Source organism: Dendrobates tinctorius, unplaced genomic scaffold (genome assembly GCF_039654945.1).
Source record: "Dendrobates tinctorius isolate UK_male_01 unplaced genomic scaffold, ASM3965494v1 ptg000113l, whole genome shotgun sequence".
Classification (NCBI taxonomy): Eukaryota; Metazoa; Chordata; class Amphibia; order Anura; family Dendrobatidae; genus Dendrobates; species Dendrobates tinctorius.
Genome location: NW_027361781.1, coordinates 10,682,693 through 10,971,050, shown reverse-complemented (window position 1 = coordinate 10,971,050; position 288,358 = coordinate 10,682,693). Strand labels below are relative to the sequence as shown.

The following is a 288,358-nucleotide window of genomic DNA, read 5'->3' as shown; positions in this document are numbered from 1 at the left end:
GCTGAGCGGCCTACAACCAGAGGTGGCTGCAGGACACACTACAGCATGAGCTGCACTCACACAGACCTTGCAGACAGCTGTGAACAGCGCTGCAAGGCAAAAGAAATCTACAGTGATTGATAATGTAGCCTGGGTAAAGCACAATATTATTTAGCAAATCGCTATCTCTAACTGTCTCTCAGAGTCTTGAACAGCAGCCTGTCCCTAACTGAATTCACAGCAGAGTGAACCCTAAATGTCGGCGGCGGCAGCTTTTATAGTGCATCATGACATCATTTCAGCAGCCAATCACAGCCATGCCATTAGTTAACATGACTACATGCCTAACAGGATGTGCCAACACTTCTGAGGATTCCTCATTGGCTGAATCAAATCAAACTGGCTCATAGCATTATGGGAACTTCCGATTCCGGTATTCGATATGCAAAAAGTATCGGAACTCAGTATCTGAATTCTGATACAGCGAATATTGGCCGATACCCGATATTTGCGGTATCGGAATGCTCAACCCTAGTCTTGATGTCTCCACATGATTGAGCTGAGCCAGGGAAGACAGAAGCACACCGCTATATTTTGAAATCCTGTAAAAGCCTAAATTTAAAGATTGCACATTTCCTTTGTATTTTAGGTAAAAAAAAATCAATATATATTTTCATATTTTAAACTTTAGAAATTACAAAAAGGAAAGTAGTGCCCACTTTTGAAAATATCACAGCTTGTACACACTTTTTGTAGCAAGCCAAGAGTCTTTCGATTCTTGACTAAAGGGATTTTCTTTTATTTTTCCTTGGAAAATTCTACCAGTTCTGTAAAAATCCTGGGTTGTTTTGCATGCACTGCTATTTTGAGGTCAAGCCACAAACTTTTAATGATTTGCATATATACAAAGAATTACAATTGTCGTGTGACCATTAAAGACTGTAGAACCAATATAGAGAAACATGACTGAAAGCATGTTTCAATTATTTATTAGTATGATAATATAACTTAAAAGACGATTACACAGAGTTTCTCTCAAAAGAATTAGATGCGGGGAGCGAGAAATGATTATATAAAATAATTTAAAGTACAATTATAACATAGCAGCATAAGCTATAGATTTTTTATATGCAATGTTGCAGAGTGAGGTACAGTATGAGGCCTGGGTTCACAAGATGCTGTATCGAATGAGATTGAATGAACATATTGATCTAAATTTGTAAAATACAATCATTTTCTCCGGTTGGCAGTTAAGTAAATAAGATGGAAAATAATAATGATGGAATGGCAGCAGAAAATGAACTATTGCAACAATGCCCAATGAGGTATAATACAAGGTGCTAATATGCAAGTATCAAATGGCAGTTGGAAGTAAAGGTGTACATGTAAAGTGCTAAGAGTTCAATAACCCAAATATAGCCACAGTTAGCAGTGCAAGGAACTTATTGGCAAAGCAGAACCTATGTGGCACAGATTAATTACAATGAGAAACAACAAACAAAGTGACTAATGTAAAAAGATTTTGAGGTAATATAAAGTGCCAAATGGTGGTAAGGACTGCTTACCCGCTCAGACCGCCTTGCCCAACGCGCGCTTCACAGCAGATTTAACAAGGGACACCTTACTTCCAGCTGCCATTTGAGGCTGTGTGCCCATGATTTTTAAGCATTTTTGCCGCGATTTTCGGTGCGAAAACGTTTAAAAATCGTGTACAGAACGCCCCCCATGCATTCCTATGGCATTCCGCACATGCTGTGCTAATGCTGCGCTTTTTTTCCGCGGCGGAATCGTATCGCGGAAAAAATCGCAGCATGCACCTTCTTTTGTGCGGAATCGCAAAGAATTGCTGCGGTTCCACACCCATAGGAATGCATGAGAATCGCTTACTTCCCGCTTGTGCCTATGCCCACCATGCGCGAAGTTAAGCGTCTCATGTGCGGTTGGTACCCACGGTGTGGAGGAGAGGAGACTGTCCTCCAGGCCCTGGGTACCATACCCCTGTAAAAAAAAGAATAAAAAATAAAAAATAGGGGTATATTTACGTTCCGGCGTCCCGCGCTGCATTCCCGGCCTAAGCGTTCCCAGTAATGCCTTGCGGCAAGGTCCTGTGATGACGTGGTCTCGCGAGATCGCTATAGTAACGCGAGACCAACGTCATCACAGGTCTCGCAAGGCATCGCTGGGAACACTGTGGCCCGGGAATGCAGCGTGGGACGTCGTAAGGTAAATATACCCCGATTTTTTATTTTTTGATCATTTTTAACATTTTATCTTTTACTATTGATGCCGCATAGGCGGCCTCAATAGCAAAAACCTGGTCACACTTGTCAAACACTATATTTGACGAGTGTGACCAACCTGTCAATCACCTTCCAAGCGATGCTTCAAATCACTTGGAAAGTGCTTGAGAAAATCGCGGCAAATTCGCGATCAGAATCGCGGTAAAATCGCGCTGAAAAAACCGCGCGATTTCTGGGAAGGAGTCCGGTTTTTAGTGTGCGTTTTAAAACACAACGTGGGCACATAGCCTGATACTTGCATATTAGCACCTTATATCATACCTCATTGGGCATTGTTGCAATAGTTCATTTTCAGCTGCCATTCCATCGTTATTATTTTCCATCTTATTTACTTAAGTGCCAATCAAAGAAAATTAGCGTATCTTACAAATTTCGATTAATATATTAATTTAATCTCATTCGATACAGCATCTAGTGAACCCAGGCCTTATACCATAGTCTGCAAAACTGCATATCAAACATCTATACCTTATGCTACTAAGTTATCATTGTACTTTAAATTACTTTATGCAATAATTTCCCACTCCCCGCATCTAATTCTGTTGAGAGAATTCTATGTGTGGTTGTCTTTTAACTTATATTGTCACGTGTTAGGGTTGGAGGATTGCAATAAATAAAATATAAAATAAAGTGCAATCACAACCCGGGGTCCACTGTGCAGAGATGTAACCTGCTGCTAGTAAAAACAATTATGGAAACAAATCAGTGAGCGTTACTTTAAACACACTGTGGTAACGCCACACAGTGTGATCAGAACACTGAGTACCAAGCTCAGTTACTTCACAGAGAGGTACTGCACAAGAAAGCTGCCTTCACGAAACAGATGCTAAGCCAAATGGCTAGTTATTCCAGTCCTGACGCTACTGAACTTGTGCTGACCGGCACCCTAAGCACATAGCAGACTAGATACTCAGGTGTTGAGCCATGGGTACAAATCCGCATAAGTGTGCTACCTGCCTGCCAACGTGTATAGTCTTTGAGCTTAAACAGACACACACAAACTTGCAGACAGAGTGGTAGAGTAACCATCCACTCACACCAAAATATAAATGACACTAGCGTGCCCGTGTGTGCCGCTGAGAACTTTTTGTATACTAGGCATCGCCCGTGGGCCAATCCGGAGCTGCCTCATCACCAGAGCAGCTAACATCCAACCACCAAAAAGAAGACGCTATATCAGGGACATGCTCAGTAAGGTGATATCTGGTCTTAGACTCCAGTGCACAAGATTGCACCTGCATATTGCTGATTACCATAGACTTGGCTGAAGAGCCAGCAGTAACCAAATGTATACTACGAGCCTGAGAAAGATGATAGGACTGACATCTGTGCGAGCAGCAATCGCTGTGGCTGGATTTGAATGGGAGATCACAGTACCAGATAACGTTTGGGATCTATCCTGCTCAGCAGGAGAATCCTGATGCCTAACATTACCCCCCACTAGCATCCCCCTGGCGATGTTTGCCACGCTCGAAGGCAGCAATTACCTGAGGGGCACAAATGTGTTCAATAGGCTCCCAGGTCCTATCCTCTGGTCCATGACCGTTCCAGTCAACCCAAAAATTGTTTTGCCTCGCACCGCCTTGGGCCCGACAATAGCATTGACCTCAAAATCGTCCAAGGACATATCCCAAACCCCATCAGGAGTCCAAGAAAACAGGGAAATATACACGGGTTTTAAAAGAGACACATGAAAAGTGTCGGTGATATTCAAGTGCAGTGGAAGACTGAGGCGATAAACTACAGGATTCATCTGCTCAAGACCCTTGAAAGGACCTAAGTAGTGGGGAGCAAATTTAGTGGACTCTACACGCAGCTTGATGTTACAAGCTGACAGCCACACTAAATGTCCCGGGGCAAGGACTGGAGCAGGACAATGCTGCATGTCGGCATAAGCCATCATTCTCTCCTTTGACACTTTAATTGCATCCTGCGTGCATTCCCAGATGTCACGAACCTCCACTGCCCAATACACCACCCTCACGTCAGAAGATGAGATGGTCATGGGCACAGGGATGCGCGGATGCTGACCCTAGTTCAGGAGAAATGGAATCTACCCTGTGGAATCGGAAACGGTATTGTTTAAAGCAAACTCTGCCAATGGCAACAGCAACGACCAATTGTCTTGCCTGGCGGACACAAAATGCTACAGATAAGTCACTAGTGTCTGATTGGTCCTCTCTACCAGCCCATTCACCTCAGGATGAAACGCAGAAGACAAATTTTGCTCTATACTGAGCAGACGACAAAGCTCCCTCCAGAGACGAGATGCAAATTGGTGACCCTGGTCACCGACAATCTTTTCAGGCATCACATGAAGGCAGAATACACGCTTGACAAACAATACCACCAGAGCCCGTGCAGATGGTATATGAGGTAGAGGAACCAGGTGTACCATTTTGGAAAAATGATCGGTGACGAGTGACATAGTAACATAGTAATTAAGATTGAAGGAAGACTTTAAGTCCATCTAGTTCAACCCATATCCTATCCTAACTTGCCCTAACATGTTGATCCAGAGGAAGGCAAAAAAACCCATGACGACCCAAATGACCTTAGTTTTATGGGACTTAGGCAGGTCCACTATAAAGTCAAATTCGACCATCTCCCAGGGCCTATCTGACACAGGCAAGGGAAAGAGCAAGCCTGCGGGTCTCTGCCTGGAGGGCCGATTCCTGGCACATGAGACACAGGCTTGCACGTAATCCTTGACAGCTCATTTCATCTGATTCCTCCAATAAGACTTCTCTAGAAGGTCATTGGTCATTTTGCTGCTGAAATGGTCACCCAATTTGGAGGTGTGTGCCCACGAGAGAACCTCCAGCTGCAGACTAGGTGGTACATAAGATTTGCCTGGAGGTACCTACTGTTGAGACTCCAGTGCCACCACTTGAATGCTCTCTGAAAAGACTATTAGACGTGGCTCGTCCCCATCCTCGGATGAGACTACTGAACGAGACAGGCCATTAGCACGTAAATTCTTCTCCCCAGACAAAAAATGGATGGAAAAATTGAACCAGGAGAAAAATAAGGACAACCTGGCCTGGCAAGAATTCAGATGTTGAGCAGTCTGAAGGTATAGGAGACTTTTAGAGTCCTTAAAGACCTTAAAGGTATGCCGAGCTCCCTCCAGGAGAAGTCTCTACTCCGAAAAAGCCAATTTCTTGGAGAGCAGCTCCCTGTCCCCAATGGAAAAATTTCTCTCTGCTAGTGAAAAGGTCTTAGAGAAAAAGAAATATGAATGTCTCTGATCTTGAGCATCCTTTTGATACAGGATTGCCCCAGCTCCAATGGAAGAGGCATCCACCTCCACGATGAAAGGCTTATCAACATTGGGCTGATGTAGAACTGGTGCCCTTGCAAAATGGGACTTCAGGGAGGTAAAGGCCTTGGAGACCTCCTCAGCCCTAGGATAGCTCCCTTCTTGGTGAGGGCTACCAAAGGTGCAGCAAAGGTGGAGAAGTGGGGAATTAACTGGCAGTAATAATTGATGAAACCCATAAAGCCCTGCACCACTTTAAGGGAATAAGGCTCCTGCCAGTCCAACACCAACTCCAGCTTGGCAGGGTCCATAGCTTAATCCTTGGCCGAAACAATGTACCCAAAAAATGGTAGGGAGTCCTGCTCAAACACGCACTTCTCCAGTTTGGCAAAAAGAGAATTGGCACGCAAGAGCTCAAAGACTCCACACACATCTTTACTGTGAGTGTCAACATCTGGTGAATAGATGAGTATGTCATCTAGATATATTACAACAGATGTGAATAACAATTCCCGAAAGATGTTATTGATGAAGTCTTGAAAGACTGTGGGGACATTAAAGAGACCGATTGGCATGGACAATTACTCGTAATGACTGTCCCAGGTATTAAAGGCGGTCTTCCATTCGTCCCCATCACATATACGAATAAGATTATAGGCCCCACGCAAGTCAAACTTTGCAAATATCCTAGCATCCCACAGTCTATCGAAGAGCTCAGAGATTAATGGCAGAGGATATTTATTATTAATAGTGATTGTGTTCAAACCCCTATAGTCAATGCAAGGACTTAACTCTCCATTCTTCTTTTGAATAAATAAGAAACCAGCTCCAGCAGGAGACACTGACTTCCTGATAAATCCCCTCGCCAAATTCTCCCTGATGTATTCATAGATTACTTCAGTCTCCGGGAGAGCCCGATGGTAGACATGCCTTCGAGGATGCTCTGCCCCCAAAATGAGGCCTATAGGGCAATCATAGGTTCAATCAGGAGGAATAGTCACCGTGACCTTTTTGGAGAATATCTCTGCATATGCCAGTAGTGCCTAGGTAGGGAGGTTAGGTCAGTTGTGACCTCTGATGACCCAATCAGAGCTTGGGCACTAAGACATTGTTCTTCACATGAACTACTCCAACCCTGCATGCTCCCCGCTGCCCAATCCATACGGGGTGAATGGCAATGCAACCAAAGTATGCTCAGAAGTACCTCATCCATGCCCTCAGAGATTACAAGAAAATAGATTATCTCCTGATGTTTTGGAGACATCATGAGGGTAAGAGGAATAGTCTGATGAGTAATTTGAGTAGGAAGAATGGACCCATTAACCACCCGGATGGTGACTGGCTTTGAAAGCATCACTAAGGGAATTGTGTGCCGTTGGGCAAAGGAGGAAGACAAAAAATTGCCCTCAGCCCTGGAATCCACGCAGGCCTCTGTAGTGAGGGAAGTTGACCCATATGACAGGGAAACCATAAAGGTTAACTTGGAGAACAAGTCTAACAAGTCTCCTCCAATAGCCACTTGATGCGGTCGTTTCCCTGACTCCTGAGACACTTATTGGCGCAATGGCCTGCCTGCCTACAGAAAAAGCAGGTCGGCTGTGGGCGTACTTCCATGGGCTCCACATGATCACTCGACAGAGCTGAAGGTTCCAAAGGATCACAAAAGTTTGGGGCTAAGTGAATCCTATGTTTACCATGGGCTCGCTCTAATCTTCGCTCAGTGTGTCGAAGATTGATGCAAGTGGACAAAGAAATTAAGTCCTTGAGAGTAGTAGGAGTCTCCCTAATGGTCAAAGCATCCTTTACATGATCAGCAAGATCCCTTCAAAACACAGGGATCAGTATCTTATCTGACCACTCCAGCTTGGAAACTAAAGTCCAGAAATGAATGGCAAACTGACTGACCATGGAAGAACCCTGGGTTAAAGCAAAGAGTTGGAGCCCGGAATCATGAGTAATCCAAGGTCCCAAAAGAGCTGTTTCAGAGCATCCAGAAAATGAGGGGCGCTCTGGACCACCTGATTGTTATGCTTCCATAACAGTGTTGCCCACTCCAATGCCCTGTCAGTCAAAAGGGACACCACAAATCCCACCTAGGCCCGCTCAGATGGGAATCATGAGGTCAGTAGCTCCGGCTGAATTGAGCTCTTATTCTTACTCATTTTCCCTCTACCAGTGAAATCTTCCATGTGCCATTCGCGGAGCAAATCCCCAAAACATGATTGATCCACCCCCATGCTTCATGGTTGGTGAGATATTTTTCCTGAAAATCTATGCCCTTTTTTCTCCACACACACCTTTGATAATTGTGACCAAAGAGCTCTATTTTAACCTCATCGGTCCACAGGATGTTTCCAAAATGCATTGGACTTATTTAGCTGTTCTTTTGCATACTTATGAAGTTGAATTTTATGTTGAGAATGCAGAAGAGGTTTTCTTGTGATGACTCTTCCATAAAGGCATTACTTCTGCAAGTGTTTTTGAAGAATAGAACAATGAACCACAATTCCACAGAGTCGGCTAAATCTTTCTGAAGGTCTTTTGCAGTCAAAAGGGGTTCTGATTTGCTTTTCTAGCAATCCTATGAGCAGCTCTCACTGAAACTTTGCTTGGTCTTCCAGACCTTATCTTGACCTCCACTGTTCCTGTTAACTGCCATATCTTAACTATATTTCAATCTGAGCATAGGGTAACTTGAAAACACTTTGCTGTCTTCTTATAGCCTTCTCCTGCTTTGTGGCCCGCCACCATTTTTATTTTCAGAGTGCTAGGCAGTTGCTTAGAAGGACACATGGCTGGTGTTTTTGGCACAAGGTTAGAAGAGGGTTTTTATAAAGTTGGGAAATTTACATCACCTTGCTTTTCCAAACTATGATAGTAAATAAGCCATAACCTTAACAGGATAATTAGAGTCTGAAACCATGATCAAAGTTATCTGAGCACACAAATCTCCATGGGTGTCCAAATTTTTGAATCAGCCCATTTTCCTTTTTGCTAATTTTAAAATGTAAAAAAGTCTTTTTTTTCCTAAACAGCAAAGAAAATGTGTCATCTTTAACTTTAGTCCTATTAGAGATCATTTCATCTTCAAATTACTTAACTGTTCACAATAACAGTAATTTTGACCATGGGTGTCCAAACTTTGACATGCTAATGTATGTGTTGGATGCCATTGTGTTACAACTGCATAATCACATGTACAAACTGGGAGGCTGATAAATTTTCAGACCACAGAGTCCTGTTCAGATTAGGCAGTCCTTGACTTGACCTTGATTTGTCCATGTCTGACCATGGAGGTTGACAATCAAGGTTAGTGTCCTTAATAGCACCCTAAACTACACACAGTGTGTACTCCAAAACAATAATAACAGAAATCATTGCATACAAGCAATGGGTGAGAAGAAAGGCTAAGGATGTGTTCACACAAACACGTGGGAAAGACGGAAAAAAATATTACTAACCAAATAGCTTATGGAATACATGGAATACCTCCCAGACCCTAAAAATCAATGAAAGGAAATGGTACTAGTAAGAAAGACACAGAAACAAACCATCGGAAAAGCAGGAAGATAATTGCTAGCTGAGAATCTGGATCTCAAAAAGTCATCTAACTTGGAATATAGCAGCAAAAACTGTCAGTTCAAGATGAGAATAAATATTCTCTTCAAAAACGTTTGGACAAACCAAATGAGAAAGTGAAAACACTTGCATAGAAGCAAAAAAAGCAAAGCAAGGCAAAGACAAGAATATTATTACCAATGGACGTCATTGGATCAAGCCCCAAAGCAGGGCCATGACACATTGGTAACCTAATTCCCAAAGATCCAGTAGTTTTGTTATGTTTGTTTTTTTGGGCTTATGATGGAGCTGAACTTTGGAAATGTCAAACGTATATGTAATCATTGACTTTCTCACAACGTGATTTGGATAATTTTAGCATGATTGCAAACAATGCAATTATCATCTGAACCAATGATGATTGGCTTCTTAAGACCCTGTTACACACAGTGAGATCGCTAACGATATTGCTAAAGCGACACTGATTTTGTGATGCAACAGCAACATCGGCAGCGATCTCGCTAAGTGTGACACACGGCAGCGATCGGCGCCCTGCTGCGATGTCGCTGATCGTGCTCGAACATCCATCATGCATGCATCATTGTGTTTGACGCCCTTTATCAACGACAAGCGACCTCGTTGGCGACTCAGAACTCTACAACGTAGGCGTGATTTAATTTTTTCTTTGCAACGCCCCTAAGCTCCGATTGGTGCCCGCAACAGCGACTTCGTCATAAAAGACTCCGTAGCATCGCTCCCATCCATTGTTCCTATGAAGCCCTTGTCCCACTTCGCATATGGAATGTCCAACTTCTGCAACATTGAGAAAAGCCATGCAGCCGTGCTATGCTCATGTGAAGTGCTAGACGATTCAAATAATTTTCTCCCCTAAACTTTGTTCTCTAGGTTTTCTTCTCCATAATAACAGTAAGATTAACAAAATGCAATGGCATCAGTCAATGCTTTCTAATGAGATAAACAAATGCCAAATCATCTTGTCCTGGGAAGATAGAATGCGATGATAAAGGCCAACAAGAGAAGGCTACAGATTTAATGTTTCGCTATGATGTGACACTACATTCTAAAATGCAATTTTTGCTTTTATATTCATAACCATTGATCAAATGTAGCACACTAAAAGCATATGTGATACTGTATATGTGATCTTTGTTAAAAGATTGATTAATCATGTATGCAGACACATGAAAGGCTCATGGGAAGAAATATGGATGTTAAATAATGTAAAGAAATCCACTATAGAGTTCAAAGGAAAATGTAGAGCAAACTAAAACTAATTAAAAGACTTCACATTGGTCATACTAATTCCAGGTCTCAGGAATTTCTTAAACCAAACACTTGGACATGTATTTTTCATAATACTATGGAATATCTTGCTGCATTGCGCCCCATCCATCCTAAAGATGCGTGAAACTGACGAAATTTGAATTTAGCCAGAAAATTGTATTGCTTATAATATTTTCATGCTATTCAAGTGTATGTTATAAGGCTCTATGATTTTTCAAGAACAAAGAGAAAGATAAATATGCTATAAAAATTATACCCACCCTGCCTTTATTTCCCACCATAGAGCCTTGCTTTGGTCTGGTTCATCTTCTTTATTCTGGTTACTTGTGCGATCTTCACTAGGCAAAAAGTGATGAGTGAGTATACTCGTTACTCCAGATTTCCCAAGCATGCTCGGGTGATCTCAAAGAATTTGGATGTGCTAGGAAATTTAGTTTCTGTCGCCGTAGCTGCATGATTTGCGGCTGCTAGACAGCCTGAATACACGTGAGGATTACCTAACAAACAGGCAATCCCCACATGTATTCAGGCAATCTAGCAGCCGCAAATCATGCAGCCATGATGACAGAAATCTCCGAGCACAGTCAAATACTTGGAGATCAACTGAGCCAGCTCGAGAAATCTCAAGCACAGCATCTTTGGTGCCACTTATGCTGACTATGCAGTGAAGTTATGATGTCAAACAGAATCACAATGCTCAGTCAGCACAAATGATGGAAAAAATGCCAGGAGCTGAAAAACATCCAATGTAGCCCTGTGAAGAACCATCAGCGACTAAAGCAAAAAAGGTACTAGATGAGTTTTATCATTATTTATTTGATCATGATTAAAGGTGCGAAGTCACCTGAAATGTGTCGATGTCGCATGCTATGTAACTTACGTAATTGATTCTGTTTTATCCTCTACTGAGCATTTTCACAGAATAAAGAAAGAAGTTTGTTCACAAGCTCATTGAGCTGGGTTTTCTCCTGTGTTGTGATTACTCCACTCCTTGACGCAGCAGTGATCTAAAGAGGTCTATTACGGTGAGCTTGACCCTTTTTTAAATTTTTTTTAATGCCTTCTAATCCCCTTTGAATCCTTCAAAACATTTTGCAGGATTTGTTTTAATTAAACAGCAATAAATTTGAATTCAAGTGTAGAGATAAGTGAAACATTCAAGGTTTGGTCCGGATTCAGTGAACGTTGCGATGTTCGCCGAACTATCTTGGGGTCCAAACATTTCCAAAAATTAGGGGCAGACAACAGGAAAAGTGGCATTAATTTACCACTTTAGAAATTTGACAATAATTTATTGGAAATATCATGCAGCCTCCTCAGTTGATTGTCATCCAATTGTGTAATTGAATCGAAGATAGAGGCCAGCTGACAGCTGTTCGCTCCAAAGATTACATCGGGTGGTTCTTGGTGACTCCCTGACTGTGATCTCTGTAAGAATGGTCACAGAAATTTGTCAGCCAATCCAATCTGGGGTGCTGGGGCAACCTCACACACGTGCCTTTCATGGCTCACATACTCAACCTGGTGGAACAGCAATTTCTACACCACTATCCTAGCGTGAATGTGCTGCTGCAGAAAGCACCGTCGCTGTGTGCTCATTTCTGGTGTCCAAACCCCGTGTGTCATCAACTTGCATCATTGCAGAGGTCTTTCAGTCTACCGTGTAATAGGTCCTGACAAAGAGGAATTCCACTCTACACACCTTGCAGCGACTGTGGCAGCAGCGACAACCCCTAGTAAAGTATGACAATTTGACTAGTCTAGCCTAAAGCAGCACAAACATGTAGCACATCACGCTTGCGGAGTGGGTATAGATGAAGGACTTCAGGATCCTTATGCATAGTTTTGAAATGGCTCTGAAGATGGTGAGCGCTGACATTGCCATCATCAACATCATCATTCCGGTCAACTAAATGCTGAAATACCCTTTTAATTGTCTGTGGGAGGAGGTGTTGGTCCCAGAAGAAGAGTTGGAAGCAGAGGAGGATTTGGAAGTGATAACAAAATCTCTAAGTTTTGGACTGTTGTTTCACAGGCAGGTGCCATGGGAGGATGGATTACAGAAATGGAAAGGAGCTGATAGTACCAGACAAACTGTTAGTAAAGGTGTAGGAGCCGAGGAAACAATGGAGGATGAGGAGGAAGAGATGATGGGTGCTTCACAGTTAGATGAACAGAATAATGATCACCTATCTGTTATGCGTAGTTGGTGGGAGGGGACGGAGCAAGCATGCTTGACTGTTATCCTGCCACCAACACACCATGCACTTGGACCTCATGGAAGAGCCCAACACATGAGTATCTTCTTGCTGCACTATCTGCAGCATGAGTATTAGCCGCATTGTTAAGATTAGAAATAGTGCTGTCTATTGGGTTGACACTTTGTTAGATGAACAGTAACGAAGTAAATTTTGCCAGTTACTTCTCCCCTTCGAAACACACTCGTAGACAATCTTACGAGTGTTTTTTTCCCAAGACAGCAGTAAGGCACACACAGTGCATCGCAGTTATAGACTTCCAACCCAGGGAATGTTGAGTTGTGAATGTAAAAATATTTGTAGCAGTGTAAGGGGCAGACGGAGCATGGTGGCTTAGGGTTTAGCACTGCAACATAACAGCACTGTGATCCTGGTTTCAAACCCCACCAAAGACAACATCTACAAGGAGTTTTGTACAAATATACCAGTTCCACATCTTCTATCGTACCCATATATCTTAGTGACTCATCTTAATATACAGTGTCCATAAAGTCATGGTGCACTTTTGACCTGTCACTGGAAAGCAACAAAAGGCGATAGAAATGTGAAATCTTCTCCAAATAAAAGAAACACTCTCCCAGTTTCATACCTATTCAGTGCAGTTCGATGTGGGCTCCATTTTTTGTCCTACACAAATATAAACGGTGGTGACGTTCTGGCCACACACGGATAGGGACATCTGGTGTAACAGAGTGAATAACGTCTGTGATTCTCTGTTTACACAGTGTTACGTCATCATCTGCACAAGTGCACATGCTGCCACATCATCCTACCGAAACTGGGAGGGTTTCCCTTTTATTTGGCGCATAGTTCACATTTCTATTGTCTTTTGTTGCTTTCCTGTGACTAGTCAAAAGTGCACCCTGACTTTATGGAGACACTGTATATAACAAGAAGAACTTGAGTCTAAACATGCTAAAAATATTACATTTTATTTAATTGCCTACAATTACAGTCACAAAATACATATATCAATTTAAAATTACTGGTACAAAATGTCATTTAATCGCTAGGTGAAAAAGCAGGTCGGGGTTAGGTCAGGACTAGCGATGAGTGAGTATACTTGTTGCTCAGGTTTCCCCAAATATGCTCGGGTGATCTCCGAGTATTGTGGCGTGCTCGGAGATTTAGTTTTCGTCGTCTCATCTGCATGATTTGTGACTGCTGGACAGCCTGAATACATGTGTGGAATGCCTGTTTATTAGGGAATCCCCACATGTATTCAGGCGGTCTTACAAATCACAAATCAGCTGCATCTACAGAAACTAAATCTCCGAGCACGCCAAAATACTCAGAGGACACCTGAGCATGCTAGGGAAAACCAAAGCAACAATGCTACTCGCTCATCACTAGTCCGGACGTAATAAGATAAAAATAGTGTCTTCAAATCTTATGATATCATAAGGAATATATGGATCACCTAGTGCCCATAATCAATATAGCCCTGTAGTAGGGAAAGAGTCTGAACAGTAAGACAGTTAACCAGCACCCTACGAAAAATATCTGCAGATTTGTGTTAAACGTATTTGGTATCAGAAAAATAGTGATTTGAAAGAGTTTTCACCCATTGTATATGCTCGTCCTGCCTGCTCCATGGCCACGTTCCCCTTCACCCTGAGGTGTTTACAATTGCTTAAAATGATGGGAGAAGTGTGTGTCCCTAGATGGCATCAATGTAGTGAAAGACTATTAACTGCGCCAAGTTTCCTTGATCTCAGTCCACAGGAAAAGGGTCAGGGGAAATCTTTAATGAACGCCCCTAGTATATATTTTGTACCCACTATGGGGATGCCCAACCTTGGCTGCTTGTGTATACTTATATCTGTCTTGCATATTTTGCACAAATACTAATTCATTGCAGTTGAGAGACAGTCTTGTTTGGCTTTTGTGGTGATCATTTATCTTTGTTCAGATTTTCTCTTATTTAATGAATACCTATATTTCACTACATGGACTTTTGCCAGAGCTAGGGGCATTATATTGTTGCCATTTTTGTGTTTAATGCTTTTACTCACTGTCTGTTTTTCGCATTATTAAAATATGTTGCTAGTAGAGATGAGCGACTTTGCCTTTTTTCGGGTCAAGTCAGGTTTCATGAAACCCGACTTTCTTAAAAGTCGGGTCGAACGAAATCGGCCGACTATAGGGAAAAGTCGGGGTCCGACTGAAACACGAAACCCAATGCAAGTCAATGGGGATGCAAAGTCGGCAGGGAGTGGAGGACAGTAAACACACCTACAGTGCCCATTTCAATGCCAACTACATCAATTCTTATTACTTAAGCTTGTCAACCTAAATTTACTTTATAATAATAGTTACGCATTGAAAACTGGGGGTTATTTGGCTAAAGTTGTGGGGGGGTAGGGCTGGCGCCAGTTTTTCGTGTTCCCTGGGCCAAAGAGTGTTAGTGCGTCCTTTTAACACATGACACAATTCATAATGCTCCGATACGGCACAGAAATATAGGTATAGTACAATGAAACATACTTCACTGCTTACATGACATGACTGACATCTATTTTAAATTCTACAATAGCTCGAAAAACGGACAGTATATTACTCCATACAGTGTTATGGCCACCACCTCGTGTGCCATACAGAATAATGAGCCCCATCTATTTCTCCATACAGAATAACTGGTCCCATATAATGTTCCATACAGTATATGATGATCTCCACATAATGCTGCAGACAGTCTATGTTGGTCCCCATGGATGATGCTCTACTGTCTTATGGGCCCAAATAATGCGCCATAGAGTCCATATGTAATGGGCCCCATTTCTAATGCTCCAGTGTATAATGGGCTCCGTAAATGCTGCTCCAGTGTCTGATGTCCCCCATTTGGAATGCTCCAGTATATGTTGGTCCTCATGGAAGATGCTTCAGTGTGTTATGGGCCCAAATTATGCTCCATATATAATGGGCCCCATTTCTAATTCTCCAGTGTATAATGGGCCCCGTAAATGCTGCTCCAGTGTCTGATGTCCCCCATTTGGAATGCTCCAGTATATGATGGGCCAAATGAATGATGCTCCAGTGTATGATGGGCCCCATATATCATTCTCCAGTGTATATTGCTCCCCAAAAAATGCTCCCAACATTTAAAAAAATTAAATACCTCTCCTCGCTGGGCACTGCTCTACTCTGGACTCCTCAGCATTCCCATCTTCAAGCTCTCTGCACTTGTACTGTTTCAGTAGAGGGCATACTGACGTGATGTCATCACGCTCTGTAACCTGAATGTCACATTCAGGAGAGGCAGAAGACGTCACAGCAGTGGATCAGGGAGAGGTTAGTATTGCAAGGGCTGTGGCCCTGAGCAAGCATGTGGGGCCCATTCGTGGGCGACGGCACTGGCACAGGGCCCCTCATAGTATGACGATATGTCTGACAGCGAGTGAGCCCTCCCACAGGCAGAGACACTTTTGCATACTATGAGGGGCCCTGTGCCACTGCCATTGCCCATGAGTAGGACAACCCCACCTGCTCAGGGAACCAGCACTTTCATCTGCACCTTCCTCTGTGTAAGGTGGTATAGTATGCGGGAAGGGGCACCTGAGTTTCATCAGTGTCACATTCTGGCTCTGTAGAGCGCGAGGGGAATGTAGTGATGTGGGTCAATGTACCAGCAGAATCATCTAGCAGTGGCTGTGCATCAGTGCACTCCATCTCCGATTCATATTGGACTGGGGATTTCAGAATTTCATTTGATAACACAGGCATGGCATGTGAAAAGAGCTCCATGGAGTAATCTGAAGTATGGGCTGCGGCATCCTTCACTTTTAGTGGGGGTGAAGGAGACAAGGAAAGGGGTGGTTCCGGACCAGAAGCCTGCACTGACGACTCAGTGCTTGCATTTTTTTAAACTTCAGGAGAGGAGGCAAAAGAGCTGGAGGCTTTTTCGGCAATGTAAGGCAAAACCAATTCCTGATGCTCCGGCTTTAAAAGCAGTTTACCTACTCCCAGAAAAGGGAGCCTTAAAGACCTTCTTGTGCCAGATGATGATGCAGGCTCAATACCTCCTGCCTTAGCTGCTATTGTGCTTTTGGCACTACCAGCAGATTCACCACCACCACCATCAGTACCAGCTGAGGAGGAGTCTTGAACAGGTGTTCCTGATCTACATTGGAGTTTGACGAACCTCTCCCTCGGAAGACACAGTACCAATCGGGTCATCTTGTGCACAAAACTTTTGAGGAAAAACTCAGAAAATGCACCCAACTGTGTCCTTGGTGTCTTTTACAACTCGCCTGCTACACACGCTACACTCACCATCACCATCAGCAGCTCACAAACACCATCTCAACTGCCCTGGGATACAGCACTGCCTGTGGAGAACTTCATTCTCTTGGCTGCTTTAACACCGGCCCAGAGGATCTGCATTGCAGTGTCGGCTACCCTAGCCGGGTACCACGGGTGGCGTCATGATCCCCCTTTTCCAAATTAATTATCATACCATCTTCCCCCTCATCTGAACTGTCATCTTCTTTATTGGACACCCAGGACCACAGACCGGGTCCCAATCACCACCGTGACATACTTCCCCCTTAAAAGAGCCTGAAAGGCCCGGTACTGAGTAACCCCCAGCCTTGCGTGGCGATTCATTTTAACACCAGATAACAGGGATATATTGTATAGTTTCAACATTATAAATCTACGTATATATTTGAGGAGGCAGACACAGATGCTGTCATGGCCAGTATGGATTCGACAACAATCTAAAAAGTAGAAAAAGGGTACAGTATCACCAGATACAAGGTATATATAGTATAGTTTCAACATTCAAAATCACTGTGTATATTTCAGGAGGCAGACACAGGCGCTCTGAGGCCCAGTGTGGATTACACAACAATATAAAAAGCAGTAAAAGGGAATGGATCCCAAGCGTACTGCTGTATACAGGGTTGGGGTCATTTGGTGATCTACATATATATTTCAAGAGTAACACACAGCCTCTCACAGGCTCAGTAAGGATCACACCATAATATAAAAAGAAGATCCGCAAGAAATAATCACATTTGTGGGCCAATGTTCCAGTTGTCAATGATGCACTTTGAGTGGTGGGTGGAGGATGAATTTCGGCACAAAGGGTACTGGATCAACAGATACAAGGTATATGTAGTATACTTAAAATACCAAAAATCTCCGTATGTATTTCAGGAGGCAGACACATATTCTCACATGCTCAGTATGGATTTGACAATAATGTAAAAAGTTGAAAAAGGGTACAGTATCACCAGATACAAGGTATATATAGTATAGTTTAAATATTCTAAATCTCCGTAGACATTTCATGAGGCAGACACAGACGCTCTCAGTCCCAGTATGCATTAGCCAAGAATATAAAAAGTATAAAAAGGTTACTGTATCACCAGATACAAGGTACATATAGTATTATTTAAGCATTATAAATCTCCTTATTTTTTTCAGGAGGCAGACACAGACGCTCTCAGGGTCAGTATGGATTACACAATATAAAAGGCAGTAAAAGGGTAATGGATCAGAAGCGTACAGCTGCATACAGTGTAGGGGTCACTGTAAATCTCAGTATATATTTCCAGAGTCAGAAACACAGTCTCACTGGCTCAGTATGGATTAGACCACTATATAAAAAGCAGTAAATGGGTAAGGCATCACAAGCATACAGCTGTATACAATGTTGGGGTAATCTTAAATCTACAAATATATTTCTGGAGTTACAGACAGACGTTCACAGGCTCAGTATGGATATAGCATAGTTTAAATATTCTAAATCTCCATAGACATTTCATGAGGCAGACACAGACGCTCTCAGTCCCAGTATGCATTAGCTAAGAATATAAAAAGTATAAAAAGGTTACTGTATCACCAGATACAAGGTACATATAGTATTGTTTAAGCATTATAAATCTCCTTATTTTTTTCAGGAGGCAGACACAGACGCTCTCAGGGTCAGTATGGATTACACAATATAAAAGGCAGTAAAAGGGTAATGGATCAGAAGCGTACAGCTGCATACAGTGTAGGGGTCATTGTAAATCTCAGTATATATTTCCAGAGTCAGAAACACAGTCTCACTGGCTCAGTATGGATTAGACCACTATATAAAAAGCAGTAAATGGGTAAGGCATCACAAGCGTACAGCTGTATACAGTGTTGGGTAATCTTAAATCTACAAATATATTTCTGGAGTTACAGACAGACGTTCACAGGCTCAGTATGGATATAGCATAGTTTAAATATTCTAAATCTCCATAGACATTTCATGAGGCAGACACAGACGCTCTCAGTCCCAGTATGCATTAGCTAAGAATATAAAAAGTATAAAAAGGTTACTGTATCACCAGATACAAGGTACATATAGTATTGTTTAAGCATTATAAATCTCCTTATTTTTTTCAGGAGGCAGACACAGACGCTCTCAGGGTCAGTATGGATTACACAATATAAAAGGCAGTAAAAGGGTAATGGATCAGAAGCGTACAGCTGCATACTGTGTAGGGGTCATTGTAAATCTCAGTATATATTTCCAGAGTCAGAAACACACTCTCACTGGCTCAGTATGGATTAGACCACTATATAAAAAGCAGTAAATGGGTAAGGCATCACAAGCGTACAGCTGTATACAGTGTTGGGGTAATCTTAAATCTACAAATATATTTCTGGAGTTACAGACAGACGTTCACAGTCTCAGTATGGATTACACCAGAATCTAAATAGCAAAAGAGGGTAATGTATCATTAGCGTACAGCTTTTTCCATTGTTGGGCAAATTTTACAACTTGGGATTTATTTCCATAGTCACCCTCAGTCGCTCACTCACTATGGATTTGACCGTAATACAACATGTCGATCAAAGATAATGTATCACAAGATAGGAGGTGTATATAGTATAGGGTAAACTTGTTATCTACATATATATTGAAGAACTAAACCACACACGCTCACTCACTATGGATTATACCATACTAAAAAATTTAGAACAAAAGTACTGTATCATCAGATACCAGGTGTACATAGTATAAGTGAAAATGTAAATTGCCCTATGCTCCGTGATACCAGATGGGACACGGTACTGTGGGAGGAGCGTACAGCTATATACGGTGTGGGAAATAATGAACGTTCGTTAACTGTGCAGAAACAAAGAATAAAAGTATTAGTGCTGTGTAAAAAGCTGTCTGCACAGCAGTGTACACACAGCAATACTGCTATAAGGCAGGCTAATAATCGGCGCTGCTACACACAAGAAAATCCTCCCCTGTGACTGCACCCTAACTGTACGAAACAATTGCGTTCAGCACAAGCACATAAGAACTTCTGTTTACAGTCCTAAGTGTCTCCCTAAAGACATGGGCCAGAGCGAGCCAAACCCCTCCCTCCTCAGAGGCGTAAGTGGAGGCCCACATGACAGTGGGTTAGAGGGGGGGTTAACTGTCCCTGGGGGATGGAGTATGGAAATAAGGGGGGGTATTTGAAGTCGGCTTATGGGGCAGTTACCTCAGTTCCCGCTACAGAGCTGCAGAAACTGTCCCACGCCCAGACGGCATGGAGTCCATATCAGCTGGATTGGAGAGGCTGCGCGCTGCCTTTTTCGATTCGATTGGGGAGGCTTATAGGGTGTAGGGGGTTCAGGCTTGGCTCCGTTACGACAAACAGTTTAGGCATAGGCAGGCGTTTCGTCCGGCAATTCAGTGGGAAAAGAAAGACATACGTCTGTGGTTGAAGGTTATGACGCCAACTAAGTTTGGCCATTAATTTCCTGGGGGTGCCGGTTCGTGAAATGCACAAAGCAGTGGACAAGGGGCTAGGGGGTCAGTCGGGGCAATTGGTCAGCCAGAAGGAGGGTTTCTGCTGGCAATTGAATGATGACCAGTGTAAATTTGGGGCTACTTTGGTGCAAATTCAAGCACCTTTGATCCCATTACAAAGGAACCTCGCATGGTGCTTCCAGATGCTTTAGGAAGCAGAAAGAAGAAGCAGAGTGAGAGTGCTAATTTAAAAGGGGTATACGCCATTGAACCTGGCCGCGACGGTCCCTTATGTAAGTAGGTTTCCGGATGGGGTTAAGTCGGAACTGTTGTTGTCCATTTTCAGTTACGGGTTTAAAATTCCTGCCCCTCCTTTTGAGATACCACGGGGATTAACAATCTGAGGTCAGCTGACCAATATGCTGAGGTGGTGTCGTAACAGTTGGGGAAGGAGGTTAAGTTGGGAATAGAGTTGAGCGATACCATCCGATATTGAGAAATATCGGATCGGATTGGATCGGCCGATACCCAAAAAGAATCGGGTATCGCCGATTCCGATACCGGAAGTCCCATTCAAGTCAATGGGACAGAAATATCGGGATTAAAAAAAACCCTTTCTTTACTTGCACATCCTGTTCGGGAGGGAGGAAGAGTGTGGACGGTGTGTGGGCGGACACTGTGCGTGTCTGTGTGTGCGGGCGTGGTCTGTATGGGCCTGCCGGGGGTCTGTACGGGCCTGCCGGGGGTCTGTGCGGACTGCCGGTGGTCTTTGCCGGCTGCCGAGGGTCTGTGTGGACTGCCGGGGGTCTGTACGGGCCTGCCGGGGGTCTGTGCGGGCTGCCGGGGGATGTGTGTGTATGCAGGCATCGTCCGATGGGACTACAAGTCCCATCGGGCTATGCCTGCTACAATGACAGTGATTGACACATTAGCCAATGATGGGACAGTAGTAGTTCCATCATCCGGCTAATGTGTTGAATGTAAAAAAAAATAAATACTACATACATACTACATAGATACTACATATATACAACATTCATACAACATACAAACATACTACATACATACTTCATATATACTACATTCATACAACATACATACATACTTCATATATACTACATTCATACAGCATACATACATACTACATACATACTTCATATATACTACATTCATGCAACATACATACATACTACATACATACTACATATATACTACATTCATACAACATACATACATACTACATACATACTACATATATACAACATTCATACAACATACATACAGTACATACTACATACATACAACATTCATACAACATACATACATACATACTACATACTACATACATACACTCACTGGCCACTTTATTAGGTACACCTGTCCAACTGTGTGTTAAGACTTAATTTCTAATCAGCCAATCACATGGCGGCAACTCAGTGCATTTAGGCATGTAGACATGGTCAAGACAATCTCCTGCAGTTCAAACCGAGCATCAGTATGGGGAAGAAAGGTGATTTGAGTGCCTTTGAACGTGGCATGATTGTTGGTGCCAGAAGGGCTGGTCTGAGAATTTCAGAAACTGCTGATCTACTGGGATTTTCACGCACAACCATCTCTAGGGTTTACAGAGAATGGTCCGAAAAAGAAAAAAAATCCAGTGAGCGGCAGTTCTGTGGCCGGAAATGCCATGTTGATGCCAGAGGTCAGAGGAGAATGGGCAGACTGGTTCGAGCTGATAGAAAGGCAACAGTGACTCAAATTGCCACCCGTTACAACCAAGGTAGGCAGAAGAGCATCTCTGAACGCACAGTGCGTCGAACTTTGAGGCAGATGGGCTACAGCAGCAGAAGACCACACTGGGTACCACTCCTCTCAGCTAAGAACAGGAAACTGAGGCTACAATTTGCACAAGCTCATCGAAATTGGACAGTAGAAGATTGGAAAAACGTTGCCTGGTCTGATGAGTCTCGATTTCTGCTGCGACATTTGGATGGTAGGGTCAGAATTTGGCGTAAACAACATGAAAGCATGGATCCATCCTGCCTTGTATCAACGGTTCAGGCTGGTGGTGGTGGTGTCATGGTGTGGGGAATTTTTTCTGGGCACTCTTTGGGCCCCTTGGTACCAATTGAGCATCGTTGCAACGCCACAGCCTACCTGAGTATTGTTGCTGACCATGTCCATCCCTTTATGACCACAATGTACCCAACATCTGATGGCTACTTTCAGCAGGATAATGCGCCATGTCATAAAGCTCGAATCATCTCAGATTGGTTTCTTGAACATGACAATGAGTTTACTGTACTCAAATGGCCTCCTCAGTCACCAGATCTCAATCCAATAGAGCATCTTTGGGATGTGGTGGAACGGGAGATTCGCATCAGGGATGTGCAGCCGACAAATCTGCGCCAACTGTGTGATGCCATCATGTCAATATGGTCCAAAATCTCTGAGGAATGCTTCCAGCACCTTGTTGAATCTCTGCCACGAAGAATTGAGGCAGTTCTGAAGGCAAAAGGGGGTCCAACCCCTTACTAGCATGGTGTACCTAATAAAGTGGCCAGTGAGTGTAGTTCATATATACTACATTCATACAAAATACATACATACTACATACTACATATATACTACATTCATACAGCATACATACATACTACATATATACAACATTCATACAACATACATACATATATACTACATTCATACAACATACATACATGCATACTACATGCTACATACATACTACATATATATATATATATATATATATATAACATTCATACAACATACATACATAGTACATACTACATATATACTACATTCATACAGCATACATACATGCATACTACATACATACTACATATATACTACATTTATACAACATACATACATGCATACTACATACATACTACATATATACTACATACATACAACATGCTACAGACATACAAAATACATACTACATACATACTGCATACATACTACAGACATAAAACATACATACTACACACAATACATTCATACATTCATACAATACATACACACAGACATACAGTACATATAACATAGAGTACATACTCACCATCACTTGTCACTTTGTTCCCAGAAGCCAGTGTCATCTATAAAAAATATGGAAATAACAAACAAGCGATATACTCCCTGATCCGCAGAAATCCACGAGTGTCCCACGACGATCTCCCGTGGAGAACGGCAGCATTAGCTGATGCGACCGCTCTCTAGGGGAGTCCCATGGGATGATGCCTGCACACAGACACAAAGACCCCTGGCAGCCCACATAGACCCCCGGCAGGCCCGCACAGACCCCCGGCAGGCCCGCACAGACCCCGGCAGTCCGCACAGACCCCCGGCAGCCAGCACAGACCCCCGGCAGGCCCGTACAGCTCTCTGGCAGGCCCGCACAGACCCCCAGCAGGCCCGCACAGACAGCGCATCATGATGCGCACAGACCGCACATCATGATGACATCATTTCAGCAGCCAATCACAGCCACAACAGTGGCTCATTGCATTATGGGAACTTCCGATTCCGGTATCCGATATTTGCCGTATCGGAATGCTCAACACTAGTTGGGAAGGATGTCTGTTCCTTTTAGGGATCCTCCGTTTGATGATTTGGTAGTCTCAGCCATGGGTGTAGTGCCTAAGAAACAGCAGCATAAGTTCAGGCTCATTCATCATCTGTCTTTCCCTCGTGGTAGGTCGGTGACTGATGGAATTGACATGGAGCTGTGCTCTTTGCTTTATAAGTAGTGTTGAGTAGAGTTGAGCGAAACGGGTCGAAAAAATTCAAAAGTCGCCGACTTTTGGCAAAGTCGGGTTTCATGAAACGAAACCCGACCCTAGGATGAGGTCGGCCACGAGGTCGGCGACTTACGCGCCAAAGTCGCGTTTCAAAAGTTTGTTTTGCGCTCTTTTTCAGCCAATCAGGATCCACGGACACTGTGGGCAACATGATGACATAGGCACGGGTCACCACCATCTTTCAGAAGGGCATGCAAGTGATTGGCTTGCTTTGGTGGGCGTCACAGGGGGTATAAAAGGGCGTGCACGCCGACCGCCATCTTACTTCTGCCGATCTTAGTATAGGGAGAGGTTGCTGCTGATTCTGTAGGGAGAGCGTTAGGCAGGGAAGAAGACAAAAAAACTGCTTCTGCTGCTAGCGATTTGGCCTGCACAACACACAAGTCACTGTGTGTGCAGTGCAAGGGGAGGCTATATTGTGGTGTATCAGTGGTGTTGGTTGTTGGGCTGCTTTCTAAGGCTTCCTGACACGCTGGCATTGCTGTTTACCCACTGCTCCGCAAACTGCTTTTTTAAAAGCAATCCAATCTCCCTTATCCTCTCGTCACTTTGGTCACAGGCAGCTGTGCCATCGAGCGTGTCACATAGCGCTCAGATATCAGTGGGCCGCACACAATCCACAAGTGTCCAGTGTCCAAAAGTGTACGCAGAGATTCAAAATCTCCATTATCCTCTCGTCACTTTGGTCACAGGCAGCTGTGCCATCGAGCGTGTCACATAGCGCTCAGATATCAGTGGGCCGCACACAATCCACAAGTGTCCAGTGTCCAAAAGTGTACGCAGAGATTCAAAATCTCCATTATCCTCTCGTCACTTTGGTCACAGGCAGCTGTGCCATCGAGCGTGTCACATAGCGCTCAGATATCAGTGGGCCGCACACAATCCACAAGTGTCCACTGTCCACAAGTGTACGCAGAGATTCAAAATCTCCATTATCCTCTCGTCACTTTGGTCACAGGCAGCTGTGCCATCGAGCGTGTCACATAGCGCTCAGATATCAGTGGGCCGCACACATTCCACAAGTGTCCAGTGTCCAAAAGTGTACGCAGAGATTCAAAATCTCCATTATCCTCTCGTCAATTTGGTCACAGGCAGCTGTGCCATCGAGCGTGTCACATAGCGCTCAGATATCAGTGGGCCGCACACAATCCACAAGTGTCCAGTGTCCAAAAGTGTACGCAGAGATTCAAAATCTCCATTATCCTCTCGTCACTTTGGTCACAGGCAGCTGTGCCATCGAGCGTGTCACATAGCGCTCAGATATCAGTGGGCCGCACACAATCCACAAGTGTCCACTGTCCACAAGTGTACGCAGAGATACAAAATCTCCATTATCCTCTCGTCACTTTGGTCACAGGCAGCTGTGCCATCGAGCGTGTCACATAGCGCTCAGATATCAGTGGGCCGCACACAATCCACAAGTGTCCACTGTCCACAAGTGTACGCAGAGATTCAAAATCTCCATTATCCTCTCGTCACTTTGGTCACAGGCAGCTGTGCCATCGAGCGTGTCACATAGCGCTCAGATATCAGTGGGCCGCACACAATCCACAAGTGTCCACTGTCCACAAGTGTACGCAGAGATTCAAAATCTCCATTATCCTCTCGTCACTTTGGTCACAGGCAGCTGTGCCATCGAGCGTGACACATAGCGCTCAGATATCAGTGGGCCGCACACAATCCACAAGTGTCCACTGTCCGCAAGTGTGCGCAGAGATTCAAAATCTCCATTATCCTCTCGTCACTTTGGTCACAGGCAGCTGTGCCATCGAGCGTGTCACATAGCGCTCAGATATCAGTGGGCCGCACACAATCCACAAGTGTCCACTGTCCACAAGTGTACGCAGAGATTCAAAATCTCCATTATCCTCTCGTCACTTTGGTCACAGGCAGCTGTGCCATCGAGCGTGTCACATAGCGCTCAGATATCAGTGGGCCGCACACAATCCACAAGTGTCCACTGTCCACAAGTGTGTGCAGAAATTCTAAAACTCCCCTGTCCTATAGACACCTTGTACCTTGTTTTACATTACTATATAGTTTGTTGGATTTTGTCTACATTTCTACCAAAAATGAGGAAGGCTGGTGGAAGAGGCCGTGGAATTGGGCGGGGGTTGGCAGCTGGTAATGATGGTGTTGGTGGTGGATCTGATGGTAGTGGCAAGAGCAAAATAGGACCAAATGCAGGAGGTGCTGACCCTGCGTCATCGTCTGTCTACATAAGGCCTCGAACGCTTAGTTTTCTAGGAGTTGGCAAACCGCTTTTAAAGGCAGAGCATCAGGAAAAAGTTTTGTCTTACATTGCTGACTCAGCCTCCAGCTCTATCGCCTCCTCTTCTTCAGTTGTAAAAAGTAAAAGCACTGAGTCGTCATTGGAGGCTCATGTTCATGAACCACACCTTTCCTTGTGTCCTTCACCCCAACCAAGATTGAAGGATGACGCAGGCCATACTACTGATTACTCCATGGAGCTGTTTTCACATACCATGCCTGGATTATCAAGTCAAATGGTGAATTACCCAGGCCAAGATGAATCTGACATGGAGTGCACTGATGCACAGCCGCTGATGGATGATTCTGCTGGTACATTCACTCAGAGCACTACATTGTCCTCGCAGTGTACAGAGCCAGATTTTGACCCTGATGAGACTCAGGTGCCCCTTCCCGCACACTATACCACCATACACGGTGACACAGAGAAAGGTGCACATGACATAGAAGAGGAGGTGATGGATGACCCAGTTGTTGACCCAGATTGGCATCCATTGGGGGAAGAGGGTGCTGCTTCCAATAGCTCAGATGAGGAGCATCCACAGCAGACATCGACATCGCAACAACTGTTATCTGGCAGGCCCGGTGCACTCCAAAGACAGGTTCCAAACATCAAAAGAGTTGCTGGACAACTTGTCCAGAGGGTCAAAAGATCACAGCGTGCTAGGCCGCAAAATGTCTGCCAAAGTAGGAAGAGTGCAGTGTGGCAGTTTTTTGAACAAAATCCTCATGATCAGGCCAAGGTTATCTGTAAGAAATGCGCAAAGACCTTTAGCCGAGGGAAAAATCTGAAAAATTTGAATACCAGTTGCATGCTTAGACATTTAACCAGCATGCACTTGCAAGCGTGGACACAACACCAAACCTCAAGTGCCACATGTGCAACTGATCACAACGAAGGTAGTCAGCAACGCTACATTGTTTCCCCCACTGTAAGCACACCGGTTAGCACAGCAGCAAATGTTGAGGTGTCGTTGCAAGGCCACAGCAGTCAGGGAATCCCACTGTTATATCAACGAAAGACTGATTCTAGGCCATCAGAAAGAACACCAACTCCATCACCATCATCAACCCTCTCTCAGTCCGCCCTGTCCACCGCTACTTCCACCATATGCAGCTCTCAAGTCCAGCTCACCCTCCCAGACACTATGAGTAGGTCAAGAAAGTACTCAGTCTCTCATCCGCGTACACTGGGTTTGAACGCCCACATTGCCAAACTAATCTCGTTTGAGATGATGCCCTTTCGGTTGGTGGAAAGCACAGCTTTCCGCGAACTCATGGCCTATGCAGTACCACGCTATGACCTACCCAGTCGCCACTTCTTCTCTCGCAAAGCCATCTCAGCCCTCCACCATCACGTGAAAGACCGCATTGTCCATGCACTCAAGCAGTCAGTGAGCGGAAAGGTGCACCTCACAACTGATGCATGGTCCAGTCGACATGGCCAGGGCCGTTACGTGTCCATCACTGCGCACTGGGTTAATGTGGTGGATGCAGGGTCCACAGGGGACAGCGGTGGTGGGACAGTGCTGCCTAGCCCATGGTCTAGGAAACAGTTGGCTGTAGGCGTTCGACCCTCCTCCTCCTCCTCCAGAAGCGACAGCTCGTCCACAGAGCCCAGTCGTACGAGCACTCCATCTGCAGCTGCCACTGTTGCACACGATGTGTCCCCCTATCGAGCAGCTAGTGGAAAGCGTCAGCAGGCTGTGTTGCAGATGATGTGTTTGGGCGACAGACACACCGCCGAGGTGCTGGCCGAGTACTTGAAGCGACAAACTGAGTCATGGCTGGGCAGTGTACATCTTGAGGCAGGCAAGGTAGTTATTGATAACCGCCGTAATTTTGTGGCAGCCATAGCCCTTTCAAAACTCAGCCACATACCTTGCTTGGCTCACACCTTGAACCTGGTGGTGCAGTGCTTCCTCAAAAATTATCCGGAGTTAACAGCCCTGCTCCAGAAGGTGCGAAGACTGTGCGCGCACATCCGCCGGTCGCCTGTACACTCCGTTCGTATGCAGAAGCTGCAGCGATTGCTCCACCTTCCCAACCACCGCCTCATTATCGACATTGCAACAAGGTGGAACTCCACCCTGCACATGGTGGAGCGGCTGTGCGAGCAGAGGCAGGCCATAATGCATTTGTGGGAGGATACACGGCCAGGCACTTTGAGAGCAGACATGGAGTTGACAGGCATGCAGTGGTCGAAGCTGAAAGACCTTTGTAAAGTCCTTCAGTGTTTTGAGGAATGCACATGGCTGGTAAGCGCAGACGACGCCATCCTAAGCATGAGCATCCCACTTATGCGTCTGCTCATGCAAACTTTGACGCACCTTAAGGAGCAGGCGTCTGCAGCCAATGTTGATGAGGAGGAAGAGGAGGAGGGAATCCTTGATGACATTCAGCCATTGTCTGCTCAGGGACCTCTCCTGGACGAGGTGGAGGAAGAAGAGGAGGAGGAGGATGATGGGGATGATTACTTAGGGGAGGAGGATGCATCTCGTGGGGCAAGTGAAAATGTTGGCGTGGCAAGGTCTGGTACAGGGTTTGTGCGTGACTGGAGGGATGTGGATTTGCCAGAAAGTGCTCCTCCACCCAGCACTCGCAGTGCATCATTGACACCGGGAACATTGGCCCACATGTCAGATTATGCCTTGCGGATCCTAAAAAGGGACCCCCGCATTGCCAAAATGATGAACGATGACGACTACTGGTTGGCCAGCATCCTGGATCCACGCTATAAAGGCAAATTACAAAACATCATGCCACAGGAGAACCTTGACCTAATATTGGCTAATAAACAAGCAACTCTGGTAAATCGGTTGCTTGAGGCATTCCCAGCACACAGCAGCGGTGATGGTTCTCACACGAGCCGTACGGGCCGGGGGCAGTTTGGCAGAGGTGTTCGTGGTGCACACAGCAGAAGTGGCGTTGGAGACAGGGGTTTCATGACAATGTTGTGGACTGATTTTTCAAATACCGCTCACACAACTGGTAATACTGCATCGATGGAAAGTGACAGGAGACAGCAGTTGTCAACTATGGTTACAAACTACTTTTCCTCCCATATCGATGTTCTCCCACACAGGTCATTCCCCTTTGACTATTGGGCCGCTAAACTGGACACCTGGCCTGAATTGGCCCAATATGCCTTACAGGAGCTCGCTTGCCCAGCTGCAAGTGTGCTATCGGAAAGAGTCTTCAGTGCAGCTGGATCAATCCTGACAGAAAAAAGGACCCGTCTGTCAACCCAAAATGTGGATGATCTAACCTTCATTAAAATGATCCACTCATGGGTTTCCAAGGATTTTGTCCCACCTTCCCCTGATGACACATAGGGTGACAGAAAAATGGCTTGCTTTGGTCCACCTCTTCCTGGTACTTCACCTTTTTCGCCCTTTGCATCAGTTGAATGTCCAACATCAACATATGCCACTTTCTAAAACTCCCTAACTGTGCTGCCTCCCCCCCATGGCCGGGGTCACCACCTAGCGCACGACACCGTACGAGTGCCGTTGCCCTGGACAGGTGGGTAGGCCGACTCTTGGGCGCGGGCACTGGCACAGGGTCCCTCATAGTGCAATCAAGTGTCTCTGACGGTGGTGGTGCACACCCGCCGTCAGACACACCGCTGTACTATGAGGGGCCCAGTGCCAGTACCGACGCCCACGAGTGGGCCCCCCTTGCTTGGCCAGGGCCCCAGCATTTGCAATCTTTACCTCTCCCTGCTCCTCCGCTGTGTAATCTGGGCCGTCAAATCCATACTGTGCTTGACACCGTCTGAGCCTGCCTCCTGATGTATAGACATATATTTTGAATGTGTACGCTATCCATACATGTTATCCGGGGATACGTTACCCCTTCTAAACTTTGTGCAATGACGTGCAATCCATACTGGGCCTAACACCGTCTGAGCCTGCCTCATGCTGTATAGACATATATTTTGAATGTGTACGCTATCCATACATGTTATCCGGGGATACGGTACCCCTTCTAACCTTTGTGCAATGACGTGCAATCCATACTGGGCCTAACACCGTCTGAGCCTGCCTCATGCTGTATAGACATATATTTTGAATGTGTACGCTATCCATACATGTTATCCAGGGATACGGTACCCTTTCTAACCTTTGTGCAATGACGTGCAATCCATACTGGGCCTAACACCGTCTGAGCCTGCCTCATGCTGTATAGACATATATTCTGAATGTGTACGCTATCCATACATGTTATCCAGGGATACGGTACCCTTTTTAACCTTTGTGCAATGACGTGAAATCCATACTGGGCCTAACACCGTCTGAGCCTGCCTCATGCTGTATAGACATATATTTTGAATGTGTACGCTATCCATACATGTTATCCGGGGATACGGTACCCCTTCTAACCTTTGTGCAATGACGTGCAATCCATACTGGGCCTAACACCGTCTGAGCCTGCCTCATGCTGTATAGACATATATTTTGAATGTGTACGCTATCCATACATGTTATCCGGGGATACGGTACCCCTTCTAACCTTTGTGCAATGACGTGCAATCCATACTGGGCCTAACACCGTCTGAGCCTGCCTCATGCTGTATAGACATATATTTTGAATGTGTACGCTATCCATACATGTTATCCGGGGATACGGTACCCTTTCTAACCTTTGTGCAATGACGTGCAATCCATACTGGGCCTAACACCGTCTGAGCCTGCCTCATGCTGTATTGACATATATTTTGAATGTGTACGCTATCCATACATGTTATCCGGGGATACGGTACCCCTTCTAACCTTTGTGCAATGATGTGCAATCCATACTGGGCCTAACACCATCTGAGCCTGCCTCATGCTGTATAGACATATATTTTGAATGTGTACGCTATCCATACATGTTATCCGGGGATACGGTACCCCTTCTAACCTTTGTGCAATGACGTGCAATCCATACTGGGCCTAACACCGTCTGAGCCTGCCTCATGCTGTATAGACATATATTTTGAATGTGTACGCTATCCATACATGTTATCCAGGGATACGGTACCCTTTCTAACCTTTGTGCAATCACGTGCAATCCATACTGGGCGTGAGAACGGCTGGCGAGCTGTTAAGCAAGCTACAGCACCTATCCAGACAAGTACAGGGATTACTAGCGAGGAGACTTATTTGATTGTTTTCTATGTTGGGACAGCAATTTTTGGGGAGCACTATACTCTGGAGAATGATAGATGGGGCCCACCATACACTGGAACATTCCAAAGGTGGACATCAGACACTGGAGCAGCATTTACAGGGCCCATTATACACTAGAGCATTAGAAATGGGGCCCATTATGTTTGGAGCATTATTTGGGCCAATAAGACAGTGGAGCTTCATCCATGGGGACCAACATATACTGTAGCATTATGTGGAGCTCATCATATACTGTTTCAAACATTATATGGGACCAATGATTTTGTATGGAGAAATAGATGGGCCTCGTCATGAGATGTAAAAAGTGAGGTATTTTTCATTGTACTATACCGCTATTTCTCTGCCGTATGGGAGCATGATGAGTTGTGGTATGTGTTAAAGGGGTGCTCTTTCGCCCAGGGCACATGAAAACCTGCAGCCAGCCCTCCCCCCCGACAAATTTAGCCAAATAACCCCCATTTTTCAGTGCGTAACTTGTATTATGAAGTTAATTAAGGTTGACAAGCTTAAGTAAGAAGAATTGATGCTTTTGGCATTCAAATGGGCACTGTAGGTGTGTTTCCTGTCCTCCTCTCACTGCCGACTTTTATTCCCCATTGACTTACATTGGGTTTCGTGTTTCGGGACGACCCCGACTTTTCCCTATAATCGGACGATCTTGCTCGACCCAACTTTTGGAAAAGTCGGGTTTCACGAAACGAAACGCGACCCTAAAAAAGCAAAAGTCGCTCAACTCTAGTGTTGAGCATTCCGATACTGCAAGTATCGGGTATCGGCCGATATTAGCTGTATCGGAATTCCGATACTTAGTTCCGATACTTTTTTTCATATCGAATACCGGAATCGGAAGTTCCCATAATGCTAGGAGCCTGCTCGATTTGATTCAGCCAATGGGGATCCTCAGAAGTGTGGGCATATCCTGTTAGGCATGTAGGCATGTTAACTACTGGCATGGCTGTGATTGGCTGCTGAAATGATGTCATGATGCACTATAAAAAGCGCTGCAGCCGCCATTTCTGGTCACTCTGCTGTGAATTCAGTTAGGGACAGGCTGCTGTTGAAGACTGTGAGGGACAGTTAGAAATAGCGATTCTAAAAACAATATTGTGCTTTATCCAGGCTACATAAACCACCACTGTAGCTTGCTTTTCCCTAGCAGCGCTGTTTTCACAGCTGTCTGCAAGGGCTGTGTGAGTGCAGACCCACGCTGTGTAGTGTATCCTGCAGGCACGTCTGCTTGTAGGCCGGCCAGCGTGTGTCTCTGCCTCATACACATTTTTCTTTTATTGCTGCTTTTTTTTTCTCCTGTATAGTGTGCTTCCATACGTATCCATATACTTTGGTTGCAAACACTAAAGGAGTGGACAGCGGAGCCTTTCAGCAGCCTTTCAGTGCTATAGCCCATTTCTCTGCACTGTTTTTGGCTGTCTGATAGGTCTCTCTGTGTGTGAGTGCAGCTCACATTGCAGTGTGTTCTACAGCCACCGCTGGTTGTAGTCCGCTCAGCGTGCGTCACTGCCTCATACATAGTCCTTTTTTTGCAGCAAATTTAGCCAGATTTTTGCTCCTATATTAGTGTGCTTCCAACCGCATCCATTGTCATTGGTTGGTTGCAAACACTATATAGGATTAGATAGTGGAGCCTTTTTGCTGGCTTGTTCCCTTCAGGGCCAGCCAGGCTAGTATCACCCTATTTTTTGGAGCCTCATCAATTGCATTGTAGGTTAGCTTCCTGCATTGTAATCGCTCCAAAAAGTTTGTGATACTATAGCTTTCAAACTTTGGTCACATCCTTTCCTTTCCCCCCACCCAAAAAAAAAAAGGAAATAAAGTTCACCAAACACTCCACTTTACAGTGGTCTAGGCCACATTAGTTGTCTAGGCCAAATAGCTATTTGCACCTTCATGGGACACAAGATATCGCAGCATCAGGCCTCCTGATGAGCCTAATAAGGCGAAACGCGTTGAGGCGTTAACTAATTAATGGCAGGTGGCGACAAACGCAGATGAGTATCGCTGTGGCAGTTCTGCGTTTATTGTATATTTACAACAATGGGATATTGTTGATGGCCGATTTTTGGGTTATGGCTTATCAGTAATTCAATAGAATATGTGCCTCTTTTTTCTATATCAATAGATCTTTTGCACATGAGACTGAGGCACTATTCTAATCGTTTTATCAAATTATTATGTCTCACGGTGTTGGTCTTTGTGGGACATTATCGAATATGACCACCTTATGCCGTGTGTTCTAATCCGTTTTTAACCTCTTTCTTTGGGACACAGGGTCCTCTATAGATCAGTTGGTCTCTGTCTAGAAGCAGGGGTTCCCTTATATATATATTGGGTAGAAGGGACCACTAGTGGCTGTAGGGTTTATCAGGGCCCCTAGGGACAGCCATCGTTGAGCGGGGGCGCCATAACGTTCCCCCCTAGGGTGCCAACCTCCGCGGTCAGGCAGGATACAGCTCAGTTACGGACGAGGGATTCCAAGGTGTCACCTTAGTATGGGCTTTGCTTGAACACTTTTTTTTTTGATTTTTTTCTCATTTTCTGTCACGTTTTTTTTGGTGTATACCACAGTCGTGGTTTTTAAACAATAAAGTATCATTTTAGGGGATATATATATGAGTTTACTTGAGAACCCTTATAGTATTACATTTGAGTTTGTTACACACACTCTTAGCCAAATTAGTGTTTCTTATACTGGTTAGCAGGTGTTCAGGAATAAGAACACTAAGCCACCCCTTTTTTACTTTTCTGCCTATCTTTATCAGTCTACCAAGATGAAGAAGGCAGGGAGTAAGGCACGTGGTCGTGGCCGTGGAGTTTCAGCAGGGAGAGGACGGGGGGATTCAGCAGGGAGAGGACGTGGGGATTCGGTATCTGCTGCGGCCACCAGTGACCCAGCATCCCCCACTTTTACCAGGCAACAGTCCTTCATGCGCAGCTTTGTAGGACCTCGCCGTACCCCACTGCTGCGTGAAGAACAAATTGAAGCCGTTGTCGGATGGATGGCAGCTAACGCATCCACTTCAATGACTTCCGCATCCTCCCAAGGCCAGAGCACTGAAGAGCAACCATCTGTCTCTTCACCACCTGCCAAATTGCCCAGGCAGTCTGAGAGCCCTGGACAGGAGCCATCTCAATCTTTACTTCTGTTCTCAGAATCTGTTGGCTTGGAAAGAGGTGGCCAGCCAAGCAGCATTCTAGAGCGTGAAGAAGAGGGAGTATGCAGTGATGCGCAACTGCTTTGTCCCTCTGAATCTGAAGAGGCGGGTGGGCCAGTGCCTATGGTCAGCACACCTCAGTATGCATCAGATAATGATGAGACTCAGTTGCCAATTTCTGGTGCGTACGGTGCTGGCGAGACAACCCAGGACCAGCCGATGCTTGAAGAGGGGAGTGGAGATGATGAGGTCCTTGACCCATCATGGCGTCAGCCACAGGAAGGTGGTGGGAGCAGCTCTGAGGAAGAGATTCCCCGAACGGCCAAAAGAGGAGGGAGAGGGCGGGGGCAGACTTGGTTGCCTGTAGCCTCCACTTTGGCACCCGTGAGGAGCAATCCTCTTCCAAAACACAAAACGGGCTCTCCCAGGACTTGCAGTGCGTGGTCTTTTTTTGACACAGTTGCAGATGACATTTGCTTTGTCAAATGCAAGCTGTGTCATCAGAAAGTGAAACGAGGGAAAAATGTGAGCAACCTCAATACCACAAATATGTGGAAACATGTGCGTACCATGCACGAGGTGGAGTTACACAGACACACTGAAGATGTAGGCCAACCTTCAGCAGCACCTACCACCTTTTCAGCTCGTGTTGGGGCCTCTTTCTCCAGCTCACACACAGCTGGTTCGGCTTCCTCACTGGAACGCCATGGAAGAACCAGCTGTCCAGAGACCCAGTGAAATTCCACCCACTGAACCACGTTCGCAGTCATCAGCACCCTCCCAGGCCACTCACCAGCAATCGGTAGCACAGGCATGGGAGAAAAAGCGGCCATCGGCAAACCATCCCCGAGCACTGGCTCTGAATGCCGGCATTGCCAAACTACTGGCCCTTGAGATGCTGTCATTCAGGCTGGTGGAGACTGACACATTCCGGAACTTTATGTCATTGGCAGTTCCACAATACAATGTGCCCAGCCGCTTTTATTTCAGCAGGCAAGCTGTTCCTGCCCTGCAAAAGCATGTGGAGGGAAAAATTAAAAATGCGCTACTAAATGCCGTCAGTAGCAAGGTCCACCTGACCACCGATGCGTGGACCAGTAGCCATGGACAGGGACGATACCTTTCCCTCACTGCCCATTGGGTCAATGCTGTGGAGCCGGGTACAGATCTGGAGAGTGGCTCTGTACGTATTCTGCCAACTCCAAGGATTGCAGGAATGCAGTCTGTACATATTGAGTCCTCCTCCTACTCTAGTTCCTCGGAATCAGCACTGCGTGAGCCTGTTAGGCCAGATAAGAGCACAGGTGTGGCCAAATGTCAACAGGCCATCCTTAAATTAATTTCTTTGGGGAATCGGAGCCACACAGCACAGGAGCTCTGGAATGCCATCAAGCAGGAGAGCGATGTGTGGTTTGTGCCAGCGAATCTCCAGCCAGGTTTGGTAGTGAGTGACAATGGCCGAAATCTAGTGGCAGCTCTGGGCCTAGGCAACCTCACTCACATACCATGTCTGGCCCACGTGCTCAATTTGGTCGTGTAGAGCTTTCTGAGGGACTATCCGGATCTTGATGCACTGCTGCACAAGGTTCGCCTAGAGTGTGCTCACTTGCGGCGTTCCAGCATGGCAAGATCGCGCATTGCATCTCTGCAATGCCGATTCCGCCTGCCAGAACATCGCATCATATGTGACCTCCCCACCAGGTGGAATTCAACGTTACATATGTTGGAGCGGTTGTGTGAGCAGCAGGCAGCAGTAATGGAGTACCAGCTGCATCAGGCGCAAACAAGTCGCACTGTGCGCCGGACACACTTCACCACCACTGAGTGGGCCACTATGAGGGACATCTGCCAAGTTTTGCGTGCCTTCGATGACTCCACGCGGATGGCCAGTGCAGATGATGCACTAATCAGCATGACTGTCCCCCTCATCTGTCTGCTTCAAAAACCTTACAAGCACTAAGTGAGGAGGTTTTTGAAGAGGTCGAGGATGAGCAGTCAGAAATGCCATCTGCTTCTGGCAAGTCTGCGCAACGTGCTTCCACAAAAAGGCCCAGGCAGGGGAAACTTAGTGAGGAGGATGATGAGGAGTCAATGGAGGAGGAGGAACACATCTCTCCAGAGGAGGGAGGTACACAAGGTTCTAGTAGTCAGTGTGTACAGCGAGGGTGGGGTGATGCTGAGCAGGCAGAGATGCTGCCTCAACCTGGGGACAGCGTTTCCGGTCCAGTTGGCAGTCTGCAGCACATGGTTGATTTCATGCTGCAGTGCTTGTTAAATGACCGCCGCATCGCCAACATTCTTCACACGGCTGATTATTGGGTGTACACCCTCCTAGATCCTCGCTACCGGGACAACTTACAAAGCCTCATACCACAGTTGAACCGGGAGCAAAAAATGCAGGAGTACCAAGAAACACTTGTGCAGGCCATCATGTTCTCCATTCCCCCCACAAGTGTTGCTGGTAGTGCTTTTCAAAGCAGCCATGTGGGTAGAGGCAGTGGAGGAAGCTCTGCACAAAGAGGTAGCAGAGGCAGTGCCGCAGGACAAGGCAAGGCCAGTATGGCCCAAATGTGGAAAAGTTTTGTGGGACCGCCACAAACGGCTACACCATCACAGACGGCTCCAGTCAGCAGGAGGCAACGTTTCCGTCAGATGGTGACAGACTACTTGTCGTGCCCTGTTAGTGTTCTCCCAGACGGCTCTTCCTCGTTCAAGTATTGGGTCTCTAAGCTGGATACATGGCCAGAGCTTAGCCAGTATGCATTGGAGGTGCTGGCTTGCCCTGCTGCCAGTGTATTATCGGTGTATTATCGGTGTCTTTAGTGCTGCAGGTGGTATGGTAACAGACCGTCGCACGCGACTATCCGCCGATAATGTTGACCGGCTTACTTTTGTGAAAGTGAACAAGGCCTGGATCTCACCTGAATTTGCCAGTCCTCTTCCAGAATAAATAATTGGCTGGCAACAGGATCCAGGTATCCTGTTGTGTTCATGTTTCTATGACCTGAACTTTATTTCCTGGGCTACAGCAACGCCCGTTGTTGCTCAGAAGTGCTGTCCGCACAGACAAAACACTCGCTCATGTGTAAGTGGGGTTCGGTAACGTCAGCTGATCCCCTGCTGTGTGTACGGCAAACTCTCCTGCTGCCTACAACTTCTGACTACCTCTGATTTAATATGTTCTCTGATTTGCCCTCTGTCTCCACTCTGTTTTGAGTATTTCCTCCGGCCTACAACACCGCCTATTTCTGCTCTCAAGTGCCGTCTGCACAATCCACACTTGTTCCTGTGGTACCTGGGTCCTGTAACATCTGCTCATCTCCAGAGTTGAGCACGGCAATGTCTCCTGCTTTGTCTACATTCCCACTACTTGTAGTGGAAATGTGGACAGAGCAGGAGACATTGCCTGACTCACCACTAGGGAGAAGCTGCTGTTACAGAACCCCAGTAACACAGGAACAAGTGTGGGTTGTGCAGACGGCATTTCAGAGCAGCAACTGGCATGGTTGGAAGCCAGCGGAAATACTCGAAACAGAGTGAAGACAGAGGCCTAATTGGAGTACGTTGACAGTTAGTAGTAGTCTAGACACAATCGCAAACTGCCACCAAGTAGGCCTCGGCCTACTACCTGATTTTCCCTGGGCTCCGACACCACCAGTTGGTGCTCAGAAGTGCTGTCCGCACAGGCAAAACACTCGCTCATGTGTAAGTGGGGTTCGGTAACGTCAGCTGATCCCCTGCTGTGTGTATGGCAAAGTGTCCTGCTCCCTCCACAGTCAAACAACCTCAGATTTACACCTGGCTCCAAGTAGGCCTCGGCCTACTACCTCATTTTCCCTGGGCTCCGACAACGCCAGTTGGTGCTCGGAAGTGCTGTCCGCACAGACAAAACACTCGCTCATGTGTAAGTGGGGTTCGGTAACGTCAGCTGATCCCCTGCTGTGTGAAAGGCAAACTCTCCTGCTGCCTACAACTTCTGACTACCTCTGATTTAATATGTTCTCTGATTTGCCCTCTGTCTCCACTCTGTTTTGAGTATTTCCTCCGACCTACAACAATGCCTGTTTCTGCTCTCAAGTGCCGTCTGCACAATCCACACTTGTTCCTGTGGTACCTGGGTCCTGTAACATCTGCTCATCTCCAGAGTTGAGCACGGCAATGTCTCCTGCTTTGTCTACATTCCCACTACTTGTAGTGGAAATGTGGACAGAGCAGGAGACATTGCCTGACTCACCTCTAGGGAGAAGCTGCTGTTACAGAACCCCAGTAACACAGGAACAAGTGTGGGTTGTGCAGACGGCATTTCAGAGCAGCGACTGGCATGGTTGGAAGCCAGAGGAAATACTCGAAACAGAGTGAAGACAGAGGCCTAATTGGAGTACGTTGACAGTTGGTAGCAGTCTAGAAACAATCGCAAACTGCCACCAAGTAGGCCTCGGCCTACTACCTGATTTTCCCTGGGCTCCGACACCGCCAGTTGGTGCTCAGAAGTGCTGTCCGCACAGACAAAACACTCGCTCATGTGTAAGTGGGGTTCGGTAACGTCAGCTGATCCCCTGCTGTGTGTATGGCAAAGTGTCCTGCTCCCTCCACAGTCAATCAACCTCAGATTTACACCTGGCTCCAAGTAGGCCTCGGCCTACTACCTCATTTTCCCTGGGCTCCGACAACGCCAGTTGGTGCTCGGAAGTGCTGTCCACACAGAAAAACACACTCGTTCATGTGAAAGTGGGGTTCGGTAACGTCAGCTGATCCCCTGCTGTGTGGAGGGCAAACTGCTGCTGCCTCCAAATTTTAGCTACTTCAGATTTAAACATTCTCTGATTTGGCCTCTGTCTCCACTCTGTCTCTAGTATTTCCCCTGACCTCCAACACCGCCAGTTCCTGCTCACAGTTGCCGTCCACGCATTCCACACGTGTTCCGGTGTTACTGGGGTTCTGTTACGTCAGCAGATCCCCCAATGTGTGTCCGCCACTGTCTCCTGCGCTGTCCACCTTCCCACTGCAAGTGGTGGGAATGTGGACAGAGCAGGAGACAGTGGCAGACACACATCAGGGGATCTGCTGACATTACAGAATCCCAGTAACACAGGAACATGTGTGGATTGGGCAGACGGCTACTGTACGCATAAACTGGTGGTGTTGGTAGTCACGTGAAATCCTGGAAACAGAGTGGAGACAGATGCCTAATTGGAGCACGTTGGCAGTCTGTTGTAGCCTACAAACAATCTAAAACTGCCACCAAGTAGGCCTCGGCCTGCACCCTGGTTCTCCCTGGGCTCCAACAACGCTAGTTGGTGCTCGGAAGTGCTGTCCACACAGAAAAATACACTTGTTCATGTGAAAGTGGGGGTCAGTAATGTCAGCTGATTCCCTGCTGTGTGGAGGGCAAACTGCTGCTGCCTCCAAATTCAAACAACGTCTTATCTTAAACTGCCTCCAAGTAGGCCTCAGCCTACAAAATGACTATCCCTGGGCTCCAACATCGTCAGTTGTTGCTCGGAAGTGCCGTCCATACAGAAAAACACACTCGTTCATGTGAAAGTGGGGTTCTGTAACGTCGGCTGATCCCCTGCTGTGTGGAGGGCAAAGTGTCCTGCTCCCTCCAAAGTCAAAATACCTCAGCTTTACACCTGGCTCCTAGAAGGCCTCGGCCTGCACCATGATTGTCCCTGGGCTCCAACACCGCCAGTTGGTGCTCGGAAGTGCTGTCCACATAGAAAAACACACTCGTTCATGTGAAAGTGGGGTTCAGTAACGTCAGCTGATCCCCTGCTGTGTGGAGGGCAAACTGCTGCTGCCTCCAAATTGTAACTACTTCAGATTTAAACATTCTCTGATTTGGCCTCTGTCTCCACTCTGTCTCTAGTATTTCCCCTGACCTCCAACACCGCCAGTTCCTGCTCACAGTTGCCGTCCACGCATTCCACACGTGTTCCTGTGTTACTGGGGTTCTGTAACGTCAGCAGATCCCCCAATATGTGTCCGCCACTGTCTCCTGCACTGTCCACCTTCCCACTGCAAGTGGTGGGGATCTGCTGACATTACAGAATCCCAGTAACACAGCAACACGTGTGGATTGGGCAGACGGCTGCTGTACGCATAAACTGGCGGTGTTGGTGGTCACGTGAAATCCTGGAAACAGAGTGGAGACAGATGCCTAATTGGAGCACCTTGACAGTCTGTTGTAGCCTACAAACAATCTAAAACTACCACCAAGTAGGCCTCGGCCTACAACATAATTGTCCCTGGGCTCCAACAATGCCAGTTGGTGCTCGGCAGTGTCTTTGGCACGGGGACTCCCTGTTGCCCAGCCTGGTTCAAGCACGCCTGCTGTTTCCGAGTAGTGTCAAGGTCACTATGCCACCAATCCGTTGTCCTGTCGTCTTGCGGCCGGGTTAGCCGACTCTACGGTGCCTGCAGTTTAGGTGACTCCTATGTGGGCTGCGGGAACTGGCACTGAAGGCTGGATCCGTAGTGCCAATGGGACATGGACCCCCTGTAGGACTGTGGGTTTCGGTAACTGCGGCCGGCTTGCGGCCTGGCTACTTTGCTTTCAATGGGTACCTTCTACTACCCACCCGGGTTCCAGCACTGTCTGCTGGTTCTCGCCAGAGCCTTTGGCTTAGGTGCCTCCATCTCGGTATCCAAGGTCCAGCACCGTCAGCTGGTCTTTGGTAGTGCTTTCTAGCACAGGTACCTCCTGCCTAGTAACCATGGTCCAGCACCGTCAGCTGTTCCTCCGTAGTGCCATTGGCTCTTGTAGCTTTTGCTACTCATCTGGGTTCCAGCACCGTCAGCTGGTTCTCGGCAGTGTCTTTGGCACGGGGACTCCCTGTTGCCCAGCCTGGTTCAAGCACGCCTGCTGTTTCCGGGTAGTGTCAAGGTCAATGCCACCAATCCGTTGTCCTGTCGTCTTGCAGCCGGGTTATCCGACTCTACGATGCCTGCAGTTTAGGTGACTCCTATGTGGGCTGCGGGAACTGGCACTGAAGGCTGGATCCGTAGTGCCAATGGGACATGGACCCCCTGTAGGACTGTGGGTTTCGGTAACTGCGGCCGGCTTGCGGCCTGGCTTCTTTGCTTTCAATGGGTACCTTCTGCTACCCACCTGGGTTCCAGCACTGTCTGCTGGTTCTCGCCAGAGCCTTTGGCCTAGGTGCCTCCATCTCGGTATCCGAGGTCCAGCACCGTCAGCTGGTCCTTGGTAGTGCTTTTTAGCACAGGTACCTTCTGCTTAGTAACCGTGGTCCAGCACCGTCAGTTGGTCCTCGGTAGTGCCATTGGCTCTTGTTCCTTCTGCTACCCATCCGGGTGCCAGCACTGTCTGCTGGTTCTCACCACAGCCTTTGGCCTAGGTGCCTCCATCTCGGTATCTGAGGTCCAGCACCGTCAGCTGGTCCTTGGTAGTGCTTTTTAGCACAGGTACCTTCTGCTTAGTAACCGTTGTCCAGCACCGTCAGTTGGTCCTCGGTAGTGCCATTGGCTCTTGTTCCTTCTGCTACCCATCCGGGTGCCAGCACTGTCTGCTGGTTCTCGCCACAGCCTTTGGCCTAGGTGCCTCCATCTCGGTATCCGAGGTCCAGCACCGTCAGCTGGTCCTTGGTAGTGCTTTTTAGCACAGGTACCTTCTGCTTAGTAACCGTGGTCCAGCACCGTCAGTTGGTCCTCGGTAGTGCCATTGGCTCTTGTTCCTTCTGCTACCCATCCGGGTGCCAGCACTGTCTGCTGGTTCTCGCCAGTTTCTCAGCCTTCTTGTACCTTCTGCTACATTTCCAAGATCAAGCTTTTTGAAATTGTCTTTGGTAATCCTTATTGATCTCCATGACGATGACCCTGATGATGACGACCCTGAGGACCACACCAAAGAAGACCAGAAATATGACCCTAAATAATAAGACCAAGAGGACAAAGAACATGAAGACAACCACCAAGATACAGAACAAAAGACAGAAGAACAAGAAGCAGAAGAAGCAAAAGCAGAAGAACAGAAAGCAGAAGAACATTAAGCATAAGACAAAAAATCAGCATAGAAGAAATCAAAATTATAAGCAGAAGAAGACTAAGCAGTAAATGGGGGTGAGTCCGTTCCTCCTCGTGGTGTCCCTGGAAAATGCCTGCTGCTGCAGGCCAAACTGAACGCGGACAAATCCTGTTGTAAATCTTTAGTGACAGGCAGAACGTAAGGTGTAATCTTATAACTTTTATAGATAAGTACTACAGGAATGCCTGTCACCATAAGAAAATGAAGAAAAAGAAGAATAGGAAGAAGATGAAGAAATAGCATATGAAAATTAATAATAGCTGAATAAGAAGAATATGAAGAATGGAAAAAAAAAATTAATGGGAAGAAGGTGAAGAAGAAGAAGATGAATAAGGTGAATAAAAAGTTGATGAAAAAAATGCTACTGCTGCGGATCATGAAGAAGAAAGTGTGGGAGAAGTACAAAAGAAGGTGAAGAGCATGGAAGTTGCGAAACATACATATCTGACTAAATATAAAAAAGTTAACATAGTCAATATCTTTTTAACTCCGAACGTCTTGAAAAAAAAAATTGGAATTAATGCTATGCCATGTGATTTGAATAAACCACTATGCTTTTAATGTCTCCTCCACCTCCCACAATACATTCTACATGATTCTTATTTGTTTTCAATTATGTAGAATTAGCCAACAAGGAAATAAAGGCCTTTTTTAATTCCGATACCGGAAGTCCCATTGACTTGAATGATACCCGATATTTTTTTCGTATCGGGCGATACCATCCGATGCGATATTTTTGGGTATCGAACGGTATCGCTCAACACTATTTATAAGTCATTTGAGGAGGCGGCAAAATTTGTCCGGAAATGTTGGAAGGGGGCACTTTTGCCTAAAACGGATATTTAGTCTGCATTTATGTTGATCCCTGTTCATCCGGATAGTGTTAAGTTGTTGGTGTGTTACTGGGGTGGTGTTTTTTTGGTTGATAGGTGTTTGACAATGGGTTGATCGGTGTCTTGTGCGTTCTTTGAGGCATTCAGTTCTTTTCTCGAATGGGTTGTCTGTGAAGTATCGGTTTTTGATTCCTTGATTCATTACCTGGATGATTGTTTGTGTATCGGTCGGGCTAATTCTAGTTGTTGGGAGAGGTTAATTAGAGTGGCGGAATGGGTGGCATAGCGTTTTGTTGTACCGCTTGCTCCTGGTAAAACAGAGGGGCCTTGTACGTGCCTATCGTTTTTGTGAATCGTGATTGATTTGTTAAAATGTGAGTTCCGTTTGACGGAGGATAAGGTAAAGGCGTTGCGGGATGAGGTGTCTCTGGCAAGACGGTTAAAGAAATTGTCGCTGACATAGGTGCAGTCACTACTTGTGAATTTGACTTTTGGTTGTCGCATTATTACAATGGGTCGGGTCTTTTCTCGGCGACTGGCGAGCGCTTCGGCGGGAGTGAGGCCTCCGCATCATTTTGTTCGGCTTAACAGTGAACATAAGGCTGATATGGAATTCTGGGTCTATTTTCGGGAGCAATACAATAGACGTTTTTGGCTCATGGAGGAGGCACTTGAAAATGATAACTTGGAGTTGTTCACAGATCCGTGTGATGGAGTTTGTTTTTGGTCATATTTTAGGGGCCTGTGGTGCGCGGCTGCGTGGCCTGAGGAGTGGTTTCAGCTGGGCCTTGTTAGGAATATTGCTTGGTTGGATATTTTGCCTATACTAGTGGCTGTGAACCTATGGAAGGAGGAGTTTCGGGTCAGAAGGATCCATTTTAATTGTGACAACATGGGAGTTGTGTGTTCCATTAACAGCTTGATGGCATCCTCTCCTCCAGTGATTCGAGTCCTGCGGCACTTAATTTTGACTTGTTTAATGCTTAATGCTCATGTGACGGCAACTCAGATGACATTGGTAATCTGAAGGTAGAGCCCACCAGGACAGGACATAGCTACATCTTAACCATCATCGATCAGTACACCAAATTTGTAGTGGCCATCCCTGTGAAGGATTTAACTGGCCAGACTACACAGCAGTGGAGCAGGGAGAGGTAAGTATTGCAAGTGCTGTGTCCCTGAGCAAGCAGGGGGGACCCACTCGTGGGCGCTGGTACTGGCACAGGGCCCCTCATCGTACGCCAGTGTGTCTGATGGTGAGTGGGCCCCCACCGTCAGAGACACTTTATTGTACTATGAGAGGCCCTGTGCCATCGCCCAAGGGTGGGGCCCCACATGTGTACAGGGCAACAGCACTTGCCCGGGTGCGGCAGGTGGTGACCCCGGTCCTGTGGTGTGGGGTGCAGCCCATTTAGGGAGGTTAAAAAGATAGGATATGTTGATGTTTAGGCTGGACTTTCAGCTGCTGCAAATGGAGGAATTGGAGAAGTCATAGGAAGATGAGGACAAAAGCAAGCCTTTTTTATGGCAACCTATGTGTTATCAGGGGAGGGTGGGACAAAATCTTTGGAAATCCATGCATGGTTAATTTTAATAAAGGTTAGATCATCAGCATTTTGGGTCGACAGGTGGGTCCTTTTTTCTGTCAGGATTGATCCAGCAGCACTGAAGACTCTTTCAGATAGCACACTAGCAGCAGGGCAAGCGAGCTCCTGTAAGGCATATTGTGCCAATTCAGGCCATGTGTCGTGTTTTGAGGCCCAACAATCAAAGGGGAATGACCTGTGAGGGAGAACCTCGATATGGGAGAAGTAGTTTGTAACCATAGTTGACAACTGCTGTCTCCTGTCACTTGCAATCGATTCTGTATTAGCTGTTGTGTGCGCGGGACTTGAGAAACAACATGGTCAGAATACCCCTGTCTCCAATGCCAGTTTGGCTGTGTGCACCACGAACACCTCTTCCATTTTGCCCACTATGGCTCGTGGGAGAACCAGCTCCACTGCTGTGTGCTGGGAATTTTTATTATTATTTGAATTCAAACATAGAAATGCCTAGAAGACAAAGAGCTTCAAAAATTCATACATCTAACATGAGCAAGAAAGAAGCTATGTCTAAAAAATCAATCTTTATTGAAACATGATTATATATGAGAATCATTGCATAAAAGCATAATGTAAAAGGAGGGAGACATGACAAAAAAGTAACCGCACCCTAGGGCAAGTAGCATAATGTGAATGCCGGCATACAGATCAGTAAGAACTTGTAAGGAAATATATTAAATATTAACCATGCATATAGATGCCAACACGTCAGGCTAATAAAATTGCATACATATGCTAATAATAAATGCAAGGTTGATATCCATATTACAAGGTGTAGCGATGAAAAGTTCCAAAGTGAATGCGACAAAAATCAAAATATCCACCACAAGGTTAGACCAGAAGAAAGTGAACACCCGGATTAGCAACAAATAGTGTGTGCATATGCAAAATGGCTGTATAAATCCCAGAAGATATTCTGGTTAGTGGCAGAAAAAGTGCATGGAGATATGATCAATGCATATTTACCTTAGGAGTGCGGGCAGGAGGACCCCGACGCGCGTTTTGCATTAGCTTTATCAAGGGGCGTACAGTGGGGCTGTTTTTGCACCTTTATATATGGTATGTATAAGGCAGGCGTTTATGCAATGCCTCCGATCAGCTGACCGGGGAGGCGCCGTCACAGGCCGGCGCCACGCACGGCCGCGCCTCCTCCCAGCTCGACGCGTCAGAGCAGGAAGGAGGAAGCGGCGGCATGGCAACGCGTCACTATGACGACAGCCAAAGCCGGGCAGTGAGCGGGTCGTGCCCTGCTACCAGCAGAGAAAGAAGGAAGGAATAGTACAAGTATTAGATTGTTTATGGAAGCAGCACGCAGAGCATGGATAAGATGTTCAAAATATATAAATGAATCCATATAAATATATATTCTCTGCGGCTGGTATAAAAATGGGGTTGCGTGTGTGTTTGTGGAAACAGTGTGTACATAGTGACTCTCACTATGTACACACTGTTTCCACAAACACACACGCAACCCCATTTTTATACCATCCGCAGAGAATATATATTTATATGGATTCATTTATATATTTTGAACATCTTATCCATGCTCTGAGTGCTGCTTCCATAAACAATCTAATACTTGTACTATTCCTCCCTTCTTTCTCTGACGCGTCGAGCTGGGAGGAGGAGCGGCCGTGCGTGGCGCCGGCCTGTGACGGCGCCTCCCCGGCCAGCTGATCGGAGGCGTTGCATAAATGCCTGCCTTATACATACCATATATAAAAGCGCAAAAACAGCCCCACTGTACGCCCCTTGATAAAGCTAACACGTAACGCGCGTCGGGGTCCTCCTGCCCGCACTCCTAAGGTAAATATGCATTGATCATATCTCCATGCACTTTTTCTGCCACTAACCAGAATATCTTCTGGGATTTATACAGCCATTTTGCATATGCACACACTATTTGTTGCTAACCCGGGTATTCACTTTCTTCTGGTCTAACCTTGTGGTGGATATTTTGATTTTTGTCACATTCACTTTGGAACTTTTCATCGCTACACCTTGTAATATGGATATCAACCTTGCATTTATTATTAGCATATGTATGCAATTTTATTAGCCTGACATGTTGGCATCTACACTCACTGGCCACTTTATTAGGTACACCTGTCCAACTGTGTGTTAAGACTTAATTTCTAATCAGCCAATCACATGGTGGCAACTCAGTGCATTTAGGCATGTAGACATGGTCAAGACAATCTCCTGCAGTTCAAACCGAGCATCAGTATGGGGAAGAAAGGTGATTTGAGTGCCTTTGAACGTGGCATGATTGTTGGTGCCAGAAGGGCTGGTCTGAGAATTTCAGAAACTGCTGATCTACTTGGATTTTCACGCACAACCATCTCTAGGGTTTACAGAGAATGGTCCAAAAAAGAAAAAAAATCCAGGGAGCGGCAGTTCTGTGGCCGGAAATGCCATGTTGATGCCAGAGGTCAGAGGAGAATGGGCAGACTGGTTCGAGCTGATAGAAAGGCAACAGTGACTCAAATTGCCACCCGTTACAACCAAGGTGGCCAGAAGAGCATCTCTGAACGCACAGTGCGTCGAACTTTGAGGCAGATGGGCTACAGCAGCAGAAGACCACACTGGGTACCACTCCTCTCAGCTAAGAACAGGAAACTGAGGCTACAATTTGCACAAGCTCATCGAAATTGGACAGTAGAAGATTGGAAAAACGTTGCCTGGTCTGATGAGTCTCGATTTCTGCTGTGACATTCGGATGGTAGGGTCAGAATTTGGCGTAAACAACATGAAAGCATGGATCCATCCTGCCTTGTATCAACGGTTCAGGCTGGTGGTGGTGGTGTCATGGTGTGGGGAATTTTTTCTGGGCACTCTTTGGGCCCCTTGGTACCAATTGAGCATCGTTGCAACGCCACAGCCTACCTGAGTATTGTTGCTGACCATGTCCATCCCTTTATGACCACAATGTACCCAACATCTGATGGCTACTTTCAGCAGGATAATGCGCCATGTCCTAAAGCTCGAATCATCTCAGATTGGTTTCTTGAACATGACAATGAGTTTACTGTACTCAAATGGCCTCCTCAGTCACCAGATCTCAATCCAATAGAGCATCTTTGGGATGTGGTGGAACGGGAGATTCGCATCAGGGATGTGCAGCCGACAAATCTGCGCCAACTGTGTGATGCCATCATGTCAATATGGTCCAAAATCTCTGAGGAATGCTTCCAGCACCTTGTTGAATCTCTGCCACGAAGAATTGAGGCAGTTCTGAAGGCAAAAGGGGGTCCAACCCCTTACTAGCATGGTGTACCTAATAAAGTGGCCAGTGAGTGTATATGCATGGTTAATATTTAATATATTTCCTTACAAGTTCTTACTGATCTGTATGCCGGCATTCACATTATGCTACTTGCCCTAGGGTGCGGTTACTTGTTTGTCATGTCTCCCCTTTTACATTATGCTTTTATGCAATGATTCTCATGTATAATCATGTTTCAATAAAGATTGTTTTTATCTTTCTTGCTCATGTTAGATGTATTATTATTATTATTTATTTATATAGCACCATTGATTCAATGGTGCTGTACATGAGAAGTGGTTACATACAAATTACAGATATCACTTACAGTAAACAAACTAACAAAGACAGACTGATACAGAGGGGTGAGAGGACCCTGCCCTTTCGGGCTTACATGTCTCAAGCAACCGGTTTACCAGAGTTGCTTGTTTGTTAGCCAATATTAGCTCTAGGTTCTCCTGTGGCATGATGTTGTGTAATTTGCCTTTATAGCGTGGATCGAGGATGCTGGCCAACCAGTAGTCATCGACCCTCATCATTTTGGCAATGCGAGGGTCCCTTTTTAGGATCCGCAAGGCATAGTCACACATGTGGGCCAATGTTCCAGGTGTCAATGCTGCACTGCCAGTGGTGGGTGGAGGAGCACTTTCTGGCAAATCCACATCCCTCCAGTCACGCACAAACCCTCTACCTGACCTTGGCATGCCCACATTTTCTCTTGCCCCATGAGAAGCATCCTCCTCCCCAAAATAATCATCCCCCTCCTCATCTTCCTCTTCTTCCTCCACCTCGTCCATGCCAGTACCCTGACCAGACAATGGCTGACTGTCATCAAGGCTTCCCTCCTCCTCCTCCCCCTCCTGTTGCTCCTCAGCTGCAGACACCTGATCCTTAATGTGCGTCAAAGTTTGCATGAGCAGATGCATAACTGGTATGCTCATGCTTATGATGGCGTCGTCTGAGCTTACCAGCCGTGTGCATTCCTCAAAACACTGAAGGACTTTACAGAGGTCTTTCAGCGTTCACCACTGACGGATGGACTGAGAAGTGGTTGGTGATGGTGAGAGTGTTGATGACCTAGATTCAGTGTTTCCTCTCGAAAATAGAATCATAGAATCATAGAATTGTAGAGTTATAAGGGACCTCCTGGGCCATCTGGTCCAACCCCCTGCTCAAAGCAGGATTCGCTAAATCATCCCAGTCAGATGTCTGTCCAGCCTCTGTTTGAGGACTTCCATTGAAGGAGAACTCACCACTTCTCGTGGCAGCCTGTTCCACTCATTGATCACTCTGTCAAAACATTTTTTCTAATATCTAATCTGTGCCTCCTCCCATTCAGTTTCACCCATTGCTTCTAGTCTTTCCTTGTTCAAATGAGAATAAAGATGATCCTTCTACAATGTGACAGCCCTTTAGATATTTGTAGACAGCTATTAAGTCTCCTCTCAGTCTTCTCTTTTGCAAACTAAACATTCCCAAATCCTGCAACCTTTCCTCATAAGACAGGGTTTGCAGACCGGTCACCATTCTGGTCGCTCTTTTCTGAACTTGCTCCACTTTGTTGATGTCTTTTTTAAAATGTGGTGCCCAAAACTGGACACAATATTCCAGATGAGGTCTGACCAAAGAGGAGTAGAGGGAAGTAATGACTTCACGTGATATAGACTGTATGCTTCTGTTAATACATCCTAGAATTACATTTGCCTTTTTTGCTGCTGCATCACACTGTTGACTCATATTCAGTCTGTGATCTATTAGTATACCCAAGTCTTTTTCACATGTGCTGTTGCTTAGCCCTATTCCTCCCATTCTGTATATGCTTTTTTCATTTTTATTGTCCAGATGTAGTACTTTTCATTTTTCCCTGTTAAAAACCATTCTGTTAGTTGCTGCCCACTGCTCCAGTTTATTTATATTGTGATTGCCTGACTGCTTTGGCCTAGCGATGACACCTCATCATTTCTTGATGGTGGCGTGCTTAGCATTGGCCTTACAGTGGGGAAGCGATGGAGCGTTGCCGGCTAACTTCAGTCGGAGCAGGTGTACATGTGCTACCTGAGGTTTTGTTGTCCGTCCACGCTTGCAAGTGCATGTTGGTTAAATGTCTAAGCATGCAACTGGTATTCAAATTTCGTAAAGGTCCTTCTGCACTTCTTTCAGATAACCGTTGCGTCATCAGTAGGATTTTGTTCAAAAAAGTGCCACACTGCACTCTTCCTACTATGGTACAAATTTTCAGGGCTTGCACGCTGTGCTAATTTGACCATCTGGCCAAGCTGTCCTGTAACTCTTTTAGTTTTCTTAACAAGTTTTTTGACAGCTACGGGCCTGCCAGATACCGCTGCTGCGATGACGATGCCTGCTGCGGATCCTTCTCCTGTTCTGACCTATTGTCACCAGCACCCTCTCCCCCCAATGGATGCCAATCCTGGTCAACAACTGGGTCATCCATGACCTCGTCTTCAATGTCATCTGCACCTTCCCCTGTACCTTCCTCTGTGTCACTGTGCAAGGTGGTATAGTATGCGGGAAGGGGCACCTGAGTTTCATCAGGGTCTGATTCGGGCTCAGTAGACTTCGAGGGCAATGTAATGCTGTGGGTGAATGTACCAGCAGAATCATCTAGCAGTGGCTGTGCATCAGTGCACTCCATATCAGATTCATCTTGGACTGGGGAATTCAGGATTTGACTTGATAACCCAGGAATGGTATGTGAAAAGAGCTCCATGGAGTAATCTGAAGCGTGTGCTGCAGCATCCTTCACTTTTGGTGTGGGTGAAGGACACAAGGAAAGGTGTTGTTCCTGACCAGAAGCCTGCACTGATGGCTCTGTGCTTGCAGTTTTTGTTACTTCAGAATAGAAGGCAATAGAGCTGGAGGCTGTTTCGGCAATGTAAGCCAAAACCTGTTCTTGATGCTCCGGCTTTAAAAGCAGTTTACCTACTCCAAGAAAAGGGAAACTTAATGGCCTTCTTGTGCCAGATGATTACGCAGGCTCAACCCCTCCTGCCTTAGCTGCTATTGTGGTTTTGCCAGAACCAGCCGATGCACCACCACCACCATCAGTACCAGCTGCGCCACCCCGCCCACGTCCGCAGCCTCTTCCACCAGACTTCCTCATGTTTGGGAAAATGTACCAAAACAGCAGCTGAGAAATGATACTGTATGAGTATCCTACAGCTGTGTAAGGTGTATGTAAGAAGTGAAATCTCAGTATATATTTTGTGACGCTCACCCATTATGTATTTCACCGTAATCTGTTGTGAATTCACTTTCTGGCCTACCTCTGGTTACTAGTGAAGGTAGTGGAGCTGGTTATATTGACAGAGGGGTCGCGAGTTCTCTTTCCGGGCTCCCTTTGGTGGTTACTGGAGGCAATGGAGCTGATCTAATTAACAGAGGCCTGCCACCTGATAATGAGGAGGATGACTGGAGATCTGGAGTTTCTGACTGGATTTAAGGCAGCCTCCTGAGGTCTTAGTTTCCAGCTCAGTCCCTGCATGCTCAGCTAAGTGTTCTTTTGCTATAGTTCACATTTGATCTGGTTTTGTCTATTTCAGTTTTGTGTATTCAGCCAGCTCCAGCTGGGGCTGTGCTTAATTTCCATCCTTATGTTACTGCTTGTGCCAGCTTGTTTTTGTCCCTTATTAGATTGGCCTCTTTTTGCTCTGCTTTCAGAATACACCAGAGTGCTGATATAGTGGCCGAAGTCTAGTGACTTCAGTATTTTTCTATCAGACGTGTTGGGCATTTTTTGCAGGGTTTTTTGCGTGATTGCAGACAGTCTTTCCTTTCCTGTCCTGTCTAGTTAGTGTGGGCCCCATTGTTTGCTCAGTCTATTTTCCTATCTGCATTTGTGTTTTCATCTTGTCTCACTGACAATATAAGTTTGGGGGCTATCTATTCCTTTGGGGACTGCTCTGGGGCAGTTTAGATTTCCCCTTTCTTGCTTTAGGCTTATTTAGTTCTCCGGCTGTGTCGAGGCATCTAGGATCATCGTAGGTACGCTCCACAGCTACTGCTAGTTGTGTGGCTAGGATCAAGGGTCTGCAATCCGCTTAGTTACTAGCCTCTCTGATTTTCTGTGGCTTAGCTTGGTCTTGCTTTCCTCCTCGGTGACTCAATCATAACAATAATCTAACAAGCAGTTATACGGTACTGTATCAGAGGTTTACAGCTGTATACATTGTTGGTGAAACTGTCAATCTCCGTATATGTATTTACGGAGCGTCACACACACACGCTGACTCTGTGTAGATGTGACCATAATAAGAACAGCAGATATCCGATACTGTTTGAGAATCGGACAGCTCAATATGGCGTATGGAGAAATGGAAATGTCCGTATATGTATTTACGGAATGTTACACACATGCTGACTCTGTGTAGATGTGACCATAATAAGAACAGCAGATATACAATACTGTTTGAGAATCGGATAGCTCAATACGATGTATGGAGAAGTGGAAATGTCAGTATATGAATTTCCGGAAAGTCACATACACACGCTGACTCTGTGGAGATGTGACCATAATAAGAACAGCAGATATGCGATACTGTTTGAGAATCGGACAGTTCAATGCGGTGTATGGAGAAATGGAAATGTCCCTATATAAATTTACGGAATGTCACACACGCTGACTCTGTGTAGATGTGACCGTACTACGAACACCAGATATTCGATATTGTTTGAGAATTGGACACCTCTATACGGTGTACAGTCATGGCCAAAAGTATTGACACCCCTGCAATTCTGTCAGATAATATTCAGTTTCTTCCTGAAAATGATTGCAAACACAAATTCTTTGGTATTATTATCTTCATTTAATTTGTCTTAAATAAAAAAACGCAAAAGAGAATGAAGCCAAAAGCAAAACATTGATCATTTCACCCAAAACTCCAAAAATGGGCCGGACAAAAGTATTGGCACCCTCAGCCTAATACTTGGTTGCACAACCTTTAGCCAAAATAACTGCGACCAACTGCTTCCGGTAACCATCAATGAGTTTCTTACAATGCTCTGCTGGAATTTTAGACCATTCTTCTTTGGCAAACTACTCCAGGTCCCTGATATTTGAAGGGTGCCTTCTCCAAACTGCCATTTTTAGATCTCTCCACAGGTGTTCTATGGGATTCAGGTCTGGACTCATTGCTGGCCACCTTAGAAGTCTCCAGTGCTTTCTCTCAAACCATTTTCTAGTGCTTTTTGAAGTGTGTTTTGGGTTATTGTCCTGCTGGAAGACCCATGACCTCTGAGGTAGACCCAGCTTTCTCACACTGGGCCCTAAATTATGCTGCAAAATTTGTTGGTAGTCTTCTGACTTCATAATGCCATGCACACGGTCAAGCAGTCCAGTGCCAGAGGCAGCAAAGCAACCCCAAAACATCAGGGAACCTCCGCCATGTTTGACTGTAGGGACCATGTACTTTTCTTTGAATGCCTCTTTTTTCTCCTGTTAACTCTATGTTGATGCTTTTGCCCTAAAAGCTCTACTTTTGTCTCATCTGACCAAAGAACATTCTTCCAAAATGTTTTAGGCTTTTTCAGGTAAGTTTTGGCAAACTCCAGCCTGGCTTTTTTATGTCTCGGGGTAAGAAGTGGAGTCTTCCTGGGTCTCCTACCATACTGTCCCTTTTCATTCAGATGCCGACGGATAGTACGGGTTGACACCGTTGTACCCTCGGACTGCAGGGCAGCTTGAACTTGTTTGGATGTTAGTGGAGGTTCTTTATCCAACATCCGCACAATCTTGCGCTGAAATCTCTTGTCAATTTTTCTTTTCCGGCCACATCTAGGGAGGTTAGCCACAGTGCCATGGGCTTTAAACTTCTTGATAACACTGCACACGGTAGACACAGGAACATTCAGGTCTTTGGAGATGGACTTGTAGCCTTGAGATTGCTCATGCTTCCTCACAATTTGGTTTCTCAAGTCCTCAGACAGTTCTTTGGTCTTCTTTCTTTTCTCCATGCTCAATGTGGTACACACAAGGACACAGGACAGAGGTTGAGTCAACTTTAATCCATGTCAACTGGCTGCAAGTGTGATTTAGTTATTGCCAACACCTGTTAGGTGCCACAGGTAAGTTATAGGTGCTGTTAATTACACAAATTAGAGAAGCATCACATGATTTTTCGAACAGTGCCAATACTTTTGTCCACCCTCTTTGTTATGTTTGGTGTGGAATTATATCCAATTTGGCTTTAGGACAATTCTTTTTGTGTTTTTTCATTTAAGACAAATTAAATGAAGATAATAATACCAAAGAATTTGTGTTTGCAATCATTTTCAGGAAGAAACTGAGTATTATCTGACAGAATTGCAGGGGTGTTAATACTTTTGGCCATGACTGTATGTATGGAAAAATGTTAATCTCCGTGTATTTTTTGATGGAGTCACACACATATAGCATGTATTTGTCCGTGATACCAGCCGGTACACGGTAGTGTGTGAGGAGCGTACACCTCTATACGGTGTGTGCAAAAATTTACGCTCAGTAACTACTGTGCAGAGAAAAGGAATAAAAGGATTTTTGCTTTTAGAAAAGCACTCTGCACAGCAGTGTGGAAACAGCAATGCAGCGATCAGGTAGCCTTATAAGGCAACCTAATCACCAACAGAACGCTTGGTAACTGCAGAGGAAAGGAATAAAAAATTTTTTGCTTTTAAAAAGCACTCTGCACAGCAGTGTGCAAACAGCAATGCAGCTATCAGGGAGCCTTATAAGGCAGCCTAATAACCAACAGAGCTGCTGCACACAAACATATCCTCCCCTGTCACTGCACACTATACAGTTGTGTTGTACAGTGAAAATCGTAAACAGCAGAAGCACTTTTTTTTGCCTGCCTAAACACAAACACTCTCCCTATTGAGAACGAGCAGCAGCAACCTCTCCCTATGCTAAGATCGGCAGAAGTAAGATGGCGGTCGGTGGTCACGGCCTTTTATAGCCACTGTGACGCCACACAAAGCCAGCCAATCACTTGGATGCCCTTCTCTAAGATGGTAGGGGCCACTGCCTATGTAATCGCGTTGTCCACAGTGTGCGTCCTTGATGATTGGCTGACAAAAGGCGCAGGAAGCATTGTGGGAAACGCGACTTTGGTGCTCAAGTCGGCGACCTCATGGCCGACCTCACGCTATGGTCGGTTTCGATTGGCGAAAACCGACTTTAGGAAAAGTCAGCTAATTCTGAATTTGGCCAACCCTTTTCGCTCAACTCTAGTTGCTAGTTTTCATACACTAGGTGTACCCATTCCATATGCTATGGTGTTTCACTTCCTTTTCAGCCAATCCGGACTTTTTCCATGCATTATGCATTGTGGTGTCCTGATGGATAAGCACATTTTCCTCTCCACTGAAAGTGTAGACTGCCTAACTTTCATCATGATAAACAAGTCATAGATCTCCAATGACATTTGCACTCCGGTCGCAGACTGAGCAGACTAGGCAATGGTGTCGTTTTTAGTGTGCTGCATTGATCTTGCATTATGGCAATCTGTCACACCTTTGTCGTGGCTTCTGTGCTTGCTGTTTCTACTGCTGCTGATGTTACTAACAATTTTATGAAATGTGGAGACTCCAAGTTGGGTCTCCATCTGGTTGGTTGCCTGTAGTGGAAAAGGAATCAGAGCCTCATTATACTGTTTCTACTCTGAGGAAATTGATAACCTCTGTAAAGCACTGAGGAATTAATGGTGCTATATAAGTGAGTGTGAACCACGGCTCTCTAACCGATGGTAACTGCCGACCAGAAGCGGTGTTTGCTGCACTGTCATGCATGTGACAGCGTGTCAAACACTGTATTGTCGGGCCTCCCATTCAAGTGAATGGGGTTCGGGTCCGCTCTGCTGTTTTTTTTCTTAAAAATTTATTTACAGCGCAGGAGCTGCTGATAAATACTCCCATCTGCCGCTCCTGCTCTCACTGTTACTAGCGGCAGCAAGTGTCATCTCATGGGAGCTGTAGTCCCTTCATCTGGCACCAGTGACCGGAGGTAAACTTTATACCTCCGATCACAGCTGCGGGCTCACGCTGTCTTCTGACAGCGTTGGAACTGTGGCCCTCTGACAGGCAGGAATGATTTCACTGCTGATCAGAATCGCTATGCCGATCTTTCCCACGCTTGCTTTTGTGCTGTGCATGTTTGGCTATATTCGGCGATTTAATTAATGATTAAATCGGTGAATTTTGCAAATTTGGCAATTATGAGCAGAACCAAATATTGAAACATTTGCTCAGCTCTAAATTTTTTCACCAGCGCATACAGACAACTTTTGTACTTTATGGGTGAGCAATAATGCATTTAATTGTACTGCTAGTATGTCTATCCACTTTAATCTTAAATATATGATTCTTCTTGGCATCTGTCTTTGCATTCAGGCTCAACTATACATTACATTTTTTACCACCAAAATATATATTCAGATGCCTTGGACCGCACATATGATGAATTTACAGTGTTTCTGATAGCTCCCTCATGGGAATTAGCTTTCTTCAATCCACTGTGGTTTATATCAAACTATTGCGGCATGTAAAGAAATATATGCATTCCCTATACTATCATTTAGTGCTAACTTCCTGTTTGTTCTGTCACATATTTTGCGCCTGCACCATTCTCAAGTTATCTTTACTTGATTATTAAATCATTCAAATATGGTCAATAAGATATATACTTTTTATAAGAAGTTTTATCCTTTTTTGGAAGACATAGGGTTCAGTCTGTCCTTTGATATTGTCCTCATTGTGTTGGGAGGCTCCCCTATGGACTTTGGTCTTTACTCATAATTCTGGCATATTTGGTACAAATGTAGACTCCAGCCTAGCCCAAAATATTATCAGTTGAAAAAATTTTGCTGCAGAAATGTGTCCTTTTTTCAGGACCACGGTATTAGCAAAAATAATTTAGATTTTCAAATGTGGACTCCTGCCTAGCCCAAAATATTACCAGCCCAAAATATTTTTCAGTAGAAATGTAGACTTGTTTCAGGACTGTCATGATCCATGCTGGATCAGGACTGATAAAAAGCACAGGTAACCTTTTTTTGCTCCTAAGCTGTGCTTAAGGCTAGTTTCACACTTGCTTTTTTTTGCAGCGCGTTTTTCCCGCAAAAAAACGCATTGAAAAAACGCATACATAAGCATACAACTGCTGCGTTTTTTTCAAGCATTTTTATGAGCATGCATGAAAAAAACGCAGCGTTTTTATGCGTTTGTATGCGTTTTTAGTGCGTTTTTACCGCATTTGCGTTTTTTTCCAACATTTTTAGGTGGCCCCTCACACTACCCAAACCATGACTTTACTAACCCTAACCCTGACCCTAACCCTAACCCTAACCCTGACCCTAACCCTAACCCTGACCCTAACCCTTAACCAAATCATACTTAACCCTAACCCAAACCCTAAACCCTAACTAACCCTAACCCTAACCCTGACCCTAACCCTAACCCTAACCCTGACCCTAACCCTAACCCTAACCCTGACCCTAACCCTTAACAAAACCATACTTAACCCTAATCCTGACCCTAACCCTGACCCTAACCCTAACCCTAACCCTGACCCTAACCCTTAACAAAACCATACTTAACCCTAATCCTGACCCTAACCCTGACCCTAATCCTTAACAAAACCATACTTAACCCTAACCCTGACCCTAACCCTAACCCTGACCCTAACCCTAACCCTAACCCTGACCCTAACCCTTAACAAAACCATACTTAACCCTAATCCTGACCCTAACCCTGACCCTAATCCTTAACAAAACCATACTTAACCCTAATCCTGACCCTAACCCTGACCCTAACCCTAACCCTAACCCTAACCCTGACCCTAACCCTAACCCTAACCCTGACCCTAACCCTTAACAAAACCATACTTAACCCTAATCCTGACCCTAACCCTGACCCTAACCCTTAACCAAACCATACTTAACCCTAACCCTGACCCAAACCCCAACCCTAACCCTGACCATAACCCTAACCCTAAACCCCCTTAACTAACCCTAACTCTAACCCAAACCCCTAAATTCCATGGTTAAAAAAAAAAACGCATATGCAAAAAAACGCATACATGAGCATGCCAGTGCGCACATATGCGCATCCATAGGCTATAATGGCCATTTTTAGCGCAAAACGTGCGCATATGTGCGCATGCGCTTTTTTGCAGGGCCAAAAAATGCAACATGCTGCGTCTGGAAAATACCAACGCACACCCCAAAAAAACGCAGCGCATGAAAATCGCATACATGCGCTTACAAGCGCGCAGGTATGCGCACCCATGTTAAATATAGGGGAAAAAACGCATGCGCAGGTATGCGTTTTTTTCCAGCGCTAAAAAACGCAAATGTGAAACCAGCCTAAGGTTGGTTTTTGCCCCCGGTGGCCATTAGGATTGCACTGTGGTGTCGTTTGTACTAAGTTTGCCCCCGGTGGTGGTGAGCATCATTGCACTCTAGTGCACATGATTATAATGCAGGTGTGATTGCTGGCTCTGCTATAAAAGAGTCACAGGTGTTGCAATCAGTGTTGGTGATAGTGTTCATTTCAACCATCCATGGTGGAGGAAGGAGCTGGAGAGCGTTCCTTGCAGCACTGTCTTAGCCCTGGTGTGGAAGGAGTCATAGGGGATTTCCTTGTAGCTCTGACAGAGCTTGGTGGCAGCGATTCAGGAGGAGAGCTGCATTCTGGTGGTGGACTCTGTTGCCAGGAGAAAGTGCAACAGAGTAAAGCTAAGTTGTGTTTCCCCGTTTGTGTTTTTCCTTTGTGTGTATTAGTACAGCGGTGGGGCCAGTGCCTGCGCCACCCAGCTCCCCAGCAAGTGATAGGTGTAGGGTGTGCTAGGGTGACAGGTTTCTGATCGGCGCCCGGTGCGGAACCGGCATGGGGAACGTTAGGAGCGTTAGGGAAACTGACTCAGGGGAGTGAAGAAGGTTTCCACGTCCCCTTTCCCTATCGCAGGGCCCACCATTGTAAATGTTTCCCTTCCCTTGTCTTGATGTTTTAGTTACCGGCCTGTGAGCCATGTCACACAGGACAGTATCACGTGCCGCATCTTGTTGTTTTAGTTACCGGCCTGCTGGTCGCGTCACACAGGATGGGTCACGTGACAAGGACCATGGTATTAGCACTAACAATTTAGATTCTTACATATGGACTCCTGAGCAGAGCACAAATATGTGGACAAAATTATTAGATGCTGAAATGTCCCCTACTTTTTGGAGCACGGCATTAGAACCAACAATTTATATTCTCAAATGTGGACTCCTTAGTAAAGTACAATATTAGCAGCACAAAAGAGTCATATGCTGAAATGTGCCCTGGTGTCTGTGGACCACATAATGAGCAAAAATGATTTATCTACTGCAAAGTCGATTTCACAGCCACACAGGATCCTATGTATCTGAACTAGCTGACTGACAATTAGCCGCCTAGATAACTTTCTGATTATTGAGTAGCAGCAGCAGGAGTCGCCTCTCTGCACTGTTCCACTGACAAAATGGCAACAAAACAACATGTCTGCTCTTTATATGGAGAGGGACATGTGACTTTGACAGACATTTACACAAGCACTTGTGTCTAGATGTTCTGGATGGTTTCTGCGCCCTGATTAGTGGTCAGAATATCTACACATGAAGTTAAGAAAAAAAAAAAACAGGCCACCGCTTCTCCAACCTCTCCTTACCCCCTCCCCTTATGAAACATGTCCCCCAGCTCATTATACAGCAACACTATCGTAGCCAAAGTCATAACAATGCATTAGTGGAATGCTATCACGTAACAAACTTTGTCCAAATTTTGCCGATTTCTTATAAAAATGCTTGAGTGACCGAATTTGTGCCGAATTTGAGATAGACGAATGTTTTCCAAACAAGTTCGCTCATGTAAATTCAAGTGTATCTGAATTTTTTGTAAAATTTGAGGCAAATTCAAATTCAACTCTCAACTGAGCCATTTTAGACTGCTCCATTGGAAATTCAAAGTTTTACTAAGAGACAGAAAATGAAGTTAGCACAGCACCCCACTCTCTGGTTGCCATCCGGCAGAACTGAGGCAGTATGATTGCAGCTAATACTGAAAACTTACAAATCATGTTGTCTTTAAAGGGAACCTGTCTTGTCATTATTAACCTGTAGATATGGGATTAATCTCCAGTTAATAGCATTCTACATGTGCCCGATGCCCACACAGAGAGTACCTCTGCCATAAGGAAATACACTTTAATCCTCCAGGCAACCTCGGGCTTTCAGTTATAGAGGTGGCCCTGGCGCAGCGTCGGCTGCCCCTCATTGCAGAGCGAGTGGCGGCTGTAACCACATTTCGTCAATGACTGACAGCCTTAGAGCTGGTTGTCAGTCAGTTATGGGGGAGTGGTTACAGTTCACCTCTATAACTGAAAGCCAAATGTTGCTTGGAGGAATAAAGTTAATCTCCTCTTGACAAAGGGACTCTCTGTGTGGGCAACGGGCACCTTCAGAACACTAATTACCTGCAGATAAACTTCATTACTGTAGGTTAATAGCATTTTTTTAAATGAGAAGTTCCCTTGCACAATTTTTGCACCTGAAATTAAAATTAATAAAAATACTGGTGGATCCACTTTTCCATTAGCCCATTCTATAGATAGATAGGGGTCTCGGAGATGAGTTCCCCTAATTGTCTGAAATTTATGGTGCATATTGTGGATATGCCGAAAATGTCATTAATAGAATGGCAATTTAATATATGATTAGCAGGGAAGAGTCACACGTTGATTCATGGGAGGTGTTTGGCCAATTTTTTTGACTCATCAGCTTGGTCTCCTGTACTGTATACTATGTCTATTGTCATTTTGGTGGCCCTGAGAGCTTTGTTACATTGCTAAATATAAGAAAATTTTACTGCTAAGATCTCAATCATCTCTATTTATAGTAAAATTTGAAATGCGTCGGGTAGATGGAAATGATACAGAATAAACCAGCGGACATGGTGCTCACACATAATTTCCATGCAGATCCCAATGATAAACATAACTTCCAGAGGAATAGAATTTAGGGTAATTATTATCTCACATAACCATTATTTTCCTGTAACAACCAGGGAGTTTGCAAAATTTATGGTGGAATTATACGGCAGCAATATCATCAGCGAATAGTCTTCTGATAATGAAGTACCCAGGGGCCTAATTAAATTACAACAGGGAAGATTAAAATAAAAGTACATTCAGCTCTGCCCTTGTTGTATGGATTACTTGTATATTTTATTCCAAACTAGTTCTATCTACCAAATCCCATTGGGATATTATTGTTATTTTTTTTATTTTTGCTAAATACTATCACTAATGCATATCACTCATGAACATAGCTGTTGGTCTATTAAAAGCATGCTGGTTCACAATAAAATTGAATTTTAAATGTGTCTATGACTCATAGACATGGCCTGGAAACCCCATTTCTTTCCGATTTCTTTCAAGTTCAAGGGGAATAAGGTTGTTAGACTTTAAAATGAGTCTTCGAAATGGTCTTATTATCTTACCAGGTTCTATAAATAATTGGTAATAAAATATAATACAAGACCTAGTTCCATGACATGGGCTTTTTATAGCTTATGAAAAGATGAGTGGATTGTGCCTATACAATAGTGCAGAGTTTCACATTTTATTCCATGTGACATAGTCTGTATTTTCCAATTGTATAAGCTCCCCTATATTGGAAAATTTTTAGCGTAAATACTAAATTCGGTCTCATGACAGATCTATTTCCACCACCGCATCTGTATATGTACGAGATGGACATGGTTAGAAAAAGTCAACAAGTAAACTGTGATATCTATAGGAGGAATCTAAGCAACAAAGCACTGCAAAGTCAAATCATCCAGCCTTGACTTCCCATCGACAATCAAACTCTTAAGGGGCATTTACTCTGCCAGAAAAATTGTGAGCAAGTGTTGTTAAAAATATGGATTTCATGATTATCTTGCATGCTGCTGATCATCCAGTGATTGAACAAAATGCTCTTTTATTATGTGAGATGATTTTTTGCTGAAGCACTAAACATTGTTCTTCTCATCATAGCATCATCCTGTATAACCAGGAGTCTCACTTCCAAGGACTATGGCAACCTTAGTGATCCACTATAGGTTCATCAGTGCACATCATTTACTTTGGTCTACCTATGTAAACAGGCATTTGAATAACCATCAATCAGTAAAGTTTGCCGATCTGTGGTCATATTGTGCCACCGGTCAGTCTATGAGAATGGAGTTTTATGCATGCATTCCAATCCCATAATACATTAACTTATTCAAGACATTTAACTCTCTACTGTAACAAGTAGGACCAGCAAAACCTTACTAGAAAAGGTAGACTTAGCAAAGTCAGTGAAATTAAAAGGTATCTGTTAACTGGATTTAGGCCTCCAAATCACCCAAAGCCTGGTAGGGCCAGTGCAGATAAGCGTATTTGCTGCTCTAGCGTGATCTGCCAAAACATCAGAATGCTTCTGGATCAATGTTAGTCTACGTGTCAGATTATTACCTCGGACATCGACTGTTGAAGAAAACATCTCTGCATGACCGAGTTTGATGCGATTTTTGAATCGCGCTCAGTCACATAAGTTAATGAGCGCATGGAAACTATTGCACTGCACTCAGATAACATCTGACAAAAAGTAGAAGATGGAGAATTTTTTTCCCAATTTTCTTCTCATCTGAAAGAATAGTATTGCATTATGCTCACACTCTGATCAACCTCTGATCAGAGTTTGATCAGAGCGTAATTTACATAATCAGTTCAATTCTCTCGTCTGCTCCTAGCCTTACTAAGGATCATCTTCGATCTCCTGGTTTATTTGGTAAGAGGTAGAAATCACTTTGACTGCTGTGTATAGGTAAGAAGTAGAGAGAAGTTACTAGAAGTCAAGAACGTCAAGCTGGCCAGCCTCCTTTGTTGTCAGACTGACATCCCACAAGCCTGAAACATTTTAACAAGTCATCTCCAGTAGAGAAAATGTATTTATTTTTTACAAGAAAATCTTTATTCTCTAGAATATGGGTCTTTGTAATTCACTCCTTGCGAATTAAAGAAAATGGATTCCAGCTGTTGTTGACATTTTGCTAATCTCTAGAGGGCTCGAAAAATTTTTATACTTAACTTACCTCCCCACAATCCCTAGCTCTCTGCTGCTTGCCATGCCCAGGACCACCATCCTGAACTTGCCTTGTCTTTATTTATATGTGCGGTATTCTGTGTAAGGAGACTTATAATGTCATTCCCAGGTAATTGTATACCAATCAAGATAGAAGGGTGGTTAGTGATATTTCAACTTCTTGGAACTTCTCATGGCTATTTCTATTCTTTATTTTGAATGTACCAGAATGAAAAAAAAAGTTAATCATGGTGAACCTGTTAACGTTTTTTTATCCTGTGCCATCATCTCAGAATATGTCAAGCCAAACTGAAAAGGCAAAAAAATCATATTTGCATCCTTATACTATGGAACCCTTAGAAAGAGCAATACCAACTGTTAGCAACAAGGAGATAGGGGATTGACCAAGGGTAATTGAAGGGGCATAAAGTAGTATGCAAACATCGAACACTTTTATTTGGGAGGCAAAACTGAGTGTTGCCTGTTAAACCAGCATAATTTGTTGGGAAATTGCAAAATAATTTTTACATAAATACAGTGGGGAAAATGTATTTAGTCCGCCACCAATTGTGCAAGGTCTCCCACTTAAAAAGAGGAGAGAGGCCTGTAATTGACATCATAGGTAGACCACAACTGTGAGAATCAAAATGGAGAAAACAAATCCAGAAAATCACCTTGTCTGATTTGGCAAGATTCATTTTGCAAATAATGTAGAAAATAAGTATTTGCTCATTAACAAAAGTTCATCTCATTATTTTGTTATATATCCTTTGTTTGCAACGACAGAGGTAAAATGTTTTTTGTAAGTCTTCACAAGGTTGGCACACACTGTTGGTGGTATGTTGGCCCATTCCTCCATACAGATCTCCTCTAGAGCAGTGATGTTTTGGGCCTATCGCTGGGCAACATGGACTTTCAAAGCCCTCCAAAGGTTTTCTATGTGCATGAGATCTGGAGACTGGCTAGGCCACTCCAGGACCTTCAAATGCTTATTACAAAGCCACTCCTTTGTTGCCCTGGTGGTGTGCTTGGATTATTATCATGCTGAAAGACCCATCCACATTTCATCTTCAATGCCTTTGCTGTTGAAAGGAAGTTTGGACTCAGAAACTCACGATACATGACCACATTCATTCTCTCATATACATGGATCAGTTGTCCTGATCCCTTTGCAGAGAAACAGCCCCAAAGCATGATGTTACCACCTCCATTCTTCACAGTAGGTATGGTGTTCTTTGGTACAACTCAGAATTCTGTCTCTTCCAAACATGACAAGTTTTGTTTCTATCAAACAGTTTTACTTTGGTTTCATCAGACCATATGACATTCTCCCAAAACTCTTCTAGATAATCCAAATTCTCTTTAGCAAACTTCAGATGGGCCCGGACATGTACTGGCTTAAGCAGAGGGACACGTCTGACACTGCAGGATCTGAGTCCCTGGTGGCGTATTGTGTTACTGATGGTAGCCTTTGTTACGGTGGTCCCAGCTCTATGCAGGTCATTCACTAGGTCCACCGTGTGGTTCTGGGATTCTTTCTCACCATTCTTGTGATCATTTTGACCCCATGGGGTGAGATCTTACGTGGAGCCCCAGATCGAGAAAGATTATCAATGGTCTTGTATGTCTTCCATTTTCTTTTTATTGCTCCCAAAGTTGATTTCATCACACCAAGCTGCTTTACTAAAGCAGATTCAGTCTTACCATCGTGGTGCATGGCTACAGTTTTATTTCTGGTGTACTTTCACAGCTTTTTGGTCTTCACCATAGTGGAGTGTGACTGTTTGAGGTTGTGGACAGGTGTCTTTTATACTGATAAGTTCAAACAGATGCCATTACTAGAGGTAATGAGTGGAGGACAGAGGAGCCTCTTAAAGAAGAAGTTACAGGTCTGTGAGAGCCAGGAATCTTGCATGCTTTTAGGTGACCAAATACTTATTTTCCACCATAATTTGCAAAAATAAATGTTGCCAAATCAGACAAGGTGATTTTCTGGATTTGTTTTTTCATTTTGACTCTCCTAGTTGTGGTCTACCTATGATGTCAATTACAGGCCTCTCTCAACTTTTGAAGTGGGAGAACTTGCACAATTGGTGGCTGACTAAACACTTTTTTCCGCACTATATATTTAATTGTTTTTGATATGGAAGGAATAGAGCAGATTAATTATGTATCTTTACAACTGTATACACTTAAAAAAAAAAATGTGTCATGAGAAAATGACCTTTAGTTTAAATTGCATTTTTGTGCAATTTTTTTTTTTTATTTTTTGGCAATATTTTTTTCACAGTCAGAAATTTCTACAATTTCCACATTTTCTACCATGTCCATTTCAGGAAATGTCTATATACATTAGCGGTCTGACTGAAACCATTTCTTTTGTAATGAAACATTTAAATACGTGCAAAGGTCTTTGTGAAGGAAAAGGAGCAGGACCAGCTGTGACATTGCCAAAAGTGAATGGTGGATACTGTGTCATCAGCTCTGTAAAGAGCTGTTACATGGCAATGTAATGCCTCTGATGATAATGATGCTGCTGAAAACCCTTCCTGAAATAACAGAAAGCAAAAGTGTAAAATGGCATGAGGAGTCAGTGTAAAAGTGCAAGATTACTTTTTTTTGTTTTTAAAATAGAGATTGTTATGCTAAAATAATTGACATTTTTTAAATATACCTATAGCATAAAAACTTTATACATAAGTCGTTTTCTGATGGCAAAATCCCTTTATGAATAAATCAAATGTTATCAATTATTGTCAATTACAAAGAAAGAGTATTACTGCTGTAAATGTGTTCTATCCAGCAGCTCCCAGGTCACATCTGATGCTGTTAGTGTATTAATATAATGCAATCCATCATATCAGGTTTCCTTGGTCGTGCACTGTCAATAATATCTAATGTAAGATTGATTGAGAACCAGATTCTTCTCTGCAAATAGAGGAAATCATGATAAATCAATATTATTCTGGCTCAGAGAATTTCACCCATCCATGAGGAAAGTTAACGTCCTATATACAGCATTGCTGAATCGTGCTACAATAACACATGCACAAAATATCAAGACTAGTGACTGCTCCTAAGGAAATAATCCATATACTGATTGACCTGTCAACCTGCTCTGGAATAAGTGCGGAAATAATATTTTATTATCATCATTAGCCACTTAAATAATAAAGGTAATCTATCATCAAAAACAATACTGTGTTTATATTAAATGTATTTGCTAACAGCTATGAATCAAGGTGTCAACTGTCTTTGCTGATAAGAAGCCTGCTGAAAACTTGTCCTGAAATGGCAAGAATAAAAAAATCTAAAAAGCCCGGTGGCTAGTGGAAACATTGCTCATTTCGATTTTTTATTTTTTTAAATAAAGATTGGGACATTCACAAAAAACGCTAATAATAATAATAAAAAAAAAAAAAAAACATTATTTAAATTCAGTTTAAGTTAATTTTGGCCCCAAAAGCTATGCATTTTTTCTCCTTTTACTTATTTTTAACAGCTAAGTAACTTTTTGTGAGATTGCTATTTTGGAGGGTGAGTTTTATTGTTATGTGGGTATAATGTTTACAATACTATTTTATTAAAACCTATATTTTCTTTGGTTGTTCTTTTTTCATGTAGATTATTTCAAGTATCGACAGAACTCACTGGACATGTTTTTTTTAATTGAGTTCTGATTAAAATTTGTAACGGTGTTTTACATAATGTGTGCACCATTAATTATTATTATAAGAAATGCATAGGTATAAATACGATTTTAACATTTTAGTTTTAGTTCCTGAGAAGTTTTCTTGCGGCATGTATGCAGATGTCTCCATCACTTCCTCTCTTAGAATTTATAAATAAAGTCCGTGGAGCCTCATTTAAGAGTCTCAAACATGGGACTAGCCAGATATTCCTCCAGGGAAGGACCCAGCCAAGGAGTGGCTCCTTTCAGAAACCACCATTACCACCATATTACGTGGCCTTTTAAGTCAATATCCAGCTCTTTACGAGTTTACAGATATGACAAGCGAAATATCAAGGCCAGGTATCCATCCACAGACAGCTGTTTCGGGGTGTTGCCCCTCATCAGTGTGGAGTAGGATTCTGGCTAGGTGAGAGCAATGCCTAATAGACCAACATCATGAAAAAATCACTGACCTCAGGGAGACCAGTCAAAGAAAACACTGCGGCAGCCGGAAAAGGCGCTCAATCAGTTAAATCCTAGATGCATTGCTCCCTGGGAATTACGAATATGCAAATAAAGTCTGTGGAGCCTCATTTAAGAGTCTCAAACACAGGACTAGCCAGGGAAGGACCCAGCCAAAGAGTGACCCCTTTCGGAAACCACCATTACCACCAATATCCAGCTCTTTACGAGTTTACAGATATGACAAGGGAAATACCAAGGCCAGTTATCCATCCACAGAAAGCTGTTTCTTAGAATTTAGTCAGACTCCAAAGTCTCACAAAGCAAATTCATCATAATATCATCACACAATATTAAAACCCTTGACTGTTGTAAATGACATCAAGAACATTAGGAGTTTACATATAGACACCTATATCATATCGATATCGCAACAAAATATCGCAAAATCATTTTATAATTTTATTTTTGAAAGCAGGTCAATTTACAAAAGTCATCTTGGGATATGTAGAGCCCAAGTCAAAGGTAAGAAAGAATACATATTTTTTGTATTCTTAGGGAATTAAAACTTTTTTTTGTTACTTACCTTTAGAATATATTGCCACATTTTAATACTATGTCTATGTAAAAATTGTTTATTTAAAATAATAACACATAACAAATATAATAGAAACTTTGTAAGTCTACAAAATGATTGCCCTTCCTTTGGTTAGACAAGGATTACCAGAAATCAACTATTCCGGATTTTCCGGGGCAAGTACTGAAATAAGTGGGGATTATATTAAGTTCATCCAAATACGGAGTGAAAAAGAGACATTTCCGTGAAGGTTAAGCTTTCCTGGATGGGGATGGATGGGTTTGGGGCCGAAAGCTTAAAGAGGCACTCCAAACAATGGTTTTAAAGACTTACTATATTGCAATAATCATATTATAGACCTACAATTACATGTGAAAGGAAGTGAGTTCAGATTCAATACATAAAATCAAATACTTTATTTCATGGTTAAAATAGGTATGTCAACACTAAATAGGAATGATTGATGACAAGGAGTGCAAGGAGGTGAAACCGGACATGTTTCGAACGACTGATGTATTCTTAAACTTGAGACTTCCTTTCTCTACATAGAGCTTAGAAGGATTCAGCTTGTCAGTTTTTAATCATGGGATATCATAAACCAAATGGAACACTGAAAAATTAATGGGATACCAAGGCGAAATGAGCAATTGTAAGTACACAGTGCTTTTTAATTTGACGGTTGCAATATATTAAGAGGATGAAAATGTTGATAGAAGTACATATTTAATTGTTCCCCTGACTTATTGGCAACTATGTGTAGGGGCCGATTCATCAAGACTGACGTAGCACAAACTCGCGGTACCACAGCCTTGCCGAAGTAAAAGGCACTGAATTCTTCTGGATTAATTTGGCATCTCTCCTGAGTGGCATGCTCTTCTGTGCGCCGTGCCAGAACTGCTACTTTAGTCAAGGACTGGAATAGTATTTCTGGCATACAAACGCCAGCATATTTAATTAATTTGACAGGAGTACTTGGATATTTCCTGTACCGCCCCAACTCCTCCCCAGCTTCTCCCATTTTGGCAAAGCTGATTTAGACCAACATGAAAATCTAAAAAGTCACAAAACTTTTTGTGGAACTCCCCATAGGATAAGCATTTTGCAACTTTTGCACCAGTTTTCCTGTCTAAAAGCTTAGATAAATTAGCCTCAAAGTGTTTTAAGGGCTAAATGGACATTTGCTGGTTATTGTGCACTCATAACTAAGAAATAATTTACATGTATGCTGGAATGCTGAAAATAGGGTCCTCAGGCATCTAAGATGTTTATAGGAGTCATAGCACAGCGGTATGCATAAGTCATTTTACGTCACTTACATGGTACCAACTCAATGAAACCTTTTATAGCCTAATATTTGCAATATACTGGTAATATTATTATTATTAATTATTTATAAAGCACCATTGGTTCCATGATGCTGTACATGAGAAGGGGAGAAGGGGTTACATACAAATTACAGATATCACTTACAGTAACCAAACTAACAATCACAAACTGATATAGAGGGGAGAGAGGACCCTGCCCTTTCAGGCTTACATGGTACAGGATGGTGGGAAAGGAGACAGTAGGTTGGGGGGTTGCAGCAGCTCCAGTGATGGTGAGGTGATAGCTCTAGTAGTGGTGAGGAGGCAGCGGGCATCATTGCAGGCTGTAGGCTTTCCTTAAGACGTGGGTTTTCAGGTTCCGTCTGAAGGATCTGAATGTGGTTGATAGCTGGACGTGTTGGGGCAGGGAATACAAGAGGATGATGGCTATTCGGGAGAAGTCTTGGAGGCGGTTGGGTGAGGAGAGAATAAGTGTGGAGGAGAGAATTAGGTCTTGGGAGGACTGGAGATTACGTAAGGGAAGGTATCGGGAGATTAGTTCAGAGATGTATGGAAGAGACAGGTTGTAGATAGCCTTGTAGGTCAGTATTAGTCATTTGAACTGGATACACTGAGGGAATGGGAGCCAGTGAAGAGATTTGCAGAGGGGAGAAGTGGAGGAGTAGCAAGGAGAGAGATGAATTAGTCGGGCAGCAGAGTTGAGGATGGACTGGAGAGGTGCAAGGGTGTTAGCAGGGAGTCCACAGAAAAGGATGTTGCAATTGTCGAGGTGGAAGATGCATGCAAAAGTAGTTTAGTAGATTGAGGGTTGAGGAAGGGACGGATTCTGGAAATATTTTTGAGTTGGAGGCAACAGGAGGTGGAGAGAGCTTGGATGTGCGGTTTGAAGGACAGGGCAGAGTCAAGGGTTACTCCGAGGCAGCGGACCTCCGGTACGGGGGAAAGCGTGATGTCGTCAATTGTTATAGAAAGGTCGGGTAAGGAAGATCTGTGAGATGGGGGAAAGATGATCAGTTCAGATTTGTTCACATTGAGTTTGAGGAAGCGAGAAAAGAAGAAGGAGGATATGGCTGATAGACACTCTGGGATTCTGGAGAGCAGAGTGGTGACGTCTGAGCCAGAGAGGTAGATCTGAGTATCATCGGCATTAAGGTGGTACTGGAAACCGTGGGACTTTATGCGTTGCCCCAGACAAAGTGTATAGATTAAGAAGAGTAGGGGTCCTAGAACAGAGCCTTGGGGGACTCCAACAGAGAGAGGGTGGGATGAGGAGGTAGTGTGGGAGTGGGAGATGCTGAATGTGCAGTTGGAAAGGTATGAGGAGATCCAGGATAGGGCGAGGTCTTTGATGCCAAAGGAGGAGAGTATCTGTAGTAGGAGGCAGCGGTCAATTGTGTCGAAAGCAGAGGACAGGTCTAAAAGGAGGAGTATAGAGTATTGTCCGTTAGCTTTGGCTGTAGGTAGGTCGTTGGTAATTTTGGTCAGGGCTGTCTCAGTGGGATGATGGGGGCGGAAGCCAGATTGTAGATTGTCAAAGAGCAAGTAAGATGAGAGGTGGGAGGAAAGTACAGCGTGGATGTGCAGCTCCAGGAGTTTAGAAGCGAATGGGAGCAGCGATATTGGGCGATAGCTGGACGTGGCTGTTGGATTGAGGGTTGGCTTTTTAAGGATAGGCGTGATTGTGGCATGTTTGAAAGCAGAAGGGAAGGTACCAGAAGTTAGCGATAGGTTGAAGAGGTGGGTTAGGGATGGGATTAGATTAGTAATATAAGAACATTTATTTGTACATGTTTAAAAAGATCACTTTGTGTAATGTTAAATGTGATCATATTTCATTTTTTTTGTTATTTAGTATGGTGTCTTTTACTTCACATATGAAATAAATGTCCTTTAACACATGTAAATAAGGTGTTTGGCAAATACCTAAGATAAAAACGGTTTTCTTAAATTAGTGAATTAGCAAAAAGAGTCTTCTTATTTTCAGAAACAGCACCCGTTTTGTTCATGGGTTGTGTCTGGTATTGTACATAAATCCTATTCACTAGAATGTGGCTGACATGCAATTCCAGATTCAGCCTATTGACAAGAGTTGTGATTTTTCTGTGTAAAAAACATATCTTATTTCTAATCCTAAAAAATACCTTTAAACTGGGTTTTCGTAAATTATATCGTAACAATATCAGGCTATTGGGTGTCCCTGAAAAGGTGGAAGGGAGAGACCGGGATGGCTTTTTAGAAAAGTGGCTGCCAGATACCTTGGGCAAAGAAGTCCTCACTCCTCTGTTTGCAGTGGAGAGGGCCCAAAGCAATGAGGCACATTGTTAGACATGGATGAGAAAACAGGCCGTGCTGTGACAACTTTGTAATTTTATATAACATCATAGAAAAACATTTTATATATTGATATATTAAAGACGTTTTCCAGGACTTTAACATTGATGGCCCATCCTTAGGATAGATCATAAATGTCTGATTGATGGGGACGCAACACTCAGAACCTTTATTTATCTGTATAGTTACTGCAGCTAGTTATTGCCTTTTTGCCCCCTATTAAAATTATTAGGGGGTGTATGTACAGTACCCCGCCACGGGCACTATTTGGTAGATGGAGTTGTGCCATTCCTGAACTGAGTAGCTGCGTCCGTTGCTGACACCGAGAACAGCTGATTGGCGGAGGTGCCAGGTGTTGCATCCCCACCATTCAGATATTGATGATCTAACCCAAGGATACGCCATCAATACTAAAGTCCTGGACAACTTACAGTGTGATTGTTTCACATACAATAAGCACAAACATATAGAAAAAGAAAACTACAAGTAATATGTGTCCGCTCATTTTCCTCATAATAGCAATATTGAGAATTAATTATTTAATAATTTTTAAAATGACATTGGATTAAATGTAATAATTAAAATTAGGAAACATTTATTTTTTAATTGCTTTTATGATAATTAAGACTTGGCATAAAATTAAATATAATTTAAAGGATGTGACTCAAACTGCTTCCAGGCATAGAGTTTCTATCATTTTCGGCAAAAAAAGCTTCTGCATAACATTTAAATAGAAAATGTCATATTATATAAATTAATGACTGTCACTATAAGTGTTCCATTGTTTCAATATTTGTAGGGTGTGAACAGGAGCCCCCTGCATGGAGTGCTGTAATTGGCTGCAGTCCTTGAGGCTGGATTTACAGATTGTGTATTTGATGCAGATTTTACCATTGGATTTCTAAAGTGAAATCTTCATCATGTCTGAAAGAAAAATATAATCATATTCTATTATTTATAACTTTTATTAGAGCTCTTTTTTGGGCAAACCACACAAAAACAACACTAAAAGGCAAACACAGACTGATGATATACTGAATGACACTCATTACCAAAAAGGCTAACAAGGGTGTCTAATGATTAGAGTTGAGCGATACCGTCCGATACTTCAAAGTATCGGATCGGAATGGATCGGCCGATCTTTAAAAAAAGTATCGGTATCGCCGATTCCGATACCGGAAGTCCCATTCAAGTCTATGGGACTTCCGGTATCGGAATAAGAAAAAACATGTTTTTGCCTTGTACAGCCTCTCTGGGGTCTGTACGGGCCTTTCGGGGGGCTGTGCCGGCCTGCCAGGGGGTCTGTGCAGGCTCCGGTGGTGTGTGCCGGCCTGCCGGGGGGCTGTGCAGGCTCCGGTGGGCTGTGCCGGCCTGCCAGGGGGCTGTGCCGGCCTGCCGGGGGGCTGTGCAGGCTCCAGGGGGCTGTGCCGGCCTGCCGGGGGGCTGTGCCGGCCTGCCGGTGGTCTGTACAGGCTCCGGGGGGGCTGTGCCGGCCTGCCGGGGGGCTGTGCCGGCCTGCCGGTGGTCTGTGCAAGCTTCGGGGGTCTGTGCAGGCATCGTCCGATGGGACTACAAGTCCCATCGGGCGATGTCTGCTACCATGACAGTGATTGACACATTAGCCAATGATGGGACAGTAGTAGTCCCATCATCCGGCTAATGTGTTGAATGTAAAAAAAAAAAAAAAAAATTACACGCTACATACATGCTACATACATACAACATGCATACTACATACATGCTACATTCATACTACATACTACATACATGCTACATTCATACTACATAAATACTACATGCAACATACATACTACATATATACTACATACATACTACATGCATGCTACATACATACTGCATGCTACGTACATACTACATGCTACATACATACCACATATATACTACATACATACTACATGCATGCTACATACATACCACATACATACTACATACATACTACATACATACTACATGCATGCTACATGCTACATACATAACACATATGTACTACATACATACTACATACATACTACATGCTACATACATACCACATACATACTACATGCATTCTACATACATACTACATGCTACATACTACATATATACTACATGCATGCTACATACATACTACATACATACTACATATATACTACATGCATGCTACATACATACTACATGCTACATACATACTACATGCATGCTACATACATACTACATGCTACATACATACTACATATATACTACATGCATGCTACATACTACATGCTACATACATACTACATATATACTACATGCATGCTACATACATACTACATACATACTACATGCATGCTACATACATACTACATGCTACATACATACCACATACATACTACATATATACTACATGCATGCTACATACATACTGCATGCTACATGCATGCTACATACATACTACATACATACTACATGCTACATACATACCACATATATACTACATACATACAATACATTCATACAATACATACATAGACATACAGTACATATAACATAGAGTAACATACTTACCAATACTTGTCACATTGTTCCCCGAAGCCATTGTCTTTTCCGGAATAAATATTAACATAACAAACCACAAAAATACTCACCCACGATCCGAAGCAGTCCAAGAGTGTGTCCCACGACGATCTTGGGTAGAGAACGGCAGCATCAGCTGTTGCTGCCGTTCTCTACGGGCTGCAGGAATCCAATGACGGAAGGTAGGTATCCTTCCGCACTGTATTCCTCCGCCACTTAAAAAAAAAAAAGTCCCTAGTCTCACTTTATGCCATTGCTGTGTGGGAATTTCTCACGCAGCAATGGCATAAAGTGAGACTAGGGACTTTTTTTTTTTTTAAGTGGCGGAGGAATACAGTGCGGAAGGATACCTACCTTCCGTCATTGGATTCCTGCAGCCCGTAGAGAACGGCAGCATCATCTGATGCTGCAGTTCTCTACCCAAGATCGTCGTGGGACACACTCGTGGACTGCTTCGGATCGTGGGTGAGTATTTTTGTGGTTTGTTATGTTAATATTTATTCCGGAAAAGACAATGGCTTCGGGGAACAATGTGACAAGTATTGGTAAGTATGTTACTCTATGTTATATGTACTGTATGTCTATGTATGTATTGTATGAATGTATTGTATGTAGTATGTATGTAGTATATATGTGGTATGTATGTAGCATGTAGTATGTATGTAGTATGTATGTAGCATGCATGTAGCATGCAGTATGTATGTAGCATGCATGTAGTATATATGTAGTATGTATGTAGCATGCATGTAGTATATATGTAGTATGTATGTAGCATGTAGCATGTATGTAGTATGTATGTAGTATGTATGTAGCATGTAGCATGTATGTAGTATATATGTGGTATGTATGTAGCATGTAGTATGTATGTAGTATGTATGTAGTATGCATGTAGCATGCAGTATGTATGTAGCATGCATGTAGTATATATGTAGTATGTATGTAGCATGCATGTAGTATATATGTAGTATGTATGTAGCATGTAGCATGTATGTAGTATATATGTAGTATGTATGTAGCATGTAGTATGTATGTAGCATGTATGTAGCATGCATGTAGTATGTATGTAGTATGTATGTAGCATGCATGTAGTATGTATGTAGTATGTATGTAGCATGCAGTATGTAGCATGTATGTAGCATGTATGTAGTATGTATGTAGTATATATGTAGTATGTATGTAGCATGTAGTATGTATGTAGCATGTAGTATGTATGTAGCATGCATGTAGTATATATGTAGTATGTATGTAGCATGTAGTATGTATGTAGCATGCATGTAGTATATATGTAGTATGTATGTAGCATGTAGTATGTATGTAGCATGCATGTAGTATGTATGTAGTATTTTTTTTTTTTTAACTTTTAACACATTAGCCGGATGATGGGACTACTACTGTCCCATCATTGGCTAATGTGTCAATCACTGTCTTGGTAGCAGGCATCGCCAGATGGGACTTGTAGTCCCATTGGACGATGCTTGCACAGACCCCCGGACATCAGCACAGCCCCCCGGCAGGCCGGCACAGCCCCCCGGCAGGCCGGTACAGACCCCCACAGGGTGCACAGACCACCGGCAGGCCGGCACAGCCCCCCGGCAGGCCGGTACAAACCCCCACAGGGTGCACAGACCACCGGCAGGCCGGCACAGCCCCCCGGCTGGCCGGTACAGACCCCGGGCAGTCCACACAGCCCCCCGGCAGGCCGGCAGAGACCCCCGGAAGGCCCGAAATGACGGCGCATCATGATGCGCACACACCGCGCATCATGATGACGTCAGGCTGTCAATCAACTTTGAACTTCCGATTCCGATGCCGAATTCCGATATTGAAAAAATATCGGAAGTCGGTATCGGAATTCCGATACAGCAAGTATCGGCCGATACCCGATACTTGCGGTATCGGAATGCTCAACACTACTAATGATCCTCCAAAAGAGGCAAATTTCTAGCAAAAGTCAAGTTCGAATTTCCAGGATCTAAGATTCCAGCATATAGAGCTAAACCATGTTTGTATCATCCTTTACTAAGCAGATACCACCATTATTAGGGCAGTTACCAATCTGTAACTACTTAGTAAAGGACGTAACATAGATGGTTTAGTTTAGGTTACTTTCACACATCAGGTTTTTTCCGACAGGCAGGATCCAGCTATTTTTAGAAAAAACGGATCCGAAGTAAATTGTGGAAAACTGATGAAACTGATCCGTTTTTCCTCTGGATCCGCCGAGCTGGCTGGTAATGGATGAGAGCCTCACTATACCTGTTTCCTGGGGGCTGGCCAATTGGATCTGAGCATGCTCATACTTAAAATAGCAAATCCGGTAGCCGGATCCGTCTTTTTCCAGATTCGGCGCATTCCGGCGCCCATAGACAAAAAACGTTACTTGAGACATTTTTTCCAGACGCCGGAATCAAAATTTTAGCCGGATCAGGCAAAAAACGGAAGAAACGGAAGGCCATATGACGCGATCCGGTGCTAATACATTTCAATAAGAAAAAAACGGATCCGGAGACAGATTTCACCGGATCTGGTTTTTTAGCCCCTTCACCCCCAAGGGTGGTTTGCACGTTCATGAACGGGCCAATTTTTACAATTCTGACCACTGTCCCTTTATGAGGAAATAACTCTGAAACGTTTCCATGGATCCTGGTGATTCTGACACAATTTTCTCATGACATATTGTACTTCATGTTAGTGGTAAAATTTCATTTAAATAACTTGTGTTTATTTGTGAAAAAGAAGGAAATTTGGTGAAAATTTTGAAAATTTCGCAATTTTCCAACTTTGAATTTTTATGCCCTTAAATCAGAGATATGGCACACCAAAAACTTAATAAGTAACATTTCCCAAATGTTTACTTTATATTAGCACAATTTTGGATCCAACATTTTTTTTTGTTAGGAAGTTATAAGGGTTAAAATTTTACCAGAGATTTCACATTTTTGCAACACCATTTTATTTTTACGGACCACATCACATTTGAAGCCACTTTGTGGGGTCTATATGATAGAAAATACCCAAAAGTGAAGCATTCTAAAAACTGCACCCCTTAAGGTGCTCAAAACCACATTCAAGAAGTTTATTAACCCTTCAGGTGCGTCACAGGAATTGTTTGAATATTTAAAAAAAATGAACATTTAACTTTTTTTCACAAAAAATATAATTCAGGTCCAATTTTTTTTATTTTACCAAGGGTAACAGGAGAAATTGGACAGTAAAAGTTATTGTGCAATTTGTCCTGAGTACGCTGATACCTGATATGTGGGGGGGAACCACTGTTTCGGCGCATGGCAGAGCTCAGAAGTGAAGGAGCGCCGTTTGACTTTTTCAATGCAAAATTGGCTGGAATTCTGATTGGATGCCATGTCACGTTTGGAGAGCCCCTGATGTACCTAAACAGAGGAAACCCCCCAAAAGTGACCCCATTTTGGAAACTAGACCCCACAAGGAACTAATCTAGTTATGTGGAGAGAACTTTGAACCCACAAGGGCTTCACAGAAGTTTAGAACGTACAGCGGTACATTTAAAAAATCATTGTTTTTCCAAAAAAAGTTTTTTTCACCCCCAATTTTTATTTTCCCAAGGGTAACAGGACCCTAAAAGTTATTGTGCATTTTGTCCCGAGTACGCTGATACCCCACATGTGGGGGTAAACCACTATTTGACATTTTTGGCTGGAATTGAGATCGGACACCATGTCGAGTTTGGAAAGCCCCTGATGTACCAAAACAGTGAAAAACCCTCACAAATGACACCATTTTGGAAACTATACCCCCCAAGGATCTTATCTACATGTGTGGTTAGCACTTTGAACCCCCCAGTGCTTCACAGAAGTTTATAACGCCCAGACGTGAAAATAAAAAAATTATATTTTTTCAGCAAACATGATCATTTAGTCACAATTTTTTTTTTTATTTTCCCAAGGGTACCAGGAGAAATTGGATCCCAAAAGTTGTTGTCCAATTTGTCCTGAGTACGCTGATACCCCACATGTGGGAGAAAACTACTGTATGGGTGCACATCAGGGCTCGGAAGGGAAGTAGTGACGTTTTGGAATGCAGACTTTGATGGAATGGTCTGCGGGTGTCATGTGCGTTTGGAGAGCCCCTGATGTACCTAAACTATTGAAACTCCCCACAAGTGACCCCATTTTGGAAACTAGACCCCCCACGGATCTTATCTAGATGTGTGGTGAGCACTTTGAACCCCCAAGTGCTTCACAGAAGTTTATAACGCCCGGGCGTGAAAATAAAAAAATCATTTTTTTTTTCACAAAAATTATATTTTTGCCCCCAATTTTTTGTTTTCCTATGGGTAACAGGAGAAATTGGACCCCAAAAGTTGTTTTGCAATTTGTCCTGAGTAGGCTGATACCCTATATGTGGGGGTAAAACACTGTTTGGGCGCATGGCAGAGCTTGGAAGGGAAGGAGCACCATTTGACTTTTTCAAAGCAGAGTTGCCTGGAATTGAGATCAGACGCCATGTTGCATTTGGAGAGCACCTGATGTGCCCAAACAGTGGAAACCCCCAATTATAACTCCAACCCCAACACACCCCTAACTCTAATCTCAGCCCTAACTCTAGCCCTAGCCCTAGCCCTAACCCTAGCCCTAACCCTAGCACTAACCCTAGCACCTAGCACTAGCCCTAATGGGAAAATGGAAATAAATACATTTTCTTTTAATTGTATTATTTTTCCCTAACTAAGGGGGTGATAACGGGGGGTTTGATTTACTATTTATGGCGGTTTTTATGTTTGGCAGCTGTCGCACGCTAAAAGACGCTTTTTATTGTAAAAATAGTTTTTGCATCACCACATATTGAGAGCTATAATTTTTCCATATTTTGTCCCACCGAGTCATGTGAGGTCTTATTTTTTGCGGGACAAGTTGACGTTTTTATTGGTTTCATTTTCGGGCACGTGACATCTTTTGATTGCTTTTTATTTCGATTTTTGGGACGCAGAATGAACAAAAACCAGCGTTTCATGAATTTCTTTTGGGGGGTTCGTTTACACCGTTGCGGTGAAATTGATAAGACGGTTTTATTCTTCGGGTCAGTACGGTTACAGTGATACCTTATTTAGGTTTTTTTATGTTTTGGCGCTTTTATGCATTGAAAACAATTTTATATAAAAAATAATTATTTTTGCATCGCTTTATTCTGCGAGCTATAACTTTTTTATTTTTTGCTGATGATGCTGTATGGCAGCTCGTTTTTGCGGGACAAGATGATGTTTTCAGCGGTACCATGGATATTTATATGCGTCTTTTTGATTGCGCGTTATTGCACTTTTTGTTCGGCGGTATGATAATAAATCATTATTTTTTGCTTTGTTTTTTATTTTTATTTTTTAAGGGATTCGCTAAAGGGGTTAACTAATGGGACAGTTTTATAGGGCGGGTCGTTACGAACGCGGCGATACCAAATATGTGTACTTTTATTGTTTTTATTTCCAAAAAATGAATTTGTTAGGGAATATTTTTTTAAATTTATTTAGCAATTTTTTTAAAATTATTTTTACACTTTTTTTTACTTTATTACAGTGTCCCAGGGGGAAATCACTGTCCTGTGACAGATCGCTGATCTGTCACATCACAGATCACTGTGACAGATCAGCAATCTGTCAAAGGCAGTGTGCAGATTTCCTCCTTGCCTGCGCTTTGCAGGCACTGAGGAAGCCAGTTCCCTGCAGGCCCCCGAACGTCCCCGTCGCCATCTTGGATTCGGGGACCTGCAGGGATGGAGCCCTCCGCAGCAGCGCTGCACATTGCGCTGCTATGAGGGGCTCAGGGAAGCACGGAGGGAGCCCCCTCCCTGCCGATGCTTCCCTTTATCTCCCGGTACACCGCGATCGTGTTTGATTGTTGTGTGCAAGGGGTTAACGTGACCGCCCCTGACAAATTGTGCCGGGTGTCAGCTGTGATAATCAGATGACACCCAGCCGCGATCAGAGGCACTCACCACGTGAGAGCCGCTGATTGCACTAGACGTACTATCCCGTCCATGGGCATAGGGTCCCGGGTCCCATGGACGGGATAGTACGTCTGATGTCAGAAAGGGGTTAAAAATAGCCGGATCCTGCCTGCAGAAAAAAACCTGATGTGTGAAATTAGCCTTAGCATTATTTTGTTAGATCTCGAGCTTTCACTGCAAGTGAGATTTTGGAGGCACTTATGAGTGCTGGTGTCCTGCTCTGAAGCTTTAGCAGGCAACAGGCAATCAGACCTTGAAAACGAGTGGGCGAAACTCGCGTCGGTTGCGGTGGCTTGTGGTCACATACAGCTCATTAAGGGTAAGCACTTTGTCTAATTACGCTTTATACCTCTGACTACTATTTATTTAAATCATAGAATCATAGAATCATAGAATCGTAGAGTTGGAAGGGACCTCCTGGGCCATCTGGTCCAACCCCCTGCTCAAAGCAGGATTCGCTAAATCATCCCAGTCAGATGTCTGTCCAGCCTCTGTTTGAAGACTTCCATTGAAGGAGAACTCACCACTTCTCGTGGCAGCTTGTTCCACTCATTGATCACTCTAACTGTCAAAAAGTTTTTTCTAATATCTAGTCTGTGTCTCCTCCCATTCAGTTTCATCCCATTGCTTCTAGTCTTTCCTTGTGCAAATGAGAATAAAGTTGATCCTTCTACAATGTGACAGCCCTTTAGATATTTGTAGACAGCTATTAAGTCTCCTCTCAGTCTTCGCTTTTGCACACTAAACAATCCCAAATCCTGCAACCTTTCCTCATAAGACAGGGTTTGCAGACTGGGCACCATTCTTGTTGCTCTTTTCTGAACTTGCTCCAGTTTGTTGATGTCTTTTTTAAAATGTGGTGCCCAAAACTGGACACAATATTCCAGATGAGGTCTGACCAAAGAGGAGAAGAGGGAAATAATGACTTCACGTGATCTAGACTGTATGCTTCTCTAGATACATCCTAGAATTGCATTTGCCTTTTTTGCTGCAGCATCACACTGTTGACTCATATTCAGTCTGTGATCTATTAGTATACCCAAATCTTTTTCACATGTGCTGTTGCTTAGGCCTATTCCTCCCATTCTGTATATGATTTTTTCATTTTTATTGCCCAGATGTAGTACTTTGCATTTTTCCCTGTTAAAAACCATTTTGTTAGTTGCTGCCCACTTCTCCAGTTTATTTATATCTTTTTGAATCCTCTCTCTCTCTTCTCTAGTATTAGCTATCCCTCCTAGCTTTGTGTCATCAGCAAATTTAATCAGTTTCCCCTCAATTCCTTCATCTAAATCGTTGATAAAGATGTTGAACAATACAGGGCCCAGCACAGAGCCCTGTGGTACCCCACTTGAGACATTCTTCTAACTGGATGTGCAGCCATTTACGACCACTCTTTGGGTCCGATCACTAAGCCAGTTATGAATCCATCTAACAGTTGCCTTGTCCATTCCATACTTAGTCATTTTTTCAATAAGGATTGTATGAGATACTTTGTCAAATGCTTTGCTGAAGTCAAGATATACTATTTCTACAGCATTTCCTTGATCCACCCAATCAGTGATTCCGTCATAGAAGGAAATTAAGTTAGTCTGACATGACTTATTAGTTACAAACCCATGCTGACTCTGTTTAATCACTTTATTCTTATCCAGGTACTGACATACATGTTGTTTAATAATTTGTTCAAAGATCTTTCCTGGTATAGAAGTCAGACTCACCGGCCTATAGTTGCCTGGGTCCACCTTCTTCCCCTTTTTGAAGATAGGAACAACATTTGCTCTTCTCCAGTCTTCTGGCACTTCTCCTGTTCTCCAAGAATTTTCAAAGATTATGGAGAGGGGTTCAAAAATTTCTTCTGCTATCTCCTTCAGTACTCTGGGGTGTAATTCATCTGGACCTGGAGACTTGAATTCATTTAGGTTAGCTAAGTGTTTCCTCACTATCTTTCTGTTTATAGATATCCTGGATTCTTCTATTCCCTTAATAGGACAGTGAAGAACAGTTGATGTTACATTTCCTTTTTTGAGAGAAAACAGATGAAAAATAGGAATTTAAAAGTTCGGCCTTCTCAACATCCTGTCTTACCATTTCATCATTTTTATCCTGTAAAAATCCTATAGCATCTTTGACTTTTCTTTTACTTTTGACATATCCCCAAAATCCTTTATTATTGCTTTTGACATCTCTTGCAAGCCTCAATTCATTGTCAGCTTTAGACAATCTGATTTGTGCCCTGCAGGTTCTGCAGACAGCATTATATTCTTCGTTAGATATGCCTCCCTCTTTCCATTTTCTAAACATTTTTTTCTTCCTTTTTAGCATGTGCTTAAGTTCTGTGTTCATCCATCCTGGCTTCCTTAAATGCTTCCTATTCTTCCCTCTTTTCGGAATTGTTAACAATTGTGCTTTGAGAATTTCATTTTTCAAGATTTCCCACCCTTCCTGGACATTTTTGTCTTTAAGGATATCCAGCCATTGGATCCCTCCAATTCTCTTTCTGAATCCCTTAAAATCTGCCTTTCTGAAATCTAACCTTGACGTCTGAGTCTTCACAGGTCTTCCTCCTCTAGTTATCCAAAATTCTAAAATAGCATGGTCGCTACCTCCTAGGGTCCCAGCCACTTTTACCTCCTCAACCATTTCCTCCTTGTTTATAAGGATTAGATTCAAGGTAGCAGTTCCCCTTGTTTTCTCCCCTACCTTTTGGAAGTGTTAATTACTGTTACTGGTAATTAGTGTTAAATTGTTGTGTTAATTACTTATATTGGGAGGAGGTGTTATCATGGTTATTCCCATATGATGCTTGTATTTTAAGGCAACATTGCTTTAATTTTATTACTTGACCTCGGCCATAATTGCCTGATCTATATACTATATATGTAATCTTGTCATTATTGTGATTGTTATTTTAATCATTAATAACATTTCTATACATTTTTCATTATGGACTTTGTACACCAGTTTAGTTCTTTTTGGTTTTCAATTGTATTTAGGAGTGTCCTTTAGGGTGCCTGATCTAATTCCCACTATGATTGTGTTTGTGGGTGGCTTTCCTGCATTTTGGTTGTTGCTCCTTTTGGTCTGTTTTCATCAGAGACCGTTGATCAGATTTTTTTGGTAAAAGATGTTATTTAGTAAAATCATCAGTCTGTAGCTGCCATTAATAATGACAGCCATCACCTGCTAATAGCTCTGTAATAATTGCACAATCTTCTGAAAGAGATTGATTTTGTGACGGAGTCAGCTTATGCTGAGTCGTTTTCTTTAGAGTGGACCCTCTGGGTCGTGGCACCCACCCACCTAGGGCGAGCTAACCTTGTGAGAAACCACCCCTTATACAGGGAGTGTCAGGGGCAAGACCAAGGGGGTGAGCCACCACAACTGCTGGTACCAGACGGCCGGCTCAGGTAGACACTAAGTACGAGTGTCTGACGACAAAGAACATGCAGGGAACAAGACAAGACACGACGTGAATTCAAGGTATCTTCATTAAGGCATACTCAGGGTTACATCAGGTGCAAGACGTGATAACAGGGAAAACACAGCAAGGTGCGTGCCAGGGCACGCCAAGGTCCATGGCATGGTATGTGCCAGGTGGCACGCCTGGGTACAGGCAAGTTCTCAATGGCATCGGACTCCGGACAGCTGGCAACAATCGACATGATCAGGGCATCAGGCTGCGGACATCAGCTCCGGACATCAGGCTGCAGTCATCAGGCTTACAATCTCTGGCAGTGATTGGCTGGTTCCGTGCATCCGGCAGGCAAAGCAGGGTTCAGTGAAGGAGGCACGGCAGATTTCCAGACATGGTGCGTGTTAAGGAACACGCCAAGGTCCAAGGCAAGGTTCCAGGCAGGTTGCGTGCAAGGGGCACACCAGAGTCCAGGGCCAGGTGCGTGTGAAGGGGACACACCAGGTTCAAAGTGCAAAATGTGATGTCACGTGTGACTGGATACACCGCCTCCAGCAGGGCGAATTTCAATGACACCCGTGACCCTGGATACACCACCTCCAGCAGGGTGAATTTAAACAATGAAATGTGCAGCCAGATACACCGCCTCCAGCAGGCGAATTTCAATAGTTACACGTGTATCTGGATACACCGCCTCCAGCAGGGCGAATTTACAGAGTTAAGGGAAACACCAGGGAAGCCAATACAATGGAGGGCCCTGCAATAGGGAACGGGGATGTGGAGACCTCCTGCACTCTCCTGAGTCAGTGTCTCTACACTCCTGACGGTCCCTAGGCAGGTTCCGCACCTGGCGACGAGCAGGATACCTAAAAACCCTAGCTCCCCCTGCACCTATCCCTTTCTAATGAATTTAACGGTGCAGAAACTAATCCCACCACTGCGCTAAAACACACATAAGGAAAGTTACAAACAGGGAAAAACCACTTAGCTTTGCTCTGTTGCTATTGCTCCCAGCAACACAGTCCAGCACCTGAGTGCAGCTTTCCTCCTTAATAGCTGCTACTTCACCAAAGCTTTGTCAGAGCTGCAAGGAACTCCTCACTGTAGCTCCTTCCACACCAGGACTCTAACTGAGCTGCAAGGAACTCTTCTCTAGCTCCTTCCTCCACCAAGGATGGCTGGAAATGACCAATATCACCAACAGTGATTGAGACCACCTGACTCTCCTTTATAGGCAAGAGCCAGAGCAATCACACCTGCTAGTGATTCCCGTGTAATAATACTAGCCACCACTGGGGGCAAAACTAGAACTAAAGACACCACTGTGTAATGACCCTAATGGCCACCGGGGGCAAAATTAACTTTAAACAAACAGCTTAAAGGAAAAAAAAAAGGTTACCTGTTGTGATGGTATGATATGTTATGTGGATGTCATTTTTTGTATATTCCTATTTTTAACAATTCCAGTTATTTTCATAGTGTTTTTCTTATTACATTGTAAGCCTACAGCCTCACTGTATCTGTCTCTTGATGACCCCCTGTAGTGCATTAATCCCTAAGGCCCTTTGATCTCTTCTGGGAGGCAACTTGTTTGACTACCCCTGGACAAGGAAGGGGGTGGGGGGAAGAACGGCAGCTGGACAAGTCAGTTCCGGTAGAGACAAGATGGTGAAAAGGCTGCATTTCAGAGAGAAGGACCCATTTTTATCCTCTGGATGCTAGAGTTGTGGAATCTCGTTTCCCTGGACACTTTATCCTGATACTGGACTGCATTCTTATTCTGGACTATCTTATCCTTTGTGTGGTGGACTGAATATAGACCTTTTCGTATTTTTGCCTGAATAAAAGTCTTGGAATTGTTCACTCTTCGCTTGCTCGGTTGATTGTGTGATACCAGAGAAGGACCCCGTGACAACTGGTGGCAGCAGTGGGATCAACAGAGCGTCACCCAATGGAGAACCACCCACAGAGTGAGTACAGAAATTGGACTGTATGCAGTTTACAGGAGAGAGCCAGAGACCTGGGTCTGAACTACCAGGGACTGACTAAAGAGGCCTTAATCGATCTACTGGTGGGCGCTAGCCCGGCCACCTCCTCCCAGATGTCTGAAGGACAAGCACTGGAGACAGGGATCCCCATCCCGAAAAGCCAGTGGTTGGTGTGGTATGAAGAAGAGATGGCGGTTCTGGGCCCCGGCGTCTCTCAGGAGTACAAGGAGGAGGCTCCCCGCCGGGCACAGCGGAGACAGGAAGCAATGGAGCTTGAAAAAGGGAGTAACGCATTGTGGAGTGTAACCCCAACTATCCGGGAGCCTGTACGGATCACCTGGACAGAGTTTAAGCCATTTCATGAGGCTTCTGGAGATGTGGAGGGGTTCTTCAAAAACTTTGAGCAGCAGTGTGCTGTGATGGAGGTGCCCCATTCTAGCTGGATGCGTTTGTTAGTGGGGCTCCTGAACGGAATCTTGGCGGAGGCTTACCGAACCATTGATGCACTGCGGAATCGGGATTATAACATTGTAAAGCGGACTATCCTGGATTACCATGCTATCACCTCAGACTCATATAAGGCCAAGTTCCGAGACCTCCCATGCACCACAGGGGGATCGTTTAGGATGTATGCACATAAGATGTCCGAGGCATGTCGGAGATGGCTGGAAGCAGAAAACGCCTTTACTGTGGAAGATGTTATACAGGCGTTCCTTATAGAACAATTTCTTGCCAAGTGCCCTGCAGAGGTATGGGAATGGGTCTGGGAGCGCACGCCGTGTACCGTGGATAGAGCTGCAGCCCTGGCCGATGAAGCCCTTACTATCCGGCCGCAATGGAGGAGGCTTCAGGACAATGAACCACGGCCTGCTCCCGCGCCTCGTCCCCCTCCAATTATATCTGCCCTTCCACCTAGTCGCAAGCCGATGACAATCACGCTTCACAATCCTAGGCCCCAACAGTTCCGAGCACGACCTGGGGGTATCACAGAGAGGAGGTGTTATGGGTGTGGGCAACCTGGACATTTGCAGTCTGGCTGTTCCACCAAGATTCGGAGGGAGCCCCACGCAGCCCCACCTCGTCCAGTGCATCTTGTACATTCCACCACACCTGAGGAAGAGCTACCACCACCCCCACCAGAGTGGACCACCGACCACGGCACCATAGATACACCTCCTGGAGTGTACGGACTCCGGCCTCTGTCCTTTAGCTACTCAGAGCAACGGCAACGCCACCTGCAGGATGTCTTTATTGATGGATACAAAGTGTCAGGATTTAGAGACACGGGGGCATTCTTGACTATCGCTGACCCCCGTGTGGTTCGACCCGAGGCAATTTACCAGGGTCCGGGAATTCCCATTGTCCTGGCGGGCGGTGCCCGCAAATATATACAGCGAGCTTCTGTGCGTTTGGATTATGGTTGTGGAGAAAAACTGTGTTGGATTGGAGTTATGGGAGGACTTCCTGCAGATATCCTCCTTGGGAACGACATTGGGGAGTTACAGTGCCAATTTGTGGGAGCAGTCACCCGACTACAGGCCCTTCAAGCACTACGCCATCCGGACCCCACCGGGGAGCAACCACCACGAACCGCATCAGAGCCGGTAAGCAATACTTTCGCTGCTACTACATTGGGAGAGTCTTGGGACAGACAGGAGTTTAGGAGAGAAATAGAGGGTGACACTACCTTAGCAGCCCTTAGGCGAAAGGCAGAAACTGGGCACATGGGAGATAATGGGGATGGCTTCACTCGAGAAAACGGACTGTATTATCGTGTAACAAAGGGCAGTGACCAGGGCAACCCTGACGCAACGACCAGGCAACTCATTGTCCCTCAGAAGTACAGGGCACAGCTACTCCAACTGGCCCATGATATCCCCTTGGCTGGGCATCAAGGGAGAAAAAGGACTGAAAAGAGACTCACCCAAAGTTTTTACTGGCCGGGCGTCTCACAGTCGGTAGCCCATTATTGCCGCACCTGTGATGTGTGCCAGCTAATGCGGCATCCAGGAGCTCGACATAAGGTACTCCTGCAATCCCTGCCCATAATTGAGGAACCATTTCAACGTGTAGCCTTCGACATCATAGGTCCTCTGGCCCACCCCAGCAGGTCGGGGAAAAAATATATCCTGTCCGTGGTGGACTATGCCACTAGGTATCCTGAAGCTGTGGCCCTGTCCAGTATTACCGCAGTAAAGGTAGCCGAGGCCCTTGTTACCATCTTTACCCGGGTAGTGTTTCCTAGTGAAATATTGTCGGATCAAGGCACTCAGTTCATGTCAGATCTGGTCCAGTCCCTATGGCATACCTGTGGTGTTCGAGCCATTCGCACGACCCCATACCACCCGCAGACCAACGGACTATGTGAACGCTTTAATGGAACCCTAAAAAATATGCTGAGGGCTTTTGTTGACGTTGAAAAAGACTGGGAAAAGTACCTGCCACATCTCTTCGTCTATCGGGAGGTTCCCCAAGAGTCCACAGGGTTCTCTCCCTTCGAACTACTGTTTAGCCGGAAGGTCCGTGGGCCTCTCACTCTTCTGAAAGAACATTTGGAGGGAGACATCTCAGATACAGGAATGCCCATCGTTCCCTATGTTCTAGAGCTCAGAGACTGTCTCGCCCAGCTAGCTACCTTCGCTAAAGAACATCAGCGAATGGCCCAGTCCAGACAAAAAAACCTGGTATGACCGTAATGCCAGGAACCGGGAATTTATGGAGGATAGCAAGTGCTCATGATTACTGCTTCCCCTGCCAACAAACTTCAAGCAGTGTGGGAAGGCCCTTATCAGGTTGTCAAGAAAATTAATGACACTAACTATGTTATTGCCCTGGACTCTAGTGGTCGACGACAGAAAACCGTCCACATTAACATGCTGAAAGACTACCACGACCGATCTCTGCCTGTTCTAGCTGTCTGCCACCCCCCTAGTGATACTGCCGCCGACGAGTATCTCCCAGATCTCCTACAGGTTGCCCAAGCGGGAGGATCACTGGAACAAGTGCCCCTGGGCTCCCATTTATCGGATATACAAAAGGACGATATTGTCGCCGTACTAAGGCCGAGGGCTGCTGCTTTCTCCTCAAAGCCGGGGAAGACTACTCTCACCAGTCACCATGTGGAAACCCCCGGACAACGCCGGATCCAGCAGGCTGCCTACCAGGTTCCAGAGGCTGTTAAAGACATGATAAAGAACGAACTGGAGGAGATGAAACAACTGGGAGTTATTCAGCCATCTCACAGTTCTTGGGCCTCTCCTGTCGTCCTGCTCCCCAAGAAGGATGGTACAACACGATTCTGCGTTGATTACAGACGACTAAATGATGCCACCAAGAGTGATGCTTATCCCATGCCCAGGATTGATGACCTATTGGATTGTCTGGCTAGTGCCCAATTTGTGACCACGTTAGACTTGAGCAAGGGGTACTGGCAGATACCCCTAACAGAGGACGCTCGGGAGCGCTCAGCCTTCATTACTCCATTTGGGCTTTATGAGTTCCTGGGAATGCCCTTTGGGATGAAAACTGCCCCCGCTACTTTCCAGAGACTGGTGGATCGACTGTTACAACAATGTCAGGACTTTGCCTGTGCTTACTTAGACGACATCGCCATTTTTAGCACAACCTGGGAGGAACATCTTAAACACTTGGGCATAGTGCTGGACTGTATCCTTACTGCAGGACTGGCCATTCGCCCTGATAAGTGCCAAATAGGGATGGCTGAGGTGCAGTACCTTGGGCATAGAGTAGGGGGTGGGACACTAAGGCCAGAGCCTGCCAAGGTGGAAGCCATTAGCAACTGGTGTAGACCCCAGACTAAAAAGCAGGTACTTGCGTTTTTAGGAACTGCTGGTTACTATCGCAAATTTGTTTCTAACTTCAGCAACTTGGCCAAGCCCCTAACCGACCTGACCCGCAAGAACATGCCTAGGAATGTGACGTGGACGACGGCATGCGAGGATGCCTTTTCAGCGTTAAAGACTGCCCTCATCACTGCTCCTGTCTTGGCTGCCCCGGATTATAAACACAGGTTCCTCGTGCAGACAGATGCATCCACCTTTGGGATTGGGGCAGTACTTAGCCAAGTGAACGCCGCCGGAGAAGAACATCCTGTTGCTTTTGCCTGTCGGAAACTACTGGATCGGGAAGTTGCCTATGCCACTATTGAAAAGGAGAGCCTTGCCATCGTATGGGCGCTAAAAAAATTGCAGCCCTACTTGTATGGCAGAGACTTTACAATTGTTACAGACCACAACCCCCTCATATGGCTGAATCGCATATCAGGGGACAATGGAAGATTGCTGCGGTGGAGCTTGTCCTTACAACCCTACAGCTTCTCCATCCAATACAAGCGGGGAAGCCAACACCAGAACGCCGATGGACTGTCTTGACAAGAAGAACCATAGGCCCCCCAGGCTGACCTACCCCTGCCACTGTACAAGGAATTATAAATAACTGAGCAATGTGGACTAAAGTGAGCAGGCCAGAGGTCTGTGTAGACCTCATTGCGTGCTCACTTATTATGGGGGGGAGAGGTTGTGATGGTGTGATATGTTATGTGGATGTCATTTTTTGTATATTCCTATTTTTAACAATTCCAGTTATTTTCATAGTGTTTTTCTTATTACATTGTAAGCCTACAGCCTCACTGTATCTGTCTCTTGATGACCCCCTGAAGTGCATTAATCCCTAAGGCCCTTTGTTCTCTTCTGGGAGGCAACTTGTTTGACTACCCCTGGACAAGGAAGGGGGTGGGGGGGAAGAACGGCAGCTGGACAAGTCAGTTCCGGTAGAGACAAGATGGTGAAAAGGCTGCATTTCAGAGAGAAGGACCCATTTTTATCCTCTGGATGCTAGAGTTGTGGAATCTCGTTTCCCTGGACACTTTATCCTGATACTGGACTGCATTCTTATTCTGGACTATCTTATCCTTTGTGTGGTGGACTGAATATGGACCTTTTCGTATTTTTGCCTGAATAAAGGTCTTGGAATTGTTCACTCTTCGCTTGCTCGGTTGATTGTGTGATACCAGAGAAGGACCCCATGACACATGTGCTTTTACTTGGGTCCGCTGCACCCTGTATTAGTGCAGATGCATTTAGGCCTGTCTGGTTTGTATCTGAATTTTTTGGAGAATTCTTTCCTGTTTTTGAGGTTTTCATGTTAGAGTAGGACTGGCAAGTGTAAGGAACTTTGACATAGTTTGCCAGCTTCCGTATTAAGGCCTTAATATCAACCAATATCTTACATATATTGATATGTTTTTTGTGCACTTTTTTTATTTCTTTCAGGGTGCAGTTTGGCCCAAATGGTTCTGCAAACTTGTGGCCTCTGTTCACATGGGATGCGTTCTAGTTGGCACTGGGCAGCCCCCCTATATGGTGTTACTAAGAGGTTGTGAACCAGAAGCACTGCATTCCCTGTGTGAACACTGCCACATGTGGATTATTTCTTCTGCACTGGTGTACCACACAGCCAATCCCTGATTGTAGGCTGGCTGTTTCATTTGGTATTTATGCACCTGTGCAGCTGCCATTTTACTTGGGTCCGCTGCACCCTGTAATAGTGCAGATGCACTTAGGCCTGTCTGGTTTGTATGTGCTTTTATCTGTCACAATCCAGCATGGATCATGACACAAAACATGGTGCGTGTGTAGGGGACATGCCAGGGTTCAAAGTTCAAAGTAGAAGACATGGTGCATGTGTAGGGACACGCCAGGGTTCAAGGTCCAAGGCAAGGTCCTTCGCGTGCCGAGGGACACTCCAGGGTCAGGGTTCAAGGCAAGGTCCTGCGCATGCCGAGGGACACACCAGGGTCAGGGTTCAAGGCAAGGTCCTGCGCGTGCCGAGGGACATGCCAGGGTAAGGTTCAAGTCAGGGTGCCTGCTAAGAGACACGCCAGGGTTCAGGCTAAGGCAAGGGCCTGCGCGTGCTAGAAGGCACGCCAGGGTACAGGCTAGGGACTGTGCGTGCAAGAGGGCATGACATGGTACAAGCTAGGGCCTGTGCGTGAAAGAGGGCATGACAGGGTATAGGCTAGGGCCTGTGGTTGCAAGAGGGCATGAGAGGGTACATGGCAAGACCTGCGCGTACTTTTACAGAAGCACGGGGAGGTATGCCAAGGAGCAGGCTAGGGCCTGCGCGTGCTATTAGAGAAGCACGCAAAGCAAAGTGCAGAGAAAGCGTGGGTGCAAGGAAGCACAGAAAGCACGGCTGGGGCACTGGCTAGCTGGTCGGTCTGAGGCATAGACAGACGGGCAAGACTGAGGCGAACCTGGCTGAGGCATAACAGGCGACGCAGCTGTCACTGGCCGATGAGCACGGCTGAGGCACAAGCAGGCGGGCACGGCTAGGGCGGGCACAGCTAAGGCACAGACAAGAGGTTAGGAAGGCCAGGCACATGCAAAGGGCACATGAAGAAACATGGCAAGGAAAGGCAAGAAACAAGGCAAAGCTAGACAAGGTATGGAACAAGGAGCGGAATGTAGGCAGAATCACAGAGCCGGGTCAGAGAGAGAGTATACGGCTAGCAGCGGAGCGTAGGCCGAAGCCCAGAGCCGGGTCAAGGGAGAACATTGAGACTAGCTAGGAAATGTGCTAGAGAGCACGATAGGACAGAGTCTAGCAGCGGAGCATAGGCCGAAGCCCAGAGCCGGGTCAAGGCAGAACCTTGAGACCAGACATGGAATGTGCTAGTGAGCACCAGAAGACAGAGTAAGGAAATCCAGGCAAAGACAGGGAACATGAGAAGTACTACAAGGCTCAGAATAGCAAAGGTCAGACTTGGCGAAACAGGCAAGGCAGAGAACATAGGAAGTACTACAAGGCAAAGCATAGCAAGGACAAGACATGGAGAAAACAGGCAAAGGCAGAGAACATAGGAAGTACTACAATTTCAAGGATAGCAGAGGCAAAACATGGCACAAAATACAACACAAGGCATGGCACGAGACAAGAGGCAGAATACAAGCACAGAACGTGTGCAGAGAAGCACGACAGGGCAGAGTCCAGGGGCACAGAATACAGGGAGCGACCCAGCAGACCAAGCAGCCATGCAGGGAAGCAGCACGATACTCAGGCCCCGACCATAGGACGGGGCGGTCTGATATAGAACCATAGCACCTGCACTTCCGGGTCAGGTCCAGGGAAGGACTTCCGGTTCAGATCCTCCTGGATCATAGAGAGCATTGCTAGATCAGACTGGGCTGGACCATAGAGAAGGTTACATGATCAGGGGCTCCAGAAACACTGAGAGGTTAGCTCGATTAGACAGTGCTGGAACATAGGAAAGGTCACATGATCAGGGGCAGGACCACATAGAGGATTGCTGCAGGCAGAGCAGAGACGGTTGGTCACACAGCAACGGCGTGCAGCCATGAGGTAAAACACACATGCGCACTGGCAGCCAGCCATGAGATGAAGCGCGCGTGCACACTGCTCCAGGCATCCCGCAGCACAACAGTCACGAGGTGCGTGTGCACACTGCTTCCAGGGATCTTGCAGCATAAGACATAACGGGCATGATAGTTCAGTGCATGTGCACACTGCTCCAGGGTTCATGCGGCATAACAGACATAGCCGGCATGACAGATTCCAGGGGATAGTGCTCCTTGTGCATGTCAGGGACTGTTGCAATCTCTAAACCAGAGGACGGTAGAGCTCCAGTAGAGTGATTCTGGTCACGAGTGAGCTGTAAGAGGTGAGCCTAGGAAATAGAAATGGCCTGTCAGATAGTCACAGTGAATTGTCTTCCCCTCACACTCTTCAGATGTGTCTTCTTTTCCCTTTTCTCTTGGCTCAGCAATACCCATAAATGAACTTGTAATAAGCTTTAAAAAAAAGTTTTGTGATATTTCGATACTTTGTCGGGGGATGTTTATGCTATATAAGTTCATATACTGCCACAGAGTGATTGTGATGTGACCGCCTGACTAGTGAGGGATTTTTTAGCATGTAGCAAAAATGTATTGAGTTTGTATTGTTACAATTATGGGTCTTTGATGTAATCTACAAAGAGAAAAGGGAGCATACATCATCAACTGTAACCTGTATGCATATCTTCTAGAATTGAGCAAATCAATTCAAAGGTCCCTGCTCCAAAAGTCATATCTGTGGTCTGTGGCCATGTCAAATTAGAAAAATGGGTCTCTGTCCGGAAGGTAAAGACAAGCTTCAGCATTTAAAGGTTAAGAATATATTTTAAAAAGTATTTGAAATCTATAATTTCAGCAAACATGTTGGCTCTACATTATGCTGCTCTATAATTTGATGATAAAAATCTGGTGACAGATTCCCTGTTGGAAACAGTGCCCCAGGATCTGTTTATCAATATGACAACACCAGTCCACAAGTTGTTCATGCTACTATGATCCGACTACATGGCCTAACCGTGCCACCATTTCTGTAGTGTCTCCAGACTTGTCTCTCGTTGTGCACATCTGGGTTGTAATTTGTCAGCAATTGCAAGCAGTAGATTTGATGATTCACATGCCAAAGTACATTCAGTCTGGTAGAACATTTCACAGACAATCATTAATAACCTCATTGATGAATTGATTATAGACAAGGTTGTGTACATTGTGGGATTTCTGTTAATAGTGTTCATGTTCCATATTGAATAAAACAAGATTTTTTAAAAAAATATTTCCATTTCTTAATCAATTGCCTACCTTTCCTGTGATTTCCATCATTCCATGCCTATTCTTTCTTAAGGTCGACATTTTATTTTTGAGAATTGTGTAATATATATATACTAGCTATGAACCAGTTCTATGCCCGGGTGGCGGGCATTTTTATTGGTATATGGTCTCTCATCCTGGTATGTGCTGCCCCCCTCCTATCCTGGTATGCATGGTACCCCTCATCCCCCAATCCTGGTATGCATGGTCCCCTCACCCCTTATCCTGTTATGCATGGTGCTTTCAACCCCATATCCTGGTATGCATGGTCCCCTCACCCCCTAATCCTGGTATACATGGTCCCCCTCACACCCCTTTCCTGGCATCCATGGTACCCTCACCCCCCTTTTCGTGATATGCATGGTCCCCTCACCCCCCTTTCTTGGTATGCATGGTCCCCTCACCCCCCTATCGTGGTATGCATGGTCCCCTCACTCCCTTTTCGTTGTATGCATGGTCCCCTCACCCTCCTTTCGTGGTATGCATGGGACTCTCTCCCCCCTTTCGTGGTATGCATGGTCCCCTCACCCCCTATCCTGGTATGCATGGTCCTCTCACCCCTCCATTCGTGGTATGCATGGCACCCTAACCCTCCTTTCGTGGTATGCATGGTTTCCTCACCCCCTATCCTGGTATGCATGGTCCTCTCACCCCCCTTTCGTGGTATGCATGGTCCCCTCACCCCTCTTTCGTGGTATGCATAGTCTCCTCACCCCCAATCCTGGTATGCATGGTCCCCTCACCCCCCTTTTTGCGGTATGCATGGTCCCCTCACCCCCCCAATCCTGTTATGCATGGTCCTCTCACCTCTCTTTCCTGGTATGCATGGTCCTCTCACCCCCCTTTCCTGGTATGCATGGCCCTCTCACCCCCCTTTCCTGGTATGCATGGCCCTCTCACCCCCCTTTCCTGGTATGCATGGTCCTCTCACCCCCCCCTTTCCTGGTATGCATGGTCCTCTCACCCCCCAATTCTGATATGCATGGTCCTCTCACCCCCAATCTTGATATGCATGCTACTCCTCTCCCCCCTATCCTGGTATGCATGACCGGCTGTCCGGCGCCGTTTTCTTCAAAAGGTCTGAGGAGTGTGGGATTGTGCAGCTGTAATTGGCGCCCGATTTCGTCGCCATAACCTGCCGACTCCTGACTTCATGGCGAATACCTGATCGGTAACCTTTTGTGCCGTGCTGTGAGGAGAAGGCGTGTTGTTGCTCCGGAATCGGCGCCTGCGCATTCCTCTCTTTCCAGCACATTGTCTTGAAGACACGCTGCAGTGTGAAGACAGTGTGTCTTCCACAAAATGGTGCCTGACAGCGCAGTATGCACATGCGCCGCTTCCGTCAACACAGCCCGCCCTCTCCTGTCATCCTAGCAAGACGCAAGACGCCGCGGTCACACCGAATCAGTAAGGTGTTGTGCCGGCGATCTTGGGGTGTGTGTGTGCCGGCAATCTCTTGGGGGGTGCATCACTCGGTCTTGAGCCAGACTGCGCAGGCGCGTCATGCTTGCACAGTCTATAAAGGCTTCGGACAGAGTGACGCTTAGCCCGTTATATTATAGATATGTATATATTGTAAGGTGGATGCCAGACACATAGTGAATAGGATATGTATCATAGAGACGGTTATCTTCTGTGATATAAACCTGGAGTAATGCTCTAGTGCACATAGTACAAAGAGGAGTTAATGAGCCAGGGCAGGTTGATTGTGAGCAGCTGAAGAGTTAGGCACGATGGCTGCTTGCTAGTGATGGGTGAACCCCTGGATGTTCGGCTCCGGCGGGTTTAGACGAACAGTTAAAAAAAGTTTTTTTGGTATCTGAACCCAAACTTGCACCCCATTCAGATGAATGGGGGGCGAACATGTTTACCACACTTTCATCTGCATGAGAGTGTGGCAAACACTGCCTGTGACCAGCTGTAAGATTATTACCGCTGATCCGAGAGCTGCGGTTCATCTGATAGCCAGGAGCTGTGACCGGTGGTAAAAAGTTTATCTCTGGTCACATAGGCTTTGGTTGATGGGAGAGTACTACTCCTATCAGACTACGCCAGCTACTGCTAATAGCAGCGAGAGGAGGCACCAGCCAGCACCTGTGCTATAAATATAGGAAAAAATTGACTTGCAGTTCCAAATCTGAAAAGTGGTGTGTACAGGTGCAAACTAGGAGCAGCCACCTCCATATACAATAAGCAAATATAGATTCTCTCTGTAGTGCTAAAGCATGTAAATATGTAATATATGAAATAGATAGAAGGATGAGTACAACCCCAAGAACCCCATCTAAACAATGAAGAATGATGGGGGAATATCATACTTTGGGGGTGCTTTTCTGCAAAGGGGACAGTACGACTGCACCGTATTGAAGGGAGGATGGATGTGGTCATGTATTGTGACATTTTGGCCAACAATCCCTTTCCCTCAGTAATACCATTTAAGATGGGTTGTGGCTGAATCTTCCAGCATGATAATGACCTGAAACACACAGGGCAACTAAGGAGTGGCCTAGCCAACCTCCAGACCTGAACCCAATAGAAAATCTTTGGAGGGAGCTGAAACTCAATGTTGCCCAGTGACAGCCGCGAAGCCTGAAATATCTGAAGAAGATCTATATGGAGGAGTGAGCCAAAATCACTGTTGCAGTGCAAGCAGATTCTGTTAAAACCTACAGGAAATGTCTGACCTCTGTACTTTCAAACAAAAGTTTCAGTACTAGGGATGAGCGAGCATAATCGTGGGTATTCGGTACTCGACGAGTAATGCGGTACTCGCGGTACTCGGAACATAGCGAGTATTTCACTACTCACCTCGCACTACTCGGATCTCCCGCCCAGCAGTTGCCAATCACAGTAATGCCGCAGCCTTCTTGGTTGTGGGCGCCATTATTATGATTGGCTGGCCGCCCAGCGTCATCATAGGCTATGAGTCATCATAGCCTGGCTCTAAGCCCTGCCACTGCCATTTTCTGGACATTGCATGCATAACACAGCAAGTTTAGGGAGAGTGTGAGCAGCTGCTAGGGAGAGTTGCGTTTTTTTGTGCAAATCATCCAGAAATCCTCTGTAAAACCCCAAAAGCACTTTTCTGAGCTGAAAGTATAAGGTCAGGGACTGAGTAGTGACAGCTTTCCCAGCTATTTTTGGGGTCTCATTTACCCCTGCAGGGCAGTTTTTTGTGCTGTTGCAGTGCTGCTGCTGTTTACACAGTGAATAGGATGCACGCACTGTACTGCACAACTGACACGCAGCCAGCACCGCTGTCTTGTGTGGTGACTGGGGTGCGCATTCTCGCCTTAAACCTCAGGGCAATTTTTTTGTGCTGTTGCGGTGCTGTGTTTACAGCCAATAGGACGCATGGTACTGCCCAACTGACACACAGCCAGCACCGCTGTCTTGTGTGGTGACTGGGGTGTGTAATCTCACCTTAAACCTCAGGGCAATTTTTTTCTGCTGCTGCGGTGCTGTTTGTAAAACACAAAGCAGTACTAGGTTGTAGTGCTACCTTCCACAAAGCACTAAACTGTTCCTTGTTCCCCAATATCTGCATCTGAACATCTGCAACTATGGCAGAAAAATCCAAAATTCCTAAAAAGGCTGTTGTGAAGGGACAGGGACGTGGACGTGGGGTCATTGTTGCCCAACAAGGCACAGAGTCTGGGAGATCGAAGAAGGTTGATGCATCTAAGTTTGTGGTGAAATTTCCCGGTCTGGAACATAAACGGGTCTGGAAGCCAGAAGAACAAGAGCAGATACTGTCTTGGATGGCTGATAAGGCCTCAACGAAATGTTCTAGCAGCACCCAATTGTCCATGACAAAACAGTCTACTGTCCATACAGATAACGCTGGGTCATCCTATTCTCAACCTGTTACTAGTTCATCACCCGGTCAGGAGTCACAAGAAACATTTGGCCCCAACCTTGGTCACTCCGAGGATCTGTTTGATCCATTTCCTTGCATTGCCTCTGGCCTCTCACCACACGACATTGAAGAGGAACGTGAGGGGGTATTGTCTGTTGATGATGGCCAAATATTTGAAACCCCACGGCCAGAAGAAAGGCACTTTCATCCACGTGATATACCAGGTGAAGATGTGGAGGCTGATGGAGATGACACACAGTTGCCATCTGGCCAGTTGCCAATATCAACACGGAAGGAGAATCATATGGACGACGAGGTGGTCGATGATCAGACCACCGATCCGACCTGGGCCGTTGGCATGCATAGCCAGCACAGCAGCATAGAGGATGAAGGTGGATACGTAGCACCAAGAAAGGCACCAAGGGCTACTGGTTTGTGCAGAGTGTGAAGTGTGTCAAATGTTGCCAAGAACAATCCCTCTGTGCCCCAATTCAAGGCAAGGGTGCATTCAGCCACTGTCTGGAAATTTTTTTCCGATAGTCCTTCTGAACCAAATGTTCTCATCTGTAGCATCTGCCATACTAAGCTGAGCAGAGGCCAGGGCAAAGGCAACCAAAGCACCACCAGTATGCGGAAACATATGGCAGCTAAGCACCCTAGTCGGTGGGTTGAACAACAGGGTACCAAATCAGTGTCTGCCACTGCGGGTCAAACCACTGCCATGTCTCCTGTGATAAGTCCTTTCCAATCTGCTGGGCAGGAAGCAGGTGATCATCATACCTCTTGCTCACAGTTGCTGCGGTTGCACAGACACAGGCCACAACAAGCTCATCCACTTGTTTGTCCCAGGAAAGCGTCCAATTGTCCATTCCCCAGATGTATGAAAGGAGGCGTAAATACCAAGCCTCGCACCCACAAGCACAAATACTGAACGCACACATTGCCAAGTTGCTAGCCATGGAGATGATGCCGTTTAGGCTTGTGGGGATGCAGTCTTTCCATGATCTTTTGGCTGTGGCTGCCCCACGATACTCGGTTCCCAGCCGGCACTATTTTTCCCAGTGTCCCGTCCCCGAGTTACACCAGCATGTCTTGAACAATCTAAAGTGTGCTCTCACCAACGCCGTAACCAACAAGGTCCATCTTACAACAGACACGTGGACAAGTACTTGTGGCCAGGGATGATACATCTCTGTTACGGCACACTGGCTTAACCTGGTGGGGGGTGGGACAAAGTCTCAAACTGGACCATCAACACATATCCTACCCAACCCACGAATAGCGGGCCCAACCTCAATCAGGGTTTCCACCTCACCATATATGTCCAGTCTCCCCTCTTCCTCTTCCTCCTCTGCCTCATCATCCTATGCTGAATTAACCTCCACATCACTCCCAAGTTGGGAGCTGTGCAGCAGCGCATCGGCAAAGCGGCAAAAAGTCTCTGCTGAAGCTGATCTGCTTAGGTGTAACACCACACACTGCAGCAGAGCTGTGGCAAGAAATACAACACAACAACAGTCCGATCAGTGGCTCTCCCCACTGCAACTCCAACCTGGTCTGGTTATCTGCGACAATGGGCGTAGCCTGGTGGCGGCTTTAAAGCTCGAGAAGCTGGTACACATGCCATGCATGGCTCACGTGCTGAACCTAGTGGTGCAGAAATTTCTAAAAACATACCCTGACTTGCCATACCTACTTGAGAAGGTACGCCGTATTTGTGCCCATTTCCGCCACTCCTCAAGCGCTGTTGCCGGTCTTGAAGCACTTCAAAAGCAATTTAATTTGCCAAACCACAAACTCATTTGCGACCTGCCAACATGGTGGAACTCAACATATCATATGTTGGCAAGTGTAAGTGAGCAGCAGAGGGCACTTTCTGAATACAAGCTTAAACATGCCTGTCACACTGAGACTTAGCCAAGACACATAACAACTGTCGAGTGGGTGTGGATCGCTGATATTTGTGAAGTGCTTGATAACTTTGAGTACTGCACCAAGTTTGTGAGCGGTGATCAGGCTATTATCAGCGTAACCATCCCTATGCTATGTCTGCTTAAAAAATCGCTGCAGAATCAAAAAATGGAATCTTTGCGTGCCCAGCAGCTTGGTATGGAGCAAGATTTCACAATGGGTGATTCCCCATGCAGCCCGTGAGAAAGGCACAGACCGCCGAAATGTGCGTTGGGGGTGGACTCTTCAGGACAGGCTCCCATTTATCTATTTGGTAATGTCATAATTGTATGATCAATCACTATTAATGTGGGCAGTAGAAGTTTTTTATGCTCTTTATGTTCTTTTAGGCTGCATGGGGAATGTGCAATACTAACATTTGCTAAACAATTTCTGATATGTATCCCCATTTGTGTTTCTAATGAACGCACATATTCTGACTATTATGATGTTCCTGTGAGCGCACTTCTGTAACATGTGCTGTTTGGTGGACCCCTTCCCCTCCCAGTACCTATTTACCCAATAAAGCTTTTTGACTTTTGCATACTCTTATGTACTATTGGAATTTTTTTTATCGCATTTTTCTTGTTTTTGTTGGCTCTTGTGTGTAATTTTTCCGTGATAATGTCCTTCTTATTGTAGAACCACACCTTTGACATTCTTATACATTTTTGGTGTGATGCATTTCATGAGGTGTTTACACAATTCCATTCTTTGTAGGAGGGAAAACTTGCAGAATCGTCAATGTATCAAATACTTATTTTCTCCAATGTATCTATATTAACATATTTTTCTTTTGCACAAATATTTTTTTATTTGCCATTAGTAAAAAAAAAAAGTGCACAAATGTTAAAAAAATACAAAAGATTAAAGTAACAAAACAAAGGTGTAATTTTTATTGATAGATTTTTATTGGCCAGAAACCCTTACTCTAAGTACCATATACAGTATTTTTCGGACTATAAGACGCACCAGACCATAAGATTCATCTAGGTTTTAGAGGAGGAAATTAGGGGAAAAAAACAGAAGCAAAAAATGTGGTCAATTCTGTGCTTAATATCCCCTCTCCTGGTAAGTGTGGTCCCTCATACCCATCCTGATACTCATGGTCCATCATCCCTGTCCTGGTATGCATGGATCCCTCATCCTTATCCTGGTATGCCTGGCCCCCTCATCCCTATCCTGATATGCATGGCCCTCATCCCCATCCTGGTATGCATGCCTCCTCATCCCTAGCCTGGTTTGCATGGCCCCCTCATCCCTATCCTGGTAGGAATGGTCCCCCTCATCCTTATCCTGGCAGGAATGATCACCCTCATCCCTATACTGGTATGCAGGGTCCCCATCTCATCTAAGTATGCATGGCCCCATCTATATCATGGTATGCAGGGCCCCATCCATATACTGGTATTATTGGGCCATCCCAGTCCTGGTATGCTTGACCCCATGCTTATCCTGGTATGATTGGCCTCATCTCGGTCCTGGTATGCATGGTCCCATCTTTATCCTGGTATGATTGGCTCCATCTTGGTCCTGGTATGCATAGCCACATCCTAATTCTGGTATGATTGGCCCAATCCCGGTCCTGGTATGCTTGACCCCATCCTTATCCTGGTATGATTGGCCTCATCTCGGTCCTGGTATGCATGGTCCCATCTTTATCCTGGTATGATTGGCCCCATCTTGGTCCAGGTATGCATAGCCACATCCTTATTCTGGTATGATTGGCCCAATCCCGGTCCTGGTATGCATGGTCCCATCAGAAAAGATTAAAAAAACAAACCGTTACATTTACCTTCCTCCTCTCCCTGTCAGCATCTTGTCTTGATCTGATGCCTTCAGATGCTTAATGCTTGTAAGCAGCACATGGCAGGGACGTCACACACTGCTCACAATTTTTATTGCAAATTGGTTTTGTGGCTGACCACCACTGTTGCCGTGCACGCTGGGTCATGTTCGCCATCTTTTCTGTGTTTATTGTGATTGATCTAGGCTGCTGTGCACACTCACGGCAGCCCCGCCCTGCCCCAGGCTTTATTTATTTTTGCATCCATGTCTGAGCCTGCATTGCCCTTCATCTGTGTTTGCTGGTCAGGCAGTGTGTGGAGGTCAAACCTGAGATGTCTGTGTTCAGACCTGGTTGGCCTTCATCTGCACCTGCTCCATCTGGCTGCACGGGAGTGATGCAGATATGCTTCAGGTATGGATTGCATTTGATATGGTCTTGCTTTTAAAACATTTAGGAGGCCGCAATGGCACAGTGAATAAATAAAAATGTAGAGTAGGACCCCCCATATGAGATTGCCTTGGCGTGGCGGGGTGGCTCAATATATTGATCAATATTTTGCTAAATGTCTCATTTTGAATGCAGTAAGATATGTGCATATGCACCTCATGTTATGCATTCTGACCACTGGCAGTGCTGGCTCTTCTCTCTTTTTATCACAAGCAGAGTATAGCTGCCGGAATACTCACTGGGACTGTTCATCGCAAAGAGCAGTGAGTATTCATTGCTCTTCAGTGGCGCGCAGTGTCAGCCAGAGCCTTCCTGTTGCTGCCGGCAATTACGTGAGCTGATACGTAAGAGAAAGGAATATTCGGAATATTGATTTCTGTTAAGTATTTGCATAGGTGACTGCCAATAGCAGCAGGAAGCCGATCCTGCCATGTGTTGCTTACAAGCATTAAGGGAGCAGGAGAAGTTGAATGTAATGGTCTGTTTTTTTGTATCTTTTTTGATGGGGCCATGCATATCAGGACCGGGATGTGGCTAATCATACCAGAATAAGGATGGGACCAATCATACCAGGAACAGGATAGGGCCAATCATACCAGGATGTCAAAAAGAAATGAATATTCATTGCCCTCCACACCAGTCAATATTATTTTCTCTTTAACAGCGGGCAGAGGAGATAGTCGCAGCATCCGGCTCTGCCTCTGTGACCTGTTAATCTGCCAAAACCGCTCCCCCACCTTCCCACCACAGTCGGACTATAAGACGCACCAATTTTCCTCCACATTTTTGGAGGAAAAAAGTGCATCTTATAGTCCGAAAAATACGGTAGTCCTAAATTGAAAAGTTCCACTAAATAACCCTACAGCTAAAAACTGATCAACAGAAGTACTTTTTCAACCTTTATTTTTTAAGTAAATATTTTTGTAACAATTGAAAGAGAAAAAATGTAATTCATTTTTGCTCTTCTAATGAGGCTTTCAGATGATTACGGTGTATTTTCTTGTTCTTCACTCAAGGGACATTTGAATGGAGTGATCTGGTTCTGAAGATGAGGCTGACTGATTACTGTAATTCATAGACTTTAATTAGCTGCACAAACCATTAGCTACAATTAGACTATTATAAAACACTTGATGCTCTGTGTCAACCATAGGGGATTTTTTGTCTTGTGGCAGAAACTAAAGCAGAGGTGAATCTAACCGAATTACCTCTATAGACTCTATTTAGGATTTTTACCAATAGCAATTCAATATTAATCTCAATAGATGTCTAATTTATGCCAAGAAATGGTATATTTATTGTCCTATGCCAACACGACTAAATGTGTTACCTGCGCCAATGGTGTTAATGTTAGCGCCTGGAGATACCACTCCATATGTTATATCACTGGAAGAGATGAGATAAAATATCTCCTTTGGGATGCTTCATCTTTCCGTGCAAAGGGCTGCAAATCTCAGGAACGCTTTATGATCCTTTAATAATAATTACGAAGATGTGAAAAACAATAGTTTGATTGATCAGAAAGGTTACATTTTTTAGGGCAGAGAATGGGGAAATATTTATGACAATTAAGGAAGATTGAAGAGCATATATTAAAGTTCTGGATTCAGTTATGAAATCCTGAGAGCTTTGATGGGACCATTTTCTGAAAGGACATCAATTTCCTGTCTTGGCATGTCATATTTTTAAAAAAATATACAGTTATTCAAAGAGTTTATATGTTAAACGGAGAAAGGGTAAAAAATATTTATGTGAAACGCTTGTTTTAGCAAGAAATAAATGATTGCAATGGCGTTAATTATAATTGATAAAAAATGATAATTTCATTACATTTTCATTAATATTATTAAAACTATTTTTCACATATTTGAAGAGTAACTAAAATATAATGTTTGTTATAATTTGATACAGGGTAGAAAGTTATGAAATGTTGTAAATCATTTTATTACAGGATTGGACTTCATGATGTCAATGAGAACAAAGTCAATAGTGATCAGATTAAGGAGAATCCTGTTACTATAGGAACCTTAGGTTTCATGTTTCAGTCATCTGACGTAATAGATGTTAATGATATTGTTACTCTGATGAGCATAGCTGATCCGTCAGTGAGAAATGAGTCAGTGAGCAACACCAATTCTTTAATCTCTGTAGAACCTTTTACAGGAGGGGTAAAATCTAATTACATGCCACCAATTTCTCCAGGTAATGTCATCGATTTATTTCAGGATTTAGTAATAAAAGATGTGGAAGCTGCTTATTATGATACACCTAGAAAAAAATTTCCTGGATAAGGAGTTGAAGGCTTTACGTGATATACAAAAGTGGGATGATGTAGTAATCCGCAAAACGGATAAAGGAGGAAATATCGTTATTTTAGATAGGGATTATTACATAAAGGAAGCTTTGTCCCAATTGGAGGATAGATCAACCTAAGTCCCTTTGGATTGCAATCCGACAGAAAGATTTAAAAACAAATTGAGAACTTTTTTGAGAAAAAATGTGGAAAATGGCGTTTAATCAAAAAAGAGAGCTGAAAATCTGATGCCTAATTTCCCAGGGATTGCTCATTGGTACAGCATTCCAAAGATTCATAAGTCTATTACGCAACCCCCGGGACGCCCCATAATATCGGGCATTAATTCATTGACATAGCCGTTATCACAATATTTAGACTGGCTCCTTAAACCATTACTTTAAAAAACCAACCGCAAGTAATTCACTCTTACATTTTAATAGTGCACATCCCATGCACACTAAAAAAGGGCTTCCTTTTAGTCAGATGGTTAGATTAAGGAAACTGAACAAAAACGATGATATCTGTAATAAACAAATTGAGGAATTAAAAACACGTTTGTTGAGGAGAGGTTATCCCATTGGTGTTCTGAATGAAGCTCATGAACGGGTTAAAGCTATATCTCAAAGCAATTTATTAAAGAGGGTCACTGAACGCCACAAAAAGCAAATACATAGTGAAATAAATCCACAAAAGAGATTTTTCTTTAGCTTTAAACATAGTTCCATTGATAGGGTTATACACACAGCCATCAGAAAAAATTGGCATGTTTTGTGCTCTGATAAAGATTTGCAGGAAATCTGTACTATGGCTCCGCAATTTGCATATAAACGCACTAATAATATAGCTCATCTTATGGTTCATAATCGTTTGTTTCCCCTTGATAAAAACTGGTTGCAAAAATAATTCACCAAAAGGGAACTTTAAATGCAGTAACTGTAATTACTGTCACTTACATATTGCTTCCAATCCTCTAAAAATCGGACCCGTTCAGCATAGAGTAAAAGATTTTGTTTCTTGTAAAAGTAAATTTGTGGTATATATTTTGTTGTGTCCTTGTTTATTTTTTTTACATAGGAAAAACTATTAGACCACTTGCAACAAGATTCCGTGAACATTATCATTCGATTATAGAATCATAGAATCATAGAATCGTAGAGTTGGAAGCGACCTCCTGGGCCATCTGGTCCAACCCCCTGCTCAAAGCAGGATTCGCTAAATCATCAAAGTCAGATGTCTGTCCAGCCTCTGCTTGAAGACTTCCATTGAAGGAGAACTCACCACTTCTCGTGGCAGCTTGTTCCACTCATTGATCACTCTAACTGTCAAAAAGTTTTTTCTAATATCTAATCTGTGTCTCCTCCCATTCAGTTTCATCCCATTGCTTCTAGTCTTTCCTTGTGCAAATGAGAATAAAGTTGATCCTTCTACAATGTGACAGCCCTTTAGATATTTGTAGACAGCTATTAAGTCTCCTCTCAGTCTTCTCTTTTGCAAACTAAACATTCCCAAGTCCTGCAACCTTTCCTCATAAGACAGGGTTTGCAGACCGGTCACCATTCTGGTCGCTCTTTTCTGAACTTGCTCCAGTTTGTTGATGTCTTTTTTAAAATGTGGTGCCCAAAACTGGACACAGTATTCCAGATGAGGTCTAACCAGAGGAGTAGAGGGAAATAATGACTTCACGTGATCTAGACTGTATGCTTCTGTTAATACATCCTAGAATTGCATTTGCCATTTTTGCTGCTGCATCACACTGTTGACTCATATTCAGTCTGTGATCTATTAGTATACCCAAGTCTTTTTCACATGTGCTGTTGCTTAGCCCTATTCCTCCCATTCTGTATATGATTTTTTCATTTTTATTGCCCAGATGTAGTACTTTGCATTTTTCCCTGTTAAAAACCATTCTGTTAGTTGCTGCCCACTTCTCCAGTTTATTTATATCTTTTTGAATCCTCTCTCTCTTCTCTAGTATTAGCTATCCCTCCTAGCTTTGTGTCATCAGCAAATTTAATCAGTTTACCCTCAATTCCTTCATCTAAATCATTGATAAAGATGTTGAACAATACAGGGCCCAGGACAGAGCCCTGTGGTACCCCACTTGAGACATTCTTCCAACTGGATGTGCAGCCATTTACGACCACTCTTTGGGTCCGATCACTAAGCCAGTTATGAATCCACCTAACAGTTGCCTTGTCCATTCCATACTTAGTCATTTTTTCAATCAGGATTGTATGAGATACTTTGTCAAATGCTTTGCTGAAGTCAAGTTATACTATATCTACAGCATTTCCTTGATCCACCCAATCAGTGATTCCGTCATAGAAGGAAATTAAGTTAGTCTGACATGACTTATTAGTTACAAACCCATGCTGACTCTGTTTAATCACTTCATTCTTATCCAGGTACTGACATACATGTTGTTTAATAATTTGTTCAAAGATCTTTCCTGTTATAGAAGTCAGACTCACCGGCCTATAGTTGCCTGGGTCCACCTTCTTCCCCTTTTTGAAGATAGGAACAACATTTGCTCTTCTCCAGTCTTCTGGCACTTCTCCTGTTCTCCAAGAATTTTCAAAGATTATGGAGAGGGGTTCAAAAATTTCTTCTGCTATCTCCTTCAGTACTCTGGGGTGTAATTCATCTGGACCTGGAGACTTGAATTCATTTAGGTTAGCTAAGTGTTTCCTCACTATCTTTCTGTTTATAGATATCCTGGATTCTTCTATTCCCTTAATAGGACAGTGAATAACAGTTGATGTTACATTTCCTTTCTGAGAGAAAACAGATGCAAAATAGGAATTTAAAAGTTCAGCCTTGTCAACATCCTGTCTTACCATTTCATCATTTTCATCCTGTAAAAATCCTATAGCATCTTTGACTTTTCTTTTACTTTTGACATATCCCCAAAATCCTTTATTATTGCTTTTGACATCTCTTGCAAGCCTCAATTCATTTTCAGCTTTAGTAATCTGATTTGTGCCCTGCAGGTTCTGCAGACAGCATTATATTCTTCTTTAGATATGCCTCCCTCTTTCCATTTTATAAACATTTTTTTCTTCCTTTTTAGCATGTGCTTAAGTTCTGTGTTCATCCATCCTGGTTTCCTTAAATGCTTCCTATTCTTCCCTCTTTTCAGAATTGGTAACAACTGTGCTTTGAGAATTTCATTTTTCAAGATTTCCCATCCTTCCTGGACATTTTTGTCTTTAAGGATATCCAGCCATTGGATCCCTCCAATTCTCTTTCTGAATCCCTTAAAATCTGCCTTTCTGAAATCTAACCTTGACGTCCGAGTCTTCACAGGTCTTCCGCCTCTAGTTATCCAAAATTCTAAAATAGCATGGTCGCTACCTCCTAGGGTCCCAGCCACTTTTACCTCCTCAACCATTTCCTCCCTGTTTATAAGGATTAGATCCAAGGTAGCAGTTCCCCTTGTTTTCTCCCTTACCTTTTGTAAGATAAAGTTGTCAGCAAGAGAGGATAAGAATTTCCTTGACCTGTTAGTTTTGCCTGAGAGAGATTCCCAACAAATGTCTGGATAGTTGAAATCTCCCATGACAACTATGTCATATTTTTTGGAGAACTTGGCCATTTGATGCATAAAGAGTTCATCCATATCTTCAGCTTGCACTGGCGGCCTGTAGTAAATGCCTACAATGGTGTCCTTTCCATTGTTCTGTCCTTGTATTCTTACCCAAACAGTTTCCACAGAACTCCCAGTCTTTGAAGCTTCAATCTCTGTGCAGATATACGCGTTTCTAACATACAATGCGACACCCCCTCCTCGTTTATCAAGTCTGTTTCTTGCAAATAAGTTGTATCCTTCTAGTCTTGTATTCCAATCATGTGTATTGTCCCACCAAGTTTCAGTAATTCCAATGACATCATATTTCTTTTCCTGGGTTAGTAGTTCCAATTCTCCTTGTTTGTTGCCCATGCTTTGTGCATTAGTATAGAAACATTTTAGTTTGTGATTGGTTTCTCTTTCTCCAATATTTTTATTAATTAGATTCTTTTGTCTTTGTTCTTCCTTTCCACTTCTAATAGCAGAGTTCTCAATAGCATTTGTCAGGTGTATGACTTTTTCTGGTCTTTTGCTTCCCTTCCCATGTTGTTCTAGTTAAAAGCTCTCCTTACAAGTGTAGCAAGGCGACTTCCAAATACATGCTTTCCAGTCTTCGTAAGGTGCACCCCATCTCTAGATTAGTACAGGAATAGGGTCTTTGCACTTAATAAAACATATGCAAGAAAAACACAATTCCAACCCTGGATTATTACGCTTTGCTGGTTTAGAAATTGTAAAATTTCCACCACAAGGTGGTAATCATAATAAATTGTTGATGAGACACAAAGCCACATGGATAATTAAATCTAAAGCGCAAGGTCCTTTAAAACTGAATGATAGGTTGGATCTGTCTATTTTTTTGTAAAAAGAAAAAATTCCTTTTGTAAAAAAAAAAAAAATTTCTGTAAAGAAAATAATTTTTTGTATGGATCTTTACACACTCCTTTTGAAAAAATTTCTTGTTGTGATTGTTCCTGCAGTCAGCATAAAGATGTAATTATGTTACTTGTTTTTAATTGAAAATGTTCATTCATGCTTTTTTTAAAATGTTCACCTGTTGTTAGTCATAGACCTATTTATGGAAATGACATCACGTAATTACACACCTAGACCTGATGAAGCGTCTGTGTACGCGAAACTGCTGTTGTCCGTCTTTTTCCCCGCATGCCTCATGTTATCTGCCTGTCCTTTATGGTGTGACCTTTAATGGTTGAATAAAGAAACACTGCACTGAAAATCTGTGTGAGTGCTGCATCTTTTTCCATTTTTTACAAATTTAACATGTTTTTTCTGATGCTGAGCTCCGTTATTCCCAGCAGTGTTTTACACACAGTGTGCCTGTGATTGATCCTCGACTTGTTGCTGGTGGATTAGAGCCTTGGTGCCATTCATCTGGGATTTCTTTGAATTGAATAATCATAGACGTTGCAACAAGGTGGAACTCTACCCTGCACATGGTTGAGAGGCTGTGCGAACAGAGGCAGGCTGAAATGCATTTGTGGGAGGATACACGGGCAGGCAGTTTGAGGGCAGATATGGAATTGTCGGGTGTGCAGTGGTCAAAGCTGAAAGACCTCTGTAAAGTCCTTCAGTGTTTTGAAGAATGCACACGGCTGATAAGTGCAGACGACGCCATCATAAGCATGAGCATCCCACTTATGAGTCTGCTCATGCCAAGTTTGTTGCACATTAAGGATCAGGCATCTGCAGTGGAGGAGGAGGAGGGAAGCCTTGATGACAGTCAGCCATTGTCTGGTCAGGGAACTGTCTTGGACGAGGTGGAGGAAGAGGAGGAGGAGGTTGAGGGGGAGGATTATTTTGGGCAGGAGGATGCCTCTCAGGGGGCAAGAGAAAATGTTGGCGTTCCAAGATCAGGTACAGTGCTTGTACATGACTGTAGGGATGTGGATTTGCCAGAAAGTGCTCCTCCACCCACCACTGGCAGTGCATCATTGACATCTGGAACATTGGCTCACATGTGCAATTATGCCTTGCGGATCCTAAAAAGGGACCCCCACATTGCCAAAATGATGAGTGATGACGACTACTGGCTGGACAGCATCCTCCATCCAAGCTACAAAGGCAAGTTACACAACATCATGCCACAGGAGAACCTAGAGATAATATTGGCTAACAAACAAGCAACTCTGGTAAACCGTTTGAGGCTTTCCCAGCAAACAGCAGCGGTGCTGGTTCTCTCACGAGCCGTAGTGGGCACAATGGAAGAGGTGTACGTGTTGCACACAGCTGAAGTGGCATTGGAGACAGGGGTTTAATGACCATGTTGTGGAATGACCTCTCAAGCACCGCTCACACGACTGCTAATAATGCATTGATTAAAAATGACAGGAGACAGCAGTCGTCAACTATGGTTACAAACTACTTCTCCTCCCATATCGATGTTCTCCCTCACAGGTCATTCCCCTTTGACTATTGGGTCTCTAAACTGGACGCCTGGCCTGAATTGGCAGAATATGCCTTGCAGGAGCTCGCTTGCCCTGATGCTAGTGTGTTATCTGAAAGAGTCTTCAGTGCTGCTGGATCAATCCTGACAGAAAAAAGGTCCCATCTGTCTGCCCAAAATGTTGATGATGTAACCTTCTTTAAAATGAACCATGTGTGGGTTTCAAAGGATTTTGTCCCACCTTCCCCTGATGTCACATAGGTTGCCAGAAAACTGCCTTGCTTTTGTCCTCCTCTTCCTCGGACTTGCCCAATTCTGCCCTTTGCAGCAGCTCCAGCCAACACATCAATATATGACATTTTTTAAACCTCCCTAAGTGGGCTAGGCTGCCTACCCCCCAGTGGCTGGGGTCAACTCCCGGCACACCCGGGAAGTGCCGTTGCTCTGAACCGGTGGATGGGCCCACAGATAGCCGACAATACATAGCACAATACAGTGTCTCTGACGGTGGGGGGGCCACTCGCAGTCAGACACACCAGCGTACTATGAGGGGCCCTGTGCCATTACCGTCGACCACGAGTGTGCCCCCCTTGCTTGTTCATTGCCACAGCACTTGCAAGTTGCAATACTTACCTCTCCCTGCTCCACCGCTGTGAAGTCTGGGCAGTTAAATCCTTCACAGGGACGACCACTAGAAATTTGGTTTATTGATCAATGATGGGTAAGATGTAGCTATGGCCTTTCCTGCTGGCCTCTACCTTCAGATGATCAATGGCTCCCATTTGTAATGGACGTCAACTTACAAGCGGATGCAGTGGTGCTTTTTGATCACCTTTCACAGTTGTGATAGTCACAGACGTGTGACAATCCCGCCACCATTTTTCAATGTCTCCTCTCATGCCAATCCAATAGAATCACCTACGGTCTGTGGCTTCTGTCTTTGGCACTCTAAAATGACCAGAGACATCATGATATGCAGTGAGGACCATGACTATATCTCTCCCTGTGATCACAGTTTGATGGAGACGAGTAACGGTGATGTGATCCACGCTACTGCGATAAAGCAATCCTTTCTTCACAAAGAACCGTTTTCGCTGTCTCCACAGACACAGTAATTGAGGGTCTGCATCGCCTCTGCAACATCTACCGGGAGGTTTTCCCGCAATGAGTAATTCCCAAATTTCTGCTAACACTTGACTTTCCATCTGTACTTGTATCCATGTAGTTTCCAGTAGTGGAGAGTCTGGACTGGCTTACTGAGATTGAAATATATGTGAAGATTTAGAAGTACCACAACACTGTATACTGTTGTATGCTTCGACTACCTTTCCCTTTATCTACTTGTTAAATTCTGGTGTAATACATACTGAGCCTGAATCTGTGTCTGACTCGGGAAGTATAGATGGAAATTTACAATTACCCCTAGACTGGATACACCTGGTATGTGCTAATGCAGTACCTTTGTTCAAAATTTTGTATTACGGTATTATCCATAGTGAGTGAGCATGTGTGGTTTACGCCTTCTATATATACGGTGAATCGGATATACCAATTTTTACCCTATACTCGATACAGCTTGTATCTTTTTATACAGTACCTTTGTTCGACATTTAGCATTATGGTCAAATCCATACTCAGAGTAAGCATCTGAGACTGACTATGGGACTATGCATACAGAGATTTAAATTGTACCCTATAATATATATATTTGCTATCTTGTTATCAGTACCTTTTTTACAACATTTTTTCTTATGGTCAAACCCAGACTGACTGAGCGTCTGAGGGTGACTCCAGAAATATATACCGAGATTTCAAATTTGGCCAACACTGTATACAGCTGTACGCTTGTGTTACATTACCCATTTACAACTTTTTATATTCTTGTGTAATCCATACTGGGCCTGACAGCGTTTGTGTCTGCCACCTGAAATGTATTACGGAGTTAACACTATACTATATATATCTTGTATCTGGTGATACTGTACCCTTTTTCACCTTTTTATTTTATTGGGTAATCCATACTGAGCCTGTGAGCGTCTGTGTATGACTCATGAAATATATACGGAGATTTCCCTAGACTGTATAGAGCTGTACGCTTCTGATACAGTACCATATATCTGCTGATATTTTGGGTCAATTTTCTAAAATAAGAGGAGTATGGTAGAAGAGGATGTGGACGTGGGCATGGGGGGCCACCTGGTACTGATGGTGGTGGTGATGCATCTGCTGGTAGTGCCAAAAACATCAATAGCAGCTAAGGCAGGAGGTGTTGAACCTGCGTCATGGTGTAGCTCTGGAAGGCCTGGAAGGCTCCATTTTCTGGGAGTAGGTAGACTGCTTTTAAAGACGAAGCATCAGGAACTGTTTTTGGCTTACATTGCTGAAACAGCCTCCAGCTCTATCGTCTTCTCTTCTGAAGTTTAAATAACATGCAAGCACTGAGTCGTAAGTGCGGGCTTCTGGTTGGGAGCAATCACTTTCCTTGTGTTCTTCACCCACATCAAAAGTGAAGGATGCAGCAGCACACACTTCAGATTACTCCATGGATCTATTTTCACATACCATGCCTGGGTTAATTAAAAATGGGGCCCATCATATACTGGAGCATTCTAAATGGGGCAGATCAGACACTGGAGCAGCATCTATGGGGCACATGATACACTGGAGCATTAGAAATGGGTCCCATTATATATGGAGCATTATTAGGACCCATAAGACACTGGTGCATCATCCATGAGGCCCATCATATACTGGAGCATTCCAAATGGGGCAGATCAGACACTGGAGCAGCATCAATGGGGTACATGATACACTGGAGCATTGGAAATGGGGCCCATTATATATGGAGCATTATTAGGGCCCATAAGACACTTGAGCATCATCCATGAGGCCCATCAGATACTGGAGCATTCCAGATTGGGGACATCAGACACTGGAGCAGCATTTACAGGGCCCATTATACACTGGAGCTTTAGAAATGGAGCCCATTATATGTGGAGCATTATTTGGGCCCATAACACACTGGAGCATCGTCCATGGGGACCATCATATAATGTAGCATTATGTGGAGCTCATCATATACTGTATGGAACATAATATGTGGCCAATTATTCTGTGTGGAGAAATATATGGGGCTCATTATTCTGTATGGCGCACAATGTGGTGGCCATAATGCTGTATGGAGTAATATACTGTCCTTTTTTTTTACCTATTGTACAATTTAAAATGGATCAGTCATGTCATGTAAGCAGTGAAGTATTTGTCATTGTACTATACCTATATTTCTGTGCTGTATCGGAGCATCATGAGTTGTGGTATGTGTTAAAGAGGCGCACTGACACTCTTTGGCCCAGGGCACATGAAAACCTGGAGCCAGCCCTACCCCATCACAACTTTAGCCAAATAACCCCCTGTTTTCAATGCATAACTATTATTATGAAGTAGAGTTGAGCGAAACGGGTCGGTCAATTTCAAAAGTCGCCGACTTTCACAAAAGTCGGGTTTCATGAAACGAAACCCGACCATAGCGTGATGTCGGCCACGAGGTCGGCGACCAGAGCGCCAAAGTCGCGTTTCAAAAGATGATTCCAGCGTCCTTTTACAGGCAATGATGGAGGACGCACACTGTGGGCAACGCGATGACATAGGCAGCGGTCACCACCATCTTTGAGAAGGGCATGCAAGTGATTGGCTTGCTTTGTGTTGCGTCACAGTTGCTATAAAAGGGCGTGCACGCCGACCTCCATCTTACTTCTGCTGATCTCAGAATAGGGAGAGCTGCTGCTGATGATGATTCTGTAGGGAGAGCATTAGGGAGGGAAGAAGATACAAAAAGCTACTTCTGCTGCTAGCGATTTTGCCTGTATAACACACCAGTTAGTGTTGTGAGTTCATTTTCCCCTTCGTCACTGAGGTCTGGTGAACTCCCTATTCTGGTAAAGAAAGGTAATGAGCCTGATTATCAGGCACCTGAGCCTAATGAGGAGGACTGGCTGAGTGGAGTCACTGACTGGATATAAGGCTGCCGACGCCCTTCTGCCCTGCGGGTGATTTCTCTGTGGACTTCTAGGACACCAGTCTGATTCCTGCTTCCCTAAAGCTAAGTTTTCTGCTTTGCCTGTTTGCATTTATGTTTTGTGTTGGATTTCCTTGCTTTTCTGGATTCTGCCATTCCCTGCTGGGATGAGCTGTATCTCCTTTTGCCAGTTGCTCTGTCTTCAGAATATTCCGGAGTACTGACATAGCTTTTTTGAAGCCTAGCGTCTTCAGGGCCTTTTTCACTGTCAGTCTGTTGGCTCTTATTTTCATAGGGTTTTTCACGGATTGCAGACAGCAGCCTTCCTGTCCTTTCCTATCTAGGTAGTTTGGGCCCCATCTTTGTTCAGTCTATCTTTCTGTCTGTGTTAGTGTTTTCATCTTGCTTCACCGTCATTATATTTTGGGGGCTGCCTATTGCTTTGGGGTCTGCTCTGGGGCAGTTTAGATTTCCCCTTTCTTTCTTTAGGCCTATTTAATTCTCCGGCTGTGATCGAGGGGTCTAGGACATCGTAGGAACCCCCCACGGCTACTGTTAGTTGTTGTTATAGGATCAGGGGTCTGCAATCCGATAGCTGCCAACCTCTCTGGTTTTCTGGACTTAGCAAGCATTTTTGTTTTTGCCTCCTACGGTGACTCAATCATAACAGAATCACCCGCCCTACCGCAGATCCTAGGGTACTCAATAGCAGGAAAGAATTGTGTTAAAAAAAAAAGTGTGTGTATATTCTTTCCTCTATATCTCTGAGGCCGTAGGGGGAATTTTTTTTCTCTCAATGGAGATAAAGCAATTGTTTGATCATGTGGAGCAGCTTGCTGCGGAAGTGCTGGGAATTTCTGCCTACCTTGCTCGTTCGCATGCTGTTGAACCAAACATCCCTACACCTGATGTATTTTTTGGGGATCGATCTAAATTTTTGAGTTTCAAAAATAATTGTAAACTATTTTTTGCCTTGAAGCCTAACTCGTCAGGGAGCTCCACGCAACAGGTTAAAATTGTCATCTCTTTGCTGCGTGGCGATCCCCAGGATTGGGCGTTTTCTTTGAAACCAGATGATCCTATTCTGACTAATGTGAACGCATTCTTTCAAGCTTTGGGGTTGTTGTATGACGAACCTAATGCTATTGATCAGGCTGAAAAGACCCTGTTGGCATTAAACCAGGGTCGAGATTCTGCAGAGTTGTACTGTCAAAAGTTCCGAAAGTGGGCGGTCCTTACTACCTGGAATGATAATGCCTTGGCTGCTCTCTTTCGGAAGGGTTTGTCAGAAGCCGTAAAAGATACTATGGTGGGATTTCCTGCTCCCTCTGTTCTGGACGATTCTATGTCATTAGCCATTCAGGTTGATCGGCGTTTACGTGAACGCAGGATTGCACGAGAGGTGTTGCCACCGGTTGAACTGACGTCTGAACCTATGCAATGTGATAGAGTTTTGTCTAAGGCGCAACGTCAGGAGTTCAGAAGGTGTAATAAGCTGTGTTTTTTCTGTGGAGATGCCTCGCATATTATTTCTGTTTGCCCTAAACGAGAGAAACGCTTCGCACACACGTTTTCTGTTGGTGGTGTTCAACCTAAGTTTCTTCTAGCAATTACTCTGATCTGCTCCCTGTCCACATTTTCCGCCAAGGCTTTTGTGGATTCGGGAGCAGCGCTAAACCTAATGGACTTGGATTTTGCTAAACGTTGTGGATTTCCGATGACACCTCTGCAGACGCCTATCACTTTGAGGGGGATTGATGCTACTCCTTTGGCTAAAAATAAACCTCAGTTTTGGACCGAGGTGGTCATGCGTGTCGCCCCATACCATCAAGAAAATTGCAGATTTTTGGTGTTGCATGGTCTGCATGATGCCGTTGTTCTGGGGTTTCCCTGGTTGCAAATTCATAATCCAGTTTTGGATTGGAAGTCTGTGTCTGTGGTGAGTTGGGGTTGTCGGTGTGCCTTTAGTGAGGCTCCGGTTTTTTCCACCTCTCCTCAGTCGCATGATGTTCCTGACTATTTGGCGGACTTTTATGATGTATTTAGTGAGAATGAGTCTGCATCCTTGCCTCCTCATAGGAGTTATGACTGTGCAATTGAACTAAGCCCGGGGTGTAAATTTCCCAAGGGTCGGCTCTTCAATTTATCTGTACCCGAGCACGAGGCTATGTGGTCCTATATTAAGGAGGCGTTGGAGAAGGGTCATATTAGACCAACCTCTTCACCCTTAGGTGCCGGGTTTTTTTTGTGGCCAAAAAGGATGGTTCTTTAAGGCATTGTATTGATTATCGTGCCCTCAATAAAATTACTATTAAATATCAGTATCCATTACCCCTGATTTCGGATCTATTCTCTAGAGTTAGAGGTGCTTGCTGGTTTACCAAGCTTGACCTCAGGGGGGCGTATAATCTTATCCGCATTAAGCAGGGGGATGAATGGAAGACAGCGTTTAATACTCCAAAGGGACATTTTGAGTACCTGGTGATGCCTTTTGGGCTCACTAATGCCCCTTCTGTCTTCCAGTGCTTCATGAACGATATTTTCCGAGACTTTGTCGATAAATTTTTGATTATCTATCTGGATGATATTTTGATCTTCTCCAAGGATTGGGATTCTCATGTTGAACATATTCGGACTGTGTTCCGGATCTTGAGGGAGAATTCCCTGTATGTCAAAGGATCGAAATGCCTTTTTGGAGTACAGAGGATTTCGTTTTTGGGATTTATTTTGTCTCCGTCAACTATTGAAATGGACCCGGCCAAGGTACAGGCCATTTATGATTGGGTTCAGCCCACTTCTTTGAAGGCCCTCCAGAAGATTTTGGGTTTTGCTAATTTTTATCGGAAATTTATAGCAAAATTTTCTAGTATTGCCAAGCCATTGACTGATCTGACTAAGAAGGGTGCTGATGTGTTGAATTGGTCTCCGGAAGCTGTTGCTTCCTTTCAGGAGCTGAAGCGAAGATTTACCTCCGCCCCGATTTTGCGGCAACCGGATGTCTCACTCCCGTTCCAGGTAGAGGTGGATGCTTCTGAGATTGATGCAGGAGCTGTTTTGTCCCAAAAGGATACTGTAACATCTAAAATGAATCCCTGTGCTTTCTTTTCCCGAAAGTTCTCTCCATCTGAACGTAACTATGATGTGGGGAATCGGGAACTGTTGGCCATGAAATGGGCATTTGAGGAGTGGAAACATTGGTTGGAGGGAGCTAAACATCAAGTTGTGGTCCTCACTGACCACAAGAATTTGATTTACCTAGAGTCGGCTAAACGATTGAACCCTAGACAGGCTAGGTGGGCCTTGTTTTTTACACGTTTTGATTTTGTGGTCTCTTTTCTTCCTGGAACTAAGAATGTCAAGGCAGACGCCCTCTCTAGGAGTTTATTTGCTGATTCTCCTGTGGTGACCAAGCCTGCTACCATCTTAGGCGAAGAGGTAGTTCTTTCTGCCATCTCGCCCGATTTGAGACTTGCTCTGCAAGAGTTCCAGGAGGACAAACCTGAGCGTTGTCCCAGTGGAAAGTTGTATGTTCCTGACCAGTGGAAGAAAAGAGTGATGTCTGAAGTTCATTGCTCTGCATTGGCTGGTCATCCAGGTATTTTTGGTACTAGAGATCTGGTGTGTCACTCTTTTTGGTGGCCCACCTTGTCTCATGATGTCAGGAATTTTGTGCAGTCCTGTGGGACTTGCTTCCGGTCTAAATCTTGTTCTCGCTCTAGTGGGTTGTTGATGCCTTTGCCGGTCCCCAGGAGGCCATGGACCCATATTTCAATGGTTTTCATCTCTGATATGCCAGTCTCTCAAAGAATGACTGTTATTTGGGTGATTTGTGATAGGTTCTCTAAGATGGTTCATCTTGTACCACTCCCTAAGTTGCCATCTTCCTCTGAGTTGGTGCCCCTGTTTTTGCAACAGGTGGTTCGCTTGCACGGGATTCCTGAGAACATTGTATCTGACAGAGGAGTTCAGTTTGTGTCTAGATTTTGGAGGACTTTCTGTTCCAAGCTGGGAATTCAGTTCTCCTCTGCTTTTCACCCTCAGACCAATGCGCAGACAGAGAGAACAAACCAGACCTTGGAGTCATATTTGAGATGTTTTATTTCCGCTGATCAGGATGATTGGGTTTCATTTTTGCCCTTGGCCGAATTTGCTTTAAATAATAGAGCTAGTTCTGCCACTTTGATGTCACCTTTTTTTTGTAACTTTGGGTTTCATCCTCGATTTTCTTCAGGGCAGGTGGAGCCTTTTGCCTGCCCAGGTGTTGACACTGTGGTGGAGAGAATGCACCAGATCTGGGACCAAGTGGTGGATAAGTTATCTCTCTCCCATTAAAAGGCCCAGCGGTTTTCCAATCGACATAGGACCATTGGTCCCCAGTTTAAGATTGGTGATATGGTGTGGTTATCATCAAAAAATATTGCTATGAAGGTGGCTTCTCCTAAGTTTAAGCCTAGATTTATTGTACCTTACAAGATTTTGGAGATTATTAATCCGGTCTCTTTTCGTTTGGCTCTTCCTGTCACATTTAAAATCCATAATGTGCTCCATAAGTCCTTGTTGAAGAGGTTTGTTGAACCAGTTGTTCCTGGGGTGGCACCTCCAGACCCTGTATTGGTTGAAGGTAACATGGAATATGAGGTAGAGAAAATACTGGATTCCCCTCTGGCTAGACGGAGACTCCAGTATTTGGTTAAGTGGAAGGGTTATGGTCAGGAGGATAATTCCTGGGTCTCTGCCTCTGATATTCATGCCAAAAGATTGGTGCGTGCCTTTCATCGGGCTCACCCTGATCGCCCTGGTGGCGTAGTTGAGGGTTCGGTGACCCCTCCTCAAGGGGGAGGTACTGTTGTGAGTTCATTTTCCCCTTCGTCACTGAGGTCTGGTGAACTCCCTATTCTGGTAAAGGAAGGTAATGAGCCTGATTATCAGGCACCTGAGCCTAATGAGGAGGACTGGCTGAGTGGAGTCACTGACTGGATATAAGGCTGCCGACTCCCTTCTGCCCTGCGGGTGATTTCTCTGTGGAGTTCTAGGACACCAGTCTGATTCCTGCTTCTCTAAAGCTAAGTTTTCTGCTTTGCCTGTTTGCATTTATGTTTTGTGTTGGATTTCCTTGCTTTTCTGGATTCTGCCATTCCCTGCTGGGATGAGCTGTATCTCCTTTTGCCAGTTGCTCTGTCTTCAGAATATTCCGGAGTACTGACTTAGCTTTTTTGAAGCCTAGCGTCTTCAGGGCCTTTTTCATTGTCAGTCTGTTGGCTCTTATTTTCATAGGGTTTTTCATGGATTGCAGACAGCAGCCTTCCTGTCCTTTCCTATCTAGGTAGTTTGGGCCCCGTCTTTGCTCAGTCTAGCTTTCTTATCCTGTCCTATGTAGGTAGCTTGGGCCCCGTCATTTGCTCAATCTATCTTTCTATCTGTGTTAGTGTTTTCATCTTGCTTCACCGTCATTATATGTTGGGGGCTGCCTATTGCTTTGGGGTCTGCTCTGGGGCAGTTTAGATTTCCCCTTTCTTTCTTTAGGCCTATTTAATTCTCCGGCTGTGATCGAGGGGTCTAGGGCATTGTAGGAACCCCCCACGGCTACTGTTAGTTGTTGTTATATGATCAGGGGTCTGCAATCCAATAGCTGCCAACCTCTCTGGTTTTCTGGACTTAGCTAGCATTTTTGTTTTTGCCTCCTACGGTGACTCAATCATAACAAGTTAGTGTGCAGTGCAAGGGGAGGCTATATTTTGGTGTATTCAGCTCTGTTGGTTATTAGGCTGTCTTATAAGGCTCCGTGATAACGGCATTGCTGTTTGCACACTGCTGTGCAAACTGCTTTTTTAAAAGCAAAAATACTTTTCATCCTCTTTTTTGCCCAGTTACCAAGCGATCATTTTTCCACAGTTTTGTGTGCTGCTTATGAGCCTGCCTGCTGCCATACTTGGGACTGAGAGCATCATTGTCAGCTTGCTAAAATCTCTAGGGAGAATCAAATTCTCCCCAGTCCTATATAGACATTTTATACATCATCCAATTTCAGCCTGTTATATTGAGGTGTAATCTACACTGGGCCTGAGATAATAGGTCAGTGTCCTCAAATCTGTAGGGAGATTCAAATTCTCCCCAATACTATATACACCTTGTACCTTGTTTTACAGTACCATATTGCTGGTGGTATTTTGGGTACATTTTCCCAAAAATGAGGAAGTGTGTTGGAAGAGGCCGTGGAAGTGGGCGGGGGTTGCCAGCTGGTAATGATGGTGTTGGTGGTGGTGGATCTGCTGGTAGTGGCAAAAGCACAATAGCACCTAATGTAGGAGGTGCTGAGCCTGCGTCATCGTCTGGCTCCACAATGCCTCAAAGGCTCCCTTTTCTGGGAGTTGGTAAACTGCTTTTAAAGCCGGAGCTTCAGGAACAAGTTTTGGCTTACATTGCTGACACAGCCTCCAGCTCTATCACCTCCTCTTCTGAACTTTCAAATAATAAAAGCACTGAGTCGTCATTGGAGGCTCATGGTCAGGAACCACACCTTTCCTTGTGTCCTTCACCCCCACCAAAAGTTAAGGATGCGGCAGGCCACACTACAGATTACTCCATGGAGCTCTTTTCACATACCATGCCTGGGTTATCAAGTCAAATCATGAATTACCCAGTCCAAGAAGAATCTGACATGGAGTGCACTGATGCACAGCCACTGCTAGATTTATCTGCTGGTAAATTCACTCAGAGTAGTACATTGTCCTCGCAGTGTACTGAGCCTGAATCTGACCCTGATGAAACTCAGGTGCCCCTTCCCGCATACTATACCACTTACATGGTGACACAGAGGAAGGTGCACATGACATTGAAGAGGAGGTGATGAATGACCCAGTTGTTGAACCAGATTGGCATGCATTGGGGGAAGAGGGTGCCACTGCCAATAGCTCAGAAGAGGAGGAGGAGCATCCGCAGCAGGCATCGACATCGCAACAGCTGTTATCTGGCAGGCCCGGAGCAGTCCAAAAACAGGTTATAAAAACCAAAAGAGTTGCAGGACAGCTAGGCCAGATGGTCAAATTAGCACAGCGTGCAAGGCCTCAAAATGTCTTCCATAGTAGGAAGAGTGCAGTGTGGCACTTTTTTGAACAAAATCCTTATGATCAGGCAAAGGTTATCTGTAAGAAGTGCGCAAAGACCTTTAGCCGAGGGAAAAATCTGAGAAATTTGAATACCAGTTGCATGCATAGACATTTAACCACCATGCATTTGCAAGCATGGACGGACTACCAAAGCTCACTTACCACATGTGCAACTGCTCCCAATGAAGGTAGTCAGCAACGCTACATCGTTTGCCCCATTGTAAGCCCACTGGTTAGCACACCACAAGCAGCAAATGTGGAGGTGTCGTTGCAAGGCCAAAGCAGTCAGAGAATCACAATGTTATTGCTACAAAAGACTGAATCTAGGCCATCAGGAAGAACACCAACTCCATCACCATCATCAACCCTCTCTCAGTCTGCCATGTCCACCGCTAGTTCCACCATATGCAGCTCTCAAGTCCAGCTCACCCTACAAGAGACTATGAGTAGGACAAGAAAGTACTCATCCTCTCATCTACATACACTGGGTTTGAACGCCCACATTGGCAAACTAATCTTGTTAGAGATGATGCCCTACCGGTTGGTTGAAAGCAAAGCTTTCCACGAAATCATGGCCTCCGCAGTACCACGCTATGACCTACGCAGTTGGTACTTCTTTTCTCGCAAAGCCATCCCAGCCCTCCACCTTCATGTGAAAGACCGCATTGTCCATGCACTCAAGCAATCAGTGAGTGGAAAGGTGCACCTCACAACAGATGCATGGTCCAGTAGGCATGGCCAGGGCCGTTACGTGTCCATCACTGCGCACTGGGTTAATGTGGTGGATGAAGGGTCCACAGGGGACAGCGGCGGTGGGACAGTGCTGCCTAGCCCAAGGTATAGGAAACAGTTGGGTGTAGGGGGTTCGACCCTCCTCCTCCTCCAGAAGCAAAAGCTCATCCACAGAGCGCAGACGCACGAGCACTCCATCCACAGCTGCAAGTGTTGCACACTCGGTGTCCCACTATCGAACAGCTAGTGGTAAGCGTCAGAAGGCTGTGTTGAAGATGATGTGTTTGGGCGACAACAGACACATCGAGGAGGTACTGGCCAACTACTTGCAGTGACAAACAGAGTCATGGCTGGTCAGTCTACATCTTGAGGCAGCCAAGGTAATTAGTGATAACGGCCAGAATTTTGTGGCAGTTATAGCCCTTTCAAAACTCCGACACCTACCTTGCCTGGCTCACACCTTGAACCTGGTGGTGCAGTGCTTCCTCAATAATTATCCAGAGATAACAGGCCTGCTCCAGAAGGTCCGAAGACTGTGCTCGCACATCCGCTGGTCGCCTGTACACTGCAGTCGTATGCAGAAGCTGCAGCGATTGCTCCAACTTCCCAAGCACCGCCTAATTATCGACGTTGCAACAAGGTGGAACTCCACCCTGCAATGGTTGAGAGGCTGTGTGAACAGAGGCAGGTTGTAATGCATTTGTGGGACGATACACGGCCAGGCACTTTGAGGGCAGACATGGAGTTGTCGGGTGTGCAGTGGTCGAAGCTGAAAGACCTCTCTAAAGTCCTTCAGTGTTTTGAGGAATGCACACGACTGGTAAGCGCAGACGATGCCATCATAAGCATGAGCATCTCACTAATGCGTCTGCTCATGCAAACTTTGACGCACATTAAGGAGCAGGCATCTGCAGCTGAGGAGGATGAGGAAGAGAAGGAGGGAAGCCTTGATGACAGTCAGCCATTGTCTGCTCCGGGACCTCTCCTGGATGAGGTGGAAGAAGAAGAGGAAGAGGAGGAGGAGGATGATGATGGGGATGATTATTTAGGGGAGGAGGATGCTTCTCGTGGGGCAAGAGAAAATGTTGGCGTGGCAAGGTCAGGTACAGGGTTTGTGCGTGACTGGAGAGATGTGGATTTGCCAGAAAGTGCTCCTCTACCCAGCACTCGCAGTGCATCATTGACACCGGGAACATTGGCCCACATGTCAGATTATGTCTTGCAGATCCTAAAAAGGACCCCCGCATTGCCAAAATGATGAACGACGACTACTGGTTGGCCAGCATCCTGGATCCACCCTATAAAGTCAAATTCCAAAACATCATGCCACAGGAGAACCTTGACCTAATATTGGCTAACAAACAAGCAACTCTGGTAAACCGTTTGAGGCATTCCCAGCACACAGCAGCGGTGATGGTTCTCCAACGAGCCGTAGGGGGCAACATGGAAGAGGTGTTTGTGGTGCACACATCAGAAGTGGCGTTGGAGACAGGGGTTTCGTGACCATGTTGTGGACTAATTTTTCAAGTCCCGCTCACACGACTGGTATGGTTACAAACTACTTCTCGTCCCATATCGATGTTCTCCCTCACCGGTCATTCCCCTTTGACTTTTGGGCCTCTAAACTGGACGCCTGGCCTGAATTGGCACAATATGCCTTACCGGAGCTCGCTTGCCCTGCTGCTAGTGTGCTATCAGAAAGAGTCTTCAGTGCCGCTGGCTCAATCATGACAGAAAAAAGGACCCGTCTGTCGACCCAAAATATTTATGATCTAACCTTCATTAAAATGAACCATGCATGGGTTTCAAAGGATTTTGTCCCACCTTCCCCTGATGACACATAGGTTGCCAGAAAAATGGCTCGCTTTTGTCTTCCTCTTCCTCTGACTTCTCCAATTCCTCCATTTGCAGCTGCTGAATGTCCAACATCAACAAATGCCATTTTTTAAACCTCCCTAACTGGGCTGCCTCCCCCCATGGCTGGGTTCACCACCTAACGCACCCTACCGTGCAAGTGCCATTGCTCTGGACAGGTGGGTGGGCCAACTCTTGGGCGCCGGCACTGGCACAGGGTCCCTCATAGTGCAATCAAGTGTCTCTGACAGTGAGGGTGCACACCCACCGTCAGAAACACCGGCGTACTATGAGGGGCCCAGTGCCAGTACTGACGCCCACGAGTGGGCCCCCCTTTCTTGGGCAGGGCCCCAGCATTTGCAATATTTACCTCTCCCTGCTCCTCCGCTGTGTAGTCTGGGCTGTCAAATCCTTCCCTGGGACTGCCACTACAAATTTGGGGAACTTATAGATGATGGTTAAGACGTAGCTATGCCCTGTCCTGCTGGCCGGGCTCTAGCTTCAGATGATCAATGGCTTCCATTTCTTATGGACGTCGACTCACAATGAGATGCAGTGGTTTATTATTATTATTATTATTATTATTATTATTATTATATAGCACCATTGATTCCATGGTGCTGTACATGAGAAGGGGTTACATACAAATTACAGATATCACTTACAGTAAACAAACTAACAATGACAAACTGATGCAGAGTGGAGAGAGGACCCTGCCCTTTCGGGCTTACATGCTACAGGATGGTGGGGAAAAGGACAGTAGGTTGGTGGGTTGCAGCAGTTCCGGTGTTGGTTGAGGTGATATCACCGGTATTGGTGAGAGAGAAGGAGGTAGCGGGGTCATTGCAGGCTGTAGGCTTTCTTGAAGAGGTGGGGTTTCAGGTTCCATCTGAAGGATCCAAATGTGGTTGATAGTCGGACTTGTTGGGGAAAACAATTCCAGAGAATAGGGGCTGTTCGGGAGAAGTCTTGGAGGCGGTTGGGTGAGGCGCGAATAAGTGTGGAGAAGAGAAGGAGGTCTTGGGAGGACTGGAGATTACGTGAGGGAAGGTATTGGGAGATTAGTTCAGAGACATATGGGGGAGACAGGTTATAGATGGCCTTGTAGGTCAGTATTAGTAATTTGAACTCGATACGCTGAGGAAATGGGAGCCAGTGAAGAGATTTGCAGAGGGGAGAAGCAGAGGAGTAGCAAGGAGAGGGATGAATTAGTCGGGCGGCAGAGTTAAGGATGGACTGGAGAGGTGCGAGGGTGTTAGCAGGGAGACCACAGAAAAGGATGTTGCAGTAGTCGAGGCGGGAGATGATGAGGGCATGCACAAGCATTTTAGTAGATTGAGGGTTGAGGAAAGGACAGATTCTGGAAATATTTTTGAGCTGGAGGCAACAAGAAGTAGAAAGAGCTTGGATGTGTGGTTTCAAGGACAGGGCAGAGTCAAAGGTTACTCCGAGGCAGCGGACTTCTGGTACTGGGGAAAGTGTGATGTCATTAATTGTTATAGCTAGGTCAGGTAAAGAAGATTTGTGAGATGGAGGAAAGATGATGAGTTCAGATATGTCTACAATGAGTTTGAGGAAGCGAGAGGAGAAGAAGGAGGATATGGCTGATAGATACTCTGGGATTCTGGACAGCAGAGAGGTGACATCTGGGCCAGAGAGGTAGATCTGAGTGTCATCATCATAAAGGTGGTAGTGGAATCCGTGGGACTTTATGAGTTGCCCCAGACCAAGTGTATAGACTGAGAAGAGTAGGGGTCCGAAAACAGAACCTTGGGGACTCCAACAGAGAGAGGGTGGGATGAGGAGATGGTGTGGGAGTGGGAGACGCTGAATGTGCGGTTGGAAAGGTATGAGGAGATCAAGGATAGGGCAAGGCCTTTGATGCCGAAGGAGGAGAGGATCTGTAGTAGGAGGCAGTGGTCAACTGTGTCAAATGCAGAGGACAGGTCTAGAAGCAGGAGTATAGAGTATTGTCCATTTGATTTGGCTGTAAGTAGGTCGTTAGAAATTTTGGTCAGGGCTGTCTCAGTGGAGTGATGGGGGTGGAAACCAGATTGTAGATTGTTAAAGAGCAAGTTAGATGATAGGTGGGAGGAAAGTTCAGCATGGACATGCTGTTCCAGGAGTTTGGAAGCGAATGGAAGCATTAGCTTTCACAGTTTTCCTACTCACAGACCTGTGACATTTCTGCCCACTAGAGTTGAGCGACTTTTGGTTTTTTAGGGTCGCGTTTCGTTTCGTGAAACCCGACTTTTCCAAAAGTCGGGTCGAACTAGATCGTCCGATTATAGGGAAAAGTCGGGGTCGTCCCGAAACACGAAACCCAATGTAAGTCAATGGGGAATAAAAGTCGTCAGTGAGAGGAGGACAGGAAACACACCAACAGTGCCCATTTGAATGCCAAAAGCATCAATTCTTCTTACTTAAGCTTGTCAACCTTAATTAACTTCATAATACAAGTTACGCACTGAAAAATGGGGGTTATTTGGCTACAGTTGTGGGGGGAGGGCTGGCTCCAGGTTTTCATGTGCCCTGGGCGAAAGAGCGCCCCTTTAACACATACCACAACTCATCATGCTCCGATACGACAGAGAAATAGCGGTATAGTACAATGAAAAATACTTCACTTTTTACATCTCATGACGAGGCCCATCTATTTCTCCATACAGAATCATTGGTCCCATATAATGTTTGAAACAGTATATGATGAGCTCCACATAATGCTACAGTATATGTTGGTCCCCATGGATGAAGCTCCACTGTCTTATGGGCCCAAATAATGCTCCAAACATAATGGGCCCCATTTCTAATGCTCTAGTGTATAATGGGCCCTGTAAATGCTGCTCCAGTGTCTGATGTCCACCTTTGGAATGTTCCAGTGTATGGTGGGCCCCATCTATCATTCTCCAGAGTATAGTGCTCCCCAAAAATTGCTGTCCCAACATTGAAAACAATCAAATAAGTCTCCTCGCTAGGGAATCCCTGTACTTGTCTGGACTCCTCGTCGTCCCCATCTTCCATCTCACTGCACAGTATTTCAACTTTGCAAGTGCTGTGATCCTGAGCAAGCAGGGGGGGCCCACTCGTTGGCGACAGCACTGGCACAGGGCCCCTGATAGTAAGGTGGTGTGTCTGATGGCGGGTGGGCCGAACCTACACTTTCATCTGCAGCTTCCTCTTTGTCACCGTGTAAGATGGAACTGTATATGGGAAGGGTAACCTGAGTTTCATCAGGGTCAGATTCAGGCCGTGTAGCGTGCGAGGGGAATGTAGTGGTCTGGGTCAATGTACCAGCAGATTCATCGAGCAGTGGCTGGGCATCAGTGCACTTGTGTCGCCCCCAGGAGTACGGTCGCCACAGTGGCATTATCTTCTTCCTAGGGAGTGTGATGTCATGCTTGGGAGCAACGAACGATATCTCTAGCAGGTTAACTGATTGGGCGGCGTTATTCCCACGAGTCATGACCCTCCAAACAGCGTTCATGAAGGCAAAGTGTTTGTTTTACGTGGGCAGTATGGTTGCAAAGCTGAACCTTAAAGGAATGTCCAGAAGGGCACCACCAGGAGTGGAGCCTACGGTTAAATTCAACTCCACCTGGGAAACCTCAACCATGCCAGCTACAGAACAGATGCACACATTGCAAGCTTAATTCCGTTAACGAACGAGACTCCGTCATGCCCCGCGGTCCGAGTCCGGCTTACTAGAGGGACACGTGAGGCTCTGGCACATGAGATTGGCCAATAACTGGTGTGTCATGCCCTTACATGTCCGTGGCTGCATGTGCGCTACACTGAAAAGGCGAGCGTTTGTCGCTTACAGGTGCAGATAACCCGCTGAACAACGTTAGTGATGGGGATCACTGATTACAATTATTACCCGCGAACAATGATTTCCCAGTAAGTGCAGGTCAACCGCAGTTCCGGAATTAGGCCTAACCGTCATTCCTGAAAAAATGAAAAACTTACGTGTGCAAACCACAGGTGCTGTAGCTTGCTTAACGGCTCGCCAGCCGTTCTCACGCCCAGTATGGATTACACGTGATTGCACAAAGGTGAGAAAGGGTACCGTATCCCCAGATAACATGTATGGATAGCGTACACATTCAAAATATATGTCTATACATCAGAAGGCAGGCTCAGACGGTGTTAGGCCCAGTATGGATTGCACGTGATTGCACAAAGGATAGAAAGGGTACTGTATCCCCGAATAACATGTATGGATAGCGTACACATTCAAAATATATGTCTATACATCAGGAGGCAGGCTCAGACGGTGTTAGGCCCAGTATGGATTGCACATGATTGCACAAAGGTTAGAAAGGGTACCGTATCCCCAGATAACATGTATGGATAGTGTACACATTCAAAATATATGTCTATACATCAGGAGGCAGGCTCAGACGGTGTTAGGCCCAGTATGGATTGCACGTGATTGCACAAAGGTGAGAAAGGGTACCGTATCCCCAGATAACATGTATGGATAGTGTACACATTCAAAATATATGTCTATACATCAGGAGGCAGGCTCAAACGGTGTCAGGCACAGTATGGATTTGACGGCCCAGACTACACAGCGGAGGAGCAGGGAGAGGTAAAGATTGCAAATGCTGGGGCCCTGGCCAAGCAAGGGGGGCCCACTCGTGGGCGTCGGTACTGGCACTGGGCCCCTCATAGTACGGCGGTGTGTCTGACGGCGGGTGTGCACCACCACCGTCAGAGACACTTGATTGCACTATGAGGGACATTGTGCCAGTGCCCGCGCCCAAGAGTGGGCCTACCCACCTGTCCAGGGCAACGGCACTCGCACGGTGTCGTGCGCTAGGTGGTGACCCCGGCCTTGGGGGGGAGGCTGCACAGTTAGGGAGTTTTAGAAAGTGGCATATGTTGATGTTGGACATTCAGCTGATGCAAAAGGTGAAATAGGTCAAGTCCCAGGAAGAGGTGGACCAAAGCAAGCCATTTTTCTGTCACCCTATGTGTCATCAGGGGAAGGTGGGACAAAATCCTTGGAAACCCATGCGTGGTTCATTTTAATGAAGGTTAGATCATCCACATTTTGGGTTGACAGACGGGTCCTTTTTTCTGTCAGGATTGATCCAGCTGCACTGAAGACTCTTTCCGATAGCACACTTGCAGCTGGGCAGACAAGCTCCTGTAAGGCATATTGTGCCAATTCAGGCCAGGTGTCCAGTTTAGCGGCCCAATAGTCAAAGGGGAATGACCTGTGTGGGAGGAAAAGTAGTTTGTAACCATAGTTGACAGCTGCTGTCTCCTGTCACATTCCATCGATGCAGTATTACCAGTTGTGTGAGCGGTACTTGAAAAATCAGTCCACAACATTGTCATGAAACCCCTGTCTCCAACGCCACTTCTGCTGTGTGCACCACGAACACCTCTGCCAAGCTGACCCTGGCCCGTACGGCTCGTGTGAGAACCATCACCGCTGCTGTGTGCTGGGAATGCCTTAAGCAACCGATTTACCAGAGTTGCTTGTTTATTAGCCAATATTAGGTCAAGGTTCTCCTGTGGCATGATGTTTTGTAATTTGCCTTTATAGCTTGGATCCAGGATGCTGGCCAACCAGTAGTCGTCATCGTTCATCATTTTGGCAATGCGGGGGTCCCTTTTTAGGATCTGCAAGGTATAATCTGACATGTGGGCCAATGTTCCTGGTGTCAATGATGCACTGCGAGTGCTGGTTGGAGGAGCACTTTCTGGCAAATCCACATCCCTCCAGTCACGCACAAACCCTGTACCAGAACTTGCCACGCCAACATTTTCACTTGCCCCACGAGATGCATCCTCCTCCCCTAAGTAATCATCCCCATCATCCTCCTCCTCCTCCTCCTCTTCTTCCTCCACCTCGTCCAGGAGAGGTCCCTGAGAAGACAATGGCTGAATGTCATCAATGATTCCCTCCTCTTCTTCCTCCTCATCAACATTGGCTGCAGAAGCCAGCTCCTTAAGGTGCGTCAAAGTTTGCATGAGCAGACGCATAAGTGGGATGCTCATGCTTAGGATGGCGTCGTCTGCGCTTACCAGCCGTGTGCATTCCTCAAAACACTGAAGGACTTTACAGAGGTCTTTCAGCTTCGACCACTGCACACCTGTCAACTCCATGTCTGCTCTCAAAGTGCCTGGCCGTGTATCCTCCCACAAATGCATTATGGCCTGCCTCTGCTCGCACAGCCGCTCCACAATGTGCAGGGTGGAGTTCCACCTTGTTGCAATGTCGATAATGAGGCGGTGGTTGGGAAGGTGGAGCAATCGCTGCAGCTTCTGCATACGAACGGAGTGTACAGGCGACCGGCGGATGTGCGCGCACAGTCTTCGCACCTTCTGGAGCAGGGCTGTTAACTCCGGATAATTTTTGAGGAAGCACTGCACCACCAGGTTCAAGGTGTGAGTCAAGCAAGGTATGTGGCTGAGTTTTGAAAGGGCTATGGCTGCCACAAAATTACGGCGGTTATCACTAACTACCTTGCCTGCCTCAAGATGTACACTGCCCAGCCATGACTCAATTTGTCGCTTCAAGTACTCGGCCAGCATCTCGGCGGAGTGTCTGTCGCCCAAACACATCATCTGCAACACAGCCTGCTGACGCTTTCCACTAGCTGCTCGATAGGGGGACACCTCGTGTGCAACAGTGGCAGCTGCAGATGGAGTGCTCGTACGACTGCGCTCTGTGGACGAGCTTTCGCTTCTGGAGGAGGAGGAGGAGGAGGAGGGTCGAACGCCTACAGCCAACTGTTTCCTATACCATGGGCTAGGCAGCACTGTCCCACCACCACTGTCCCCTGTGGACCCTGCATCCACCACATTAACCCAGTGCGCAGTGATGGACACGTAACGGCCCTGGCCATGCCGACTGGACCATGCATCAGTTGTGAGTTGCACCTTTCCGCTCACTGACTGCTTGAGTGCATGGACAATGCGGTCTTTCACATGATGGTGGAGGGCTGGGATGGCTTTGCAAGAGAAGAAGTGGCGACTGGGTAGGTCATAGCGTAGTACTGCATAGGCCATGAGTTCACGGAAAGCTGCGCTTTCCACCAACCGAAAGGGCATCATCTCAAACGAGATTAGTTTGGCAATGTGGGCGTTCAAACCCAGTGTACTCGGATGAGAGACTGAGTACTTTCTTGACCTACTCATAGTGTCTGGGAGGATGAGCTGGACTTGAGAGCTGCATATGGTGGAAGTAGCGGTGGACAGGGTGGACTGAGAGAGGGTTGATGATGGTGATGGAGTTGGTGTTCTTTCTGATGGCCTAGAATCAGTCTTTCGTTGATATAACAGTGGGATTCCCTGACTGCTGTGGCCTTGCAACGACACCTCAACATTTGCTGCTGTGCTAACCGGTGGGCTTACAGTGGGGGAAACAATGTAGTGTTGCTGACTACCTTCGTTGTGATCAGTTGCACATGTGGCACTTGAGGTTTGGTGTTGTGTCCACGCTTGCAAGTGCATGGTGTTTAAATGTCTAAGCATGCAACTGGTATTCAAATTTTTCAGATTTTTCCCTCGGCTAAAGGTCTTTGCGCACTTCTTACAGATAACCTTGGCCTGATCATGAGGATTTTGGTCAAAAAAGTGCCACACTGCACTCTTCCTACTTTGGCAGACATTTTGCGGCCTAGCACGCTGTGATCTTTTGACCCTCTGGACAAGCTGTCCAGCAACTCTTTCGATTTTTGGAACCTGTCTTTGGAGTGCACCGGGCCTGCCAGATAACAGCTGTTGCGATGTCGATGTCTGCTGTGGATGCTCCTCATCTGAGCTATTGGAAGCAGCACCCTCTTCCCCCAATGGATGCCAATCTGGGTCAACAACTGGGTCATCCATCACCTCCTCTTCAATGTCATGTGCACCTTCCTCTGTGTCACCGTGTATGGTGGTATAGTGTGCGGGAAGGGGCACCTGAGTCTCATCAGGGTCAGAATCTGGCTCTGTACACTGCGAGGACAATGTAGTGCTCTGAGTGAATGTACAAGCAGAATCATCCATCAGCGGCTGTGCATCAGTGCACTCCATGTCAGATTCATCTTGGCCTGGGTAATTCACCATTTCACTTGATAATCCAGGCATGGTATGTGAAAACAGCTCCATGGAGTAATCAGTAGAATGGCCTGCGTCATCCTTCAATCTTGGTTGGGGTGAAGGACACAAGGAAAGGTGTGGTTCATGAACATGAGCCTCCAATGACGACTCAGTGCTTTTACTTTTTACAACTGAAGAAGAGGAGGCGATAGAGCTGGAGGCTGAGTCAGCAATGTAAGACAAAACTTTTTCCTGATGCTCTGGCTTTAAAAGCGGTTTGCCAACTCCAAAAAAACTAAGCCTTCGAAGCCTTATGCAGCCAGACGATGACGCAGGCTCAACACCTCCTGCATTCGGTCCTATTTTGCTCTTGCCACTACCATCAGATCCACCACCAACACCATCATTACCAGCTGCCAACCCCCGCCCAATTCCACGGCCTCTTCCACCAGCCTTCCTCATTTTTGGTAGAAATGTAGACAAAATCCAACAAACTATATAGTAATGTAAAACAAGGTACAAGGTGTCTATAGGACAGGGGAGATTTTGAATTTCTGCTCACACTAGTGGACACTGGACACTTTTGGATTGTGTGAGGCCCACTGAATATCTGAGCGCTATGTCACAGGCTCGATGGCACAGCTGTGACCAAAGTGACTAGAGGATAAGTGAGATTTTGAATTTCTGCAGACACTTGTGGACACTGGACACTTTTGGATTGTGTGAGGCCCACTGAATATCTGAGCGCTATGTCACAGGCTCGATGGCACAGCTGTGACCAAAGTGACTAGAGGATAAGAGAGATTTTGAATTTCTGCAGACACTTGTGGACACTGGACACTTTTGGATTGTGTGAGGCCCACTGAATATCTGAGCGCTATGTCACAGGCTCGATGGCACAGCTGTGGCCAAAGTGACTAGAGGATAAGTGAGATTTTGAATTTCTGCAGACACTTGTGGACACTGGACACTTTTGGATTGTGTGAGGCCCACTGAATATCTGAGCGCTATGTCACAGGCTCGATGGCACAGCTGTGACCAAAGTGACTAGAGGATAAGTGAGATTTTGAATTTCTGCAGACACTTGTGGACACTGGACACTTTTGGATTGTGTGAGGCCCACTGAATATCTGAGCGCTATGTCACAGGCTCGATGGCACAGCTGTGACCAAAGTGACTAGAGGATAAGTGAGATTTTGAATTTCTGCAGACACTTGTGGACACTGGACACTTTTGGATTGTGTGAGGCCCACTGAATAACTGAGCGCTATGTCACAGGCTCGATGGCACAGCTGTGACCAAAGTGACTAGAGGATAAGGGAGATTTTGAATTTCTGCAGACACTGGACACTTTTGGATTGTGTGAGGCCCACTGAATATCTGAGCGCTATGTCACAGGCTCGATGGCACAGCTGTGACCAAAGTGACTAGAGGATAAGTGAGATTTTTAATTTCTGCAGACACTTGTGGACACTGGACACTTTTGGATTGTGTGAGGCCCACTGAATATCACAGCGCTATGTCACAGGCAGAAATTGGCTAGTGTATCACAAACTACAAGGTGTATGTAGAATTGGGCAGAGTAGGAATCTCCCTAGAGTCCAGGTCTGTAAGAACGGAACATGTCCTCGACTTATTCTCACAGAGTGACACAGATAGCTTCACTGTGGCTGTGATAACAGCCGTTACACGGTACTGTGTGAGGAGCGTACACCGCTGCATGGTGTGAAAAAATGCACGCTCAGTACCTCAGCAGGACAAAAAAAAAAAAATTGGGATTGCTTTTAAAAAAGCAGTTTGCAGCTCAGTACCTCAGCAGGACAAAAGAAAATTGGGATTGCTTTTAAAAAAGCAGTTTGCAGAGCAGTGGGTAAACAGCAATGCAGCTGTCAGGAAGTCTTAGAAGGCAGCCCAACAACCAACACCACTGATACACCATAATATAGCCTCCCCTTGCACTGCACACACAGTGACTGGTGTGTTGTACAGGCACAATCGCTAGCAGCAGAAGCAGTTTTTTTTTCTTCTTCCCTGCCTAACACTCTCCCTACAGAATCAGCAGCAACCTCTCCCTATGCTAAGATCGGCAGAAGTAAGATGGCGGTCGGCGTGCACGCCCTTTTATACCCCCTGTGACGCCCACCAAAGCAAGCCAATCACTTGCATGCCCTTCTGAAAGATGGTGGTGACCCGTGCCTATGTCATCACATTGCCCACAGTGTCCGTGGATCCTGATTGGCTGAAAAAGAGCGCAAAACAAACTTTTGAAACGCGACTTTGGCGCGTAAGTCGCCGACCTCGTGGACGACCTCATCCTAGGGTCGGGTTTCGTTTCATGAAACCCGACTTTGCCAAAAGTCGGCGACTTTTGAAATTTTTCGACCCGTTTCGCTCAACTCTACTGCCCACATTTTTAAATGTGCTATCTTATGCCAATCCAATAGAATCGCCTACAGACTGTGGCTTGTGTCTTTTGCTCTCCAAAGTTACCTGACAGCTCATGATAGGCAGTGAGTACCATGTCTACATCTCTCCCTGTGATCAAAATTTGATGGAGATGAGTAACGGTGATGGGATCAATGGTACTGCGATACAGCAACCCTTTCTTCACAAAGAACTGTTTTCGCTGTCTTCACACACAAAGTAATTGAGGGTCAGCATCGCCTTTGAGAATTCTCCCGTGAGTTTTTCCCGTGATTAGTAATTCCTAAATTTCTGCAATCACTCGACTTTATGTCTGTACTTTTATCCATCTCGTTTCCAGTAGCGGAGAGTCTGGACTGGCTTACTGAGATTGAAATATATATGAAGATTTAAAAATACCCCAACAGTGTATACTGGTGTACGCTTCAAAAACATTTCCTTTTTTCTACTTTTTAGATTGTTGTCTAATCCAAACTGAGGCTGTGAGTGTCTTTGTCAGACTCCGGAAATAAACACGGAGATTTTAAATGTTTAAACTATGCTCTGTATACCTGTTATGCGGTGATACTGTACCTTTTCTCAACCTTCTGCAATCTTGTCGAATCCATACTGTGCCTGAGACCATCTGAGTCTGCCTCCTGATTACAGATGAGTGGTGTTTGAGTGGAACTGTTGGCCAAGTTCAAATTCTAGCTGTTTTGGGTGGTGTTAGATCCGTTCGTCGAACTACAACACTTTGATAAAAATTCGGCTATTCGAGTTTCCGTTCGAGAACGTTTCGTTAAGCAAAAGCGTATCTTTTTTTCACATTAATAATGGTTTTCAATGATAATAGACAGTTTTAGGGCATAGTAGCGGTGTCTGGTAGCCAGCGGTGTAGTACACCTGTGAAGGAGCTACACCGTGTGTGTTTCTAATAATTTTTTGCCGCATATTGTCCTGAAAATCCTTTTGGGCCTAGTAACTGTGTCTGCTACTCAGAAGAGGAGACCACCAGTGAACCGAGCCATGCCGCCTGTTTATGAAAGAACCAGTTTTTGACTGCATTTACACCACTTAATACTTTGAGCCTAGTAAATGTGCATGCTACTCAGCAGAGTTGGCCACCCGTGAACCAAGCTATGCCGCCTGTTTATGTAAGAAATGTGTGCTACTCAGCAGAGGAGCCCAGCTGTTAAGCAAGCTACAGCACCTGTGGTTTGGACACTTAATTTTTTCACATTCTTTCTGGAATGCTGTTTAGGCCTAATTCCGGAATTACGGTTGACCTGCACTTACTGAGAAATGCTTGTTCGCTGGGAAGAATTGTAATCCCAGATCCCCATCACTAACGGGGTTCAGCGTGTTATCCGCACCTGTAAGCGATACACGCTGGTCCTTTCATTGTAGCACACGTGCAGCCCCGGCCATGTAAGGGCATGACAGACCTGTTATTGGCCGATCTCGCGTGCCAGAGCCTCGCTTGTCCCTCTAGTAAGCTGGACGCGGACCGCGGGGGCATGCCTGAGTCTCGTTCGTTAACGGAATTAAGCTTGCAATCTGTGCAGCTTTTTTGTGGATGGCATGGTTGAGGTCGCCCGTGTTGAGTCCAATTAGTGGTGCCCTTCTGGACATTCCTTTAAGGTTCAGCTTTGCAACCATACTGCCCCCCGAAACTAAACACTTTTCCTGACAGTGACATTCTTGTCAAAGAGCGCAATGACATCACGTCTGTATGCCCTCTGCCTAAACAGTCCAAGTGCAGAGAGATGGAAGATCGGGACGACGAGGAGTCCAGAGTACATGGATTCCTTAGTGAGGAGACTTATTAAATTGATTTAAAGGTTGGGAGCAATTTTTAGGGAGCACGATACTCTGGAGAATGATATCTGGGACCCACCATACACTGGAGCATTCCAAAGGTGGACATCAGTCACTGGAGTAGCATTTACAGGGCCCATTATACACTGGAGCAGTAGAAATGGGCCCCATTATAAAAGGAGCATTATTTGGGCCCATAAGACACTGGAGCTTCATCCATTGTGAACAACATATACTGTAGCATTATGTGGAGCTCATCATATACGGTATCGAACATTATTTGGGACCAATGAATCTGTATGGAGAAACATTACTCTGTATGGCGCACTATGCGGTGGCCATAATACTGTATGGAGGAATATACTCTCTGTTTTTGGAGCTATTGGAGAATTTAAAATGGATATCAGTCATATGATGCAAGAATTGAAGTATTTTCATTGTACTGTACTGCTATTTCTCTGCCGTATCAAAGAATCATGAATTGTGTCATGTGTTAAAGGAACCCATTGACACTCTTTGGCCCTGGGCCCACGAAAATCTGGAGCCAGCACTACCCCCCCACAACCTTAGCCAAATAACCCCCAGTTTTCAATGCCTAACTATTGTTATAAAGTAAATTAAGGTTGACAAGCTTAAGGAATAAGAATTGATGTTTTTGCCATTAAAATGGGCACTCTAGGTGTGTTTCCTGTCCTCCACTCACTGCTGACTTTTCTTCCCCATTGACTTACATTGGGTTTCGTGTTTCAGTCGGACTTCGACTTTTCACAATAATCGGCCGATTTCGTTCGACCCGACTTTTGCGAAAGTTGGGTTTCGTGAAACCCGTCTCGACCCGAAAAAAGGCAAAGTCGCTCAACTCTATTATGAAGTAAATTAAGGTTGACAAGCTTCAGTAATAAGAATTGATGTTTTTGGCGTTGAAATGTGCACTGTAGGTGTGTTTACTGTCCTCCACTCCCTGCAGACTTTGCTTCCCCATTGACTTGCATTGGGTTTCGTGTTTCATTCGGCCTCCGACTTTTCCCTATAGTCGGCCGATTTCGCTTGACCCGACTTTTGAGAAAGTCGGGTTTCATGAAACCCGACTCGACCATAAAAAAAGGCAAAGTCGCTCATCTCTACCTTGGAGGTGTTGTGCTTCTCTGCAACTTGCGTCTTGTCTGAGTATTTAGTGCAGCCTGGGCGTGATCATAACAGACATGCCCTTTTGCCTGTCAAGAGAAAGTGCTGACAAGCCCACTCTGATAAAAATGAACAAAGCCTTGATTAGCACCAACTTTTTCACACCACCAGATGACAACAGCACATACAGTGTTTTAATTCTTCACTATTTGAATGAGGCCCGCCAGTTGTTGTCTTCAAGCGTCTGTGGAGACTGGATGATCCTACTTATATATTTTTCCTGGCTTTGAATTTTGTGCAAAACCTTTATGATTGTAGGAGTACCATTACATGACAATTTAAACATAATTTTCAGAAGTTCTTGCTTTGTTCAAAAATTACGCTGAAATTTCTATTTTTTCTTCAAAAATTGTTATAAAAGTGTATTAAAAATTAATAAAAAATTTGGTTCTTTTTTTTGCCTTATGTACAAATTATTCTACAGGAAAGAATGTTTCTTAACATTTTTTTTCTGCAATCTCCAATTTCTCATCGATTTTAATTTTTTTCTTGTCAGTACTTAAAGCAGATTAAAAGTGTGATGCCATTGTTCTCAGCAGCGATCTTTGAGTTGCTTTCAGGGGTCTTCCCTCATACTGTTCACCTCCATTCAGCATTTTTTCCATCTAATTCAACATTTTCAAGGAAATCAGTAAAAATGCTCATATTTTCCCATAGACTCCCATTATACTTGTTACTCAAAATGAGTATCTGAGCATTAGGATTTGCCCCCTTCGAATAACAGGCATCCGAGCATGCTAGTGTTCACCCATCCCTATCCGCCAACTCCGAATCTGGAAAAGCGCTTGAATTTCACATTGACTTTCATTATACTCATACTTAAAATGAGCATCTGAGCATTAGGAATTTTTGTGTTCGCTCATCCCTATCTGCCAACTATTAAGGCAATAAATTGGGGGTTTTCTCAGATTCCTAAAACTTTTACTGACCTCACGTGTAAGGGGTCGGATTTCAATATTTAATCACCTGATGTTATTAGGACTTTTGAAAAACTGAAAGACTGTTTTATATCTGCTCCTGTTCTAGTCAAACTCGATCTCCAAGAAACATTCATTATGAAGGTGGATGCTTTGGAGGTCACGTAGGGGCCGTTTTATCACAGCTTCCAAAACTCTGTGACTAAGTACATTTTTTCGCGAAATTTTTTTGTCTGCTAAAAAAAATTATAATGTTGGGAATCATAAGTTACTCGCTGTCAAATTAGCCTTTGAAGAATGGAGGCATTTTTTGAAGAAGACAGTTTATCCAGTTTCTGTAGTCAATGAACATAAGATTTTAACTTATATTAAATCAGCTAAGCAGCTAACTCCTAGACAGACCTCTATCACATTCAGGTCGGGGTCCAAGAATCTAAAGACTGATGCATAATCACTAGTGTTGAGCATTCCGATACCGCAAGTATCGGGTATCGGCCGATATTAGCTGTATCGGAATTCCGATACTTAGTTCCGATACTTTTTTCATATCGAATACCGGAATCGGAAGTTCCCATAATGCTAGAAGCCCGCTCGATTTGATTCAGCCAATGGGGATCCTCAGAAGTGTGGGCACATCCTGTTAGGCATGTAGGCATGTTAACTACTGGCATGGCTGTGATTGGCTGCTGAAATGATGTCATGATGCACTATAAAAACCGCTGCAGCTGCCATTTCTGGTCACTCTGCTGTGAATTCAGTTAGGGACAGGCTGCTGTTGAAGACTGTGAGGGACAGTTAGAAATAGCGATTCTCAAAACACATATAGTGCTTAACCCAGGCTACATAAATCACCACTGTAGCTTGCTTTTCCCTAGCAACGCTGTTTTCACAGCTGTCTGCAAGGGCTGTGTGAGTGCAGACCCACGCTGTGTAGTGTGTCCTGCAGGCACGTCTGCTTGTAGGCTGCCCAGCGTGTGTCTCTGCCTCATACACATTTTTCTTTTATTGCTGCTTTTTTTTTCTCCTGTATAGTGTGCTTCCATATGTATCCATACGTTGGTTGCAAACACTAAAGGAGTGGACAGCGGAGCCTTTCAGCAGCCTTTCAGTGCTATAGCCCATTTCTCTGCACTGTTTTTGGCTGTCTGATAGGTCTCTCTGTGTGTGAGTGCAGCTCACGTTGCAGTGTGTTCTACAGCCACCGCTAGCTGTAGTCCGCTCAGCGTGCGTCACTGCCTCATACATAGTCCTTTTTTTGCAGCTAATTTAGCCAGATTTTTGCTCCTATATTAGTGTGCTTCCAGCCGCATCCATTGTCATTGGTTGGTGGCAAACACTATATAGGATTAGATAGAGGAGCCTTTCTGCTGGCTTGTGCCCTTCAGGGCCAGCCAGACTAGTATCACCCTATTTTTTGGAGCCTCATCAATTGCATTGTAGGTTAGCTTCCTGAATTGTAATCACTACAAAAAGTTTGTGATACTATAGCTTTCAAACTTTGGTCACATCCTTTTCTTCCCCCCCCCCAAAAAAAAAAAAGGAAATAAAGTTCACCAAACACTCCACTTTACAGTTGTCTAGGCCACATTAGATCATATTAAAGTGTAGTACACACACTCTTGGCCAAATTAGTGTTTCTTATACTGGTTAGCAGGTGTTCAGGAATAAGAACACTAAGCCACCCCTTTTTTACTTTTCTGCCTATCTTTATCAGTCTACCAAGATGAAGAAGGCAGGGAGTAAGGCACGTGGTCGTGGCCGTGGAGTTTCAGCAGGGAGAGGACGGGGGGATTCAGCAGGGAGAGGACGTGGGGATTCGGTGTCTGCTGCAGCCACCAGTGACCCGGCATCCCCCACTTTTACCAGGCAACAGTCCTTCATGTGCAGCTTTGTAGGACCTCGCCGTACCCCACTGCTGCGTGACGAACAAATTGAAGCCGTTGTCGGATGGATGGCAGCTAACGCATCCACTTCAATGACTTCCACATCCTCCCAAGGCCAGAGCACTGAAGAGCAACCATCTGTCTCTTCACCACCTGCCAAATTGCCCAGGCAGTCTGAGAGCCCTGGACAGGAGCCATCTCAATCTTTACTTCTGTTCTCAGAATCTGTTGGCTTGGAAAGAGGTGGCCAGCCAAGCAGCATTCTAGAGCGTGAAGAAGAGGGAGTATGCAGTGATGCGCAACTGCTTTGTCCCTCTGAATCTGAAGAGGCGGGTGGGCCAGTGCCTATTGTCAGCACACCTCAGTGCTCATCTGATGATGATGAGACTCAGTTGCCAATTTCTGGTGCGTACAGTGCTGGCGAGACCACCCAGGACCAGCCGGTGCTTGAAGAGGGGAGTGGAGATGATGAGGTCCTTGACCCATCATGGCGTCAGCCACAGGAAGGTGGTGGGAGCAGCTCTGAGGAAGAGATTCCCCGAACGGCCAAAAGAGGAGGGAGAGGGCGGGGGCAGACTTGGTCGCCTGTAGCCTCCACTTTGGCACCCGTGAGGAGCAATCCTCTTCCAAAACACAAAACGGGCACTCCCAGGACTTGCAGTGCGTGGTCTTTTTTTGACACAGTTGCAGATGACATTTGCTTTGTCAAATGCAAGCTGTGTCATCAGAAAGTGAAACGAGGGAAAAATGTGAGCAACCTCAATACCACAAATATGTGGAAACATGTGCGTACCAAGCACGAGGTGGAGTTACACAGACACACTGAAGATGTAGGCCAACCTTCAGCAACACCTACCACCTCTTCAGCTCGTGTTGGGGCCTCTTCCTCCAGCTCACACACAGCTGGTTCGGCTTCCTCACTGGAACGCCATGGAAGAACCACTGCCACTGTTGTCCAGAGACCCAGTGAAATTCCACCCACTGAACCACGTTCGCAGTCATCAGCACACTCCCAGGCCACTCACCAGCAATCGGTAGCACAGGCATGGGAGAAAAAGCGGCCATACTCGGCAAACCATCCCCGAGCACTGGCTCTGAATGCCGGCATTGCCAAACTACTGGCCCTTGAGATGCTGTCATTCAGGCTGGTGGAGACTGACACCTTCCGGAACTTTATGTCATTGGCAGTTCCACAATACAATGTGCCCAGCCGCTTTTATTTCAGCAGGCAAGCCGTCCCTACCCTGCAAAAGCATGTGGAGGGAAAAATTAAAAATGCGCTACTAAATGCCGTCAGTAGCAAGGTCCACCAGACCATCGATGCGTGGACCAGTAGCCATGGACAGGGACGATACCTTTCCCTCACTGCCCATTGGGTCAATGTTGTGGAGCCGGGTACAGATCTGGAGAGTGGCTCTGTACGTATTCTGCCAACTCCAAGGATTGCAGGAATGCAGTCTGTACATATTGAGTCCTCCTCCTACTCTAGTTCCTCGGAATCAGCACTGCGTGAGCCTGTTAGGCCAGATATGAGCACAGGTGTGGCCAAACGTCAACAGGCCGTCCTTAAATTAATTTCTTTGGGGAATCGGAGCCACACAGCACAGGAGCTCTGGAATGCCATCAAGCAGGAGAGCGATGTGTGGTTTGTGCCAGCGAATCTCCAGCCAGGTTTGGTAGTGAGTGACAATGGCCGAAATCTAGTGGCAGCTCTGGGCCTAGGCAACCTCACTCACATACCATGTCTGGCACACGTGCTTAATTTGGTCGTGCAGAGCTTTCTGAGGGACTATCCGGATCTTGATGCACTGCTGCACAAGGTTCGCCTAGAGTGTGCTCACTTGCGGCGTTCCAGCATGGCAAGATCGCGCATTGCATCTCTGCAACGCCGATTCCGCCTGCCAGAACATCGCATCATATGTGACCTCCCCACCAGGTGGAATTCAATGTTACATATGTTGGAGCGGTTGTGTGAGCAGCAGGCAGCAGTAATGGAGTACCAGCTGCATCAGGCGCAAACAAGTCGCACTGTGCGCCGGACACACTTCACCACCACTAAGTGGGCCACTATGAGGGACATCTGCCAAGTTTTGCGTGCCTTCGATGACTCCACGCAGATGGCCAGTGCAGATGATGCACTAATCAGCATGACTGTCCCCCTCATCTGTCTGCTTCAAAAAACCTTACAAGCACTAAGTGAGGAGGTTTTTGAAGAGGTCGAGGATGAGCAGTCAGAAATGCCATCTGCTTCTGGCAAGTCTGCGCAACGTGCTTCCACACAAAGGCCCAGGCAGGGGACACTTAGTGAGGAGGATGACGAGGAGTCAAAGGAGGAGGAGGAACACATCTCTCCAGAGGAGGGAGGTACACAAGGCTCTAGTAGTCAGTGTGTACAGCGAGGGTGGGGTGATGCTGAGCAGGCAGACATGCTGCCTCAAGCTGGGGACAGCGTTTCCGGTCCAGTTGGCAGTCTGCAGCACATGATTGATTTCATGCTGCAGTGCTTGTTAAATGACCGCCGCATCGCCAACATTCTCCACACGGTTGATTATTGGGTGTACACCCTCCTAGATCCTCGCTACCGGGACAACTTACAAAGCCTCTTACCACAGTTGAACCGGGAGCGAAAAATGCGGGAGTACCAAGAAAAACTTGTGCAGGCCATCATGTTCTCCATTCCCCCCGCAAGTGTTGCTGGTAGTGCTTTTCAAAGCAGCCATGTGGGTAGAGGCAGTGGAGGAAGCTCTGCACAAAGAGGTAGCAGAGGCAGTGCCGCAGGACAAGGCAAGGCCAGTATGGCCCAAATGTGGAAAAGTTTTGTGGGACCACCACAAACGGCTACACCATCACAGACGGCTCCAGTCAGCAGGAGGCAACGTTTCCGTCAGATGGTGACAGACTACTTGTCGTGCCCTGTTAGTGTTCTCCCAGACGGCTCTTCCCCATTCAAGTATTGGGTCTCTAAGCTGGATACATGGCCAGAGCTTAGCCAGTATGCATTGGAGGTGCTGGCTTGCCCTGCTGCCAGTGTATTATCGGAACGTGTCTTTAGTGCTGCAGGTGGTGTGGTAACAGACCGTCGCACGCGACTATCCGCCGATAATGTTGACCGGCTTACTTTTCTGAAAATGCACAAGGCCTTGATCTCACCTGAATTTGCCAGTCCTCTTCCAGAATAAATAATTGGCTGGCAACAGGATCCAGGTCTCCTGTTGTGTTCATGTTTCTATGACCTGAACTTTATTTCCTGGGCTACAGCAACGCCCGTTGTTGCTCAGAAGTGCTGTCCGCACAGACAAAACACTCGCTCATGTGTAAGTGGGGTTCAGTAACGTCAGCTGATCCCCTGCTGTGTGTATGGCAAAGTGTCCTGCTCCCTCCACAGTCAAACAAACTCAGATTTACACCTGGCTCCAAGTAGGCCTCGGCCTACTACCTGATTTTCCCTGGGCTCCGACACCGCCAGTTGGTGCTCAGAAGTGCTGTCCGCACAGACAAAACACTTGCTCATGTGTAAGTGGGGTTCGGTAACGTCAGCTGATCCCCTGCTGTGTGAATGGCAAAGTGTCCTGCTCCATCCACAGTCAAACAAACTCAGATTTACACCTGGCTACAAGTAGGCCTCGGCCTACTACCTGATTTTCCTTGGGCTTCGACACCGCCAGTTGGTGCTCAGAAGTGCTGTCCGCACAGACAAAACACTCGCTCATGTGTAAGTGGGGTTCGGTAACGTCAGCTGATCCCCTGCTGTGTGTATGGCAAAGTGTCCTGCTCCCTCCACAGTCAAACAAACTCAGATTTACACCTGGCTCCAAGTAGGCCTCGGCCTACTACCTGATTTTCCCTGGGCTCCGACACCGCCAGTTGGTGCTCAGAAGTGCTGGCCGCACAGACAAAACACTCGCTCATGTGTAAGTGGGGTTTGGTAACGTCAGCTGATCCCCTGCTGTGTGTATGGCAAAGTGTCCTGCTCCCTCCACAGTCAAACAAACTCAGATTTACACCTGGCTCCAAGTAGGCCTCGGCCTACTACCTGATTTTCCCTGGGCTCCGACACCGCCAGTTGGTGCTCAGAAGTGCTGTCCGCACAGACAAAACACTCGCTCATGTGTAAGTGGGGTTCGGTAACGTCAGCTGATCCCCTGCTGTGTGTACGGCAAACTCTCCTGCTGCCTACAACTTCTGACTACCTCTGATTTAATATGTTCTCTGATTTGCCCTCTGTCTCCACTCTGTTTTGAGTATTTCCTCCGGCCTACAACAACGCCTGTTTCTGCTCTCAAGTGCCGTCTGCACAATACACACTTGTTCCTGTGGTACCTGGGTCCTGTAACATCTGCTCATCTCCAGAGTTGAGCACGGCAATGTCTCCTGCTTTGTCTACATTCCCATTACTTGTAGTGGAAATGTGGACAGAGCAGGAGACATTGCCTGACTCACCTCTAGGGAGAAGCTGCTGTTACAGAACCCCAGTAACACAGGAACAAGTGTGGGTTGTGCAGACGGCATTTCAGAGCAGCAACTGGCGTGGTTGGAAGCCAGAGGAAATACTCGAAACAGAGTGAAGACAGAGGCCTAATTGGAGTACGTTGACAGTTAGTAGTAGTCTAGAAACAATCGCAAACTGCCACCAAGTAGGCCTCGGCCTACTACCTGATTTTCCCTGGGCTCCGACACTGCCAGTTGGTGCTCAGAAGTGCTGTCCGCACAGACAAAACACTCGCTCATGTGTAAGTGGGGTTCGGTAACGTCAGATGATCCCCTGCTGTGTGTATGGCAAAGTGTCCTGCTCCCTCCACAGTCAAACAACCTCAGATTTACACCTGGCTCCAAGTAGGCCTCGGCCTACTACCTCATTTTCCCTGGGCTCCGACAACGCCAGTTGGTGCTCAGAAGTGCTGTCCACACAGAAAAACACACTCGTTCATGTGAAAGTGGGGTTCGGTAACGTCAGCTGATCTCCTGCTGTGTGGAGGGCAAACTGCTGCCTCCAAATTTTAGCTACCTCAGATTTAAACATTCTCTGATTTGGCCTCTGTCTCCACTCTGTCTCTAGTATTTCCCCTGACCTCCAACACCGCCAGTTCCTGCTCACAGTTGCCGTCCACGCATTCCACACGTGTTCCTGTGTTACTGGGGTTCTGTAACGTCAGCAGATCCCCCAATATGTGTCCGCCACAGTCTCCTGCGCTGTCCACCTTCCCACTGCAAGCGGTGGGAATGTGGACAGAGCAGAAGACAGTGGCAGACACACATCAGGGGATCTGCTGACATTACAGAACCCCAGTAACGCAGGAACACGTGTGGATTGGGCAGACGGCTGCTGTACGCATAAACTGGCAGTGTTTTGTTTGTCACGTGAAATCCTGGAAACAGAGTGGAGACAGATGCCTAATTGGAGCACGTTGACAGTCTGTTGTAGCCTACAAACAATCTAAAACTGCCACCAAGTAGGCCTCAGCCTGCACCCTGGTTCTCCCTGGGCTCCAACAACGCTAGTTGGTGCTCGGAAGTGCTGTCCACACAGGAAAAAACACTCGTTCATGTGAAAGTGGGGTTCGGTAACGTCAGCTGATCCCCTGCTGTGTGGAGGGCAAACTGCTGCTGCCTCCAAATTCAAACAACGTCTTATCTTAAACTGCCTCCAAGTAGGCCTCAGCCTACAAAATGACTATCCCTGAGCTCCAACATCGTCAGTTGTTGCTCGGAAGTGCTGTCCACACAGAAAAAAACACTTGTTCATGTGAAAGTGGGGGTCGGTAACGTCGGCTGATCCCCTGCTGTGTGGAGGGCAAAGTGTCCTGCTCCCTCCAAAGTCAAAATACCTCAGTTTTACACCTGGCTCCTAGTAGGCTTCGGCCTGCACCCTGATTGTCCCTGGGTTCCAACAACGCTAGTTGGTGCTCGGAAGTGCTGTCCACACAGAAAAACACACTCGTTCATGTGTAAGTGGGGGTCACTAACGTCAGCTGATCCCCTGCTGTGTGGAGGGCAAACTGCTGCTGCCTCCAAATTCAAACAACGTCTTATCTTAAACTGCCTCCAAGTAGGCCTCAGCCTACAAAATGACTATCCCTGGGCTCCAACATCATCAAATGTTGCTCGGAAGTGCTGTCCACACAGAAAAAAACACTCGTTCATGTGAAAGTGGGGGTCGGTAACATCAGCTGATCCCCTGCTGTGTGGAGGGCAAAGTGCTGCTGCCTCCAAATTGTAACTACTTCAGATTTAAACATTCTCTGATTTGGCCTCTGTCTCCACTCTGTCTCTAGTATTTCCCCTGACCTCCAACACCGCCAGTTCCTGCTCACAGTTGCCGTCCACGCATTCCACACGTGTTCCTGTGTTACTGGGGTTCTGTTACGTCAGCAGATCCCCCAATGTGTGTCCGCCACTGTCTCCTGCGCTGTCCACCTTCCCAATGCAAGCGGTGGGAATGTGGACAGAGCAGGAGACAGTGGCAGACACACATCAGGGGATCTGCTGACATTACAGAATCCCAGTAACACAGGAACATGTGTGGATTGGGCAGACGGCTACTGTACGCATAAACTGGTGGTGTTGGTAGTCACGTGAAATCCTGGAAAGAGAGTGGAGACAGATGCTTAATTGGAGCACGTTGACAGTCTGTTGTAGCCTACAAACAATCTAAAACTACCACCAAGTAGGCCTTGGCCTACACCATGATTGTCCCTGGGCTCCAACAACGCCAGTTGGTGCTCGGCAGTGTCTTTGGCAAAGGGACTCCCTGTTGCCCAGCCTGGTTCCAGCACATCTGCTGTTTCCGGGTAGTGTCAAGGTCACTATGCCACCAATCCGTTTCCTGTCGTCTTGCGGCCGGGTTAGCCGACTCTACAGTGCCTGCAGTTTAGGTGACTCCTATGTGGGCTGCGGAAACTGGCACTGAAGGCTGGATCCGTAGTGCCAATGGGACATGGACCCCCTGTAGGACTGAGGGTTTCGGTAACTGCGGCCGGCTTGCGGCATGGCTACTTTACTTTGAATGGGTACCTTCTGCTACCCACCCGGGTTCCAGCACTGTCTGCTGGTTCTCGCCAGAGCCTTTGGCCTAGGTGCCTCCATCTCGGTATCCAAAGTCCAGCACCGTCAGCTGGTCCTTGGTAGTGCTTTCTAGCACAGGTACCTAGTAACCGTGGTCCAGCACCATCAGCTGTTCCCCGGTAGTGCCATTGGCTCTTGTAGCTTTTGTGACCCATCTGGGTTCCAGCACCGTCAGCTGGTTCTCGGCAGTGTCTTTGGCACGGGTACTCCCTGTTGCCCAGCCTGGTTCCAGCACGCCTGCTGTTTCCGGGTAGTGTCAAGGTCACTATGCCACCAATCCGTTGTCCTGTCATCTTGTGGCCGGGTTAGCCGACTCTACGGTGCCTGCAGTTTAGGTGACTCCTATGTGGGCTGCGGGAACTGGCACTGAAGGCTGGATCCGTAGTGCCAATGGGACATGGACCCCCTGTAGGACTGTGGGTTTCGGTAACTGCGGCCGGCTTGCGGCCTGGCTACTTTGCTTTGAATGGGTACCTTCTGCTACCCACCCGGGTTCCAGCACTGTCTGCTGGTTCTCGCCAGAGCCTTTGGCCTAGGTGCCTCCATCTCGGTATCCGAGGTCCAGCACCTTCAGCTGGTCCTTGGTAGTGCTTTTTAGCACAGGTACCTTCTGCTTAGTAACCGTGGTCCAGCACCGTCAGCTGGTCCTTGGCAGTGCTTTTTAGCACAGGTACCTTCTGCTTAGTGACCGTGGTCCAGCACCGTCAGTTGGTCCTCGGTAGTGCCATTGGCTCTTGTTCCTTCTGCTACCCATCCGGGTGCCAGCACTGTCTGCTGGTTCTCGCCAGAGCCTTTGGCCTAGGTGCCTCCATCTCGGTATCCGAGGTCCAGCACCGTCAGCTGGTCCTTGGTAGTGCTTTTTAGCACAGGTACCTTCTGCTTAGTAACCGTGGTCCAGCACCGTCAGTTGGTCCTCGGTAGTGCCATTGGCTCTTGTTCCTTCTGCTCCCCATCCGGGTGCCAGCACTGTCTGCTGGTTCTCGCCACAGCCTTTGGCCTAGGTGCCTCCATCTCGGTATCCGAGGTCCAGCACCGTCAGCTGGTCCTTGGTAGTGCTTTTTAGCACAGGTACCTTCTGCTTAGTAACCGTGGTCCAGCACCATCAGTTGGTCCTCGGTAGTGCCATTGGCTCTTGTTCCTTCTGCTACCCATCCGGGTGCCAGCACTGTCTGCTGGTTCTCGCCAGTTTCTCAGCCTTCTTGTACCTTCTGCTACATTTCCAAGATCAAGCTTTTTGAAATTGTCTTTGGTAATCCTTATTGATCTCCATGACGACGACCCTGATGACGACGACCCTGAAGACCACACCAAAGAAGACCAGAAATATGACCCTAAATATTAAGACCAAGAGGACAAAGAACATGAAGACAACCACCAAGATACAGAACAAAAGACAGAATAACAAGAAGCAGAAGAAGCAAAAGCAGAAGAACAGAAAGCAGAAGAACATTAAGCATAAGACTAAAAATCAGCATAGAAGAAATCAAAATTATAAGCAGAAGAAGACTAAGCAGTAAATGGGGGTGAGTCCGTTCCTCCTCGTGGTGCCCCTGGAAAATGCCTGCTGCTGCAGGCCAAACTGAACGCGGACAAATCCTGTTGTAAATCTTTAGTGACAGGCAGAACATAAGGTGTAATCTTAAAACTTTTATAGATAAGTACTACAGGAATGCCTGTCACCATAAGAAAATGAAGAGAAAGAAGAATAGGAAGAAGATGAAGAAATAGCATATTAAAATTAATAATAGCTGAATAAGAAGAATATGAAGAATGGAAAAAAAAATTAATGGGAAGAAGATGAAGAAGAAGAAGATGAATAAGGTGAAGAAAAAGTTGATGAAAAAAATGCTACTGCTGCGGATCATGAAGGAGAAAGTGTGGGAGAAGTACAAAAGAAGGTGAAGAGCATGGAAGTTGTGAAACATACATATCTGACAAAATATAAAAAAGGTTAACATAGTCAATATCTTTTTAACTCCGAACGTATTGAAAAAAAAAATTGGAATTAATGCTATGCCATGTGATTTGAATAAATCACTATGCTTTTAATGTCTCCTCCACCTCCCACAATACATTCTACATGATTCTTATTTGTTTTCAATTATGTAGAATTAGCCAACAAGGAAATAAAGGGCTTTTTTTAATTCCGATACCGGAAGTCCCATTGACTTGAATGGGACTTCCGGTATCGGAATCGGCGATACCCGATATTTTTTTCGTATCGGGCGATACCATCCGATACGATATTTTTGGGTATCGAACGGTATCGCTCAGCACTAATAATCATGCAGTCTCAATTCCGTTTCTCCTCCAGAATCTCCATCTCCTATTCTTACTATGGTCTTCTATAGTATCCTCAGAGTTGGAAGCAGAGATCAAAAAAAGTCCAGCCATTGACTCCTTCTGCCATACCAGTGTCCAAATTATTTGTACCTGAAAACATAAGATTCTGTCTGCTGTGGGAAGTTCATGTTTCTATCTTGAATGGTCATTCTGAGGTGACAAAAATCTATTGGTAGGTTATTTTGGTGACTGTCTATGAATAATGATATTAAAGATTTTGCACCCCTTGTGAAGTTTGCATACGCTCTAAAGTCTGTCATAACTGGCCAGCTGGGGTATTGGCTCCATTATCAATTCCAGATAGACCATGGACTCATTGGATTTGCCTCTGATTGGTGGGAAAACTGTTATTTCATGATGGTTGTCCAATTCAGTAAACAGGTTCATTTTGCTTCATTGTCAAGGTTACTTAACTCAGAGAAACTCTCCAGGTTCTTCATCAGTCATGTTGTGAGATCACATGGAATTCCTCTTATTTTTGTGTCTGATACTGGATTGAAATTTACCTCCAAAATCTGAAGATCTTTTTGTAAGAAACTAGAGATTGACTTGTCATTTTCCTCTGCCTACCAACCTGGAACCAACAGTCAGACAGAAAGGAAAAAAAATCAAGTTTTAAAGTGTTTTGTTGCAGCTCAGCAGGAGGACTGGTGTTCATTTTTATCTTTTGCTTAGTTTTCCCTTTAGCAGTATGGTCAATTAGTCCACTGGAGCCTTGCTGTTTTTTATGTCATCCCCATTTTGGTGAATTTTCTAGGATAAGTTCTAAATGTCTTGGAATAGAGTTTGCCATACAGAAACTTTGGGATGTCTGGAGGTAGGTTCAAACAAATATTGGGGTCACTTAGATTTGCAAACAGTGGAAGGCTGATAGAAAATGTTCAGCGGGTCCTGCCTTTAAATTACATTAAAATGTTTGGTTATCATCCAAAAATATTAAACTTAAAGTACAGATGGCAAAGTTGGGTCCGAAGATCACTGATCCCTGGAATTCTGAGAATTATGGAAGTGATTAATCCAGTGGCTTTTAGGTTGATGCTTCCTCCATCTCTTCGTATCCCTATTATCTTTCACACATCCTGTTAAGGAAGTTGGTCCCTTTGATTTTATCTCCCTCATCCCCGCCCCCTTTGATATTAGTAGATGGGAATTTAGAGTATGAGGTACAGAAAATCATGGATACTCAGAAGGTCAAAAATTCCCTCTAGTACCTCATCCATTGTAAAGGATATGGACCAGAGGAAAGATAATGGGTTCCAGCCTGATGTGTGAAAGGCAATCGTCTAGTCATGGCCTTCCATTTTAGGTTTCCTGTGAAACATGGGGGTCCATTGGTCATAAAGATACTGTGAAAGACAGTATAGCCACCCTATTGGATCCAGGAGGTGCTAGGCTGTCAATTTTTGAGTGACAGCCCAGTTGTCCAATCTGATGCAAGGACGTGGTGGGCTGTGTGTATTGTCAATGACAGCCCAGCTGTCCAATCTTGCTGGGCCTGTGGGATTTCCTCCAGATGTCTAGCCTTTGGCTACTCATTTGTATTATTCCTTTTGTCTTTGATGCAAACTAACCGTAGTTACCTGACACCAGACTTTTCCTTTGTCTTATCCCTTTGCCTTTGATGTGACCTCTTGACTTTTCACCTCAGACTCTTTGACTTCCCTGCTTCACAGATTGTCCACGAGAAGTCACTCAGCATCACTGTTTTCTACATTCCATTTTCCTGCCTTCAGCTGCATTGATATCAGAATGTTCAGATTTGGAGTATCGATGATGGCAGTGAAAGTGTCAGCTCAGCACCTTTATCTCACTAACTCTCGAAATAAACTGCTGCAGGAGATTGTTCTGATAAGCACAACATTCAGATCTGAAGACGAATGCTGAACCTTTCACTGTAATCATCAGTACTCCAAATGGGTATGTTCTGATAGCAATGCAGCTCAAGGTAGGCAAATACACTGGACAAAAGCGGAGGCTAGGAAGCCACTGACATCCATATTCTTTTAACCCCTTAATGACTGAAAATATGTCTTTTTACTGACCTGAGATATAAGAGAATAGCATCCCCATACAGGTGACAATTCAGCAGCTGTCGGCTGACTGTATACTATAGCTGACAACTTCCTGCACCAGCTACAATCAGTGTTTGTACCATCTATATCTGTTTAACCTTTTAGATGCTGCTGTCGATAAATGGTTGAGGTGTGGGGGCTCTCTCTTTATCCCCATTGGTGCCCTCAGATCATGATTGTGTGGTCCTGAATTGATGTTTGTCATGGCAATTCACGTCCAAATAGTGACAATAGAGTCTGCTGCCTATAGTAACCTGTCCACAAGTAACCAACATTTAGATGGTAAAAATACACTTTTTCATTCCTGTTATGTCACTTTGCATTAATTCCTGAAAATTACCTGAAGGGTTAATAAACTACCTGACAACAGTTTTCAATATGTCAGGGGGTTCTGATTTGAAAATGATATCACTTTTGGGGGTTTCTCAATATATAGGACCCCCAAAGTCACTTCAAACATGTATAGGTCCCTAACAAAAATAAATTTTGTAAATTTCCTTGAAAAAATGACTGCTACATTTTTAAAACTCCTAAAATGCTAACAAGATGAAAGAACATTTTACAAATGGTACTGATGTAAAGCAGACATGAGGGAAATGTTATTTATTAAGGTTTTTCTATGGTATGAGTATCTGGATTAAAAGGATAATCATTCAAAGTTTGAAAATTGCTAATGTTTAACATTTTTTTTCAAATTTCTGATATTTTTTGTTAATTAACACATAACATATCGACCTAAATTTACCATTATAATAAATTATAATATGCCACGAAGAAGAAACAATCTCAAAATCACTTGGATTTGTTGAAGCGTTCTAAAGGTATTACCACATAAAGTGACACTGGTCATATTTCAAAAATTTGGCTCCATCACTAACTGGTTAAAGAATGAAGACAAAACCCCATATAAAGCGATTTGTGAAATTTCATAATTTTCCTTGATGGCCAAAATTATAAATAAAGTGTAAGTTTAGTTACTTTTTAAAAACTGATAAATGGACTTTAAAGGAAATCTTTAATGAGATTCATACTGCCCAAAAATAACCATCAATCTGTAACAGTACGCGCTGACTACTCTTGGCCTTCACATGACACAACTGTAAGGAATGATGGGCTGGTATAACTTGCCAAATTGATACTCCTGTCAATTAAAACAAAAGGCTGGGCTTCATAATAAAACAGTAATTTCATTATACAGTATACTTCAATAAAAGAAATCAAAGAGAAATTGAATAACTGCAGGTTCAAATCCTCCTGGGTAATAAAAACATAAAGAAAAAATTAAAAAATATTAAATAATGATTGGCATAGCCAGTCAACATGCTTTTAGACTGTGGACACTTCCGGAGCCATCACAGCCATGCCAAGTATTGTATTGTGTACAGTCCGCCCACCCTCCTGTAGAAGTACTGTAATAAAAGCAGCTGTGTATACTCTACACCTGCCATCTGTGGTACTACTGTCCTTTAAGCCACTGTGTGTACTCTGCACCCATATCTGTTAGAGTACTGTCCTTTAAGCCACTGTGTGTACTTGGCACCCACCTGCCTGTGAGAGTACTGTCCTTTAAGTCTCTGTGCGTACACTGCACTCCCCTGCCTGTGGGAGTACTGTCCTTTAAACAACTGTGTGTACTCTGCATCCTCCTGCCTGTGGGAGTACTGTCCTTTGTATCTCTGTGTTTACTCTGCACCCCCGCCTGTGGAGTACTATTCATTTAAGCCACAGTGTGTTTTCTAGTAGTTTGAGAAATAATTTTCAGCAGCCATTTCATTGTTATTAGGCCAAAGCAATAATTCTTCAGGACCCCTGAGTGTTTTCTAGTAGTTTTTCGATGAAATTTATGGCATCAGCAATCTCGTTGCCATTTCTTGGCCCCAAAAATAATTTTTCTGGACTGCTGTGTGATTTTCATTAGTCGGGGAAATAAATAATTTGCATCAGTCATCTAGTCCCATTTCTAGACACCAAAAAATAATTTATCTTGACTGGTGTGCATTTTTATTAGTATGGTAAAGAAATAATTGGCATCAGTCGTCTACTTGCCATTTCTAGGCAAAAGAAATAATTTTTCCGGAATTTAGACTCTTGCAAATAAATTAATCTACTCTTGCGCCTTTTCTTTGAGAGTATTGTTTCGAAAATCAACTTCCAAAAATGAGGCATCAATCAAGGAACATGTAGATGGCCATGGTGGTGCTGGTGTAGCTGATGCAGGGAGAGGATGTGGTCATTCTGTACCTGCTATGTATCCAAATACAACACCTTCTTCTGGTGCACACAGGTGACAGGATGTTATACAACCTTTTGTAGGCCTGAATACCACTGCATGAATGGTGAGGTCACAAGTTGTTGAAAAGGTGTAAAATTAGATGGGTGAGAGTGGCTCCAGTCCCTTCACATTATCTTCCACTCGGTCCAATGCAGAAAGTGCACAGTTGGCATCTGGGGATCATGGTCAACAGGCTTTAACCTCACCCCCTTGCAAATCAACCAAATAGTCTGAGCCCAAGTCATGCAGCAGTCTCTTCTTCTTTTTGATGACTCCACTGACTGGAGTTCCATGGCCAATCCACCTGCCTCTGCTGCAGAAGTGGAGTAGATTGAGTGCAATGATGCCCAACCACTTGTTAGTTTGTATGATGGCCACATGAGAGGGCTAGTGCAGATGGTAAGTGAACCACTGCAGCACATGTCAGATGATGACGAAACTCAGTTGCCAACTTCAGCATCTTTATGCAGTGTGCAGACCGGCAAGCAGGCCAGAGTTGAGGAGTCAATGGAAGATGCTGCAGGGGATGATGAAGTTCTAGACTCCACATAGAGTGGAGGCCATCCTAGTGATGTGAGCAGTTCTGAGGAAGATAGGGTGGCCATGCTGCCACAGGAACAGCAAAAAAGTAACACGGTCCAAAAGCACAGTGAGCAGCCCCTAGCTAGTACATTGGCTGCTACTGCCCACCGTGTCACTGATGTAAGCACACCAAAGACAGCTCTAAAGACCATGAAGTGAGATATAAATGTTCTAAACCTGAGCACCACCTGTACGATAAGGCATATGAATTCCAAGCATGAGGTGAAGAGGAGTAAACACCTCAAAAAGCATGACAGATCTGAGCCTCCTCCTGCTACCTCTTCTGCAGTGATCTATGCCTCTTGCTCCCACTCACAATTAACAGGGCCACCTGCCTCCCTGCAAAAGGGAGGATCTGACACCATCACACCACCACAAGTGTCACGGAGCATGTTCACACCATCGCATGGAAGCGTTTAGCTTACTATCCCCTAAATGTCAAGAGGAAGGGGAGATACCAACCTAGCCACCCAAGAGCCATCGTCTTGCTTGACAGCATTTCAAAATTACTGGCCTTTAAAATGCTATCATAGAATCATAGAATCGTAGAGTTGGAAGGGACCTCCTGGGCCATCTGGTCCAACCCCCTGCTCAAAGCAGGATTCGCTAAATCATCCCAGTCAGATGTCTGTCCAGCCTCTGTTTGAAGACTTCCATTGAAGGAGAACTCACCACTTCTCGTGGCAGCCTGTTCCACTCATTGATCACTCTAACTGTCAAAAAGTTTTTTCTAATATCTAATCTGTGTCTCCTCCCATTCAGTTTCATCCCATTGCTTCTAGTCTTTCCTTGTGCAAATGAGAATAAAGTTGATCCTTCTACAATGTGACAGCCCTTTAGATATTTGTAGACAGCTATTAAGTCTCCTCTCAGTCTTCTCTTTTGCAAACTAAACATTCCCAAATCCTGCAACCTTTCCTCATAAGACAGGGTTTGCAGACCGGTCACCATTCTGGTCGCTCTTTTCTGAACTTGCTCCAGTTTGTTGATGTCTTTTTTAAAATGTGGTGCCCAAAACTGGACACAATATTCCAGATGAGGTCTGACCAAAGAGGAGTAGAGGGAAATAATGACTTCACGTGATCTAGACTGTATGCTTCTGTTAATACATCCTAGAATTGCATTTGCCTTTTTTGCTGCTGCATCACACTGTTGACTCATATTCAGTCTGTGATCTATTAGTATACCCAAGTCTTTTTCACATGTGCTGTCACTTAGCCCTATTCCTCCCATTCTGTATATGCTTTTTTCATTTTTATTGCCCAGATGTAGTACTTTGCATTTCTCCCTGTTAAAAATCATTCTGTTAGTTGCTGCCCACTTCTCCAGTTTATTTAAATCTTTTTGAATCCTCTCTCTCTCTTCTCTAGTATTAGCTATTCCTCCTAGTTTTGTGTCATCAGCAAATTTAATCAGTTTACCCTCAATTCCTTCATCTAAATCGTTGATAAAGATGTTGAACAATACAGGGCCCAGGACAGAGCCCTGTGGTACCCCACTTGAGACATTCTTCCAACTGGATGTGCAGCCATTTACGACCACTCTTTGGGTCCGATCACTAAGCCAGTTATGAATCCACCTATCAGTTGCCTTGTCCATTCCATACTTAGTCATTTTTTCAATAAGGATTGTATGAGAGACTTTGTCAAATGCTTTGCTGAAGTCAAGATATACTATATCTACAGCATTTCCTTGATCCACCCAATCAGTGATACCGTCATAGAAGGAAATTAAGTTAGTCTGACATGACTTATTAGTTACAAACCCATGCTGACTCTGTTTAATCACTTCATTCTTATCCAGGTACTGACATACATGTTGTTTAATAATTTGTTCAAAGATCTTTCCTGGTATAGAAGTCAGACTCACCGGCCTATAGTTGCTTGGGTCCACCTTCTTCCCCTTTTTGAAGATAGGAACAACATTTGCTCTTCTCCAGTCTTCTGGCACTTCTCCTGTTCTCCAAGAATTTTCAAAGATTATGGAGAGGGGTTCAAAAATTTCTTCTGCTATCTCCTTCAGTACTCTGGGGTGTAATTCATCTGGACCTGGAGACTTGAATTCATTTAGGTTAGCTAAGTGTTTCCTCACTATCTTTCTGTTTATAGATATCCTGAATTCTTCTATTCCCTTAATAGGACAGTGAATAACAGTTGATGTTACATTTCCTTTCTGAGAGAAAACAGATGCAAAATAGGAATTTAAAAGTTCAGCCTTCTCAACATCCTGTCTTACCATTTCATCATTTTCATCCTGTAAAAATCCTATAGCATCTTTGACATTTCTTTTACTTTTGACATATCCCCAAAATCCTTTATTATTGCTTTTGACATCTCTTGCAAGCCTCAATTCATTTTCAGCTTTAGTAATCTGATTTGTGCCCTGCAGGTTCTGCAGACAGCATTATATTCTTCTTTAGATATGCCTCCCTCTTTCCATTTTATAAACATTTTTTTTTCCTTTTTAGCATGTGCTTAAGTTCTGTGTTCATCCATCCTGGTTTCCTTAAATGCTTCCTATTCTTCCCTCTTTTCGGAATTGTTAACAACTGTGCTTTGAGAATTTCATTTTTCAAGATTTCCCATCCCTCCTGGACATTTTTGTCTTTTAGGATATCAGCCATTGGATCCCTCCAACTCTCTTTCTGAATCCCTTAAAATCTGCCTTTCTGAAATCTAACCTTGACGTCTGAGTCTTCACAGGTCTTCCGCCTCTATTTATCCAAAATTCTAAAATAGCATGGTCGCTACCTCCTAGGGTCCCAGCCACTTTTACCTCCTCAACCATTTCCTCCCTGTTTATAAGGATTAGATCCAAGGTAGCAGTTCCCCTTGTTTTCTCCCTTACCTTTTGGAAGATAAAGTTGTCAGCAAGAGAGGATAAGAATTTCCTTGACCTGTTAGTTTTGCCTGAGAGAGATTCCCAACAAATGTCTGGATAGTTGAAATCTCCCATGACAACTATGTCATATTTTTTGGAGAACTTGGCCATTTGATGCATAAAGAGTTCATCCATATCTTCAGCTTGCACAGGCGGCCTGTAGTAAATGCCTACAATGGTGTCCTTTCTATTGTTCTGTCCTTGTATTCTTACCCAAACAGTTTCCACAGAACTCCCAGTCTCTGAAGCTTCAATCTCTGTGCAGATATACGTGTTTCTAACATACAATGCGACACCCCCTCCTCGTTTATCAAGTCTGTTTCTTGCAAATAAGTTGTATCCTTCTAGTCTTGTATTCCAATCATGTGTATTGTCCCACCAAGTTTCAGTGATTCCAATGACATCATATTTCTTTTCCTGTGTTAGTAGTTCCAATTCTCCTTGTTTGTTGCCCATGCTTTGTGCATTAGTATAGAAACATTTTAGTTTGTGATTGGTTTCTCTTTCTCCAATATTTTTATTAATTAGATTCTTTCGTCTTTGTTCTTCCTTTCCACTTCTAATAGCAGAGTTCTCAATAGCATTTGTCAGGTGTATGGCTTTTTCTGGTCTTTTGCTTCCCTTCCCATGTTGTTCTAGTTTAAAGCTCTCCTTACAAGTGTAGCAAGGCGACTTCCAAATACATGCTTTCCAGTCTTCGTAAGGTGCACCCCATCTCTAGCAAGTAGTCCATCGTATAAGTAGTTCACTCCGTGATCCAGAAATCCAAATCGTTGCTGACGGCACCATCGACGTAGCCAGTTGTTCACCTGCAGAATCTTATTCCACCTCCTTGCTCCATGGCCATCCACTGGGAGGATGGAAGAGAAGACCACCTGCGCTCCCAGTTCTTTCACTTTCTTGCCTAAGTCTTCAAAGTCTCTGCAGATGGTTTCCAGGTCATTTCTTGCGGTGTCATTTGTCCCCACATGTAGTAGCAGGAATGGGTAGTCATCTGTAGGTCTGAAGAGTCCTGCTATCCTGTCAGACACATCTTTAATTTTTGCACCTGGAAGACAGCACATTTCTCTTGAAGTTATATCCGGTCTGCAGATAGCGGCCTCTGTTCCTCTCAACAGGGAATCCCCCATGACCACCACTCTCCGTTTCTTCTTCACAACATTTTTCTTTCTCCATCCAGGAGGACTCTGAAGGCGTACAAGGTTGCTGTTTGTTGGCAAAGTCTTATCCTGATGTATTTCTTCATCGTTTTCCTGCGTGAGAGCCTGGTACTGGTTTCTGAGCAGTATGGGTGCTGACTGCCTCCTGATCCTCCTGCTTCTCTGGGTCACATGTCTCCATTCCTCTGTTTCTTCAGGTGCACTTCGAATTTCTTCTCTTTCTGTAACATGAAGAGATAATTCTGCTCTGTCCAAGAACTCTTCACCTTCCTTAATGATCTTCAATGTAGCTAACCTCTCTTCGAGATTTTGCAACTTTTCCTCCAACAGGGACACAAGCTTGCATTTGTGGCATGTGAAGTTTGGTTTTTCCACTGGTAAATCTGTGAACATGTAGCAAGAAATGCAGCTCACCAAATGGCTCCTGGCGTCTTCCATCTTGAGATTTCTTAAAAACGATGAAAGATGAGCCAAAATTCGCGCGCCGACAGGCACGCGTTTTTTCCGATTTCCTCTTTTCAGCTGCAACGGCCAAAACCCAGTGATCGTTGAGCTCGCGGAGACTGTTCACTTATCCCAGCAGGCACTGGGAATATGCAAATGATCTCCTCAAGACTCTTCCCCTGGTTTTCCGATTTCCTCTTTTCAGCTGCAACGGCCAAAACCCAGTGATCGTTGAGCTCGCGGAGACTCTTCACTTATCCCAGAAGGCACTGGGAATATGCAAATGATCTCCTCAAGACTCTTCCCCTGGTTATCATTCTGGCTGGTTGAGACTGACAGTTTTAAAAAACTGATATCGTAGGCTGTCCTGAAATACATTATTCACAGCCGCCACTACTCTTGCAGGCAGGCCATCCTTGACCTGCACAAACATGCTGCTATGAATATTCCAGCAATATGGCCAGCACTGATGATGCCATCATCAACATTGCTTCAACACTTATTTGCAAACTGGAAAAAAACTATTCAGGCCATGATGGAAGAGGTGGTGGCATCGGAGAAAGAGGAGCAGGAGGAGCAATTCACGTTATCAGGCCTGTTGTCTACACATTGCTTGGAGGGTAGGTTACTGTCCCAACATCGGCCAGGTACCAAACTATACAACCAGAGGGCAGTTTGGGAGGATGATGATGATGATGATGAGGAGGAGGAGGAGGAGGAGGAGGAGGAGGAGGAGGAGAAAGTGGAGGAGTTTGAACAACCATATCCACAGTGTGGCAAGGGGGATATTGAGTAACTAGATGTTATACCTCCCTCAGAGGACAGCTTGTCATTGTCTCTGGGTAGCCTGGCACACATGAGCAAATACATGCTGCAGTGCTTGTGGATTGACCACCAAGTTGCCCGTATTGTTACCAGTGCAGATTACTGGCTGGCTACCCTGATGGATCCTTGCTACATGGACACTTACAATTCTTACTACTAATGGTTTTGACAGTGGAACAACAAGGCAGAGGCAGAGGAGGAAGTCGCCAATGCAGCTGGGGTACCACCAGCACCTCAGAATACAGGCTTAGCATGGCCAAAATGTGACAAAACTTTATGAGCCTGCTACAGCATTTGGCATCACCATCTGATACAGTACATATTAGCAGGAGGCAGCAATACAACAACATGGTAGAAATGTACGTCTCTACACGTCTCCATGTACTAACAAATGGGTCTGCACCATTTACCTTCTGGGTCTCCAAATTGAACATATGGCCTGAGCTTACCCTTTAGGGTACCGTTACACTTAGCAATGCACCAGCGATCCCGACAACGATATGGATCGCTGGTGCATCGCTAAGTGGTCGCTAGTGAGCTGCCAAACAGGCTGATCTCACCAGTGACATAGCAGCGGTCGGGGGTCGCTACTTACCTGTCAGACGCGGTGATCCTGACGTCCTACCGCCCACATCCACGCGTCGCTCATCGGCGCCACAGGAAGCCCAGCAGGAAGCTCCCGAGGAGAAATGGTCCAGGACGTTCTCACGCGACCAGCGATGAGCAGCGGGGGAGCCGGTCGGAGGTAAGTATCAAACATAGTGATATCGCTAGCAATATCGCTGCTACGTCACAAAATTGGTGACATTACAGCGATATTGCTAGCGATATCGCTATGTGTAACGGGGGCTTTATGCCTTGAAGGTGTTGGCCTGCCTTGCTGCAAGTGTTTTGTCTGAATGTGTGTTTAGCATGGCAGGGGGTGTCATCACAGACAGGAGGATCAACTTGTCCACATCCACCATGGGGAGGCTAACGTTCCTTAAAATGACTTGGCCATACCTTTGGATAACTAGACAACTATAAGGCTGGAGTCACACTGCCATATTTATCGTGCGATAATCGCATCGCATTGAATGGACTGGCCGACTCCTCTCCTGACCCGAGCATGACAGCATAATGGATTACTATGCAGCTGTCAAGCTCAGGTCAGGAGAGGTGCTGGCCAGGGCAAGTTTTATGATCCGATTCTCGCACGAGAATTATGGCAGTGCGACTCCAGCCTAACAGCCTCACTCAGCCAGTCTTCAATTCTAATTGTCATTTGATTCATTTGGGGTCCTATTCCCCAAATAAAAAGAATATAAAACTGTATTGGCTACCTCCTCCTCCTCCTTTTCCACCTATATCGTCACGTACACCTACTCCACTTGCACCTGTTCCTCCTGGTTCAAGAATTGTGTCGTTTATTTCTAGTCTGCTTAGTGTAGGGAAAGGACGCAGCTGTAATGAGGGAAAGTATTAGGTTCTGCATGTGCAAAATTTTACATAAACACTCTTTATGTGTACTTTGCACCTGTGTCTGTGATAGTACAATGCGTAAGCAAAAGTTTTTATAACCTCCCACTGAGTTGGTGGGAGTGACGTGTAAACATACTTTTCTACTCTTATACAATCATATAAAATCTACAAGAGAAAAAGTGAAAACTAAAAACAAATAACAAAATTATCCTAAAATAAAATAGTTAAAAATAAATTGCAAAAATTGCATGAAGGTAGTAATAATAATAAGGGTATTAAGTTAACATAATTTTGATCAAAATAATGTACAAACCATCCCGCCACGTCACGGCAACCCTTGTGCGACATTCCTAACTGTTGTATTTAAAACCTTTCCACTTGTCAAGTGACGTAAATGTGAACAAGGACAGAGGGACTGAGCCACCAGTAATAGCATAGGCCAGACAGGATGGATTTTCCAACTCAGAAACAAGGCGGTCACACCCTTAAATGCACAGAATGCACATTGAACTAAATGAGAAACTGGGTCTGAGCTGAAAACATAAATTAATGTGTATGCAAAATGTAAATCCATCCTGTCTGGCCTATGCTATTACTGGTGGTTCAGTCCCTCTGTCCTTGTTCACATTTATGTCACTTGACAAGTGAAAAGATTTTAAATATAAGAGTAGGGACTGTCCCACAAGTTTTCTTTGTTTAAAGGTCATGTGTTCATATGCATTTACATTTTGCATACACATTAATTTACGTTTTCAGCTCAAACCCAGTTTCTCAAGTGAAAAAGTGAGCAAAAACCCTGCTGTAACTAAGTAAATAAAAAGCAAAAAGTACATTTAAATAACACAGAGTTTGTAGTAACATTTTGTTGATCAAAAAATAGCATAAAAGCAATCCCACCACTAAAAGGTGACTCTGATCGGGACAGTTCTATACGTCTAATATTAAAAACCTTACCTAGTGTCAATGTTGACCTCAGTACGTTTTCCAGCATTTCCAGGTGTTTTATGAAAGAATTTTGGGAAAAAAAACTTGATGACTTGGGCCCATATAGCATAAACGTCTCCCCGATATAAAAAAAAATGTATGTTTTTTTTTTAAATAGTCAAATTCTGTGATATATTTTAAGACATGTGCAGCAAAGAGCCAACTTTGTAAATTAATAACTCTGTAATAGTTTTGAGATTTTGGCAATATAATTTTTCTAAAAGAAAATGTTGCAGAAATTATGCGGAATTTTTATTGTGATTAATAAGATAATGATTCTAGCATTATGATAATATTCCAAAGAATCAATTTTTCAAAATTGCAAATGGAAAAAAAGAAGTTGTTAGTGGATTGAAAAATGTATATATATATATATATATATGAGTATGTATGTCAGTGTCCAGCTGCAGCAATGAGACTCATGGGTCTTTCCCACCTGATAATCAAGTTCCTGCACGGACTGGATTAGGAGTAAATCCTTCAATAGGAGAACAAAAAGGAAATCCAGCAAGGACTCAGCAAACCAGGATTGGAGTAAAATGATGCTTTTCTTTATTTCTTCAATAAGGTTAAAAAGACGACCCACAAGGATCAGGAACCAAAGTGCATGGCAGAAATAAACGCAAATGGGATCCATTTCGTTTTTGTTCTCATATATATATAAATATATATACATTTTTTAAATTTTAATATTTATCTATACATCATTGTATTCTCATTTTACAAATCTTTTATCATTTATTTATTTTTATACATTCTGTTGCTTTTGCACCACATTTATGTCCATGAAAGCTACAAGCTGATCTCTGGCTACAATGAAGGCAGTGTGGATATTAGTTGGAGAGCTTGCCAGGAGGACTATTAAGGCTGCATCATATGTCTTTGAAGTCCTCAGTCTCAGTTTCATATTAGTCAACCTGTCAGTGTGAGCTATCTTTTCCTTCAGGGAAGAATTTATGATGCATATATACGACATGCCAGCTGAACGGATATTAGATGAATCTCGGTAGGATAAATGACGAAATAGCATCATCAAGCCACCGCTCTGGCCTGATGCTACAAATTACATTGCCCAAGAAAAGGAGGCACAGCTTTTTTAATCAGCTGCAACATTATTTTTTTTTTTTTTTTAACAATGACCTGTAGCAAAAGTTAAGCTTAATTTTATTGAATGTGCAGTAACGTTACTGTGATCGTAAAATGGAAACAAACATAAACAAATCACCATTTTATCTTATACATTGATAGGGTTCAGTGTTATAGAAGCTTATCTTTTAAATATTATTTAAGTACTTTTAAACACTACATAGTTTATGGATCAAAATAATCTACATAAAAATCAGAATCTTTTTTTTTATAAACAATTGAAGTTAATTATCTAGTACTGATATAAACTTACATGGTGTATTATACTCCAGAGTCGCACTCATTATACTGCATTCTCTCTTCTCCTGCAGGAGTCTGTATGTATGCATCATAAATAGTGATGAGCGAATTTATCTGGCACTATTCATTCCACGCACGAATAGTACGGTATTCTGGCTATTCGTTACTTGGTGAGTAATTTGGTATTCGCCTCGGTATATTCGGGTGACCCGCTCAGCGTGTTTGGTGCTTTATTTGCTTGCCAATCACAGTAATACCGGCACCATCTTTTGTGTGGCATTACTGTGATTGGTTGCCCTAACACCGGGTGTTTGTTGCACTGTCATGTGCATGATATCACGGCAAACACTGCTTCTGATCGGTGGTGAAGTCATCCTTGCCGGTCAGAGAACTGAGGTTCCCATGCTGTCAAAAGACAGCTTGAGCACTCTGCTTTGATCAGAGGTATAAAGTTTATCTCCAGTCACAGGTGTCAGCTGATGGGACTACTGCATCCAGCAGCTGATGCCTGCTGCCGCTAATAACAGTAAGAGCAGGAGTGGCTGATGGGAGTATTCATCAACCACTCCTGTAAATAAATATTTTAAAAAAATGCTGTGGATTCCCCCATATGTATTTTTTATAACTAGCCAGGTAAAACTCACAGCTGGGGGTGCAAACCTCATCTGTCAGCTTCAGCAAGTCTGGTTATCAAGAATATCAAAATAAATAATTTAAAAAAACGGCGTTGGGTCCCCCCCATTTTTGGCAACCAGTTTTGCTAAAGCAGAAAGCTGGGACTGATATTCTGAGGCTGGTAAGTGACCATCCATATTGACCCCTCCAGCCTAAAAATAGCAGGCTGCAGCTGCCAGAAAAGGCACATCTGTTATGATTGGGTGAACGAGGAGGAGAGCAAGCCCAAGCTAAGCCAAAGAAAACCAGAGAGGTTGGTAACTAAGCGGATTGCAGACTCCTGATCCTATCCACACAACTAGCAGTAGCCGTGGAGCGTGCCTACGATGATCCTAGATGCCTTGGCACAGCCGGAGAGCTAACTGAGCCTAAAGCAAGAAAGGGGAAATCTAAACTGCCCCAGAGCAGACCCCAAAGGAATAGATAGCCCCCAAACATATATTGTCGGTGAGACAAGATGAAAACACAAACGTAGGTAGGAAAATAGACTGAGCAAATGATGGGGCCCACACTGACTAGACAGGACAGGAAAGGAAAGACAATGTCTGCAATCACGCAAAAAGCCCTGCAAAAAAGTCTAACGCGTCTGATGCAAAAAATACTGAAGTCTCAGGACTTCGCCCACTATATCAGAACTCTGGTATATTCTGAAAGCAAAGCAAAAAGAGGCCAATCTAAAAAGGGACAAAAACAAACTGGCACAAGCAGTAACATATGGATGGTGATTCAGCACAGCCCCAGCCTGAGCTGGCTGACCCACACAAAACTGAAATAGACAAACCAGATCAAATGTAAACAGAATAGCAAATGAACACTTAGCTGAACATGCAGGGACTGAGCTGGAAACTAAGACCTCAGGAGGCAGGAAGAAAATCACCAGCAGGGATAGAGGGAGTCGGCTGTCTAAAATCCCAGTCTGAAACCCCAGATCTCCAATCGTCATCCTCATTATCAGGTGGCAAGCCTCTGTTAATCAAATCAGCTCCATTACCTCCATTAACCACCAGAGGGAGCCCAGAAAGAGAACTCACAACCCCTCTGTCAATTTGAACAGCTCCACTACCTTCAGTAGTAACCAGAGGTAGGCCAGAAAGCGAATTCACAACACACATCTATTAGATGCGCCAATTCTAGTGTTTGCCCATCTCTTCCCACTTCCCCTGTAGCGGTGGCAAGAGCAGTTCATATTTGTTGGGTTGATGTCACCTTTGTATTGTCAGGTGACATAAAGCCCATGGCTTAGTAATGGAGAGGCATCTATAAGACATCTATCCAGTACTAATTCTACAGTTATTAGGTAAATAAAGACACAACCAGAATAAAGTATTTTATTAGAAATACAAGAAAACACAGTTTTACATTTTTATTTGCAAATAACAAAAACAATTATACTCACCTAATGCCTAATTCCACTGAATCCCTCATCTTCTGTAAGAAAATAAAAATAAAAACAACCATATATTTCACCTCTCCATCATTTTATCCCATGCCAAAATCCATGTATGTAGAATTTATAACTGTGATCTGCAGTGAAATCACTGAGCTTGAACAGCAGTGATCTCATCACTGACTTTTTTCCACAGTGCTGAGGTCACCGCAGTTGAGCCTGGCTGGTAATGCATCCTCAGTGACCGGAGCTAACCTTGAAGATGTCACCGCTGGTCAATGATGCTGTGCTTACAACAGTTCACCAGTGGTTCGCAGCCTGGACGGTAGCATCTTGGCATCATCCAGGTTGAAAGATATTCATCTCCCAGATGTGGATTTCAACGTGGGACAGAACGACAAAGAGACAAGGGATATTGTTGTTTTTTATTTTAGCTTTATTACAGGAGAATGAGGGATTCAGGGGAAATAGGCATTAGGTGAGTATAACTGTTTTGTTATTTTTAAATAAAATGGAAAACCGTGTTTAGTCTTATTTCTAATAAAATACTTTATTCTGGCTGTATCTTTATTTACCATATAAATATAGGATTAGTAATGGATAGGTGTCTTATAGGCTCCTCTCCATAACTAAGCCGTGGGCTTGAAGTCAGCTGACAATACAAAGGTGACATCAACACTACAAATATGAACCGCTACAGGGCAAGTGGGAAGAGTCAGGCAAAGTGCCAGAATTGGCTCATCTAACAGATGCACCTTTTCTGGGCAGCTGCAGGCTGCTATTTTTAGGCTGAGGGGTCAATATCCATAGCCCCTTACCAGCCTGAGAATACCAGCCTCCAGCTGTCTGGTTTAGCAAGGTTGTCAAAAAATATGGTGTGGGGACCCCTTTATTCTTGATAACCAGCCTTGCTGAAGCTGACAGCTAAGGGTTGCAGCACCCAGCTGTGAGTTTTACCTGGCTGATTATAGAATATACAGGGGAACCCACGCTGGATTTTTCATTCATTTATTTTTTCATAGCGCAGGCAACAGGTAAGGAATACTCCCATGCTGTCACTGTTATTAGCAGCTGCAGGTGTTGGATGATGGGAGTAATGGTCTCAAAAGCCACCATCTGCTGTCATTGTTTTCACTTGAATACAACTCTCATCATTTTCCCCTGCTTGTGCTGATCGCCGGCAAAGCAGGTGAGAATGATGAGCATCGTCTTCAGCACCCAGCGCCAGTGAACAGTGATTACTGTACTGCTTCCCTAGCACCCGCCATGTGGTACTGATGCGGCACACGAGCGGCATGTAGTTGCCACAAGTATTACACACACGGACGCTGACATTTCTGGTACCGATTTGAAGTTAGTGTGACCACCGTGGGACAATTTCTAATGGCGCTCACGCTACTGTCAGGAAGGTGAAGTGAGTTAATTGGCTGTGAACTCCCAGGACCTTTCTGAAGGCACAGGGAGTGTGAGAACTTTCTGTCAGACAGGTCCTACCAGTTCACAGTGAGACTGTCACGATCCATTTTGGGATCTGTGTCAGTTTGGGCTGCTCACATTTAAACTTTTTTCCTTTCTTGCCATCGGGGGTTAATGTCAGTTTTTCCCCACGGTGGCCACTGGTGTTACTACATGTTTAGTTAGTCTGCTGGTGGTGACCACTCCCACCTTCCTATATAAGGTCACCTGAGACATCAGCTGCTGTTGGTGATACACTTCCTTTTGGAAACCAACCGTCGTGAAGACAAGAGCTGGCTGAGTGCAGTGGTGCTTCAGCTGAATGCTGATCTGGTGCCTTACTCTGCAGCATGGTGCATTGGCAGCAGAGAAAGCTAAGTGTTGTTTGTCTTACCTTGTCTGTTATCTTTCCCTGGTGTTATATTAGTGCAGCGGTGGGACCAGTGTCCGCACTTACCATTTCCCTATTGAGGAATAGGTGCAGGGCAAGTGGGGCTTACAGTCATGGCCAAAAGTATTGACACCCCTGCAATTCTGTCAGATAATATTCAGTTTCTTCCTGAAAATGATTGCAAACACAAATTCTTTGGTATTATTATCTTCATTTAATTTGTCTTAAATGAAAAAACGCAAAAGAGAATGAAGCAAAAAGCAAAGCATTGATTATTTCACACAAAACTCCAAAAATGGGCTGGACAAAAGTATTGGCACCCTCAGCCTAATACTTGGTTGCACAACCTTTAGCCAAAATAACTGCGACCAACCGCTTCCGGTAACTATCAATGAGTTTCTTACAATGCTCTGCTGGAATTTTAGACCATTCTTCTTTGGCAAACTACTCCAGGTCCATGATATTTGAAGGGTGCCTTCTCCAAACTGCCATTTTTAGATCTCTCCACAGGTGTTCTATGGGATTCAGGTCTGGACTCATTGCTGGCCACCTTAGAAGTCTCCAGTGCTTTCTCTCAAACCATTTTCTAGTGCTTTTTGAAGTGTGTTTTGGGTTATTGTCCTGCTAGAAGACCCATGACCTCTGAGGTAGACCCAGCTTTCTCACACTGGGCCCTAAATTATGCTGCAAAATTTGTTGGTAGTCTTCTGACTTCATAATGCCTTGCACACAGTCAAGCAGTCCAGTGCCAGAGGCAGCAAAGCAACCCCAAAACATCAGGGAACCTCCGCCATGTTTGACTGTAGGGACCATGTACTTTTCTTTGAATGCCTCTTTTTTCTCCTGTAAACTCTATGTTGATGCTTTTGCCCAAAAAGCTCTACTTTTGTCTCATCTGACCAAAGAACATTCTTCCAAAATGTTTTAGGCTTTTTCAGGTAAGTTTTGGCAAACTCCAGCCTGGCTTTTTTATGTCTCGGGGTAAGAAGTGGAGTCTTCCTGGGTCTCCTACCATACAGTCCCTTTTCATTCAGATGCCGACGGATAGTACGGGGTGACACCGTTGTACCCTCGGACTGCAGGGCAGCTTGAACTTGTTTGGATGTTAGTGGAGGTTCTTTATCCAACATCCGCACAATCTTGCGCTGAAATCTCTTGTCAAGTTTTCTTTTCCGGCCACATCTAGGGAGTTTAGCCACAGTGCCATGGGCTTTAAACTTCTTGATGACACTGCGTACGGTAGACACAGGAACATTCAGGTCTTTGGAGATGGACTTGTAGCCTTGAGATTGCTCATGCTTCCTCACAATTTGGTTTCTCAAGTCCTCAGACAGTTCTTTGGTCTTCTTTCTTTTCTCCATGCTCAATGTGGTACACACAAGGACACAAGACAGAGGTTGAGTCAACTTTAATCCATGTCAACTGGCTGCAAGTGTGATTTAGTTATTGCCAACACCTGTTAGGTGCCACAGGTAAGTTATAGGTGCTGTTAATTACACAAATTAGAGAAGCATCACATGATTTTTCGAACAGTGCCAATACTTTTGTCCACCCTCTTTGTTGTGTTTGGTGTGGAATTATATCCAATTTGGCTTTAGGACAATTCTTTTTGTGTTTTTTCATTTAAGACAAATTAAATGAAGCTAATAATACCAAAGAATTTGTGTTTGCAATCATTTTCAGGAAGAAACTGAGTATTATCTGACAGAATTGCAGGGGTGTCAATACTTTTGGCCATGACTGTAGGTATCCTGCTCAGTGACAGGTTGAAAGAACCTGTATAGGGACGTCAGGGAGATCAGGGCACATCCTTAGGAGAGTGCAGGAGGTGTCCCTTTCCCCATTCCCTATAGCAGGGCCCACCGTTGTAATTGTGTCTCTGGTGTTCCCTTGTTCGTCCGGTTGCTTTGGTGACCGACCGATCGTCGGGTCGCGTCACACAGAGCCAGTCACATATCGTGACACAGACATCGGGCAGCGGTAACAGATGCTGCTCAGTGTCTCTGCTGGATGGCAGAGCTAGACCCATTATGGGATTGTCATAATCTCTGTGAAAAGGTGAGGAATATGGTTGTTATTTATTTTAACTCTTTTGCTGAAGACGATGGTGTCCGTGGAATGGGCAAGGTTGTAAGTATTGTTTAATTAGGATTTATTAAAGGAGTCTGTGTCACTCTTTCAATTAAAGAACTTTTTTTCTGTGTGGGTGTTTTTATACAATATGACTAAAATATGACTATGGTGCTAGTAATGGTGATTTCTTATTGATGCTTCTCCATTACTAACCTCAGGGCTTGATGTCAACTGACAATACAAAGGTGACATCAACCCCCCACTATCACCCAACTTGCCACTCCTGTAGGGCATGTGGGAAGAGCAAGTCTAAGTGTCAGAATTGGCACATCTTATACATGCATCTTTTCTGGGGTAGCTGAGAGCTGATGTTTTTAGCCTGGGGGGCCAGTATACATGGCCCCTTCCTAGGCTATTAATATCCGCCCTCAGCTGTCTGCATAGCCTTTGCTGATTATTAATTGTAGGGGACCATATGACATTTTTTTAGGGTCCTTCATTTTAATAGCCAGTAAAGGCTAAGTAAACAGCTGTGAGCTGATAGTAATAGCCATGGGTATTACCCCCTTCCCAGGCTATAAATATCGGCCCCCAGGAACCGGCTTTCCCTCTGATGGTTAAGAAAATTAAGCTGGAGCCTACGCAATGTTTTTTCAGAAAAATAATATTTTAATAAACACATGTAGAGTAAGCTGCACACACTGTACAAATTGTATATGTCACTACCAGCTATATACAGTATCTATCTATTTTATGTGTATTTACTGAATGTAATCCATCTATTCTATTCTGTCAGCTCCTGTTGTGATTTTACAGAACACGGTTGCTGAATTGCCGGCTTTTCTTCTATCTATGTACTATACTGTATATACATATGTATATGTGTGTGTCACTGACATCTATATATCTTTGTAATCTTTGTGTATTTACTGTATGTAATCTGTCTATTCTATCCTGTTGGCTCCTGCCCGTGGCAGATGAATTGCCGGCTTTTCATTTATGTTCCCATTTAGTTTTAGCTTTTTCCCATCCATTTCAGCATTCTTCTCAGGCCCCCAGAACTGTTTGTTGGGTCCAACAGAAAAATATTTGGCTTTACCATTGACTTTCATTGGATTCATTATTTAGTGCGAATACACGGATATTCGAAAGTATTTGTGACGATTTTCCTGAATCCGAAGATTTCACTAATCCCTCATCACTAATCTTAAACTGACCCTAAATTACATTTTGTATTACAATCCAGAGATTACTGTGTACATACATTAACTTACTCATCCTGAATTACATTTTGTATTATACCCCAGAGCTGCACTCACTATTCTGCTGGTGCAGTCACTGTGTACATACATTACATTACTGAACCTGTACTGCTCCCGAGTTACATCCTGTAGATCTTTATTATAAAAATGAAAAACATAATAATAATTAGAGTTGAGCGACTTTTGTTTTTTTAGGGTCGCGTTTCGTTTCGTGAAACCCGACTTTTCCAAAAGTCGGGTCGAGCAAGATCGTCCGATTATAGGGAAAAGTCGGGGTCGTCCCGAAACACGAAACCCAATGTAAGTCAATGGGGAATAAAAGTCGGCAGTGAGAGGAGGACAGGAAACACACCTACAGTGCCCATTTGAATGCCAAAAGCATCAATTCTTCTAACTTAAGCTTGTCAACCTTAATTAACTTCATAATACAAGTTACGCACTGAAAAATGGGGGTTATTTGGCTAAAGTTGTGGGGGGGTAGGGCTGGCTCCAGGTTTTCATGTGCCCTGGGCGAAAGAGCGCCCCTTTAACACATACCACAACTCATCATGCTCCGATACGGCAGAGAAATAGCGGTATAGTACAATGAAAAATACTTCACTTTTTACATCTCATGACGAGGCCCATCTATTTCTCCATACAGAATCATTGGTCCCATATAATGTTTGAAACAGTATATGATGAGCTCCACATAATGCTACAGTATATGTTGGTCCCCATGGATGAAGCTCCACTGTCTTATGGGCCCAAATAATGCTCCAAACATAATGGGCCCCATTTCTAATGCTCTAGTGTATAATGGGCCCTGTAAATGCTGCTCCAGTGTCTGATGTCCACCTTTGGAATGTTCCAGTGTATGGTGGGCCCCATCTATCATTCTCCAGAGTATAGTGCTCCCCAAAAATTGCTGTCCCAACATTGAAAACAATCAAATAAGTCTCCTCGCTAGGGAATCCCTGTACTTGTCTGGACTCCTCGTCGTCCCCATCTTCCATCTCACTGCACAGTATTTCAACTTTGCAAGTGCTGTGATCCTGAGCAAGCAGGGGGGGGCCCACTCATTGGCGACGGCACTGGCACAGGGCCCCTGATAGTACGGTGGTGTGTCTGATGGCGGGTGGGCCGAACCTGCACTTTCATCTGCAGCTTCCTCTTTGTCACCGTGTAAGATGGAACTGTATATGGGAAGGGTAACCTGAGTTTCATCAGGGTCAGATTCAGGCCAAGTAGCGTGCGAGGGGAATGTAGTGGTCTGGGTCAATGTACCAGCAGATTCATCGAGCAGTGGCTGGGCATCAGTGCACTTGTGTCACCCCCAGGAGTACAGTCGCCACAGTGGCATTACCTTCTTCCTAGGGAGTGTGATGTCATGCTTGGGAGCAACGAACGATCTCTCTAGCAGGTTAACTGATTGGGCGGCGTTATTCCCACGAGTCATGACCCTCCAAACAGCGTTCATGAAGGCAAAGTGTTTGTTTTACATGGGCAGTATGGTTGCAAAGCTGAACCTTAAAGGAATGTCCAGAAGGGCACCACCAGGAGTGGAGCCTACGGTTAAATTCGACTCCACCTGGGAAACCACAACCATGCCAGCTACAGAACAGATGCACACATTGCAAGCTTAATTCCGTTAATGAACGAGACTCCGTCATGCCCCGCGGTCCGAGTCTGGCTTACTAGAGGGACACGTGAGGCTCTGGCACATGAGATTGGCCAATAACTGGTGTGTCATGCCATTACATGTCCGTGGCTGCATGTGCGCTACACTAAAAAGGCCAGCGTTTGTCGCTTACAGGTGCAGATAACCCGCTGAACAACGTTAGTGATGGGGATCACTGATGACAATTATTACCCGCGAACAATGATTTCCCAGTAAGTGCAGGTCAACCGCAGTTCCGGAATTAGGCCTAACCGTCATTCCTGAAAAAATGAAAAACTTACGTGTGCAAACCACAGGTGCTGAAGCTTGCTTAACAGCTCGCCAGCCATTCTCACGCCAAGTATGGATTGCACGTGATTGCACAAAGGTTAGAAAGGGTACCGTATCCCCGGATAACATGTATGGATAGCGTACACATTCAAAATATATGTCTATACATCAGGAGGCAGGCTCAGACGGTGTTAGGCCCAGTATGGATTGCACGTGATTGCACAAAGGTTAGAAAGGGTACCGTATCCCTGGATAACATGTATGGATAGCGTACACATTCAAAATATATGTCTGTACATCAGGAGGCAGGCTCAGACGGTGTTAGGCCCAGTATGGATTGCACGTGATTGCACAAAGGTTAGAAAGGGTACCGTATCCCCGGATAACATGTATGGATAGCATACACATTCAAAATATATGTCTGTACATCAGGAGGCAGGCTCAGACGGTGTTAGGCCCAGTATGGATTGCACGTGATTGCACAAAGGTTAGAAAGGGTACCGTATCCCTGGATAACATGTATGGATAGCGTACACATTCAAAATATATGTCTGTACATCAGGAGGCAGGCTCAGACGGTGTTAGGCCCAGTATGGATTGCACGTGATTGCACAAAGGTTAGAAAGGGTACCGTATCCCCGGATAACATGTATGGATAGCGTACACATTCAAAATATATGTCTGTACATCAGGAGGCAGGCTCAGACGGTGTTAGGCCCAGTATGGATTGCACGTGATTGCACAAAGGTTAGAAAGGGTACCGTATCCCTGGATAACATGTATGGATAGCGTACACATTCAAAATATATGTCTGTACATCAGGAGGCAGGCTCAGACGGTGTTAGGCCCAGTATGGATTGCACGTGATTGCACAAAGGTTAGAAAGGGTACCGTATCCCCGGATAACATGTATGGATAGCATACACATTCAAAATATATGTCTATACATCAGGAGGCAGGCTCAGACGGTGTTAGGCCCAGTATGGATTGCACGTGATTGCACAAAGGTTAGAAAGGGTACCGTATCCCTGGATAACATGTATGGATAGCGTACACATTCAAAATATATGTCTGTACATCAGGAGGCAGGCTCAGACGGTGTTAGGCCCAGTATGGATTGCACGTGATCGCACAAAGGTTAGAAAGGGTACCGTATCCCCGGATAACATGTATGGATAGCATACACATTCAAAATATATGTCTATACATCAGGAGGCAGGCTCAGACGGTGTTAGGCCCAGTATGGATTGCACGTGATTGCACAAAGGTTAGAAACGGTACCGTATCCCCGGATAACATGTATGGATAGCGTACACATTCAAAATATATGTCTATACATCAGGAGGCAGGCTCAGACGGTGTTAGGCCCAGTATGGATTGCACGTGATTGCACAAAGGTTAGAAAGGGTACCGTATCCCCGGATAACATGTATGGATAGCGTACACATTCAAAATATATGTCTATACATCAGGAGGCAGGCTCAGACGGTGTTAGGCCCAGTATGGATTGCACGTGATCGCACAAAGGTTAGAAAGGGTACCGTGTCCCCGGATAACATGTATGGATAGCGTACACATTCAAAATATATGTCTATACATCAGGAGGCAGGCTCAGACGGTGTTAGGCCCAGTATGGATTGCACGTGATCGCACAAAGGTTAGAAAGGGTACCGTGTCCCCGGATAACATGTATGGATAGCGTACACATTCAAAATATATGTCTATACATCAGGAGGCAGGCTCAGACGGTGTTAGGCCCAGTATGGATTGCACGTGATCGCACAAAGGTTAGAAAGGGTACCGTGTCCCCGGATAACATGTATGGATAGCGTACACATTCAAAATATATGTCTATACATCAGGAGGCAGGCTCAGACAGTGTTAGGCCCAGTATGGATTGCACGTGATCGCACAAAGGTTAGAAAGGGTACCGTATCCCCGGATAACATGTATGGATAGCGTACACATTCAAAATATATGTCTATACATCAGGAGGCAGGCTCAGACGGTGTTAGGCCCAGTATGGATTGCACGTGATTGCACAAAGGTTAGAAAGGGTACCGTATCCCTGGATAACATGTATGGATAGCGCACACATTCAAAATATATGTCTGTACATCAGGAGGCAGGCTCAGACGGTGTTAGGCCCAGTATGGATTGCACGTGATTGCACAAAGGTTAGAAAGGGTACCGTATCCCCGGATAACATGTATGGATAGCGTACACATTCAAAATATATGTCTGTACATCAGGAGGCAGGCTCAGACGGTGTTAGGCCCAGTATGGATTGCACATGATTGCACAAAGGTTAGAAAGGGTACCGTATCCCCGGATAACATGTATGGATAGCGTACACATTCAAAATATATGTCTGTACATCAGGAGGCAGGCTCAGACGGTGTTAGGCCCAGTATGGATAGCACGTGATTGCACAAAGGTTAGAAAGGGTACCGTATCCCTGGATAACATGTATGGATAGCGTACACATTCAAAATATATGTCTGTGTATCAGGAGGCAGGCTCAGACGGTGTCATGCACAGTATGGATTTGACGGCCCAGATTACACAGCGGAGGAGCAGGGAGAGGTAAAGATTGCAAATGCTGGGGCCCTGCCCAAGCAAGGGGGGCCCACTCGTGGGCGTCGGTACTGGCACTGGGCCCTTCATAGTACGGCGGTGTGTCTGATGGCGGGTGTGCACCACCACCGTCAGAGACACTTGATTGCACTATGAGGGACCCTGTGCCAGTGCCCGCACCCAAGAGTCGGCCTACCCACCTGTCCAGGGCAACGGCACTCGCACGGTGTCATGCGCTAGGTGGTGACCCCGGCCATGGGGGGGGAGGCAGCACAGTTAGGGAGTTTTAGAAAGTGGCATATGTTGATGTTGGACATTCAGCTGATGCAAAAGGCGAAATAGGTGAAGTCCCAGGAAGAGGTGGACCAAAGCAAGCCATTTTTCTGTCACCCTATGTGTCATCAGGGGAAGGTGGGACAAAATCCTTGGAAACCCATGCATGGTTCATTTTAATGAAGGTTAGATCATCCACATTTGGGGTTGACAGACGGGTCCTTTTTTCTGTCAGGATTGATCCAGCTGCACTGAAGACTCTTTCCGATAGCACACTTGCAGCTGGGCAAGCGAGCTCCTGTAAGGCATATTGGGCCAATTCAGGCCAGGTGTCCAGTTTAGCGGCCCAATAGTCAAAGGGGAATGACCTGTGTGGGAGAACATCGATATGGGAGGAAAAGTAGTTTGTAACCATAGTTGACAACTGCTGTCTCCTGTCACTTTTCATCGATGCAGTATTACCAGTTGTGTGAGCGTTATTTGAAAAATCAGTCCACAACATTGTCATGAAACCCCTGTCTCCAACGCCACTTCTGCTGTGTGCACCACGAACACCTCTGCCAAGCTGCCCCCGGCCCGTACGGCTCGTGTGAGAACCATCACCGCTGCTGTGTGCTGGGAATGCCTCAAGCAACCGATTTACCACAGTTGCTTGTTTATTAGCCAATATTAGGTCAAGGTTCTCCTGTGGCATGATGTTTTGTAATTTGCCTTTATAGCGTGGATCCAGGATGCTGGCCAACCAGTAGTCGTCATCGTTCATCATTTTGGCAATGCGTGGGTCCCTTTTTAGGATCTGCAAGGCATAATCTGACATGTGGGCCAATGTTCCCGGTGTCAATGATGCACTGCGAGTGCTGGGTGGAGGAGCGCTTTCTGGCAAATCCACATCCCTCCAGTCACGCACAAACCCTGTACCAGACCTTGCCACGCCAACATTTTCACTTGCCCCATGAGATGCATCCTCCTCCCCTAAGTAATCATCCCCATCATCCTCCTCCTCCTCCTCTTCTTCCTCCACCTCGTCCAGGAGAGGTCCCTGAGCAGACAATGGCTGAATGTCATCAAGGATTCCCTCCTCCTCTTCCTCCTCATCAACATTGGCTGCAGACGCCTGCTCCTTAAGGTGCGTCAAAGTTTGCATGAGCAGACGCATAAGTGGGATGCTCATGCTTAGGATGGCGTCGTCTGCGCTTACCAGCCGTGTGCATTCCTCAAAACACTGAAGGACGTTACAGAGGTCTTTCAGCTTCGACCACTGCACACCTGTCAACTCCATGTCTGCTCTCAAAGTGCCTGGCCGTGTATCCTCCCACAAATGCATTATGGCCTGCCTCTGCTCGCACAGCCGCTCCACCATGTGCAGGGTGGAGTTCCACCTTGTTGCAATGTCGATAATGAGGCGGTGGTTGGGAAGGTGGAGCAATTGTTGCAGCTTCTGCATACGAACGGAGTGTACAGGCGACCGGCGGATGTGCGCGCACAGTCTTCGCACCTTCTGGAGCAGGGCTGTTAACTCCGGATAATTTTTGAGGAAGCACTGGACCACCAGGTTCAAGGTGTGAGCCAAGCAAGGTATATGGCTGAGTTTTGAAAGGGCTATGGCTGCCACAAAATTACGGCCGTTATCACTAACTACCTTGCCTGCCTCAAGATGTACACTGCCCAGCCATGACTCAGTTTGTCGCTTCAAGTACTCGGCCAGCACCTCGGCGGTGTGTCTGTTGCCCAAACACATCATCTGCAACACAGCCTGCTGACGCTTTCCACTAGCTGCTCGATAGGGGGACACATCGTGTGAAACAGTGGCAGCTGCAGATGGAGTGCTCGTACGACTGCGCTCGGTGGACGAGCTTTCGCTTCTGGAGGAGGAGGAGGAGGAGGGTCGAACGCCTACAGCCAACTGTTTCCTATACCGTGGGCTAGGCAGCACTGTCCCACCACCGCTGTCCCCTGTGGACCCTGCATCCACCACATTAACCCAGTGCGCAGTGCTGGACACGTAACGGCCCTGGCCATGCCGACTGGACCATGCATCAGTTGTGAGGTGCACCTTTCCGCTCACTGACTGCTTGAGTGCATGGACAATGCGGTCTTTCACATGATGGTGGAGGGCTGGGATGGCTTTGCGAGAGAAGAAGTGGCGACTGGGTAGGTCATAGCGTGGTACTGCATACGCCATGAGTTCGCTGAAAGCTGTGCTTTCCACCAACCGAAAGGGCATCATCTCAAACTAGATTAGTTTGGCAATGTGGGCGTTCAAACCCAGTGTACGCGGATGAGAGACTGAGTACTTTCTTGACCTACTCATAGTGTCTGGGAGGGTGAGCTGGACTTGAGAGCTGCATATGGTGGAAGTAGCGGTGGACAGGGCGGACTGAGAGAGGGTTGATGATGGTGATGGAGTTGGTGTTCTTTCTGATGGCCTAGAATCAGTCTTTCGTTGATATAACAGTGGGATTCCCTGACTGCTGTGGCCTTGCAACGACACCTCAACATTTGCTGCTGTGCTAACCGGTGGGCTTACAGTGGGGGAAACAATGTAGCGTTGCTGACTACCTTCGTTGTGATCAGTTGCACATGTGGCACTTGAGGTTTGGTGTTGTGTCCACGCTTGCAAGTGCATGCTGGTTAAATGTCTAAGCATGCAACTGGTATTCAAATTTTTCAGATTTTTCCCTCGGCTAAAGGTCTTTGCGCACTTCTTACAGATAACCTTGGCCTGATCATGAGGATTTTGGTCAAAAAAGTGCCACACTGCACTCTTCCTACTTTGGCAAACATTTTGCGGCCTAGCACGCTGTGATCTTTTGACCCTCTGGACAAGCTGTCCAGCAACTCTTTTGATGTTTGGAACCTGTCTTTGGAGTGCTCCGGGCCTGCCAGATAACAGCTGTTGCGATGTCGATGTCTGCTGTGGATGCTCCTCATCTGAGCTATTGGAAGCAGCACCCTCTTCCCCCAATGGATGCCAATCTGGGTCAACAACTGGGTCATCCATCACCTCCTCTTCTATGTCATGTGCACCTTCCTCTGTGTCACCGTGTATGGTGGTATAGTGTGCGGGAAGGGGCACCTGAGTCTCATCAGGGTCAGAATCTGGCTCTGTACACTGCGAGGACAATGTAGTGCTCTGAGTGAATGTACCAGCAGAATCATCCATCAGCGGCTGTGCATCAGTGCACTCCATGTCAGATTCATCTTGGCCTGGGTAATTCACCATTTGACTTGATAATCCAGGCATGGTATGTGAAAACAGCTCCATGGAGTAATCAGTAGTATGGCCTGCGTCATCCTTCAATCTTGGTTGGGGTGAAGGACACAAGGAAAGGTGTGGTTCATGAACATGAGCCTCAAGTGACGACTCAGTGCTTTTACTTTTTACAACTGAAGCAGAGGAGGCGATAGAGCTGGAGGCTGAGTCAGCAATGTAAGACAAAACTTTTTCCTGATGTTCTGGCTTTAAAAGCGGTTTGCCAACTCCTAGAAAACTAAGCGTTCGAGGCCTTATGTAGCCAGACGATGACGCAGGCTCAACACCTCCTGCATTCGGTCCTATTTTGCTCTTGCCACTACCATCAGATCCACCACCAACACCATCATTACCAGCTGCCATCCCCCGCGCAATTCCACGGCCTCTTCCACCAGCCTTCCTCATTTTTGGTAGAAATGTAGACAAAATCCAACAAACTATATAGTAATGTAAAACAAGTTACAAGGTGTCTATAGGACAGGGGAGTTTTAGAATTTCTGCACACACTTGTGGACAGTGGACACTTGTGGATTGTGTGAGGCCCACTGATATCTGAGCGCTATGTGACAGGCTCGATGGCACAGCTGTGACCAAAGTGACTAGAGGATAAGGGAGATTTTGAATTTCTGCACACACTTGTGGACACTGGACACTTTTGGATTGTGTGAGGCCCACTGATATCTGAGCGCTATGTCACAGGCTCGATGGCACAGCTGTGACAAAAGTGACGAGAGGATAAGGGAGATTTTGAATTGCTGCACACACTTGTGGACACTGGACACTTTTGGATTGTGTGAGGCCCAATGAATATCTGAGCGCTATGTGACAGGCTCGATGGCACAGCTGTGACAAAAGTGACGAGAGGATAAGGGAGATTTTGAATTTCTGCACACACTTGTGGACACTGGACACTTTTGGATTGTGTGAGGCCCAATGAATATCTGAGCGCTATGTGACAGGCTCGATGGCACAGCTGTGACCAAAATGACTAGAGGATAAGGGAGATTTTGAATTTCTGCACACACTTGTGGACACTGGACACTTTTGGATTGTGTGAGGCCCACTGATATCTGAGCGCTATGTCACAGGCTCGATGGCACAGCTGTGACAAAAGTGACTAGAGGATAAGGGAGATTGGATTGCTTTTAAAAAAGCAGTTTGCAGAGCAGTGGGTAAACAGCAATGCCAGCCTGTCAGGAAGCCTTAAAAGGCAGCCCAACAACCAACACCACTGATACACCACAATATAGCCTCCCCTTGCACTGCACACACAGTGACTGGTGTGTTGTGCAGGCCAAATCGCTAGCAGCAGAAGCAGTTTTTTTTTCTTCTCAGCAGGACAAAAAAAAAAAATGGGATTGCTTTTAAAAAAGCAGTTTGCGGAGCAGTGGGTAAACAGCAATGCAGGAATGTCAGGAAGCCTTAGAAGGCAGCCCAACAACCAACACCACTGATACACTACTATATAGCCTCCCCTTGCACTGCACACACAGTGACTGGTGTGTTGTACAGGCCAAATCGCTAGCAGCAGAAGCAGTTTTTTTTTCTTCTCAGCAGGACAAAAAAAAAAATTGGGATTGCTTTTAAAAAAGCAGTTTGCGGAGCAGTGGGTAAACAGCAATGCAGGAATGTCAGGAAGCCTTAGAAGGCAGCCCAACAACCAACACCACTGATACACCACTATATAGCCTCCCCTTGCACTGCACACACAGTGACTGGTGTGTTGTGTAGGCCAAATCGCTAGCAGCAGAAGCAGTTTTTTTGTCTTCTTCCCTGCCTAACGCTCTCCCTACAGAATCAGCAGCAACCTCTCCCTATACTGAGATCGGCAGAAGTAAGATGGCGGTCGGCGTGCACGCCCTTTTATACCCCCTGTGACGCCCAGCAAAGCAAGCCATTCACTTGCATGCACTTCTGAAAGATGGTGGTGACCCCTGCCTATGTCATCACGTTGCCCACAGTGTCCGTGGATCCTGATTGGCTGAAAAAGAGCGCAAAACAAACTTTTGAAATGCGACTTTGGCGCCTAAGTCGCCGACCTCGTGGCCGACCTCATCCTAGGGTCGGGTTTCGTTTCATGAAACCCGACTTTGCCAAAAGTCGGCGACTTTTGAAATTTTTCGACCCGTTTCGCTCAACTCTAATAATAATAATAACAGAAACAAAACAAGAATATCAGCCAGAAAATAATCATTATACTGAACAGTGGTCCAGCTGCGCATTCTCTCCTCATACACATATTATATAAACAAAATAATAACAAATAATAACTGCTTTCATCTTCTAGTCGGTCACCAAACAAAATAATAACATCCAAGCAAAAATAAACAATAGCAAACTAAAACTAGATGTGTATTTCCTGAAGGAAGTACAGATAGTGGTTTGAAATGGTGCCCGGGCTGCCCCTTTAAGAGAGACTTGCCTGCTGCCCCTGCAAGACTTTCAACTCAGGATCTGTTTTAACTGTGGGTGCCTCTATGGGGCCACTTTGGCCTCAGGGTCTGATTTGGTGGGTGGGGCCCCTCAGAGTCTGATTTGGTGAACGGGGCCCCTCAGGGTCTGATTTGGTGGGCGGGGCCCCTCAGGGTCCGATTTGGTGAGCGGGCCCCCTCAGGGTCCGATTTGGTGGGCGGGGCCCCTCATGGTCTGATTTGGTGAGCGGGGCCCCTCAGGGTCCGATTTGGTGAGCGGGGCCCCTCAGGGTCCGATTTGATCGGCAGGGCCCCTCAGGGTCCGCTTTGGTGAGCGGGCCCCCTCAGGGTCCCATCTGGTGGGCGGGGCCACTCTGGGTCTAATTTGGTGAGAGGGGCCCTTCAGCGTCCGATTTGGTGGGCGGGGCCCCTCAGAGTCCGCTTTGGTGAGCGGGGGCCCCTCAGGGTCCGATTTGGTGGCGGCACCACTCTGAGTCCAATTTTGTGGGCGGAGACCCTCAGGGTCCGATTTGTTGGGCAGGGCCCCTCAGGATCCGATTTGGTGGGTGGGGCCCCTCAGGGTACGATTTGGTGGGCGGGGCCCCTCAGGGTCCGATTTGGTGGGCAGGACCTTTCAGAATCCGATTTGGTGAGTGGGGCCCCTCAGGGTCTGATTTGGTGAGCGGGGCCCTTCAGGGACCACTTTGGCCTGTGGGGCCCCTCAGGATCCAATTCGGTGGCCTGGGCTCCTCGGGCTTGAATTGGTGGCCGGAGCCCTTCAGGGTCCGATTTGGTGGGCGGGGCCCCTCAGGGTCCGATTTGGTGGGCTGGACCCCTCAGGGTCTGATTTGGTGAGCGGGGCCCCTCAGTGTCCGATTTGGTGGGCGAGGCCCCTCGGGGTCCAATTTGGTGAGCTGCCATTTCCTTATCATGGGCATGTACCCTAAAAAGGAAAACAAATCACAATGTCACCTTCCACATAAAATTCATCAGAAAAATGTACAGACCCCAAAATGTTGGATGAAAACTACAGCCCATAAAGAAAAAAATAAGGCGTGATGCAGCAATAAAACTATCAGCTGGAAAAAAAACAATTGACACTCAGAATATGACGGGTGGGACCTTTTTTTTATAATAACAAAACCTTAAAAAAAGGTTTTTTTTTCTTTTTATTACATTTTTCCCCACCTGGATTTTTTTTTCAGAACCTTACACTGTAAAATGAATGGTGTTTAAAACTACAACTCGTCCCATAAAAAACAAGACCTCGCAATTTAACATTGATAGGGAAATAAAAAAAAAATTATGGCTCTAAAAGGAAAAATGGCTGTCTCCTAGAAGTTAAAGCCTTATGTAATAGGCAAAGATAGGTGCCTGTTTTACCACATCAAAGTGACAGGGCGGGTACGCCTTACTTACGTAACGCTCACTAATATACGAATTAGGCATACAGTTTTATGGTAAAACAATAATGTAACAATTTATTAAGATTACATCAGGATAATGCTGAATTATGGAATGGCAAATATAATAGTACCCTGTTTTGTTAATTAACTCATTTCATGTGAATTAATATGAAGTATAGTACATAGAGAAATAAGCATTGATACATTACCAAGTAGTATTGCAACATCACTTCTCCACTGGATGGACTACAGTGTCAACAAGAAGGAAATACTCTGGTCTTTTCATCACAGAAACTGTGCACCCACGATACCTTCTGGAAATGTCCCAACCTCATTGACACAGGGTCCACCTTTTTATACACAAAACTCCCACATTACATTTGTGCAGTATGTTTAGGCTGATGTTATGAGTTCATTTTCCCCTTCACCATTGAGGTCTGATGAACTCCCTCTTCTGGTGAAGGAAGGTAGTGAGGCTGATTACCAAGCACCTGAGCTGGTAGAGGATGACTGGGTGATGGAGATTTCTGACTGGATATAAGGCAGCCGACACCCTTCTGCCTCGCTGGTGATTTCTCTGAGGGATTCTAGGAGACCAGTCTGATTCCTGCTCCTCAAAAGCTAAATTTTCTGCTTTGCCTTTTTGCATTTGTGTTTTGGTTTTATTTTGCCTTCCTTTTCTGGATTCTGCCATTCCCTGCTGGGGTGAGCTGAATTCCTTTTTGTCTGTTTGCTCTGTCTTCAGAAAATACCTGAGTACTGACATAGTCTTTTTGAAGCCTAGCGTCTTCAAGGCCTTTTTTCTCTGTCAGTCTGTTGGCTCTTGTTTTGATAGTGTTTTTGGCAGATTACAGACAGCAGCTTTCCTATCCTGTCCTATCTAGTTAGCTTGGGGACCATCATTTGCTCAGTCTATCTTTCTATCTGTGTTGGTGTTTTTTCTTCTTGCTTCACCGTCATTATATGTTGGGGGCTGCCTATTGCTTTGGGGTCTGCTCTGGGGCAGTTTAGATTTCCCTTTCTGTCTTTAGGCTATTTAGCTCTCCGGCTGTGATCGAGGGGTCTAGGTCACCGTAGGAACCCCCCACGGCTATTGCTAGTTGTTGTTGATAGGTTCAGGGGTCTGCAATCCGATAGCTGCCAACTTCTCTGGTTTTCTGGACTTAGCTAGCATTTCAGTTTTTGCCTCCTACGGTGACTCATTCATAACAGAATCACCAGCCATACCGCAGATCCCAGGGTACTCAATAGCAGGAAAGAATTGAAAAAAAAAAAAAAGGTGTGTTATTTTTTCCTATATATCTCTGAGGCCATAGGTGGAATTTTTTTTTTCTCTCAATGGAGATAAAGCAATTGTCTGATCGTGTGGAGCAGCTCGCTGCGGAAGTGCGGGGAATTTCCGCCTACCTTGCTCATTCACATGCTGCTGAACCAAAGATCCCTACTCCTGATGTGTTTTTGGGGATCGGTCTAAATTTTTGAATTTCAAAAATAATTGTAAATTATTTTTTGCCTTGAAGCCTAACTCGTCAGGGAGCTCCGCGCAGCAGGTTAAAATTGTCATCTCTTCGCTGCATGGCGATCCCCAGGATTGGGCGTTTTCTTTGAAACCAGATGATCCTAGTCTGACTAATGTGAACGCATTTTTTCAAGCCTTGGGTTTGTTGTATGACGAAGCTAATGCTATTGATCAGGCTGAAAAGACCCTGTTGGCATTGAGCCAGGGTCGAGATTCTGCAGAATTGTACTGTCAAAAATTCAGAAAATGGGCAGTCCTTACTACCTGGAATGATAATGCCATGGCAGCTCTCTTTCGGAAGGGTTTGTCAGAAGCCGTAAAAGATACTATGGTGGGATTTCCTGTTCCCTCTGGTCTGGACGATTCTATGTCATTAGCCATTCAGGTTGATCGGCGTTTACGTGAACACAGGACTGCACGAGAGGTGTTGCCACCTGTTGAACAAGTGCCTGAACCTATGCAATGTGATAGAGTTTTGTCCAGGGAGCAACGTCAGGAGTTCAGAAAGCGTAATAAGCTGTGTTTTTTTTGTGGAGATGCCTCGCATATTATTTCTGTCTGTCCTAAACGAGAGAAACGTTTTGCACACACGTTTTCTGTGGGTGGTGTTCAACCTAAGTTTCTTCTGGCAATTACTCTGTACTGCTCCCTGTCCACATTTTCCGCCAAGGCTTTTGTGGATTCGGGAGCAGCCCTGAATCTAATGGATTTGGATTTTGCTAAACGTTGTGGATTTCCTATGACACCTCTGCGGACGCCTATCCCTTTGAGGGGGCTTGATGCTACTCCTTTGGCAAAAAATAAACCTCAGTTTTGGACCCAGGTGGTAATGCGGGTCGCCCCAGACCATCAAGAAAATTGCAGATTTTTGGTGTTGCATAATTTGCATGATACCATTGTTCTGGGGTTTCCCTGGTTGCAAATTCATAATTCAGTTTTGGATTGGAAATCTGTGTCTGTGGTGAGTTGGGGTTGTCGGTGTGCCCTTAGTGAGGCTCCGGTTTTTTCCACCTCTCCTCAGTCGCATGATGTTCCTGACTATTTGGCGGACTTTTATGATGTATTTAGTGAGAATGAGTCTGCGTCTTTGCCTCCTCATAGGAGTTATGACTGTGCAATTGAACTGAGCCCGGGGTGTAAATTTCCCAAGGGTCGGCTCTTCAGTTTATCTGTACCCGAGCACGAGGCTATGCGATCCTATATTAAGGAGGCGTTGGAGAAGGGTCATATTAGACCATTCTCTTCACCATTAGGTGCTGTTTTTTTTTCGTGGCCAAAAAGGATGGTTCATTAAGGCCTTGTATTGATTATCGTGCCCTCAACAAAATTACTATTAAATATCAGTATCCGTTACCCCTGATTTCGGATCTATTCTCCAGAGTTAAAGGTGCTTGCTGGTTTACCAAGCTTGACCTCAGGGGGGGCGTATAAGCATGGGGATGAATGGAAGACGGCGTTTAATACTCCGGAGGGACATTTTGAGAACCTGGTGATGCCTTTTGGGCTCACTAATGCCCCTTCTGTCTTCCAGTGCTTCATGAACGAAATTTTCCGAGACTTTGTGGATAAATTTTTGATTATCTATCTGGATGATATTTTGATCTTCTCCAAGGATTGGGATTCTCATGTGGAACATGTTCGGACTGTGTTCCGGATCTTGAGGGAGAATTCCCTGTATGTCAAAGGATCGAAATGCCTTTTTGGGGTACAGAGGATTTCATTTTTGGGATTTATTTTGTCTCCGTCAGCTATTGAAATGGATCCGGCCAAGGTACAGGCCATTTATGATTGGGTTCAGCCCACTTCTTTGAAGGCCCTTCAGAAGTTTTTGGGTTTTGCTAATTTTTATCGGAAATTTATAGCAAAATTTTCTAGTATTGCCAAGCCTTTGACTGATCTGACTAAGAAGGGTGCTGATGTGTTGAATTGGTCTCCGGAGGCTGTTTCTTCTTTTCAGGAGCTGAAGCGAAGATTCAGTTCTGCCCCGGTTTTGCGGCAACCTAATGTCTCACTCCCGTTCCAGGTAGAGGTGGATGCTTCTGAGATTGGTGCAGGAGCTGTTTTGTTCCAAAAGGATCCTGTAACATCTAAAATGAATCCCTGTGCTTTCTTTTCCCAAAATTTCTCCCCATCTGAACGTAACTATGATGTGGGGAATCGGGAACTGTTGGCCATGAAATGGGCATTTGAGGAGTGGAGACATTGGTTGGAGGGAGCTAAACATCAAGTCATGGTCCTCACTGACCACAAGAATTTGATTTACCTGGAGTCGGCCAAACGTTTGAACCCTAGACAGGCTAGATGGGCCTTGTTTTTTACGCGTTTTGATTTTGTGGTCTCTTTTCTTCCTGGCACTAAGAATGTCAAGGCTGACGCTCTTTCTAGGAGCTTCTTTGCTGATTCTCCTGTGGTGACCAAGCCTGCTACCATCTTAGGCGAAGGGGTAGTTCTTTCTGCCATCTCGCCCGATTTGAGACATGCTCTGGAAGAGTTCCAGGAGGACAAACCTGAGCGTTGTCCCAGTGGAAAGTTGTATGTTCCTGACCAGTGGAAGAAGAGAGTGACGTCTGAAGTTCATTGCTCTGCATTGGCTGGTCATCCAGGTATTTTTGGTACTAGAGATCTGGTGAGTCGGTCTTTTTGGTGGCCCACCTTGTCTCATGATGTCAGGAATTTTGTGCAGTCCTGTGGGACTTGCTCCCGGTCTAAACCTTGTTCTCGCTCTAGTGGGTTGTTGATGCCTCTGCCGGTCCCCAGGAGGCCATGGACCCATATTTCAATGGATTTCATCTCTGATATGCCTGTCTCTCAGAGAATGACTGTTATTTGGGTGATTTGTGATAGATTCTCTAAGATGGTTCATCTTGTACCACTCCCTAAGTTGCCATCTTCTTCTGAGTTGGTGCCCCTGTTTTTGCAACAGGTGGTTCGCTTGCACGGGATTCCTGAGAACATTGTATCTGACAGAGGAGTTCAGTTTGTGTCTAGATTTTGGAGGACGTTCTGTTCCAAGCTGGGAATTCAGTTGTCCTTCTCCTCTGCGTTTCACCCTCAGACCAATGGGCAGACGGAGAGAACAAACCAGACATTGGAGTCGTATATGAGATGTTTTATTGCCGCTTATCAGGATGATTTGGTTTCATTTTTGCCCTTGGCCGAATTTGCTTTAAATAATAGAGCTAGTTCTGCCACTTTGATGTCACCTTTTTTTTGTAACTTTGGGTTTCATCCTCGATTTTCTTCAGGGCAGGTGGAGCCTTCTGCCTGCCCAGGTGTTGGCACTGTGGTGGAGAGAATGCACCAGATCTGGGACCAAGTGGTGGATAAGTTATCTCTCTCCCAGGAAAAGGCCCAGCGGTTTTCCAACCGACATAGGACCGTTGGTCCCCAGTTTAAGGTGGGTGATATGGTTTGGTTATCATAAAAAAATATCGCTATGAAGGTAGCTTCTCCTAAGTTTAAGCCTAGATTTATTGGGCCTTACAAGATTTTGGAGATCATTAATCCGGTCTCTTTTCGGTTGACTCTTCCTGTCACATTTAAAATCCATAATCTGTTTCATAAGTCCTTGTTGAAGAGGTTTGTTGAACCAGTAGTTCCTGGGGTGGCACCTCCAGACCCTGTATTGGTTGAAGATAACATGGAATATGAGGTAGAGAAGATACTGGATTCCCGTCTGGCTAGACGGAGACTCCAGTATTTGGTTAAGTGGAAGGGTTATGGTCAGGAGGATAATTCCTGGGTCTCTGCCTCTGATATTCATGCCAAAAGATTGGTGCGTGCCTTTCATCGGGCTCACCCTGATCGCCCTGGTGGCGTGGATGAGGGTTCGGTGACCTCTCCTCAAGGGGGAGGTACTGTTATGAGTTCATTTTTCCCTTCACAATTGAGGTCTGATGAACTCCCTCTTCTGGTGAAGGAAGGTAGTGAGGCTGATTACCAAGCACCTGAGCTGGTAGAGGATGACTGGGTGACTGGGATTTCTGATGGATATAAGGCAGCCGACGCCCTTCTGCCTCGCTGGTGATTTCTCTGAGGGATTCTAGGAGACCAGTCTGATTCCTGCTCCTCAAAAGCTAAGTTTTCTGCTTTGCCTTTTTGCATTTGTGTTTTGGTTTTATTTTGCCTTCCTTTTCTGGATTCTGCCATTCCCTGCTGGGGTGAGCTGAATTCCTTTTTGTCTGTTTGCTCTGTCTTCAGAAAATACCTGAGTACTGACATAGTCTTTTTGAAGCCTAGTGTCTTCAGGGCCTTTTTTCTCTGTCAGTCTGTTGGCTCTTGTTTTGATAGGGTTTTTGGCGGATTACAGACAGCAGCTTTCCTATCCTGTCCTATCTAGTTAGCTTGGGCACCATCATTTGCTCAGTCTATCTTTCTATCTGTGTTGGTGTTTTTTCTTCTTGCTTCACCGTCATTATATGTTGGGGGCTGCCTATTGCTTTGGGGTCTGCTCTGGGGCAGTTTAGATTTCCCTTTCTGTCTTTAGGCTATATAGCTCTCCGGTTGTGATCGATGGGTCTAGGGCACCGTAGGAAACCCCACGGCTACTGCTAGTTGTTGATAGGTTCAGGGGTCTGCAATCCGATAGCTGCCAACTGCTCTGGTTTTCTGGACTTAGCTAGCATTTCTGTTTTTGCCTCCTACGGTGACTCATTCATAACAGGCTGAATCATCAGAATCTTGAAATTGCACAAGACTTCAAGGTCTGTTTGTTATAGCCTACTACAATCTTAGAGTTTGTTTGCACCAACCAGAGATTTGTTTGCCATTAGCATGTCTCTTAACAATAGCACAATGCATCAGCTTTGTTTTGCTACTGATTATAACCCAAGATCTGTTTGCCTCTAACAATCAATGCTGCCTGTCCAGGTCCAACATATGTTGGTTGTTATAAAGTTAACTCTTCATGCTCATAGCATAACGCTCTAAGATGGTAGCATATGGGCAGCATGACTTCCATAATCACCTATTCTGAAAACTGGATACCTATCGTAACCCAGGCACACACGCATACTTGTCCCATGTGTATCACAATCGGTCCTTGATTATTGATGTCATGCATGATCATTGCTACATGAGACCATAAAACATTTTGGTCTCCCTTGTCTTCGAGCATCATACTATTATTGAACACAAGACTTCCTTGTTCAAGCAGCATAAATTTTCATTAAATATACAGTTGTTATTCCTATTGTCTTTGTAATTTTCCTAGCACATGTGTAAGAATACACCACACAGAATTAGTTGGAAAGCTCCTTCCCATCAACCACCCCACAATTGGCAGGGTATAGTAAAGAGAAAGTATTCAGTCAAAGCAAATATCACTTGTGTGCAAATCAGGATAAGAAATCTTTGAAACACAGAGCTTAAAAGACCAAAGAAAAATAAACCTTATCAACCTTGTCTTACGGTATTAACACAGAGCAAACGCTTTGTGGCTCAGTATCTAAGTTCATCATTAATTATATTACACCATAGTATATTGCAATATATAGTGTTTGGATTCAAACAACCATATTTCATATTTGCAATACTTTCCACCCTTGGTCTAATGACCACACTATATCAAAGAATATAAACAATATATTACAATATGTAGGCTATAAGATATCCATATTTTTATTAGCACCACAGTGCCTTACATGGCAGGTGTAAAGGCCGGTGTTTGGCCCCTGGTGGCCATAACAACTCTTTGGCACACAATCGTGGGGCCCACTGCCGGACTTTAGGCCTGCCATGTATGGACGCCTGCTGTAGTTCTTAGTGGAGGGATGCAGCGCTAAATTGGATGTGATACGTAGCGGAATATGTCTTCTCCCTCAGGACCAACTGCAGTCATGGATACGAGGAAACACCAGTAAATGTGCCCGTTCCATATTTATATTTGATGAAATGGACAAGCTCCACTCTGGTCTTATCGACGCCATCAAGCCTTTCCTGGACTACTATGAGCATATAGATGCCGTCTCCTATCGCAAAGCAATCGTTATTTTTCTCAGGTACCCCCGCCATCTCCACGTGTCACAAGTTTCCATAGAGGCAACTAAAACTTTCTCTTCCAAAGAACAGTAAAGCAGGCCCTGTTGCTCACAGCAACCAATGAGAACACAGCTTTCATTTCTTAGACTGCTTTGAAAAAATGAAAGCTGTGTTGTGATTGGTTGCTATGGACAACGAGGCCTAGTCTTCATCTTTGACATTTGAGACCCACTGATCGTGGTGAAAAGGCCAGTTGTAAGGAACGCTGTTTCTTAGTAAATTATGGATGATAATGGGCATGGCTGTCACTTGTAACTAATGCCCTGTGCCCGTCTGGTACTTGCCATTTTGGCTGTAGTAAAATTAGATGGTGAGCACTGTGGACTGACAATTTTCCCAGAAACGGATATACTGTAATTACTGACTAATGTACTAAAATATTGACCAGTTGTGAAATGGCAAGTCCTGGGAGCTGTAGACTGACAGGACATGCTGGGAATTGTAGTGTCAGACAAGTTAGAGGGCCGCAGGTTGAACGCCAAGAACCTAACAAAAGGGGAAGCGTCAGGGAATTGTATTCACTGGGAGATTGTCAAACGCCTATTTGAGTATGTAAAAATGTAATAAATGTATAAATCAAATTGGAATATAACCCTCATCGGGGCATTTTCTGTGTCATTTTCCCTCAGCAATGGTGGTGATGATCTCGTCAATAGACTGATGCTGCAGTTTTGGGGTTCTGGAAAAAAGAGAGAAGATCTGGAGCTGAAGGATGTGGAGAATGTGCTGTCAGTCGAGCTGTTCAATAATAAAAACAGTGAGTCCGTCCATGCAAGATCTTAGAGAAGCCCTCCTCCCATCAACGTTGGTATCCTCTTAATATAGTGCAATCATCATATTATATAGCACTGTGTACTTACAATTGTCATTTTCTACTCAGATTATTCATCTCTTTTCTATGCTCTATGTAGAAAAAGGAAGTCTCTTGTCCCTGCATTTATCTTTCTCCTGACTCATCTGCCCCCCACTCTGCCTGCCAGGGACTTTTGCAGTGACTAATGACTCATACAGGGAAAATTGACCTCCTGTTTCTACATGGAGTTAAGAAGGATTCAGCTGGTCAGTTATTAATCACCTGATGTCATAAACCTAATGGAAAAGAGAAGAATTATCTAGGTAGAAAGGCAAAATGAGCAATTGTAAGTACACAGTGCTGTATAATATGATGACTGCAACTGCAATATATTAAGAGGATAAAGCCTTTGATAGGATGAGTGCTTCCTTAAATGGTTGCTGTATGTTGTTGTAAACTCTAAATTGTTTACGTAAACTTTTTATAAATCAATAGTACAAGTGAACATAAGCCATGTAATATAGTTTATCAGAGAAATCTACTTCTTTCTACACTTATGAGCCGCTTCTCCATCCCCACCTCCTTTTAAAATAATCAATCGCTCGGAAAAATGGTTACTTGGTCAAAACAAGATGGAAAGCCAGCTTACTGAAAGTCCAATTTACAGTGAGGAGGAGAATAGTTAGTCAGCAGGCAGAGAGATCCAACTTACCTTTTTAGTAAATGATTTATGTCACCCCAGAGCTGGATTCACAGCTACTCACTACTACTGTATAATGTCCTCCATGCTACTGCTTCTGAACATGTACTGCATAGAGACAATAGAGTAGGAATCCCTCATGCCTGTGTGTGCTGTGTATGGTAGACATAATAGCAGCTAGTCTCTATCCACTAGGTCAGTGACAACTGATAATCAGGGGAAAACTGGTGAAAAATGCAGGATACAAAGTATATAATGTCCTTCTGATGTGCTTTATACATAAAGGTGTCTCATTGTTTACAAGATCTCTGATTACTTTCAGTGAATGGGAACCTGTCCTGATCACGCCCTGCTGACGGGTAGTACATATGTTGAGAGCTGTTTGCTTTGATGTGATCAGGACAGGATACCAGATTCTTCGCTGACAACAAGCAGAAATCTTAAACCCTTAACAACCGCCGATACGCCTTTTAATAGCGGCAGTTAAGGGTACTTATTGGCGCTGAGAAATAAAGTTATAGCAACCTCCCCCTCCCTTCAGTGTCGGAAAACCTCTGGGGTCTTGGTACCGCCAAAAAAAAAGGCCCATTTCCTATTTATTTCTCTCTCCCCTGATATGATCTAGCACATCAGAGAAGAGAGAGAAATAGGGCCCCCCGCCCCCAATACCTGCGGTGTCCTCTGGTCCCTCCGGCTGTGTCCCCCGGCCCTTGGCATTGTCTTCCGGGAAGAGATCTGCCGGCTGGCAACAATAGGAGATTTTTTTCTGTTGGTTCATTTTGATCACTGTGATAGACCCTATCACAGTGATCAAAATAAGAAAAGAAAAATAGTAAATCAAATTCCCCTTCATCACCCCCTTAGTTAGGGAAAAATAATAAAACAAAAAAAAGTTTTCTCTTCCGTTATGGTTGGGGTTATAGCTAGGGTTAGGACTGGGGTTGGGGCTATGGTTGCGGATGAGATTAAGGCTGTGTTAGGGTTGCAGTTAGAATTGGGGTGGGGGTCCACTAGGTACATCATGGGGTCTCCAAACATGACATGGCACCCACCAATGATTCCAGACAATTTTGTGTTCAAAAAGTCAAACGGTGCTCTCTCCATTCTAAGCCCTGCCATGCGCCCAAACAGTAGCTTTCCCCCACATACGGGGTTATCTCCTTACTCAGGAGAAATTGAACAAAAAGTTTTGTGGTCCATTTTCTCCTGATACCCTTGTGAAAATAAAAAAGTTTGGTTCCAAAGTAAATTTTTTTTGTGAAAAAATTAAAATGTTCATTTTTTCCTTCCACATTGCTTTAGTTCTCGTGAAGCACCTGAAGGGTTAACAAGCTTCTTGAATGTGGTTTTGCGCACCTTGAGGGGTGCTGTTTTTATAATGGTGTCACTTTTTACGTATTTTCTGTTACATTGAACCCCAACTCACTTCAAATGTGAGGTGGTCCCTAATAAAAAATGGTTTTGCAAATTTTGTTGGAAAAATGAGAAATCGCTGGTCAGCTTTTAACCCTTATAATTTCCTAATAAAAAAAAATTGTTTCCAAAATCGTGCTGATGTAAAGTAGACATGTGGAAAATGTTATTTATTAACTATTTTGTGCAATATGACTCTGATTTAAGGGCACAAAAATTAAAAGTTTGAAAATTGCAAAATTTTAAAAATATTTGCTAAGTTTTCACTTTTTTCATAAATAAACGCAAGTTATATAGCAGAAATTTCACCACTTACATGAAGTACAATATGTCATGAAAAAACATTCTCAGAATCAGTGGGATCCGTTGAATCATTCCAGAGTAATTGCCTCATATAGTGTCAGTGATCAGAATTGTAAAAACTGGCTGGGTCAGGGAATCTGTCACCCCATTTTTGCCCCATAAGCTGGGGACACCGCCATCAGGGGCTTATCTACAGCATTCGGTAATGCTGTAGATAAGCCCCCGATGGAACCTGAAAGAGAAGAAAAACATGTTAGATTATACTCACCGGGGGCGCAGTCGTGTGCAGTGGGTGTCGCAGTCCTGTCCATCGCCTCCCATCTTCATACAATGACGTCTTCCTGCTTGCTTCTCCTTCGGCTTCTGCGCATGCGTACTTTATCTGCCCTGTTGAGGGCAGAGTAAAGTACTGCAGTGCGCAGGCACCAGGAAAGGTCAGAGAGGTCCGGCGCCTGCGCACTGCAGTACTCTGCTCTGCCCTCAATAGGACAGAGAAAGTACGGTATGCCTGCGCAGGAGCTGAGGGAGAAGCAAGAAGGAGGACATCATCGTATGAAGATGGGAAGCGCCTGACAGGACGGCGACACCCATCGGACCGAACCGAACGCCGGGGTGAGTATAATCTAACTCTTTTTTTCAAATCTTGCAGTTTTCATCGGGGGCTTATATACAGCGTTATAGAATGCTGTAGATAAGACCCTGATGGCAGTGGCCCCAGCTTATGGGGCAAAAATGGGGTGACAGACTCCCTACATACATATTCTAGAATATCTGATGCGTTAGAATATCTCAGATACTGCTACAGTGGTGACTTCATGACTGTAGCAGGTGACTGCTGCTGCTAATTGGAGGAAGACTGCATGAGACATCTACCTTGGTGTTACCCCTGATCTCATTAGTTGAGCACTCTGCGGGCTTGTCAGCATAGATTGGGGGCAGCGATGGAGCGATCTGGGGCAGTGTCAAGCATATTTTTCTTTTTAAACAGAGCATGCCTGTGCAATTAAAAGCTGAAAGAAGAAAACCCCCATTAACCTTCTGGTGCACCATGCCGCTGTCATTGACCTGTCTACAATCCAACAGGTGGCCAACTTTAACTGTATACAACCTGACCACCTGTGTGCCATGGTGTACAAGAGCACTTACCTAATGGGGGTCTTCAGTCATGCCATGCAAGTGCCCAGATCTCCCCTGTACCCAGATATAAGTGGGACCAATTGTGTTACCTTCCTTGCCCAGGTGGCTTCCGGCATAATGGCCTCATTGAGAAGAACCTGATAGATTACTTTGTCCCGTTTCTGCCTCTGGAGTTCCTTCATGTGAAGAAATGTGTTTTGGCGGAGCTCAGACTTAGGGGCTTTTACGAGGATGAAACGTTGGCATCTCGGGTCGCTAAGGAAATGACATATTTACCAAAAGAAACCAAGCTGTTTGCTGACAAAGGCAGTAAAACCGTGTCCACCAAGCTGGACTTCATACTTTAGCTGCACTGACCCGTGCTGCCTCAAACTTGCAGAACTTTACTGTGCCCCAATACTTCACCTCCCTCTGTTCTGTTTATGAATGGCAGGAATTGAGGAGGGTTTTATTCACATTGAATGGCATTTTATACCTACAGATCTCAGCAAACACTACACTTATTGTGGGTATCATTAGTTACCGTTTGCTTCAGTGATTTAATGAGTTTTGGAAGGCTCCTCCATTGCCCCTTTGGACTTACAGCAGAAGGATTCTGGTACCCTGGTGAATGCCACCTAGATACAGCGCTGAAGGAGCAGAGGAGCGATTACTGGACGACTTCCCCTTTCTTTGCCCAGCTCATGTGCAGGACATGCAAGGACCACCCTACCAGTGCTTCAAGGGTTGTTCCTATCAGATATTTAAGGTATAACCATCAGATATGCCATGAATGTATAACAGATGAGGTCCCCTCCCTGCGGCTGTGAATGGAGAGGTGGTCGTGCATATGACACTCTCTAGTCACTGTTATTAGAGCTGCAAAAAGTAGAGCGTGACTTTTTTGGGGGGACTCGCATAAAAGTGACCAGAGAGCATTTCTGTGCAGCCACCTCTCTATTCACATAAGCTCCAGAACCAGTGTGAATGAAGGGGTGAAGGCTTCCCCCATTCTGGAGATAGGTGGGATCCGCACTGATTTAACAATTATGGCTTTAGATCCACAATAGCTGGGTGGGCATGATTGGCATTACCTGTACCCTTATCCTGTAATCCTCTACAGCACCTCAACTAGAGCCGGCACCAGTGGACAGGAGTGATCTGGGTTGGCATCAATAACCACTTATATATACCACTACCATTTAATGGATAGTTTGCTTTCTACTCAACATGATCTTCTTATCCATTGCATGACCTCTGCCATCCAGCCTTGTGATGCTGGATTTCAGTGGGTAGCGCAGCTTGTTTTTTATTAAATGGTTCCCTGCACTTTTTATCTTACAGCCCCACCACCACCAGTAATGAGTGTGGGGGATATCAATATAGAAGCAATACAAGTTGCCGCCTAAATTGAACTTGTGAACAGGCCAGGTCTATTAAAGCTGTATAATGGGGCGCCCTTCAGTCCTTTAACAACTCCGTATTTCCCAGTAGGAACCAGAGGAAGAGGACAGCCCCTCTAAGTTGCACTCCTAGTGGCATGACTGAATCATGTATCCTATAGATGCGATTATCGCATGACTTTGGGTGTCACTACATTTCAGATTATGTTCTACTTAAACGTTATAATCAGGAACTTGTTAATATATATAAAATTTTGATATATGCGTAATAACGGATTTTTACGGATTGGATGCTACACATTTCCACTGAAAAGCAAGAGAATGTAGAATATGGCACTCTTTCTGTGGGATAAACTTGTTTTGGGGATATATATATATATATATATATATGTTTTTTTCTCATACATTTCATGAACTACTACAGGTAATATATACAGTACAGACCAAAAGTTTGGACACACCTTCTCATTCAAAGTGTTTTCTTTATTTTCATGACTATGAAAATTGTAGTCATTCTGAAGGCATCAAAACTATGAATTAACACATGTGGAATTATATAATTACCTAAAAAGTGTGAAACCACTGAAAATATGTCTTATATTATAGGTTCTTCATAGTAGCCACTAGAGTTGAGCGACTTTTGGTTTTTTAGCGTCGCGTTTCGTTTCGTGAAACCCGACTTTTCCAAAAGTCGGGTCGAGCAAGATCGTCCGATTATAGGGAAAAGTCGGGGTCGTCCCGAAACACGAAACCCAATGTAAGTCAATGGGGAATAAAAGTCGGCAGTGAGAGGAGGACAGGAAACACACCTACAGTGCCCATTTGAATGCCAAAAGCATCAATTCTTCTTACTTAAGCTTGTCAACCTTAATTAACTTCATAATACAAGTTACGCACTGAAAAATGGGGGTTATTTGACTAAATTTGTGGGGGGTAGGGCTGGCTGCAGGTTTTCATGTGCCCTGGGCGAAAGAGCGCCCCTTTAACACATACCACAACTCATCATGCTCCGATACGGCAGAGAAATAGCGGTATAGTACAATGAAAAATACCTCACTTTTTACATCTCATGACGAGGCCCATCTATTTCTCCATACAAAATCATTGGTCCCATATAATGTTTGAAACAGTATATGATGAGCTCCACATAATGCTACAGTATATGTTGGTCCCCATGGATGAAGCTCCACTGTCTTATGGGCCCAAATAATGCTCCAAACATAATGGGCCCCATTTCTAATGCTCTAATGTATAATGGGCCCTGTAAATGCTGCTCCAGTGTCTGATGTCCACCTTTGGAATGTTCCAGTGTATGGTGGGCCCCATCTATCATTCTCCAGAGTATAGTGCTCCCCAAAAATTGCTGTCCCAACATAGAAAACAATCAAATAAGTCTCCTCGCTAGGGAATCCCTGTACTTGTCTGGACAGGTGCTGTAGCTTGCTTAACAGCTCGCCAGCCGTTCTCACGCCCAGTATGGATTGCACGTGATTGAACAAAGGTTAGAAAGGGTACCGTATCCCTGGATAACATGTATGGATAGCGTACACATTCAAAATATATGTCTATACAGCATGAGGCAGGCTCAGACGGTGTTAGGCCCAGTATGGATTGCACGTCATTGCACAAAGGTTAGAAGGGGTACCGTATCCCCGGATAACATGTATGGATAGCGTACACATTCAAAATATATGTCTATACAGCATGAGGCAGGCTCAGACGGTGTTAAGCCCAGTATGGATTGCACGTCATTGCACAAAGGTTAGAAGGGGTACCGTATCCCCGGATAACATGTATGGATAGCGTACACATTCAAAATATATGTCTATACAGCATGAGGCAGGCTCAGACGGTGTTAGGCCCAGTATGGATTGCACGTCATTGCACAAAGGTTAGAAGGGGTACCGTATCCCCGGATAACATGTATGGATAGCGTACACATTCAAAATATATGTCTATACAGCATGAGGCAGGCTCAGACGGTGTTAGGCCCAGTATGGATTGCACGTGATTGCACAAAGGTTAGAAAGGGTACCGTATCCCTGGATAACATGTATGGATAGCGTACACATTCAAAATATATGTCTATACAGCATGAGGCAGGCTCAGACGGTGTTAGGCCCAGTATGGATTGCACGTCATTGCACAAAGGTTAGAAGGGGTACCGTATCCCCGGATAACATGTATGGATAGCGTACACATTCAAAATATATGTCTATACAGCATGAGGCAGGCTCAGACGGTGTTAGGCCCAGTATGGATTGCACGTCATTGCACAAAGGTTAGAAGGGGTACCGTATCCCCGGATAACATGTATGGATAGCGTACACATTCAAAATATATGTCTATACAGCATGAGGCAGGCTCAGACGGTGTTAGGCCCAGTATGGATTGCACGTCATTGCACAAAGGTTAGAAGGGGTACCGTATCCCCGGATAACATGTATGGATAGCGTACACATTCAAAATATATGTCTATACAGCATGAGGCAGGCTCAGACGGTGTTAGGCCCAGTATGGATTGCACGTCATTGCACAAAGGTTAGAAGGGGTACCGTATCCCCGGATAACATGTATGGATAGCGTACACATTCAAAATATATGTCTATACAGCATGAGGCAGGCTCAGACGGTGTTAGGCCCAGTATGGATTGCACGTCATTGCACAAAGGTTAGAAGGGGTACCGTATCCCCGGATAACATGTATGGATAGCGTACACATTCAAAATATATGTCTATACAGCATGAGGCAGGCTCAGACGGTGTTAGGCCCAGTATGGATTGCACGTCATTGCACAAAGGTTAGAAGGGGTACCGTATCCCCGGATAACATGTATGGATAGCGTACACATTCAAAATATATGTCTATACAGCATGAGGCAGGCTCAGACGGTGTTAGGCCCAGTATGGATTGCACGTGATTGCACAAAGGTTAGAAAGGGTACCGTATCCCTGGATAACATGTATGGATAGCGTACACATTCAAAATATATGTCTATACAGCATGAGGCAGGCTCAGACGGTGTTAGGCCCAGTATGGATTGCACGTCATTGCACAAAGGTTAGAAGGGGTACCGTATCCCCGGATAACATGTATGGATAGCGTACACATTCAAAATATATGTCTATACAGCATGAGGCAGGCTCAGACGGTGTTAGGCCCAGTATGGATTGCACATCATTGCACAAAGGTTAGAAGGGGTACCGTATCCCCGGATAACATGTATGGATAGCGTACACATTCAAAATATATGTCTATACAGCATGAGGCAGGCTCAGACGGTGTTAGGCCCAGTATGGATTGCACGTCATTGCACAAAGGTTAGAAAGGGTACCGTATCCCCGGATAACATGTATGGATAGTGTACACATTCAAAATATATGTCTATACAGCATGAGGCAGGCTCAGACGGTGTTAGGCCCAGTATGGATTGCACGTCATTGCACAAAGGTTAGAAAGGGTACCGTATCCCTGGATAACATGTATGGATAGCGTACACATTCAAAATATATGTCTATACAGCATGAGGCAGGCTCAGACGGTGTTAGGCCCAGTATGGATTGCACGTGATTGCACAAAGGTTAGAAGGGGTACCGTATCCGCGGATAACATGTATGGATAGCGTACACATTCAAAATATATGTCTATACAGCATGAGGCAGGCTCAGACGGTGTTAGGCCCAGTATGGATTGCACGTCATTGCACAAAGGTTAGAAGGGGTACCGTATCCCCGGATAACATGTATGGATAGCGTACACATTCAAAATATATGTCTATACAGCATGAGGCAGGGTCAGACGGTGTTAGGCCCAGTATGGATTGCACGTCATTGCACAAAGGTTAGAAGGGGTACCGCATCCCCGGATAACATGTATGGATAGCGTACACATTCAAAATATATGTCAATACAGCATGAGGCAGGCTCAGACGGTGTTAGGCCCAGTATGGATTGCACGTCATTGCACAAAGGTTAGAAAGGGTACCGTATCCCCGGATAACATGTATGGATAGCGTACACATTCAAAATATATGTCTACACAGCATGAGGCAGGCTCAGACGGTGTTAGGCCCAGTATGGATTGCACGTCATTGCACAAAGGTTAGAAAGGGTACCGTATCCCCGGATAACATGTATGTATAGCGTACACATTCAAAATATATGTCTATACAGCATGAGGCAGGCTCAGACGGTGTTAGGCCCAGTATGGATTGCACGTCATTGCACAAAGGTTAGAAGGGGTACCGTATCCCCGGATAACATGTATGGATAGCGTACACATTCAAAATATATGTCTATACAGCATGAGGCAGGCTCAGACGGTGTTAGGCCCAGTATGGATTGCACGTCATTGCACAAAGGTTAGAAGGGGTACCGTATCCCCGGATAACTTGTATGGATAGCGTACACATTCAAAATATATGTCTATACAGCATGAGGCAGGCTCAGACGGTGTTAGGCCCAGTATGGATTGCACGTCATTGCACAAAGGTTAGAAGGGGTACCGTATCCCCGGATAACATGTATGGATAGCGTACACATTCAAAATATATGGCTATACAGCATGAGGCAGGCTCAGACGGTGTTAGGCCCAGTATGGATTGCACGTGATTGCACAAAGGTTAGAAAGGGTACCGTATCCCCGGATAACATGTATGGATAGCGTACACATTCAAAATATATGTCTATACAGCATGAGGCAGGCTCAGACGGTGTTAGGCCCAGTATGGATTGCACGTCATTGCACAAAGGTTAGAAGGGGTACCGTATCCCCGGATAACATGTATGGATAGCGTACACATTCAAAATATATGTCTATACAGCATGAGGCAGGCTCAGACGGTGTTAGGCCCAGTATGGATTGCACGTCATTGCACAAAGGTTAGAAAGGGTACCATATCCCCGGATAACATGTATGGATAGCGTACACATTCAAAATATATGTCTATACAGCATGAGGCAGGCTCAGACGGTGTTAGGCCCAGTATGGATTGCACGTCATTGCTAAAAGGTTAGAAGGGGTACCGTATCCCCGGATAACATGTATGGATAGCGTACACATTCAAAATATATGTCTATACAGCATGAGGCAGGCTCAGACGGTGTTAGGCCCAGTATGGATTGCACGTCATTGCACAAAGGTTAGAAGTGGTACCGTATCCCCGGATAACATGTATGGATAGCGTACACATTCAAAATATATGTCTATACAGCATGAGGCAGGCTCAGACGGTGTTAGGCCCAGTATGGATTGCACGTCATTGCACAAAGGTTAGAAGGGGTACTGTATCCCCGGATATCATGTATGGATAGCGTACACATTCAAAATATATGTCTATACAGCATGAGGCAGGCTCAGACGGTGTTAGGCCCAGTATGGATTGCACGTCATTGCACAAAGGTTAGAAGGGGTACCGTATCCCCGGATAACATGTATGGATAGCGTACACATTCAAAATATATGTCTATACAGCATGAGGCAGGCTCAGACGGTGTTAGGCCCAGTATGGATTGCACGTCATTGCACAAAGGTTAGAAAGGGTACCGTATCCCTGGATAACATGTATGGATAGCGTACACATTCAAAATATATGTCTATACAGCATGAGGCAGGCTCAGACGGTGTTAGGCCCAGTATGGATTGCACGTCATTGCACAAAGGTTAGAAGGGGTACCGTATCCCCGGATAACATGTATGGATAGCGTACACATTCAAAATATATGTCTATACAGCATGAGGCAGGCTCAGACGGTGTTAGGCCCAGTATGGATTGCACGTGATTGCACAAAGGTTAGAAAGGGTACCGTATCCCTGGATAACATGTATGGATAGCGTACACATTCAAAATATATGTCTCAGGAGGCAGGCTCAGACGGTGTCAGGCACAGTATGGATTTGATGGCCCAGATTACACAGCGGAGGAGCAGGGAGAGCTAAAGATTGCAAATGCTGGGGCCCTGGCCAAGCAAGGGGGGCCCACTCGTGGGCGTCGGTACTGGCACTGGGCCCCTCATAGTACAGCGGTGTGTCTGACGGCGGGTGTGCACCACCACCGTCAGAGACACTTGATTGCACTATGAGGGACCCTGTGCCAGTGCCCGCGCCCAAGAGTCGGCCTACCCACCTGTCCAGGGTAACGGCACTCGCACGGTGTCGTGCGCTAGGTGGTGACCCCGGCCATGAGGGGGGAGGCAGCACAGTTAGGGAGTTTTAGAAAGTGGCATATGTTGATGTTGGACATTCAACTGATGCAAAAGGCGAAATAGGTGAAGTACCAGGAAGAGGTGGACCAAAGCAAGCCATTTTTCTGTCACCCTATGTGTCATCAGGGGAAGGTGGGACAAAATCCTTGGAAACCCATGCGTGGTTCATTTTAATGAAGGTTAGATCATCCACATTTTGGGTTGACAGACGGGTCCTTTTTTCTGTCAGGATTGATCCAGCTGCACTGAAGACTCTTTCCGATAGCACACTTGCAGCTGGGCAAGCGAGCTCCTGTAAGGCATATTGGGCCAATTCAGGCCAGGTGTCCAGTTTAGCGGCCCAATAGTCAAAGGGGAATGACCTGTGTGGGAGAACATCGATATGGGAGGAAAAGTAGTTTGTAACCATAGTTGACAACTGCTGTCTCCTGTCACTTTCCATCGATGCAGTATTACCAGTTGTGTGAGTGGTATTTGAAAAATCAGTCCACAACATTGTCATGAAACCCCTGTCTCCAACGCCACTTCTGCTGTGTGCACCACGAACACCTCTGCCAAGCTGCCCCCGGCCCGTACGGCTCGTGTGAGAACCATCACCGCTGCTGTGTGCTGGGAATGCCTCAAGCAACCGATTTACCACAGTTGCTTGTTTATTAGCCAATATTAGGTCAAGGTTCTCCTGTGGCATGATGTTTTGTAATTTGCCTTTATAGCGCGGATCCAGGATGCTGGCCAACCAGTAGTCGTCATCGTTCATCATTTTGGCAATGCGGGGGTCCCTTTTTAGGATCCGCAAGGCATAATCTGACATGTGGGCCAATGTTCCCGGTGTCAATGATGTACTGCAAGTGCTGGGTGGAGGAGCACTTTCTGGCAAATCCACATCCCTCCAGTCATGCACAAACCCTGTACCAGACCTTGCCACGCCAACATTTTCACTTGCCCCACGAGATGCATCCTCCTCCCCTAAGTAATCATCCCCATCATCCTCCTCCTCCTCCTCCTCTTCTTCCTCCACCTCGTCCAGGAGAGGTCCCTGAGCAGACAATGGCTGAATGTCATCAAGGATTCCCTCCTCCTCTTCCTCCTCATCAACATTGGCTGCAGACGCCTGCTCCTTAACGTGCGTCAAAGTTTGCATGAGCAGATGCATAAGTGGGATGCTCATGCTTAGGATGGCGTCGTCTGCGCTTACCAGCCGTGTGCATTCCTCAAAACACTGAAGGACTTTTCAAAGGTCTTTCAGCTTCGACCAAGGCACGCCTGTCAACTCCATGTCTTCTCTCAAAGTGCCTGGCCGTGTATCCTCCCACAAATGCATTATGGCCTGCCTCTGCTCGCACAGCCGCTCCACCATGTGCAGGGTGGAGTTCCACCTTGTTGCAATGTTGATAATGAGGCGGTGGTTGGGAAGGTGGAGCAATCGCTGCAGCTTCTGCATACGAACGGAGTGTACAGGCGACCGGCGGATGTGCGCGCACAGTCTTCGCACCTTCTGGAGCAGGGCTGTTAACTCCGGATAATTTTTGAGGAAGCACTGCACCACCAGGTTCAAGGTGTGAGCCAAGCAAGGTATGTGGCTGAGTTTTGAAAGGACTATGGCTGCCACAAAATTACGGCCGTTATCACTAACTACCTTGCCTGCCTCAAGATGTACACTGCCCAGCCATGACTCAGTTTGTCGCTTCAAGTACTCGGCCAGCACCTCGGCGGTGTGTCTGTCGCCCAAACACATCATCTGCAACACAGCCTGCTGACGCTTTCCACTAGCTGCTCGATAGGGGGACACATCGTGTGCAACAGTGGCAGCTGCAGATGGAGTGCTCGTACGACTGCGCTCTGTGGACGAGCTGTCGCTTCTGGAGGAGGAGGAGGAGAAGGGTCGAACGCCTACAGCCAACTGTTTCCTATACCGTGTGCTAGGCAGCACTGTCCCACCACCGCTGTCCCCTGTGGACCCTGCATCCACCACATTAACCCAGTGCGCAGTGATGGACACGTAACGGCCCTGGCCATGCCGACTGGACCATGCATCAGTTGTGAGGTGCACCTTTCCGCTCACTGACTGCTTGAGTGCATGGACAATGCGGTCTTTCACATGATGGTGGAGGGCTGGGATGGCTTTGCGAGAGAAGAAGTGGTGACTGGGTAGGTCATAGCGTGGTACTGCATAGGCCATGAGTTCGCGGAAAGCTGTGCTTTCCACCAACCGAAAGGGCATCATCTCAAACGAGATTAGTTTGGCAATGTGGGCGTTCAAACCCAGTGTACGCGGATGAGAGACTGAGTACTTTCTTGACCTACTCATAGTGTCTGGGAGGGTGAGCTGGACTTGAGAGCTGCATATGGTGGAAGTAGCGGTGGACAGGGCGGACTGAGAGAGGGTTGATGATGGTGATGGAGTTGTTGTTCTTTCTGATGGCCTAGAATCAGTCTTTCGTTGATATAACAGTGGGATTCCCTGACTGCTGTGGCCTTGCAACGACACCTCAACATTTGCTGCTGTGCTAACCGGTGGGCTTACAGTGGGGGAAACAATGTAGCGTTGCTGACTACCTTCGTTGTGATCAGTTGCACATGTGGCACTTGAGGTTTGGTGTTGTGTCCACGCTTGCAAGTGCATGCTGGTTAAATGTCTAAGCATGCAACTGGTATTCAAATTTTTCAGATTTTTCCCTCGGCTAAAGGTCTTTGCGCACTTCTTACAGATAACCTTGGCCTAATCATGAGGATTTTGTTCAAAAAACTGCCACACTGCACTCTTCCTACTTTGGCAGACATTTTGCGGCCTAGCACGCTGTGATCTTTTGACCCTCTGGACAAGCTGTCCAGCAACTCTTTTGATGTTTGGAACCTGTCTTTGGAGTGCTCCAGGCCTGCCAGATAACAGCTGTTGCGATGTCGATGTCTGCTGTGGATGCTCCTCATCTGAGCTATTGGAAGCAGCACCCTCTTCCCCCAATGGATGCCAATCTGGGTCAACAACTGGGTCATCCATCACCTCCTCTTCTATGTCATGTGCACCTTTCTCTGTGTCACCGTGTATGGTGGTATAGTATGCGGGAAGGGGCACCTGAGTCTCATCAGGGTCAAAATCTGGCTCTGTACACTGCGAGGACAATGTAGTGCTCTGAGTGAATGTACCAGCAGAATCATCCATCAGCGGCTGTGCATCAGTGCACTCCATGTCAGATTCATCTTGGCCTGGGTAATTCACCATTTGACTTGATAATCCAGGCATGGTATGTGAAAACAGCTCCATGGAGGAATCAGTAGTATGGCCTGCGTCATCCTTCAATCTTGGTTGGGGTGAAGGACACAAGGAAAGGTGTGGTTCATGAACATGAGCCTCCAATGACGACTCAGTGCTTTTACTTTTTACAACTGAAGAAGAGGAGGCGATAGAGCTGGACGCTGAGTCAGCAATGTAAGACAAAACTTTTTCCTGATGCTCTGCCTTTAAAAGCGGTTTGCCAACTCCTAGAAAACTAAGCGCTCGAGTCCTTATATAGCCAGACGATGACGCAGGGTCAGCACCTCCTGCATTCGGTCCTATTTTGCTCTTGCCACTACCATCAGATCCACCATCAACACCATCATTACCAGCTGCCAACCCCCCGCCCAATTCCACGGCCTCTTCCACCAGCCTTCCTCATTTTTGGTAGAAATGTAGACAAAATCCAACAAACTATATAGTAATGTAAAACAAGTTACAAGGTGTCTATAGGACAGGGGAGTTTTAGAATTTCTGCACACACTTGTGGACAGTGGACACTTGTGGATTGTGTGAGGCCCACTAATATCTGATCGCTATGTGACACGCTCGATGGCACAGCTGCCTGTGACCAAAGTGACGAGAGGATAATGGAGATTTTGAATCTCTGCGTACACTTTTGGACACTGGACACTTGTGGATTGTGTGCGGCCCACTAATATCTGATCGCTATGTGACACGCTCGATGGCACAGCTGCCTGTGACCAAAGTGACGAGAGGATAATGGAGATTTTGAATCTCTGCGTACACTTTTGGACACTGGACACTTGTGGATTGTGTGCGGCCCACTGATATCTGAGCGCTATGTGACACGCTCGATGGCACAGCTGCCTGTGACCAAAGTGACGAGAGGATAATGGAGATTTTGAATCTCTGTGTACACTTGTGGACAGTGGACACTTGTGGATTGTGTGCGGCCCACTGATATTTGAGCGCTATGTGACACGCTCGATGGCACAGCTGCCTGTGACCAAAGTGACGAGAGGATAATGGAGATTTTGAATCTCTGCGTACACTTTTGGACACTGGACACTTGTGGATTGTGTGCGGCCCACTGATATCTGAGCGCTATGTGACACGCTCGATGGCACAGCTGCCTGTGACCAAAGTGACGAGAGGATAATGGAGATTTTGAATCTCTGCGTACACTTGTGGACAGTGGACACTTGTGTATTGTGTGCGGCCCACTGATATCTGAGCGCTATGTGACACGCTCGATGGCACAGCTGCCTGTGACCAAAGTGACAAGAGGATAATGGAGATTTTGAATCTCTGCGTACACTTTTGGACACTGGACACTTGTGGATTGTGTGCGGCCCACTGATATCTGAGCGCTATGTGACACGCTCGATGGCACAGCTGCCTGTGACCAAAGTGACGAGAGGATAATGGAGATTTTGAATCTCTGCGTACACTTGTGGACAGTGGACACTTGTGGATTGTGTGCGGCCCACTGATATCTGAGCGCTATGTGACACGCTCGATGGCACAGCTGCCTGTGACCAAAGTGACGAGAGGATAATGGAGATTTTGAATCTCTGCGTACACTTGTGGACAGTGGACACTTGTGGATTGTGTGCAGCCCACTGATATCTGAGCGCTATGTGACACGCTCGATGGCACAGCTGCCTGTGACCAAAGTGATGAGAGGATAATGGAGATTTTGAATCTCTGCGTACACTTGTGGACAGTGGACACTTGTGGATTGTGTGCGGCCCACTGATATCTGAGCGCTATGTGACACGCTCGATGGCACAGCTGCCTGTGACCAAAGTGACGAGAGGATAATGGAGATTTTGAATCTCTGCGTACACTTGTGGACAGTGGACACTTGTGGATTGTGTGCGGCCCACTGATATCTGAGCGCTATGTGACACGCTCGATGGCACAGCTGCCTGTGACCAAAGTGACGAGAGGATAATGGAGATTTTGAATCTCTGCCTACACTTTTGGACACTGGACACTTGTGGATTGTGTGCGGCCCACTGATATCTGAGCGCTATGTGACACGCTCAATGGCACAGCTGCCTGTGACCAAAGTGACGAGAGGATAATGGAGATTTTGAATCTCTGCGTACACTTGTGGACAGTGGACACTTGTGGATTGTGTGCGGCCCACTGATATCTGAGCGCTATGTGACACGCTCGATGGCACAGCTGCCTGTGACCAAAGTGACGAGAGGATAATGGAGATTGTGAATCTCTGCGTACACTTGTGGACAGTGGACACTTGTGGATTGTGTGCGGCCCACTGATATCTGAGCGCTATGTGACACGCTCGATGGCACAGCTGCCTGTGACCAAAGTGACGAGAGGATAATGGAGATTTTGAATCTCTGCGTACACTTTTGGACACTGGACACTTGTGGATTGTGTGCGGCCCACTGATATCTGAGCGCTATGTGACACGCTCGATGGCACAGCTGCCTGTGACCAAAGTGACGAGAGGATAATGGAGATTTTGAATCTCTGCGTATACTTGTGGACTGTGGACACTTGTGGATTGTGTGCGGCCCACTGATATCTGAGCGCTATGTGACACGCTCGATGGCACAGCTGCCTGTGACCAAAGTGACGAGAGGATAATGGAGATTTTGAATCTCTGCGTACACTTTTGGACACTGGACACTTGTGGATTGTGTGCGGCCCACTGATATCTGAGCGCTATGTGACACGCTCGATGGCACAGCTGCCTGTGACCAAAGTGACGAGAGGATAATGGAGATTTTGAATCTCTGCGTACACTTTTGGACACTGGACACTTGTGGATTGTGTGCAGCCCACTGACATCTTAGCGCTGTGTGACACGCTCGATGGCACAGCTGCCTGTGACCAAAGTGACGAGAGGATAATGGAGACTTTGAATCTCTGCGTACACTTTTGGACACTGGACACTTGTGGATTGTGTGCGGCCCACTGATATCTGAGCGCTATGTGACACGCTCGATGGCACAGCTGCCTGTGACCAAAGTGACGAGAGGATAATGGAGATTTTGAATCTCTGCGTACACTTGTGGACAGTGGACACTTGTGGATTGTGTGCGGCCCACTGATATCTGAGCGCTATGTGACACGCTCGATGGCACAGCTGCCTGTGACCAAAGTGACGAGAGGATAATGGAGATTTTGAATCTCTGCGTACACTTGTGGACAGTGGACACTTGTGGATTGTGTGCGGCCCACTGATATCTGAGCGCTATGTGACACGCTCGATGGCACAGCTGCCTGTGACCAAAGTGACGAGAGGATAATGGAGATTTTGAATCTCTGCGTACACTTTTGGACACTGGACACTTGTGGATTGTGTGCGGCCCACTGATATCTGAGCGCTATGTGACACGCTCGATGGCACAGCTGCCTGTGACCAAAGTGACGAGAGGATAATGGAGATTTTGAATCTCTGCGTACACTTGTGGACAGTGGACACTTGTGTATTGTGTGCGGCCCACTGATATCTGAGCGCTATGTGACACGCTCGATGGCACAGCTGCCTGTGACCAAAGTGACGAGAGGATAATGGAGATTTTGAATCTCTGCGTACACTTTTGGACACTGGACACTTGTGGATTGTGTGCGGCCCACTGATATCTGAGCGCTATGTGACACGCTCGATGGCACAGCTGCCTGTGACCAAAGTGACGAGAGGATAATGGAGATTTTGAATCTCTGCGTACACTTTTGGACAGTGGACACTTGTGTATTGTGTGCGGCCCACTGATATCTGAGCGCTATGTGACACGCTCGATGGCACAGCTGCCTGTGACCAAAGTGACGAGAGGATAATGGAGATTTTGAATCTCTGCGTACACTTTTGGACACTGGACACTTGTGGATTGTGTGCGGCCCACTGATATCTGAGCGCTATGTGACACGCTCGATGGCACAGCTGCCTGTGACCAAAGTGACGAGAGGATAAGGGAGATTGGATTGCTTTTAAAAAAGCAGTTTGCGGAGCAGTGGGTAAACAGCAATGCCAGCGTGTCAGGAAGCCTTAGAAGGCAGCCCAACAACCAACACCACTGATACACCACAATATAGCCTCCCCTTGCACTGCACACACAGTGACTTGTGTGTTGTGCAGGCCAAATCGCTAGCAGCAGAAGCAGTTCTTTTGTCTTCTTCCCTGCCTAACGCTGTCCCTACAGAATCAGCAGCAACCTCTCCCTATACTAAGATCGGCAGAAGTCAGATGGCGGTCGGCGTGCACGCCCTTTTATACCCCCTGTGACGCCCACCAAAGCAAGCCAATCACTTGCATGCCCTTCTGAAAGATGGTGGTGACCCGTGCCTATGTCATCGCGTTGCCCACAGTGTCCGTGGATCCTGATTGGCTGAAAAAGAGCGCAAAACAAACTTTTGAAACGCGACTTTGGCGCGTAAGTCGCCGACCTCATGGACGACCTCATCCTAGGGTCGGGTTTCGTTTCATGAAACCCGACTTTGCCAAAAGTCGGCGACTTTTGAATTTTTTCGACCCGTTTCGCTCAACTCTAGTAGCCACCTTTTGCTTTGATTACTGCTTTGCACACTCTTGGCACACTCAATGTTTTTAATTTTTCTTTATTGCATTTTTGTAGGTAGGAGTGACAGAAAAAACATTTTTTGCTTTTCATTACAGCATCTTGTGTATGGGATAGGTAATTTTATATTTTGATAGACCTGACTTTTTCGAGACTCTACGATGTTAAATATCAGCACTTTTTTTTATTTCTTATGGGAGTGATTTTGCATTTTTGCTTTAATTTTTTTTATTTTTGCATCTCTTCCAGGTACTTTTAATTTGGGGATGGCTTTATCAAACACTACTGTGTACAAGAAAGTAATTAACTTCAGCGTAGCAAAGCAACTCTTTTGTAATTATTTCTGTAGTAAGCCAGCCATGATGGAGTTGCTGTATGGAAAACATCTGTATCGAAATCATAAGCTTCCATACATTATCTCCATTCTAGTCATTCCTATAGTGATACTGCTAGATTGGAGGTGCTGTATGGAGGATGTCCTATAGACACCACTGTGTGCACAGAAATCATGAGCCTCCATACATTATCTCCATTCTAGTCATTCCTATAGTGATACCGCTAGATTGGAGGTGCTGTATGGAGGATGTCCAATAGACACCACTGTGTGCACAGAAATCATGAGCCTCCATACATTATCTCCATTCTAGTCATTCCTATAGTGATACCGCTAGATTGGAGGTGCTGTATGGAGGATGTCCTATAGACACCACTGTGTGCACAGAAATCATGAGCCTCCATACATTATCTCCATTCTAGTCATTCCTATAGTGATACCGCTAGATTGGAGGTGCTGTATGGAGGATGTTCTATAGACACCACTGTGTGCACAGAAATCATCAGCCTCCATACATTATCTCCATTCTAGTCATTCCTATAGTGATACCGCTAGATTGGAGGTGCTGTATGGAGGATGTCCTATAGACACCACTGTGTGCACAGAAATCATGAGCCTCCATACATTATCTCCATTCTAGTCATTCCTATAGTGATACCGCTAGATTGGAGGTGCTGTATGGAGGATGTCCAATAGACACCACTGTGTGCACAGAAATCATGAACCTCCATACATTATCTCCATTCTAGTCATTCCTATAGTGATACCGCTAGATTACAGTTGCTGTATGGAAGGCGTATTATAGACACCACTGTGTGCACAGAAATCATGAGCTTCCATACATCTTCTCCATTCTAGTCATTCCTATAGTGATACCGCTAGATTAGAGTTGCTGCATGGAAGGCGTACTATAGACACCACTGTGTGCACTGAAATCATGAGCCTCCATACATCTTCTCCATACTAGTCATTAGCGAGCCAGCTAGATTGGAGCAATCGTCTTTTCTCTTTTTTCGTGGCGCTCTATGTTCTGCTTCCATAGCACACCATATTCTAGAAATGATTGCCTACAAAAGCATTGCTTCATGGGTAGAAGTCCGCGTCTCCAGGACGGTACCAGATATGTGTGGTTTTGTAATACGAGTCTGATGGGCTCTGCTGATTTTATGTATCTGACCACCTCAGCATTGAGATCTATTTAGTAAACCACAGTGTGACTCCACCAGCAGAAGAGAGACCCCATGTTTGAACTCCAGTTAAGAAGAGGTTGTTAATGATTACAAAAACTTAGCTGCTCGGTTCCGTTCTGCGTATGGCTTCTGCTGCGGCTGGCTACCTGCTATGTTCTAGTTCCCCTGCACAGTACTTGGCTAGGATTGTCTTTGTGGAGGTCGCATTTGTAAATGAGCCAAGCGCTGCTCCCACTATCTGAAAGTGATTGGATATTGTAGCTGCCCCACAGAAATAATTATGACTTCTCCATAAACATGCACAGAGTAAAATGATGTAACCTTTCTAAGGTTGTAATGTGGCCGGACGGATCGGAACCACTTTTATTGAAATGCTTAGGAAAACAATAAGAAATGAATAAGAGCAGAGGAAGCCTCATCTTTTCTTCCTGCGAATTTTGGTCTTTATATTTTCCTTCAGCATTGTGGTCTTCAGTTTCTTCAGTTTGGGACGCTTGGCCATCTTTATTTCCTTTAGAATTTTCCGCTTCCTTTCTTGTTTTGCTGGTTTCGCTTGCTTATACTCTTCTGACTTTTTCACATTTTTATCCTCTCTTTTGGAGGTCCCTTCAGTTGTCTTCTGAAGTTTCTCTGTCTTTCGTGATGATTTATTGTCTTTTTTCGATGTCTCGCCATCTTTTTTCTTCTTGTGGTCACCTTTAGCTTTCTTTTTTAATGCCAGGCCTTGAAATGTCTTCTTTCTCCAAGTATAGCTGTCATCATCATCGCTGTTATCACTATCCTCATCCTCTTTTTCTGTTCTCCAAAATGTTCTTAGTGGTGCTCTTCTGAAAGGAACTGCTATATAAAGTACAGTGGTTAGTTTTACAGGTATATGTAAAGCAGAGCCCCCCACCTTTGTTTTAAAGGATTGGTCCATAATCACAACTTAAGATAAGTGTCTGATAAGTGGGAATCCACTGGTTAGGGAGATGGGTGTCATGTGTGACCTGTTTGCATTTGGTTGCTGCTACACTAGTGTCTTTGTGATGGATGAAGATAGCTGAGCTATATACATGACTGTCAAGGATCGCAGTCTGGGAGGTCCCACAGATCCACCCGCTGTTATCTTTGGAGCAAACAGCTCTATGCTGCCCCCTATCGCTTGGACAATTATGCGACTGACCGGCAATCAACAGAGGAGGCCGCAGGCTGTTTCCACTAATGGGAAGCTGACAGTGAGCATATGGTGTATATATACCTCCGACTCCAACTCATGGAATATATGTATTTACCCCTGTTACGGTCACTGTGGACCCCACGACAACTCGCTGCCACCAACAGTCGTGTTTTACAGGCTGACTGGAGGCCTGGTTCTGGTAGTGTAAGGCTTTGGTAAGCAGGTTACAGAACAAATGGAAGAGAACTATTAACATTTATATAAAGGGGACAAAACAATACAGCATATACAGTTACATACAATGAATAAAACTTAAGAAACTTATTGCGCTGATCAAAGATTTGATTTGGCCTAGTGAAGGAGAACGCTTGAAATGAAAGACGTCCAGCGAGTGAAAATCACGCATGCACTGATATGTACAGTTGAAACCAGAAGTTTCCATACACTATATAAAAAGACACATCTGCATGTTTCTCTCAATCTCTGACATGAAGTCAGAATAAACCTTTCCCGTTTTAGGTGAATTAGGATTACCATAATTATTAACCCCTTCGCGACCCAGCCTGTTTTCACCTTTCTGACCAGGCCAATTTTTACAATTCTGACCACTGTCCCTTTATGAAGTTATAACTCTGAAATTCTTCAATGGATCCCACTGATTCTGAGATTTTCTTGTGACATATTGTACTTTATGGTAGCAGTAAAATTTCTTCGATATGACTGGCGTTCATTTGTGAAAAAAACTGAAATTTGGCAAAAATTTCACTATTTTACAACTTTTAATTTTTATGCCCTTAAATTGGAGAGTCCTATCACGCAAAATGGTTAATAAATAACATTTCCCAAATGTCTACTTTACATCAGCACAATTTTTGGAACCAAATTTTTTTTTCGTTGGGAAGTTATAGGGGTTAAGAGTTTACCTGCGATTTCTCATTTTTTTTCAACAAATTTTACAAAACCATTTTTTTAGGGACCACCTCACATTTGAAGTCACTTTGAGGGGTCTATATGAAAGAAAATACCCAAAAGTGACACCATTCTAAAAACTCCACTCCTCGAGGTGCTCAAAACCACATTCAAGAATGAACCCTTCTGGTGCTTCACAGGAATTTTTGGAATGTGGAAGAAAAAATAAACATTTACTTTTCTTTCACAAAAACTTTAATTTAGACCTAATTTTTTTTTACTTTCGCAAGGGTAACAGGAGAAAATGGACTATACATTTTGTTGTGCAATTTCTCCTGAGCATGCAGCTTTATTCTTTGGGTCAGTACGATGAAACAGTACGAAGATTACAGTGATACCTAATTTATATCATTTTTTATGTTTCGGTGATTTTACACAATAAAAACTATTTTATTGGAAAAATATTATTTTTGTATCACTTTATTCTGAGAGCTAAAACTATTTTTCTGATGGAGCTGTATGGCGGTTTGTTTTTTTTCGGGACAAGATGACGTTTTCAGCGGTACCATCATTTTTATTTACATCCGTCTTCTTGATCGCGTTTTATTGCACTTTTTGTTTGGTATGATGTTTTTTATTTTTTACGGTGTTTACTGAAGGGGTTAGCTAGTTTTATAGAGCGGGTCGTAATGGACGCGTTGGTACCAAATATGTGTACTTTTATTTATTTATTTATTTTTTATTTACATGTATTTATTGCTAAACTATTTAATTTTTTTTATTTGGGGATTTTTTAAAAAAAAATTTTACATTATAAAAGTTTTTTTTTTTTTTTTTAACTTTGTTACATTGTCCCAGTATGGGACATTACTATATAATGTCAGATCGCTGATCTGACACTTAGCACTGCTGAGTGTCAGAGCAGTGATCTGACAGGCAGGGAAGGAGGCATGCCGACGCAAGCCACCTCCCTGCAGGATCCGGTTGGTCCCCGTGGCCATCTTGGTGCTGGGGGTCTCCATGGAGACCACCAGAATGACACAATCACATTGTGTTATTCTGATGAATGCGCGCAGGGAGCCCCCTCCCTGCACGATGCTTCTCTATGCTGCTGTCACTGACAGCAGCATCAGAGAGGTTAAATGCTCATGATTGGTGCTAGAGCAGATCGTGAGCGTTGCTGAGGGGTGTCTGCTATCACATACAGCTGATACTCGCACCTGATCGCCGCGGTGATCGTGCTGCCGTACACTAGAACTGCTTCGGGAAGAAATGCAATTCTCGCAGAACAGTACTAGTACGGTGAAGGTCGTGAAGGGGTTAATATTTGATAAATTCCACAATAATGAGAGAGAAAATGTTGTAATTCATTTTTAGTACTGCAAAGTCAAACGTTTACAAACGCTAAGATTACTATGTCTTTAAACGATTCTGGACCACCCATATGATGGCATCATGTGTATGGAAGCTTTTGGCAACATTTGAGTTAGAGACACACGTGTGGATGCATTTTAATGCACACCTAAAACACAATGCATCTTTGTTTAGCTTCATGGGAAAGTCTCAAGAAATCATCCAAGATACCAGGAAGAGAATTGTGGACTTGCACAAGTCTGGCTCATCCCTGGGTGCAAATTTTAAGATACCTGAAGGTGCCTTGTTCATCTGTATAAATAATTATATGCAAGTGCAAACAAGATGGGAATGTCCAGCCATCATACCGCTCAGGAAGGAGATGGGTTCTGTGTCCCAGAGATGAATGTGCTTTGGTCTGACATGTGCATATCAACCCAAGGAGAAAAGCAAAAGACCTTGTGAAGGTGATGGCGGAAGCATGTAAGATTGTGCCAATATCCACAGTGAAACGAGTACTATATCAACACTCTGCCAGAAAGAAGCCATTACTCCAAAAAAAACATAAAAAAGCCAGACTAATGTTTGCAAATGCACACAGGAACAAAGACCTTAATTTTTTCAGACATGTCCTGTGGTCTGATGAAACTAAAGTGGAACTTTTTGGGCATAATGACCACCATTATGTTTGGAGGAAAAAGGGAGAAGCTTAGAAGACAAAGAACACCATCCCAACTGTGAGACACGGGGGTGGCCGCATTATGTTGTGGGGTTGTTTTGCTGCAGGAGGGACTGGTGCACTTCACAAAATAGATGACATCATAAGAAAAAATTATGTGGCAATACTGAAGCAACATCTCAAGACATCAGCCAGGAAGTTAAAGCTTGGGTGGAAATGGGTCTTCCAAATGGACAATGACCCGAAGCACACTGCCAAAATGGTAACAAAATGGCTTAAGGATAACAAAGTCAATGTTTCGGAGCAAACGTCAAAAAGCACTGATCTCAATCCTATTTAAAATTTATGGGCAAAGCTGAAAAGGCCGGTGCGAGCAAGGCGGCCTACAAACCTGGATCAGTCACCCCAGTTTTGTCAGGAGGAATGGACCCAAATTTGGACCAACTATTGTGAGAAGCTTCAGGAAGGATATCCCAAACGGTTCACCCAAGTCATTCATTTTAAGGGCAATGGTACCAAATACTAATGAAATGTATATGTAAACTTTTGACCTTGCAGTGAGAAAAATGCCTTAAAACATTCTATTTCTCATTATTCTGGCATTTGGCAAATATTAATAATTATGGTAATCCTAATTGACCTAAAATGGGAAAGGTTTATTCTGATTTCATGTCAGATATTGAGAAAAACATGCAGATGTGTATTTTTATATAGTGTATGTAGACTTCTGGTTCCAACTGTATCTCTCTACATTGGACACAGATCGTAATATGTCTTGACCTTTTATCAGCACCTGAATTACATCCTTCCCCAGTGATGACGTCCCGTGGGCCGGGTTGTCAGATGTTCTCAGCCCTTCATGATTTTATGAAATTCCCAACTTATGCGATCACTTCACTTCTGATGATTGCACGCCCATCCTTTTGTTTTCAGCGTAGATTAGCCACTGCTAGAGGAGTCTGTTGACAGCGCTCTCCATTGAAAAAACAAGATTGCTGAGCCGAGTGCTTGTGTGTATGGAGGAATCAGGAGAGGTATCTCTCAAACTAACAATTAACTAATAATACAATGTAATTAGCTCAAAATAATTAATAGAACAAGTGGTTTCTCCAAAATTCAGTATAAAATGCCACTTTTACTGACTACTCCATTCTCAGTATTATTCTCCCCTTTAGTAGCAGAGCCCCTCTGGCTGTTATAACCTGCGGCAGACACGTTACAAGTGCTTCTCGATAAATTAGAATATCATCAAAAAGTTAAATTCAGTTCTTCAGTACAAAAAGTGAAACTCATATATTATGTAGTCATTACAGAGTGATCTATTTCAAGTGTTTATTTCTGTTACTGTTGATGATCATGGCTTACAGCCAATGAAAACCCAAAAGTCATTATCTCAGTAAATTAGAATACTTTTATAACACCAGCTTGAAAAATTATTTTAAAATCCGAAATGTTGGCCTACTGAAATGCATGTTCAGTAAATGCACTCAATACCTGGTTGGGGCTCCTTTTGCAGCAATTACTGCATCAATGTGGCGTGGCATGGGGATGATCAGCTTGTGGCACTGCTGAGGTGTTATGGAAGCCCAGGTTGCTTTGATAACAGCCTTCAGCTCGTCTGCATTGTTGGGTCTGGTGTCTCTCATCTTCCTCTTGACAATACCCCATAGATTCTCTATTGGGTTAAGGTCAGGCGAGTTTGCTGGCCAATCAAGAACAGTAATACTGTTTGTTTGTAAACCAGGTAGTGGTACTTTAGGCAGTATGAACAGGTGCCAAGTCCTGCTGGAGAATGAAATTTCCATCTACAAAAGGCTTGTCGGCAGGGGAATCTTGAAGTGCTCTAAAATTTCCTGGTAGACGGCTGTGCTGACTTTGGTCCTGATAACACACAGTGGACCTACACCAGCAGATGATATGGCTCCCCAAACCATCACTGATTGTGGAAAGTTCACAATAAACCTCAAGCAACATGGATTGTGTGCCTCTCATCTCTTCCTCCAGACTCTGGGACCTTGATTTCCATATGGAATTCAAAATGTACTTTCATCTGAAAACAACACCTTGGACCACTGAGCCACAGTCCAGTTCTTTTTCTCCTTGGCCCAGGTAAGAGGCTTCTGGTGTAGTCTATTGGTCATGAGTGGCTTGACACAAGGAATGTGACACTTGTAGCCCATGTCCTGGATACATCTGTATGTGGTGGCTCTTGAAGCAATGACCTCAGCAGCAGTCCACTCCTTGTGAATCTCCCCCAGATTTTTGAATGGCCTTTTCTTAACAATCCTTTCAAGGCTGCGGTTATCCCAGTTGCTTGTGCACCTTCTTCCACTCAACTTTCCATTAATATGCTTGGATACAGCACTCTGTGAACAGCCAGCTTCTTTAGCAATGACCTTTTGTGGCTTATCCTCCTTGTGGAGTGTGTCAATGACTGCCTTCTGAGCATCTGTCAAGTCAGCAGTCTTCCCCATGATTGTGGAGCCTACTGAAACAGGCTACGAGGCCTTTTTAAACGTTTAGGAAGCCTTTGTAGTTTTTTTTTAGTTATTTATTCTAATATACTGAGATAATGACTTTTGGGTTTTCATTGGCTGTAAGCCATAGTCATCAACATTAACAGAAATAAACACATGAAATAGATCACTGTTTGTAATGACTATATATAATGAGTTTCACTTTTTGTATTGAAGAACTGAAATAAATTAACTTTTTGATGATATTCTAATTTAGTGAGAAGCACTTGTACATAGCAAGACACCGGCTTCTGGCAGCGTTCCAGAGGAATCTAATTCCTCACAGGCAATGGCCTCCTGATTGTTATATCTACTGTGGCTTTTCATCTTTCATCACTGTCAGTTAATCGGGTTCAGCTTGATTCTTTTTAAATGAAAGATCGAGCTGCTTGTACTGGACTGATGTGGCGGTGACCATGTCCCACCATGTCCCCTCCTCCCTTTACAGACAGAAGAATAATCCATTCTATGAACATCCCGAGCCCAAAAGCCTTACCGTTCCTGTTCTATATATTATTGCCGCATCCACTGGGTGCGAGCAAAAGTAGAATTGTGCAAAATAAAATTGAATCAAATTAATTTGCTTAATCCCCCAGTCCTATATGGATTTTTTTTCTAATTTCACACAACCGTTTTGAGAACCATGGTGTCCTAATGTTACCTGGAGTTGTCTTGTATGTAGGTAAACCAGCCTCCACATCTTCTAACTGTGGCTTAAAACACCGTCTTCGTGAAAACAGACCTTCTTCAAGATCGGCATATTCATCCTTGTGTCTGCAACTAAATTATAAAAGTGATGAGATGCCCCATCATAAAGCATGATGGCTATTGCCATCAGACACTGCACTGAGAAGAACTTACTAGATATAAAAGAAAAGAAACAGTCCAGCAATCACAGCCGCCAATATGAAGAACGTTCCTGCAACAACCACTCGGGCCAAGGTTGGATGTCCGGGGATCACTGCAAGAGAAAAACCGTGTAATTGGGGTAAGAGAAGCAGAATCCATGACCTGGAAAACAGTCTTTCATGAATTCTACATGGGGTATATACAAAAATCAGACTAACCCCAAGCTTGGCGAAATGTGCATTGGGTGTGGTGACCAAACTGGACTCCTGGTCACCAGCATCATAATTGGTATATCAGTCTCTTACCTTTTTCCTTTTTTTTTCACAAAGAGGACCTGTCACCAGGTAAAAAATGGCCACTTTTTGTTTTTATTTTATTCCCACTGTTCCCCTTGGTATATCGTTGATTCTTTTTCTGTAAATCTACCATATGGTCTTTTTTATAGTCTTTACAGAGGTAAAGTGTTTTGCATGGACCTCAGGGGCGTGTCTTTAGGCTGCTCTGCATTATATTAACCTGTGAACCACGCCCCCTTGTAAAGACGATAAAAATTAGTATTAAAATTAAAAAGAGCCCATACAAACTTATGCATTCAGAGATGCCAAATAAAATATTTAAAAAATAGTTTAGTTTATCTGTTTTACGCAAAAAATGGCTATATATGAACTCAATATTTTTCTTTTTACATTATTATTGGTCCTCCTTAGGGAACTGAACCTGTGATCACTTTCACTTGTGCTTTAATATTGTAATATTGCAGTGTATTGTAAAATCACCAAACTACTATAAAGCCTAGACACAAGCTAGGCCGACATGGTTGTACAAACATGGCAGACATACCGTAGATGTCTTCAGTGCCATCTGCACTCCACAATCACCTTCCCACCATTTCCAACCTCTTAAATACATTTGTCACAATTGTATAAAAGTTTAAGCTGCAATGATCAGAGCTTGCTGCAATCCCAGCAGTACGACTCAGGAGCTGGCTGTAAAACACAGCCGACAGCCGTCCGGATACACATGCATGTCGAATGCTGCAAACTGAGACTTGGGGGAGACGGAGCTCCCCAGGCGCAGTGGCCCCAGCACTTGCCTGAGGTTGCCAGGTGCTGCCCTGGTCTATAACTTCCCTTTCAGGTGTAAGCTGGGCCTAGAAGTTTCAATCATAGTCAGACATATTGGATGCAATGACCTAATAAACCGTTGAGTATATGGCACTATAAAAAGATGGAGATTGCAGACAAACAATATTTACCTTTATTCCAGCATCGCTTGACCAGTTTGTGATAATGGGAAGTTGCTGTAGATCCTTTGAAAATACAGAAATATTAGTTAACTAGCTGAAGAGCCCGGCGCTGCCCGGGCATAGTAACTAACTGTGGTTAGTTATAGCAAATTATAATTATCCTCCATCCCATAGTCCCGTGCCCATATACCCATCATACATATCCATGATCCCATAGGCCCGTGCCCATATACCCATCATACATATCCTCCATCCCATAGGCGAGTGCCCATATACCCATCACACATCCTCCAGCCCATAGTCCCATGCCCACATACCCATCACACTTCCTTCATCCCATAGTCCCATGCCCATATACCCATCATACATATTCGCCATCCCATAGTCGAGTGCCCATATACCCATCATACATATCCTCCATCCCATAGTCCCATGCTCATATGCCCATCACACATCCTCCATCCCATAGGCCCATGCGCATATACCTATCATGCATATCCTCCATCCCATAGTCCCGTGCCCATATACCCATCATACATATCCGCCATCCCATAGTCCCGTGCCCATATACCCGTCATACATATCTTCCATCCCATAGTCCAGTGCCCATATACCCATCACACATCCTCCATTCCGTAGTCAACCATTATGACATCATAATGAGCGGCAGGGCTTGCAACCTATGATGACATCAGCGTCGCCATGCGCCATGGCAACCATTATGACATCATAATGAGGGGTGGGGCTTGACGCGCACACACTGTTTCCCCTGTATGTAAATAGTGGCATTATGACATCATAATGAGGGGCGGGGCTTGACACGCGCACACTTTTTCCCCAGTATGTAGACAGGGGCAAAATTGTTTGGTGAATTGGAACGCGCGGGGTTAAAATTTCGCGTCACAACATAGCCTAGGACGCTCTCGGGGTCCAGACATGTGACTGTGCCAAATTTTGTGGCTGCAGCTGCGACGGTGCGGATGCCTATCCCGGACATACACACCCACATACATACACACACACACACATACATACACACACTTGAGCTTTATATATTAGATTGGACGGTAGGACCCAGCAAGACGATTAAAAATATGGGACAGTAGTTTTGCCAAATTATGTCTCAGGGATTATGAAAAAAAGCAATTCAAAATACCCATTTGTTATCGCTGCATTTGTAAAAGTTCGATCTATCAAAATCTAAACTTAATTTATCTGATCAGTAGACAGCATAATGAGAAAAAAAAATCGAAATCGCCAGAATAAAAATTTTTGGCAGCCGCAACATTGCAATAAAAGGCGACAAAAAAAGAAACCTAGTATCTACCCCAAAATGGTATCAGTAAAAATATCAACTCAGGGCGCAAAAAGTAAGCCTTCACCCAGCCTAATGAGGGTTACCCCAAAATATGTGAATATTTGGAAAAGTACTTACCTGCTGGGGTCGTATGCGTGGGCAAGGAATCATGGCGCTGGTTGATGAGAGGCGCGCCTTCCACAGATGCTAATAGCAAACTCACGATTAGAAGAAATCGAAAGAGCATTTTAGCTTGAAGAAATATCGCTGAATGTGTAACACACAGGGAGTTATCGCTGAATGTGTAACACACAGGGAGTTATTGCTGAATGTGTAACACACAGGGAGTTATCGCTGAATGTGCAACACACAGGGAGTTATCGCTGAATGTGTAACACACAGGGAGTTATCGCTGAATGTGCAACACACAGGGAGTTATCGCTGAATGTGTAACACACAGGGAGTTATCGCTGAATGTGCAACACACAGGGAGTTATCTCTGAATGTGAAACACACAGGGAGTCTTGTTAGACAAAGCCTCTTCCTGCAGCGTCACTCCATATAACCACACATTCCGTGATGTCACAATGGAGATCTCACTGTGACATCACGAGGAGCGGAACACCAGTGATGTCACAATGGGTCCGATAACTGCAACTACTCAACATGGAGCAGCTCCATTCATCTATATATGATTAATATAATATTAATGTACGCTGCCCGGGCATAGTAACTAGCTGTGGTTATAGAAAATTATAATTATCCTCCATCCCATAGACCCGTGCCCATATACCCATCATTCATATCCACAATCCCATAGGCCCATGCCCATATACCCATCATACATATCCTCCATCCCATAATCGAGTGCCCATATACCCATCACACATCCTCCATCCCATAGTCCCATGCCCCTATACCCATCACACATCCTCCATCCCATAGTCCCGTGCCCATATACCCATCATACATATTTGCCATCCCATAGTTGAGTGCCCATATACCTATCACACATCCTTCTTCTCACAGTCCCGTGCCCATATACCCATCATACATATCCTTCATCCCATAGTCCCGTGCCCTTATACCCGTCATACATATCCTCCATCCCATTGTCCAGTGCCCATATACTCATCACACATCCTCCATCCGATAGTCCTGTGCCCATATACCCATTATGACATCATCATCACCATGGCAACCGTTCTGACATAACCATCACCATTGCAACTTATGATGAATCAGTGTCGCCCCCCCCCATGGGAGATTGAGCTGTTTTCTGCCCCCCCATGGCAGTTCGAGCTGGAATCTGGCACCCCCTTCATGGCAGATTAAGCCATCATATGGGACCCCTTAACCAAACCAGCAGACCCCTTTTGGGCATAGATCTAGGTTGTACATAAGTCCCCTAGTTCTGCATCCTTTGGCGACTGTTACTGTTATAGGGACACTTGTACCAGCTTCCTTGGATAGTGAGGTCTTGTTGCACGTTGGGTTTGTGATGAGGGAACTCTGCATCCTGTGTTTTTTGTTTTTTTTGTCTTTAATCCATCACTGTTGGTTTTCATAGAGGGACTTGCTGGCCTTGTTATGGGGTTCCTGTTATAGGCAGGCTCTGTTCTGGCTCAGTGTAAGTGTTGATGTTCTGCAGCATCCCATTTACCATCTTCAATTTCTATGATTTATGATCTATGGTCTCAATAAGCACTGACGTTTTTTGGTTGCAAACAGGGCCGTTTTTAGGGGAGGACGGGGTGTGCGATCGCCCGGGGCGCCACCCAGCCAGGGGGCACCTGCCTAGTGCCTAGCTGTCTGGGATTCAGCAGGTTCTCCCCGGTTTGGTAGAACCGGTTGTTAAAAATACAGCCGGTTCCCCGAACCGGGGAGATTCAGAGCCGCGATCCGGTACTGTGCGGCCGTGCGCTCTGTTCTGTGACGCGGCCGTCAGCATACAGCCGCCCGCGTCACAGTGTATCGTGCAGGGAGCTGTGCATGGCCGTCACCTTGACAGCTGCGCAGCTCCCTCTCTACTTCCGGGTCAGGTGTCGGGCCTGCGCGATGACGTCATCACGCAGACGCCGACATGTACCCGGACGCTGGCTGCAGAGAGGCCCTGCTGGGGAGCGGCTGTGAGGTAAGTATGGGAAACTTTTTTTTTTTTATGAATTCAGTGGGTGAGGGGGCTGTACATGGAGGGGGGTGAATATGCTGCACATGATGGGGGGGTGAATGGGGCTGAGCCTGTACATGATGGAGGGGGGGTGAATATGGCTGCACATGATGGAGGGGGGTGAGGGGGCTGAGCCTGTACATGATGGAGGGGGGTGAAAATGGCTGCACATGATGGAGGGGGGGTGCGGGGGCTGAGCCTGTACATGATGGAGGGGGGTGAATATGGCTGCACATGATGGAGGGGGGGTGAATGGGGCTGAGCCTGTACATGATGGAGGGGGGGTGAATGGGGCTGAGCCTGTACATGATGGAGGGGGGTGAATATGGCTGAATATGATGGAGAGGGGTACAGGGGGCTGTCTGTACATGATGGAGGGAGATGAATATGCTGCACATGATGGAGGGGGGGTGAATGGAGCTGAGCCTGTACATGATGGAGGGGGGTGAATATGGCTGCACATGATGGAGGGGGGTGAATGGGGCTGAGCCTGTACATGATGGAGGGGGGTGAATATGGCTGCACATGATGGAGGGGTGTGTGGGGGCTGAGCCTGTACATGATGGAGGGGGGTGAATATGGCTGTACATGATGGAGGGGGGGTGCGGGGGCTGAGCCTGTACGTGATGGAGGGGGGTGAGGAGAATGAATGATAAATTGAAGCTGGGGGAGAGGAGAGCAAATGATCTATCTGGAGAACAAATAAAGAATTTTGAGTGTGGGGGAGTAAGTGATGTATTGAATGTGGGGTAGAGCAGTTGATAATGAATAGAGAGTGGGAGAGAAAGATGACAATGAATTGAGGAAGGAGGGGCATGTAAACATGATGAATCGGTGTTAGGGTTAGAGCTATAGCGGGAGGTACATAGTGGGGGGGCGTTGAGGTTGAAGTGCCTGGTAATGAATTGGGGGAAAGAGTACAGGTGCTAATTTATATATTAAATGCGGAAAGTGACATTTATAGTTAGTGGGTGCACAGTGGTGGATTATAATTTATATTTAGAATGGTGGGTTGCATAATAACCAATTATGTATTAATGGTGGGTGCACGTCTGTATTCAGATGTATAGTGTAGAAGGGAAAAAGTGGGGAATGTGCTCTGGAAGCCGTGTTCTAGGTAACTGTGTTATTTCATGCAGAGACGTGTCTTGGCTGGAAGAAGTGATGGCAGTCTGTGCTGGATGAAAAAGAAAAGCAAAGATGAAGGACTTCAGCTAAAGACGTCACTGGTGAGTCAGTGTGTTACCTGCACACTGACAGTAAATATAGAGTTCCTGTATACAATTGCACTTAGTATTGTGTTTTTAATTAATGATCAGTATTGTAGTATTCAGTCACTATCTGGTGGTAATATGTGGTCTGGTCATGGTGTGGCGCTATTTGTTTCTTGAATGTGGTATTAATCGGTGACTATGTGGTCTGGCCATGGTACGGCGCTATTTGTTCCTTGTATGTGGTATTATTCGGTGACTATGTGGTGGTAATATGTGGTCTGGTCATGGTGTGACGATATTTGTCCGGGTATTCGGTGTGTTAATGTTCGGGGGGGGCGCTTTTTCGATGTCCGCCCTGTTGGCAAAATTCCCTAGAAACTGCCCTGACCACTATAATAATAATAATAATAAGAAGAAGAAGGTTAGCAGCGTTCGGATTACAATACAGTGGTTTTTCAAACCACTATAATAATAAGAAGAAAAAGAAAAAGTTAGCACTGTTCGGATTACAAGATAGTGCTTTCTTCAAAGCACTATAACTAGATGTGTATTTCCTGAAGGAAGTATACATAGGGCTTTGAAATGGTGCCCGGGCTGCCCCTTTAAGGCTATGTGCACACGGTGTGGATCCTCCCGTGGATTTTTCTGCGCGGTTTTCACTAAATCTGCAGGTCAAATGATCTGCATTTTTCCTGCCGATTTCTTCTTTTTTTTGCGGTTTTACTGCGTTTTTCTACTGCGATTTTCCACCTGCGGATTTGAAGAATGGAGCAGGTGGAAAACTGCAGCAAAACCACACAAAAGAAGTCACATGCTGGTTTTTTTTCCGCGGAAAAATCCGCAGCATGTGCACAGCGTTTTTTTTTACATTGGTTTTAATAGTACTGTACATCACCTGCAGTTCTGCTGCAGATCTGCAGCGGCAAATCCGCTGTGGATCCGTGGTAGAAACCGCACTGTGTGCACAGAGCCTAGGAGAGACTTGCTTGCTGCCCCTGCAAGACTTTCAACTCAGGATCCGTTTTAACTCTGGGGAGTCCACTTTGGCCTATGGGACCCCTCAGGGTCTGATTTGGTGTGTGGGGCCCCTCAGGATCCGATTCGGTGGCCTGGTCTCCTCAAGGCTTGAATTGGTGGATGGCATCCCTCAGGGTCTGATTTTGTGGCCGGGGCCCCACAGGGTCCGATTTGGTGGGCAGGGCCCCTCTGGGTCCGATTTGTTGGGTGGGGCCACTCTGGGTCTGATTTGGTGGGCGGTGCCCCTCAGGGTCCGATTTTGTGGCCGGGGCCCCTCAGGGTCCGATTTTGTGGGGTGGGGCCCCTCAGGGTCCGATTTTGTGGGTGGGGCCCCTCAGGGTTCGATTTTGTGGGCGGGGCCCCTCTGGGTCTGATTTGGTGGGCGGGGTCACTCTGGGTCTGATTTGGTGGGCAGGGCCCCTCTGGGTCTGATTTGGAGGCCAGGGTGGCTCAGCCTCCGATTTGTAGGCCAGGGTCGATCAGCCTCTGATTTGGAGGCCTGGGTGGCTCAGCCTCCAATTTGGAGGCCTGGGTCAATCAGCCTCCGATTTGGAGCCTGGGGTTACTCAGCTTTCGATTTGGCATGCCGGCCCTTTAAGACTCATTTTGGTGCGCCGGCCCTTTAAGAATCACTTAGCCGCGTCGGCCCTTTAAGAGCCAGTTTGGCGCACTTGGCTTCTAAATCCACTTTGGCGCAGATTCTCTCTTTGGGGCATGCGTCATGTGATGAAGCTAGATTTGCATTTGTGCTTTGGGTTTCGCTTTAAGAGCTGATATTATCTGGCAGAAACTGTCCTGGCGGGGTCATGTAAAGTTTGTAGGCGTTGGCATAGTACCTGGGTGTGCCTGCACATATCAATGAGCTTAACTGCCATTTCAATCGCCTCAGGGCATGTTTTCTCTGTGGCAAAATTTCCCCATTGAAAAGCATTGAGACAGTGCATTCCAATGACGGGAAAATGTTTTTTCAAATGTAAATTGCTCAAAAACTACAAATCCGATTGACACGAAAAATACTTAGCACACCACTCGTGGACGCTGGCTTCGAAACGACGCCTCAACGGCGTCTGTGCGTGTAGCAGTTCGGGCCGCATTAATTGCGGAAATCAACTGAATAATAATAATAACTAGATGTGTATTTCCTGAAGGAAGTACAGATAGTGGTTTGAAATGGTGTCCAGGCTGCCCCTTTAAGAGAGACTTGCCTGCTGCCCCTGCAAGACTTTCAACTCAGGATCCGTTTTAACTGTGAGTGCCTCTCAGGGGCCACTTTGGCCTCAGGGTCTGATTTGGTGGGTGGGGAGCCTCAGGATCTGATTCCTTGGCCTGGGCTCCTCAGGGCTTAAATTGTTGGCGGGGATCCCTCAGGCTCTGATTTTGTGGGTGTGGCTCCTCAAGGTCCGATTTTGTGGGTGGGGCCCCTCAGGGTCCGATTTTGTGGGTGGGGCCCCTCAGGGTCCGATTTTGTGGGTGGGGCCCCTCAGGGACTGATTTTGTGTGTGGGGCCCCTCAGGGTCTGATTTTGTGGCCGGATCCCCTCAGGGTCCGATTTTGTGGGTGGGGCCCCTCAGGGTCTGATTTTGTGGCCGGGGCCCCTCAGGGTCCAATTCTGTGGGTGGGGCCACTCTGGATCCGATTTTGTGGGTGGGGCCACTCTGGGTCCGATTTGGTGGGTGGGGCCACTCTGGGTCCATTTTGTTGGGCGGGGCCCCTTAGGGTATGATTTGGTGGGCGGGACCACTCTGGGTCCGATTTGGTGGGCGGGACCACTCTGGGTCCAGTTTGGTGGACGGGACCTCTCAGAGTCCGATTTGTTGGTTGGGGCCACTCTGGGTCCGATTTAGTGGGTGGGGCCCCACGGGGTCCGATATGGTGGGCGGAGCCCCTCAGGGTCCAGTTTGGTGGGCAGGGCCTCTCTGGGTTTGATTTGGTGGGTGGGGTCACTCTGGGTAAGATTTGAAGGCTAGGGTCGCTCAGCCTCCGATTTGGAGGCCGGGGTCAATGAGCTTCCGATTTGGAGGCCGAGGTCAAAGAGCCTCCGATTTGGAGGCCGAGGTCAAAGAGCCTCTGATTTGGAGGCCGGGGTCGATGAGTTTCCGATTTGGAGGCCGGAGTCGATGAGCTTCCGATTTGGAGGCCGGGGTCGTCGAGCCTCCGATTTGGAGGCCGGGGTCATTGAGCCTCCAATTTGGAGGCCGGGGTCTTTGAGCCTCCAATTTGGAGGCCGGGGTCGCTCAGCCTCCGATTTGGACCCCAAGGTCGATCAGCTTCCGATTTTGAGGACGGTTTGGCTCAGCCTCCGATTTGGAGGCCGGAGTGACTCAGCCTCCGATTTGGAGGCCGGGGTGGCTCAGCCTCCTATTTGGAGGCCGGGGTGGCTCAGGCTCCGATTTGGAGGCCGGGGTCGATCAGCCTCCGATTTGGAGGCCGGGGTCGATCAGCCTTCGATTTGGACCCCAAGGTCGATCAGCTTCCGATTTTGAGGACGGTTTGGCTCAGCCTCCGATTTGGAGGCCGGAGTGACTCAGCCTCCGATTTGGAGGCGGGGTGGCTCAGCCTCCTATTTGGAGGCCGGGGTGGCTCAGGCTCCGATTTGGAGGCCGGGGTCAATCAGCCTCCGGTTTGGAGGCCGGGGTCGATCAGCCTCCGATTTGGAGGCCGGGGTCGATCAGCCTCCGATTTGGAGGCCGGGGTTGATCAGCCTCCGATTTGGAGGCCGGGGTCGATCAGCCTCCAATTTGGAGGCCGGGGTCGATCAGCCTCCGATTTGGAGGCCGGGGTCGATCAGCCTCCGATTTGGAGCCTGGGGTGGCTCAGCCTCCGATTTGGAGCCTGGGGTCACTCAGCTTTCGATTTGGCGTGTCGGCCCTTTAAGACTCATTTCGGTGCGCCGGGCCTTTAACAATCACTTTGGCGCGTCTGCCCTTTAAGAGCTAGTTTGGCTCACTGGGCTTCTTCTAAATCACCTTTGGCGGACATTCTCTCTCAGGGGCATGTGTCATGTGATGAAGCTAGATTTGCATTTGTGCTGTGGGTTTCGCTTTAAGAGCTGATATTATGTGGCAGAAGCTCTGTCCTTGGGGCGTCATGTGACGTTCGTAGGCGTTGGCATAGTAACTGGGTCTGCCTGCGCATATCAATGAGCTTAACTGCCATTTCAATCGCCTCAGGGCACGTTTTGCAATTTCCCATTGAAAAGCATTGGAGACAGTGCATTCCAATGACGGGAAAAAAAATTTCAAACGCAAATTGCGCAAAAACTACAAATCCGATCGACACGAAAAATACTTAGCACACCTCTCATGGACGCTGGCTTCGAAACGACACCTCAAAGGCGTCTGTGCGTGTAGCGGTTCGGGCCGCATTAATTGCGGAAATCAACTGGAAAATAAGAAGAAGAAGAAGAAGAAGAAGAAGAAGAAGAAGAAGAAGAAGAAGTTAGCAGCGTTCGGATTACAATATAGTGGTTTTTTCAAACCACTATAATTATATACATAAACTTTATTTTTTAATACATACACACACATGCAAACACAAGCTATACAAACATATACAAGACTAAACTAAACAGCCCACACTCAAGCCCACCATTCCCAACTCCCGCACTGACTTGAGAGCTGATCCTGCGTCTCATACCTCAGTCCATAGGCCAGATCAGGCAGTGTCAGTTTTCCACCCAAACAGCACAGTGTCCCATAGTCCCACAAGATAAACCCACCTTCCCCCTTTTACCACCACCCAACCTAATACCTACACCCAAATCTATATCCTTATATACAATATATACAGAATTGTACACTGCAATAACCACAGATCACAAAGCCCAAGTTCAGCGCCTGCAGCCCTACATCATTGTATAATGATCAAACAAAACAAAAATCTACAGTGTCAGCAGCAACCCACCACCAGGAAAGGAGAAGAGCAGACTAGAGCACATTAAAATAAAAGCCTCTCCAGAGGCGAGCGGCCCTACATGTGCCCAGTCTCTCATACTCCAGAGAGCACACCTTCAGCAGGTCACCGAGTGTGGTCTTAAATACATCGTCCACTGGGAGGATTTTCCGATGCGTCGATACTAAGCACCATGCATCCCACATGTGATACCTAACCACGGGGCTAACTAGAAATAACGTGCAGCGGTCACGACCACCAAGGTCTCTGAATGCTCCATAGGCCCATTCCGCAAAGGAGAGACCGGCTAGCCGAGACCAGCCAATCGAGGCACCCACCCTGATGTAACCTCTATGTTGAAGGGACAATGAAGCAGGAAGTGGTCCATGCTTTCCAGCATGGTACCACTATGCTCCCAAGGACAGTTCCTGTCCTCAGAGCTCCAACACTTCAGATTGTCCCTCACACACAGTTTCCCATGGAAGCAGCGCCAAGCCAAGTCCCAAAACTTCGAGGGGATCCTGATAGAATTCAGAAGATGCAAACCCACCCCAAGATTTCAACTTGGGCAATCCCTGAGCACCAGAGGCCGCTGAAAATGGGTCAACAGAACCCTATTGTCAAATAGTTTCCTTGGCAGAGTCCTGATCTCCCACATTCCCGGACCGCACAGGCGAATCACCTTCAGAACCAAGATAGCGTTAGCCGGAAGATGTCCATGCGGTGTGCGAAGATGCTTCACTTGCCCTCCTGTCTCCCATTCCTGAAAGAAAGGCTGAAACCATCCCCTACAGGAGAATACCCAAGGAGGAGCCCTCTCTTTCCAGAGGTTTGCAATATTGATCTTAATGAAGGTATCAACAAGGAATACCACAGGGTTGACCATACCCAAACCTCCTAGTCTCCTCGTATGGTAAGTAACCTTCCTCTTGACCAGTTTCAGTCTATTCCCCTATAACAGTTGGAAGAACAAACTGTAGACCCAAGTCCAGAGAGACTCCAGCAAGATGCACACTCTGCCCAGATAAATTAGTAAAGGGAGCAGGTACGTTTTGATCAGGTTTACCCTTTCCCTTAGGGTCAAAGACCAACCCTTCCATTGGTTCACCTTCTGAGTAGCGATCTTTAGCCTGCTGTCCCAATTTTGTTTTGGGTTATCCCCCTGGCCAAATTCGATGCCAAGGACTTTTGCAGAGACTTTGGGTCCTGGAAGAGTGTCCGGGAGATCAAAACCAGGATTTCCTCCTCACACACTTATCCTGGTTGATCGTGGACCCGGATGCCTCAGAGTAGCAATCTACCTCTGACATCAGCCACCCTTCCTCCTCGTGAGAGGGAACAAAAACAGTGACATCATTGGCATACGCCACTACCCTCAGAGTGGCTTCTGGTGCTGCCTGGTCCATCCCGATCCCGGCCAATGGTCCACGCTCCACTCTCCTAAGCAGTGGGTCAATTGCGAACACATACAGCAGCGGGCTGAAGGGACAACCCTGGTGAACACCAGATCCAGCCTCAAAAGAGCTGCCAATCCAACCGTTCACAAGCAGGAAACTCTCTGTTCCACCTTACAAGGTCTTAACTTCTTAAGCCAATCAAAACCCCCCTCCCCCGGCAGGCCATATCTGTAAAATATTAGCATTTCACTAATAAAAAAATATAGATTACTTAACATATGCAGAGTCTAACTAGCAAGCAGAGACTCTGGTTAGTGAGTGACTGAGCTATTCTGAAGATTTTGGCTGATACATCAGAACAATAGGGCTTTTGTCAGACCAGTCAATATGTGGTTATTTGGAGTTTGTAAATGGCTTCAAAGGTCAAAGGCTATAGGTTGAAGTTTTTCAAAATAAGTTAATGCATAAATAGTTAATATGCATATTCCATAAGAGTTCTTCTAATATGGTAGAAGCTACGAACATAGCAGCAGATCACCATATGTGGTTATGAGACAGGAAAAATAGAATCTAATGCAAGTCTATGGCTCAAAATAGTATATAAGCCGACCTAACTCCTGTTCAGGGAGATCTCTCATACCTTGAGAATCTAAAACATGGACCACATCATGCCTCAAGACTAGAGATGAGCGACTGATGCCTTTTTTAGGGTCGAGTCGGGTTTCATGAAACCCAACTTTCTCAAAAGTCGGGTCGGACGAAATCGGCTGACTAAAGGGAAAAGTCGGAGGTCGACTGAAACACGAAACCCAATGTAAGTCAATGGGGAAGCAAAGTCGGCAGGGAGTTGAGGACAGTAAACACACCTACAGTGTCCATTTCAATGCCAAAAACATCAATTCTTATTACTGAAGCTTGTCAACCTTAATTTACTTCATAATAATAGTTACGCATTGAAAACAGGGGGTTATTAGGCTAAAGTTGTGGGGGGGTAGGGCTGGCTCCAGGTTTTCGTGTGCCCTGGGCCAAAGAGTGTCAGTGCGCCCCTTTAACACATACCACAACTCATGATGCTCCAATACGGCACAGAAATATAGGTATAGTACAATGACAAATACTTCACTGCTTAAATGACATGACTGATCTATTTTAAATTGTACAATAGCTCAAAAAAAGGACAGTATATTACTCCATACAGTAATATTGCCACCACATTGTGCGCCATACAGAATAATGAGCCCCATATATTTCTCCATACAGAATAATTGGCCCCATATAATGTTCCATACGGTATATGATGAGCTCCACATAATGCTACAGTATATGAAAGTCCCCATGGACGATGCTCCAGTGTGTTATGGGCCCAAATAATGCTCCACATATAATGGGCTCCATTTCTAATGCTCCAGTGTATAATGGGCCCCGTAAATGCTGCTCCAGTGTCTGATGTCCATAATCTGGAATGCTCCAGTATATGATGGGCCTCATGGATGATGCTCCAGTGTCTTATGGGCCCTAATTAATGCTCCATATATAATGGGTCCCATTTCTAATGCTCCAGTGTATCATGTGCCCCATAGATGCTGCTCAAGTGTCTGATCTGCCCCATTTGGAATGCTCCAGTATTTGTAGGCCTCATGGATGATGCTCCAGTGTATGAGGGGCCCTAATAATGCTCCATATATAATGGGCTCCATTTCTAATGCTCCAGTGTCTAATGGGCCGCGTAAATGCTGTTCCAGTGTCTAATGTCCCCCATTTGGAATGATGCAGTATATGATGGGCCTCATGGATGATGCTCCAGTGTCTTATGGGCCCTAATAATGCTCCATATATAATGGGCCCCATTTCTAATGCTCCAGTGTATCATGTGCCCCACTGCTCCAGTGTCTGATCTGCCCCATTTGGAATGCTTCAGTATATGATGGGCCTCATGGATGATGCTCCAGTGTCATATGACCCTAATTTGGAATGCTCCAGTATATGATGGGCCCCATAGATGCTGCTCCAGTGTCTGATCTGCCCCATTTAGAATGCTCCAGTATATGATGGGCCACATGGATGATGCTCCAGTGTCAGATGTCCCCCATTTTGAATGCTGCAGTATATGATGGGCCCCATTTTTAATTAACCCAGGCATGGTATGTGAAAAGAGCTCCATGGAGTAATCTGAAGTGTGTGCTGCTGCATCCTTCACTTTTGGTGTGGGTGAAGGACACAAGGAAAGTGGTTGCTCCTGACTAGAAACCTGCACTTACGACTCAGTGCTTGCATTTTTATAAACTTCAGAAGAGGAGGAGATAGAGCTGGAGGCTGTTTCAGCAATGTAAGCCAAAAACAGTTCCTGATGCTCTGACTTTAAAAGCAGTCTACCTACTCCCAGAAAATGGAGCCTTACACTCCTTCCAGAGCTACACCGTGATGCAGGCTCCACACCTCCTGCCTTAGCTGCTATTGGTGTTTTTTGGCACTACCAGCAGATGCACTACCACCACCTTCAGTACCAGGTGGCCCCCCACTCCCGTGTCTGCATTCCTCTTCCACCATACTTTCTCATGTTTTAGAAAATTGACCCAAAATACCAGCAGATATATGGTACTGTATCAGAAGCGTGCAGCTCTATACAATCTAGGGATAACAGTAAATCTGCATATATATTTCATGAGTCATACACAGACGCTCACAGACTCAGTATGGATTACCCAATAAAATAAAAAGGTGAAAAAGGGTACAGTATCACCAGATACAAGGTATATATAGTATAGTGTAAACATTCTGAATTTCTGTATACATTTCAGAAGGCAGACACAAACACTCTCAGGCACAGTATGGATAAGAATATGAAAAGCTGTAAATGGGTAATGTAACACAATTGTACAGCTGTATACAGTGTTGGGCAAATTTGAAATCTTGGTATATATTTCTGGAGTCACCCTCAGACGCTCACTCAGTCTGGGTTTGACCATAATAAAAAATGTTGTAAAAAAGGTACTGGATAACAAGATAGCAAGTATATATATTATAGGGTACAATTGAAATCTCCGCATACATAGTCCCGTAGTCAGTCTCAGATGCTTACACAGTATGGATTTGACCGTAATACTAAATGTCGAACAAAGGTACTGTAAAGCAAGATACAAGCTGTAGCGAGTATAAGGTAAAAATTGGCATCGCCGTATATACAGAAGGCGTAAACCACACACGCTCACTCACTATGGATGATACCGTAATACAAAATTTGGAACAAAGGTACTGTATTAGCACATACCATGTGTATCCATTCTAGGGGTACTTGTAAATTTCCATCTATACTTCCGGAGTCAGACACAGACACTCACAGGCTCAGTATGTATTCCACCAGAATTTAACAAGTAGAAAAAGGGAAAAGTAGTCGAAGTGTACAACAGTATACAGTGTTGTGGTACTTTTAAATCTTCGTATATATTTCAATTTCAGTAAGCCAGTCCAGACTCTCCGCTACTGGAAACTACATGGATACAAGTACAGACAGAAAGTGGAGTGTTAGCAGAAATTTGGGAATTACACATCACGGGAAAACCTCCCTTTAGATGTTGCAGAGGCTCAAATACCGTGTCTGTGGAGACAGCGAAAACGGTTCTTTGTGAAGAAATCTAATCTTTATTTAATCTTAATTTTTTATATAGCTCTAACATATTCTGCAGCGCTTTACAGTTTGCACACATTATCATCACTGTCCCCGATGGGGCTCACAATCTAAATTCCCTATCAGTATGTCTTTGGAATGTGGGAGGAAACCGGAGTACCCGGAGGAAACCCACGCAAACACGGGGAGAACATACAAACTCCTTGCAGATGTTGTCCTTGGTGGGATTCGAACCCAAGACTCCAGCACAGCAAGGCTGCAGTGCTATCCACTGAGCCATCATGCTGCCCACAGAAGAAAGGATTGCTTTATCGCAGTAGTGTGGATCACATCACCATTACTCGTCTCCATCAAACTGTGATCACAGGGCGAGTTGTAAACATGGTCCTCACTGCCTATCATGATGGGTCTGGTCATTTTGGAGTGCCAAAGACAGAAGGCACAGACCGTAGGCAATTCTATTGGATTGGCATGAGAGGAGATATTGAAAAATGGTGGCGGGAATGTCACACGTCTGTGACTATCACAACTGTGAAAGCTGATCATAAAGCACCACTGCATCCGCTTGTAAGTTGACGTCCATTACAAATGGTAGCCATTGATCATCTGAAGGTAGAGGCCAGCAGGACAGGGCATAGCTACATCTTAACCATCATCGATCAATACACCAAATTTCTAGTGGCCGTCCCTGTGAAGGATTTAACTGCCCAGACTACACAGCGGTGGAGCAGGGAGAGGTAAGTATTGCAACTTGCAAGTGCTGTAGCCATGACTAAGCAGGGGGAGCACACTCGTGGTCGACGGTACTGGCACAGGGCCCCTCATAGTATGCTGGTGTGTTTGATGGTGAGTGGGCCCCCTACTGTCAGAGACACTGTATTGTACTATGAGGGGCCCTGTGCCAGTGCCGTCGGCCATCAGTGGGCTCATCCACCTGTTCAGAGCAACAGCACTTGCCCGGGTGCACCAGGTGTTGACCCCAGCCATTGGGGGGGTGGGCAGCCCACTTAGGGAGGTTTAAAAAATGGCATATGTTGATGTGTTGGCTGGACATTCAGCTGCTGCAAAGGGCAGAATTGGGCAAGTCCGAGGAAGAGGAGGACAAAAGCGAGGCAGTTTTCTGGCAACCTATATGTCATCAGGGGAACGTAGGACAAAATCCTTTGAAACCCATGCACAGTTCTTTTTAATGAAGGTTAGATCATCAACATTTTGGGTACACAGATGGGTCCTTTTTTCTGTCAGGATTAGAGTTGAGCGATACCAGCCGATACTTGAAAATATCGGATCGGAATGGATCGGTCGATCTTAAAAAAAAGTATCGGTATCGCCGATTCTGATACCGGGAACCAATGCAAGTCAATGGGGCCAAAATATCGGAATTAAAAAAAACCTTTCTTTCCTTGTAGGTTAATTCTACATGAAGAAAAACAACTAAGAATAATGTAGAATGTATTGTGGGAGGTGGAGGAGACATTAAAGCCATAGAGGTTTAGCCCAATCAAATGGAATAGCAGGAATTAAACTTTTTTTTTAAAGACGTTAGGAGTTACAAAGATATTGACTATGTTAGCCTCATTTATATTTTGCCAGACATGTATGTCTTCTTCTTCTTTCTTCTTTCTTCTTCTTTCTTATCCTTCTTCCTTTTTTTACCTTCTTCTTCTTATTATTATTCCTTTTTTTACATTCTTCTTCTTCTTCTTCCTTTTTTTACATTCTTCTACTTCCTTTTTTTACATTCTTCTTCTTATTCCTTTTTTTGCATTCTTCTTCTTCCTTTTTTTAAATTCTTCTACTTCCTTTTTTTACATTCTTCTTCTTCCTTTTCTTACATTCTTCATATTCTTCTTATTCAACAATTATTATTCTACATATTCAACTTCTTCATCTTCTTCCTATTCTTCTTCATCATATTCTTATTTGTGTCAGGCATTCCTGTAGTTGTTATCTAGAAAAGTTAGAAGTTTACACCTTCCGTTCTGCCTGTCACAAAAGATTTACAACAGGAATTGTCCGCGTTCAGTTTGGCCTGCAGCAGCAGGCCTTTTCCAGGGGCACCATGAGGAGGAACGGACTCACCCCCATACACTGCTTAGTCTTCTTCTGCTAATAAATAAGATAATATCATTTGCTCAGAGTATTAGTCTTATGCTTAATGTTCTTCTGCTTTGTTTTTTTATGCTTCTTTGTCTTCTCTCTCTTGTTGTTCTGCATCTTGGTGGTTGTCTTCCTGTTCTTTGTCCTCTTGAACCAGCTGACGGTACTGGCACCCGGAGGGGCAGCAGAAGGAACAAGAGCCAATGGCACTACCGAGGACCAGCTGACGGTGCTGGAACCCGGTTACTAAGCAGGAGGTACCTGTGCTACAAAGCACCACGAAGGACCAGCAGACGTTGCCGGAACTCGGATACCGAGATGGAGGCACCTAGGCCAAAGGCTTTGCCGAGAACCAGCTGACGGTGCTGGAACCCGGATGGGTAGCATAAGCTGCAAGAGCAAATGGAAATAGCGAGGACCAGCTGACAGTGCTGGCACCCGGAGGGGCAGCAGAAGGAATAAGAGCCAATGGCACAACCGAGGACCAGCTGATGGTGCTGGAACCCGGTTACTAAGCAGGAGGTACCTGTGCTACAAAGCACTACCAAGGACCAGCAGACGTTGCTGGAACTCGGATACCGAGATGGAGGCACCTAGGCCAAAGGCTCTGCCGAGAACCAGCTGACGGTGCTGGAACCCGGAGGGGTAGCATAAGCTGCAAGAGCAAATGGAAATAGCGAGGACCAGCTGACAGTGCTGGCACCCGGAGGGGCAGCAGAAGGAATAAGAGCCAATGGCACAACCGAGGACCAGCTGACGTTGCAGGAACCCGGTTACTAAGCAGGAGGTACCTGTGCTACAAAGCACTACCAAGGACCAGCAGACGTTGCCAGAACTCGGATACCGAGATGGAGGCACCTAGGCCAAAGGCTCTGCCGAGAACCAGCTGACGGTGCTGGAACCCGGAGGGGCAGCTGAAGTTACCCCTGAAAAGCAAAGTTGGCATGCCGCAAGCTGGCCGCAGTTACCGAATCACACAGTCCTACAGGGGGTGCTTGTCCTACTGACACTACGGAACAAGCCTTTCTTACCAGAACCCGCAGTCCACATAGGAAGCACCTAAACTGCTGGCACCCTAGCCTCGGCTAACCCAACCGCAACACGACATGGCAACTTGGGGTGGCAAACTGACATTGACACTTCCCGGAAACAGCAGGCAGGGCTGGAACCATGCTGGGCAGGAGGGAGTACCCATGCCAAAGTCAGTTATGAGCAGCAATTGGCGATGTTGGAGCCCAGGGACAAGCACTTAGCAGGCTGAGGCCTGATGTGCTGTCAATTGGGAGGCAGCAGGACAGATTGCCATCAAAACAGCAGGGGAACAGCTGACGTTACTGAACCCCAAAAACACAGGAGCTAGTGTTTTACTCTGTGAATACGGCACTTCCGAGCAACAACTGGCTGTGTTGAAGCCCAGGGACAAGCACGGAGCAGGCTGAGGCTGCATTGAAGAAATTTTAAGATCGGTTGTAGACTTCTACTAATTTTAACCAAGCTCCACTTAGGCCTGTGGCTTCACTGATTTTCGTATTTCCCCTGTCCTCCAACACCGCCAGTTACAGCTCCGAAGTGGCGTCTGCACAATCCACACTTGTTCCTGTGTTCCAGGTGTTCAGTCCGGTCAGTTAATCCCCTGATCTGAGTCCGGCAATGTTGCCTGCTCTGTCTCTGACCGGACTGAACACCTGTAACACAGGAACAAGTGTGAATTGTGCAGACGCCACTTCGGAGCTGTAACTGGCAGGGTTGGAGGACAGGGGAAATACGAGAGAAAGTGGAGCCACAGGCCTAATTGGAGCACGGTTAAAAATAAGTAGCAGTAGGACTGTGTAGGCAGCAGGAGACTTTGCCATCCACACAGCAGGGGATCAGCTAGCGTTACTGAACCCCACTGAGACACGGGAGCAAGTGTCTCTTTCCGTGTGGACGGCACTTCCGAGCTACAACTGGCTGTGTTGAAGCCCAGGAAATAGGAGGGTGTAGGCAGAGGCCTACTGTCTTTGGAATGCGGAGACAGCAGGAGAGACTGCCATCCACACAGCAGGGGAACAGCTGACATTACTGAACCCCACTGAGACACGGCAGCAAGTGTCTCTTTCCGTGTGGACGGCACTTCCAAGCTACAACTGGCTGTGTTGAAGGCCAGGAAATAGGAGGGTGTAGGCAGAGGCCTACTGTCTTTGGAATGCGGAGACAGCAGGAGAGACTGCCATCCACACAGCAGGGGAACAGCTGGCGTTACTGAACCCCACTGAAACACAGCAGCAAGTGTCTCTTTCCGTGTGGACGGCACTTCCGAGCTACAACTGGCTGTGTTGAAGCCCAGGAAATAGGAGGGTGTAGGCAGAGGCCTACTGTCTTTGGAATGTGGAGACAGCAGGAGAGACTGCCATCCACACAGCAGGGGAACAGCTGGCGTTACTGAACCCCATTGAGACACGGCAGCAAGTGTCTCTTTCCGTGTGGACGGCACTTCCGAGCTACAACTGGCTGTGTTGAAGCCCAGGAAATAGGAGGGTGTAGGCAGAGGCCTACTGTCTTTGGAATGCGGAGACAGCAGGAGAGACTGCCATCCACACAGCAGGGGAACAGCTGGCGTTACTGAACCCCACTGAGACACGGCAGCAAGTGTCTCTTTCCATGTGGACGGCACTTCCGAGCTACAACTGGCTGTGTTGAAGCCCAGGAAATAGGAGGGTGTAGGCAGAGGAATACTGTCTTTGGAATGCGGAGACAGCAGGAGAGACTGCCATCCACACAGCAGGGGAACAGCTGACGTTACTGAACCCCACTGAGACACGGCAGCAATTGTCTCTTTCCGTGTGGACGGCACTTCCGAGCTACAACTGGCTGTGTTGAAGCCCAGGAAATAGGAGGGTGTAGGCAGAGGCCTACTGTCTTTGGAATGCGGAGACAGCAGGAGAGACTGCCATCCACACAGCAGGGGAACAGCTGGCGTTACAGAACCCCACTGAGACACGGCAGCAAGTGTCTCTTTCCGTGTGGACGGCACTTCCGAGCTACAACTGGCTGTGTTGAAGCCCAGGAAATAGGAGGGTGTAGGCAGAGGCCTACTGTCTTTGGAATGCGGAGACAGCAGGAGAGACTGCCATCCACACAGCAGGGGAACAGCTGGCGTTACTGAACCCCACTGAGACACGGCAGCAAGTGTCTCTTTCCGTGTGGACGGCACTTCCGAGCTACAACTGGCTGTGTTGAAGCCCAGGAAATAGGAGGGTGTAGGCAGAGGCCTACTGTCTTTGGAATGCGGAGACAGCAGGAGAGACTGCCATCCACACAGCAGGGAAACAGCTGGCGTTACTGAACCCCACTGAGACACGGCAGCAAGTGTCTCTTTCCGTGTGGACGGCACTTCCGAGATACAACTGGCTGTGTTGAAGCCCAGGAAATAGGAGGGTGTAGACAGAGGCCTACTGTCTTTGGAATGCGGAGACAGCAGGAGAGACTGCCATCCACACAGCAGGGAAACAGCTGGCGTTACTGAACCCCACTGAGACACGGCAGCAAGTGTCTCTTTCCGTGTGGACGGCACTTCCGAGCTACAACTGGCTGTGTTGAAGCCCAGGAAATAGGAGGGTGTAAGGCCTACTGTCTTTGGAACAGCTGGCGTTACTGAACCCCACTGAGACACGGCAGCAAGTTTCTCTTTCCGTGTGGACGGCACTTCCGAGCTACAACTGGCTGTGTTGAAGCCCAGGAAATAGGAGGGTGTAGGCAGAGGCCTACTGTCTTTGGAATGCGGAGACAGCAGGAGAGATTGCCATCCACACAGCAGGGGAACAGCTGGCGTTACTGAACCCCACTGAGACACGGCAGCAAGTGTCTCTTTCCGTGTGGACGGCACTTCCGAGCTACAACTGGCTGTGTTGAAGCCCAGGAAATAGGAGGGTGTAGGCAGAGGCCTACTGTCTTTGGAATGCGGAGACAGCAGGAGAGACTGCCATCCACACAGCAGGGGAACAGCTGACGTTACTGAACCCCACTGAGACACGGAAGCAAGTGTCTCTTTCCGTGTGGACAGCACTTCCGAGCTACAACTGGCTGTGTTGAAGCCCAGGAAATAGGAGGGTGTAGGCAGAGGCCTACTGTCTTTGGAATGCGGAGACAGCAGGAGAGACTGCCATCCACACAGCAGGGGAACAGCTGGCGTTACAGAACCCCACTGAGACACGGCAGCAAGTGTCACTTTCCGTGTGGACGGCACTTCCGAGCTACAACTGGCTGTGTTGAAGCCCAGGAAATAGGAGGGTGTAGGCAGAGGCCTACTGTCTTTGGAATGCAGAGACAGCAGGAGAGACTGCCATCCACACAGCAGGGGAACAGCTGACGTTTCTGAACCCCACTGAGACACGGCTGCAAGTGTCTCTTTCCGTGTGGACGGCACTTCCGAGCTACAACTGGCTGTGTTGAAGCCCAGGAAATAGGAGGGTGTAGGCAGAGGCCTACTCTCTTTGGAATGCGAAAACAGCAGGAGAGACTGCCATTCTCACAGCAGGGGAACAGCTGGCGTTGCTGAACCCCACTGAGACACGGCAGCAAGCGTCTCTTTCCGTGTGGACGGCACTTCCGAGCTACAACTGGCTGTGTTGAAGCCCAGGAAATAGGAGGGTGTAGGCAGAGGCCTACTGTCTTTGGAATGCGGAGACAGCAGGAGAGACTGCCATCCACACAGCAGGGGAACAGCTGACGTTACTGAACCCCACTGAGACACGGCAGCAAGTGTCTCTTTCCGTGTGGACGGCACTTCCGAGCTACAACTGGCTGTGTTGAAGCCCAGGAAATAGGAGGGTGTAGGCAGAGGCCTACTGTCTTTGGAATGCGGAGACAGCAGGAGAGACTGCCATCCACACAGCAGGGGAACAGCTGACGTTTCTGAACCCCACTGAGACACGGCTGCAAGTGTCTCTTTCCGTGTGGACGGCACTTCCGAGCTACAACTGGCTGTGTTGAAGCCCAGGAAATAGGAGGGTGTAGGCAGAGGCCTACTCTCTTTGGAATGCGAAAACAGCAGGAGAGACTGCCATTCTCACAGCAGGGGAACAGCAGGCGTAGCTGAACCCCACTGAGACACGGCAGCAAGCGTCTCCTTCCGTGTGGACGGCACTTCCGAGCTACAACTGGCTGTGTTGAAGCCCAGGAAATAGGAGGGTGTAGGCAGAGGCCTACTGTCTTTGGAATGCGGAGACAGCAGGAGAGACTGCCATCCACACAGCAGGGGAACAGCTGACGTTACTGAACCCCACTGAGATACGGCAGCAAGTGTCTCTTTCCGTGTGGACGGCACTTCCGAGCTACAACTGGCTGTGTTGAAGCCCAGGAAATAGGAGGGTGTAGGCAGAGGCCTACTGTCTTTGGAATGCGGAGACAGCAGGAGAGACTGCCATCCACACAGCAGGGGAACAGCTGGCGTTACTGAACCCCACTGAGACACGGCAGCAAGTGTCTCTTTCCGTGTGGACGGCACTTCCGAGCTACAACTGGCTGTGTTGAAGCACAGGAAATAGGAGGGTGTAGGCAGAGGCCTACTGTCTTTGGAATGCGGAGACAGCAGGAGAGACTGCCATCCACACAGCAGGGGAACAGCTGGCGTTACTGAACCCCACTGAGACACAGCAGCAAGTGTCTCTTTCCGTGTGGACGGCACTTCCGAGCTACAACTGGCTGTGTTGAAGCCCAGGAAATAGGAGGGTGTAGGCAGAGGCCTACTGTCTTTGGAATGCGGAGACAGCAGGAGAGACTGCCATCCACACAGCAGGGGAACAGCTGACGTTACTGAACCCCACTGAGACACGGCAGCAAGTGTCTCTTTCCGTGTGGACGACACTTCCGAGCTACAACTGGCTGTGTTGAAGCCCAGGAAATAGGAGGGTGTAGGCAGAGGCCTACTGTCTTTGGAATGCGGAGACAGCAGGAGAGACTGCCATCCACACAGCAGGGGAACAGCTGGCGTTACAGAACCCCACTGAGACACGGCAGCAAGTGTCTCTTTCCGTGTGGACGGCACTTCCGAGCTACAACTGGCTGTGTTGAAGCCCAGGAAATAGGAGGGTGTAGGCAGAGGCCTACTGTCTTTGGAATGCGGAGACAGCAGGAGAGACTGCCATCCACACAGCAGGGGAACAGCTGGCGTTACTGAACCCCACTGAGACACGGCAGCAAGTGTCTCTTTCCGTGTGGACGGCACTTCCGAGCTACAACTGGCTGTGTTGAAGCCCAGGAAATAGGAGGGTGTAGGCAGAGGCCTACTGTCTTTGGAATGCGGAGACAGCAGGAGAGACTGCCATCCACACAGCAGGGAAACAGCTGGCGTTACTGAACCCCACTGAGACACGGCAGCAAGTGTCTCTTTCCGTGTGGACGGCACTTCCGAGCTACAACTGGCTGTGTTGAAGCCCAGGAAATAGGAGGGTGTAAGGCCTACTGTCTTTGGAACAGCTGGCGTTACTGAACCCCACTGAGACACGGCAGCAAGTGTCTCTTTCCGTGTGGACGGCACTTCCGAGATACAACTGGCTGTGTTGAAGCCCAGGAAATAGGAGGGTGTAGACAGAGGCCTACTGTCTTTGGAATGCGGAGACAGCAGGAGAGACTGCCATCCACACAGCAGGGAAACAGCTGGCGTTACTGAACCCCACTGAGACACGGCAGCAAGTGTCTCTTTCCGTGTGGACGGCACTTCCGAGCTACAACTGGCTGTGTTGAAGCCCAGGAAATAGGAGGGTGTAAGGCCTACTGTCTTTGGAACAGCTGGCGTTACTGAACCCCACTGAGACACGGCAGCAAGTGTCTCTTTCCGTGTGGACGGCACTTCCGAGCTACAACTGGCTGTGTTGAAGCCCAGGAAATAGGAGGGTGTATGCAGAGGCCTACTGTCTTTGGAATGCGGAGACAGCAGGAGAGATTGCCATCCACACAGCAGGGGAACAGCTGGCGTTACTGAACCCCACTGAGACACGGCAGCAAGTGTCTCTTTCCGTGTGGACGGCACTTCCGAGCTACAACTGGCTGTGTTGAAGCCCAGGAAATAGGAGGGTGTAGGCAGAGGCCTACTGTCTTTGGAATGCGGAGACAGCAGGAGAGACTGCCATCCACACAGCAGGGGAACAGCTGACGTTACTGAACCCCACTGAGACACGGCAGCAAGTGTCTCTTTCCGTGTGGACAGCACTTCCGAGCTACAACTGGCTGTGTTGAAGCCCAGGAAATAGGAGGGTGTAGGCAGAGGCCTACTGTCTTTGGAATGCGGAGACAGCAGGAGAGACTGCCATCCACACAGCAGGGGAACAGCTGGCGTTACAGAACCCCACTGAGACACGGCAGCAAGTGTCTATTTCCGTGTGGACGGCACTTCCGAGCTACAACTGGCTGTGTTGAAGCCGAGGAAATAGGAGGGTGTAGGCAGAGGCCTACTGTCTTTGGAATGCGGAGACAGCAGGAGAGACTGCCATCCACACAGCAGGGAAACAGCTGGCGTTACTGAACCCCACTGAGACACGGCAGCAAGTGTCTCTTTCCGTGTGGACGGCACTTCCGAGTTACAACTGGCTGTGTTGAAGCCCAGGAAATAGAAGGGTGTAGGCAGAGGCCTACTGTCTTTGGAATGCGGATACAGCAGGAGAGATTGCCATCCACACAGCAGGGGAACAGCTGGTGTTACTGAACCCCACTGAGACACGGCAGCAAGTGTCTCTTTCCGTGTGGACGGCACTTCCGAGCTACAACTGGCTGTGTTGAAGCCCAGGAAATAGGAGGGTGTAGGCAGAGGCCTACTGTCTTTGGAATGCGGAGACAGCAGGAGAGACTGCCATCCACACAGCAGGGGAACAGCTGGCGTTACTGAACCCCACTGAGACAGGGCAGCAAGTGTCTCTTTCCGTGTGGACGGCACTTCCGAGCTACAACTGGCTGTGTTGAAGCCCAGGAAATAGGAGGGTGTAGGCAGAGGAATACTGTCTTTGGAATGCGGAGACAGCAGGAGAGACTACCATCCACACAGCAGGGGAACAGCTGACGTTACTGAACCCCACTGAGACACGGCAGCAATTGTCTCTTTCCGTGTGGACGGCACTTCCGAGCTACAACTGGCTGTGTTGAAGCCCAGGAAATAGGAGGGTGTAGGCAGAGGCCTACTGTCTTTGGAATGCGGAGACAGCAGGAGAGACTGCCATCCACACAGCAGGGGAACAGCTGGCGTTACAGAACCCCACTGAGACACGGCAGCAAGTGTCTCTTTCCGTGTGGACGGCACTTCCGAGCTACAACTGGCTGTGTTGAAGCCCAGGAAATAGGAGGGCGTAGGCAGAGGCCTACTGTCTTTGGAATGCGGAGACAGCAGGAGAGACTGCCATCCACACAGCAGGGGAACAGCTGGCGTTACTGAACCCCACTGAGACACGGCAGCAAGTGTCTCTTTCCGTGTGTACGGCACTTCCGAGCTACAACTGGCTGTGTTGAAGCCCAGGAAATAGGAGGGTGTAGGCAGAGGCCTACTGTCTTTGGAATGCGGAGACAGCAGGAGAGACTGCCATCCACACAGCAGGGAAACAGCTGGCGTTACTGAACCCCACTGAGACACGGCAGCAAGTGTCTCTTTCCGTGTGGACGGCACTTCCGAGCTACAACTGGCTGTGTTGAAGCCCAGGAAATAGGAGGGTGTAAGGCCTACTGTCTTTGGAACAGCTGGCGTTACTGAACCCCACTGAGACACGGCAGCAAGTGTCTCTTTCCGTGTGGACGGCACTTCCGAGATACAACTGGCTGTGTTGAAGCCCAGGAAATAGGAGGGTGTAGACAGAGGCCTACTGTCTTTGGAATGCGGAGACAGCAGGAGAGACAGCCATCCACACAGCAAGGAAACAGCTGGCATTACTGAACCCCACTGAGACACGGCAGCAAGATTCTCTTTCCGTGTGGACGGCACTTCCGAGCTACAACTGGCTGTGTTGAAGCACAGGAAATAGGAGGGTGTAAGGCCTACTGTCTTTGGAACAGCTGGCGTTACTGAACCCCACTGAGACACGGCAGCAAGTTTCTCTTTCCGTGTGGACGGCACTTCCGAGCTACAACTGGCTGTGTTGAAGCCCAGGAAATAGGAGGGTGTAGGCAGAGGCCTACTGTCTTTGGGATGCGGAGACAGCAGGAGAGATTGCCATCCACACAGCAGGGGAACAGCTGGCGTTACTGAACCCCACTGAGACACGGCAGCAAGTGTCTCTTTCCGTGTGGACGGCACTTCCGAGCTACAACTGGCTGTGTTGAAGCCCAGGAAATAGGAGGGTGTAGGCAGAGGCCTACTGTCTTTGGAATGCGGAGACAGCAGGAGAGACTGCCATCCACACAGCAGGGGAACAGCTGACGTTACTGAACCCCACTGAGACACGGCAGCAAGTGTCTCTTTCCGTGGGGACAGCACTTCCGAGCTACAACTGGCTGTGTTGAAGCCCAGGAAATAGGATGGTGTAGGCAGAGGCCTACTGTCTTTGGAATGCGGAGACAGCAGGAGAGACTGCCATCCACACAGCAGGGGAACAGCTGGCGTTATAGAACCCCACTGAGACACGGCAGCAAGTGTCTCTTTCCGTGTGGACGGCACTTCCGAGCTACAACTGGCTGTGTTGAAGCCCAGGAAATAGGAGGGTGTAGGCAGAGGCCTACTGTCTTTGGAATGCGGAGACAGCAGGAGAGACTGCCATCCACACAGCAGGGGAACAGCTGACGTTTCTGAACCCCACTGAGACACGGCTGCAAGTGTCTCTTTCCGTGTGGACGGCACTTCCGAGCTACAACTGGCTGTGTTGAAGCCCAGGAAATAGGAGGGTGTAGGCAGAGGCCTACTCTCTTTGGAATGTGAAAACAGCAGGAGAGACTGCCATTCTCACAGCAGGGGAACAGCTGGCGTTGCTGAACCCCACTGAGACACGGCAGCAAGCGTCTCTTTCCGTGTGGACGGCACTTCCGAGCTACAACTGGCTGTGTTGAAGCCCAGGAAATAGGAGGGTGTAGGCAGAGGCCTACTGTCTTTGGAATGCGGAGACAGCAGGAGAGACTGCCATCCACACAGCAGGGGAACAGCTGACGTTACTGAACCCCACTGAGACACGGCAGCAAGTGTCTCTTTCCGTGTGGACAGCACTTCCGAGCTACAACTGGCTGTGTTGAAGCCCAGGAAATAGGAGGGTGTAGGCAGAGGCCTACTGTCTTTGGAATGCGGAGACAGCAGGAGAGACTGCCATCCACACAGCAGGGGAACAGCTGACGTTTCTGAACCCCACTGAGACACGGCTGCAAGTGTCTCTTTCCGTGTGGACGGCACTTCCGAGCTACAACTGGCTGTGTTGAAGCCCAGGAAATAGGAGGGTGTAGGCAGAGGCCTACTCTCTTTGGAATGCGAAAACAGCAGGAGAGACTGCCATTCTCACAGCAGGGGAACAGCTGGCGTTGCTGAACCCCACTGAGACACGGCAGCAAGCGTCTCTTTCCGTGTGGACGGCACTTCCGAGCTACAACTGGCTGTGTTGAAGCCCAGGAAATAGGAGGGTGTAGGCAGAGGCCTACTGTCTTTGGAATGCGGAGACAGCAGGAGAGACTGCCATCCACACAGCAGGGGAACAGCTGACGTTACTGAACCCCACTGAGACACGGCAGCAAGTGTCTCTTTCCGTGTGGACGGCACTTCCGAGCTACAACTGGCTGTGTTGAAGCCCAGGAAATAGGAGGGTGTAGGCAGAGGCCTACTGTCTTTGGAATGCGGAGACAGCAGGAGAGACTGCCATCCACACAGCAGGGGAACAGCTGGCGTTACTGAACCCCACTAAGACACGGCAGCAAGTGTCTCTTTCCGTGTGGACGGCACTTCCGAGCTACAACTGGCTGTGTTGAAGCCCAGGAAATAGGAGGGTGTAGGCAGAGGCCTACTGTCTTTGGAATGCGGAGACAGCAGGAGAGACTGCCATCCACACAGCAGGGGAACAGCTGGCGTTACTGAACCCCACTGAGACACGGCAGCAAGTGTCTCTTTCCGTGTGGACGGCACTTCCGAGCTACAACTGGCTGTGTTGAAGCACAGGAAATAGGAGGGTGTAGGCAGAGGCCTACTGTCTTTGGAATGCGGAGACAGCAGGAGAGACTGCCATCCACACAGCAGGGGAACAGCTTGCGTTACTGAACCCCACTGAGACACAGCAGCAAGTGTCTCTTTCCGTGTGGACGGCACTTCCAAGCTACAACTGGCTGTGTTGAAGCCCAGGAAATAGAAGGGTGTAGGCAGAGGCCTACTGTCTTTGGAATGCGGAGACAGCAGGAGAGACTGCCATCCACACAGCAGGGGAACAGCTGACGTTACTGAACCCCACTGAGACACGGCAGCAAGTGTCTCTTTCCGTGTGGACGGTACTTCCGAGCTACAACTGGCTGTGTTGAAGCCCAGGAAATAGGAGGGTGTAGGCAGAGGCCTACTGTCTTTGGAATGCGGAGACAGCAGGAGAGACTGCCATCCACACAGCAGGGGAACAGCTGGCGTTACAGAACCCCACTGAGACACGGCAGCAAGTGTCTCTTTCCGTGTGGACGGCACTTCCGAGCTACAACTGGCTGTGTTGAAGCCCAGGAAATAGGAGGGTGTAGGCAGAGGCCTACTGTCTTTGGAATGCGGAGACAGCAGGAGAGACTGCCATCCACACAGCAGGGGAACAGCTGGCGTTACTGAACCCCACTGAGACACGGCAGCAAGTGTCTCTTTCCGTGTGGACGGCACTTCCGAGCTACAACTGGCTGTGTTGAAGCCCAGGAAATAGGAGGGTGTAGGCAGAGGCCTACTGTCTTTGGAATGCGGAGACAGCAGGAGAGACTGCCATCCACACAGCAGGGAAACAGCTGGCGTTACTGAACCCCACTGAGACACGGCAGCAAGTGTCTCTTTCCGTGTGGACGGCACTTCCGAGCTACAACTGGCTGTGTTGAAGCCCAGGAAATAGGAGGGTGTAAGGCCTACTGTCTTTGGAACAGCTGGCGTTACTGAACCCCACTGAGACACGGCAGCAAGTGTCTCTTTCCGTGTGGACGGCACTTCCGAGATACAACTGGCTGTGTTGAAGCCCAGGAAATAGGAGGGTGTAGACAGAGGCCTACTGTCTTTGGAATGCGGAGACAGCAGGAGAGACTGCCATCCACACAGCAGGGAAACAGCTGGCGTTACTGAACCCCACTGAGACACGGCAGCAAGTGTCTCTTTCCGTGTGGACGGCACTTCCGAGCTACAACTGGCTGTGTTGAAGCCCAGCAAATAGAGGGTGTAAGGCCTACTGTCTTTGGAACAGCTGGCGTTACTGAACCCCACTGAGACACGGCAGCAAGTTTCTCTTTCCGTGTGGACGGCACTTCCGAGCTACAACTGGCTGTGTTGAAGCCCAGGAAATAGGAGGGTGTAGGCAGAGGCCTACTGTCTTTGGAATGCGGAGACAGCAGGAGAGATTGCCATCCACACAGCAGGGGAACAGCTGGCGTTACTGAACCCCACTGAGACACGGCAGCAAGTGTCTCTTTCCGTGTGGACGGCACTTCCGAGCTACAACTGGCTGTGTTGAAGCCCAGGAAATAGGAGGGTGTAGGCAGAGGCCTACTGTCTTTGGAATGCGGAGACAGCAGGAGAGAATGCCATCCACACAGCAGGGGAACAGCTGACGTTACTGAACCCCACTGAGACACGGCAGCAAGTGTCTCTTTCCGTGTGGACAGCACTTCCGAGCTACAACTGGCTGTGTTGAAGCCCAGGAAATAGGAGGGTGTAGGCAGAGGCCTACTGTCTTTGGAATGCGGAGACAGCAGGAGAGACTGCCATCCACACAGCAGGGGAACAGCTGGCGTTACAGAACCCCACTGAGACACGGCAGCAAGTGTCTCTTTCCGTGTGGACGGCACTTCCGAGCTACAACTGGCTGTGTTGAAGCCCAGGAAATAGGAGGGTGTAGGCAGAGGCCTACTGTCTTTGGAATGCGGAGACAGCAGGAGAGACTGCCATCCATACAGCAGGGAAACAGCTGGCATTACTGAACCCCACTGAGACACGGCAGCAAGTGTCTCTTTCCGTGTGGACGGCACTTCCGAGCTACAACTGGCTGTGTTGAAGCCCAGTAAATAGGAGGGTGTAGGCAGAGGCTTACTGTCTTTGGAATGCGGAGACAGCAGGAGAGATTGCCATCCACACAGCAGGGGAACAGCTGGTGTTACTGAACCCCACTGAGACACGGCAGCAAGTGTCTCTTTCCGTGTGGATGGCACTTCCGAGCTACAACTGGCTGTGTTGAAGCCCAGGAAATAGGAGGGTGTAGGCAGAGGCCTACTGTCTTTGGAAAGCGGAGACAGCAGGAGAGACTGCCATCCACACAGCAGGAGAACAGCTGACGTTACTGAACCCCACTGAGACACGGCAGCAAGTGTCTCTTTCCGTGTGGACGGCACTTCCGAGCTACAACTGGCTGTGTTGAAGCCCAGGAAATAGGAGGGTGTAGGCAGAGGCCTACTGTCTTTGGAATGCGGAGACAGCAGGAGAGACTGCCATCCACACAGCAGGGGAACAGCTGGCGTTACTGAACCCCACTGAGACAAGGCAGCAAGTGTCTCTTTCCGTGTGGACGGCGCTTCCGAGCTACAACTGGCTGTGTTGAAGCCCAGGAAATAGGAGGGTGTAGGCAGAGGCCTACTGTCTTTGGAATGCGGAGACAGCAGGAGAGACTGCCATCCACACAGCAGGGGAACAGCTGACGTTTCTGAACCCCACTGAGACACGGCTGCAAGTGTCTCTTTCCGTGTGGACGGCACTTCCGAGCTACAACTGGCTGTGTTGAAGCCCAGGAAATAGGAGGGTGTAGGCAGAGGCCTACTGTCTTTGGAATGCGGAGACAGCAGGAGAGACTGCCATCCACACAGCAGGGGAACAGCTGACGTTTCTGAACCCCACTGAGACACGGCAGCAAGTGTCTGTTTCCGTGTGGACGGCACTTCCGAGCTACAACTGGCTGTGTTGAAGCCCAGGAAATAGGAGGGTGTAGGCAGAGGCCTACTCTCTTTGGAATGCGAAAACAGCAGGAGAGACTGCCATTCTCACAGCAGGGGAACAGCTGGCGTTACTGAACCCCACTGAGACACGGCAGCAAGTGTCTCTTTCCGTGTGGACGGCACTTCCGAGCTACAACTGGCTGTGTTGAAGCCCAGGAAATAGGAGGGTGTAAGGCCTACTCTCTTTGGAACAGCTGGCGTTACTGAAACCCACTGAGACACGGCAGCAAGTGTCTCTTTCCGTGTGGACGGCACTTCCGAGATACAACTGGCTGTGTTGAAGCCCAGGAAATAGGAGGGTGTAGGCAGAGGCCTACTGTCTTTGGAATTCGGAGACAGCAGGAGAGACTGCCATCTCCACAGCAGGGGAACAGCTGGCAGTGCTGAACCCCACTAACACTCGAACAAATGTGTTTGGCTCTGTGGAGACGACACTTCTGAACACCAACTGACGCTGTTGGAGCCCAGGATTAGGCGAGGAGCAGGCTGGGGCCTGTTGCTTTTTGCAGGTGAAGGCAGCAGGAGACTTGTCATCTCCACAGCAGGGGAACAGCTGGCAGTGCTGAACCCCACTAACACTTGAACGAATGTGTTTGGCTCTGTGGAGACGACACTTCTGAACACCAACTGACGCTGTTGGAGCCCAGGATTAGGCGAGGAGCAGGCTGGGGCCTGTTGCTTTTGGCAGGTGAAGGCAGCAGGAGACTTGCCATCTCCACAGCAGGGGAACAGCTGGCAGTGCTGAACCCCACTAACACTTGAACGAATGTGTTTGGCTCTGTGGAGATGACACTTCTGAACACCAACTGACGGTGTTGGAGCCCAGGATCAGTCGTGGAGCAGGCTGGGGCCTACTGGATTTTGGAAGGTGTAGGCAGCAGGAGACTTGCCATCTCCACAGCAGGGGAACAGCTGGCAGTGCTGAACCCCACTAACACTTGAACGAATGTGTTTGGCTCTGTGGAGACGACACTTCTGAACACCAACTGACGCTGTTGGAGCCCAGGATTACGCATGCCGCATGCAGAGGCCAATGGGCAGCGGTTTTTATGGAGGTTGTTGACTACTACTGATTCTAACCATGCTCCACTTAGGCCTCTGGCTCCACTGTCTCTACTATTTACCCTGGCCTCCAACCCCACCAGCTACATCTCTGAAGTGGCGTCAGCACAATCTACACTTGTTCCTGTGTTACTGGTGCTCAGTCCCGTCAGTTGATCCCCTGATGTTTGTCCGGCAAGTTCGCCAGCTCTGTCCTCATTCCCACTACTGGTTATGGGAATGTGGACAGAGCAGGAGACCTTGCCGGACACACATCAGGGGATAAACTGATGGGACTGAGCCACAGGAACACAGGAACAAGTGTAGATTGTGCTGACGCCACTTCAGAGATGTAGATGGCGGGGTTGGAGGCCAGGGGAAATAGTAGAGACAGTGGAGCCAGAGACCTAAGTTGGGCACGGTTAAAAATCAGTAGTGGTTTGAATGTTGATGGAGCTGGTGACTTTGCCGTCCACACAGCAGGGGATCAGCTGGTGTTACTGAACTCCACTAACACCGGAGCTAGTGTGTTTCTCTGTGCAGACGACACATCTGAGCGACAACTGGCTGTGTTGAAGCACAGGGATTATAGTTCAGGTGGTAGAAAAATGAACACACCAGCAGACCTGGATACAGTTGCCAACCACTAATTTAGTCTGTAAGAGGAATGGCAAAGTCTTTGGAGATCCAGGCCTTGTTCATTTTCAGAAAAGTCAGCCGATCAACATTATCGGAAGATAGTCGCGTGCGACGGTCTGTTAGTACACCACCTGCGGCACTAAAGACGCGTTCCGATAATACACTGGCAGCAGGGCAAGCCAGCACCTCCAATGCATACTGGCTAAGCTCTGGCCATGTATCCAGCTTAGAGACCCAAAACTTGAAGGGTGAAGAGCCATCTGGGAATACAGTGACAGGGCAAGACATGTAGTCTGACACCATCTGACGGAAGCGTTGCCTCCTGCTGACTCGAGGCGTCGCTGATGGTGTAGACAATTGTGGTGGACACACAAAACTTTGCCACATTTGGGCCATAGTGGTCTTGCCTTGTGCTGCAGCGCTGCCTCTGCTCCCTCTTTGTGCAGCGTTTCCTCCACTGCCTCGATGCACAGAGCTGCTTTGTAAAGCACTAGCAACAATGCTGTCGGGTGGAATGGAAAACATTATGGACTGCACCAGTGACTCTTCGTACTCCCGCAGTTTACACTCCCGGTTCAATGTTGGTATGAGCCTTTGTACGCTGTCCCGGTAGCGAGGATCTAGGAGGGTGTACACCCAATAATCAGCCGAGACGAGAATGTGGGCGATGCGGCGGTCGTTTCTCAGGCACTGCAGCATGAAATCAACCATGTGCTGCAGACTCCCAACTGCCAAAGAACCGCTGTCCTCTGTTTGAGGCGTGACCTCGGCCTGCTCTGCATCACCCCACCCTCGCTGTACATACTGAGTAGAGGTTTGTGTACCTCCCTCCTCTGGAGAGATGTCTTCCTCCTCCATCGACTCCTCCTCATCCTCCTCACAAAGTGTCCCCTGCCTAGGCCTTTGTGAGGAAACACGTAGGGCAGACTGTCAAGAAGCAGATGGCATTTGGGACTCCTCATCCTCCACCTCTTCCGAAACCTCATTCCTTAGTGCTTGCAGTGTTTGTTGAAGCAGGCATATATGGGGGACAGTCATGCTGACTAGTGCATCATCTGCACTCGCCATCCGCGTGGATTCATCGAAGGCACGCAAAACGAGGCAGATGTCCTTCATAGAGGCCCACTCAATGGTGCTGAAGTGTGAACGGCGCACAGAGCGACTTGTTTGCGCCTGATGCAGCTGGTACTCCATGACTGCTGCCTGCTGCTCACACAACCGCTCCAACATATGTAACGTTGAATTCCACCGGGTGCGTAGGTCACATATGATGTGAAGTTCCGGAAGGCCAAATTGTCGCTGCAGAGCAGCGATGCGCGATCTTGCCGTGCTGGAACGCCGCAAGTGAGCGCACTCTATGCGGACCTTGTGCAACAGTGCATCAAGATCCGGATAGTCCCTCAGAAAGCTCTGCACGACCAAGTTAAGCACATGTGCCAGACATGGGATGTGTGTGAGGTTGCCTAGGCCAAGAGCTGCCACCAGATTTCGGCCATTGTCACACACTACCAAGCCCGGGTGGAGATTCGCTGGCCCAAACCACACATCGCTCTCCTGCTTGATAGCATTCCAGAGCTCCTGCGCTGTGTGGCTTCGATTCCCCAAAGAAATTAATTTGAGTACAGCCTGTTGACGTTTGGCCACGGCTGTGCTCATATCGGTCGTAACAGGCTCCTGCTCTGCTGTTTCTGAGGAACTTGAGTAGGAGGAGGAGTCTATGTGTACAGACTGGAGTCCTGCAATCCGTGGCGTTGAAAGAACACGTACAGCGCCACTCTCCAGATCTGTACCTGGCTCCACAACATTGACCCAGTGGGCAGTGAGGGAAAGGTATCGTCCCTGTCCATGGTTACTGGTCCACGCATCGGTGGTCAGGTGGACCTTGCTACTAACGGCGTTTAGTAGCACATGTTTTATTTTGCCCTCAGCATGTTTCTGCAGGGCAGGGACGGCTCGCCTGCTGAAATAAAAGCGGCTGGGCACGTTGTATTGGGGGAGTGCCAATGCCATTAAGTCCCGGAAGGTGTCAGTGTCCACCAGCCTGAATGACATCATTTCAACTGCCAGAAGTTTGGCAATGCCAGCATTCAGAGACTGCTCAGGGATGGTTTGCCGAGTAAGGGCACCTTTTATCCCATGCCTGTGCTACCGATGGCTGTGATGGATGGGAACGTGCTGCTATGGGTGGAATCTGACAGGGTCTCTGGACAACAGTGGCAGAGGTTCTTCCGTGACGATCCTGTGAAGTAGCCGAACCAGCAGTGTGTGAGCTGGAGGAAGAGGCCCCAACACGAACTGAAGAGGTGGTAGGTGGTGCTGTACGTTGGCTTACGTCTTCAGGGTGTCTCTGCAACTCCAACTCGTGCTTGGTGCGCACATGTTTCCACATATTTGTGGTATTGAGGTTGCTGACATTTCTCCCTCTTTTGACTTTCTGATGACACAGCTTGCATTTGACAAAGCAAATGTAATCTGCAACTGTGTCAAAAAAGGACCACGCACTGCAAGTCTTGGGAGCGCCCGTTTTGCCTTTGGAATGAGGAATGCTCCTAACGGGTGCCGAAGTGGAGGGTACAGGCAACCAAATCTTCCCCCTCCCTCTGCCTCCTGTTTTGGCCGGTAGGGGAATCTCTTCCTCCAAGCTGCTCCCACCACCTTCCTGTTCCTCACGCCATGATGGGTCAAGGACCTCATCATCTTCCCTCCCCTCTTCAAACAGCTGCTTCTCCGGGGTTGTCTCGCCAGCACCGTACGCACCAGAAAGTGGCAACTGAGTCTCGTCATCATCTGATGTGTACTGAGGTGTGCTGACCATAGGCACTGGCCCACTCGCCTCTTCAGATTCAGAGGGACAAAGAAGTTGCGCATCACTGCATACTCCCTCTTCTTCACATTCAGGAATGCTGCTTGGCTGGCCCCCTCTTTCCAAGCCAACAGATTCCGAGAACAGAAGTAGAGACTGTGATGGCTCCTGTCCATGTCTCTCTGACTGCCTGGGCACTTTGGCAGGTGGTGAAGAGACAGATGGTTGCTCTTCGGTGCTCTGGTCCTGAGAGGCTGTGGAAGTAATTGAAGTCGATGCGTTAGCTGCCATCCATCCGACAACGGCTTCAATTTGTTCCTCCCGCAGCAGTGGGGTACGTTGAGGTCCTACAAAGCTGCGCATAAAGGACTGTTGCCTGCTAAAACTGGGGGATGCTGATCCACTGGTGCCCGCAGCAGGCCCAGAATCCCCACGTCCTCTACCTGCAGAATCCCCACGTCCTCTCCCTGCAGAATCCCCACGTCCTCTCCCTGCTGAAACTCCACGCCCACGCCCACGCGCCTTACTCCCTGCCTTCTTCATCTTGCCAGACTGCTTAAGATAGGCAGAAAAGTACAAAGGGGGGCCTTAGTGTGCTTATTCCTGAACAGCTGGTTACAGGTACAAGAAACACTAATTTTATGAAGTGTGTGTGTGTGGACTACACTTTAATAGGAGCTGATGTGGCCTACACAAGTTTCAAATATAGTGTTTGGTGAACTTTTTTTGTGGTTTCTTTGTTGGAAACAAACTCAAAGTATGTGAACAAAGAATTGAAACTGATAGTATCACCAACTTTTTGGAGCTATTACAATTCAGGCAGGTAACCTACAATGCAAAAGATGAGGCTCCAAAAAAATTGGGTAATACTAATCTGGCTGCGCCGGCAGGGCACAAGCCAGAAAAAAAGGCTCCTCTGTCTACTCCTATATAGTGTTTGCAACCAACCAATGTTGATGGATACTGATGGATGCACACTAATAGGAGATGAAAAAATGAGCTGCATTCAAAGACAAATATGTGTGAGGCAGTGACGCACGTTGAGCGTCCTACAACCAGACGTAGCTGCAGGACACTCTACTCAGCGTGAGCTGCACTCACACACAGTCAGAGACCTCTCAGACAGCCATGAACAGTGCAGCTAAGTGGGCACTGGCACTGACAGGCTGCAGAAAGGCTCCGCTGTGTACTCCTATATAGTGTTTGCAACCACCGTAGATGGAGACGGATGGATGCACACTAATAGAAGAAAAAATGAGCTGCACTCAAATAAAAATATGTGTGAGGCACTGACGCACGCTGAGCATCCTACAACCAGACGTAGCTGCAGGACACACTACTCAGCGTGAGCTGCACTCACACACAGTCAGAGACCTCTCAGACAGCCGTGAACAGTGCAGCAAAGTGGACACTAGCACTGAAAGGCTGCAGAAAGGCTCCGCTGTCTACTACTAGTGTTTGCAACCAACGTATATGGATACGGATGGAAGCACACTAGATTGAAATTACGGTATGTAAAAAATGCAGCTCAAAAATTAAAAGATGTATGAGACAGCAGTGAGGCACGCTGGGCAGCCTACAACCTGACGTGGCTGCAGGACCCACTCCACAGCGTGAGCTGCACTCACACAGCCCTTGCAGACAGCTGTGAACACTGCTGCTAGGGCAAAGAAGGCTACAGTGGTGGTTTATGTAGCCTGGGTAAAGCACTAGATGTTTGGTGGAATCGCTATTTCTAACTGTCCCTCACAGTCTTCTACAGCAGCCTGTCCCTAACTGAACTCACAGCAGAGTGAACCAGAAATGGCGGCTGCGGTGGCTTTTATAGTGCATCATGACATCATTTCGGCAGCCAATCACAGCCATGCCAATAGTTAACATGCCTACATGCCTAACAGGATGTGCCCACACTTCGGAGGATTCCCATTGGCTTAATCAAAGCAAGCAGGCTCATAGCATGATGGGAACTTCCGATTCCGGTATCCGATATGACAAAAGTATCGGAAGTCAGTATCGGAATTCCGATACCGCTAATATCGTCCGATACCCGATACTTGCGGTATCGGAATGCTCAACACTAGTCAGGATTGATCCAGCAGCACTGAAGACTCTTTCAGATAACACACTAGCAGCAGGGCAAGCGAGCTACTGTAAGGCATATCGTGCCAATTCAGGCCAGGCGTCCAGTTTAGAGGCCCAGTAGTCAAAGGGGAATGACTTGAGAGGGAGAACATCGATATGGGAGGAGAAGTAGTTTGTAACCATGGTTGACAACTGCTGTCTCCTGTGACTTTTAATGGATGCAGTATTAGCAGTCATGTGAGTGGTACTTGAGAAATCATTCCACAACATGGTCATTAAACCCCTGTCTCAAACGCCACTTCGGCTGTGTGCACCACGAACACCTCTTCCATTGTGCCCACTACAGCTCGTGGGAGAACCAGCACAGCTGCTTTGTGCTGGGAAAGCCTCAAACAACCTGTTTACCAGAGTTGCTTGTTTGTTAGCCAATATTATCTCTAGGTTCTCCTGTGCCATGATGTTGTGTAATTTGCCTTTGTAGTGTGGATCGAGGATGCTGGCCAGCCAGTAGTCGTCATCTCTCATCATTTTGGCAATGAGGGGGTCTCTTTTTAGGATTCGCAAGGCATAATTGCACACGTGGGCCAATGTTCCAGGTGTCAATGATACACTGCCAGTGGTGGGTGGAGGAGCACTTTCTGGCAAATCCACATCCCTACAGTCATGCACAAACACTTACCTGACCTTGGAACGCCAACATTTTCTCTTGCCCCCTGAGAAGCATCCTTCTGCCCAAAATAATCATCCCCCTTATCCTCCTCCTCCTCCTCTTCCTCCTCTTCCTCTTCTTCCTCCACCTCGTCCAGGAAAGTTCCCTGACCAGACAATGGCTGGCTGTCATCAAGGCTTCCCTCCTCCTCCGCTGCAGATGCCTGATCCTTAATGTGCATCAAACTTTGCATGAGCAGACGCATAAGTGGGATGCTCATGCTTATGATGGCTTCTTCTGCGCTTACCAGCTGTGTGCATTGCTCAAAACACTGAAGGACTTTACAGAGGTCTTTCAGCTTTGACCACTGCACACCCGACAATTCCATGTCTTCCCTCAAACTGCCTGCCCGTGCTTCGTCCCACAAATGCATTGCAGCCTGCCTCTGGTCGCACAGCCTCTCAACCATGTGCAGGGTGGAGTTCCACCTTGTTGCAACTTCTATGATTAGGCGGTGCTTGGGAGGTGGAGCAATCACTGCAGCTTCTGCATACGAGTGGAGTGGATGTTTGAGCGACGGATGTGCGAGCACAGTCTTCGCACCTAATGGAGCAGGGATGTTAACTCCGGATAATTATTAAGGAAGCACTGCACCACCAGGTTCAAAGTGTGAGCCAGGCAAGGTATGTGTGTGAGTTTCGCACGGGTTATGGCTGCCACAAAATTACAGGAGTTATCACTGACTACCTTACCTGCCTCAAGAAGTAGACTGCCCAGCCATGACTGTTTGTCGCTGAAAGTAGTCGGCCAGTACCTCTGCGGTGTGGCTGTTGTCGCCCAAAGACATCATCTTTAACACAGCCTGCTGAAGCTTACCACTAGCTGTTCGATAGTGAGACACCTCGTGTGCAACACTGCCAGCTGTGGATAGAGTGCTCATACGACTGCACTCTGTGGACAAGCTTTCGCAGATAGAGGCGGAGGAGGAGCGAAAGCCTGCAGCCAACTGTTTCATATACCGTGTGCTAGGCAGCACTGTTCCACCGCCACTGTCCCCAGTGGAGCCTGCATGCACCACATTAACCCAGTGCGTAGTGATGGACATATAATGGCCCTGGTCATGCCTACTGGTCCATGCATCTGTTGTGAGGTGCACCTTTCCACTCACTGACTGTTTTAGTGCATGGACAATGCGGTCTTTCACATGCCGGTGGAGGGCAGGGATGGCTTTTTGAGAAAAGAAGTGCCAACTGGGAAGGTCATAGCGTGGGACAGCGTAGGCCATGAGGTTTTGGAAAGCTTTGCTTTCAACCAAACGGTATTGCATCATCTCTAATGAAATTAGTTTGGCAATGTAGGCGTTCAAGCAAAGTGTACGCGGATGAGACAATGAGTAATTTCTTGTCCTACTCACAGTGTCTGGTAGAGTGGGCTGGACTGGAGAGCTGCATATGGGGGAAGTAGCAGTGGACCGTAGTGAGTGAGAGGGGGTTGGTGATTGTATTGGTGGTGATGGCCTAGATTCAGTATTGTGTTGCAAAACCATTGTGATTCCCTGAGTGCTTTTGCCTTGCGACGATACCTCCACATTTAGTGCTGGTGATGTGCTTAACAGTGGCGGTGGTCTTACAGTGGGGAAAGTGATGGAGCGTTGCTGGCTACCTTGAGTTGGAGCAGGTGCACACGTGCTACCTGAGGTTTTGTAGACCGTCCACGCTTGCAAGTGCATGTTGATTAAATGTCTAAGGCTGGTTTCACACTTGCGTTTTTTTGCGCTGTATTTTAGCGCTAAAAAACGCATGCGTTTTTTTCCCTATATTTTGCATGGGATGCGCTTATGTGCGCATACACATGCGTTTGTATGCGTTTTTACGCTCATGCGTTTTTTGTGGTGTGAGCAAGACACCCATTATAAGTCTATGGGTGCGCATGTGTTTGCATTGGCATGCTCATATATGCGTTTTTTTGCGCATGCATTTTTTTAGAGTTAGGGTTAGTTAAGGGGGTTTAGGGTTAGGGGTTAGGGTTTGGGTTAGGGTTAGTATGGTTTGGTTAAGGGTTAGGGTTTAGGGTTAGTTAGGGTTTAGGGTTAGGGTTTGGGTTAGGGTTAGTATGGTTTGGTTAAGGGTTAGGGTTAGGGTAAGGTTTGGTTAAGGGTTAGGGTTAGGGTATGGTTTGGTTAAGGGTTAGGGTTAGTATGGTTTGGTTAAGTGTTATTTTTAGGGTAAGGTTTGGTTAAGGGTTAGGGTTAGGGTATGGTTTGGTTAAGGGTTAGGGTTAGGGTTAGTAAAGTCATGGTTTGGGTTAGTGTGAGGGGCCAACTAATGTTGGAAAAAAACGCACACGCGGTAAATCGCACTAAAAACACATACAAAAGCGTAAAAACGCTGCGTTTTTTATGCACGTGCATAAAAATGCTTGAAAAAAGCGCAGCATTTGTATGTGTTTGTATGCATTTTTTCCATGCGTTTTTTTGCGGGAAAAACGCGCTGCAAAAAAAAGCAAGTGTGAAAGTAACCTAAGCATGCAACTGGTATTCAAATTTCTGAGTTGTTTACCTCGGCTAAAGGTCCTTCTACACTTCTTACAGGTAACCTTTGCCTCATCAGTAGGATTTTGGACAAAGAAGTGCCACACTGCACTCTTCCTACTATGGTATACATTTTCTGGCCTTGCACGCTGTGCTAAGTTGACCGTCTGGCCAAGCTGTCCTGCAACTCTTTTAGTTTTTGTTCCACGTTTTTGGACAGCTATGGGCCTGGCAAATAACCGCTGCTGCAATGTCAATGTCTGCTGCGGATCCTTCTCCTTATCTGAACTATTGCCAGTGCTACCCTCCTCCCCAATGGATGCCAATCCGGGTCCAGAACTGGGTCATCCATCACCTCCTGTACCTTCCTCTGAGTCACCATGTAAGGTGGTATAGTATGCGGGAAGGGGCACCTGAGTTTCATCAGGGTCAGATTCTGGCTCAATGGACTGCAAGGGCAATGTAGTGCTCTGGGTTGAGGTACCAGCAGAATCATCTAGCAGTGGCTGTGCATCAGTGCACTCCATGTCAGATTCATCTTGGACTGGGGAATTCTCGATTTGACTGGATAACCCATGCATGGTATGTGAAAAGAGCTCCACAGAGTAATCTGAAGTGTGGGCTGCACACCCTTAACTTTTGGTGGGGGTGAAGGACACAAGGAAAGGTGTTTTTCTTGACCAGAACCCTGCACTGACGACTCCGTGCTTGCAGGTTTCGAACGTTCAGAAGAGGAGGCAATAGAGCTGGTGGCTGTTTTGGCAATGTACACCAAAACCTGTTCCTGTTGCTCTGGCTTTAAAAGTGGTTTTCCTACTCCAAGAAAAGGCAATCTTACAGGCCTTCTTGGGCCAGATGATGACGCAGGCTCAACACCGCCTGCCTTAGCTGCTCTTGTGCTTTTGCCAGAACCAGCCGATGCACCACCACCATCAGTACCAGCTGCGCCCCCCTGCCCACTTCCGCGGACTCTTCCACCATACTTCCTCATGTTTGGGAAAATGTACCAAAAATACCAGCAGAGAGATGGTACTGCATGAGGAGCCTACAGCTGTGTAAGGTGTATTAAAAAAATTAAATCTACGTATATATTTTGCTAGTCACAGACACTCTCACAGTATGTATTGGACCATAATCCAACAAGCAGATATACGGAACTGTACCAGAAGTGTCACTGCCAGACGTTCCCCCTCTCCTCCCCATCCTCTGGTAAGATCCTTAACTGATAATCACTTCTGTTCTTTAGTGGTGTTGGCCTTTACTTGTACTTTGACTCCCTGCATTAAAAGGACGGTATTTACTTCTCCCAATGATTCTGAGCTCTGCTCAGAATGGTTTTGGGATAACCTGAGCCACATGGCCCCTAACTCTTTGCAGGGTGGCATTACATTTGGCGCTTCCACTTCTTAAGCAATATATTTGGAATATATATATGAGGACATTGTTTCCATCTTGGATGGAGAGGGGTTGGTCGGGTGTATATTCATCTGCGTCATATTGACACTTCATATGATTTTGTGCACTTTTTGTATGCTATTAAATAATAAAAATTATTGATATTTTTGCAAATCATCGCTTGCTCCCTTTCTTCTCTGGTTTTCAACAGAAGTGTACAGCTGTATACGTTTTTTGTGTAACTAACAATCTACGTATATGTATTTACGGAGTGTCACACACACACGCTGACTCTGTGTACATGTGACTGTAATGCGAACGGCAGATATACAATACTGTTTGAGAATTGGACAGCTCTATACGGTGTGTGTATGGAAAGTTGTCAATCTCCGTCTATTTGTATAGGGACTGACACACGCTGTCTCTGTCTAGTTTTGACCGTATTCAAACAGCAAATATACAAAACTGTTTCAAAAGCGGACAGCACTCTAAGGTGTAGGTCTGGAAAAACGGAAAAACTCCTCGGCTTTTTTTTCCAGAGTCAAATACAGATAGCTTCTATTTGTCCGTGATACCAGCTGGTACACGGTAGTGTGTGAGGAGCGTACACTGCTATACGGTGTCTGTATGGAAAATTGTCAATCTCTGTCTATTTGTATAGGGACTGACTCATGCTGTCTCTGTCTAGTTTTGACCGTTTCAAACAGCAGATATATGAAACTGTTTGAAAAGCGGACAGCACTCTAAGGTGTAGGTTTGGAAAAATGGAAAAACTCCTCGTTTTTTTTTTCCAGAGTCACACACAGATAGCTTCTATTTGTCAGTGATACCAGCCGGTACACGGTAGTGTGTGAGGAGCGTACACCGCTATACGGTGTCTGTATGGAAAATTGTCAATCTCCGTCTATTTGTATTGGGACTGACACACGCTGTCTCTGTCTAGTTTTGACCGTCATCAAACAGCAGATATATGAAACTGTTTGAAAAGCGGTCAGCACTCTAAGGTGTAGGTATGGAAAAAGGGAAAAACTCCTCGGCTTTTTCTTCCAGAGTCACACCCAGATAGCTTCTATTTGTCCGTCATACCAGCCGGTACACGGTAGTGTGTGAGGAGAGTACACCGCTATACAGTGTGTGAAAAAATGAACACTCAGTAACTCACCAGGACAAAATAATAAAAGTTGGAGTGCTTTGAAAAAAGCAGTTTGAACAGCAGTGTGCACACAGCAATGCAGCTAGCAGGTAGCCTTAAAAGGCAGCCTAATCACCACCAGCGCTGCTGCACAAAAGCAAAAATCCTCTCCTTTCACTGCACTGTACAGTGAAAAGCGCTATCAGTAGAAGCAGTTTTTTTTCTTCTTCCCTGCCTAACGCTCTCCCTTATTCAGAATCAGCAGCAGTGCCTCTCCCTATTCTAAGATCGGCAGAAGTAAGATGGTGGTCGGCGGTCATAGCCTTTTATACCCACTGTGACGCCACACAAAGCCAGCCAATTACTTCAATTCCCTTCTCTAAGATGGTGGTGGCCGCTGCATATGTTATCGCCTTGCCCACAGTGTGCGTCCACCTTCATTGGCTGAGAAAAGGCGCTGGAAGCATTATTTGAAATGCGACTTTGGCGCTCTGATCGGCGACCTCATGGCCGACCTCACGCTATGGTTGGGTTTCAATCGGCGAAACCCGACTTTAGCTAGAGTCGGCGTTTTTTTAATTTGACCGACCTGTTTCGCTCAACTCTACTCAAGACCATATGTAGGAACCAATGAATGGTTGTTGTCTCTTCTTTTAATCTAATACTTATTCTTGTGTGCTATTGTGTACTTTTCTTCATTTTTGCAATCCCTTTTTGAATGAACATTAAACAAGATTTATTTTATCGACACAATTCAAGATTGCATTTTTTCTATCCTCCCCGTGCTCTTACTTAAAAATAGTAAGAAAGTGTTATTTTTTCTACAATATCTCAGAAGGACAAACCAGAGGTAACCCGATCAAATGCTTTTACCTGGTCCATTGACAGCATGTACCCCTTCCAGTGACCAGCCCTACCCTGCTCCACTGCCTCTCGGTCACAAAGCATAGCACTAAATGTACTGCAGCTTGGAAGAGAGCAATGCTGGGCTTCCGAAAGGAGTCAGGGTGCAAATTTCACCAGCCGATTAAACAGCACCTTTGCTAGAACCTTCCTGTCTGCATTGAGAAGCGCTATGGGATGTCAATTCTCAATGCAAGATGGGTCCTTACCCTTTGACAAGATGATCAGGGCAGACGTCCTAATTGACTTTGGCAGAGTGCCCAAGGAAAGACAGTCTCTGAATATCTCCGTCAAGAGGGGAACCAAAGCGTCCTTAAAGGTCTTATAGAACACAGATGTTAAGACATCTCGACCGGGCTTTTTTTTTTTTTGCAAGCCCTTCAATTTCCAACTTAACTTCCTCTTCCCTGCTCATCTCTGTAAAAATGTCAAGAGAGGAGTCTACCCCTGGTTCGGGGACGGCTTCAGCCAGGAAAGCTGACATCTCATCACAATCAAGATTCCTCTTCCCCAAGAAGTGCGAGTAGAAGGATCTGACAACCTTCATAATCCCTGATCTGGATCGCCACAGGGACACCGTAGTGTCGACCAGTCCTGTAACCACTTCACTATTCACTGACATCTTGCAGTTTCTGTAAGGGTCGGGCGAGCGGTACTTCCCATAATCCCTCTCAAAAAACAAAGATGCGTGTCTATCGTACTGACACCTCATAAGCAAAGATTTCACTCTGGATATCTCCTTGCTAGTGTTGAGCATTCCGATACCGCAAGTATCGGGTATCGGCCGATACTTGCTGTATCGGAATTCCGATACCGACTTCCGATATTTTTTCAATATCGGAATTCGGCATCGGAATCGGAAGTTCAAAGTTGATTGACGGCCTGACGTCATCATGATGCGCGGTGTGTGCGCATCATGATGCGCCGTCATTTCGGGCCTTCCGGGGGTCTCTGCCGGCCTGCCGGGGGGCTGTGCCGGCCTGCCGGGGGGCTGTGTGGACTGCCCGGGGTCTGTACCGGCCTGCCGGGGGGCTGTGCCGGCCTGCCGGTGGTCTGTGCACCCTGTGGGGGTCTGTACCGGCCTGCCGGGGGGCTGTGCCGGCCTGCCGGGGGGCTGTGCTGATGTCCGGGGGTCTGTGCAAGCATCGTCCGATGGGACTACAAGTCCCATCGGGCGATGCCTGCTACCATGACAGTGATTGACACATTAGCCAATGATGGGACAGTAGTAGTCCCATCATCCGGCTAATGTGTTAAATGTTAAAAAAAAAAAAAAATACTACATACATACTACATGCTACATACATACTACATATATACTACATACATACTACATACATGCTACATACATACTACATGCATGCTACATACATACTACATGCTACATACATACTACATGCATGCTACATACATACTACATATATACTACATACATACTACATATATACTACATACATACTACATACATGCTACATACATACTGCATGCTACATACATACTACATACATACTACATACATACTACATGCATGCTACATACATACTACATGCATGCTACATGCATGCTACATACATACCACATACATACTACATACATACTACATACTACATATATACTACATGCATGCTACATACATACTACATGCTACATACATACCACATACATACTACATACATGCTACATACTACATACATACTACATGCATGCTACATACATACTACATGCATGCTACATACATACTACATGCCACATACATACCACATACATACTACATACATACTACATGCTACATACATACTACATATATACTACATGCATGCTACATACATACTACATGCTACATACATACCACATACATACTACATACATGCTACATACATACTACATGCTACATACATACTACATATATACTACATGCATGCTACATACATACTGCATGCATGCTACATACATACTACATATATACTACATACATACTACATATATACTACATACATACTACATACATGCTACATACATACTGCATGCTACATACATACTACATACATACTACATGCATGCTACATACATACTACATACATACTACATGCTACATACATACCACATATATACTACATACATACAATACATTCATACAATACATACATAGACATACAGTACATATAACATAGAGTAACATACTTACCAATACTTGTCAAATTGTTCCCCGAAGCCATTGTCTTTTCCGGAATAAATATTAACATAACAAACCACAAAAATACTCACCCACGATCCGAAGCAGTCCACGAGTGTGTCCCACGACGATCTTGGGTAGAGAACTGCAGCATCAGATGATGCTGCCGTTCTCTACGGGCTGCAGGAATCCAATGACGGAAGGTAGGTATCCTTCCGCACTGTATTCCTCCGCCACTTAAAAAAAAAAAAGTCCCTAGTCTCACTTTATGCCATTGCTGCGTGGGAAATTCCCACACAGCAATGGCATAAAGTGAGACTAGGGACTTTTTTTTTTTGAAGTGGCGGAGGAATACAGTGCGGAAGGATACCTACATTCCGTCATTGGATTCCTGCAGCCCGTAGAGAACGGCAGCATCATCTGATGCTGCAGTTCTCTACCCAAGATCGTCGTGGGACACACTCGTGGACTGCTTCGGATCGTGGGTGAGTATTTTTGTGGTTTGTTATGTTAATATTTATTCCGTAGACGACAATGGCTTCGGGGAACAATGTGACAAGTATTGGTAAGTATGTTACTCTATGTTATATGTACTGTATGTCTATGTATGTATTGTATGAATGTATTGTATGTAGTATGTATGTAGTATATATGTGGTATGTATGTAGCATGTAGTATGTATGTAGTATGTATGTAGCATGCATGTAGCATGCAGTATGTATGTAGCATGCAGTTAGTATATATGTAGTATGTATGTAGCATGTATGTAGCATGTAGTATGTATGTAGCATGCATGTAGTATATATGTAGTATGTATGTAGCATGTAGTATGTAGCATGCATGTAGTATGTATGTAGCATGCATGTAGTATGTATGTAGTATGTATGTAGCATGTAGTATGTATGTAGCATGCATGTAGTATGTATGTAGCATGCATGTAGTATGTATATGGTATGTATGTAGCATGTAGTATGTATGTAGCATGCATGTAGTATATATGTGTTATGTATGTGGTATGTATGTAGCATGCATGTAGCATGCATGTAGTATGTATGTAGTATATATGTAGTATGTATGTAGCATGTAGTATGTATGTAGCATGCATGTAGTATATATGTAGTATGTATGTTGCATGTAGTATTTATGTAGTATGAATGTAGCATGTATGTAGTATGTATGTTGTATGTATGTAGCATGCATGTAGTATGTATGTAGTATATATGTGGTATGTATGTAGCATGCAGTATGTATGTAGCATGCATGTAGTATATATGTAGTATGTATGTTGCATGTAGTATTTATGTAGTATGAATGTAGCATGTATGTAGTATGTAGTATGCATGTTGTATGTATGTAGCATGTAATTTTTTTTTTTTTTACATTTAACACATTAGCCGGATGATGGGACTACTACTGTCCCATCATTGGCTAATGTGTCAATCACTGTCATGGTAGCAGGCATCGCCCGATGGGACTTGTAGTCCCATCGGACGATGCCTGCACAGACCCCCGGAGCCTGCACAGCCCCCCGGCAGGCCGGCACAGCCCCCCGGAGCCTGCACAGCCCCCCGGCAGGCCGGCACAGCCCCCTGGCAGGCCGGCACAGCCCCCCGGAGCCTGCACAGACCACCGGCAGGCCGGCACAGACCACCGGAGCCTGCACAGACCCCCTGGCAGGCCGGCACAGCCCCCCGAAAGGCCCGTACAGACCCCAGAGAGGCTGTACAAGGGCAGGAAAGGGTTTTTCTTATTCCGATACCGGAAGTGCCATAGACTTGAATGGGACTTCCGGTATCGGAATCGGCGATACCGATACTTTTTTTAAAGATCGGCCGATACCATCCGATACGATACTTTGAAGTATCGGACGGTATCGCTCAACTCTACTCCTTGCAGTTACCTCCAGTTGACACAAGAGGCTCCAATTTCCTCCTCAGACCCTGATACAGGCGGTACCTGCTCAGACTTCTGAGGCTGAAAAGCTGGCAGAAGAATCTCACCACCCTTTTCTTGAATATCTCCCATCACTCTGACTTACTACTACAAAGACATCCACAGGGAAATAAGATGTAACTAATATCCCAGAAAAATGAAGCGAACCAATAAATATTCTGTGATAAAATCACAATATTTTATTTCATGAAAAAGGAATAAAAAGATGCGCGTTTCGCCCTCTTGCTTCGCCCCCGGAAGAAGCAAGAGGGCGAAACGCGCGTCGGGGCGCGGGGATCGTTTGCACGGCTCCTATTTATGGTCATATTGCAGAGAAGGTAATTAAGCTTTATACTTATATTCTATACTGTGTAATAACTGCTTCTAGTTTATTTATATATCTTTTCGGTATCTCCTGCTTGGATTACGGTATAATATCTTGTGGATAAAACTACTGCATATATGGAGACTATTTTATAGTCCTTATTGATGTGTATTAGGAAGTTAATTATTTTAATTGTTAACTCCATATAATGATATTTAAAATTAACATTAGGAAGCGTTTCTTTTGATTATACCTCCTGTGACACTTAAACTATGATATATTGAATATATTGTTCAATCGGATTATGAAAATTTTGGGCTGTGTAATTTTTCCCCTAGGGGTATATTATGTTTAAAATGACATGTGGTCTTTTTATTCCTTTTTCATGAAATACAATATTGTGATTTTATCACAGAATATTTATTGGTTCGCTTCATTTTTCTGGGATATTAGTTACATCTTATTTCCCTGTGGATGTGTTTATAGTTTTAGAAGTGCCATTATAGCAGTGTTTAGGACACTATAGTGTGTTATTACTACAAAGATCTAGCAAGAGTACTTGGCTTTGAAGAAAATTCTCAAAGGACTGTCTTATCTCCGCTTCTTCCAAGAGAAACGAATTGAGCCTCCAAAAGCCTCTTCCCATCCGGAGGGTCTCTGTAACATTCAGAGAAAACAAAATTAAACAGTGGCCGGATAACTCCACCTCAACAACAGATACTGGTGACAAAACAGCTTCCTCCTTTAAATAAAACCTATCTATTCTGGACCTACAGTTACCTCTATGATAGGTGAACCCCTCATGGCCTGGGGTGTGCCAAATGTGGACATCCACCAGGTGAGCCTCACTAGCTATACAATTAAGGGCGTTGCTATCATAAGTCAGCTTGTCTCTGGAACCTCCTCTATCTCGGGTCCTTGTGACAGTATTGAAGTCCCCTCCAAAGTAACCTGCCGACTTGTAAAGAGGTAGGGCTTGATCCTCTTAAAGAGATACTTCCTGTCCCACTTAGATTGGGGACATAGATGTTAATGAGCCTGAACTCTTGTCCTTTCATGAGGACATCTAACATCAGGCACCTCCCCATTTCTAACTCAATAGCCCGTCGGCATTCCACGGGTGCGGTAAAAAGGATCACCACTCCGCTATACGGCTCGGCCGCAAGAGACCAATAGTAGGGCCCCAGTCTCCACTCCCTCTTAGCTTTAAACACATCTGCCATGTTTGGTAGCCTGGTCTCTTGCAAAAAGAAAATGTCAGCTTCAACACGGTTGAGAAAATCAAAAGCCGCAAATCTAGTTGTATTTGACTTTGTGCTGGCGACATTAATGGACACCAGCGTCAACGGAGTGGGTACCACCATCATTGATAATTTGAGTTCGATGGCTTTCTTCTTCCCACTCCCCTTATCCGCTGCCTCAGAGGAGGAATCCTTCCCCCTCTTTAATGACACACAGAAGTCCATTCCCACGTGTTTTTTCTTTTTATCGTCTTCGCTTCCAGACTCTGGGCCAGTCCCTCCCTCCAAGGACCTTACATTCCCAGAAGAAGAAGACTCGGCACCCCCTGTAAGCCCCGCCAAAGCCGAAACCTCACCCTTAGCTTCCTTCTCAGAGGAAGAGATGTTCTCAAGGGCTTGGAACCCTTTCATGATGGGAGGATTCAGAGGCAGTGGCACTTACCTCCATGTGGATCCTCCTGACCTTGTCATCCAACTCATCATCCCTCGGGGCCTCAGCAGCAAGGTGTCAAGGACAGGGGCCACCTCTGTAGCCTGGGGCTCGCCCAGCTCCCTCTCCTGCCTGCGCCTGTCTAGATGCCTCAGCTGGGCAGGCATCTTTTTATTGCTTTTCCTCCTTGGCCCCTCAGCTCCCTCACCCCTGCTAATCCTTTCCCCAGCAGAATCAGCCTCATGGCTTTCTCCCACCGGGGTCACGACTGCATTAGCGAAGGAGTGATGACAACGGCTGAATGGGTGACCTAGGTCACCACACAGGTGGCACCTAATCTCCACACAATATTCAGTAAGATGGCCAACGTCCCCACACAATGCACATTTCTGCACAGTGCAGTTTGCACTGAAGTGTGTGGGGTCACCGCACCTGTGACAGAGCTTTGGTTGCCCCTGGTAGAAGACCTGGATACAATCCCTACCAAGGAAGGCAGATGATGGCATGTGATCAACCGTACCACCTCAACACTTTAGTCTTATCATAAACGTCCAGACCCCTGACCAGATATAAAACTCGTCACTTTTCTTCTTAGGCATCTCCACCACCTCTCCACATCAGCCAAGCTTGTCAAGCTGTCATAACAAGAAAGCGATTCATTACAAGTCATCAAGGTCACTTTTTTTACTTGGTTTTGGCGAGACACTGCCTGAATGGCAAAGTCTCGCCAGCCGGGCTCATTTTTTGCCAACTCATAATTCGACCAGAAGATTTCAAGCCCCTCTGGCCGAACAAAGCTGACATCAAACTCAGGCCTGGAATAGGGATGTATCAAGGCGAAGATGTCAATCGCCTTGAAACCCATCCTCAGCAGGAGCTCCACAAACTTGGACTTTGGAGGACACGCATCACTGCCCCTCCACCGAAGGTGGACATTTCTATGCACTATCTGGCCCAGCTGTTGAGAGGGACCACACCCTATCCCACCGTTTTGCTCTCAGAAAGCCCTAAGACCATGTGTCATGGTCCATTTTTGGAGCCGTGACAGAATGTGGAATCTTATAGAAACCTTTTTCCCTTTTCCCCCGGTGGCCGCTGGGATTACTAAACGTGTGAATTAACCAACAGGTGATGACTACTCCCCACTCCTTCCAATAAAAGGTAGTCATGTGCAGTAATCACTGTTGGCATTATTGTTCATTTTCTAGCCAACCTTGGTGAAGACTGGACCTGCCTGGTGGAGAGGGGGTTCAGCTTGTCTGGAGCAGTGGAGTTGCTGCTGGATGCTGTTCGGATCCTTTCTCTGTTGCTTGGAGCTTTTGCAGCAGAGCAAAGCTAAGTTTTGGGTTTTAGTTGCTTTAACACCGTGGTGTCAGTTTTATTTTCCTTTGTGTGTTATTGGGTGCCGTTCACTTTATTCCCTGTCTCACCTCCTGGGGGTTGGTGGTTTAGCTCAGAGCTAAACAGGAGATAGGGACAGGACGAGGACTTGGACCTCACTACCTTCAAGTGTACCCCCAAGTTAAGACGAGTCAGGGCACCCCCTTAGCCTGAGGGGCAGTTCAGGGGCCCAGGTTCCACGTCTCCTGCTTTGTCCCAACTGCCCCGTGACACCATGCCTCTCTATCCAGAAGGATAGATCAACCTCTCGACCCTCTACCATTAGTGATCTCTCCCCCTTCTTTAGAGCCTCCAGGTGGCTATGTTGCAACATGCCATCCCCAGAGCCCGAAGAGAAGGAGGATACCCTCTTTCTCCCGGAGGTGACAGCGGTATAACTACTAATGGGTGCTGCCACCACCGGGGGGGCAACTGGACCAGTGACCACACTAACACCAACAGTACCATTATTACCCACCTCCATAACCCCCTCACCCTCCACCAAACCAGCAACCACACCACTAGACAAAGAATTTTCCTCATTCATACCCTCCACCACCTTCACTCCTGCTGGACCAGTGACAACAGATATTTTTGACCTTCGCGTCATCAGGCACAAGGGGCTCAGTTTCCTCCACAGAACTGGAAGCGACCTCACTCCGGGTCTTACACGTGCCCTCTGCATAATCGGTTGGTAATTTTCATTGCTTTACTGGTGATACCAGAAGCCACTGATCTTTCGCCACTGTGAGGCGCCACCGATCCTCTATATCAGGATCTTGTTGACCAGCAGCGTGAACAAAGAATAGGACATTGGAAGGATCAGAATGCCTAGCCCCGACAACCCTCTCACACTGCCGCCACTTCTCAGCTAAGTGATCAGCAGCAACAGTATTCAGGGATGCCGAGGCTACCGAAGCTGCCTCTGACACTGGGCCACTCCCACCTCCCACTGAGGAGCACACCACAGTTTCATGGCCTGACCATAGATCCATTGCCAAGCCACCCTCACTGTCCAGCCTTCAGCAGATGCACCTCCTGCCATGTCCCTGCTACTACAATCAGAGACAGAGCGCTGCACCTCACTACTCTGTACTCTCCCTGCGCCTTTGCACCGGATCCACAGCAGAAGCCAGGCTGGGCTGGGCAATGGGGCTTATACAGCAAGCTGACTCTGCAGCTGACTCAGGGGGTACATGTAGAGGGGCATATACATAGCTTACCACTTCCTTTAGCTTTGGTTTCGAGGTCCTTCCCTTTTTCTTCTGGCCCCCAGGTGCCTCCTCTGGTAAATCATCACAAAGATGGAAGTTCTGAAGGCACACTGTGGACTCCAGGAGCTTGATCTCTGCCATTAGAGCCCCTCCCTGGCCACTGTTATCACTGTCATCCCCAAAACCAGCAGCACTGCGACCAGATGCCAGTGCCACCGGTCCTGCAGGGAGCTCGCTGCACGAAGCCTGCGGGTGACTTTGCAGGCTGTCAGGTGGGGATTTCTGCTGGTTATCATCCTCATCATTATCATCATCCACCTGGCTCTCAAGCTGCAGCCCCATCTGCCTTTGCTCTCTGTTATCAGCCATTTCTCTAAATCTGTCTTCATTCATCAGTTTTACCTTAAAGCGACCACTCCTCTCTAATGAAGGCTTTCCTCACCTCCAGTTCATTTATTTCATTTCTCAATCTCTTTACCTCCGCCTGGAGTTGCCTCTTCCTCGGATTGGAGGAACCTGCAACTTTGGTGCTTGTGTAGCGCAGCTCCTCCCGGAGCCTCCTGATGGTCTTACTTGCTTCCTCATACTCACGCAGATGGCTCATGAACTGGGAGCCACATGTGGACACAGACTCCTTGGGTCTCTGCAGCCCCCTACCTTCCTCAGTGGGGTCAGCCTAACCTCCGTGAGCACTCAGCTTTCCTCCAGAAGGACCGCCATCTTGCACGTTGCTTGCAGGTTTCTCCTCCGGGTCTCTGCAGACTTCGGGGGAGTAGGAGCCACATTGCTGCAACTCCTGGTGTAGCGTCTCACCCCCAAGTCCTCTGATGTGCAGGCCGATTGCTGGCTTCTTCTACCCCCCGCCGGCCTGGACCGGGAAACAGAAGCCTAGGTCTTCTATTGACTCATCCCAGGAAGCCCACTACCTCCCTGGGTAAGAGAGAGAGCAGGTCCCTGCATGGGGAGGTGATGGTTCTCAGGAGCACACGGCAGGATCAGTAGTGAACACACCCTAGATTAGCACAATGAGCAGCAGCTGAGCAGAGCTGCGCTCACTATTCTGCTGGTGCAGTGACTGTGTACATAGATTACATTACTGATCCTGTACTTATCCAGAGTTTTATACTGTATTATAATCCTAAGCTGCACTCACTATTCTGCTAGATGAGTTACTGTGTACACACAATATAAGAATTACTTTGTAAAGATCCTTGAGTTACAGCCTATATTATATTCCAGAGCTGCACATACATGACACCCTCCCCTGCTGCATATATTTTCAAGTAATATGCATCTCAAATCAGAAATTTGAAGCTGTCTTTTTACTCAAGTCGGATTCAAGCATCATGTGATCTTCATCCACAGATTGGGCAACATATTTCTATGCATATTTCCAGTATGCTCGCTTCAAATTTCACTGCATTGCAAGTCTGTAACAAATTTGTTTTGTAACATACAAGCTGACATCAGCCTAACCTTCAGCACAACAAATAAGCCATGTGTGAATTCAGGCTAAATAGTGAATAGAAGTGAGAAATACTGCAGCAGTGAGACTGGTAAGCACTAGTCTCATTGCGTTCTTACCAATGTCCAGTGGTCCCGTTGAGGTTTGCGTCTGAATCCCCCACAAAACAGTGGGGTCCTTGACTATAATAGTGCTAACAGAGTCACCATGTGCTCTGTCGTGTATCATTTTCCTTCTTACTGGAAGCGAAAACTCAGATGCAGTCTACTATGTGTAAATGTAGTGGTATACACCTAAAAATGATGCCCTGCAAAGCACTCGTTGACTCTGTCAGCACCATTAAAGTCAAACACCCAAAACCCGTTTAGCGGGGCTTCGGACACCAGCCCTGATTCATGACTTCATGAGCTGCTACATGCTCTGCTAAGTGCATTTCCAGTTACATAGAAGGTACACTCTCTGAGGTGCCCATCCTGTTCATAGCTAGAAAGGTCACTTTTGATGGCCAAGACTTTTACTCATTGCATGGCTCGAATCATTGAGAAAGACAGTATAATGATTGGACACCAAGGAGAATTTAACCAAACCAACGCTCAAAACTAAAAAAAAACAGCAAAACAATTAAATAACATTGTAGCTTTTACCCTGCGACATAAAGTATTACACCGCTCTTGGTTTCATACTGGGCTTTAACACACCTGCTTTTTATATAGCTGCTGCTTTGACAAGATTGATTGTCCCATTGCACCCTACAAAATATATTACAAATTCCAGAAACTTGACAAAAAAAAGGCCATTTGACAGACAGCAGGAAACAATGTGAAAAATGGAGCAAACAACGAGCGGAAACAAATATGCAGCTTACATCTTTTACTTTGCCTTTGATAAAGTCTGACTTTGCCAGATCAACATTATGACAGCCAATGTCAGCACGATACCTGGAAGTGTCTGAAAAAGTAAAAACTTACAGAAAGTACAGCATGACATGAAAAGGCGACTTAGAATGAAGAACAAAATAAATGATTCTTCATGTTTGCCATATCTGGAGTGTAAAGACAAATTACTTAAAGATTTTCTCTAAAACTGGGACTTTATACTTTAAACTGTCAACCACCCAAAAATAAGCCCTGGTTCCACACAAACCCCGCTATTGCGTTCTAGACTGTCTCAACGCTTCATTTATTTATGTTGTTATACCAACTGGTTACTAACTGCAGAATTCATGACAACTTACAGATTGGTGTGAGTCCATCAGAATGAGGAATTTTTTTATCTCCGATGGTAAAGTTTTATCCCAATGCCTAAACGACACTTCATTAATTTTCTGCTGGAAAAAGCAGGTAGTAGCTCTTGGCAGTCCATAAGGAATAAATAGAGGAGCGGTTGTGTAACTGTCACTTTATTCTAATAGTAATAAAAGTGCTCCATATGCCAAATGGTGAATGTCCAAGCTGTCAGACACCAAACAGTCCTATGGATTATTTGAATTGTTTTCTGTAGACAAGCCCTTTAGCCCCTTCACACTTTCAACTTTTTTCTTTTTCATTTTTTCCTTTTTCATTTTTTCCTTTTTCATTTTTTCCTCCCCTTCTTTCAAGAGCCATATTGTTTTTATTTAACATTGCTGTTGTCTTTTTGTGGCAGGAGTTGTAGTTTTGAATGACAACATATAGTTTATCGTGTGATGCACTTGAAAGCAGAAAAAAATTCCATGTGAACCAAAAATGTGCAATTCCACAATTGTTTTTTATTTACCATGTGCATTATCCGGTAAAACTGACCTGGCAAAATAATTCTCCAGGTTAGCACAATCGTGCAGATGCCAAATATGTAAACACATGGGCCATGCACACAGTGAACAAGTCTGTAGGACAGTGTTCACAACACCAAAAGACTGAAACACAGAAAAGCACAGTAAAACAAACATATAAATATACTCTGTTGTAAAAAAGTAACAGTAAACAGCAAGTGCTAGTAAAAAGATGATAACAAAACAGGGTATTTGGTTGATACGTTTTTTTGCAAAAAATGTATACTAAGCCGCTCTACCAAACGCCAAGGTATACCCATATCAGAGCAGTCCTATCTAATGTATTTAAAAACCTGACCATGTGTATAGTACCTATATGAGCAGGAATCAGAAAGGTAATGTGCGATGTAGACAAACTGTGGAAGATGGCTTACTGGAAGCGAAAACTCAGATGCAGTCTACTGTGTGGGTCATGCACATATAAGCTGTCTTCCACAGCGTGTCCACATCGGACATCGGGCTGCTGGTGTGAAACTCCACAAGGGGAAATATGGGTAAAGCTAACAAGGGGTGTCTTCTTTGACCGAAAGCATTATTAGCTAAGCACTTGCTGTCTTATTTAGTGTTACTTCGTATTGCTTGCATTCTTATGTGTTAATGACTACTACTTATATACTGGCATTATCTCAATAATGTTATTTTTATTCAGCCGTCACCATGACTTGATAATTTCAGTACTCTCTCTGTCCTAATACTCATTAGTGGATTACATGCCTTTAACACCAGAATCTTGGTATTGATTATTATATTACTCTTGCACACATCACTTTTTGATTATACAGTTGTGTGAAAAAGTGTCTGGTCCCTTCCTGATTTCCAATTCTTTTACATGTTTATCACAGCTAAATGTTTGAGATCACCAAACATATTTAAATATTAGACAAAGATAACAGTAGTAAACATAAAATGCAGTTTCTAAATGAAGGTCTTTCTTATTAAGGGAAAAAGAAATCCAAACCTACAGGGCCCTGTGGGAAAAAATGATTGCTCCTTAACCGAATAAGTGGTTGGGCCACTCTTATCAGCAACAACCGCAATCAAGTGTTTGTGATTCTGTGCCCCTTTTTTCTCCACACCTACTTTTGATCATTGTGGCCAAAGAGTTCTATTTCAAGCTGATCAGTCGACAGTACTTTTTCCAAAGGGCATCAGGCTTAGTTAGACTTTTTTTGCATAGTTCTGATGCTGATTTTTTGGGTGAAGATGCTGGAGATGTTTTTGTCTGATGACTCTTTCATGAAGGCCATATCTGTGCGGGTGTCTCTCAACAGTAGAACAATGTGCCACAACTCCAGAGTCTGCTAAATCTTTCTGAAGGTCTTTTGCTGTCAAGCGGGGATTCTGATTTGCCTCTCAAGCAATCCTACGAGCAGCTCTCACTGAAATTTTGCTCAGCCTTCCAGACCTTATCTTCATCACCACTGTTTCTGTTAACTGCCATTTTTTAATAACATTTCAAGCTGAGGAAAGGCATCTTGAAAATGCTTTGCTATATTCTTATTATCTTCGCCTGCTTTTTGGGTTTCAACCATTTTAATTTTCAAAGTGCTAGGCAGCTGCTTAGAAGAATGGCTGCTGTCTTAGGCACAAGGCTAAAGGAGGCCGTTTTTATAAAGCTGGGAAATTTGCATCACCTGGCCTTTCCGAACAAAGATAGTGACCAAGCCATAACCTGAACAGGCTAATTAAGGACTGAAACCTTGGCCAAATTTATCTGAGCACACAAATCTCTAAGGGTGGTCAAACTTTTGCGTTGGCCCATTTTCCGTTTTGTAATTTTTTTAAATGTAAAACATGACAACATATATGTCATCCATAACTTTTGGCCTTTTTTAGAGATCATTTTATCTTCAACTTGTTTAACTGTTCACAATAACAGTAATTTTGGTCAGGGGAGCCCAAACCTTTACATGTCACTGTATGTCAGTGGTTGCTGCAAAGAGATGACAGCATATTCATGGTTGAGCAAAGTATAACAAATGCAAGCCTGTATTTTGTCTTTTTCTGCTCAAGCATGTTACTCGTTGGGAAAATCTCTGTAACTATGGCTCTTATTTTCTCTTGAAGGATTCTGCAACCATCAAGAGAGTTGCCTCTTTGTGAATGAAGTTGTTCTTGAACTGTCACTTGTGCATGTGTACATTCGGTTTGCCATACTTATTATCTACTGGTAACACCTGCTGCATCATATATTAAAAAGGGGCTACCACCCAAAAAACGTTCCCTTACAGATAGGATACCTCTTATCGCCAGTAGTCATGAGCGAGTATAATCGTTGCTTGAGTTTCCCCGAGCATGCTCGGGTGGTCTCCGAGTATTTTGGCGTGCTCGGGGATTTACTTTTTGCCGTCTCAACTACATGATTTATGGCTGCTGGACAAGTTGAATACATGTGGGAATTCCCTAACAAACAGGCATTCCACACATGTATTCAGCCTGGCTAACAGTCGCAAATCATGCAGCTCAGACGATGAAAACTAAATCTCCAAGCATGCCAAAATACTCGGAGGACACCCGAGCAACAATGCTATTCGCTCATCACTAATTGCCAGAGAATTGATATAGTTAGACCAGTAAAACTTCATTATGTTGTGGCTTTCCCAAACTGTTAAAATAACCTACTAAAGTCCATGGTCTACCTAAGCCATTCCCAGCATAACTTCTTCACTGTAATAATTTATCCTCCATGTTTAATGAATGCTAATGACGAGCTTCAAATCAAAATGTGGAAACGCAGTTTAGCACCAAGAACTAAAGCAATTACATTTAAGAAAACATAAAAAATTCAGCGCAGATCATAAGTTGATTACTTGTTCAGTTATTACTTTTTCAAATTACTTCTGATTCTATCTAATTATAAAGTATTAAAAATTATTGTAATTTACTTTTTGATGCAGCCGCAGCACAGATTGTACCACACAAACACATGGCACAAGTAGAGCCCCTCAACCCTTGAGACGTGCGCAGCAGAGGCAATCATTTCAGTAGAAACAAACTAATCTCACGGGAAAATTAAACCATTACTACTCATCTTTCAGATTGGATTTTCAATTCTCATACTCTATATGATTCCAGGTGCACCCTCTCTGCATGAACTACAATACTAAAGAAGGAATCTGCTTGTCAAGGACTCAAGTCATAGACACACGGAAGAAGTTTGAAGATGTAGCGAGCGCAGAACTGAGTTTGGACATTTAAAATTACCGTATAGACTCGTGAATAAGCCGAGATTTTCAGCCCATTTTTTGGGCTGAAAGTCCCCCTCTTAGCTTATACACGGGTCATATACCCGGGGGCCGGCGGGGGAGGGGAAGTGGGGGTGTCAGAGACCATACTTACCTGTCCTGCTGCGGTCTCTGCAGCCTCGCTTCTCCACTGTCTCCCTTCCTGTCTTCAGCGGTCACGTGGTACCGCTCCTAAGGAGTTAGGCCAATACCCAATATTTGCAATATCGGAATGCTCAACACTAATGATAAGGTTATTAATATTAGACAGTGTAGGACCGCCCCGACCACAGAGTCACCTTGTCATTGGTAGGACGGCTTTTATGCTATGTTTGATCAAATACAATATTGCTAAGAACTCTGTATGATTTAAATGCACTTTTGCTTTTTACTTATTTAATTATAGCAGGGTTTTTTTCACTTTGTCTTTTGTAGGTTTTGTATGCTTTTTGGCCATGTGAACATGCATTTATATGCTGCATGTGTACCAACTCAAACCAAGCTCAATTTTTGTGTTTTTTGCATTGTGGTTTAGTCCTGATGAAGATGTTTTGAAACCTTGAAACTTGTTGAAAAAATAAATCAAATTCGTGCTTCACCTCCATGTGTAATCGCATTTTTGGAACCTTGGGTAGCGCGGACCACCATATTCCTTATTCACTGCATGGGGCATGACAGGTTTAGAAAGCCCTCCCCATAGGCTGCAATGTCCCAGGAGGATCCACGAAGGACTACATCTTGATGTCTGATCTGGGTGAGATCTAAAACAATTAACATTTGCATGACATGTTCCATAATCTGGGAGATATATGACAGACACTCACAATGATGATTTCATTGTCCATGTATTGTGCGTTTTGTTTGGGTTTTCCCTGCTTTTAATCGAGACATTAAGTAAAAATTTCCCTATACTCTGTTCTTGTAGTATTTTTTTTCTCCTTTTTCTGTTCCATCTTCTGCTGTTTATACTGTAAATTACAAAAAAAGATATAGCAAGGAAGATTTATTATAAAAACACATGACGGTAGGAATAGAGTACACATGGTTTGTTTGTAGTCTGTAGTCAAGGATTCACATGAACCTTCATACAAATATATATAAATAATTATATTTAAAAATTTTAAATATTCCTGCACATGTGTGCAGTCTGTGATTAGAGATGAGCAAACACGAACTGCAAAATTCGGCGTTTGTAACGGATTATGTTGAATTCCAAGCATGGACTTCTTTGGAAGCACCGTGGTAAGAAAGAGCATTTTGTACCACCAAAGTTCGGGTTCTTATTTTCTTCTATAGGGTTCGGGTTCAAGTTCAGGTAGAGTTCTGATACCCAGTCCAAACTTGGGACTAAAGTTCAGTCGAACCCGACAAACCCTTGACATCCACGGGTCAGAATATCCTTATCTGTGACCCTTGTACATACAGATCTTAATAGCATTCTTGTGGCCTCTGCCCCAAAATATCTGATTATCAACATCTTTTTGCATACAAGAAGAGGCATCCAACTATCATCACATAAAAATCAATATTTAAAATATTTTTATTGATATGCTCTAAAATGTTGAAAAATTAAAAATCAGAAACAAAATATCAAATACAGTAACAAAATCATGTAAAAATCAAGGAAGCAAACATGATAAGGAAAACAAAATCAGATGGCAGTCTGCAATACATAGCAGTAATAACAATTGCATACCTCATTACATGGGCCGGTTCATTCATGATGTTAGAATCTATTCAGTTTGTGACTATCCGACATTTTCTTGTAGTGTTCTGGCTGCTGGTCTTTTTCCTCTGGTGTTGGGTCTGTCTTGGGTCAGATGATTACATCACCCTTTATTAACCTGCACCTGTCTCCCATTCCTTGCTGGACAACAGTGTTAATCCACTTGAGCTCTGGCTTGGTGCTTTGCTTTGCCTTCTGTGTAGAGCTGAGCAAAACGGGTCGGTCATATTCAAAAGTCGGCGACTTTCGCTGAAGTCGGGTTTCACGAAACAAAACCCGACCAAAGTGTGAGGACGGCCATGAGGTCGGCGACCAGAACGCCAAAGTCACGTTTCAAATTATGCTTCCAGCGCCCTTTTTCAGCCAATGATGGACAACGCGATGACATAGGCATCGGTCACCATCATCTTTGAGAAGGGCATGCAAGTGATTGGCTGGCTTTCTGTGGCGTCACAGGGACTATAAAAGGGCGTGAACGCCGACCACCATCTTACTTATGCCGATCTTAGCATTAGGGAGAGGTTGCTGGCTGCTGATCCAGAATAAGGGAGAGGGTTAGGCAGGGAAGAAGAACCAAAAAACTGCTTCTGCTGTTAGCGATTTCCACTTACAACACAACACTTTGTGTGCAGTGACAGGGGAGGCTCTATTTTTGTCATCAGCTCTGTTGGTTATTAGGCTGCCTTATAAGGCTCCCTGATAGCTACATTGCTGTTTGCACACTGCTGTGCAAACTGCTTTTTTAAAAGCAAAAATACTTTTCTTCCTCTTTTCTGTACAGTTACCAAGCGTTCATTTTTCCACCCTTTTGTGTGTGCAGCAGTCCTGCTTATTAGGCTGCCTGCGTCTATACTTGGACTCAGAGCATCATTGTCAGCGTCCTCAAATCTCTAGTGAGATCCAAATTCTCACCAATCCTATAGACACTCTCCACCTTGTCATACACCATCCAATTTCAGCCTGTTACATTGAGGTGTATTCTCTACTGGGCCTGAGACAATAGATCAGCATCCTCAAATCTATAGTGAGATTCAAATTCTCACCAATCCTATAGACACCCCCCTCCTTGTCATACACCATCCAATTTCAGCCTGTTACATTGAGGTGTAATCTCTCCTGGGCCTGAGACAATAGTTCAGCGTCCTCAAATCTATAGTGAGATTCAAATTCTCACCAATACTATATACACCCTCCACCTTGTCATACACCATCCAATTTCAGCCTGTTACATTTAGGTGTAATCTCTCCTGGGCCTGAGACAATAGTTCAGCGTCCTCAAATCTCTAGTGAGATTCAAATTCTCTCCAATCCTATAGACATCCTCCACCTTGTCATACACCATCCAATTTCAGCCTGTTACATTGAGGTGTAATCTCTACTGGGCCTGAGACAATAGTTCAGCGTCCTCAAATCTATAGTGAGATTCAAATTCTCACCAATAGTAGATACACCTTCTACCTTGTTTTACAATACCATATAGCTGGTGGTATTTTGGGTACATTTTCACAAAAATGAGGAAGTATGGTGGAAGACGCCATGAAAGTGGGCAGGGGTTGCAAGCTGGTCCCGATGGTGGTGGTGTTGCATCTGTTGGTAGTGGCAAAAGCACAATAGCTCCTAAGGCAGGAGTTGTTGAGCCTGCATCATTGTCTGGCTCCACAAGGCCTCAAAGGCTCCCTTTTCTGGGAGTAGGTAAACCACTTTTAATGCCGGAGCTTCAGGAACAAGTTTTGGCTTACATTGCTGACACAGTCTCCAGCTCTCTCGCCTCCTCTTCTGAAGTTTCAAAAAATAAAAGCACTGAGTCGTCAGTGGAGGCTCCTGGTCAGGAACAACACCTTTCTTTGTGTCCTTCACCCCTACCAAAAGTGAAGGATGTGGCAGGCCACACTACCGATTACTCCATGGAGCTCATTTCACGTACTATGCCTGGGTTAGCAAGTCAAATTGTGAATTCCCCAGTCCAAGCTGAATCTGACATGGAGTGCACAGCCACTGCTAGATTTTTCTGCTGGTACATTCACTCAGAGCACTACATTGTCCTCGCAGTGTACTGAGGCAGAATCAGACCCCAATGAAACTCAGGTGCCCCTTCTCGCATACTATACCACCTTACATGGTGACACAGAGGAAGGTGCACATGAAATTGAAGAGGAGGTGATGGATGGCCCAGTTTTTGACCCAGATTGGCATCCATTGAGGGAAGAGGGTACGGCTGCCAATAGCTCAGAAGAGGAGGAGCTGCAGCAGGCAACAACATCGCAACAGCTGTTATCTGGCATTACCATAGCAGTCTAACAACATGTTACAAAAACCAAAAGAGTTGCAGGATAGCTTGGCCAGATGGTCAAATTAGCACAGTGTGCATGGTCTCAAAATGTCTTCCATAGTAGGAAGAGTGCAGTGTGGCACTTTTTTGAACAAAATCCTAATGATCAGGCAAAGGTTATCTGTAAGAAGTGCGCAAAGACCTTTAGCAGAGGGAAAAATCTGAGAAATTTGAATACAAGTTGCATGCTTACACATTTAACCATCATGCACTTGCAAGCGTGGACTGACTACCAAACCTCACGTACCACATGTGCACCTGCTCCGAGTGAAGGTAGTCAGCAACGCTACATCGCTTCCCCCACTGTTAGCTCACCGGTTAGCACACCACCAGCAGCAAATGTCGAGGTGTCATCGCAAGGGCAAAGCAGTCATGGAATCACAATGTTATTGCTGCGAAAGACTGAATCTAGGCCATCAGCAACACCATCACCAACTCTCTCTCAGTCCGCCATGTCCACCGCTAGTTCCACCATATGCAGCTCTCAAGTCCAGCTCACCCTACAAGAGATTCTGAGTAGGACAAGAAAGTACTCATCCTCTCATCCGCATACACTGGCTTTGAATGCCCACATTGCCAAACTAATCTCATTAGAGATGATGCCCTACGGGTTGGTTGAAAGCAAAGCTTTCCGCAAGCTCATTGCCTATGCAGTACCACGCTATGACCAACCCAGTCGGCACTTCTTTTCGCGAAAAGCCATCCCAGCCCTCCACGTGCATGTGAAAGACCGCATTGTCCATGCACTCAAGCAATCAGTGAGTGGAAAGGTGCACCGCACAACAGATGCATGGTCCAGTAGGCATGGCCAGGGCCGTTACATGTCCATCACTGCACACTGGGTTAATGTGGAGGATGCAGGGTCCACAGGGGACAGCGGCGGTGGGACAGTGCTGCCTAGCCCATGGTATAGGAAACATTTGGCTGTAGGCGTTCGACCCTCCTCCTCCTCCTGAAGCGAAAGCTCGTCCACAGAGCGCCGTCGCACGAGCACTCCATCCGCAGCTGCCAGTGTTGCACACGAGTTGTCACACTATCGAACAGCTAGTGGTAAGCGTCAGCAGGCTGTGTTGAAGATGATGTGTTTGGGTGACAACAGACACACCGCGGAGGTACTGGCCGACTACTTGCAGCGACAAACTGAGTCATGGCTGGGCAGTCTACATCTTGAGGCAGTCAAGGTAGTTAGTGATAACGGACGGAATTTTGTGGCAGCCATAGCCCTTTCAAAACTCAGACACATACCTTGCCTGGGTCACACCTTGAACCTGGTGGTGCAGTGCTTCCTCAATAATTATCCGGAGTTAACACCCCTGCTCCTTAAGTTGCGAAGACTGTGCTCGCACATCCGCCGGTCGCCCGTACACTCCAGTCGTATGCAGAAGCTGCAGCAATTGCTCCACCTTCCCAAGCACCGCCTAATTATCGATGTTGCAACAAGGTGGAACTCCACCCTGCACATGGTTCAGAGGCTGTGCGAGCAGAGGCAGGCTATAATTCATTTGTGGGAGGATACACGGGCAGGCAGTTTGCAGGCAGACATGGAGTTGTCTTTTGTGCAGTGGTCAAAGCTGAAAGACCTCTGTAATGTCCTTCATTGTTTTGAGGAATGCACACGGCTGGTAAGCGCAGACGATGCCATCATAAGCATGAGCATCCCACTTATGCGTCTGTTCATGCAAACTTTGACGCACATTAAGGAGCAAGCGTCTGCAGCCGAGGAGGAAGAGGAGGGAAGCCTTGATGACAGTGAGCCATTGTCTGCTCAGGGAAGTCTTGTGGACGAGATGGAGGAAGAAGAGGAAGAGAAGGAGGAGGAGGAGGATGATGGGATGATTATTTTGGGGAGGAGGATGCTTCTCAGGGGGCAAGAAAAAATGTTGGTGTGGCAAGGTCAGGTACAGGAATTGTGCGTGACTGGAGGGATGTTGATTTGCCAGAAAGTGCTCCTCCACCCAGCACTTGCAGTGCATCATTGACACCTGGAACATTGGCCCACATGTCTGATTATGTCTTGCAGAATGATGCCAAAATGATGAATGATGATGACTACTGGTTGAACAGCATCCTGGGTCCACGCTATAAAGGCAAATTCCAAAACATCATGCCACAGGAGAACCTAGAGCTAATATTGGCTAACAAACAAGCAACTCTGGTAAACCGTTTGTTTGAGGCATTCCCAGCACACAGCATCGGTGATGTTTTTCCAACGAGCCGTAGGGGGCAATATGGAAGAGGTGTTCATGGTGCACACAGCCGAAGTGGCGTTGGAGACAGGGGTTTCATGACCATGTTGTGGACTGATTTTTCATGTACCGCTCACACGACTGGTAATACTGCATCGATCGAAAGTGACAGGAGACAGCAGTTGTCAACAACTATGGTAACAAACTACCTTTCCTCCGATATCGATGTTCTCCTTCACCGGTCATTCCCCTTTGACTATTGGGCCAGTAATCTTGACACCTGGCCTGAATTGGCACAATATGCCTTACATGGGCTCACTTGCCCTGCTTCTAGTGTGTTATCTGAACGAGTCTTCAGTGCTGCTTGATTAATCCTGACAGAAAAAAGGACCCGCCTGTCGATCCAAAATGTTAATGATCTAGCCTTCATTAAAATGAACCATGCATGGGTTTCAAAGGATTTTGTCCTTCCCTGCCCTGCTGACACGTAGGTTGCCAGATAAATGGCTTGCTTTTGTCCTCTTCCGCGGATTTCTCCAATTACTCCATTTGCAACTGCTGAATGTCCAACATTAACATATGCCATATTTTCCACCTCCCTAACTGGGCTGCTTCCCCCCACAGGGTCTGGGTCAACACCTGGCGCACGCACCCGTGCGAGTGCCGTTGCCCTGGACAGGTGGGTGGGCATACTCTTTGGCAATGGCACTGGCACAAGGTCCCTCTTTGTAGAATCAAGTGTCTCTGACGGTGGGGGTGCACACCCGCCGTCGGACACACCAGCATACTATGAGGGGCCCTGTGCCAGTACTGCCTCCCACGAGTGGGCCCCCCCTGCTTGCTCAGGGCACCAGCACTTGCAATACTTACCTCTCCCTGCTCCACCACTGTGTAGTCTGGCCTGTTAAATACTTCACTGGGACTGCCAATACAAATTTGGTGAAATAATAGATGATGGTTAAGACGTAGCTATGCCTTGTCCTGCTGGGCTCTATCTTCAGATGATCAATGGCTTCCATTTGTTATGGACGTCGACTCACAATGAGATGCAGTGTTGGTTTATCATCGGCTTTCATGGCTTTCCGACTAACAGACGTGTGACATTCCTGCCCACATTTTTAAATGTCTCCTCTCATGCCAATCCAATAGAATCGCCTACGGCCTGTGGCTTGAGTCTTTTACACTTCAAAGTTACCTGACAGATCATGATAGGCAGTGAGTACAATGTCTACATCTGTCCCTGTGATCACAATTTGATGGAGATGAGTAACAGTGATTGGTTCCACGGTACTGCAATACAGCAAACCTTTCTTCACAAGAATTGTTTTTGCTGTCTCCACAGACAAAGTAATTGAGGGTCAGCATCGCCTCTGAGAATTCTCCCGGGAGTTTTTACCGTGATTAGTAATTCTAAAATTTCTGCAATCACTCGACTTTCCGTCTGTACTTATATCCATCTCGTTTCCTCTTGTGGAGAGTCTGGACTGTCTTACTGAGACTGAAATATATATGAAGATTGAAAAATACCCCAACAGTGTATACTGGTGTACGCTTCGAATACATAGCCCTTTTTCTACTTTTTAGATTCTTGTCTAATCCGTACTGAGGCTGTGAGTGTCTTTGTCGGACTCCGGAAATATACACGCAGATTTTTAATGTTTAAACTATGCTATATATACCTGCTGTCCAGTGATAATGTACCCTTTCTCAACTTTCTACAATCACGTCGAATCCATTCTGTGCCTGAGACGTCTGCCTCCTGATATATAGACATAAGTTTTTAATGTTTAAACTATGCTATATATACCTGTTATTAGGTGATACTGTACCCTTTCTCAACTTTGAACAATCACGTCAAATCCATACTGGGCCTGAGACCCTCTGAATCTGCCTCCTGATATACAGACATAGGTTTTTGATGTTTAAACTATGCTATATATACC

General features: G+C 45.8%; 1 long non-coding RNA gene across 1 annotated transcript; it reads right to left on the bottom strand.

The window, feature by feature from the left end:
- Positions 1 to 213,082: 213,082 nt before the first annotated feature.
- On the bottom strand, positions 213,083 to 220,073 carry LOC141101025 (uncharacterized). The gene is made up of 3 exons (XR_012234855.1): positions 219,789 to 220,073; positions 219,589 to 219,707; positions 213,083 to 213,151 (listed from the first exon to the last, which is right to left on the bottom strand). It is a non-coding gene; the product is annotated as an uncharacterized lncRNA (long non-coding RNA).
- Between the last annotated feature and the right edge of the window lie 68,285 nt (positions 220,074 to 288,358).